The 288,358-nt window shown below is 36.7% G+C and overlaps 9 protein-coding genes across 11 annotated transcripts; 4 read left to right on the forward strand and 5 right to left on the reverse strand.

Moving 5' to 3' along the window:
* Positions 1 to 3,384: 3,384 nt before the first annotated feature.
* On the reverse strand, positions 3,385 to 159,866 carry LOC119694119 (angiotensin-converting enzyme). Of its 2 annotated transcripts, XM_048621728.1 has the most exons (16): positions 159,593 to 159,866; positions 134,832 to 134,835; positions 129,110 to 129,163; positions 87,029 to 87,078; positions 66,423 to 66,437; positions 22,915 to 23,115; positions 19,176 to 19,343; positions 16,900 to 16,987; positions 10,322 to 10,462; positions 7,983 to 8,159; positions 6,368 to 6,465; positions 5,918 to 6,206; positions 5,625 to 5,787; positions 5,153 to 5,329; positions 4,954 to 5,067; positions 3,385 to 4,846 (listed from the first exon to the last, which is right to left on the reverse strand). In XM_048621728.1, exons 6-16 carry the CDS (start codon positions 23,107 to 23,109, stop codon positions 4,312 to 4,314), a joined length of 2,145 nt encoding a protein of 714 aa, XP_048477685.1. In that variant the 5' UTR covers positions 23,110 to 23,115; positions 66,423 to 66,437; positions 87,029 to 87,078; positions 129,110 to 129,163; positions 134,832 to 134,835; positions 159,593 to 159,866; the 3' UTR covers positions 3,385 to 4,311. The 2 variants fall into 2 exon arrangements, with proteins under 2 accessions (XP_048477685.1, XP_037975647.2); XM_038119719.2 differs by lacking the exon at positions 134,832 to 134,835.
* Positions 104,768 to 105,601, reverse strand: LOC125488664. The gene has a single exon (XM_048621811.1). It carries the CDS (start codon positions 105,599 to 105,601, stop codon positions 104,768 to 104,770), a length of 834 nt encoding a protein of 277 aa, XP_048477768.1.
* A 20,508-nt stretch (positions 159,867 to 180,374) lies between the features above and the next one.
* Positions 180,375 to 191,590, forward strand: LOC105390650 (tektin-2). The gene is made up of 7 exons (XM_048621764.1): positions 180,375 to 180,603; positions 183,041 to 183,165; positions 183,494 to 183,710; positions 184,166 to 184,380; positions 185,168 to 185,390; positions 185,972 to 186,195; positions 191,364 to 191,590. The coding sequence occupies exons 1-7, from the start codon at positions 180,523 to 180,525 to the stop codon at positions 191,554 to 191,556; spliced, it is 1,278 nt and encodes a 425-aa protein (XP_048477721.1). The 5' UTR covers positions 180,375 to 180,522; the 3' UTR covers positions 191,557 to 191,590.
* Positions 191,591 to 192,102: 512 nt separating this feature from the next.
* LOC105390651 (eclosion hormone) lies at positions 192,103 to 204,258 on the forward strand. 2 transcript variants are annotated; one of them, XM_011561988.3, is made up of 3 exons: positions 192,103 to 192,138; positions 194,474 to 194,575; positions 203,856 to 204,258. In XM_011561988.3, exons 2-3 carry the CDS (start codon positions 194,485 to 194,487, stop codon positions 204,029 to 204,031), a joined length of 267 nt encoding a protein of 88 aa, XP_011560290.1. In that variant the 5' UTR covers positions 192,103 to 192,138; positions 194,474 to 194,484; the 3' UTR covers positions 204,032 to 204,258. The 2 variants fall into 2 exon arrangements, with proteins under 2 accessions (XP_011560290.1, XP_048477722.1); XM_048621765.1 differs by lacking the exon at positions 192,103 to 192,138 and adding an exon at positions 194,114 to 194,263.
* Positions 204,259 to 204,298: 40 nt separating this feature from the next.
* On the reverse strand, positions 204,299 to 209,396 carry LOC105395373 (heterochromatin protein 1). The gene is made up of 6 exons (XM_038119989.2): positions 209,063 to 209,396; positions 208,527 to 208,761; positions 208,140 to 208,237; positions 207,612 to 207,753; positions 206,800 to 206,917; positions 204,299 to 204,653 (listed from the first exon to the last, which is right to left on the reverse strand). The coding sequence occupies exons 1-6, from the start codon at positions 209,305 to 209,307 to the stop codon at positions 204,565 to 204,567; spliced, it is 927 nt and encodes a 308-aa protein (XP_037975917.2). The 5' UTR covers positions 209,308 to 209,396; the 3' UTR covers positions 204,299 to 204,564.
* A 375-nt stretch (positions 209,397 to 209,771) lies between these two features.
* On the forward strand, positions 209,772 to 219,651 carry LOC105395371 (DNA helicase MCM9). The gene is made up of 13 exons (XM_048621696.1): positions 209,772 to 209,916; positions 210,063 to 210,328; positions 210,651 to 210,880; positions 212,094 to 212,200; positions 212,435 to 212,654; positions 212,909 to 213,068; positions 215,382 to 215,491; positions 216,177 to 216,248; positions 216,451 to 216,525; positions 216,956 to 217,080; positions 217,519 to 217,648; positions 218,017 to 218,162; positions 218,467 to 219,651. Exons 1-13 carry the CDS (start codon positions 209,822 to 209,824, stop codon positions 219,602 to 219,604), a joined length of 2,874 nt encoding a protein of 957 aa, XP_048477653.1. The 5' UTR covers positions 209,772 to 209,821; the 3' UTR covers positions 219,605 to 219,651.
* LOC105390652 (mitochondrial transcription rescue factor 1) lies at positions 219,645 to 225,709 on the reverse strand. Its single transcript, XM_011561990.3, has 4 exons — positions 225,458 to 225,709; positions 225,204 to 225,343; positions 220,137 to 220,209; positions 219,645 to 219,961 (listed from the first exon to the last, which is right to left on the reverse strand). The coding sequence occupies exons 1-4, from the start codon at positions 225,638 to 225,640 to the stop codon at positions 219,761 to 219,763; spliced, it is 597 nt and encodes a 198-aa protein (XP_011560292.3). The 5' UTR covers positions 225,641 to 225,709; the 3' UTR covers positions 219,645 to 219,760.
* Positions 225,710 to 264,225: 38,516 nt separating this feature from the next.
* Positions 264,226 to 265,886, reverse strand: LOC105390653. The gene is made up of 2 exons (XM_011561991.3): positions 265,517 to 265,886; positions 264,226 to 264,674 (listed from the first exon to the last, which is right to left on the reverse strand). The coding sequence occupies exons 1-2, from the start codon at positions 265,703 to 265,705 to the stop codon at positions 264,513 to 264,515; spliced, it is 351 nt and encodes a 116-aa protein (XP_011560293.3). The 5' UTR covers positions 265,706 to 265,886; the 3' UTR covers positions 264,226 to 264,512.
* A 15,173-nt stretch (positions 265,887 to 281,059) lies between these two features.
* On the forward strand, positions 281,060 to 283,229 carry LOC119692186. The gene is made up of 2 exons (XM_048621895.1): positions 281,060 to 282,326; positions 283,115 to 283,229. Exons 1-2 carry the CDS (start codon positions 281,734 to 281,736, stop codon positions 283,116 to 283,118), a joined length of 597 nt encoding a protein of 198 aa, XP_048477852.1. The 5' UTR covers positions 281,060 to 281,733; the 3' UTR covers positions 283,119 to 283,229.
* The last annotated feature ends 5,129 nt before the right edge of the window (positions 283,230 to 288,358 follow it).

The raw sequence follows: 288,358 nt of genomic DNA on the forward strand, positions 1-288,358 counted from the left end.
AGCTTCATAGTGATATAACTTTAAACCAACTTGTTGTAAGATTTACTAAGTTTCCGATTTATTTAGCACGGAGCGTACTAAAATAACAGTTAACGCACGCGCAGCGTACAGCGTATATCGCCGCCGCATCATATGATTTGCGGTTTTTAAAAACAAAATCAACTGAATTGTATGTACTGTCAAATTTTGTATTTTTTTACTCAAATACTGATAGTTACATAACCTTTCCGTGCATAAAATAACGTATCTTTTTACAACATCCAAATATTACTCACCCGGATAGTTATAAAACCCTTTGAGAGTAAAACCCGTATGTTTCATTCGTATCAGATAGCACGGGTTCTCTGTTTTACTGTTTACACCCTCATAAAAGAGTAATACCAGATTACCCCGCCAAACACATGAGTGACAAAAAAACAAAACAAGAAACCTTTGATATTTACAGTGCTTTTTCAATAAAACTACAACGATTTATCTATAGGGTGTCCCGTAAGTCAATGTAATGCGGGCAGGATGTGAAATAAGTACAAAAGTTGCATAGAATGTCGATTTGTATCACCTTCTTCCGGCATGACGTTGACTAATGGGAAATCCTGCATACTTAGTTTAATTAAGATATCTAAATTTATTTATGCTGAAAATAGTAATAGTAGTTCTCTCCATCCAAAGGTTGTCTCGCAGAGATCGCTTTTAGTGATAAGACCGCCTTTTGTACCCTAATTAAGTTGCAATAAAGTGTATTTAGAAAAATATCTATTTTATAGGTAACCCACTATACAGAACTAGAATACCTATATAAAAAACTCTTTATTTTTCACCTAGTCAGTGCGAAGTGAGCAAACAAGTAAAACTGTATTCTATCTCGGATTGGTCTCAGCTGAAAGTCGTCGAGTAATGTTGACATCGACAGTCAGACTTATCCCATTTTATTTTACTGCACGAAATTCTTGGAACTTTCTATAAGTTTATATTATAGGTTGGTACAATTTTTCAGCGCTATGTAAATTTGTGTATCAGTTCTTTGAAATTCATTCAGTATTTCTCTATGTAACTTTTTATGATTTATGATAGGTATATTATGTAAAATGAAGAACCAAAGTGTTTGCATTTTACTAACGTATTTTGAAACTTTGTTACCATCTTACTGATATATGAATTTAAACCGTCAAATTAATCTGTTTCAAACTACGTGCAGTTTCTTATCTACCTTACAAAGGCGAGTCATAAATTCGTTTAAAATTTCAGCTCTTGCCAAAATCAAATAGCGTAACGTACCGTGGTGGATTTTAAAGCTTAATCTGTTAAACTCCCACGTTCTTAATTCGTGCGTGCAAGAGTTACATTTGAACTGCATCTGTTACGTGGTGCATAGCGTTTTTAGTACTAGGAGTTCAGAAAACAGGAACAATGTCCGTGTTAGCAGGGTTCCTTTCCGCATCCACGTCGTCGCAGAATACTTTGGCTTTATTCCAGAGTTTGGGTTTCAAGCCATGCTATTCAGTGAGATAATTTACCTTACCATTTAAGGTAAGCGTCCATCTATCGGTATCGTTTGTATCGGCCCAAACGGATTGTCATAAATGTATAGTGAAACGGCGTCGGCAATGCAGATGAAGTGGACGCGCTTGTGTGAATTTCTATACAAAGAATGAATGCAATGCTTCCGTTGCACACGATGCCGAAAGAAAGATGCTTACCTTTAGAAAACTAAGATCAATAATATAATAATCATCAATCATCGACCAATATATAAGATATCTTGTTGTTGACATTGACTGGTTAGGAATTGACCAGTGATGATAACCTAAATCTATAGCAGATCATAAATCGATTGAAAATAACTCAAATATAAAATTCAAAATTCTATATTGTTTTGGGAACGCTTTCGTAAGCAGAATAACTCTTCTTTTCCTAAGCTAAAGATTAAATATTAGGTCCTTACATATGAAATTGGCGTTTTGTCGTACTGGCCACTTTGATCTCAAATATTACCTTTATGGTTAGGAATTCCAAATTCAAATTCATACAGCTATTTACTCATGCATTTGTGTTTCAAACCCCTTAATTCATTTGTTTTTTCTTCTTTTGTTTTTTTCTTTGTGTTTCTCTGTTTACAAAATGGAAAACTTGAAATATCGCGTTATTTACGAGTATGAGTTCCACCGTGGCACCAGTGCTGCAGAAACGGCTCGAAGGATTAATGATGTGTATGGTGACGGTGTCGCAAAAGAAAACACAGTGCGTTTTTGGTTCCAACGTTTTCGTTCTGGAAATTTCGACCTGCAGAACAAGCCTCGTGGACGGCCGGAGACCAAAGTTGATAATGAAGAATTGAAGGCTATTGTGGAAGCGGATCCATCGCAAACCACGTCCGAGTTAGCTGCAGGCTCCGGTGTTAGTGATAAAACTATTCTAATCCACTTGAAGCAAATTGGGAAGGTGAAAAAGCTTGAAAGGTGGGTACCTCATGAATTGAGTGAAGCAAACCGACAAACGCGCGTCGACTGCTGCGTTACGTTACTCAACCGGCACAATAATGAAGGAATTTTAAATCGAATCATTACCTGTGATGAAAAGTGGATCCTCTACGATAATCGGAAGCGCTCATCGCAATGGCTGAACCCTGGCGAACCAGCCAAATCCTGCCCTAAGCGAAAATTGACAAAAAAAAAGTTGCTTGTAAGTGTTTGGTGGACTAGTGCCGGTGTCGTTCACTACAGCTTTCTTAAATCTGGCCAGACGATTACGGCAGATATCTATTGTCAGCAACTGCAAACCATGATGGAAAAGCTAGCTGCTAAACAACCGAGGCTGGTCAATCGCTCTAGGCCACTGCTGCTTCAGGACAACGCTAGACCACACACTGCACAACAGACGGCTACCAAATTAGAGGAGCTTCAATTAGAATGTCTTAGACATCCACCGTACTCTCCGGACCTTGCTCCAACAGATTACCATTTTTTTCGCAATTTGGATAACTACTTGCAAGGAAAAAAATTCAACTCCGATGGGGCAGTCCAAACCGCCTTCAAAGATTTTATTGATTCCCGCCCGAATGGTTTTTTTAGTAAGGGGATTTTTAGTATGAGATGGCAAAAGTGCATACATAGCAATGGTACATACTTTGATTAATTTAATATATTTCATTTAAAAAAAAAACGACTTTATGTTCCTCCTATAGAAAACGCCAATTTCATATGTAAGGACCTAATATTTCGACGCGTAGCACGGACCAACATGATGGCCTTTTGAAACCAAAGTTTCTTTTGTTTCTGGTTTAGTATTGTTGATGCAAATAAGGTTAGATTTTGGCAGATGCAGAATTCCTCGGGTATTTTAACTAGACAATACCTACAAGTTTTGGGAATATTAAATACTTTAAAATATGTATTAAACATTTATTATTTCTTTTTTCGATTCATTCACAATTTATCTAATCCATGCTTTACTGATACAGTAAAAGTATTCTACCTAGTAAAAAAAAACGATTACAACAATGAATAGAAAATTATTGTAATTCAAATATTTGGTTACACAATACATAAGGTACAGTTGAAGGAACAATCATTCAAAGAGTAACAGAAATTTCATTTCAAATCTGGAATTCCCTAATCAAGAAGAGAGAAAAATAGACACTTTCTTTTAGTATGTACCATTATAAAATTACTTAATATTAATGTGTCTCTTTATAAATTTGATCAGTATCCTATATTAGGCATCTTACATCTTAGTAAAAATTGAGACGCATAAGGCACAGCAAAATTACATCTAAAATATAATTTACATTATCATTATAGACACTCTTGGTAACAATCATTATACTTGCAAAATGTGATATGTACAAAAATATTGTATCTCTTTATTATATTCTAAAACCACCATATAAATAGCAAAAACAAAGATTAAACGTAGTTTATTCACGTAGACAAGAGCACAGTTAGAAAAAGTTGATACTTAATACAATTATTAATTGTTTCAACATTTAAAATAACATACACAAACCAAAATAATTAAGTACCTAATATTGTGAATAAATTATTTAAAGTTTTATCAGAAAGACTCTTAAAACACTAATTTAAAATGCTTCGCAAACTTTGTTAGTTACAAAACTTAATACAATTAACATAAAAAGCCCACACAGTAAACATCGAGCTGAATAAATACAATTTAAAACACCATACAGTTAAACCTTATTTTTTCGATATCACTCACTCTGCAAACATTGCATGCATTGGCACCGTTTGGAAACATTGTTCAATATTTATTTTGCATCGGTCTCTAATGTGGTCATTAGAACCGATACTCCTCAAATCAGGCATGTGATGTATCTCTTCTTTGTCTCTCCAGCTGCTTCCTGTGACTGTGACGCTTCTTAGCTATGATTGCTATTAACAAAACAACAACAGCTAGAGCTACTGCAATACCAATCCACCAGTACGTGCTATACGATGCCTCTGCAGGAATCTCATCATGCTCGTTATTGGCCCCGACCGGGTTTTTGATCTCTAGCACACCAACTGTTGACGTTTCTACGCCCTGCTTCATTGGGCCGTCATCTCCAGTATCAATTACATTTTCTAGAATGTTAGCATGGGTATCAAGTTCTACTTCGTTGTCAGCATCTTTCTCGATAGGGATTTCATTTTCAACCGGAGTTTCTACCGGTGGTTCTTCATATTCCATTTCGTTGGTGTCTAAAGAAGGATCAAGTTGGTTATCTAAATATTCATCTAAGAGTCTGAAATAGTCGGTAAGTGCTGTGAACTCTAATCCATATTCACGTTTGGCCAATAAGTCACTAAGCATTGCAGGCCATAGCACACCATATCCTCTGCTCATGGCTTCCCTGTAAAATATTCAAAATAAGAAAAAGTTAGGAGACTAAATAGTGTTGAATAATGTTTTAAGGTTTATGTAAGATAAATAAAATAACCTAATACAATAATAACTTACATCAAGCGACTATTGTCCACCGAAACATGTTGGGCCAGATCCGCATCATCCGAAATAAGCTCTTCAGCAAATGTCTGGTAAATTTGATACTTCAAAATAAGTCCCATAAATTTCCTGAAATAGTTATAATGCAATCAATTATACGTGAAATGAATCATTGCACAATGTTAACAAATTTTCCATTTTTAAGATAACATACCCAAGAAATGGTTTGTTGAATGTGACGTGAGGATCGCTTAGTAACTCCACATCAGCAGAATCAACTAAAGAGAAGTTTTTACGGAATTCACTCCAACTGCTTACGACTTTCGAAGATGTTATGGATCCCATCAAGACTTGAAGTCTCCACTCGTCAGCTGCTAAGTAGTAGTTTAACCTGTAATAAAAGTTGTTTTATTTAGCTGATACCTATTATTAGGTCATCAAAGTGTTTATGTCCGATGTTAGGCAGCCATAGACCATTTATCGTATTGTAATAAAATGTAGGCCCGTTGTTGACCGAAACTATTAATTTCATCTGAGAAATCTATGTGTATGACAATCTTTAATTATTTTATGATGAACAACTTATACACGAGTGATTGAGATTAAGTAATATTTTTACGAGAATACCTTCGAAGGCAATGCGGACCTCGCGAGAATGCTGGTCATATTAAAGTTTTCTCACTTACTTTGGTAAATCTCTTAAGGCGATAATCAGCTGCAGAACTAGTCGATGGTGATTGGGGTTATTCCTATAGTTGAACCTTTCTAAAGGATAGAGTCCAGCTCGGTTCAAAGCGTGGGGCGTTAATGAGAGTAACGACGCAAATCCAGGAATTGCTTCGTATAAAGCTGAAAGAAATAAGATTTTTATAGAGAAAATTTTATTTTGTAAGTACTTAACTTTAATTTTTTTTAAACTATCTTCTTTGATTTATTTGATATCGATTTTGATATTATTTAGTTGTATGTTTTTAGTTACCGGAATATCTGTTGGCATCTCTGAGTACGTATGTGTTGTTGCTATGCAAGGCGGTGACTTCTTTATATTTTATCTTCATTACAGCTTCATGGGCATCCATGTAGTTTGCTATACTAACATCTTTGCATGTATAAATTTTAACGTTATTAGGCTTGCAAGAATCTACGAGGATGGGTGGACACTGTCCATTAAAATTAGATTCAGTCCATAGTTGGGGTTCTAATGGTCCAAAATTTAGTTCTTCTATTAGTTTAGCTGCTCTTTTGTATGCCTTCTCACCACCCAAATTCTGAAATATGTTTTGTAACTTTAGTAAAAACCTCATATAAAAGGACCAACTGGTCACTTTTTATAAAAAAATATATTTATTAAGTTAAGGTTACAAATACGTCGATATTAACTATGAATAAATGAATAATAATTTGTACTCAAGAATTAAACAGTCTTTACCTTTAATTGGAGATTTGCATGAAGTTTTTGATAAATATCTGCATGTTTCGGCAATAGCAGCTCTATCACATTCGACCAATCATCGCCCGTCAAGGATTCTGAAACAAACAAAACATTTAAATGTCACCTAAGAAAGTAGATTTTATGGAGTTTTAAATACATTCTGAAATTGAAAATTACTCAATTGGTTGTTAATATGAAATACACATGACTATACATTAGTACAGTGTACAATGTATATTGCTATATTGTACAACTTATACACGAGTACCTTCATAAGAAAATACGAATGTTGCTTCAGTATCCAGAAAGATATTCAGAATACTCTTTACTTTTTTCCTAGATATTATATGGATACTATTCAATTAATTTAATTATCCTCTAGCAACAGATAGGTACTAAAACCTCGTACCGTCTTTATCTCATACATAGAGAACGAGAAGCAACCACTACATAGCTGTTATTATTTCCCCGGGGAAAGCTAATAGACCTAGGCGAACCTCTTCAAGTATTTTATTAGGATCTCAAGGAGATTAGGTTGCTACCATCCGCCTTTGGGGAGTTTTAAAACTATAAAGCGCATGGTTTTATCCCTGAGGCATGCCGTACTGGCTACACTTTACTTCGTCGCAAATTGTTTTCGCTTAGTTCAGAGGTAAACCTCTTTGTTAGAAAATAGTCATACATGTTAAATGAGCTGCCTCCGTTTTGAGCGTTTAGGAACTGAATTGCTTTATTCAATGTGAATCGTTTTGAGGGACTACATTTTATTTTCGTTCTTAATGTTATTTATTTGAAGAAACACACTACAAACATAGGTACAGTAATAAGTATAATATTGCAAGAATAGCAGGTCAACGGTCCCGATCTATATCAGTATCTGATTAAAATATTATGGTAAGTATAAAAAAAAGTGCTATTATTCCACCCTAATTAACGTAAATATAAAAATATTCAAAGGGTCGGTATTTCGACAGGAAATTAAAAACCACTTATCCGTTAAAATTACTGAAATTATTAAACACCAAAGTAAAACTCAAACATCCTAAGTAAACAAAGTAGGTTCAGTAAACACAATATTTAACAACGTTTACTTCTGTTTGGCGCAAAGAGATAAAACTTCAATTAAAATCTCCTTGCTGATACGTATCTTTATACCTTTTTTGCCACGACTACGTGACTGCCCAACGTAACAAAACAACACTGAAAAACTTCATACAAAGCTGACCAAATAAAGTGTCCCTAATTACCCGCAGTGGCACGCGAAAGAAATATCTAACAACGCAGCTATAAAGTCACCCACCTAGCTCACCGAGTTAGTAAGCTTAAGTGGCAGTGGGCTGGTCACATCTGTCGAAGAACCGATGACCGATGGGGTAAACGTTTTCTGGAGTGGAGGCCGCGACTAGGCAAACGTAGTGTGGGACGCCCTCCGGCTAGATGGGGTGACGACTTGCGAAAGGTGGCTGGTTGTGATTGGATGCAAAAAGCTAAAGATCGCATCCAGTGCGTGCTTTGGGAGAGGCCTACGTCCAGCAGTGGACTGCTATAGGCTGATGATGATGATGATGATGATGACAGATATAAAGCTCACTGCCGCATTAATGTGACTTACTGAGCAAATGAACCGGTATTGGCTTCCCAATGGCGTCCTCTCCTCTCAATCGAAGTGACACGTATTTTTGCAGCTTCAAGTACAATGGCTTCACTTGGTCCCAGAGCTCACGCGCCTTCAGCAGACCTCCCTCGTACTCCGCCAGAGAGTCCCAGTATTCTTCCACTGTTGTGTAATCTGTAGAAAAAAAACAACGATTTATTTTTCTACAGCTCCGTGTCCACTGCGGCCGCGGCACGGGTCTGTTATCGATTATCGACTTACATGCGCGTTCTACCAATTACAGTGCCATATTTATAACGAATCGCAATATAGTGACGTTTATCTACGTCGATAAGGAACCCGTGAAGCAGGGCTTGTGTACTAGCTGCTAGTCATTGAGCTTTTTTTACAATTTCATTTAAACTATCCGATTGAAAATCACTTATAGCTCACTCGCTGGCTTTAACTCGCCGATTGGCAGCTAGTAAACTATCCCATGCAGTGTCGTCGAACTTACAATTAGTTCAATGGCAGTATGGATAAATAGAAAATACCTATATATTATATATATTTTAATTGATTAATTAACAGCGAAGCAGAATGACGACCGAATGGCGTAGTGGTTAGTGACCCTGACTACTGAGCCGATGGTCCCGGGTTCGATTCCCGGCTGGGGCAGATATTTGTTTAAATACAGATATTTGTTCTCGGGTCTTGGATGTGCCCGTAAAATGGCAATAGGCCCGCCCCCTATTACATTGGGACTAACATAACACTCTGGCGAAAAGTGGGTGCAGCAATGCACCTCTGCCTACCCCGCAAGGGAGTACATTAGTACAAGGCGTGAGTGCGTGTTTTTTTTTTTTAATTAACAGCCATAAATCGTAATAACCCTTGTTCCTAGTAGTCATATCGAAGCACTTATTACCTGCCGTATTGATTTCTAGAGGTAGAAGTGAGCCCTCATATTAATAGCTTACCTACGCCAGGGCAAATGAAGAACGTCTATTTATAGTAAAAGGAATTATAACAGAAACCTCAACTGAGAGTATAGGTACAAGTTTAGTCTCAGGCGTGTATTCTGTGTATTACACGCTAACCTAATTAGTTTTTGGTACTTTGAAACGGATGAGATAGCCAAGTGTGGTAACATTGTGGATTATTATGATAGGTCAGTGGTCTAATTAATACTGAAGTAGCAGTTTCAGTGGAAATTGAATAAAAGGTTATACAGGCTGTTGTAAAAATGACATACTAAGCCGAAAGGGGGTGACTCAGGTATTCATCCTAAACAACTTTTGTTCTAGGAGTTTAAAAAATACACGAAATAATGATTTTATTTTTCCTTTTCCATATAAACTTTGTTGGTCATGTGAATTTTTGCAATGGAGAACTTTTTTTTTTCGTGATATTACTATACTGCTGCGTCGATATCTCTGGGTACCTCGCCACTGGCAGTAGGTGAGGATTTCCGATACCTCGGCTCCCTTCTACAGAGTGATGGAAGTATTGACAGGGATGTGACGAGACGAATGAATGCGGGATGGATGAAATGGAAACAACTCACCGGCACGACGTGTGATCGCAAGATGCCAATTAAGATCAAAGGCAAAATATATAAAAGCGTCATAAGGCCGGTGATGTTGTATGGGGCTGAGTGCTGGGCAACCAAAGTATGCGATGAGAAAAGGATGCATGTGACAGAGATGCGAATGTTGAGATGGATGTGTGGGGTTACAAGAAAAGATAGAATACGAAATGAGTATATAAGGGGAAGTATGAAAGTGGCTCCTATAGTGGAGAAGATGAAAAGCCATCGTCTTTCTTGGTTTGGGCATGTCATGAGAAGAGAAGATGATTATGTTACAAAGAAAGTGTTGGAAATGAGACCCGAAGGAAGGCGCAAGAGAGGAAGACCAAGAAAGACGTGGCTTGATTGCGTGAAAGAAAATATGAGACAGTGTGGAGTGAATGAGGATATGACAGGGGATAGGGTAAAGTGGCGTGACATGACCAACAAAGCCGACCCTAAATAAGGATAAGGCAAGGAAGAAGAAGAAGAAGACTATACTCGTTGAACCAAATAGAAGTTGTTTAGAAAGGATACTAAAGCGAAAAAGGGTGGCCCTATTCGGCTTAGCCTTACCCTTAGGCTTACCCTTGCAACACCCTGCATACCTATCTCTGTATTTATAATATTATTTAAAAACGCTGAAATGGTTTTTATGTATTTTGAAACATCTTGTTTAGCGATACCACACACAACTCAGGTGTCGCTACTGTCACCAACTAATAAAAAAACTTTAAAAAAAAGTTGCAATCAACAAGAAAGAGTATAACCCTTTTAAAAAACTTACTATACTCCTTGGAGGCATTCCTAAGTAGTGGCAGGATGTGTTGCCGGTATTCGTCGAGGCTCGGCAGCTTCTGTTCCCACGAAGCCTTCATCCGGCGGAGGGTTTCATCATCATGCTGCAGGGTCAGGCTTTTGTGGAGCTCTGGTGGAGAGGAATGAAGTTGGGTTTACTATTGTATGTTTTGGAGTTATCTAAGGAGGCCTCTCAATGCATGTAATTAGAAAATATTTGCATTTTATTGCCTCATATCTTAATACCAAAAAGTTTTTAGTATTAAAAGTGTAGACTTTCAAGCACCAACGAGTGAATATTTTTTTCTTAGCAATTATTCATTGCACCTACAAATGTAGTTATATTTAAATTCATTGTACCTAACTAAATTTTTCGTGCACATATTAATTTGTATTCGCAACCTTTCTGTTCAGAACAAGTTATTTCACAGAGACTATTGGCTTTAAAATTCTCTATTATGTAGTCTGAGCCTATCTGAAACCTAGTTAAACATTGTGAGATATGGCGTTTCGACTTTCTCCGTGTTCGGCATCATAAGGGTCACAGTGACAGTTAAATAAAGTCCATTTTTCTCTCCACCTTTAGTTTGCAAGGTGCGGGTGCCTATATAAATAGAGTGAGTCGCCCGCGCGCCTCAGTTGGTTTTTGATTTTTGAAGTGAACACTTCGGCAAAATGGCTCAATGTAGCCACGGTTCTCGTCGGCTTCGCTCCGACGGGGAAAAATATAATATTGAATTTGCGGAGTCCTCGCTGCCGGGAGCTGTAGCGTGATGCGGACCAGGCGGCGTGGGGCCTGCCGGCTGCTGCGCACGCAGCCATTGCTGAGGATTTCGCAACGAAGGTTTGAGTTGATAAGCCGTGAGTAAAATGCTATTATTTACTGCTTTTAAAAGCTCAGCCACTGGTCATAATGCTCCGGCGCTTGGGGTTTTTATCCCACGCAGTAGGGTCCGATTCAATAGTCGTGGTGATGATTGATCACATATTCCGGTCCTACTAGTGGCGCTTGAGCTAGATACTTACATAAATGACCGCTTTTAGTAAAGCATATGTTAATTTTATACAGGAAAAAATTATAAAAATATATTTTTCTACCCTCAATTTCTAATATTTTTAGAAAACAGTTGATAAAAACTTTACTATTACAATAATGCACTTGATTATAGCTTATGTAAGGCTTTACAAACAGGAGCTTTCCAGGACCATCATAGGATTTTTTACAGGAAGCACGTGGCTCCGAGTTTCAGTATGTTGGGACATTGTGGCATGTGCGGCGAGTAATGTGATCCGCCGGTACCTACCCGCTGAGGGTAGGCAGGCCGATTCGGTGAAATTGAAGTTTCGTGTAACCTGCACCCGGCCCTGTGCTCCCGCGCTGGCCGCCGTCTCGTGGCACCTGCATCGCAGCGTACACCCGGCCCTGCGCTCCTGCCCTGGCCACCGGTTCGTGCCACCTGCATCGCAGCATACACCCGGTCCTGTGCTCCTGCGCTGGCCGCCGTCTCGTGCCACCTGCATCGCAGCGTACACCCGGTCCTGGCCCTGGCCACCGGTTTGTGGTACCTGCATCGCTGCATAGACCCAGCCATGCACTCCTGCCCTGGCGGCTGTACACCCGGTCCTGGCCCTGGCCACCGTTTTGTGCCACCTGCATCGCAGTGTACACCCGGTCCTGGCCCTGGCCACCGGTTTGTGCTACCTGCATCGCTGCATAGACCCAGCCATGCACTCCTGCCCTGGCGGCTGTGTTGTTCCACCTGCATCGCTGCGCACACCTGGCACTCCTGTTCTGGTTGCCAGATCCAAACGCCCCCTGTCTGGGAAGAGATTTTATGCTCAGCGGAAACGCCTGCACTATTGCTAGCACGGTCATCATCGTCATCAGCCATCATTATGAGTGACTTATCTAGAAGGTATCGAGTAACGTGCGCTATTCATCAGTGATTTTGGCATATGCAGACGAACGTTTACTGCCAACGTTGGTCATGTTAGCCATACAAGGGCACACCAACGAAGCCTGAGTAACCACCTGCAGTCGCCGTAGCCACATCGGCATGGAGGACGACAAATCGGGTAACGTGCACCGTTTCTAAAAGTGTTATAGCACTTCAATTTGATGCCTCCGCTGAGGTATCCTGTTAAGCATCTTTCTTCTGAACTGCCCAAAGTGACCTGTAGACTGCTCCTGGGGATAGTTGTTCAATCAATTTTTTTTATTTTTTATTTCGATGTCTCTTCTGAAGAAACTGTCTAATGCAGCTTTTGTTCTAAACTGCCTAAAGATCATTGGATTGATCATTGCTCATGGGAATGGTGACGCACGGTAAGTACAGGAGCGTTACTCTATACTGATGAGAAACGAACGAACGAGAGCTGTCGTTCAATCGGCACGTTTAATACATACAAACAGATAGAGCGGCTCGCGCCGCAGTGCACTGAAAGTTCGTTTTTCGTCATATAAAGTGACCCCCCAGACACTATCTTTAAGTGTCATGACACATCGGCAGATTCCAGCTTTGAGTCTTTTCTTTTCTCGGCTGTGAGCAAAGTGAATCCCACCGGCGAGTGTTCAACCTAAAAGCACTGAGCTAATTCCTGATTTCGTGAAAGTCGCTGTTGCTATACCATACCGCTTCTCAAGTTACCGAACTTATTATGATCCTACTGTCGGGTGATCATGATCAGAGTGTCATCGCGGTTTCTGAGTGGCACCACATTAGCTGTCTTCCTTATGTCCCAGTGGATTGTGAGTGTGTATCCGAGCTCTTTGTTGAAAAATGCGTGAACCTCCTACGCAGCAGCTGTCTACTATATATATAGTTGTGTATCGAATAAATCGAGTAACGGTGCTCTTGCACGAGACGACTACCTTTTGGTAAAATTATAACTTCCACTATTCTGGGAACATGCATATACCTACTGTGTACTGTGTATCACATTACGTGTAGCCGCAGCCTTACTCAAATTACTGGGCTAGATAATAAACAGTGGCAGTCGTCATTAAATTTCTATGAATTCATCATTTGGAGCACAATTCAAAGGATGAACGTACCTATTCATGCCTAAACGGCTTCTCAATGAAAATGTATTTTTAATTCGATTCTGGCGCAAACGTTTCATAACTATTTTTTAACACTGTATCTGCTGAAACTTCTTAGACTGACTGGTGCAGACGTGCCGTTTTCACAATTCCATTTTGAGTAATCCTCAACTTTTTTATGGATCTTTCAGTTAGTTACGTAACTAGTTACCAAGTAAAATGTTTGTACTCGCATCTGATTGGAGCTCTCTGGTATATATATCTACTAAGCTAGTACAGAGTTATAACCGGGCAGTGCTGACGTGGCGTCGTGGTAGCTGCTTGATTTATTAGAGTTTGCTGAAAACTTTCAAAATAAGTAATAATTATTAGTCATAACTCTTCGCAGTTCTTTCAGAATGCAATATCAGGTCGCTGAAGTAGGTAACCTTCCTTAGCTGGACAACAACAACAAGCCTTTTTGTTTTGAAGAATGTCATAGTTATTCACCGTTCCACTGTCATATCGATGTCCAAGGACTTTTTCTTTGGTATAGCTTACTACCTAAGTTTACCTATAGATAGCCGCAAGCTATCTGCTGTTGGCGAACTGTCAGTTCTGATTGATAAGTCAGGCTCGAGGTGGCTCGTCCAACTGTCCATGTTCCCGCCACCATGATTGTTGCTTCCACAGATTAGAGAGTCTATGTTGGCTGTCGTTGCATCAGGTCTGATCAGGTACAACTAACATCTTTACGTACCATCTTTATTTTATCGAGCTATTTTATTTTGTGTTGTCTTGGTTGACTTGGTTGAATGGTTTTAAAATTTAACCTACAACAATGTAAGTAGGTACCTAGTGTACCTACTTACGTACCTTTGAAGTTGCAACAAGGCGAAGCCTAAATTAAGGTTTTGGCCGGGACCTACCCTTAGTGTTGACGAACATACCTAAAGGTGACCTTGTTAATGTTTTTCATATGAAGTACTGAACATTTTACTTATCCTGGTGGCATGACTGATCATTTACTTACCCAGTTAAGACATGTTAGCCGGGTTTCATTTATCAACTATTATAATTGTTATTGTTGTGTTAATCAATCGTTATTAATTGATGTCATCTACCAAGGAATGCTGCCAGAGCTCATAATATTCACACCATGATGATACAGAATGATAGTAGCCCACAAAATCGGTACAAAGGCTTATAAAATAACTTTCCTTCCTAGTAGGACTGCACAGGAACTCGTTAACCGCCGAGTTAGTTAGAATACAAAATTAGACTGTGTGTTACTTGTCAATCTAGAATATGAATATGGTGACCTGCATCGTGTTTTGAAAAACTGAATACTTAGTTATCCGCCAGTGTCACAGCCTTCATCTAATCTTTTCCAGTAGCTGATGAGGCTGAGATATTTAGTAAAATTATCTTCCCTTCAAGCACCACTCCTCGTTCCAAGGACTAGATGCCGCGCCAGGTGTTGCAGGTCGTGTCGTCGTACGGGGCTGACTGAGCAGGTCCACGAGGCTCCAGGGTCGGCTGCTGCATTTCTGAGGTCAGTCCAGAATTACATACCCTAGTCAGCATGTGCTGGCCTGAGCCCCAGCGGGCTGGATCGATATTCTACATTTTACAGCTTTTAAATATTGTTGCAAAGTATTTCACTGGTTCCATCCATTCGGCTAGTGTATGTTAAAAATATTGCCTTGACAATAACAAGATTTTGATTAATAATTACTTATAAGTATTGCTTTCGAAGAGGCACTGTGTGTATCCATATGTATAATACCTACCTATATGAATAGGTACATACCTTCCATAACTTTCTGACAAGTCAGGAATAATAAGGAAGTACTTAAGTCTTATGTATACTTATACCTTTCTTTTTAGTATATCTACTACCTAGAAATCTATGCATTATAAATTTATAGATTCAAATATTTATCTACTGATATACTCATCAGTAGCTTATGGGTCACAGTTGGTTTTCTCTCCACCATGCGATAATAAACACATCTCACAATGTCCCACTGACGGACACTGACTGCATTTGACGTCCTCCACACTTTTAGAAAAAAATCACAACGTCGAATGCAGTCCCCACTCTTTTTCTAATTATTTCAACAACGGTCAATGCAGTCCTGTTTTACCTAGAGTTTGTATGAAGACCATCTTGTTGTGCTTTATTTGACAGGATTTCAAAGTGATATGTGCACCCAGAGTACCTTTTTTTCACACAGCAATAAGTTTTCATACAGAAAAAAGTGTGGACTCATACGCACACAACGGTCACCGACGTCGTGTTTTCTTTACTGCGTCTAGGCAGTGTGCCGGCATGTGCACCAGCAGACCATCACTCAACTCCCATACAAAAATGTTGTGCGTTTTTATGAGTTTCACCGTTAATCTAGTGTCCATCAATGTGTTAACTAGGTTTCAGATAGGCTCAGACTACATAATAGACGCATTTTTCCTGAAATAAAAATGACATATTATGTATCTAGCCTATCTGAAACCTAGTCATTTCTGCATGGTGATATTACAACTGAGGCGCGCGGGCGACTCACTCTATTTATATAGGCACCCGCACCTTGCAAACTAAAGGTGGAGAGAAAAATGGACTTTATTTAACTGTCACTGTGACCCTTATGATGCCGAACACGGAGAAAGTCGAAACGCCATATCTCACAATGTTTAACTAGGTTTCAGATAGGCTAGATACATAATATGTCATTTTTATTTCAGGAAAAATGCGTCTATTTTTTCTACAATCCTCACAGATGAAAATCCAAATTAAGTTTTTTGAGGATTTTAAGCTTTGTAAATATTCAGGTTAATACGATTTATATTATTTTAGTCTCATAATTTTCTATTCCTTAATGCTACGAATCTGCACTGAAAACATTAGGTATTTCATGCGCAGTTTACAACAATATAAAAATTCTTATGTGCAACAATATTATCAAGTTTCTAAGGATGGGATAAAGACTCATCAAACTAACTTTATAGTATCTTTCTTGGCCATCATATTTTTATAATCGAAGTGGTAAAAGCTGTATGGCCGATAAAGGCACATCTGTGGCCACTTAGACTCGAGTTTCGGCCATTCAGAAGTTATGTCACAGTTACCAACCCCTTTAAACGTTTTTCAGTTTTATAAGAGCCATAAATCTTCGCTGGCTTTTAGAAATAAAAAAATATCACACGAAAAAGAAAAATGCCTCTTTTGTCAGCGCTTTTGAACTTCTTTATTTTATTGTAACTAATTTTTTAATGAGTTTAATTAGATGCCAAGGCAATGAATTGAATAATGGACAGAATAAATAAAATCTGCGGATTCAATAGCAGTAGAATTCAGAACTTTTCATTGCCAGGTCATATCAGAAGTGAAAAGAAAACCATCCATCTTTTTATATTCCCTTTTCCTTCCATTATTATTGGACGCGATAGAAGCGCGTTAGAATTCTTCGGAACGTTCAAAACGTTCATCACAGGAATAATGGCCACGGTTCGGAACACACGCAAAATCAGGTCAAACGTCTTACCTCTTAAAGTACAATTTGCATTGCTTCCGCAGTCGTAGTCGGTTGCATATCTTAAATTATGTAAAGCTGTGTCCCCGAATGTTACCAACTGTGAACAAGCAGAAAGATTTAGCAAGAATACTGGTAGCATTTTTGGCATGCTTACATAAGTCTCGGTTACTATAATTTTGTTAGCTAGTTAAGGTTTATTAACATTTACAAACCGGCACCGACACATTAGCAATAAAAAATCCGTAAGCAGCGTTGCTCGCCTGTCAAACATCTGTCAGTACCATACAAGTTAGGTCAGATTTGACCGCGAGCGAGATTACTAATGTTCGGTGGTGGTAACCCCACAGGAATGAACCACTGTATTTTTTTAATAATAATATGGTTATTTTTCCCAATATCAGGATAAAGGCTACCTGGGTAGGTAATTGCAGAGAGTGACAGAATGTGTTTTATCCCACAGATAGCCACTATCCAGACATTGTGAAACAGCCCCTTAAACTGTTATAATAATAACAAACGAAAGAGCGCTTTCTCTTTTACTTCCTAGATTTACAATAACTTTACAGTGGCTGCATTTTATAGCGCAAAATTTCCATAAATAAACGAAAATCTATTGCTGGAATAGAGGAGCTAGACTTTACTACACAAATATGAATTACCATGTATGAATAATGGGGGTATTAATGCATATTTACATGTAACAAGGGTTGTCAAGCGGTGACCACGCATCATTAATGAAACCGTATTCAAAGCGGAAAATGGCGGCCAAACCATCCGCAATGATAATAAGAGCATATTTGGAATATGGAGTTAGTATTAGGTATGGAGTTAGTTTTACGCAAAATAATTTGAGATAGTGTATGATGGAATCAAACTGGTAGGTTTTAGGCTACCTCATTAGTATTTAACACCTGTAAAACTAATGAATGCAATAAGTTCTAGAGTATTGAAATGTACCTACCTAGCAGCCAATAAACTAGTGAAATTTTTTAAAGGCGATGATATTTATTATCTTAAGGGACTTTTATATTAGTTCATGTAGGTTTCACAAGCACTATCACTCTTTATCGAAGATACTAAAATGGACTATAATAATAATATGTTTAATAGGCACACTTAAATAAAAATATACTTTTGTTTTTCTAGATTTATAACAGTTTTGGTATTTAAAAACTAAAGGGATCGTATGTGGCAGGCTTATCGCTTCTACGCAGCAGTGAAATCCCCTAATCTGTCTCTAGTGTTTGAAATAGATTATTACTTGGTCACCAAAAATAGTATATTGACGACATGAAAGTAGAAAAAAAAGCGGAAGGAATATCGCTAACTAAAAACTGAAGCACCCTATGATGATGTCCTCCTCATCGTGATCCGATGACGGCGACCTCAGGGGCTAGTAGGACTTCTTCGGCGGTGGGCGCGAATGTGACTCGCGAAACCCAGCTTCGTGGCAAAGGTCCGGTTACAAGCATTGCAGAATAGTTCGCCACGGCCGTTGTAGGTGTAGTTGTAAGTGGGCTTCGGACGAGTCTTGCGCTGCAGGCGGTTGGAGTCAAGAGTTTCTAGTCGGGCTTTTTCGAACTCATTTACTCTGGAGTGGACTGTGGAGCGCCATTTGTTGCGATTGTGGGCTGCTTTTTCCCAGCTGTCAGGTGGAATGCCAGAAGCAGTTATATGCCTTTTCAGAACATCCTTGTATCGCAAGTGCTGTCCGCCAACTGTTCGCGCACCTTTTGAGAGCTGGGAGTAGAAGACGGCTTTTGGTAGTCGATCGTCCTCCATACGTACCACATGACCACACCACCTTAGCTGCGCTTTCATGAGCATGGCTTCCATACCCTGCATTTGTACACGCCTTAGCACTTCCGTGTTTGTCACTCGGTCTTCCCAGTTTATCCTCAAGATAGTACGCAGGCACTTCATGTGGAAGATGTCAAGCTGCTTTATATTTCTTCTATAGAGGCACCAGGTTTCGGAGGCATACAGCAAAATGGGAAGGACCGTCGCCTTGTATACAGCCAACTTAGTCATCAGTTTTAAATCATGAGATTTCCACACCCGTTGGTTTAGTTAGTAAGTCACTTTCATTGTTACGACGAGCCCGACACACACACATTCATAGTCAAAGTAAGTCAGTTACCGCACCCACGCACCCACACACTCTCATGTCGCCGCCATTATGGTGCTTCAGTGTTTTAGTAAGCGAGATTCTTTCCGCCATTTTTTCTACTTTCATGATTGACGAGAATTAAAAAAGAAACTAAAGAACTTCAAACAATACTCACTCGGATCCACTGCTCAGTATCCAGCATGGTATCTCCCGGCTCCAGCAGCAGCTTGACCTTCCTCCTCAAGATGTCGTCATTCGGAGACAGCATGTGTGTGGTGAGAACGCTGCGGATCTCGTGGGTCTGCTTCTTGGAGAAGATGCCGTATACTTTGTCTCGCTCCAACTGCGGACGAGGAAGGGAGATAATGTGATTATCTGTGGTAGTTATGATTCTGTTTGGCGGAGATGGAATGGTAGATTTGTGGAATTTATTTATAATGTGCAGATTTATTATTCGTAGTACATATAAATTAATACTACCGAGTGATGATAATAATTATGATGACTTGGTGATGAAATGGATGGTGATAAAAAGAGTATTTAAAAAACATTCATAAGAAAATAGGTTGTAACATATTTTTTTTTCGAAGTAGGTACCCTACTTAAATTTGGTCTTAAATTTCTTTTAGGTGGTGTTAATAAAAATATACCTTTAATTTAACCCAACTTAAATATATATAACCACTATAGCGCACAAAACGTCGCTAAGTAAGTTTCCAACGACATACTAAACGGAAAATCGTAAAAATATGAACGACCCATTCCTTATCTTACAACATTCTCTAAAACTGCTAGTCGGAAGCATTAAAACTAGTTATTTTACTATCATGACCATAAAAGACAATGAAAAGCTATTTTGTATTCGTCATAAACAATGAAGCGAATGAGACTAACGGGATGCACCCAACGCATGACTGAAAAATGCTTAAACTGTTATTGCCAAACAAATGAATTAGTACGAGTAGGAAGCTTACTGCCAGTTTCAATAACTACCAGTCATCGGCAGGTCTAGTATAGGTTTGATAGTATGTCGAAAACTATAAAAGTTTACGTTTTCTCGCATACTTAGTGGCGCCTCTAATGGAAACTATCATGAAACTTTTGACAGATAATGTATTCAGATGACAGGAGAAAACGTAAACTTTTTTCGTCTTCATAAATAGCGAAACCGGTACTTGAGGGTCTGTAGATAGAGTTATTGAAACTGGCAGTTAGTAAGGTAAGGCCTGGGTCTCCTATTTACGCCGTAGATCGCGTCCAGCGTCACGCCGTAGGCCGCGACACAATGCTCATTATGTCTACGCGCCAACGTCGGCGTGTGAGGGAGACCGCATCAGTACATTTCTATAGTGAGCATCATGACGCGGCCTACGGCGTGACGCTGGACGCGATCTACGGCGTAAATAGGAGACCCGGGCCTAACGGTCCACATATCGGAATCGCACGGACATCGACGGACAACATATTATTATCGCGTTCCGTATTCTTTGTATATATAGGAATTCACACAAGTGCGCCTACTTCATCGGCATTGCCGACGCCGGTTCTCCATACATTTGACAATCCGCTTGGACCAATATGTACGATACTGACACACACACAGTAGTAAATAAGAAAGTAGGTTTTAGGTAGCCCTTAGAGCCAACTTTTTCCATGTCATGTCCCCACTAACAATAGCATAGAATCCCAATGATGAAATTTGTAAGTAGGTATAACAGTCATTTTAATATATATACAAAGGTAGGTCTTTTGTATATATTAAAATGACTGTTATATACTTCTCGAGTCTGTTTATGGGGATTTCAGCTTGGCGCTTCCTAACTGAGTTTAGTTCCGAGCCGTGCATATTGGTTCAAAGTTCAGAAGTCCAAGCTAAAGTAGATTGTTCCTTGAATCTTGCAAGATTGCTGTATTAATAAGTTGCAGGCTATTTCTGTGTACTTAATATAATATTTATACACTAGCAAGCAATGAAACAGTTCCAGTGACACATGGTACGGCAATGGCAGATGAAACTGCTACCTATGACTGCACTAGAACTAAGACTTAATACTAAGCTAAGATCATAACCAGGGATTAGTTCATCAATTATACGTCATCTCTATATTAAATTCTTGACAGATGTGTCAAAAATCATACAATAATCGCTGGTTATGCTCAAACCCACTATGGCGAAATTGGCACTAAGTAGTTTTTTTTTGTATTGTACAATACGACTGTACGTCCAATATTATGAAATAAGACATTTTAATTAAAATTCCCATTAAAGCCAAGATTGATTGGTAGAAGAGGCACTGAGTACTTAGCACTGTTTAATTTTCTCAGAATCTTCAAAGGGTCCGCTTCCCAAAACTGTCAGAAGAGACGAAGGGTAGAGCTATTTTCTTGTACAGGTATGTCGGTACAGTAGGGACTCGCAGTATTAACACTCTGGAAATTATCCCATCCTTACGTTATAGGGGTAAGGGCTATTTTTGAGCTGCTGTTTTCACTTTAAAATGGTTTTCACTATACTTACCTTTACGGATAAAACAAAGATAAATTATATTGACCCTTATAAGTTCCTGAACATCGCCGCTGCCGTAATCCTTTTTTGGTAGAGTATCTTATTATCTGATCCTGTTACCGGATTTACCCAATACTCATTTTGAACGTTCTCAATATGATTTCAGGAATTCGGTTATAATATCTCTAGAATCTAATATGTGTGTTGTGTAATTATTTCGAAATCCAAGTTACCTAAAGATATCACGAGAAAGTTTTTGAAATATTTAATATTTTTTAGCACAGTCCGTACCTATTTTGTTTATTGCTTAAACATGGAGCACTCTTCACGCAATTTAAACACGTTGCAAATCCATTACGAATCAGCAGAATAAAACATCAGTAAAAGCATTTTCCTTGACTAGCATTTTAGCCTTAATTTGATCGAAAAAGCATGTTGTGGATTATCATTTGAATTTATCATTTTTATTCCTTTGGATTTGAATGTAAACATTTTCCTGTACAGTGTACATATTTGAGAACAGAAAGATCTCTCTGTTGTTACTGGGATAGAGTTGTTTGCAAACATTTGTTATTTCTTTCGCTTGTTTGTGAAAGTAGTTTCCGCGTGTTGGTTTGTTTTTTCATCCTTGACCTCAAAGGGAGTTATGCGTCCTGTTCTATTCAAGTTTTACTGCTGGGCTTTTTCTGTCTTTCAGAGTTCAGTGTATTTTTATGCTTGAACAACTAAGTTTTATGTTTAACGAGCTTCTCTGCCGGCGGGTCCTATCTTTTCCTCTTATTCCGCTTGTAGTTAAAATTGCTTTTGTCAGTGCCAATTTTTGCAACGTGGTTGGAGGTTTGGTTTTATATTTTTAGCTTGAACTGAAATACGAGCTTGTAACAAGCTTTCGTTTCCGCTTAGTTAAATCATACGCTTAGTACGTAGCTGTTTTTGAAATTTACTGTATTTTTGTTTTTTCATTTTTTTTTGCTGTGTGTCAAATAAATGATTTCTATTCTATTCTATTCTATTCTATTCATTAGTATGTGATACTGCCCTTTTACTTTTGATAGCAACGTTGCAGTAGTTACCCAATTTTAGGAAAGATAAATATATTTTAATTTATAATTAATTAGGTACTAAAACATAAGAATCGCTACCAATTAGGACGATGCCTAAGGGCCAGTTTTTCTATCCCTAGTTAACGCAACCATTGGTCAAAAATGGCTACTATTAGTTAAAAACCATCGAATTTCCAAATCCAAATTTCGTATGGAGCTGTCATGCTTGACAAGTGACTTGGCTAATGGTTAAAGTTGACCACGGATCAAAAAACCGGCGCTACCCAAGGGGACTCTCAAGTTGGCTCACTCGTTGAGGACCCACCTTCCTACCACCATCTCTATCAGCTATAATATGAACCCACCTTCCTCTGCAGCGCAGCCGGCGCGCCCACCAGCTCGTCCCACGAGGCTGCGGCGCGCTGCTCGCAGTGGTCCTCGTAGTCCATCTCTATCAGCTCCACCAGAGACTCCAGCATCAGCCGGTCGTCGCTGCGGAACATGGACGTGCCCGAGCAGGAGAGGAGCAGGAACAGCGCCGGAAGCAGTGATGGACGCATCGTGATCTGTGGGCAATGAAATGATAGGATATGATATTATTTATTTGTACACAAATAACATGGAGGAAATTACAAAAAAGTTAATCTAACACATAGGTATGTAGAAATAGCGGTGTTGTCGCTTAAAGCGATTTCTTCCAGACAACCTTTATGACAACCAAGAGTTTGAGTTTAAAGAGCGAGTGTGTTTTTTTTTACGAAAAAGTACCTATGTAAGTATAGGCAGTACAGTTGGGCAAAGACACCCTGCCACTTTCAAAGTGACATTAACAATGCTACCTTCCTGAGCGTGGTCAGAACTTTTCTTACCCTATAGGCCATAAGATAATACTTAAACAAACAGTTGTTGTCTGTGGAAATTGTTATGAAATCAGGTCTTAAAATCATTGTATTGTAATGTTTATTAGCCAGAAAATCATTGTTTTACTAAACCGTATTATATGTCGATATTTGGAAATTTCTAAGTATAGCAGCAAAACATGACAATCATGACAATGGTTTCCAAAAAGTTAGATAATAGCGCCGCAAATTGCTCTTTTTCGTGGAATATGCTGAATAAACAATGGGTATAAATTTGAAACATGACATACGCTATCGGTTAATTAGAAAACCTATAGATTTTCATGTTATTGATGTTATATTTGTAAATAGTTTCATATTTAAGCGGTACCTAAATGGTAGAAGGTTATGATGGCTAGGTATATGGATGTTTTAAAGAACATACTTGTACTCATCCGCCACCTTCCATCGTAAAAATCATATATTACCGATATTGCTATTGTATAAAATAATATTGTCCCATTATCCTTTTATCCTTGGTGGTACAATTTCAATCATAATTTTGCTGTCATCCACATTACTACGATCGTTCAATTATTTGCCACAAGCTTCCAGAATCGTATCCAGATATACGATGTATTCTGTATTCAGCAACAAATTCACCGTAGGCTCATCATTGAATCTCGTATACATCAATTACAAAATATAGAGAAAAATAAAACTGTGTTTTGACGTTCATAATAAAATTATTACCATCGATGAACCTAGAATACATAATCACCTAACGAAAATCGCGCACAAAAGTTTCCACAACCCACTTTATTTGTGGCCACTGGCTGCGTCCCTGTTGGAACTAGGAACTCGCACATTTCTAAGGTGACATCGAATTTCCGAATGACACGGGTCACACGAGTACAAGAGCATTCGTGAGAAAACGGCGGAAATCGAACTGGAGCTGCGATTGGACAACCGAGGGAACTGTGTGGAAACTTTTGAGATGCTGCTGAGATGCCGCTTTTGTGGTACACCGATGTAAAGCAAGCGTGTATTGTGTCTATTATACAAAACGACATTCTGGTTACTTAGAATAAAATACAATTAAGATATACAATTATTGATAAGAATTAAAATATTAGCGATCTCTTTCAGGCAACCTTCTGTTCATAAGAAAAGCTCATAAATTTAAAGGTGAATACTTATTATAATCTAAAGTCATACAGGTAATAGTTATAGTAATACTGACATTATTTAAAGAACTTAGAGAAGGTAACTGTGTGTGAAGGTGGCAGTGTGTAAAACCAACGAGAAATTCTCAACTAGGGCTGATTTTCCAATAGCCAGATAAAATATATTATAATTCTGATGATGTCGCGTCTGAATGCTTGTTTTAGACAGTGCCAGCAACAATTTTATCCCTTGGTCAATTAAGAAAATAAATTTAATCTGATTCGCGGTTGGAAACTAAAAATAAATACAACAAAGGAGACTAAACTTATCGTATATTTTTCCAGTAAGTATATACAATTATATACAGTCCTCATCATATCTATTAGAAAATATTACAGTTCGACCAACTGTTACCTGACCCGAGAGGGGTTACCTGGTTAGTTAGTCCATGCATAAATTATAGGAGCGTAGGAATTTCCATACCGCTTCGTTCCGTGGGTAAACATTTCCACGCGCGTGCATCTATCGCGCTGCGAGTGTGATTTTATAATGTTATATTAGTTGTTATTATTTAATATCAACATGAAATGATACAATATCAGTATAAATATGTGTTAAAAAGGGGTATATAAACTGTAGAAATCCGAAAGGAAGTGGCTAGGGTGGTTATTCTAAACAACTTGTGTTCTAAGATGTCTAATACACGAACCATGAATTACTTTTGTATTTTGTGCAATAAATAAATAAACCTCTGAGTAAGCCCTTTTGTATACCACTTTTGCAAACTTTAACTCCTCCGATAGTAAGTCAGTGCAAAAATGTAACTACACCCACGAGCAAAAAGTTCCAGTGACTAATTATGTGAAACGGCAAATGGCCAGTGTGAAATGGCCAGTGGAACTTTTTCATTGCTAGTGAGTGTACTATCGGGGAATAGGCCGGTTAGCATAAAAGCCTTGTACCTACCTACCGCTTGAAGCCTTTAGCCTGCCCGCATTTTCATCACATAGGGTGCTTACATAGAGAATCGGGTTCCCTGTATCTACCTGTACCTGACTATGCGAAAGCGCTCATGACATTTAAAAAACCGGGAAATGCTCCGTAAGTGAGCGCTTTCGCATAATCAGGTTACCGGTACAGGTAGATACAGGGAACCCGATTCTCTATGTAAGCACCCTAACACAAGATTGAACGACAAGATAGTGGCGGCAGGACATTGATATAAAATCTAGCCAGCATGAGTTTTCCAATGGTACGTTTTTCTACTACACAAAGTGTTTAGTTAGGTTCAAATAATAACAATTTCCAATTCAATAGAAGAAAATGAAGGCTGCCATTTTCACGTGTGAAGATGACTTACAATGGAAAGGTAGAGGAGGCAACATGACCTTTATCACCAACAGATACGGGCCAAATGGAGGTGATTCAATTCTTTCTTTAACTTCTCGCAACAATAAATCTTCAAGACAAATTGAACATAAAAAAGTGAGATTTATTTACTTCACCTACAGATTGAATGGCTGATACTTGATCGAATATTTTAAAATGGAAAAGCAATAAGATTTGAAATGAAATGCTTGGCTCCTGATTAAAAAACAAAACATTAACTTTATTCTTTTATTTTTGGCGAATCGAATTTCATTCTGAAAGAGGTGTCATGCTATAATTATTCATTTTAAAAGAGCTACTACTACTCACTCAGTGGTCAGATCGCCAGTAATTTAGCCTTAAGTCACAGTGCAAAAAAGTTTTCGTAGCAGTCAGCCTAACTCACTCACTTAAGCATGTGTGTATCAAAAAAGTTTTTCGACTCGCTAAAGATGAGTAAGCGTTTGACGACGATCCATCAATGTCTGAGTAAACGGTGCCAGATGACCTTATATCACATTGACACACCCTAAATTGAAGGTGGGTGGAGTGCCACTTAAGTTTGCATTCAGAGATTCAATAACATTTTAGAAGATTCATAGATGTATGAAGACAGTTGCGGCAGCCCGATTTCGGTATTGAAGCTCGATTCACACACTATTGACACTTGTAGATGTACATTGATTTGCGTAACTTTTGGTCTACCATTCATCATACATACATAACCCTCAATGTACGTATAATAATCAGTAAGTGCCCACGATACCTTGATTACTTACTATAATCCTGGAATATTTAATCTACTGGCAAAAAGTGTGTTGAAATGATAATTATACTAAACGGTGAGGACAAGTATAATGTCTATGAAGACTTATTAAAAAATATACTTGAAAGAAAAATAACTTTCGTTTAACCCAAGGATACTATGACAGTTTTTCTATTAGGTATGCCAGCTACCGTATATTAAAAACCAGTCAACTAAAGTAGCTAGTCTCCTTTACAAAATAACCTGATAAGGTTTGCTAATAATAATGAAGCGGGATCTTACTGTAAACGACAGCGCAGTTTTAAAACCTGCAAGCTGCGAAAGACAGGTCTTTTGTCATCACTGAATAATTTTTAACGAGTTTTTTCAGACTCTGTCTGTTGCAAAGAGCAGACACAGAGCTAGCTGCTATTAAAGAACTTATTTTGTTTTAATATTGTTCAATAAATATACCTACCGATATTTTTTACGGATCAATCCTGACTATTAGTTTATAACGTCAACAAAAACTATTTACATATAAAGTTAGAGCGTTATGGATAAGATATAAATAAAAATAAATATTATTTTTGTAGTAATGATCTCATAACAAAAAAGATTTTTCAAGGCGAAAATATTTCAGTACTCACAATTGCTTTTATCATATTTTATTTGTGTTTGTTCGTTACAGACATACATCCAAATCTTTCTTCTTTATTATACTAAGTTAGCGTGTAGTATATTAAATAATCTACATTCCTTTTTAACATTTACAGTTGTACACTGCACCCAATCTTAATCTCTGTTTCCCTCCATCCAAAGGTTGTCTGGCAGAGATCGCTTTTAGTGATAAGACCGCCTTCTGTAATTAAGTTAATTTTCCCTAATTAAGTTACATTTTGTTAATTTTATTATTCTGTTTTGGTGTACAAATAAAGTGTATTCTATCTATCTACTTACTAGTATAACAGGAAACTAATTTGAAAATTATGAGGAGTTAAGATACTTTGTAACACTAGCGGCAAATAATACTTTGAACACAAGTGTTGTACCCTGAGTTTGTCCTTATTCTGCTGAACTTTTACGGATTTCTAATATTTAAATAAAAACAAAGGAGAATATAAGCCTTCTATATAAGCCTTTTATACCGCTATGAAAAGACGCAATTCGTACTCATGTGTAGAATTAGGATACTAACATAGAATAAGAACATTGTTACTAACACATTGGGCCTAAGTTGTCAATTTAAATAAATACATTATTAATTATAAAAAATATTATTGTTAGAAATGCTTAAAAACACTACTGTCTAATACATGTATGTACCTATAGTATGGCTAGTTGTTATAGTAGAATCGAAGCTGTGTGTATAAGATGGAAGCTTTTAGCGAGGTTCCTATCGATACACTCTGTATACCTAGAATAACTACAGTATCCACGTTCAACAAAGTTAGCACTGCATTTACAAAGTGGTTGTTGAGAGCTTAACAACTCCTTTTACTTAAAATATACTTACTTAAGTTTTTATTGTGCAGTCTTTTCGATGGTCGTATTTTATTCGTATGATTGAAAATTCACTTCGATTGAGAAAGTATTTTATAACCTGCTTTTAGGATAAGTTTTAGCATTATTGCGGAAACACTGTTGAGTTTCAAATAAACAGGTTACGACTACGAATATAAAGACAAATGTTATGAGATGATCGTATATCATCGGCAAAAGACCTGGTATCACCAACATTGATATAAATAATGCTTATATGATACGTTTTTAATCCAAAAGGTAACGTCAAATCAGAGAAGGGTAAAAATTAAAAAGGGATTTGATAACAGATGCGTACTTTCCACCCAGTTTAATGTTATTTGCCAGATAATGTCTGGAGATGACAGAAGAAAAACTAAACTTTTTTTCGTTTTCGTAAATTGCAATAACTGCCCGTCTAGTACAGGTTTGATAGCTAGTCGAAAACTATAAAAGTTTCAGTTTTCTGACATACAAAGTGGCGTTTCTAGCGGAAACTATCATGAAACTTTAAACAGATTATGTATGCAGGTGACAAAAGAAAACCAAAACTTTTTTCGTTTGCATAGATTGCAAAACTCGTACTAGAGGCCCTGTACTTAGAGCCTCGGTAGTTTTATTCTAAATAGGTAAATTATCTTTGCAACTTTCCTTGTTAGCGTGGACTGAAATGGCCCACAATCTCTTACAAACTATTCTAACGCACCTCACGTCCCATCTTCAAATATCACATTACAAATACACCCGCTGTGGCTGCCGTGGCTTACGCCTTATTGTATTGGGTTAAAGTATTTTTTGTAAGAGAAAGAATCTTATGGATTCAAAACCTGGAATGTTCTGTTTTACTGAAACTGTAAAGCTATGTGGTCTTGTTTTCTTAACGAAGTTTAGGAGTTGTATTTGGTAAAAAGTGTTGTGAATATTGTGATAATGGGCAATGTAAATTTTGACAGCTCTTATTCATAGTAATACTTCAAAATCTGATACTAATCGCTTTGCGTTTATATTAATAGATGTCTGCGGTGTTTATAATAAATTTGTAACTAACAGTGCTGTAAATTGTGTAAAATTGTATTTAAAAGTAGCACTGGATAGACAAAAATGGCGGCTGTCAACTAAACAATAAATTACAGAAAGGACAAGAATACAATTCTTCAAATCCAATATAAGATAAAGCTGTCCAATAAAGTCATGTTACAAGATTTATGTGTCTGTTCTCTGTCTCAAAGTTCAATTTAAGATTTTATGATATCACATCAGTTTCTGTACAATATAGAAGTGTTTTATTTCTGAACAGATTTCATACTAGCTTCTGGTTGAATCTTCACATCATTGGATTAAATCAAACGCATACGAATGAATATAGGTACGAATGTATGTATGAATAAGCGATTTGTGACTTTGACAAGGCACCAAAATGTATAGCTATACTTACGACGTGACTGTACGTGTACGTACCTTAAATAAATACATCCACATAGGCTATGTTAATGCCATTTATAGTATATTGTCGTATATGTAGAGACGCAACATTTAATTATAATTAAAAAGTATTAGATAATTACTAAAATCTACAGACAATTTTATTAATACATATTTTACTCGGCTATTAACAAGGGATACCCATAAAAGTGGGTCTAAGTAGTAATAAACATGTTTCACATTATTCGGTACACTAGTTTACAAGCTACTATTAAGCTTTACGATCTAACATAAATTTTGAACCGCTAATATACTAACAAATAACTAACTACTAATATTTCAAAAACGACCATTTCTATGTTCAACGATCGTATTATTTACTTACCTATGTCGTGATTTAATGAAATTGTATAATTGACAAACAATATCTCTGACCGGGTTGCCTTTTATCTCTATCAACGTAAATAACATCAAGGTATTTATCGCGAAACGTGATATAATATCGTTTGTCTGCATCGATAAAGGTACCGTGCGGCCGCCGGGACACAAGAGCTTGCTTCTGCTGCTATCACCCAGGTAGCACAAAATTGCTGCTTAAGCGCTGAACAAGTGCTGTATAAGAATACCAATGCTGCAATATAGTATTTAAATTGGCTGTATTATAGCTGTAGTGGCTCTGTTTCAGCCAAAAAGGGCCCCAAATTAACCAGCCTTTGGTATTATAATGGCTGAAAATTAGCTGTGGTTTACGTTAAAAAAGGCTTAATTAAAGCTGCAATAAACTCTTCCTAAACGTTTCATTCTGCTTAAGATTATCATATCCAGCCCTTGTGCAGCTTTTGACGTACGCGGTATCCAATTACAACTTTTTTTGCAGCTTTCCATATGAAAATATTTATTATTTTTATAATATTTCCAAAGACGTCACGTCATAACAAGAAAAAGAAAGAAGTTGATATTATTTAACAGTGCATCCATTTTGAATAAAATATTGTGTTTGGAGTTACGGTAAGTTGAACCAGTGAATATAATAATAAGTTCAGATTCTGATTGCGAGTGCAACTTTATCGTGTAGTTTATACTAATTTATAACAAATAATTGATGCGCCCTTAGAAGTATTTAAATATATTGAAAGAAATGTGTAAATAAATTTCGAGTCAAAAAGCGTTTTGTAAATTTTTACTTGTAATCGTGTCATATGAAATAACCTTTTACGAACGCATTTTAAGTTGAAAAATAGGTAATATTTGAAATAAATGTGTAGTTTTGCAGAATATTCGATTTAAAATTTGATTCAAAATTATTTTTATAGGTTAGTTATGGCGTCCATAAAGTTTTCAGCTTAAGTCGTTGAAAAAGTATACTGTGATTCTATTTGCTGTAAATAATTCTAATAATCAGCCACAAACTGCTTATGTTCTGCATAGAATACTTTCATTTACACTTTTAGTTTTTACAAGGTTTTGGGGTACGCAGTTCTAATTATTATTGAGGTATATCGTATTTCAGCAACTACTTTATGCAGCATATCGGCGTTCCTCTGACAAATAATAAAAACCGTTTCCATTGATTAAATAGGTACTAATGGCGTGTGAAATTATTATGAATATTAAAATAATAATCGATAATGATGTACTCGTAAATTTTAAGTACCTTACTAATTGTCTATTTTTTTCAGATTACACATGCGATGCGATGTCGTTTAAAATAGTAAAAACGTTTGAAGATGGCAAATACAAACTATGTGTCGTCCCCAACAAATGGGAGAGCAAAGGAGTTCTGAAATATCCTGTGAAGAACTCAGACTATAAGCTTTATCGCGATGGGAATTCTAGACCAAGCCCGAATGGCCCACAATGCAATTTCAAGTGAAAAGATCCGTCATTTTTACATATAAACAGGCAAACGAAATTATTGATGAGATGATGCGCACAAGTGACACAGACAATGGCGAAAATAATACCAATAGTAATGTTCATGTGGCTTATAAGAAAAATACAGCAGACAGTTACAATGAATTAGCAGAGCATTTAGTAAATATATTGTTACTCCATTTTAATTTCCTATGTAGGGATGATTAAAATTTTAATGTTACTTTCAAACGAAATCTCATGGCTGTGATTCACTTATATACAGGTGTTGCAAAAAGGGTATACTAAGCCGAAACCTACATGTGCAGCATGTTATATCTAAGCCCAAAACTGAAATCAGAATTTGAAAATTCGCTAACAATTTTGCAACATCCTGTAGTTAAGAATTCTAAGTAATGTTTTGGTTCTCACTGATATTCTATTCTCGCACAGATTTTTCTTAATAATAAAAGTATTTATCTTGGTATAATATTGTTTTATTTTAAAATAATTTAATTCAAATAGGTATGTAGAAGAGGTATTAAAAACAATTCACATCCATGTTGAATGAAAAGAAATTTAAAGTGCACATCCTTAGGGGCTATAATTTTCTCGACTAATCTGTTACTGGTCACCCTGGTTTTGTACATGTTTATGTATGATGATTTGATTGGGACGTCAAAAATATCAACAAGGTCTGTTATTTCAAAGGTTTGAATATTTGTAGTCTTGCTATCCATATCTTCTAATACTTCTTTGACTTTCATCACTTCACCGTTTCTTGTCATAAAACAACTGTCCTTTGTTTTTGTGGACACTAAAAAAATTTCAAAACTTAATATTTTTGTGGGTCCAACTTTAGTTACATATGGCACAGAACTCTTCTTTTCTTTCTTTTTAATACAATCATATTCACTCATTCTTTTCGCTACTTGCGCCAATGGTTTTGGTCCACTTCTTAAAAGGCGTTTAATCATAAAAAGTTCATCATCTGTAGTACTGGATGTATACAATTCTTGTGGAGACTGGGTCACAAAAGAACTGAAAGTACTAGGATTTGCAGGAATTATTTGTACGGAATCGTTATTAATATTGTCTCTTCGACCTTGATCAAATGACGAACCTTGTGTTTCTTCATATCTCCTTGATAATTTTATTTTTATTGCACCATTTCGTTTTCTTTTTGACCAGGGAATGTCCATAGTTTCTTCTTTTTTATTTAACTGTAAGTATCTGTATTAAACAATGAATAATGATTATGACTGCAAGCTACGGACCCCAACATAAATTGATTTACTGATGTTGGGAAGAAAAGCTGCAAAATGGAATCATCAAGAGCAACAAGTTGCATAAGGGTTTACCGGGATGCGATAATCTTTATAATAGTACGCATAAATGACACTATGTTTCTATAAGAATCATAAACCACTTGTAAAATTACACAAATCAGCTTTGCAACCAAGCTGTTATAATAAACGACTCGATACGCTTCTACAGCTTCAGGAGTAATAAGATTAAACTTTGAAGTATTTTAAGCAGCTGCGGGCTGTTTAAAGTATTTCTTTTACAGTTTTAACCAGACATCTGGTTATTGGTTTCAAAATAGACCACAAGTAGTGTAATGGCTTGATAAAAGATGCCTTCAAGATGATACATCAGCTTTTAGCGTTAGAAAACCACTGGGACGTACTGTTAACCAGTAGTCTGTATAAAAGAATTTGTTTCAGCCATTCAACAGCAAAAAACGTTATAAAACACTAACTATGAACTCGTATGCAGCCCACAGCTTAATAACGTATTTTAGATGAACCTTTTACCAACCATTAAGTTATTATCTTATTTCAAAGCTTTATAACAGCTTATTGAAGGTACGAACACCATTAAACATCTTATATAACACTTTTACACTTAAATAAGAGTCAGGTTCGACATCTAATCAGCCAGTGTGCTACCTGGGCAGTTTTCCAACACTTCAATAAAATATTTCTTTATTAAAAATCTCGGCGACTCGCTATTAAAATATTCCAATACGCGTGAGAACGTACCTCAGTAATATTTATTAAATTCTCTAAGGGCAACAAAATAACTATCAATATTAAAATAGGTTTATAAAAAAAGCCTGTGGCTTTTACAGTATTTTAACTTACCAACTGGTAGCATCTATCTCAGTGAATTTACTTGACAAAGAAACTCCGAAATCACGATGGAAAGACTAGCTCGAACATAATCTTCAATAGTTCATTCCCCAACTGGCAGGGAAAATACGCTTTAAGGCAACCGTCTGGCTAAGTGTAAGATACTGACAAATTCGTAAATTTTCCTTGGCTGTAAGCATGCATACTTTATTACCATCAAGCAGAAAACAGCTTTTGAATTTTCAACGATGCAATGTTGGCTCTTAAAGGAGAATGATTTGACTATGTAGACTTATGTGTAAAATGGGGTATAAAGCTATTTTGAAAGTGATAAAAGTACAATGTGCAGCATAAAGAATTTTATGAAATTAAATTCCTTCGTAGTACTCATAAAATGCATTGGTTTGATGACTATAATGTTTGTAATTTCAGGAATTGATGTAGGTATGTGGTTTTTTATTTATGAAAAACCAACTCTTTGTTTTAATTTAAACTTTTCGACGATTCATGGCATATAACGGATGTTGTATGTATGTATCTTATATGAATTTTCAATACAGATAACAGCGGCGTAAAGTTTGATTATACTGTACTCTAATTCATAACATTTGCAGTTACGCGCAAATGCCAATTCGAGCATTGTTTATGAATCCATATCATGATTATAATTTGCTTTTATGTTACAGTATTTTAGGCATTATGTATCTTGTTTGTTTGTTTCTTTTAGAAATTCTGATATGCGACCAATCGTATTGTAAATATAAATATTGACTTTGCGACAGTCAATAATGCTCTTATATTAAAAGTAAAACATACAAAAAAAAGGCGTACCTGCAACTCCCACGCTTGATCTTTAATACATTTTTCATTCATGTTCCAGAAAATAACCCATTTAAAACCTACCTAGTTTAATATAACAAACATACCTACCTATTATGTGAATTAGCTTCGCTTAGCTTTAAGCTTTTTTTTCGTGTGCGTCTATAAAAAAAACTCATTAGATATGTCAAGAACTTTGACCGGGTAACGGCAACGTAACTGATATTTTTTCTCCCTGTAAGTATATTCATGGCCGGAAATCGAACCTGGGACCTCGTGACGGCTCAATGCCGACAATCTGGCTACAGGCAATGGCGGCGCCTCGCGTCAAATGTCAAGTCTCTGTCAGGTCATTAATCTAAGCAACTATTTGCTGAGACTACCCCCACTGTCTGAGAGCTTCGCACTTGACCGCTTTCGAGCACTCCATTAACCTCTCGACTGCGTGAAATGTGGGTAGTCACATATCTTTTAATTTCAATATAGTTTGCTTGTTTTTTTTTCAATATACTTTTATTCCTTTTTTTATATTTATAAATTTTGTATTTTCAGAAAATTATTCTTTCTCGGTCGTAGTTTTTCAGTGTATTTTTTTTTGCTGACTTTTTACTTTTATTTAAGATATAGGTTATTAAGTTTAATACATTGTAATATTACCCATTTAGGTAGCTAATTTTTAAATATGCAGGTGAGCTGAACACACTAATCTAGTTTTACTATAGATATATCCAAGCGGGTGGTCTTTTTTCTGTCCGATTCCGTTCTGTTACCCTGATTTAAAGGAAGTGATAAAAGCTAAGAACTATATGTATATTATATTAAAAACAATTTTGGGAAATAAAACGTATTTGCATTTTAAAGCTGCAAAAACATGTTACACTCATTTAGTTCAATTTAACTGGGCAAAGCAAGTGTTAACACGCAAGCAATTAAATTTTATTCAGAATGGGGTTACTGGATATATTTTTCACGTAACTTTTCATGAATAAGGCCTAGCCTGAAAACTGCGCAAGTATTTTAAATTGCACTAGAGATTTGCAACTTAAAACCTCGTTAAAATATATTTTTATTTTATGTAGTGTGCAGTTTGAGATGTCTAGTTTATTTCCCATAAAAATATTTGAACTAATTACATATGGGTTATGTGATGGAGCTGTAAAAGCCTTCTTGTCATGCCAGCGTGGAACATACGAAGCCTAGTGTAACGGAACATAGTCCGTCCGTAGCAGACTTATACATTATGTATAGATTGGCGAAATTTTTATTATAAGCAAAATAAGACTATACGCTGGTTGGAAAACACAACCATACCGCGATGTAGAAATGCCACACTAGTGCCATCTAATGGGTTAGACTCGATGATGCATTTCCTTATATGGTAATGTTCGGGGGCTGTTGTGTCGTTCGAATCGACAGATACCTAGAATAAGTACAAGTCTTATTGTTGACGCTTAGAGTTTAAAGAGATATCATACTAGATTCGGTTATATTATGTTTCAACCGTTTATAAGGCTCTGTTAATTATTGTTTGATTATTGAAATGAATGACGCCATAGTGATAAGTTATTATTATGAGGATCAGATTTGCACAACACTAATTTACGCGACACTTTACGTACTACGCCTCCTTGACGCTCAACTGAGTATCTTTTAGTTCTAATTAATTGAATCAGGACTTAAAATTAGTAAATACTAGTTAAATAATAACAATATTAATTATCAATAATTATAGAACAATAGTTCATCGGTTTATTACCTTAAAAATATTTAATAGTTGTGTTATTGTCTAGCTCAGTGGCGCCACCTGTAGTCTAGAATCTTAGGGTTGGGGTGGAATCGATAAAGTTCGATGGATGAACCGAAAAAAAAAAAGAAAAGAGAGTCGATGGTCAGGAAAGGCTATAAATAGGATTCGGGAAGAAAACTCGCCCTTGGGCTTCTCGTGGAGTTTCGGGTGATAGGATGGAGCGTTTGCATATGGGAGTGATAGTGGGAGTGTATTTTATGGCGGGGTGGTTTTGCAGCTTCGACCGGCCGGCGGCGGCGCCTCAGGATCCTCAGCTAAGTGTCGATAATATTTTGTCATAACCACTATTTAGAGGTATCACAGCATATCTATACTTCACCCCATTCTTTATATTAGAATATCTACCTACTTTGTTCTGGTTTCAAAATTAGAATATTTTTCATAACCTAAAAATCCAATTGTTCTCCATTATTTATTGTTAAGCTTCTTGGCCATTTTGAAATTGAAGGCTGCTAGGGTACCTAGGTTTATTAGGAGAGACCCAAGGAAACCACCTTTTACTTCATCAATCAGCCTTAAAGATTCTATCACATAAAACAATCAATTTACAAGCATAAGTACATTCGACTATGGGAAAATTACCCCACTTGTTTCATCAAGCTATGTTTGTTTACCTGGAAGGAATAAACTTAGTTACTTATATCAATATAGTACAGATATTGAATAGTATGTTCTATTGAGATGATGGCTAATGAGTCAAGTATTTAAGTATGTTACTTTTACTCACAGCAATCTATCTACCTGAAATTGTTTCACCCAGCAGTCTTTGCATACCCAGTAAAGCACAGTAATTAGCATAATACAGACCATTAGGTGTACCTATGTTTCATTGTGGTGGATCATAACCTATGTTCCAACATATTTGGTTTACAAACTTACTAGGCTTGCACAACAATCTGAATAAGTACCTATAAGTAATAATAATGGATGATTCATCAGATATATAACATAATTATGTGGAATCCTATTCAGTGATAAGTGCTTGCAATTTAAGTAAATCTATTAGGTAACATATTAGATCATTCTGAAATTGTTTAGGTTACAAGAAGATTCATATTCCTAGGTAGTCGGTACTTATTTACTTATCTCCTGAGATACACAATATAAACTTATTTCTACCAACTCCATCTAGTTCTCATGTAAGCATGTACTTATCTATTCAGTCTTGAAACCAGAATGAAGAATATGCTTCAGGTTATTCATATTAAGCTATGAATCTATTTAGCAAAATTATATTCTTATTTGAATCAGCATTTCTATTTAGTACTTAAGTAATTTAAAATCTACAGCTAGCTCAACCTAATTTGATTCTCTAAGAGTGGTTATTATAAACATTACTTATTACTTGTATTCTTAATATTTGAAATGATTTTAAACATTTTTCCACCGGGATGAAAATTGGCCGGACCATATTTTCATAAAATACTATGTTTCTACTTGAATAATTATTGTGTGTACTTGTGTGATTCACTAGTTTAATGATTCTCTATGGTTTTATTATGGGGTTAGCTACACTTGGTAAATTCAGGTATTTGAAGTATTGTTTATCATAAAAGAAAAAACATACTTAACAATTAGGCAGCAACAAAACCAACAAACATTTAAGAGACACCAGTGTTGTATTGGTTGCAAAATAAATCTACTTTCAAATCATTAGTTCAGAACTAAGAAACCCAGATTCTTAATTTATACTTACTTACTAGGTACTTGATACTAGGAACATTGTGTAAAATGTAGGTTTGTATAAAATGCATTTCATCTTCAAACCACTTAGATGCTAAGCAGTTAGGTTTAGGCTGTGGGAGAGTAGGTTATTGAATTTTAGGGGAAAACAAGCTATCCTTTTGTATCTCATGTGTGGTGAATGTTATTGATGTATGTATGCTTAGTGAATCTAGGCTTCTTACTGATCTACATATGTGATAGGTATGATTGTGGTACTTACTTACTCACCTAAGTATGTAAAGTTTGTTTTATTGGAATTCAATAGGTATTTACTTACTACAATAACTAGTTATGTATCAGACAACAGAATAGAATTCATGTAATTATTCCTTTTATTCAATGGTTACATTGGCCATAACTTGTACCTGACTGACTGTGACTAAGACAATTCTTATATATTCAGCAAGTTAATGATAATTTATAATACTTAAAAACCTGCATTATACCCTTTTATTAATATAAATAAACATTGATTTTGCTTGAAAAAGATGTTAAGAATATTAAACAAAATTAATAAATATTTAATAATAGGGTCAATGAGTCAGTTGGCGGCCTAGTTGAGCACCAACTTTACTTTTACTAAAGTTATCTACTTGTATGATTAAAATAAAATAAATACCTTCAATTAGGTAATTATACCAGTAGGGTCAATGTGTTGGATGGCGGCCATAGGAGCACTAACAATATTTTAATTTAACTGAAATATTTGGATAAGATAAAATAAATATTTTCAAAGTGAATATTCATGCAATTTTACTTCTGATGGTTAAATGGATATCATTGACTATATATTGTTGACTGTGACTATGACAACTTTTACATATTCAGTGATTAATATTAATTTATTATACTTATTATTCTACTTTAATTCTGCTAATATAAATAATGATTGATTTGGGTTTGGATAAGATGTTGATAATATTAAACAAAACTTATAATTAGGGTCATTGAGGCGATTGGCGGCAATAAGAGTTTCAACTGTATTCTATTCTAAATAAAATTTACTGAGTTTGAATAAGATAGGGAAATATTTTCATAGTACATGAGTTACTTACTACCGATAAATAAATTGAAATGACTTCTTATCAGCTTGGGTAAAGGAAAGCAGTTGCTGAATTGGATTCTTCTTACAAACTGACCAATATACATACCATATACAGGAGGAGATGATGACAGTTAGTTATTAATAAGTAATGTTGAGCTTGACTGTGATGAAGTTAATTAGAGGCAGGGAAACCACCTCGAACAACTTGTAGGTACCATGGTAGACACAAGCCAGCATCGATAAAATATTAATTGTCACATAACTCTGAGATCTACAATATAGAGATACATTTGAGTGATTGCTCTTGACACAAGCTGAAATGGGAGATAGTAATTATATTCTAATTATGTCCATTATTGGAAGACATTGTACTGTGACGATACACATGAGTAGACTCAGGAAATATCCGTGTCGAATAAATGTATAAGTAGACTCAGGGAATATCCGTGTCGAAAATACAAGAGTAGGCTCAGGAAATATCCGTGCCGAATAACTATTACACATTATGGATACATAAGATATCCGTGCCAAATAACTATTACACATTATTAAGTAGACTCAGGAAATATCCGTGTCGAATAAATGTATAAGTAGACTCAGGGAATATCCGTGTCGAAAATACAAGAGTAGGCTCAGGAAATATCCGTGCCGAATAATTATTGCTTATTATGGATACAGAAGTAGGCTCAGGAACTATCCGTGCCGAATAACTATTACACATTATTGATACATTAAGTAGACTCAGGAAGTGTCCGTGTCGAATAAATGCATAAGTAGACTCAGGAAATATCCGTGTCGAATAAATACTTAAGTAGGCTCAGGAGATATCCGTGCTGAAGTGTGAAGCTGAATAAAATATTATTAACATCATCTGGATCCCAATCAATAGATCCTTTCCTAGGCTTTGACTGACTGACAAAAAAAAACAGTTTGAATAGAGCCAGTGGGCTAGAGAAGGTAGATGGGTCTGGTGGACAGATCTGGTCGTCCTTCATAGGGTGTGCGAGGCGGGGCGCACCTTCTATTCAAATTAAAAACCCTTTTTTTATAGATAATTTTGTATATATTTAAATTACTTTTGTTTAATTAAATCATGTATGTTTTAAGAAATAACTATTGCTTTAGCTTTGTTCTGTTGTCCTAACAAATAGATAAACTAGGGATTATGAACTAGGGTTCTAGGGATTAGTGCTAGGGTAGGGATTCTCTCAACCTCCTAAAAGAACTTGAGTTACTTCGGCGATGTAGAGTCCTAACCGCTAGACTAGACGATCACGTATTGGCCAAACGAATAATGCAAAACACGTATACCGTTACAAAACTTCTCTTCAGTTCCGTTCCAATTTATGTAGGGCGAAAAAATACGTCTCAAATATGTAGGTTAGAGTCCGAAGAGAGTATCTACAGGGGGGGGTATATTACAATTGATATGCCGTAGACCAGGATAGGGTGATCAGAATTATTAGAAACAGGATCGGGTTATTAGGAACGTTATTTTATTTGTGTGTTGCATTATTCAAAAACTTAAAAGGCTTTTAGCCTACAATTGTTGCCGTGAAACGGAAGGAGATTGAGAGAAAACGTTAATAGAAAAATCATATGTGTAGGCGTACCATAAAATAGGCATTTAGAGGAAAAAAAAATAATAATATAATGTGTACACTTAAGTAATACATTTTGTTTGAACCATTTAAAAGGTCAATAACTGGTAACTTTACCCTTTACATAAAAAAAAAAAAAACTTAGCATAATATTTGTATACTTGTATACATTTTGCTTGAAACATTTGAAGTGCCGATATGTGGTACTTTTACCCTATTGTATACAAATTGTTGCATTCAAACTTAGTGTGCTTAAAATACGTGTAGGTTGCCTACAAATGCATTAGTAAAACAATCAAATAGGTTATAGGTAGCGTCCTGTCATTATTATTTTGGTAAAGACATGACATTGTGATTTAGAAGCTGCGCACACTTTACATGGTTCATTTATACCGATCTTACCATGGTGCACTTGAAACTGGTAGGTTTGGCGCATGGATGTTGCGTCATTTTCTGTAATTATTTCATTAAATTAATAAAGGAAAAGGGGTACCTATAGTAAAATAAAGTAGGTACCTACTAAGTAAACGAGGATAAACTAGTAAGGTCAAAGACCGTTCAAAGTTAGCGTGGTAGGTAGCTATAACTAACAGATGTTTTGGTGAATGCAAACTTTAGTAAGTACCTAAGTACTTGTTTACCTATTTAATTTTTTCTACGACTACGATTGTCTAGGGAATAGATTTTTTGTTATTTATACATACATATACACATATTATAGGTAGATAGTAGACACATTTTAATAAGTGTCAGTTTCACAGCGGCGGATGAGATATATCTACTCATGGCAAATTTATTTTGATTGTGTGCATCCGATTTTAGGTTTAATTCCAAGTGTACTGTCTGTCTACTGTTATTTTATACTTCTACTTACCTTTAAATAAAAGGTAAATAAGGATACAACAGGAAGAAGTTAGCTAGCTGTATTTGATGTTCGAACCTGATTACCTGTAGATATCAATGATTAATTGCAGTTCAAGAGTTTTAACACAGGTGGCGCTGGTATACATATTAAAATATTTTGCATTGTATAATTTTATTTTCTTACTCATTTATTTAGGTAGTCCGTTATGTGGGTTTAATGAAACCATAAAGGAAGAGTGTTGTTATAGGTTTGGTGTATGTTTATATGCTGATATATTTATACTTTCAACGCTAGAGAAAGGGGTGTAATGAGAATTAGTTATGTATGACAAATAAATTTTGCCAGCATAGGAAAGATAGGATTAGTGTTGGGTCTTATGTCAAGGTGACTTTTACCCACGATAGAAGGGGATTGGTGTCATGAATTTGGTATGGATGTAGGTGAGTTCTAGATACCTGACGTGTAGGTACCTTACGGACAAAGGAAAGGGCTGTTATAAGTTTAGCGAATATTATTGTTATGAGTTTTGTGGATTTTAGTAATAGTATATTCAGCTTTCGTGGGGTTAACTGAATATGTATATAGTTACCGCATTTGTGTCGACAAAATTAAAGACTGTTTTGTACAGGTTCAATGACCTTCATGTATGTACCTATTTAATTAGGCAATGATAGGTAATGTTACTTCTTATTATAATGTCAGTGACAAACAGCTGTCCAGCTCCAGTGATTGTCACTAAGGTGTTTGTCACCGTGGTTAAAAGATTATGTAGTGGGATCAGTTGTCGGTGGCTGTTTGCCGATGCCGAAGGCACTGTTCGTGTGTTGGGTACAGTGGATATGTCACTCCTTTCGTTGTACCTACTTCAATGGCATGTATGTAGTAGGTATGCGTTTTGCTAATACGCAGGTATAGGTATATAATTGGAACTAGGAGGGGAAATCGATACCTAGCATGTGGAGAAAGAGAGGTTATGATATTATGATCTTATGTTTCTACATGTATGTAAATACTTAGCTGGCTACACTACCGAATGTTGTGGTGGATAGTGACCTTGACTACTGTCTCGAGTTCGATCCTCGGGTTTTTGGTGTTCAATGTGTGTTGTGGTGTTAAATTTATGTGCATGGAGATTGTGGATTTATGTGCATGGAGATTGTGGAGGTGGCTCTCTGTTGTTGGGGAATTGGAGGAGGTTCGTGTCCTGCAGTGTATACCTAAATACAGGCTGCGCGTGAGTGCGTGCTAGCTACATATAGTATAGGTACTGGATTGCTAATTGCGTGTAGGTGCGATTGAGTATGGATTGATATTGTGAATAATGTGCACGACATTAGGGATATTATGAGATAGAGGAATGATAAGATTACGGTGTAAATAAAATGAGCTAGTGAAGGAAACTATGTTCGTATTTACATACTTACTTATATCTGATTTTATCAATGTGATAAATTAGGGTGGCTTGGGTTCATCATCATCATCGGCCGTAACATCATTAGATTAAAAGTTACACACAAATAGGTATTCATAGGGTTACTTCAATGTCGTCATCACATATAGGGGGTGTTTAGGACTGTTCCCAGGAGAGGAAGCTGGAAGGCATAAGATAGTGGTGGTGAGCCTAGTGAATGTATGTTACAGTTCTTTAAAAATAGCTTGATTAGAATGACAGCTGTCAAATCCATACATTTTATTTGTCACTTCTTCGCTTTCAAGGGAAACCCAACTTTATTTAGCAGGCATAAGTCAAAGTCAAATGGTTTCATCATCAGCCAATAATCGTCCACTGCTGGACATAGGCCTCTCCCAAGGAGCGCCACAACACTCGGTCCTCGGCCTTCCTCATCCAACCACTACCCGCCACCCGCCTATGGTCGTCGGTCCGGCGGGCAGGAGGGCGTCCCACGCTGCGCTTGCCTGTTCGTGGTCTCCACTTGAGAACTCGTCTACCCCAACGGTTATCGGTTCTTCGGCAGATATGACCAGCCCACTGCCACTTCAGCTTGCATATTTTGACAGCTATGTCGGTAATCAAATGGTTTAGTCGACGTAAAACTTTACAATTATTTGTCGATAGTCATCTACCAGGAAGATCTGTCAATCAAACGTGGTATATTTTAAAGGGCTCATGCTATATTTTATAAACTATAATATGTGTATTAGATTATAATGATGTGTTAGATTATGATGGCCAAGATTCATAATCATCGGGCGGTTCAACATAATATTAGGTAAATGTCACAGAATAGGTATCCTTAGGGCTGCTCCGATTTTATAATCATCATCATCATCATCAGTAGGGGGTGTTTACGAATAGGTGACATAAGAGAGTGGGGGTGTCTCTTAAAGTGAGTAAATATGGGCTGCTCCAATTTTATAATCATCATCATCATCATCAATAGGGGGTGTTTACGAATAGGTGACATAAGAGAGTGGGGGTGTCTCTTAAAGTGAGTAAATATGGGCTGCTCCAATTTTATAATCATCATCATCATCAGTAGGGTGTGTTTAGGAATATGTGACATAAGAGAGTGGGGGTGTCTCTTAAAGTGAGTAAATATGGGCTGCTCCAATTTTATAATCATCATCATCATCAGTAGGGTGTGTTTAGGAATAGGTGACATATGAGAGTGGGGGTGTGTCTTAAAATTAGTAAATATGGTTTAAAAATGTAGGAATGTTTATGAATGAGAGTGTAGTGAGGTGATTGAATTGAGTCAATCAATACTATAAAATAGGAAAGACGGTCGTGATGTGAATGTGGGTTAAGTATTGTTCTGTTGTTACACACGTGGGGGTGAGAGTATTCATCTACAGGAATAGATAAGAGCTTAGGTTATTTGACAATTTGAATGCATTTTAAATTTGACTGTCTTGGAGTGAACGAATGTGCCTAACTTACCTAAGTATTTCATCAACATAGATAAATATTTTAGAGTTGTTTAATTTTGGGGGTGATACACCATTTAAATCATTGGTACTCAACCTTTTTTATGTAAGGGCCACAAACACGTTTAAGTCATGGTACGCGGGCCGCAGGTTGAGTATAGCTGTTTTAAATTCTCATTGCACTCCTTTAAATAACTAATTGATTTTGTAAAGGATTTTGGGTTAAACTAAAAGTTATGGATTGGAATAGGATTATTGTTATTATGATTAGTGATTAGGAGAGTGGATAAATTCTTAAATCAAGGGGGTTTGTTGTGTACTTACACAAGAGGGATAGTAAATAAGTTTCTACTTGGATTTAAGTTTAGGTACAGGTTATCTGAAGGTACAGTGACGATGGTCACACGGTGTAACCGTGTCATTTATTCATTGGCCCTGTAAATTTTATACTTTTGGGCGCGCTAATGTCGGTGACTATACTTTGGTATAGAAATGAAATGGAATGTAGTTTTGGAGTACTTCTTCCTATACTTAATAACTTTACCGTGATAGATTACATTTTATAATATATATTTTTTTTTTGTGAAGGTGATAAGTGATGGTTTTTAAATTCATACCTACTGCTGAACAATTCGGATAAACTACTGATAGGCATATAAGACATTTGCCGAGCTTCTATAAGGGGGCTATCAAATGAGTTATCCAGTAGCATTGCTTATTGGATAATGATATCTTTGTCGTTTTTATTGTCTCGACCGACTAAGACTTTCTGCGATGGTCTACAGTGCGGGCTTTCAACGATCTCATATTTGAGAAGGGAATAGTGTGACTTTGGATCTCAACTCAAATATTTTTCATTAATGAGTTATTATTGATTTGCATAAATCACAAAGACATTGAGGAGGAACTAATTTAAATGTCACTCAATGCGCCGATCGTTCTAAGAAAGTACTGTGAGACATATAGAGCGTCTGGTGAGCTTCTATAAGGGGGCTATCAGATGAGTTATTCATTAGGCTAAAAATACAAGCCTCTTGAATAATGATACTTTTGTCGCCTTCGCGGGAGTGCTGGTTTGGTGGGGCGATATTAATCTGCAGTGGGGGATTCGAAGTTGTTCCGTGTTCGAGGTAGCGAAGGGCACAACGACTGTTATCTCGAATACTTTGTTTACGCTTACCACTGGTTACAATTTTAGTGTGCCGTAATTTATTAATTAATATTTACGTAACTAAGCTATAATTAAGAAGTACTTCCAGAGATGCATTTCTTTTCGTTAAAAGTTTCGTTCAGTTATTTGTTTTTCTTATAAACTTTTATCCTGTTGTCACTATAGCTTACAGGTTTACATAAAGCTAGGTAGGTTTAGTAAATGCTGAAGGTGATAAGACCCAGGGATTCTTAAATTTACCTTACAAAATTCTGTTGATAAAAGTGTTGTGAAGGTGTTGAAGTGGAGTTAGTTCAAGTAGAAAAGTAAAACGATTCGGGTAAACCACTGATAGGCACATAGGGCATTTGGTGAGCTTCTATAAGGGGGCTATCGAATGAGTTGTTCAACAGGACTACTGATAGTGTAAGCCTATTGGATAATGATACCTGTGTCGTAGATGGTGTCTGCTTGACTGGACATTCGGTGAGGATCTACAGTGAGGGCTCTAATCGATCACATATTTGAGAGGGGATATGGGTCTCAACTCAAGTATTTAGTTTAACTTTGTTACTTAGTTTCTCTTCTTAATTGCAAAGACATTGGGAAGAAAACAGTAAGCAATTCACCCAATGCATCGATCGTATGGAGAAATCACTGAGAAACATATAGGGCGTTTGATGAATTCTTATAAGAGAGTTATCAAATGAGTTACCTGATAGGATTGATTATGTGCACGCCTGTCGGGTAATGACACCTTTGTTGTCCTCATTGGGTGCGCTGGCCGAGTGGGTGGCATCTATCTGCAGTAGGGGGCCTCGAACTCGTTGCATATTCGAGATAGCGAAGGGTACAGCGACTGTTACCTCGAATATTCTGTTTTTAATATTACTAAGTAACAATAAAACACTGGTTACAATACTATGAATTAAGTAAATTTAATATGAGAGTATTGGGGTTTATCACCTTCACTAAGATATAGAGTTATCATTGTCTATCAAGTTAAGTAGGTAAATTTTTATCCAATTGCATTTCCTAAAAATTTAGGGGGTGGTTGTAACGAAACTTATTTGTATTGTAAGGTTCTGATATTAGTTTGTTATTTTCATGTACCGTTATTCATGTATAATGTATAAGTCTTAGATAGGTAAATTTTTATCCAATTGCATTTCCTAAAAATTTAGGGGGTGGTTGTAACGGAACATAGTCCGTCCGTAGCAGACTTATACATTATGTATAGATTGGCGAAATTTTTATTATAAGCAAAATAAGACTATACGCTGGTTGGAAAACACAACCATACCGCGATGTAGAAATGCCACACTAGTGCCATCTAATGGGTTAGACTCGATGATGCATTTCCTTATATGGTAATGTTCGGGGGCTGTTGTGTCGTTCGAATCGACAGATACCTAGAATAAGTACAAGTCTTATTGTTGACGCTTAGAGTTTAAAGAGATATCATACTAGATTCGGTTATATTATGTTTCAACCGTTTATAAGGCTCTGTTAATTATTGTTTGATTATTGAAATGAATGACGCCATAGTGATAAGTTATTATTATGAGGATCAGATTTGCACAACACTAATTTACGCGACACTTTACGTACTACGCCTCCTTGACGCTCAACTGAGTATCTTTTAGTTCTAATTAATTGAATCAGGACTTAAAATTAGTAAATACTAGTTAAATAATAACAATATTAATTATCAATAATTATAGAACAATAGTTCATCGGTTTATTACCTTAAAAATATTTAATAGTTGTGTTATTGTCTAGCTCAGTGGCGCCACCTGTAGTCTAGAATCTTAGGGTTGGGGTGGAATCGATAAAGTTCGATGGATGAACCGAAAAAAAAAAAGAAAAGAGAGTCGATGGTCAGGAAAGGCTATAAATAGGATTCGGGAAGAAAACTCGCCCTTGGGCTTCTCGTGGAGTTTCGGGTGATAGGATGGAGCGTTTGCATATGGGAGTGATAGTGGGAGTGTATTTTATGGCGGGGTGGTTTTGCAGCTTCGACCGGCCGGCGGCGGCGCCTCAGGATCCTCAGCTAAGTGTCGATAATATTTTGTCATAACCACTATTTAGAGGTATCACAGCATATCTATACTTCACCCCATTCTTTATATTAGAATATCTACCTACTTTGTTCTGGTTTCAAAATTAGAATATTTTTCATAACCTAAAAATCCAATTGTTCTCCATTATTTATTGTTAAGCTTCTTGGCCATTTTGAAATTGAAGGCTGCTAGGGTACCTAGGTTTATTAGGAGAGACCCAAGGAAACCACCTTTTACTTCATCAATCAGCCTTAAAGATTCTATCACATAAAACAATCAATTTACAAGCATAAGTACATTCGACTATGGGAAAATTACCCCACTTGTTTCATCAAGCTATGTTTGTTTACCTGGAAGGAATAAACTTAGTTACTTATATCAATATAGTACAGATATTGAATAGTATGTTCTATTGAGATGATGGCTAATGAGTCAAGTATTTAAGTATGTTACTTTTACTCACAGCAATCTATCTACCTGAAATTGTTTCACCCAGCAGTCTTTGCATACCCAGTAAAGCACAGTAATTAGCATAATACAGACCATTAGGTGTACCTATGTTTCATTGTGGTGGATCATAACCTATGTTCCAACATATTTGGTTTACAAACTTACTAGGCTTGCACAACAATCTGAATAAGTACCTATAAGTAATAATAATGGATGATTCATCAGATATATAACATAATTATGTGGAATCCTATTCAGTGATAAGTGCTTGCAATTTAAGTAAATCTATTAGGTAACATATTAGATCATTCTGAAATTGTTTAGGTTACAAGAAGATTCATATTCCTAGGTAGTCGGTACTTATTTACTTATCTCCTGAGATACACAATATAAACTTATTTCTACCAACTCCATCTAGTTCTCATGTAAGCATGTACTTATCTATTCAGTCTTGAAACCAGAATGAAGAATATGCTTCAGGTTATTCATATTAAGCTATGAATCTATTTAGCAAAATTATATTCTTATTTGAATCAGCATTTCTATTTAGTACTTAAGTAATTTAAAATCTACAGCTAGCTCAACCTAATTTGATTCTCTAAGAGTGGTTATTATAAACATTACTTATTACTTGTATTCTTAATATTTGAAATGATTTTAAACATTTTTCCACCGGGATGAAAATTGGCCGGACCATATTTTCATAAAATACTATGTTTCTACTTGAATAATTATTGTGTGTACTTGTGTGATTCACTAGTTTAATGATTCTCTATGGTTTTATTATGGGGTTAGCTACACTTGGTAAATTCAGGTATTTGAAGTATTGTTTATCATAAAAGAAAAAACATACTTAACAATTAGGCAGCAACAAAACCAACAAACATTTAAGAGACACCAGTGTTGTATTGGTTGCAAAATAAATCTACTTTCAAATCATTAGTTCAGAACTAAGAAACCCAGATTCTTAATTTATACTTACTTACTAGGTACTTGATACTAGGAACATTGTGTAAAATGTAGGTTTGTATAAAATGCATTTCATCTTCAAACCACTTAGATGCTAAGCAGTTAGGTTTAGGCTGTGGGAGAGTAGGTTATTGAATTTTAGGGGAAAACAAGCTATCCTTTTGTATCTCATGTGTGGTGAATGTTATTGATGTATGTATGCTTAGTGAATCTAGGCTTCTTACTGATCTACATATGTGATAGGTATGATTGTGGTACTTACTTACTCACCTAAGTATGTAAAGTTTGTTTTATTGGAATTCAATAGGTATTTACTTACTACAATAACTAGTTATGTATCAGACAACAGAATAGAATTCATGTAATTATTCCTTTTATTCAATGGTTACATTGGCCATAACTTGTACCTGACTGACTGTGACTAAGACAATTCTTATATATTCAGCAAGTTAATGATAATTTATAATACTTAAAAACCTGCATTATACCCTTTTATTAATATAAATAAACATTGATTTTGCTTGAAAAAGATGTTAAGAATATTAAACAAAATTAATAAATATTTAATAATAGGGTCAATGAGTCAGTTGGCGGCCTAGTTGAGCACCAACTTTACTTTTACTAAAGTTATCTACTTGTATGATTAAAATAAAATAAATACCTTCAATTAGGTAATTATACCAGTAGGGTCAATGTGTTGGATGGCGGCCATAGGAGCACTAACAATATTTTAATTTAACTGAAATATTTGGATAAGATAAAATAAATATTTTCAAAGTGAATATTCATGCAATTTTACTTTTGATGGTTAAATGGATATCATTGACTATATATTGTTGACTGTGACTATGACAACTTTTACATATTCAGTGATTAATATTAATTTATTATACTTATTATTCTACTTTAATTCTGCTAATATAAATAATGATTGATTTGGGTTTGGATAAGATGTTGATAATATTAAACAAAACTTATAATTAGGGTCATTGAGGCGATTGGCGGCAATAAGAGTTTCAACTGTATTCTATTCTAAATAAAATTTACTGAGTTTGAATAAGATAGGGAAATATTTTCATAGTACATGAGTTACTTACTACCGATAAATAAATTGAAATGACTTCTTATCAGCTTGGGTAAAGGAAAGCAGTTGCTGAATTGGATTCTTCTTACAAACTGACCAATATACATACCATATACAGGAGGAGATGATGACAGTTAGTTATTAATAAGTAATGTTGAGCTTGACTGTGATGAAGTTAATTAGAGGCAGGGAAACCACCTCGAACAACTTGTAGGTACCATGGTAGACACAAGCCAGCATCGATAAAATATTAATTGTCACATAACTCTGAGATCTACAATATAGAGATACATTTGAGTGATTGCTCTTGACACAAGCTGAAATGGGAGATAGTAATTATATTCTAATTATGTCCATTATTGGAAGACATTGTACTGTGACGATACACATGAGTAGACTCAGGAAATATCCGTGTCGAATAAATGTATAAGTAGACTCAGGGAATATCCGTGTCGAAAATACAAGAGTAGGCTCAGGAAATATCCGTGCCGAATAACTATTACACATTATGGATACATAAGATATCCGTGCCAAATAACTATTACACATTATTAAGTAGACTCAGGAAATATCCGTGTCGAATAAATGTATAAGTAGACTCAGGGAATATCCGTGTCGAAAATACAAGAGTAGGCTCAGGAAATATCCGTGCCGAATAATTATTGCTTATTATGGATACAGAAGTAGGCTCAGGAACTATCCGTGCCGAATAACTATTACACATTATTGATACATTAAGTAGACTCAGGAAGTGTCCGTGTCGAATAAATGCATAAGTAGACTCAGGAAATATCCGTGTCGAATAAATACTTAAGTAGGCTCAGGAGATATCCGTGCTGAAGTGTGAAGCTGAATAAAATATTATTAACATCATCTGGATCCCAATCAATAGATCCTTTCCTAGGCTTTGACTGACTGACAAAAAAAAACAGTTTGAATAGAGCCAGTGGGCTAGAGAAGGTAGATGGGTCTGGTGGACAGATCTGGTCGTCCTTCATAGGGTGTGCGAGGCGGGGCGCACCTTCTATTCAAATTAAAAACCCTTTTTTTATAGATAATTTTGTATATATTTAAATTACTTTTGTTTAATTAAATCATGTATGTTTTAAGAAATAACTATTGCTTTAGCTTTGTTCTGTTGTCCTAACAAATAGATAAACTAGGGATTATGAACTAGGGTTCTAGGGATTAGTGCTAGGGTAGGGATTCTCTCAACCTCCTAAAAGAACTTGAGTTACTTCGGCGATGTAGAGTCCTAACCGCTAGACTAGACGATCACGTATTGGCCAAACGAATAATGCAAAACACGTATACCGTTACAAAACTTCTCTTCAGTTCCGTTCCAATTTATGTAGGGCGAAAAAATACGTCTCAAATATGTAGGTTAGAGTCCGAAGAGAGTATCTACAGGGGGGGGTATATTACACTAGGCCCACTGGAGTTGGTGTTAGAATACCTAAGTTGTACAAAAAAAAACAGTAGACAATGTAATTGTAAGTGTAGTTAAACATAAACATATTTATTTTTAGGTAGGCACTTAATTACATAAGGTAGATATAATGGATTTCTAGCAAATTTATTAAGTGTTGTCTACCCCTGAGGTACCTACTGTAACATAAGTCCATTATATAATATTATAAATGCGAAAGTAACTGTGTCTGTCTGTCTGTCTGTCTGTCTGTCTGTTACTCTTTCACGCCAAAACTACTGAACGGATTTCAATGAAATTTGGTATACATACGGTCTAGACCCTGGGAAAGAACATAAGCAACTTTTTATCCCGGAATTTCCACGGGAAAACTTTTTAAGGCGAAGCGAAGTTCGCGGGAACAGCTAGTAAGTCCATATCACTAAATTATTTGGCTATTAAGAAAATTAAATAGAAGAGGCAATAATATCTTCTTGGAATCCTTATTTGCTAAGCAATAACGAAACGAATTTTACTAAACTAAATTATGTTGTATATATATACTTGTGCCTGAACTATTGATTCATTATTACTACTTCTTATTTTGCTAGGTATAAAAAAAACATCGAAATTGATAAAGATGATGAAAAGGGAGGTTTCTTAATCTATGTCCGTTAGGCTTGGTGGACAACGGCCCTACGGTTAAATGTCGGGATTCAGTAAAATATGAATACTAACTAGCTGGAACTCTTTGATACAGCGATGTAGGATTTAAAATTTTCTTCGCAGGATATTATATATCTCAACGTCTTAGCTTGCGCTTATTCATTACTAGCTGTTCCCGCGAGCTTCGCTTCGCCTTAAAAAGTTTTTAATTTTAATTCCGGGATAAAAATTAGCCTATGTTCTTTTTCAGGGTCTATACCATATGTATACTAAATTTCCTTCAAATCCGTTCAATAGTTTTGGCGTGAAAGAGTAACAGACAGACAGACAGACACAGTTACTTTCGAATTTATAATATTAGTTAGGATAGATGTCGCGAGTGTCGCGACACTGTAAATGTAAAGGGTTGCTTCTAAAAACTCCTTGCCATAGCCAACCATTCTCATTTCCACAGCCAAAGTGCCCTACTCCGAAACTGGCTCGATAATCAATAACAGCTATGAACGTCTAAGTGGTGAAATATGCGGCTAGCTCGCACACTTACATACGCGATTCCCGCCCGATACCCGCTGAGCTATGGCTTTGCTAGCTTCGATTCCCCACACGGTCTATTCAGTTTAGTTCGACTCTTTGAGTTTGAGCCACATTCGAACATCAAAATCCTAACTAATATTAATATTTTAAATGCAAAAGTAACTGTGTCTGTCTGTTACGCTTTCACGCAAAACTACTGAACGGATTAGAATGAAATTTGGTATACAGATGGTCTAGACTCTGGGATAGAACATAGGCTACTTTTTATCCCGGAATTCTCACGGGAAAACTTTTTAAGGCGAAGCGAAACTCGCGGGAACATCTAGTAATCTATAAATGGATTTCGATCTTAAGTAGAATTTCGCTATTTTATTAACGTTGTTGGTCACGTGACTCTTCTACTATGGGTAGTAATCGTTTGTCTTTACAAAATTCCAAAAGTCGAAGAACAAAGTGTAATTACAATGATGAGCAATCATCCACTTTCGGAAACAGCCTGTATAACGTTGACATGCAAGTTTTATGCTAGTCTCTTTTAGTTTGGTTCAGTTGAATTTTCTTTTATACTTAATTATAACTGTTGAGAAAATACTAAGGAATTTAATAAGAAAGCTTGCGGGGCTCACAGATGCAAATAAGAAATACTAATATACTACAAACAAAAACAGTAAAAAAGACAGTATGACAAAGTTGCTGTGAACATAAAATTAAACTGAATATTTTTTTATTAAATAATATGTCACACGAAAGTGACTAAACTGACAACTTGTTTTTATTTAAATTATATTTTATAACAATATCCATAAGTTAATTATTGGATTTAGGCGACTACCCCAAATTATTCACGTATGTAAATTATTACACATTGTACATAAATACAGATGGAGCTTTTCATACCATTATAACTTCATTATAATTATAATGAACTTTCTCCTCGCGCTGCCAGCTTTTGATATTACCAAAATTCAATTAACTTAATAGTTATTTACCTCTACTTACCTACTTTTAGGGAGGTACTTCATTTAACTTAATCCTAAAAACATGTGTACGCAAGGTGTTTTAAAAACGCTTTAATAAAGTTAAAGAAAGTGACTTTGCTTGTTATTCTGATGTAGTAAATGTACAACTTAAACCACCAGACGAATAGTGTAGCAGTCATGGAGCATGCGAATACAAACCATAAATAAGGTAAGCTACAACTTGTACATACTCATATCGCATATCCGCTAGAAATTTTGAGCGAGTTCGATGCACTTCTTTATTCATAGCATCGGCACTTTAGATCTCATACATTTTCTTTAGTCTTATCATAATTTAGGCGATTATCCATCAATATGAAAGCGTTATTATACGGACGTGTACCTATGATGAATCTATAGGTCAATATCCTACAATGTATTCCAACTGCATGTGCATTTTTAAATAAAGAACTAGGCACGTAGAAATGAGAATCACAGAAGCAATACTCCCGCCGTCACGAAGTCAAAGCCGTCTCACATAAGGTAATAGTCCTTATATAGGTACTCACGTATGAATATGCTCTTCTCATTACCTTATTCAAAGACCTCCACATTCAAAGGTGTAAGACACGATACGTAACATTATTATCTCATTTGACATTCCAATATGCTACTCGTATTGAATTCGTATAATGGGGTGTTAAACGTAGCATTTCGGTCTTTTTACCCATTCGGAAGATTTGAATTTTGATTATGGAATAGGTCTATTGGAAGGTGTTTTTGTGTGGAGTAATGGGGTATGTAGGATACTTTTGCTGATAAGCGCGGGGTAAATTTCCATAGAGACAGCGATCGACACTGCCGTTGGTAACCAGGTGTGCGTCTTAATCTTGTGTTTGCCTGCAATAATTTGCCTCAATTTCATATGTCTTAAGCTGCGTACATCATCATCATCATCATCAGCCAATAATCATCCACTGCTGGACATAGGCCTCTCCCAAGGAGCGCCACAACACTCGGTACTCGGCCTTCCTCATCCAACCACTACCCGCCACTCGCCTAAGGTCGTCAGTCCAGCGGGCAGGAGGGCGGCCCACGCTGCGTTTGCCTGTTCGTGGTCTCCACTCGTCTACCCCAACGGTTATCGGTTCTTCGGCAGATATGATCAGCCCACTACCACTTCAGCTTGCATATTTTGACAGCTATGTCGGTAACCTTAGTCCTCTGACGGATAACCTCATTTCTGATACGATCCATCAGAGAAACCCCAAGCATAACTCTCTCCATAGCACGCTGAGCGACTTTAAATCGGTGGACCAGTCCTACCGTCAGTGTCCACGTCTCTGCACCATATGTCATCACTGGCAGGACGCACTGGTTGAAGACTTTTGTCTTCAGGCTCTGAGGAATGGCTGAGGAGAATATGTGACGAAGTTTCCCGAATGCAGCCCAACCCAGTTGGATGCGCCTTGCAGCCTCCTTGTCCAAGTTGCTTCTGCCTAGCCGAATAGTCTGCCCGAGGTAGACATATTCTTGCACAACTTCGATTGTTGCCTCACCAACGGCGACCGGCTCCGGTTTGATGTGAGCATTGTATATGACTTTCGTCTTGTCCAAGTTCGCACCGTACTAAGCTGCGTACAGACCGGCCTAACGAACGCCCAACGAATGGATATTTGTCATACATAACACAGGGCATGTCAGCAACGAAGGTCAACGAAACCCGTTCGTTGGCGTTCGTTTGCTCGGTCTGTACGCAGCTTTACCGGAATCAGCACAAGGATATCAAATAGTAGAACTTAACAATTATAAAGAATGATCACTTAAAGGAGGAATTAGTTTTCTGTTTTTATATTGATCTTCCTGGTATTGTACATATTTTTACTGGTGAATTAAGTTACATTCTGTATGGGGCAAGAATACCTTTTGTGCAACTTTTTATTAGATAATTGCATATTAGACAAATATTCCTTTCTCGAACGTAGATTAGTTTGTAAAAAATTACGTTCATCATAAAATAATAATATTATACTATGAAATTCATAGTTTAGTCCTTTAATTTTCGATCTTCATGGCTGAAACAATTTGTTCCTTCATCAACAGTTCTGTCAATCCTCGATGCCAATAATTATAATCAACAGTCTATACCCTGTAGAGTTACCTGCTAATAATCTTTCGTTATTAATCCTATTAAATAGAAGGCGGTATTAAGGCGTGCTCGATCAGGGATTTTCTCTTTACACGCTCTGACACTGATGCCTCTTAAGTCCCACCTCCCTATTCAGGATAAGCATGCGATTATACCTACCTAATCATGCAATTCTACAATGTTCATCTTTCATAAAACTTATGGCATCCTTATTTTAACGTCTGGGGTTGTGTATTACACCACAGAACACAATACCATGAAATCTATCTTTTTTTTGTGCGGTATTTACTTACATATCGTGGGAGTAACATATTATGTAGTAGTAGTATTTTTCATGATTACTCGTAGAATGAAGTTAATCAAGATCAGAATAAAAATGTGACATGAAAATAAAATGGTATAATTTTTTTGTATTATATAAGCTTGTTGTAAGCGCATTGTAGTGTCTGAATACGTTTACCGTAGACATTTACTACATAAATATATATATATTACGTTATGTTATATGTCTTTACGTGGATACGGTAAGATTGAAAACAGATCATCTTATCTTGTGATTAAGACTTAGACGAGTGATGCTGAAAGGTTATATGTATGTATCAGGTACCCTTTACCTTCATAATACATGTATAAAGATAGCTTTCTCAGTTCTCGGAAACAAAATTAATAGATTTAATTACTTTAGTAGCTTCCCATATTCCCTAAGTCTTATTTTTTTCTAAAAGAGGGGTGTTATAGTTTGTGTCTGTGGTAGCATAACTCTAAAATGGAGTACCTAAACGATTTTCAATTTTTTTTTTTGGGTCATAGCATAGACCGTGTTATCCCGTCTTCTGTGCCATATTTTTTCAAAATCGTCTAAGCCATTCAAGAGTTATGCGACTTTTAGCGTTGATTTTCGGGGTTTTTCACGTTGGTTAGGTTATATTAAAAATAATAATTTTCGCTGGGTACCGATATGCATGAAACATAAAACTTTCTTGAACCACCATCCACGTGATTTATGATTCTAAACGAAACTTTTTTGATACGAAATAAATTGAATCTACCTGAATATATAATCGAACGATCCATCTACCCGCCTGGTCCAGGGGTCACATCGATAACATGTTAGGTATTTTGAAATAGGTTTGCCGGGCGAAATTTTGGCATGAGGAAACATAGGTAGGGTAACAATGTCCGATGTAGGTACTTGTGCCGTAATGAAGGTATAAAATCGGGTTCGGATTATACTCGTATTTTGAACAATGTATATTTTAAGGTAGCGGGCATAATTGATATATGATATGGTGTATTTAGAATGTTAGGCCTACAGCAAAGGTGTAGGTACCTAACCTACTTCTATGAAAACTTATACATATTTGAGTTTTAGCTATGTGCTTTAGGTCACCTGAACAGGAACTTTTAATTATCTCCAGTGAAGTATCAGGTAATAGTAAAAGTTTGAATTGAAACGATACTGGTCCACCAAGATTAACTTTGAATGCATAGAGCGAAATGGCAATGGCATATTTTTAACCGACTTCAAAAAAAGGAGGTGGTTCTCAATTCGTCGGGATCTTTTTAGGGTTCCGTAGCCAAAATGGCAAAAACGGAACCCTTATAGTTTCGTCATGTCCGTCTGTCCGTCTGTCCGTCTGTCACAGCCGATTTACTCGAAACTATAAGTACTACAGTGATGAAATTTGATGGGAATATGTGTTGTATGAACCGCTACAAAAATATGACACTAAATAGTAAAAAAAAGAATTGGGGGTGGGGCCCCCCATACATGTAACTGAGGGATGAAATTTTTTTTTCGATGTACATACCCGTGTGGGGTATCAATGGAAAGGTCTTTTAAAATGATATAAAGTTTTCTAAAAAACATTTTTCTTAAAGTGAACGGTTTTTGAGATATCAGCTCATCAAAGTCGTAAAAAGTATGTCCCCCCCCCCTCTATTTTTATAACTACGGGGTATAAAATTCTAAAAAAAATAGAGGTGATGCATGCTAATTAACTCTTTCAACGATTTTTGGTTTGATCAAAGTATCTCTTATAGTTTTTGAGATAGGTTGATTTAACTGTAAATTATATTTGCTGCTACGGAACCCTTTGTGCGCGAGCCCGACTCGCACTTGGCCGGTTTTTTTTTAATAATATTGTTGAATGTTAAAAGACAAGGGATAGTGTTGGCCTTGCCCTTCGTACATGGTAATAAGGATGTGGGTACACGATGTATCATAAAATGTCAAGATAAATAATAGGTAAAGTGTCCTTTGACTGATGGATGTTAGTACCGTGACTAGCTAGGATATAGAGAAATTTCAAGTCATGTCCCTGAAAATGTTAAGAAATTTATTAAAATCTATTTTTCTATCACTATTCATAAGCATGTACATCGTATAATCTATATATTGTAAAAAAATCTTTTTTCTTTAAAAAATGAGTAAGCACCTATTTTTGAAAATCTACAAAAAATAAATGAAAATATTAGATTTTGCTCAAGCAACAGCTTTGATTAAAATACGAGTAGGTATAATATGAACATTTATTAAAAACTGGGACAGAGTATAAATGCAATGTGTACACGACCGACCGTGTAACTGAAAACAAAACACTGTAGTGCCTTTTTCCATCATGACAGCAAATAGTTTTTTCCGGGATTTTGCTCCCTCGTTTTACATCTATCACAGAGCCGATTCGTTGCGACGTGTCCATGGAATTAAGACTACTATTCTGTTACAGCGCACAAACTATAGTTCAGGTACTATCAGTACAACTTTCAACTTTTTCAACTGCTTTTCATTGATCATGAAAAAACACTTTTATAATCCTCATTTTTTCTTTTTCATAAAGAACAAACCGGAAATGAAACCTTCAAATGCACTATTTAAACATAGAAACACGCTAATGTTTTATTAATGCATAAATATAAGAAGAAAAAAAACCAGTAGAAATAGGTGTATTCGGCATTTGTGACGAATCTCAGCCGGATACCTCGAAAATCATCCAAACGTTAAATAAAGAAATAGCTTTCATAAATTCAGGCTAAGAAATTACATCACAGCAAATTATAAAAGTTGGACGGTTTTCCTTTTTCACACTGAACGGGAGTATGCCTACTTAAGCTTATAAACCAAATTTCACGATGACTTTGCCGAATACAAATACGAAGTGGCAAAAGCTCACTTAGACATCGAAAAAATTTGGGAAGGCTCTGAATGAAAGCTTAAGCACAAAAGTAAATAGAAAGATGATTCTTGTGGCATTGTAGTATAAAATGAGGTGAACATACTGAACATACAAAAATAAATACATTACGAGTACATACCTATGATTTGCGAACATCCTCCTTTTTTCCAAATCGGTTAAAATTAGTATGTTATTACAAACGTAGACTTGCGAACTGTAAAGTAAATCTAGGTAACATGCAATATATTCAAAAGTTTTTTGGGTGGATTCCTACAAATCTCGCCTGTGAATTAAAATTGCATCTCTATTGAATCGTTTATAGATGTAAAAAAAACTTTTTCGTGTGTGCTCACATTTTTTCTCACATTTTCACGAATAATCCACGTAAAATAAACAGAATATGTAGACTTTTCTTTTTTATATGAGTGTATTTGTCATTCAATGAATGAACTGCTACGGGCTGTTGTTATCAAAGGAAAAGTTTCTCACATCGAAAACTTCGTATTGTTGCCGAGTGAGATGGAACCCCATCGCATATAAATGTAATATACGTACAGTCCGCAAAAGTGATAGGCATGCCACCGAGCTAAACTCATGACACCCTTATTTTTTAAACCGGCGTTTACATACATTCATATGCACTCACGACTGTAATCCCCGAATCGGTAGTTAGAGGTGGCTCACAAAGCGAAGCCACCCACTTTTCGCTGCACATTTGCACTCACGTGATAGGTTTTCTCACATTTAGAATCTATATGTGTATCTTTACCGGCGTTTAATAAACATAATTGCTTGGTCAAACGTAGAGAATTGTATACATCAATACATAAATAATAATAACTTGGGCCATCTTCAAAAGGGACAATACCTTAAAAAGAACTATTCTTATTTTAGATTTGTTACGGTTTCAAATATCCGAATTCCGAATGTATTTACCTTGCCTACCTTTTTATAACAACATCAGTTGAAGCAAACATTTGGGCTCAATTGGTTTCCGTTGAGGTAATTTCGATCTTTTCTTTTCATTATGTGAATATTTTTATTTTCCATAACAAAAATTTGCTGATTAAAAAAATGTAAAAAGTCTGATGCGACTAATTATTTTCTTCGTTATTCCCGCTACTCCTCCGAGGAATCTGGGGCTGACATCAGGCGCTTCTATCCTTCTCTGATGGGTCACTAGAATCATAGCCAGAAGGCCTAGCACGGGGCATAAGCCAAGCCTTTTTTCACGAATTGACGTGAGCGTCTTGCACATCGTGCTAGGCCTTCTGGATAAGCAATATTTTCAACGGTCATACATTGGATCACTAGAAATGAAGCCTTGTTTTTATGAAAAAAGTATTTTTATACGCCGCCGTTACGTGGTCTGTATATTGTAACATATTATAGGAACCATTCATTATAATGGTGTTATAACACCTTATATTTTATATGATGTATAGTAAGTAACATGCTGCCAGAAATATAATATAACGAGTGAAACTTAAGTAGAATTGTAATAAGCTTTGTTTCATTACTGTAAGTACCAGTGTGCCTATTGTGTACGGCAACATATTCATCCATATAACTTTATGGTACCTACGCAGCGATTAATTAATATTTCACTTCAATTTTAATAAAGGGATTTATGCCATCGTTCCGCCTACACGAGAAAACAATGACAAATTCTACAAACATGTTTAGATTGTAATCGTTTATTGACAAAAATTGTAATACTTAGGTAAATGTTTTAATTTTGTTAGTTTCCGTTCCAAAAAATACGATAATTGTCCTGTTTTAACTATATACTTACAAGTAGGTACACTGGTACAGTAAGGGGCAGAGAAATCTGACCCCTCACAGAAGCACTGTTACTATGAGAGGGGGGTCAGGTTTCTTTGCACATGACCGTACACGCACAAATTGCGATAACCGATGAAAAACAATTTTTTGCGGAAAATATAATACCTATAAGCACTAAGACCAAACTGATGTCATATTTTACTTTTTGAATCATGTATGAGGTATCTTTTCTTCAAAAGGTTATAAATCATTCATAGGCCTAGGGGCATACGAGTCAATATATTTGAACGTTTTATATCGCAGTCGGTCAGGATATTACAGATATTTTACCTTCTAAAAAATGAAAGCATGTTATAAGTTATAAGCTATGTATACAGTGTGGGGGTGGTCATTCTGAACCACTTATGTTGTGCCATATTTAGCTTTTCCATATAAACTTTATCACGCGACTTGTACTAGGTATGGGTAACAGCATTTTTTTCGTGAATTTCCAAAACTCGTAGAACGAAATTTGTTCAGGATGACCCCCTGACTCATCTCACTCTTTTCAGCTTAGTACTTATACCACTTTTGTAACACCCTGTATGTGGCTCAAGAGGGTCACTCTATATGACGAAAAACTAAGTTTCGGAGCACTGTCGCACGAGCCACAATTCTATCTCCTATTGCAGGACAGCTTCAACAAACGGTTTGTTTTTCGGCAGTAAAGAGTAAAAATGTCCTCCTTGCCGAATTTCGACCACGGCGGCCAATCTCATTTGAGATCAGCCACCTACGCAGGAGTAGATTATAGTGCCCAAGTGTGTGGAGCACTCTCTGTTCCATCACTCTCATAGCCCAATGGGACGGAATGACCGACACGACTGGAGAGAGTTAGGCGCAGGACCGACTGCTTTACATGCCCATCCGACAGCATGGATCGTTTTCACTGTTTCGGACATCAGGTGATCAGCCTTTCTATGTCCTAACCAAACTTCGAACCACAATTTAGAAACACAAATTGATGGTCCCACTGGGGAATCGAATCCGGGACCTCTGAAGCGGGTCATGAAGCGAAGCTTCTACCACTAGACCACGGAGGCAGTAAGAGTAACCCTACTGAAACGGAAGAATCGATATGAAATGTTTTTTTTTTTGTTACGATATAATACATCCAAGGCCGCCCGACTACACGAAAATACCTTTGATATTATAATAATAATCAGACTAATGATCAAGCTATGCTATTTTGTAATTTAAACGATAATCTGTTGGTACGATTTCGGATTAATTAATTAGCTAGCAATACAATCTGGAACAATGCTGGTTAAATAGTACAGTATCAATACTGGGATAGAACATTTTAATATTGTAACTATTCAAATTCATTTTGAATCTAATTTGTATGTTTTAACCCGACTGCCGAAGGAGGAGGGTAATGTTTTTACTACAAACTGACAATATTTAAATGAATGAAAGGCGGTTTGTTATTTTGAATAGGTGTATGCAAAAGTGTATACCTAGTGCTACATAAGTACTATATATGAAGCTTTTTTAAGGATAATTTATTATGTAAAAAGAATATATTCTACCTTTCAAAGCGTTGACAAATTACCTATTCAACGTAAGGTCAATGTATCTAAGTACGATTGCATTATACCTTATATAGGTGAGGAATTAGTAGGCGTTGCATTTCCATTGTTTTGGTTACAGTAGCTTCCTAGCTCTCACAATCAGTTATAATTAGAATAGCCGTACATACATATAACTAATAATTATCGTTGCTATTATCTCAAAATCAAAACAAATTTTGCGTGTATGCAAGCCTAACATCATAATATATTGAACTAGCTGTTCCCGCGCGCTTCGCTTCGCCTTAAAAAGTTTTCCCGTGGAAATTCCGGGATAAAAAGTAGCCTATGTTCTTTCCCAGGGTCTAAACCGTATGTATACCAAATTTCATTCAAATCCGTTCAGTAGTTTTGGCGTGAAAGAGTAACAGACAGACAGACAGACACAGTTACTTTCGCATTTATAATATTAGTTAGGATTAGTTAGGATTAAGCATTAAGTTCTCCTGATTCTACATTAGCTGAAGTCATTCACACACTTCATTTTATCTTCTACTAGATGTTCTTGCGAGCTTCGCTTCGCCTTAAAAAGTTATCCCGTAGGAATTCCGAGAAAAAAAGTAGCCTATGTTCTTGGTCAAGGTTTAGACCATATGTATACCAAATTTCATTCAAATCCGTTCAGTAGTTTTGGCGTGAAAGAGTAACAGACAGACAAACAGACAGACAGACAGACACAGTTACTTTCGCATTTATAATATTAGTTAGGATTAGGATAAGTAACTTGTCTGTTAACAGCGGCTTTATCCATCACAAGCCGAAGAAGCGACAAAACGGCAGTTTTCATTCAGTTTACGGGTTTCCTTCAGAAGCAATCCCGTTTGGTCTCGGAGGCAAAGCTGATACAATCGTGGCTTTACCAGGCACTCGCAAAGTCTAGTGCGCTAACTTTCTATACGCTGCGAGGCAAAGGGGCCTTCTTTCACCTTCCCAATAGGCTATTTCAGGGGGGCTACTATGTAACAAGATGCTTAAGAGGGCTGTAATGCAATGGGCAATGCGCTCCGAAATATGGTGTTACGTCAAGCAATAGTAGCAACGTAAGGTAACGCGTCCCTATTCCGAGGTAAATCACAACATTTGAAAGTAAGTAAGAAAAATAAGCATTTGTAACCATCAATATTGATGTGAAATATTACCTTCCTTATTACATCAATATTGTCTTCTGTAAGAATATACGTTAAATTTTATATTTCTTAACACAGATTCATTGATAACACATTAATTATACTTAAAAAAATATAATTTATTACACATGTCGATTTACCCTAATACCGAGGTAGGATTATGGTTTCTTCCATATACCGAGGCAGCCTGTTCCATATTCCGAGTTAGTCCTGTCAGTGGCTCCATGAGTGTGGCCATGAATCATGAACGCAAGGAAATTACAATCGAAAATATCGATGTACTTTTTTAACCTTAAAGCACTCCAAATAAATTTAATTATTCTAAATAGTAGTTGAAAATAATGAAAAGAATTAAATACTCTCCATTTATATTGGTTTTCGTGATAATTTATATTATTTATGTAACATTTTCATAATTCATTATTGCAACTGGTAACATTGGCTAGAAAAAATATTCATAATGCTTCTATGATGTTCTATGGACTTTTCCAAGCGATAAAAAAAATAGTAGAGATGGGGTAAATTGATGAAATAGTGATAGTAATCGAATATAATCGATTATTGAACTCGAATGATTTAAATATTTTTTACTATAGTTAAATCTTTATTAATTATCTAAGTAAGGTCTAAAATTTTTCCACGATATTTTATGTTCTTACTTAAATATTTAATAGTTGATGATACGTAATAAAAGTAGATGTGTAAGGGATGAGGAAAAGTATCGAATACTTACAAAAGCACAAATACCTTATCAGTACTAATTTCCGATAACTACCTAATGTATTTACCATAAACGAATGTGATTATAATAAAAGTATCTACCCAGGAATTGATCCAGCATCGATTATTTTTTCATTCAAGCATAGGTCGGAAGCAAGGAACATTGCACTCGGTACATCTCTACTATGGCGCATGCGCGCTGGACTGGAGGCGCGCCGGCGCCATCCGCCATCCGTCAATTTTCCGCCGAAAAGTTTGCCGCTATTCTTTGAAAGTATTTTTGTTTAGTCTTTACATTAGAAAACAAACATCTTTTATAAAATTATTATGTTTGTATTTGCAATATGCAATTGGAAAATCGATAAGGTAAGCTTGTGTGCGAATTATTTTAGGAAATTACGTAAAATGGAAATATTTTTATGTTTTTATAAGTAATTTGGCATCAGTTTAGTTACTAACCTAGGTTTTTGTTCTAGCGTTTTCGTTTCTAAACTCACTAAGTTTTGTGAAAATGAAGAATAAGCTTAATTCTGTCAACTATCCATACAATTTACCTACTTACTTTATTTTTCAGTGACAACAACAAGAAAATTAAAAAAACAACCAGACCCCTAAACCAAACATGAAATGCAGTTTACAGGACATTCATTTATCTGGAAATTTTGGGATAACAATATTACAACGGCCATCAGACCACGAAGTAGAAGAATAATGGAAATAAAATACAGAAATGAAATTAGGCAATTGTGTATATAAGTGTTATAAAAACTCAACCGTCGTGTGTGTTATTTTATTCACCCAAATAAAGTTTTACGTCTACAAATTTCTTTCTTTCTTCTTTTATAAAGAGTAATAAGTAGGTAGTATCTAGTAGCAGTTTCGTAAAGTCAGGCATATCTATCCAAACCCCTTTTATATTTAGGAAGAAAGTCGCTAATTCATCTTGATTTTATGGTTTGATGACGGCATCGGATGACACTGCGAAGGTGTGATGTTATGACTAAATAGACTATATGACTATCATATTCCGATTTCCGAGGTACCTACCTATGTAAAATGTCATACTCCATATTAGGGGTTCAGCAAGTATTTTAATAATCCATATTTCGAGTTATCAAATTATCGATTTAGAAACAACATGTTACGTTATGTTACTCAAATCATACATAAAATATTGGTAAAAATATGTATCACTTACGTTAATAGCGATAAAATTACACTGTTTTTTATCATTTCAAATATACATACTAAGTTAAGGTTTTCTAGGTAACCATGATTTTTGCGTCAACAATTATCGTGTCATATTAAGATTCCTAGAGGATATTTTGTACCGCCGAATTAGGTTATAAGCTTGTCACGTTCATCATTATTATTATGTAATCAAGCATATACTTCAAATGTTATTATTTGTAAAGTTATAAGCTAAAAATCATGACATAGTACTTTTCCTTATACCGAGGGTACCTCGGAGTTAGGAACAACGTATAGAAATCAGGCCATTATACCGAGGTATTTTGTTTTTGAGTTTAAAGGGGTTTAATTAGTTTAAAAAGAGTTAAAATTTAAATTTAATGTAAGTATAAGAATATAATAAACTAAATATAAACTATTTACAAATTTGAACGTCGTATAAATATTAAAAAACACAATTATTAAATATGGCTGGCCTTACGTAAGCCGGGTCGCGTTTGTATGAAAAACATGGCGGCGTCGCCCTCACGGCACATTACATGAGTTTTTAGTAATTTTAGGCAATTTTAAACATATTTACTACATCAAGTAGTTTCAGTTAAAGATAATGAACGATTAAATGTAATTTTAGAGTATCCAAACCTATTAAAATGAGTAATAATCATGAAAATAAATATAACTCGAAATAAGGACGCCATTTTGAATACCGCGAAATATGGACTCTCTACCTTAGTAAGTAACTTGTGTTATAGTTTTTATTGAAACTTTGTATTAAATTAATGATTAGTATTATAAATGTAAAATTATATTTTCAGGATTGTTTGTGCATAAGTATGTCAAGCGTAGAAAAACGATTTTTCTTGCAGATCTCATTGTATTAAGCGAGCCGGTTCCGTGAAAATTCTCGGTCGTTCGTTCGTCTATTAAATATGCACTTTCAGTAGCAATGTAAGAGGCAAACTAAGAGGGGTCAGGTTTCTGTGCAGGCCACTGTAGGCACTTTACTTACATAAGAACTTGGTTAAGTACACACCTTTTATTTCTCTACCTGAAACAAAAAAGTATAAATTAACTTTAAGACAAAGTTACAAATATAAGAAAGAAAACATACTTATTTTGATAATATATTTTAAGAAAAAAAGTTTATATAGTACGCTAGAAAATAAATCAAATTAATATCTAGATCTAAAAGTTCTTATATAGTTTTTAGCAAGCTAATTTGAGTAAAAAAAAACTGTCTCGTCTCTTATTTGCTAATATATTATTTTTTACAGGGTCCTAAAAAAGTTTTAACGTATTATTCAGTAACTTTGTACCTAATATTGAATATCTACAAAATTCTACGAAATATCCAGTTTAATGTACCTGCATTTTATTACTTTCTTTTGTGTTCGTATATCATTAAATTTTTATCTGCCTGCCAACTTCATTTTTATAAAATATTATGTACTTAAATGATACTTTCAAGTCGAATAAACATAGGTTCTAGATACATAGATAGATAGAATATTCTTTATTTGTACACACACAAGAACATAATTACAAAGCTTATATACAAATACATAGATACAAAAAAGACGGTATTATCACTAAAAGCGAGCGAGGTACTAATATTACATAGAGATTTATTTTTCACTATTAAAAATATAAATAATGCTTTTTTATAATATTTACCTATATAATAGGTATTTTTGGTCTTCCGTAGCATTTATTACTTATTCGATAGCCTACTTCACCCTCACAGTTTAAAAACATTATCATTTCATACTTAGCAAAACGCTTAGTGAAACTGGCAATTTCAAGCACTTAGAACCTTTGCGCATTTCCTTTCTGCGTTACGAAGCCGAAGCAGGGGGGTTACTCTATACAATATAGTCTCTATACTGACGAAAAACGAACGAACGAGAGCTGTCGTGTAATCGCCACGTTACAACGAGATAGGTACTTCGTGTCTCGTGATATAAAGTGACCCCCTCAGCCACTGTACTGTAAGTAATTGTTGGCTACAAAAGTTGTTGACACAGCGACGTCAAACAACACGCCGGTTGGTTCTTGATAACGGGCGAATGGCCAATGAAAACTCACGGTATGAACACTTACCGTTTGAACTCTACACTGTAAAGGGAAAGGGCTAGATACAGTCAGCGAAATAATTAAGTACTTACCTATCATTTATTTAAAGCTAATTACTGACAAATGATAGACGATTCGAAGAGCATTTAAAGCAAAGTAAGCTTGTGAGTGTCTAGTGTGCATGTATCAATTAAGTAATTTATCTTTAATTTGTTACTCTGTGACGGTCGGGTTATTGGATACCTTTCGTTGGCTGATATAACTTTCATGTCTGTTTCATATGTTTTCGTAAAATGTGTTTTGAGTGAACAAATTCAACAATATCGTTGCAATATCCTGCATGCATCGAATAGGTACAACAAGTTTTTTGCTAATTAAGGAGATGTTTAAAGGTACCTAGGTACTTATTGTAGTTTTTAGACAAATCTTATATTTCCTGGCTAGCCAGCTTTTGTGTTTGACAGACAGCATGACTGCAATCGCTTGTTTTTTGCAAACGTAGTCTGCAGACAGTGGCTATAAAAAAGAAACCTTATTCAGCGAACACTGGCGTCTCACACAAGTAATTTTTTACACAACATAGATGTTTGGCGGGACGCCAACTGGCATAACAGACTGATTCCTTAACCCAAAACACTTCCCCTAGGGTGTATGTCCACTGCTGTCGTCAACAGTGCGTAGACAAAAAACATCACAGCCATATGACGGTCAACTGTGTCAATTATGACAGAAAATGGTAGTTCGGTCACGCACGAACGTTTCCATACTAAATTCCCCGTTTAGTTTCTTAGTCGGTGGTAGTGGACAACGGTCTCGCCCGGTCCAAACCCAAGATTACACCAATCAAGACAAACGTCTAGGCCAAACTTTGATTTTCTTTGGGTAAACAAAATTGGGCTAATAAGCAAAGCGCTTAGGAGGCTGCCAAAGTTAGATTGTATTTTTTTCACCACGTACTATTTGCAAAGGATAGCTGTTAACTGAGTCTTGTTTAAATGTTAGTCTAAGCATAACTCCCTGTTTCGAGTATTTGTCCAAGCAGTCTACTGGGGGCTATCAGGAAAATGAATAGTATGTATTTAGGTACCGGTATCCATTTTATTATATTAGGTGAGTCAATAAAGAAGGACTTGACTATAGTAACAAATAAAGCGTTTTGCCTTCCTCTACCTTGTACACATGTAATTAATGGTGTTCAGATTAAGAAATACAGAATAACACAGCCAAAAACTTTTATTGAATCAATGGGAAATTTCAAAACTAAGAACAGAAGACATGCTTAAATTTTAAAAAGATAATCCTTTAAAAAATATCCTCCATTCCATTTCCGTACGAATGTAAAATCTTCAAAGCATTATGGCATTATTTATGACATATCTTTCTTACTAAACTCGGGAAAGCGGAAGCTCTTACTCACAAAAGATACTATATTTAAGTGCTTTCATTCAATAAGAAGTATTACCGTATTGCATTATGTATGAAACAATAATTGTACCTACTCAATCTAAATAAGGGTCTATTTTTGGAGATTCATTTACTTTACCAATTTACGTTTTAGTTTACTATAGTTACTTCTAGTCTTTTTAGTTACTTGCAGTTTGCACGCTATTTATTCTTGTATTGGTTGGGTTAATGAATCCAAATTTTAATGTGTTTATTCTATTCTATTCTGAGAGAGGGCGAAGTTCCTGTACGTTGCTCTCTCGAGAGGAACCTTTAATGTGTTTATTTGTTATATTTTTTCATTTGCACAGAATAAAGTTAAAAAGCATCATTTTCATTTCGTTCCATTTTATTACTAGAAGCCTCACGGTTTTAATCAACAACAATATTTAAACTGAGTACCTACAGCTACGTAGAATATGTTAAATCAGTGTCAGTGACAATAATCCTGTGCGTGCCCCAACAACGCAACAGCAGCTATTTCCACGTAACGCGTTGGAAAACAAAAAGCTATTTCACTTAGTGAACATTAAATTGAATTTGTTTCCATACAGTGAAACGATTTCAGCCGCTAAATGACATCGTTCTGTTGATGAAAGCCGTTTTAAGCTTCTATTTTGTGGAAGTCTCTTTTTTATGATTCTGATGTGTGAAATGTGGACTGAGAAATGTAAGACGATTCAGTCTCGACAACCATCAAATAAATGATAACATCACATGCGTTTTTTTTTACCTGCGAAGTAGGTAATTTATAATACGTTTATCTCAACGGATACGTGAGCTAACCGGCACTCTGTGAAAGATTTCTGTGTTAGATTTAAGCACATAAGTTTTTTACCACGGACATGAAAAAGAATGGTTTCTAGACATCGGTAAAGTATGAGATATAAAATACTTCAATCAAAAATAAAATGTGTAGCATCATTTCGATCAACTTTGATTATGCGTTATGATGAGATACTATTGTAAAACATGTGTTCTTGTTCGCCACTCGTTGAAAGTACCTACGAGTTTTTTTTAAAGCGAACAGTGATGTCAGTGATAGATTTCAAGTGGTGGCCGAGCTTGTGCCTAACAACTCAAACATTTTTATTCCCACATCCCAGCACCATTCCGCGTTTCAGTCTGAGACTGCGGTAGCGCAGATGTTTCTTGCTGGTCGTCATCTCGACAACTACAGTACCTACAGCAGAAGCCTTGATAACTTCAGCCGCGGTTGGGAACTTTGAGACGTTTATGGCTTTACTTGTACAATGTAGGGTAGTCCTCTGTGAGTTGCGGGCTGTGAGGCACAGGACAAATTTTAATGTAATAGATTGTTTGGGATTTGAAATTTCTTTAGGGGAGTAGTAGTTTTTTTTTTTAATTGTTATTGTCCTTCTTTGGTTGATATTTTTTATAATTACTCTCATTCTTACACTGATTGTAACGGGTCACCATCTTCACTCATTTTTCTACACAAAGCTTAATTTTTTGTTGATTTGAAACGTAGGTAGTCAATCGAATACAATCAAAGTTTCCAAAATGCACTGTGCTCGTAAACCTCTTTATGTAGGTACATGTTATTTATTGAAATAAATATTTGTTACATTGTATTTGATACCTTAACAAATGGCTAGTTATAATTATAATATTGGTATTATATTTACTGTGAACACAAGGCGCAAATAGGTTAATTGAAAATTACTCTATCATAAACACACTATGCATCCATTTACGGCCAGACAATTTCCACAGTATCTTGATCCTTACTAGAGTGAGCTCTTGTTGTAATGAGGTCTCAAGCTACAATTGCGGGTGGAGTAATTGAGACAAGGCATGGATATCTAGTGCATGGATGCGTTCGATTGATCGTAATGTATAGGACTTGAGTGGTGCCAAGTAAATGCCAGGACATTACAGATCGTAAGCAATTTACAACCTGTTAGTTATATGGAGGTAGATCTATTACTGGGAGTTTTACTTACTTTGACTTTGAGTAGTGAAGAGTAATCGAGAATCGCTTTTTCATTTCACCGCTGTAAAGGTGTAAAAGATCCCACTCCACGTGCTGATATAAGATATTTTATTTCCACTGTCCCCCGAGGGGGTAGTCAATGGAGACTCGCCAGCCAGTCACCCGCTTTTCGCTGTGCATTTGTACTCATGTGATAGGTCGCGAGCCATATCGCTTTTTAAACACTCTGAATATTTACTTTAAATAATAAGCAATAAGGCCGCCTTTTTTGTACTATTTTATATATAAGTTGTGAATTGTAATGTTGTCTTTAATGGTGCAAAATAAAGAGTATTCTATTCTATTTTATTCTACTTTAATAAACCTCAGAAATCGTACGGGAAGCTAAAAAAAATTAAGCCGAAACTACTACTTACTAGCCAGTAATAAAATAAATATAAGGACGACGAGACGAAATGTCTATCCACTAGTTTATTTAGCATTCAGAGCTGTTGTCCGACAATGTTACAAGCTGTTCTAATGTTTACCTAATCTCGGCTACAATAACAGTGGCTAGATAATGGTAGCCATCTGCCAACACAGTCATTGTTACTGATATGAAGCCTCACTGGAAACTGTGCTTCTCAAACTGTCGCCGGACACATTAGGGGATGCATCAACACACCAACACACACTCAGAAACCACTGTGATATACAAGTCACAGTAATTTTCTACATAATTATATTATGTACTTAATCAGTATTGTAGTGCCAATTAATGTGAACGCAAGTGAAAATTTGAAAAACTTGTTGAAAAGCTTATTTACCGCTAAGCTCTTTATTAACCGCTAGCATAAACTTTTGTTACTATATAAGAAAAACAGCCCTAAAATCAGAAATGTTGTACCAATAAATTAAGTCACAAATCCTCTAACCGAACTAATTCAAAGCAGGAGCTCAGTAGTGGAAGTGGGGTGTTAAATGTCGAGACCTTTTTTTTTGTACAGCCACTCCATCTTTATTTTATATTGTTTATCTAAGGGTCGAAATCACAGAGTTGTTTTAGTTGTGCACTAGCCATAGCGTCGGTAGAACAAAACGTGACAAAGTTTGAGCGCCGCGGTAATACATACAGATTGCGTATTTGCTGTTTAACAAAACTACGCTCCCGACCGCACTACACGTTCATGCAATTTCATTTACCAGAGTGCACCGCATTAGCCTTACTGTTGTTGTTGTTATAATAACCTAACCAACGTTAAAAACACCCGACATTCAACGGTAGCTGCCGCATATCTTTTATACGGCTCAGCCGATTTTTAAAAATTATGCCCAGTTTAGTCGTTTGGGGGCTACGCTACGCTACGTATACACACAGATACACAAACATGTAAAACTTACAACACCCCTCTTTTTTGGTCGGCCGTATAATAAAGCTCTTTTTAGCTCAAATGGTTAAGAAAATTCCAAGCCACCTTTTGAAATTCGTAAAAAATACTTTTAAGGTCACGTGCTCAAAAAAGTTGCATGGTGATAATTTTTCAATCTTATGCAAAAATGTTCTTCAAAGTTTATTCATACTGAACTCAGTGTCTGGACGAAAACAGCTGGTACTATAATATATTATGTACCTAATTATGTGCCATACCTCATATACTATGTATTCAGTTTGTAAGACTGTGGGTTGGAAATGTTTGAATCAACTACTTACGCCTATTTATTTTCGCGTAAACACTTATTTCATTTAAGGAACATTTAACTTAATGGTTGCATAATGAATGAAATTGGTTGGGAAGCATTTTAATTAAGGAATATCCTTAAATCCGGTACTGTTAAAACTGTTACAAATTATTATTACCCACCTTAATGCTATTGCCGTTATGGAAAGTAATTACCTATGTTTTATAGTGACAAAATTAATATTTTATTACTTTATCGTCACAAAGAGTTGTTTGATTACATCGTTAATGAACGATATTATTTATCGTCAATATAAAGTGCGACGAGATTGTCCTGTATTAAAATTTCGTTTTATCTTTTCGTGATGAAAAATACGTAAAATGTTTTAATATTTTTCGGTTTCACTATTGAAGGCTGCTTCTCCAGTTGGCAAACAGTTTACCCTTACAATGCCTTCTTATTATTATAGTAAAGTAGTGTTCACAGTTTTATAGCTTTTCGCTCAATCTATGCAATTTTCATCGTTACGCCCGCCGAATGTCTCAGTGTGCGGCTACTGAATAATTACAGAAAAACTAAAATTGATCAGAATGAGCCCGTGAGTCACTCTTTTTCGATTTCTTCTTCTTCTTCTTAAGTCCTTTAACTCCTAGTGGAGCATAGGGCCGCAACTACAGCTTTCCACTTCTGACGGTCAGAGGCAGCAGCCACAACTTCTGGCCAGCTCATGTTGATCGACTTGATCTCCTGGTTTAATGTCCTTATCCAAGATATTCTTGGGCGCCCTATCCTTTTTCGACTTACTTCATCATTTTTACAACAGCCTGTATATCGTTTAATAAGTCGTTCGCCATTTACAGCTTATTACGGCTATCCACACGATTTTGCGAATTATTTTCAACGCCACCATCATTGCATTATTTCATCATTTTATTGAAAGAGCTCCTGTAATTATCATTACAATGCAAATATCCCGCATCAGATATTTTACCGTCGGGATATATCAATTTAATTACTTATTTTATTGGCCGTAGCCTGATTTTCGTTTCAACAAAGGTATGGGGGACATTTACGAAAACCATTATCATCATCATTACTTTGAACAGTATTTAAACGCTCAAAGATGAGATTTATGATTTAATACTTACATACTTTATTAACCCTTTATTTTTACAAACATAAATCACTATCAATCGGTCAATGAGAATAATAAAGCCACACCACAGATTGATAAATAGTTAGGTACTATACAATAGCCACACTTTAATAGAAGTACGTCATCAACATCATCGTTTTTTTCATAGCCGTATGTTACTATGTGTATGCAATAAAGAAATAAAATAAATAAATAATAACATAGACATGCACATAATAAGTTTAAAAACTTTTGTTCTAAGGATTTTGAACATTCTTAAATAAAAACAATCACGTAATGACGTGCGTGACCAACAATAACGTGTTTATGAAGAAGCTAAAATATTTTTTCTCAAATTTTCAAAATTTCTTTTAGACACAACTTTTTGATGATCCCCTGAGTCACCCCCTTTCGGAACGACCACCACCACTACCGCTTTTGTAACACCCTGTAGAGCTTAAAAGTTTCTCCATCGCAGAACTTGGAGTCTTGAAGTATTCGCGTCAACTCAACTGTGTATTAATATTCCGCAGTGTTCCATTTTATTTGTCTGCGCATGAGAAGAGCACAATGGAATCTTGAGGGTGAATTCATTTTGCAAGTTTCTGTCGGAGACAGATTTGTTTAGAGAATGCATTTTTTACGCTTCTTTGTCCCTTTCTTCTAGATTAGAAAGCACGCCAGTCAAAATGATCAGTTTATTTCAATATTCTTTTAACTTTTGCTCAAAGTCAGATGTAGCTATATAGGAAACGAGCCTCCTAAATTTCAGTGCAAATCTCTACCTACAAACAAGTTATATAATTATGCTTCGACAGGGTATTGTATGGCTACTCTATCCGGTCCTAATCGCCCCTTAATACACGAAATAAAATTGCCAAAGTCTAAGAAAACAGAGAATACACTACAGAGCAAACGAATCAGAGCATCTCTTTGTATCACACCATTTTAATCAAACATCCGTTCGGCTAAACGAGCCATGCCGCAACAAAGCAAGCTGCAGTCAATAAGGTCGGTTTCGGAACGGTAGCACGGCGAATTTAATACACTTTATAGTGGGAGTCTTGGTTAGACGTGCCCTTGTCATATCGCAAAGCCACGGTCTGAAACGCTGAAACCGCCGTGGAGACGGAGCTTTCTTACAACTATTTTACAATCGGTTCGTGGCAGGATTTTGTAGGGTTGCCGGTTATTGGGTTTACTGTTACAACTTTAATTGGCAGCTCGAGTTGTTTGAAAGTTTAAATGCAGTGGTGATTACACCGAAAGATAAGGCTGTAAGAAAACCTATCTATAAAGTCATGACAACGGAAATGGTTATATTACTAATAGTTTAATTTCCCGCTATTTAGTCCATGTCTGACTTTTATTGAAGCACACATCATCTGTTAACTAACTAAATTGTTGTTTTTACGATAAGTAAATTACCCAAAAAAATTAAAAAGTCTTTGCAAAATCGCACTATACCTACCATATTATTTTTATGAAAACGAACGGTAATTATACCTATAAATACTAAAACAAATACAAAATCCACCGTCACGTTATGTAGACGTCATGTTAAAACAGCCCTAGCTTTGATCAGTTCTAAACTAGCGACTGCAGTGCGACGCGACAGCAAATCTTGCTCAAATATATATTCGTAAAATCGTTCCTATTTTACAAACATGGGTACTACTTTGATAAATATGAATCTTGCCACGAGATTTAACACGACATAACTAATAATGGGTACTTCACATGTGCACTGTCTGGTACTGTGGCTCTTTATAACCAAATCTAAACAACATTAAAAACTCCCTACATTCAACACTAAAACGACGACGTACTCTATGTTTTGTTTTTGCCTCATGTTAATTTTTTATTATTATTTTTTTTGGCCTTGTTATCTTGTATATGTATTTCTTTTCTTTAAGTCTGTATTTTTCTTTTTGTTGTTGTTGCTGTCTATGTGTCGAATAAATGTTTCTTTATCTTTATCTTTATCTATGTAAATATTACACTCACAAGCAATGAAATGGTTCAACTGAGAAAAGCATCAAATTACTCCTAAACGGAAAAGTGTAGCTTAATGCTAAGCCTTCTGCAATATTGAAGTACTTACATTAATTTAACGGAGCATTAGGATATTACCAACTAAAATCGGTAATAGTTTGTTCAAATTTTAAATTAAATGTTTGAAAAAATTGGGGTTGTTTGGTGTCGGCATTTTGTGAGTGGAACCTTTTCATTGCCCGTGAGTGTGTGTAGTACGTCGGCCGTCTAGTTGTCGTTAAACAACTTTATCAATTCAAGAGCTTCCATGCAACACAAAGATACACTAATCAAACTTATACCTCCCCCTGCAAAGTGGGGGGTACAAAAGCCCCGGGTATTTCCAGTTGACTGCGGTCGAAACGCTTCAATACATTTTAATTTTCGCGGTAGATAATGGGTATTGGAGCCGACTGATCAAACAGGCTGGTCACTATAGTTGTAACGAGGTAGGATTTGTTAACCTGCAAAGTCGAAGACGGGTTTTATTTGTTTCATTGCGTTGTCAGCATATCTGTGACATCGAATTCGCAGTAGGTAGCTATCACAGGTTCGAAATTGATTTTTTGTTCGAAATCTGGCAAAATGAGAATGATGATAATTTTTTGATCTTTAATAGCTGACTCCTAATAATATACTAAACTACTTTTTTACTCATTTTGAAATAAAATATCTACTACTACTTAAGTATCTACTACATCTAGCAAATGCCACGACATAGTGATTGGGTTGCAGCTGTTGGAATGAGATCACGGAGAGTCAATATTTTCAATATTAAAACGCATTTTATTCCTAGTTGAGACTTGCCATGAGATTTCTGGAATTCTCACAGCAAATCCATTCAATGATATTATATTAAATTCTATGTAGTGTTTCATGTAGGTACATATCAAATTAGAAAGGTTACATGGTACGTATATACAGACCAAACCTAAAAAGATATCAATCTAAAAACAAACCTACAATTTAGCTTCTGTCACATTCATAAATTAATCCAATATAGCCATGGCAGAAAGGGAAAAACGGGAAAAACATAAAACAATTTGTCATCTAATCACAAAGCCATATAACTTTTCTAATAACTTATTAGCCGCTGCCGCAACCATAAGTCATTTTGCCCACGTCCACTGGGTTATGTATGGCGCATTAGGGTTTTATTACAAGCGTGTGTGGCATACCTTGATGCAATGCACTTGTATCTCAAACAAAGCCTTGTTTGTAAACGGTGAAAGAAGTATTTGTAGGTAAAACTGTACGGTAAAATTAAATTAATTGACACCATTCATCTCTCTCTCCATTAATCCTTAAAACATTCGTAATTTTTTTCTAAGCGTTATCTTTCTGTGGTTTAGCTTTAAACATGATTTGAAATCACTTCATATTTTATTGGCTTCGAGTGAGCTAGATTCGAAACAGGACCAATATCGTTCCTATTGACTTATGCACTTTAAGTTTATTGACTGGCAAATGGCAATGTGACCTCCTTCTCACGATTTCATAAATCCATAGCTTCATGTAGGTACCCTAACTAATATTCTAAATGCGAAAGTAACTGAGTCTGTCTGTCTGTCTGTTACTCTTTCACGACAAAACTACTGAATAGATTTGAATGAAATTTGATATACAGATAGTCTAGACCCCGAGAAAGAACATAGGCTACTTTTTATCGCGGTATTCCCGTGGGAAAACTTTTTAAGGCGAAGCGAAGCGCGCGGTATCAGCTAGTTTTATATAAAGTTCACAAACATCTCAATACTTATGTTATAAGCACTTGTGGTTGTAATACATTTCGGTAAGTATAACTTTACTAGAGGTATGAAACAGCTGTGTTTTTATTCGTGATTTCAGAGTTGTTGCCGTAATGAAAGTCGCACCGGTATGGGTACCCCGACCTGTCAACTGGAATCACATCGAGAAATTTTCACACTAGTTAGTATCGACAAATTTACATAGTAGGTAAGTAATATAATATTATTTTTTCTATTAGTATTATTTCTGAAGTACCTACTTACCTATTTTATAACTCTTATGTTAAGTCTAGTTACTGTCCTTGTTATAAATGTTATGTGTTTAGTTTTTACTATAGAATTAAGTATTTATGTAGTAGGATTCATTGGTTTTTGGCAATAAATTCAATTTTTCTTTTTTTACTTTTTATGCCAGTATTTCGCGCATATAAGAGGCAATTTTTTACAAAACATCCCTGTGTACGTGGGTATGGAGTTTCATATAATATCTGGCTACCTACCGTACCTAATCATAATCAAACTTCATCAAAACTCCTCCCTTGAGCAGCCATTGCGCTTCATTGATTTAATCAAAAGCAATCAGGGCATGCTAATTCGAAATTAATTATTTAATTAACTTAACTTTAGTAAACAAATAATCTATAAACATTAATTACCTACATCTAGCAATAAAGATAGCCTATATATTTATCACGGAATCTCGGAAACTAAAATACCTACCTTGAATTTTGCAGTTATGTTCCTTGTAGCTTGTGTGTATAGACAACATAAGATTGAATTTTAACAAGCACTACTACCCCTAAAAATGAATCTGAAATTTAAATTTCCACCTATGTTTTTCCGAAAGTCATACAAAATATGACAATACCATATTCGTTATTCCAAGTGTCTTCAAACGTTACCACTTTGCGGCACATTTCCCGCGATGACGTCATCAAGGAATATTAAAAGCAGTCCTGCGGCTTCGTCGTGATACGCATGACGTATTCTTTTAAAAACAAACTCCACAAACTGGCAACTTTTGTCGCTACAATGGGTTTCAATGCTTCTTCAATAGCGTTGTTTATCTGGTGTACTGAGTGGAAATTTAAGGATGCTCGCAGGATTATTTTTTGTTTAAGCTATTGTGGGTAATGAGAACGGGTGGAAAATAAGCACATTTTCAAACGGAAAGCCATGTCCTACCGGTAAACTTTTATATATACTTATATTAATTATTGCTCCCTATTTAGTTGTATTAATTTGTAGGTAGATTTATGAAGATTTATTTCTTATCTTTTTGCCGGTACGTCTGCTTAATTTTTTGGTTAGTTGCTAATACATATTTTCATCCAAATGTTCTTGGATATTAAAAGCCGACATCGACCCTATAGAACTGAGATTGAGACGGAGCAGTGACAAAAAAATCTACATGACAGTTGCGGGGACAAAAGTTGCCGCGCACCACTCGAAACGCGAAGGAGGGAACCTCGACTCTGTAATGAAACGCCCATTTGTCTCCCTTACGGCTTCACCGAAATATTGCTTCGGCCAAACGACCGCAGGCTTGGGCTGGTTCACTTTTTCACAGCACTAATGAAGATGGAACCGCGAGTGCCGATCGCGGCCCACTTGCGTTCCAGAATCGTCTGTAAAATTTTACGACTTACCGGAGCATCGCTTTTGTGAATTACGCAATCAGGCGCTTTTTTTGTATTTGTGACGGTAGGTTTGTCTTTTATTTTGCGCACTTTTTTGAATATAATAATATATACCTTGTTTAAATTTAAAATATACAGAGTTAATACACTAGCTTCGGCAAAATTTTGCAAAATGGTAACAGATTTGGTGTTAGTTTCTTAGTTACATTTTGTTCTATAGCAAAATACGTACGCTTTCTACAGAATGGCCTTGATAAAAACTATAAAAACAAAGTACAAACCACTTAAGTATATCTTGATTATACAAGCAGCATTAAAATTTGAGACGACTTATGTATTACCAACTTAACAAACAAACTTTAAGTTCCATACTCCAAATTCTAAATCAATAAAACACTGAACACAGAACAAACGAAGCACGCATAAATTGGAACGTTAAAAATATTACGTAATTTACAAAGGCTAGAAATAAGGTTACCCATATTGTAGGCAATCGGGGCCATTAGGACAAGAACTTGTAATCACTTATGGTTGCTCTTTTGTAGGACAAGGAAGCTGAAATTCGAGTAATGAATAGCCTTTGTACAGTTTCATAGTCGGACAAAGAGCTGCCTGTTACGAAGTATCAAGGACTTATTTGATTTTGTATAATCGTTCGTTTGAATCCAACAGCGTGGCTAATTTTACAACATACCTAGGTAGTTTGTAATGTTACTAAAATAACATAGTACCAATGCGATTCTCATTTAAAAATCACGAAAAAAAAATATGCATATACAATAGGCATGCGATGCTAGAGTTAATTAGGCTACAAAGGTTAAATATGCACCTTTTCTGCTAATTGAATTGGAGTTTGTATCACACCTTCTCTACTTATGTCTTTTCATGTAAAACTAGTTAAGTTTTCAGAAATATCCTTACCTCAACAGCTGTTTACACCCTTACCCCCTTATTCATAGAAAAGTTAAAACGTTCTGTAACTTCTCTATGAATAAGGGGGTAATTGTATAACTGTCAACAGCTGTTTACACCCTAATTCTGGCATTTTTATTGCCAGTGTAAACGCCGCTTAAAAGACTGACGTATTAATTAGCAGAATGTAGACGCTGGTCCCCAGTTCCGGTTCCGTACAGAGTTAATTTAATTTAATTTCACACATTACTCAGCCGCCGCCATTTAGTTCACTGTTAACACGTTTAGGGCGGCCGCAGTGTACAGAACGAATTAATGTGTTACACGCGAATAAGGGTGACCGGAGGGTGCAGTGGTTAGTACCTACACAGGCTAAAGCGCGCTGAAAGTCCACGATTTGAACCCTGGCCGGAGCAAATTTTGGTTTAGTACACATATACACAATGAAAGACCTATTTGCGCCGATTTTTTTGAAAGAAACTTTCCTTTTTTTAATTTAGTCGATGTGTGTTTTACGTCTATACCTATATGTGTCAAGTTTTTCATTACTTTGTGTCTGTGCCAATCAAATAAATAATTTCCATCGGAATAATATTAAAATGTTCATGGGACCACAGCGGATTTCGTACTTACAATAATTATCACACCCCTTCACCACAAATGAAGGCTTAACTCCAGCCCGGATACGATATATTTTCCCGGGAAAAAAATAATATGAACAATTACAGTTATTAAAGTAACAAATGCAGTGTCAACACATATATACAGGGTGGTCGCGTTGTGGTAACATACCGTCTGGGTAATTTAATTTAATTCTGCACATAACTCACGCGGTATAGAGCTCTCCGCTAACTAGCTTAGTGTCCACATTTGTCTGGCAAGTTGGATAAAGACGCAAATTGATGTGACTGCTACTGCGGCAGAGGATAATGATTTTTTAAAGTCTTTTTAGGTGAATGGACGTAAAGTTTAGAAATTTATTCGATTATTCGACTGCGACACAAATATTTCAGTTCCATTCACAAAAAGCAGACACCAAACGACCCTAATTTTTTAAACACTTAATTTAAAACTTTAACAAAATATTACCGTTTTTAGGGTTCCGTAGCCAAAATGGCAAAAACGGAACCCTTATAGTTTCGTCATGTCCGTCTGTCCGTCTGTCCGTCTGTCCGTCTGTCACAGCCGATTTACTCGGAAACTATAAGTACTACAGTGATGAAATTTGATGGGAATATGTTTTGTATGAACCGCTACAAAAATATGACACTAAATAGTAAAAAAAAGAATTGGGGGTGGGGCCCCCCATACATGTAACTGAGGGATGAAATTTTTTTTTTCGATGTACATACCCGTGTGGGGTATCAATGGAAAGGTCTTTTAAAATGATATAAAGTTTTCTAAAAAACATTTTTCTTAAAGTGAACGGTTTTTGAGATATCAGCTCTCAAAGTCGTAAAAAGTATGTCCCCCCCCTCTATTTTTATAACTACGGGGTATAAAATTCTAAAAAAAATAGAGGTGATGCATGCTAATTAACTCTTTCAACGATTTTTGGTTTGATCAAAGTATCTCTTATAGTTTTTGAGATAGGTTGATTTAACTGTAATTGCTGCTACGGAACCCTTTGTGCGCGAGCCCGACTCGCACTTGGCCGGTTTTTTAGTTGGTAATTATCTTGATGCTCTGTTAAATGTACTTCAATGTTACAGAAGGCGTCACTAAGCTAGCCTTGTCCGTTTAGGAGTAATTTGGGGTTTTTCTCAGTGGAAACTTTTCATTGCCCGCGAGTATATGAAGAAGATACACTCACAAGCTATTAAAAGTTCCAGTTCCAGTGACGGAACGTCAATAACAGGTGAAACATTTACATTGGTAATGAGTGTATTATGTCTACGGAAAGCCTTATACACTAAAATAATATAGTTCATACTGTATGTATAAATAATAACTGCCCGCTAAAATATGTCGCGTTTTAGTAGTAGCATATTATAAAACTAGCATTCCAGTGAGTTATTAGAACACCTGCCTGCATGAGGTATGTATAATGAGTTTGAAACAATGTTACGGGTGAAGTTGCCTTGATGGCAAACTGAGCTTTGCCCGGCAATCACTATTAAGGGCCACTTGCACCAAAATATTAAACCTAGATTTAGTGTCAAATGTTATATGGATTGACGTTTCTTAAATCGAGATTTGACACTAAATCTAGATTTAAATGTTTGTGGAAGTGGCCCTAAGTCTCATTTGATGAAGCTACCGACTCAAAATTATAGTCACACGAGTGTATCTAATATTTAATATCATAGCTGTAGTAAAACTTGTGTTTAAGTGTTGTTTTGTTTTGATGGGTTGTCTCTATGGATGGATACTAGTTTATGGTAAGCATCCACCTATCGGTATCGTACGTATTGTCATAATTTTTTTAAGAAACGTCGTCAGCAACGCCGATGAAGTGGACGCATTTTTGTGAATTTATATATGCACATATACATTATGCACTCACGACTGTAATCCCCGAAGGGGTAGTCAGAGGTGTCTCACAAGCGAGCCGCCCACTTTTCGCAGCACATTTGTACTCACGTGATAGGTTGCGAACCATATCGCCGAATTTTTATATAAAGAATACTGAATGCGATGCATCCGTTGCCTACGATAGCGAAAGAAGGACGCTCACCTAAAGATGAGCGCATAAGCTCTCCTAAAGACATTTTTTTTCCTTGCGGTCGTGATTTCAACCATAAGTACAAAGATTTAAATCTTTAACGGTGTTAAAACCCTTGATACACGAGTAAGACACACTCTTAGCTGGTTTTATTTATTAGACCGTAGTCTAACCAATTAAATAACGTAGCTTACTCCTATGTCAACCCTTGGACCGCAGAGTACATAGTGAATATGCTAATACCCGGGCTACCTCCGTCCCGGCGACTAATGTATGTAATCTGCACACATCTCTGCCAAAGACGGCTTAAACTCATTATTTTGACTGGGGAATTACGTACAGAATATCCGAACCGAAGCGAAGTTCAAAACCCAGATTAGATAATGGTTAGATTGGTTAGGTAGGTTAGGATATTAAAGAGCTGAGCTGATTGTAAGGTATCGTCCACGTATCGCACTGTATGTAAGTACCTATATTATGTATGGAGAAACGGCGTTGGAAATGCCGATGAAGTGGACGCACCTGTTTGAATTTCTATACAAAAAATATAGAATGCGATGCGTCCGTTGCGTACGATGCCGAATGAACGCTTACCATTAAGAGACATAATTAAGAGTTCATGAGTGGGCTACTGTTCTACCTTTTTTGGCATAAGATTTTTTTGCCTAATCTCGTATTGCATAGTAACGTTTGGTCAAAGTCTCGTTACGCCGAAAATCGTATGGCATAAATCTCGTTTAGTAAAAAGTTATTTCGCATAACATTGTTTAGCCTAATAATGGTATGGCCAAATCTTGAAAAGCCTAATAATGCTATGGCATAGGTTTATACAAAGTAATAATATTCGTTTGGCATTAACTTTGACGGAGCGTCTCCCTACATAGCGCAAACTGGTGCCTTGTTTGTTTCCGCTGTTTGGAAAACGCTCCGCTCCGCTTCGCTGCGCTCCGCTTTGGTTTCGATGAACATGTGCACCTAACACGCTCCTCCTCGTTTTGCTCGTCATCGCACCTATTTTTAGGTTTCGATCTCATGGGGTTTGTAATAATTATATTGGTCGTTAACTTTCGATTTTTTGATCATACAATATCGTGATTTTCGGGATTTAGGGGAAAAATACCACAATTTGTACATTTACTACATACTTAATATATTATTTATTAAGATAACATCAGGAGAAACAAGATTATACATAGGTATTGACGAACATAAATTTGAGCAAACGAAACTTAGGTGTTTAAAGATTGTGCCTAAAGAGTTTTAGACGAAACGAGCCTTATGCCACATAAGTCTTGGCAAAGTGATGGTTCGGCCAAAAAAGTTTAGACCATACGAGTTATGCGAAATGAGTTTTGGTCAATAAAGATTACTTATGCCAGATGAGCGGAACCCGTGGGCTTCTATTGCTATGTCTCTACTTAATATTACATCTATAGGCATACCTAGTACCGTGAAATTGGTAAGTAGATATTTCTTTTTAGTTTGTCTTTTACTTGGACTTTGTTGCATTGCTTTATTTTTCACGAAGAAAGAACTTTAATGAGTAGGTATTTTACATAATTTCTACTTCCAAATGTAACTGCAACATTGTTGCCGCTCGGTAATTCTTCCTCTGACGTTGAAAATGTAAACTCGGCACTGATTTGCATTACACAAAGGTAGCACACAAAACCCTAATGGCACCAACATTTCACCACTATTTATTTAAAGTGTGAAATTCAAATTTATTTTCATCATGCAACTGCGATCTTCAAACAAAGAGTAAAGTTAAAACTACGAAAATGCAGGGGGTCACTCTTTCTTTCTTTTATTTAACATAACCAAACCAACGTTAATAACCGCCGAGATTCAACACTAAAAGCCGCAAAACTTTAGAACAGCTATGCCGATTTTGATAAAATATAGCCAAGAAATCTATTGAGCCGTTTCGTATCTACGCTACCACAGACAGATAGATATACTCCTCTTCTTCGTCGTCTATTTTTAATAGTATGCAATTTGTAGGTTTACTACAGCATATTATAGGGTCGTGGTTAGCTCAACAACGCTCCAAAACTTTGTACGATAGAGTGACCCCGCAGTCCGTAGAATAAATGCGTTCACAAAACTTAGTTCATTTACATTTAAAAGTGCTTAGGGCTCCATACAGGTCGTCAACTTTTGTTGCATTCGTATTGTGACGGTTATGATGCCGCGGTCGTTGCTGCTCTGGCGCAGTTTTAGTAATAATGTCTACCTTTAATACCTTTGTCTAAAATTATTATTATTTTCTATTTTACACTCGCGAGCAATGCAATAGTTTCACTTACAAAATGGCTTCACTGAATGTTTTTTTTAATTAAAATTTTATCAAAATAATGATGTTTTTAGTTGATATTGTCTGATGCGCTGTTAATTGTACTTACTTCAATATTGCAAACGCTAGATAGTTAAATAATCTTTTCCGTTTAGGAGTAATTTGGTGCTATTTTCACCGGAACATTTTCATTGCTGAGTGTAAAAAAATACAAATCGTAGTGGTCAAATGTGTAGATTCAAGAGGCGACTGACCAAATTAATCAATTCGAATTTCACGTTCAGAAAGGTCATTAGATTTTCTAGTTCAAGGTTTCAGACTACTGTAATCTAGTACTTACATTTAGCATACCTAATGGTATAATAACTCAGGAACTTGTGCAACTATCTCTAGTCCAACGGGTTTCGTGCCACAAGTGCAGATAATAAAACTGACATTTAAATTTAGTTTCTGTCACTTCTATTCTGAATCCAATTTGAAATGACGACATTTTACTGGATACCGTCGAGGTAGACTCTTAGAAGCGATAGCAATCTAGAATCAAATGCATAAACTTGGTTTTTTGTTTTCGCAAACTTTTTAAAGCATTTTCTCACAGACATTATACTTATGAATGAATTTAATCTTAAATCATGGATAATAAACTCTGTTGTAGATTAAAATCTAGATCTAGAAGATGCATATAAACATTGACATATATATTACTGCGTAAGGACAGGCCAAACCACTCAAGAAAATGGCACCCGCGCGTTGGCCCTAAAATAGACATTTAAGGGCCAACGGTCCTCAGTCGACAGTTGTCTGTGACGGAGAGAAGAGTCTTTGTTTCTTGTGATAAATATGCCTATTTTGTTGTGAAAGGCTACAAAAACTATTATACGAAGGTCAAAAAGGAATATGGAATATCGTATCATCCTTAATTAATAAATAAACACATTTTAAAGCGATAATTATTTTACTACCAAAGTCTACAATGGCCGCACGATGTAACCTTGTACGGACGTCCGCATGCAACTCACTCATATTATTATGTACCTACTGTCCGGTGACGATGACGGTAAAATATGAACGCACGTACAAGGTTGCGTCGTCAGGATAAGTAGCTCGGCTCTGACATAGTTCCAACAAATTATGACAGATGGCAGTTATTTTGCTTGTATGAAGAAGGTTTGAGCAAAATGTTCTGAAGGGCGTATCCTTCCTTTTGAAATCATTGCATATAAAGCTCAAATCTATAATGTCAAAGCATTTCTAGTCAAACGTTTCAAGCCACAACAAAACAAGCATAAATATTTACTAAGCAAGAAAAACATACAAATAAGTTTACTTCACAAAGTAGGGCAGGGAACAAGTAAAAAGAAATGATGAAAGCTGTATAAAACTTAATTTAAGTTATCAAGATTTTCTCTTTTGACGCAAAGGAATGTGAAAAAATATTGCGCAGATCAAAAATCATGCAAATCTTGGTCAAAAATGGATTCAAATGAATTGCCGCTTAGCAATCACCAGATTGGACAAATTCGTCGACAAACAAAGTCTCGGACGGAATCACGGATCCTTTATTAAGCAATCAACCCAAAAATTTGGCGAAAGTGCAAAATCGGATCACGTCTGGCAAACAGCAACCTTTTACTAGTTGAATCCAGATCGATCCGGACCTAACCGCTTCTCGAGGCTTACTGCAGAAACTTCACATTTCCTACATACTTACAACTAAGAAGTAGGCTTTAGAATTATTATCATCCGAAATTTCAAATAGATCCCGCAGGTAAATGTTTCTAAACAAGCATCTAAGTAAATGCATACCTAACCGTGCCAATAATATTTATAAACTACCAAAAAACTGTGTTTTGTCGGTGTCAAAGACGTGGTGATCTCTGGTGGTAAACAAAAAACATTAAATAAAACTCTCCTTCTATACATCATGAAAACCTCGGCAGATAAACTGTGCGTATTTCTTGCGTCCAGCTCGATCACTCATAACATTCCACCCTATGTTTACACTGGAACGGACAATGCGGGCACAGAAATCCGATTTAATTTCAACAATACACCTGTAAATCTACAACGTACTTACCCGTTGAATGAAGCGAGATACGTTGCAACTGGCAACCTATAGTGCACCGCCTGTGGGCAAACAGAATAGGGGGTTACTCTAGATTTGAAAATAGTAGACGTATTGCGGTGAACCGCCTTTCGAATTACCTATAGACAAGTTTAAAATATCTATCTACCTCTATCATGCCTTCGGTACGATTCGTACGTGTCATACGACGAACGGGTTGTCAGTTGTCACCGCGGTGAAAGAACTAGCCAGTCAGTATGTATAGCGTCAGTCGCTGACTTACTACACCTTGTTTCACGTGGAAAGACATCTGATACAAACAAAAACTACCCTTATTCGAATTTAATAAGGGTTCTGTCTTTCCCCGTGAAACAAGGTATAAAGTACCATCTAAGTACAGAGATCACAGTAAGTATAATATGTAGTTATAAAGGTAATAATTGAAGCAAACCCTGGACTTATTATGAAAAAGAATTACCTGTAGCATTTTTAAATGTAAAATTTGATATTTTTTTATTTTAATGTTGTCATATTACAATTACCTACAGGATTTTACAACGAAATTATAATAATATGTATTTTTTACACACCCCGCACCCCGGTACTTTTTTAAAACGCGCTCCAAACTTACTATTTCGTGAACCAGAGTGACAGCCCTGAACCTATGTGATTGTGCAAATACCTACAATATGTGAGTTTGAAGCACACCTCGATACAATATGGGGTGGGTAAGCCCTGTTGCACCGCGTTACAGCTTGGAGAGATTCGGAGAGATAGACGGAGATTTTGAGAATAAGCTTACGACTATTGAAAGGAAAGACGGCATTTGAACTGGACCTCAGGATTTTGCTATGCGAAACTTCAGCTATTGTAATATGGTTATAATAGGTACATGGTTTAGATTTTTTCATACTAGTATATACATTTATAGGTATCTGAGTACTTACATACAATAATGGGAATGTATAATAAAACCTTTCCATGAAAATGGTTTTCAACAAATTATAAAACTTTCTCTGTATTAAGCAAAAAATAATAAAAATATGCATAATTAATTAAAAATGGTTTACGTATCTTCTCTCAAAGAACTTCTTTCACTGATATTACACGATCTAGTTTTCATTACGATGTAGATGTAGATATTTTATATGAGATTCTTATTAATTTATTTTATTTAAGTACCTACCTACCTGTCTTACCTATAATAATTTTTAAATGAGTTTTTTCTACTTTATCTGATAAATATTTTTCTGATCATAACTATGATTAGAATTCAGCATAAAGAAACCGCAATCTTATCTTAATATGGGTTCACTTCCATGAATTCGATAACACAACCTTTTACTCAGTAGTTCAACCTTTTACTGGTCGGTTTACTGAATCATTTTCATTACCTTACGTATTATAGGTATTCGCGTTTTTCAGAAAATTCTAAGTACTTTCCTACAAAAAGTTATTTCATAGAGGGTCATGTTTATTATTTTTGTTGTTACCTATGTACCTATAATTATTATAAGAGGGACTTCAAATACTTAGGTAAGTACATCACTTTTAAGTAACGCTCTGTTAACTTTGAAAGGTTGGTGGCATAAAAGAGAATTAAGCTAGGGTTAACCAAAGTCTAGCAAACCTTTGTACATAACTATGATTATACCTAAATGTGTAAATACGGTATCTGTAAGTAGGTCTAAATACCAACTTCTTCTCTCCCTACCTTCTAATGACCAAAATGAAATATTCATGAAGTGCAAAGATCAATAAAATTAACCTTTCTATCTCTAAAGCCCTTTAAAAGTGCAGCAACAATAAAAGCAAGGCCATCGCGCACGTTAATCATCCTCGCAAAGGAATTCCTTCATTCAGAGTGATAATTGTAATTTGCTAGCAAATGATCCTTAACCATTCTACTTTGAGCCGTCTGCCATACAATTTTCATCCGTAAAACTACAGTTTTAAAGTCTTCAACACTTTGCAAGTGAGGTTTCAAAGTCGTAGCGTGGTCAGCCATTACGATCTAAGGGTCTAATTTAAGGATCGTAGTTAAAAGAAGTTAATTGTAATTTGGTATGCTAACCGTGGTAATTACTTCGCTACGGACTGATATATGACCTTTAATAATAAAGTGGCAACTTTAAGTAGCTATTACGTCAATGGGCACGTTTGTAGCAATTCTCTTCTTATCTCTTCTTTAGACATTATTGTCTAGAGACTATACTGGAGTGTGGTGTCTTAGGCTGACCACAGACTGACTGCATCGCTGCGACAGCGACGTGCAGTTGTTATATTTTATATTGTTGCAGTTATATGTTCAGCTTTGTGCGGTCATGATATCAACTGCACGCGGTCGGCTGCAGTCGAGTGAAGTTAATATCAAATAGACCAGCTCAGTGTTAGATTTGAGGTGAAAATAGAAGCACTGACACCACTTCTCTTAATATTATTAATAATTTTGCATGCAGTTGAATATAGCGACTGCGTGCGTTTGTTGTGGTGCAGTCCGTCTGATTTCAGCCTTAAAATCGATATTTTGGGAGGTGTCCAGTCGTGTAATACTTTCCTTCATCCACGATTTTCTTGGTATTCTCCATTTACTATAGATAGATAGATAGATAGAGTACTCTTTATTTGTACACCAAGAAATAATTAACAATTTTACATAGACACTTAACTAGGGTACAAAAGGCGGTCTTATCGCTTAAAGCGATCTCTTCCAGACAACCTTTGGATGGATGGACTAGAGATATAAAAGAGATATATAAGAGATATACTATACGTCATTATTCTATAATATTCATGCCATAATCTCTAATTACTTACCTATTATTCTCTTGTTTCATATTGCTACAACTATCTGGTAGAGATGAAGTACATACAGTAATAAAACTGCAAAATTCCTTTCGCATTTGTTTGGACAATAAAGGTATAATTGTATTGTAAATTATGATCGTTCTCTCCTTTCATTACGACAGTGAAACAACAGAACATGGCATTGCGTATGCCGTAGCCTTAAATAATACGTGTTTGCTGACGAAAGCCTCACCTTGTGAATTATGGAGAAAAGAGCGAAGCGCAATCTCTAAATAAATAAACTCCGACGCGTAGAGAGGCATAAACAATGTGATGCCAGGTGTAAACACCGCATAAAGTGGCTTGCTCTTTACGTTTCATAAACATACCTTTATAAAGGTACCTTCCTCCTTAATTAAAAAGAGACTTTTTATAAAGACATAGTTGCGGATAGAGGAAGTGGGACATGGAAGGGTTGATAAACTTTATTTACCAAAGAGTAATCTGTGGATTAAAAACAAGAAAATAAACATATAAAAAAGATATTTTTAAATTTAGTTTAGTGAATAAATTAAATATCGTCATGGTAAAAGTTTAATCGTAGTATACCTATAACTAAAGTGATTAAAGTGAGTTAAAAGTTTAGGCAAACAGTAAATTAAAAGCGGCCCTCAAAGAAAGCCCATGCTTTACTTCCTGCAATATTAAACCTTCATTAAAGAGGGATTAAATCCACTCTTAAATTTCGTAGAATGCCTAAAAGTGCGCCCACCTAAATTATTCAAAGTATAACCGAAAAAAATCTACCCAATACACACTATTCATGAAATCGAAATATGAATAGGTAACATGAATTGGGAGTATTTACATTAATTGAGATACCGAATCGTTTTTTTTCTGAGAAACAGAATTTCGTTTCCAATATTTTTAGATGATCAAAAATAACTGTAGGTACTTATACATATCTTGAAATGGTATTAATAAATAAAGAGTAGGCTGTAAATATATAGCCGGGAACTTTATGAATCAACGATTTCTTAGCCAAAATTTTACAGTAAAAAAATGCTGATTTTTGGCGCCCAATTAAAGTAACAGTGAAAGACAATGGGAGATTTTCTTTGATAGTTTAAAAGTTCCAAAATCGTCCGATAGATGACATCCGGCCCGTCGTTTTTTATGAGCTGCATTCTTCTGAGGGAACGGAAGGTGTCATAAATGGTACAAAGCTGTCTTAGGCCCTGTTTCACAATGTCTGGATAGCGGCTACCTGTGAGATAAAATAGATAGGTACTGTCACTCTCTGTTATTATTTTTTTGACAGTGACAGCATACATTTTACTTCACAGGTAGCCACTAACAAGACATTGTGAAACAGGGCCTTAAACTAGTAAAAACATAATATTATGCATAATATAACAGCTAGTTATCGCATATGGTTGAATTCACATCCATTGGATTTTTGTATTGGCTGAAAGGACTAGAATCCATGCCGGATAAAAAAAATGCAGTGCTGTTGAGTATGAAGTTTTACTAGCGCCCTCTTTAATCGGTTTTTGTCTATGGTTGTTGTCTATGGTTGAAAATCTCCCATTAGACATAGATACATAGCAATCGAGTTACACGGGGTAATCACAGTGGTATGTATCTACAGTAGTTTAGTACATACTCCAGGCAGCTACGGTTAGTTAGCCACATGTTGGTCATGACTTCAAATAACATTGCTATAGTCTAGTGACTTAGGCTCCCAATGGAATGAGCTGTAGGATCGTAGCGTAGGTAGGGAAATATACCAAAACTATAGGTATATTAGTAAAAATCATCAGCAAAAACTCAGAGGCTCATGATGAACAACTTATATGTTATTGGGTACGTAACTTTTTACTTAAAAAAACAGGAATTTCCCAAATTCATAGAGCAAAAGTTATAGATATCTCTTTGCACGATCTATACCTTGACCTCAAAGCTTGCGTGTATTCATATATTATACTAGCTGATCCCGCGAGCTTCACTTCGTCTTAAAAGTTTTCCCGTGGGAATTTCGGGATAAAAAGTAACCTATGTTCTTTCTCAGGGTCTAGACCCTATGTTAACCAAATTTCATTCATATCCGTTCAGTAGTTTTGCCGTGAAAGAGTAACAGACAGACAGACAGACACAGTTACTTTCGCATATAATGTTAGTTAGGATTAGTTAGGATGTAGATATCGCCACAGTATAAACTGTTCAGTGTTCACGTGTCATGTGTTTGCAACCAAGTGATCGGAAGCTGACACTTATTCTATTGTACGCTTGTTAGTATTTGCATTTACACCTGATTCGCAGATTGAAACCTATTATTCTGAAGTACGTGTTAAATCAACCGACGTCTGTTGTTTAAAGGATGCTGCAAAATTTAGCACCAATGCGTCTTTAGAAAGACTCCTTTACCATATTTATATTAATTTATAGTATTTACCTCTTTGGAAATAACAAGGTAAGTATATTTATTTGCAAAAATAACACAGTTAAAAGCCGATGAAAAAGCCGTGGGCAAAATTATATGACGCTAGAAAGAAGTACTTAGTTCAGCTTCTTTTTATTTTTTAATCCAAACCAAGACCTCTTGAACACGTTTACCTCCTTTACCTTACTTATGTAAACACGTGTAAATATCAATTTACAGCCAGATTACACGGAGCGGCAACATGAATAATACTGACGCAATCTGACACTATCTACAGTACACCGCCAAATTAGCATTTGTAAATCATCACCAAACTTCAATGGAACAATTATTATTAGGATTCTCAGTATTCAGAACAATTTGCGTTAGACTTGGGTTATTTGGAGGTCTATGGAAAGAAAACGCTTTATCTATTTAAACAAACGAAAATTTACATTTAACACAATAGCTAACTCCAATATATTACATACCTTGATTTCCACCTATAGCTAAATCAACCTAAAATTTGAAATGCCTTAAAAGTTTCTTTACATTGTATCTGCTTTGGATTACAAAAGTAACCCTGTGTTTCACAATGTCTGCATAAAACTACATCCTTGGTGTTGGTAAGGTATCTACTACGGTTTAAGTTTTAAAATAAATTTTGGAGGTATATATTTTTTACCACACATGCCTTTTACCTAGATCTAGAATGGTGAACACAGACTCATATTATTCCAACACATTTGATCAGCTTTTGTAAATGTGCAGGCCAGAACGTAGCCAGTAAGCTCTGGAGGGTTACTCTATCTTTATAGGTAATTTATTTGTGTAAGTACGTTTGTTTGTATCTTGTTTAATCTTGAAGTGTGTAATAGGGGTGCCTAGCCTGAAATAAATGACTATTTATTTTATTATATTATTAACGAACAAACGAATTAATAAAACGTATAAATGCATATGCGTCCACCAACCCGCACTTGGCCAGCGTGATGGACTAGGCCTTAACCCTTCCTTCATTGGAAGGAGACCCGTGCCCCAGCAGTGGGGACGTAATGGGTCGTGATGATGGTGATAAATGCATTTAGAGAGAGTCATGGTTAATGCCTCCAGGCTCCAAAACTTCGTATTTGGTTAGCTAGAGAGACCCTGTTACTTTACTAAGCACTTTGGTTTAATGGGTTTTCGGGATGCGTTGCTGTGAGCTGTTAGTACCTATATAGCTTGCTCACTGCCGGATCTATTGGCCTTTGGTCAACTTTTTAGCCGACTACGGCAGCGCAAAGGAGGGTGTTTGACCTGCATGTGTGTATCTTTCTATGTTGATCTGTTTCTGCTCGCAGGAACAGCCCGTAATAATTCACTGTAGTGTAATATACTCTCCGATATTATATAAGATCTATAGATAATATATATTATGTCGTATATGATGGTGAACTAGACAAAAAGATAATTGAAAAAAATAAGACAGTGATTTTTTATATACAGGGTGTTGCAAAATTGGTATACTAAGCCGAAACCTACATGTGCAGCATGGTATATCTAAGCCCGAATCTGAAATCAGAATTTGGAAAGTCGCGAAAAAAAATATATTTTCCCATAGTAAAAAAGTCACGTGACCAACAAAGTTTCTATGGAAAATGAAAATTTTTTTTCGCGAATTTTCAAATTCTCATTTCAGTTTCAGGCTTAGATATACCATGCTGCACATGTAGGTTTCGGCTTAGTATACCCTTTTTGCAACACCCTGTATACTTTTTGTTGTTTCAACTAAATATTGCTGTGACTCTAAATACTTTTTATGGAACCTAATCCCTTTGTTCTTGTTGCATAACATAATCCCTGATTTACAAATAATTTGTTTCAATTTTATATCCTGCAAACACCTTTCAGAATTAACTTCGATAAAATAAGCTCTTCGAAGCCGACATAAGCCCTACATTAATAAAACTCGGTGTAAAATAAACATGGAAACAGTAAAGGATAATTAGAGTAGCATACGAAAACATCGTTTTGAGTGTAATTTTACCGTAATTCATGTTTAACAGCGCCAGTTATGGTGAAATATGGAGCGGCAGAATAGCGAACTTTACTGGAGATGTGCCAAGGGATATTTGGTATTAGGACTGCGACAAGCTTACTTAGTTACTTTATGATAGACTGCGTGTTAGACTAACGATAAATCATAGAAGACAGTAATGAAAATATTGGATGCCCGAATGGTGTAGTGGTTAGTAACCTGACTGTATGCTGAAGGTCCCGGGTTCGATTCCCGGCCGGGGCAGATCTGTGTTTAAACTCGGGTCTTGTTTGAAAATATGTTTAGATATTTGGTCATAATATACGCAATTAATTCATCTTTGTGAAGCTATTCTTGTAAACGCAAAATAGGTACTTACTGTTTTGAAAATAGGTAAGAAGTAAGTATAGATATGACATAGGTAAAAAGTAAATTAAGTTACGTAATATTTTATGTAAACAATCCAAATACGGTGCCATAAATCGGACACACACAGTTACACATACAGATACACCCGAAGTTATAACAGCCCTTTTCATTCAGTTGTGAATTTCTTTGCTCCTCAGAGTCCTCAATAATCTAAATATTTATATCAATTAAGCTTTGGAATTAATAAGTTAAAACGCGATATAAATTAATTAAAGAACTTGTACGAATCAATACGAACTTTAATCAATTACCTATCTACCTAATTAAAATGCCAAAGGCAGAAAAGTCGTGTTTCGTTCGTAGACACAAAGAAATTATCTGCGGGGTCACTTCAGCTTACGAAATAATCTCTATACCTACCTATCGTTATATTTATTTTACGTAACGATATATCATCAGATTCATGAAAGATGTCGTTTTCTGGACTTATAAGGCATTGGCATTATTTACAAAATCCCTAGGTAGAGCGAACATGCTTCCAACAAAATAAATAATTATCTATCTACATAGGTACCTATAGTAAAAAAGTAAAAGCCACAGTAGATTTAGAAAATGAAAGCAAAATGAGAAGTGCCTCTCAGTACTTACAAAGTGATATCGGAACAGATATTGGGTATCTAAATTAACCATTACTTTGATTGCTGAGGTTCCTTAGAGATGATAAAGCTTTTGTGACTCATCCCAGTCCCAATCTCCAGCAATCAATCAATCAAGATATTCATCTGAAGCAGAGTGGCACAGTATTCTTAAAAGTAAAAAGGGAATTTTCACAATCGTCTATTTTATTGCCCAGTTTCTTACTTGACAAAATATGAGCTTAAGAACGTAAAAGTCACTATTAGTGGACAAAAGTTCAACTCAATCGATTATAATTATTATAATTGAGCAATCAGTCAGTTACATTTATCTGCACTAGTATTGTCCTATGGTCGACCGTCGGCCTACACAAGAGTGCGCCACGCTGTCCTCTCATCAGAAACTACCTTGAAAACTACCCTGCCTTCTGTCCAGCTCAGCCCTTGTGCTCGTATCTCACCGTCTACTGTACGCGTGTGTTACTGTATAAGAATAATACGTATGAATCCTAACTAATATAATAAATGCGAAAGTAACTGTGTCTGTCTGTCTTTCTGTTACTCTTTCACGCCAAAACTACTGAACAGATTTGAATGAAATTTGGTATACATACGGTCTAGACCCTAGGAAAGAACATAGGCTACTTTTTATCTCGGAATTCCCATGGGAAAACTTTTTAAGGCGAAGCGAAGCTCGCGGGAACAGCTAGTAATATAATATGTGGGGACATCTCACACACGGCCATTCGAACCCCAAGCTAGGCAGAGCCTGTGTTATGGGTATCGTACAGCTGATATATCTATATACACAAATACATAGATAGATACTTATTAAATACAAATATCAATACCCAAGACCCGAGTACAAAACAAATATCTGCCCTAGCCGGGAATCGAACCCGGGACCTTTGGCGCAGCAGTCAAGGCCACTAACCACTACGCCATTCGACCGTCGAAGATGATGCAACTTGTACAACATTAAAGGATTCCCCAATTCACAGTAGGTACACATTCCATCTCCAGAGTTAACACGATCCACATTAAACCGATTGAGTAACGCTTCTAGGGAAAACATCTGCAAATCGTTAAGCAATAAAATTATCGAGAGTACCACGGAGGTACCGGCACAGATCTAACTGCTTATGTAGGGCAAACGTGCGTTGCAAAGAATACCAACTACAGAGCCGTTCAAAGGAAAGCAGGTTAAAAAGGATAAGCCATATTGATTAGCTTTTCATATAAGACTAGCCTTTACCAGTGCGCTTCACTTCGTTTCCGTGAAAATGTAGAGGAAAAACCCTTTTCTTATGTCAATTTCTATTCTTCGGTTTATCTTTAGCCAACTCAAACATTTATCATGCGATATGAAAGACCAACACACACTTTCTCAGATTTTCCATTATAATGTTTTAGCAGGTGTTGTTCGAAGTACATAATTTTAAAACTCTGTATTACGTAGATATATACATATTGTTTTATTTATCAGTCTTCTTAGAACTAACAGTGTCACAAACTTATCTGTTCCGGTGAGAGCGAACTAAATTGATCTATATCTGATTAGAAAATGAATTGCATATTGATAAAGATTAGATGGGTTCCACAAAACCGCAAGAGCGAATTACCACTAAGGGCAAACATAAAAAGTTATAGAATGAAGTAATATAAACATTTAGTGAGCTCTCACCGGAACAGATAATTTTGTGGCACTGTAGGTACAGTTCTTTATCATAGCCTCCTGACACCTGGCGTGCTATGAGTAGGACATTGAAAAAAAATATAATATATACTTTAAAAATACCTATATTAAAAGTTTTATAGAGTATCCCTGTTATTCCTTTAAAGTTTTATAAAGTACCTATCCCTTAAACAATTTGTTCTTTGACAAAGTGACAAAACAGTTCAGAAGTATTTTTTTTATTTTTTTTTAAATTTAATAACAGTGAATACATTTATACCTCTCGGGGTCAGGAGGATAGAAATGCAGATCTATACCTGCATCTACCTATTTGAAAACTTTTCTTGGTACATTTTGTAATATTTCTACATATTACCTCAACATCAATATCAATAGCACTTACTGAAAACTATTTTCGCTATACTCTACGATCACTATCTATTAATTGTTACGATAAACAGTGGGGAATTATTTATTGCCTCCATTTGTAGGTACCTATTATCATAATAATAACAATAATACTGTTATGTAGGTATGTAAGCATTATATATATTTTAGCTAGCGATAAGAGTATTTTTACACGTTATGTTAAGGTAGAGGAACAGGCAGCCAGGCCGAAAAAGTAAATAAATGCTATTGGTTTATTTTTATTGCCCTGAATGAATACATCATTTAAGTCATAATTTTCTTTTCTTAGGGCTGGTTTCGTGATCCGTGGTTAACATCGGTCAAAATCGCAACCATTGGTTAAGAACCAACAAATTTTATATGTCTTGCTTGACCAGTGACTTGCCTAATGGTTAAAGTTGAAAACACCTAACATTATTATATATACCTAACATTAATAATATCCCAGCGCATACATAGCCTCTTACTTTTATTGTTACGTGTCATGTATTTATTATAAAAATAATTTATTACGATGTTTAATGACACGGACATAAGATTATTGCATTCAGGAGCTGATAAAATTGTTTATTATTATATTTTTTTATCTACGAGTTATCTTATTGTAACAAATTAGGTACATCAAAGCTAAATTCTTGAACAATCAAACAAAACTGCCATTTCAAGTAAGTAAGTAGACTCTAAACCTTAAGAATAGATTGCCATAACCTGTAAGGGATCTGAAAAAAAGTTATTGACCTTGATTCGTGTGACTCAAGCGTATCAGAAACACAACGGCCGTCTGAAGGCAGGAAGGATACCGCTCATCTTGGCTAAAGGTGCCAATTGGCGACCGGCGACATAGGGCGGCACCACTGACGGCTAGCGATATGGCGTTCGTCGTCACATCCATAGAAATACATAATAATAATATGTGGGGGACATCTCACTCACGGCCATCCGACTTCAAACTAGGCAGAGCCTGTAATAGGTATCAGACTGCTGACATCTACACAAATAAATAGATATAATCATCCAAGACCGTATATATATATATATATATATATATATATATATATATATATATATATATATATATATATATATATATATATAATATACTAGTATATATATAATATATATAAGTATATTTCTAACGTTTATTTTATAATATTATGAATAACTGAGTAAACAGGTATATTCTAGTGTTAAACAATAGAGATACTCATTGTCTTTCTCACTACCTACCACTTTCTCCACAACTCCCAAGGTTAACTGGAAGAGAATGCTTTTAGCATTAAGTTCGCCTATGTACAAATTAATTTATTTGTGCAATAAAGAATTTAATAATAATAATAATAAGACCCGAGAGCAAATATCTGCTCCGGACGGGATCGAACCTGGGACCTTTGGTATAGTAGTCAGGGTCACTGAAGAAATGAGGTTAACGTTACTACACCATCTGGTCGTCTAGAATATAGAACATAGATACCAGTAGTCGCATTACGACACGTCGCCTCCTGTAGCGTCATGTCGTCCGCCGCCTACTGGTACCTTAAAAGATATCTAGTTCAACCCGCTGACCTGTCGCTAGATATATCGGAAAACAATTAAGCCAAGAGTGGACTTCTAGAGTTTCTCAAAGACTGCTTTGATACCTATACGGAGTAACTTATGGACTGAAGATGTTATACTTATTCTTGTGTTTTAGCCGCATAAGCTCGTATCCTGTAGTTGCTTGGGCAAGTAAAGTTATTTATGTAGAAAAATAAACTACTTACTAAGATTATAAAAAAATACTACAAGTCACAGGAGAATTTGCTTTTGGAATATGAATAAGTACCCGACTTTAATAACAATGAATGTCCAAACTTTTTTTCTAAAACGCGTTTGTATGAAACTACTGGTAATTTTTTATTCAAAGTCGACTCTGTATAATTCATATTTTCTATTTCATTACTAAATGGAATGGGATTTTATTGTTTCATTTATCTCACGCTGTGAGATACGCCTCGTACTTAGGTAGGAACATAGTAATTGTACTTTGATTTTCTTCAGTAAGTTCAGCAGTCATTTTTTTATAATTTTTATTGTGTTTTGGCGCCAACATTTGTTAATTCCTTAGTTACATTACGTAGATTCTCTTTTGTTTTACAATAGGCTAAAAAAAATAAAAATATGAAAAAGTTCTTACGCCTGACGATGCATTATATCATCTTCAATAATTACCATCCTCGGTTTACATAATTACAGTGGAAATTCTAGACGACGAATTTAATAATATAGAGCGAAGAGTAGGTTGATGTGTCGGAAGACGATAAATCAACCATGCATCCTCCTATAACAGTATAGATTATATACATAGATTACTTATATATGTGGGAGTGGAACAGAACGCAAGGTGAAGTATCCATGACGACGAATAACAGAGGAGCATAGAATGTGAAAAGACGTAAAGACGTAAAGACGATTAAGTTTGGTATAAATAAAACGACGTGATACATCATTAAAATACTACTTTTTATTTATCCCCACAAATTGGGGGCTCGTCCGGGATAAATAAAATTAAAAAAATCTCGGAGATTACGGCGGATGAAGACGGATTTTTATAAAAAGCACAAGACTGACAGTTGCAAATTTTACAAGAAAATTTTTCTTCGCATCACAACGCCTTCAGGTCTGAACATAATACCATTTTAAGACGTAACGACGACGACAAGAAGATGCCACGGACGACGACGGGAGATGACGGGGAGGCAGTCGGAACATCAGGACCGCTCACGTACACGGAGGAGCTGGTAGCTAAGTTCAGTGGGTGCGACCAGACCGATTCCGCAACACGGTGGGCGCAGGAGGTCGATGACAACGCCGAGATCTTCGGGTGGACGGAGCTGCAGCGGCTGATCGTGGGGCGCAGGTCACTGACCGGTACGGCGGCACTCTGGCTGCGTTCAGAGAAACCCTTCAAGACGTGGGAGGCTCTGAAGACGGCGGTCACCAAGGAGTTCCCAGACACCGTAGATTCCAAGACGATCCATGAGTTAATGAGCAGCCGGAAGAAGAAAGCAAATGAGACGTGCCTAGACTACATGCTGATAATGAAAGAGCTCGGCAAGCGAGGCAAGATGCCCGACTACGTCGCTATTAAATACATCGTGGACGGAATACTAGACGACGAGTTACATAAGGTGATGCTGTACGGCGTGACGACCTATGGGGATCTGAAAGATAAGTTGAAAGTGTACGAGACCATCAGGCAGAAGTCGAGCGGAAGACGGGCACCGGTCTTCAATCGTCTACCCACTGCAACTACACCCGCAGACCCCGCAGCAGCTGCACTCGCGCCAGGCAACAGGACGACGGCCGTGCGACTGTGCTACAACTGTGGAGAGAGTCAACACATGTCAGCAGATTGCCCGTACAGACAGAGAGGTATTAAATGTTTCCGCTGCAACGACTTTGGACATATTGCTACGCAGTGTCAACAGCCAGGCGGAAGCGGCAACTGGCGGAGCAACGACGCGTTTGGACGAGGACGACCTGGTCTGCAGCAACCTCAGCGTGGGCCGAGGCGTTCAATGTTCACCATGCCTACGGAGTCAAACAACGAAAATTCAGCAGCGAGTTGGAGCAACCAACGACGTGAGAACGTGACAGCCAGCGACAGTTCAAACTGTATGGACGTCAACGTCAAGATGACAGATGCGAATGCAAATGTAAACAAACAGACGGAAAGACGAAAGCCGATGAAGACTATTGAAATTTCAGACTGCAAAATGACTGCTTTAATAGATACGGGCAGTGAAGTTAACTTGTTAACCGACGAATACTACAAACTGATAGGTTCTCCTAAGTTTGACGAGGGACATGTGAGTGCTTTGGTGGGACTCGGACAATTGGAAGTGAAACCCCTAGGGAAAGTCACTTTAAGTGTGAAGATAGATAAAGAACATTATAATAACATATTGTTTCATGTTGTGAATAGAAGTTGTTTGCCTTACGATGTGATAATTGGTCAAGATTTTTTGAAAAGAGTGGTATTGATTATGGAAGACGGACGCGTGAGTTTACGTATGAAAGATGACGAATGGATGAAACAAGTAGGGTGTTATACGTGTGATTCTGTGGTTGTAGATTACATTGGTGATATCCAGTACAAGGAGCAGCTGACGGAGATGGTAGAGAACTACCAGCCCCTACAGGTCAAGGAGGCTCCCATACAGATGAAGATCGTGCTGAAGGATGATATCCCGGTGGCTCAGCGGCCGAGACGTATTTCACTAGCAGAGCAAAAGGTAGTAGAAAACCAAGTAAGAGAGTGGCTGGACGACAACATTATTCAAGTGAGTTATTCAGAGTATGCTAGCCCTTTAGTTTTAGTTAAGAAGAAAGACGGGGACACCAGAGTCTGTGTAGATTATAGATTGTTAAATAGGAAAATGGTGAAAGATAGAGGTAGGAAGGAGAGTGACAAGTACAAGGAGGGAGACTTGGTGGAAATTAAGAGGACTCAATTTGGTGGGTGTCTTAAATTGAAACCTAAGTACCTAGGTCCCTACGTAGTGAAGAAGGTGAAGCGGAATGACAGGTATGATGTAGAGAAATTAGATCCCAGCAGCGAAGGTCCAGGTCGTACTTCTAGCTCTGCAGACCACATGAAACCGTGGCCAGACCATAAAGAGTAAGTAAGTTCTTATTTTGTTTTGTTATTGCATAATATTCTATTGGTGTCGGTATGATAGTGATGATGAATGAAGAAGTCAGTGATGGTAATAAATAAGTTATGTGTGAGCAGTAAATAAAGTCAATCTAGATAGGTTTTGTAATGATTGTAAGGTTAAGTCTTGAAGGCTTAAGGCTCATATTCTTTACAAAAGGTGTGTTTAAACAAAACAGGTATTATAGGTATTTTGAATAGGTATTTCAAGATGTTGTTTGCATAGAATAGTTGTTTATGTTTTTCTGTCTAGACCCTAAGTTGAAATCTAACTAATCTAAATTGTTGTTAACTTGAGTTGCTAAGTTTTTAGTTTTTTTTGTTTTAATAAGAAGATTATCTTTAACGTTTGATAATGCTATGTTTTATATTGTGTGTAACCTTGTACTTTACAGTTATTGTAATGAATAAGGCTGAGGGCAGCCTTAATGTCAGGATGGCCGAGTGTGGGAGTGGAACAGAACGCAAGGTGAAGTATCCATGACGACGAATAACAGAGGAGCATAGAATGTGAAAAGACGTAAAGACGTAAAGACGATTAAGTTTGGTATAAATAAAACGACGTGATACATCATTAAAATACTACTTTTTATTTATCCCCACATATATCTTATAACGGGTGGAAGTTAGTAAATGACGTTCAAATCAACGAACCCAGCATACTCGTAATAAGCAACTTTCATTATCAGACAAACTATGAAATAACAAAGAAAAAAATAGTTTTACTAAACCAAAATAATATAATGGCTGCAACTGACTTTTGTACCATTAAAGAGTAACTTATAGACTGTACCTTTTGTGTTTCGGAAGCAGTCTGGGCAGTCAGCTACTGACAACTAATCTGACTCTGGCTAATCCTTTCATCACACAGCCGGTCCGGCTCTGGGGCCTCCGCCAGAATAATTACCGTGTCACGTCGACGTCTATCTATACTGTTCAGAACTGGACCATAGACTAGAATTATGTAATTATTACTGGCAACACCGTATAAAATTCAAAGTTAAAGTCAAAGTCAAAGACAAAGTGAAGTCAAAGTCAAAGTCAAGTTTCGCACCCCCTATATCTTCGATGTGGACAATGTTGGACATTGCCTAGTCACTGTAATTATAATATAAAGAAGACTATGGATGTAATTACTAAATGTTGATTTATAACTACAAAATAATTTGAATAGGACTTGGCTTCTATGAGATCTCATAACTTTTTTACGATGGAAAGACTGCATCGAGAGACTTGGCATTTTTTAAAATGTAATGTTTGTTATTATTGTATACATAAATACATAGGTACAATAAAATATTAAACTAAACTAGTATACAAGGGCGGACTATCGAATAAACGCTTATCGAAAAAATATCTCTTCCAGTCAACCCTGAAGGTAAGGAGACACAGCGTATGTGCGTGTTCTTTGAACCAGCGGACATATAGTGGCGTGTGTAGGCAGGAAGCAATAATTAAAAGTCCCAAGTGCACAATAACGATAGTAAAGTTTATTGCACAAGTACACACACAAAAGTCTATTAGAAAGAAGCAAGAAGGAGTAGAAAGTATAGTTGAAGAAATAGCTTAGAAATGATAGCACATACAATAGATTTAAGAATAAGCGGAGTAGGTATTCTCGACGCAAGCAAATAATTAGCAAATAAAATAATCTACTAGCGGCGGAGTGCGAAAGCGGACTGCCGGCCGCGGGCCGGCTCAGGTAGCCGCGTGCGAGTATATGAACAATATCATGCGATCTCGCTCGCACGTAGATCAGCGATAAGGATTCTACGTCACCGCATGCGCTACCGCTGGCCGGCGCACGACTCGACAGAATTATCTACATATATAAAATACGTTTAGTCTTGTCTGTCTGTTTGTCACTTATTTTAATGTTTACTATATTATAATTATTTTTACTTTTATACATTACTAATATATATATGCTTTATTTAAATTTACAATTTAGAATGGGTATAAGTTATTTTTAGGTTTCTTTATATTATTATGATTTTAAACAATGACTAGTAACTGTAAATATCGTAAATAGTTATTGTGATATTTTATACAATGTAAGTTAACAAATTATTTGGAATTTAAGTTAATGCAAAAGATATTAGGTACTTAGGTAGGTATCTAGGTATTTAGGTATTTTAATAAATTAGCCATAGGGCACTACATCACCCCCCTCCAGAGACCGTCAAGGGCGATAATAGTCGGGAAATCGTACGCGACGCCCTGATCTCGTCGTCCTGACGACATCTTCATCATCATCAGCACGAAGTATGTCTCGATTTTCCGCATTTGGAGTGTGACGAGTGACTGTGTGTGTACTTGTGCAATAAACTTTACTATCGTTATTGTGCACTTGGGACTTTTAATTATTGCTTCCTGCCTACACACGCCACTATATTGTAGTGTTATTATCGATGAGGCGTTTGTTCCTGCAATCAACAACTAGATTATAATAGCACAAAAAATCCACGCCTATTATCGCCTTTGTTACGTCGGCTACAATAAATTTCCAAGTGAAGTCGCGGCGTAAGCCTAGGTTAAGGGAAACATTTATGAAACCGTAGGTATTTATTGTAGTTCCGTTAGCCGCACACAACTCGTAATTTGTTTTATTTAACTGTCGCGCTATTGCCGATCGGGGATAGACACAGAGGTCGCTACCAGTGTCGACCAGGAACTGCACCTTCGACCGTTGATCGGTGATGAACAGGCGACCCGCACTCGGACAATCATCGGTCGCCATTACTGATTGCCCCGAGCATTTCCCGCCTGTGGGTAGTCGCACGGCTTCACGCACCGTTTCGCCCGCTCGCCGAAGTTCTGGTGGTACCAGCACTGTGGGTACCGTCGGTATGCTGATGATGAGCGGGTGGAGCTGGATCGACGACCGTGACGCGTGCGGCTGCTGGAGCGTTCCCGGGGGCGGGACATTCGGTCCACCTTGTCCGCCAGCTTCTCCATCTGCCTGGTGAGGGCGGCGATCTCCGAGCTCCCGGCGCCACCCGACGTACCTGGAGCAGCTGCTGTAGAGGTGACAGCGGCTGTACATCCGACCTGGGTACCGACGACGTCGTGGATCTTGTCAGCTAACTCGGCCAACTCAGTCAGGTCCGTCTTGGATTGGGATGCGATGATGGCCTGAGTCGAGCTGGGCAGGCGGCTCGTCCAGATGGTCCGCAGGAACTCGTCAGGTACTCCGGGGCCGGCCAGGTCCTTCAGGTGCCGGTAGAATTGCGAGGGCTTCCGGTCTCCGAGCTCCTCGTGCATGAGAAGCTGCTTCACCTTCTTCTCGCGTGACGCCGACAGCCTCTTGATGAGCTCAGTTTTGAGCTTTTCGTATTTGTCCGCGTCCGGAGGGTAGGAAATTATGTCCTCTACCTCCGCGGCGTATTGGGCATCCAGGTTGCCGACGACGTAGAAGTACTTCGTCTCGTCGGTCTTGATATTGGCCAGGGTGAACTGCGCCTCCATCTGGCTGAACCACAGCCCTGGTTTCTCCGCGTAGAAGGGCGGAATTCTCACGCCAACTCGGAAGGTTTCCGCTGACGATGATGTCGATGCTTTTTCTTGAGCCATCTTCAAAGTGTCCTTTTGCGGGGTCACCAATATAGTGGCGTGTGTAGGCAGGAAGCAATAATTAAAAGTCCCAAGTGCACAATAACGATAGTAAAGTTTATTGCACAAGTACACACACAAAAGTCTATTAGAAAGAAGCAAGAAGGAGTAGAAAGTATAGTTGAAGAAATAGCTTAGAAATGATAGCACATACAATAGATTTAAGAATAAGCGGAGTAGGTATTCTCGACGCAAGCAAATAATTAGCAAATAAAATAATCTACTAGCGGCGGAGTGCGAAAGCGGACTACCGGCCGCGGGCCGGCTCAGGTAGCCGCGTGCGAGTATATGAACAATATCATGCGATCTCGCTCGCACGTAGATCAGCGATAAGGATTCTACGTCACCGCATGCGCTACCGCTGGCCGGCGCACGACTCGACAGAATTATCTATATATGTAAAATACGTTTAGTCTTGTCTGTCTGTTTGTCACTTATTTTAATGTTTACTATATTATAATTATTTTTACTTTTATACATTACTAATATATATATGCTTTATTTAAATTTACAATTTAGAATGGGTATAAGTTATTTTTAGGTTTCTTTATATTATTATGATTTTAAACAATGACTAGTAACTGTAAATATCGTAAATAGTTATTGTGATATTTTATACAATGTAAGTTAACAAATTATTTGGAATTTAAGTTAATGCAAAAGATATTAGGTACTTAGGTAGGTATCTAGGTATTTAGGTATTTTAATAAATTAGCCATAGGGCACTACAGACACAACACTATACAGTAAACGTCTATTTCGTTACTAATTTACCCAACTATTTACCTATAAGTGAGTAAATAAAACTTTGAAAGTATTGCTCGAGATCAGATTTGTAACAAAATTCCAGCAATTAAAAATCCTATTTTCATTCACACGGAAACTTTTCAAAAGTTTCTGAACCCGTGTTCCGAACAACGCGATACTCCGAAGTATCGAATAGCGAAGAAAAACAAAGGAAAACAAAACATCAACTGTATACAGTTGCGGACTTAACCGCGCCAACTTTGTCTAAACTCGGGTTAAGCCGAAACTAAACTTTTGACAGCACTAGTCGTGGACTCGTAGACATAGGGAGGTTTCAGTAGTCCGTGTCTTTATTAGTAAATGGACTTTAGCATTAATGTTAATTTTAAGCTGTAGGTCTGTAGGTGCTTTTACGATGATTTATACCTACACTTTATTTTTTTATAACTTCTGTAAAATGTAGACTATTTATTATAATAATATACGTATAAAAACAGGTCAAGTTTTAATATGTTTACAAAAATAATGAGGATTGAGTAGATATTAGAAAAAGTAATTAACTATGTATAAAATATATACATAATATTTCCATAAAACGTAAAGCGTCTCATAAGGCAAAATTTTAACAAATGATTAGTAAAATTGAAACAGATTTATTATGTTCACTCGCATACAGTCAGCTGCATAAGTAGCTATACACTTTCGAACCTTCTCAATCTAACAAACCGCCTATGCATTCATTGAAGCATTGACGGTTCGCCAGTTTGACAAGGTACAGAAGTATAACAACTTATGCAGCTGACCGTACATCCCACACCGAATAGCACTTGGCCGATTATTTTTCACCGAATAAATCTCGAGTGCGACATCTTCTTCCGAAGACAAAAGCCATAGAGAACATTTTATTTCCGCTGGTAACATTGTCCGCAAGATTTAGGTTGCCAATTTTGTACTGGAAACGAATGGCCTATGCTCCCATCTTAGATTAACGATACACGAACAAGATTATATATGAGTTGTATCACATACAAAAACAAGGCAAAAACTGACCGTATTTTGTTTTCTGTCAAACCATTTTAAGTTCAACCGAATGATAACCATTGTACTAATAATCACTAAACTCACAAATCTTCTAACCAAACTAATTCAAAATAAGAGATAATGTAGAATTGGAGTGCTATAGTATGTCGAGACGTTTCTTGTGCACTGACACTTCATCTAGCCCGTTTATTGTTAATCTAAGGCTCCCAACTTGTAATTTATCGGTGGACCTTGGGCAACTTGACCCGGCGGCGCCCGGCGGCGGCGGCGGCACTTTGATGGGTCATTTGTCTGTATCAGTTACCTTCGTCATTTATGTATGATCAAAATGTCTTTGTTTTTGACATAGAATAAGATTTGCCATGGATTTTGACATTGTTGTTAATCTCTTGCCAAGCTAGATCGGTGGGAAATTATTTCTCAGAATGAAGAAATGCAATTTATTCTCAAACAGGGTATTTTCCTGAAATTATACATCAATTTACGTACAATTCACTACGGATAAGTAAACATGATTCATGACTACTGTATTGATTATACCTAGCTGTTATTATACATTATCAAGAATAGTAGGTAATCAGGTACTAAGTATAATATCGTAAATACAGATATGCGTCACAGGCGTACGTAAGTATTTTTTTAAATATTAAACAAGTGGTGCAATATCCTAATGTGCTATACTTTTGACGGTTGTATCAAGTCAGGTTACTCAGAAACATACGAGACTTTTTTACCTATTCAGTCAGGATTTTACTTCGAAGTGCATAAATAAATCAATAAGACCTAGGTACTTATTCCATTTATTTTAAAAACTGAAACTAAATTGAAACGTTGCGTCCTCAACTATAATTAATACAACGGCCTGGGTCTCCTATTTTATGCTATATGCGGCGTCCGACTTTGGCGTAAACGTTTCGATCAACGTCCTACGGCCTACCTACGGCGTCTACGCGCCAACGTCGGCGTGTGAGGGAGACCGCATCAGTACATTTCAATAGTGAGCATCGTGACGCGACCTACGGCGTGACGCTGGAAGCGACCTACGGCGTAAATAGGAGACCCAGGCCTAACGATGATAGATGGAATGGAACTCGGGAGACGGTCGGCGTCTCGGCAGATACAGGATGCTCCGGCACGCAATATGGCCATTACAATATTAGTCCGTTACATTATTATTATTATTAATAATAATATACTAAATTATTTTTGCCTTTTCATATAATATATAGTACTTTAATACTGTTAACACATTCAATTATGTTTCTGTTATTAGTTTTAGGGCCACTTGCACAAACATTTAAATCTAGATTTAGTGTCAAATCTCGTTTTAAGAAACGTCAATCCATATAAAATTTGACACTAAACCGAGATTTAACACTAAATCTAGATTTAATATGTTAGTGCAAGTGGGGCATAATGTCGCACTAGCCCTTTCTCCACAACACGGCGATATACCTACAATTTAATCATAATAATCTATATCTAAGTAACACTTAATTACCAAGACAAACTTAATGAATGAACCTGAAACGCGCACAGAAATGAACTCCATTGACAAACAAAGATGTTATCACTTAAAATTAATGGCCTGTTCGATTTATGTGTAAATTATTATACGTTTTACTATCTTTTATACTGACAGGGACTGCCTCAGTGAAATATAGTCTCCCTGATATAGTCAAGCGGGAACCAGCTACATAGTGCTGTTGCTAAATTTAATAACTGCACAAGATAAAACGAAAACAGCGAGCGGCGATCGATTCACCGAAGAAATTGCCTTGTTATTTTCTAACTTCGGAAAACCAGCTGCAATTTCGAAGTGTTTTGTTTCGAACTAATCCATCAAGAATTTTACATAATAGGGACTCGGTATGCTCGCGATATGAGTAAAGGCTGATTCACGTAATTATTTAGAAAGACAGAAAGAAAGAAAATAATAATTTTAGTAGTTTTTATTTAGTGCGAGTAGTTACTAATCAGTAGACGTTGCTTGTTTTAAAATATTTGCATATTCTTTAATTAGTTATAATTCTGTTCAGTGAAATCGATTAAATCCGAGTATTGGAAATTATATGAAAATAATTCACAGACAGCCCTTAAAATAATACTTCAAAAGGTTTTTATTTTTAATTAACTGATAGATTAATCGCGGTGAGATATAATTAATCATTCCTAAGCAGTTCATTGATCAAAGTCAGAGAAAAATGTGACGTGCTAATGCTAATCCAATTGGTATCTACTAAAATCTTTGGTAATTTGTAAATTTAATTAGGTACAGTCGGTCAATATCCGACCCTCTGATTGAGGTAATTAAATGACATTTACACAAAAAAATATCAGTATTAGAATCAATTAGAAGTGGGTGATTGTTGGCTCATGAATATTACAATTCTTCTGCGTTGCGTGTTAGTGACAGTACATCTCCAGCCTCTAGACTCACTCCAGTCTTCTAGGGCTTGTTACCGTGGTGAAAAGATTATCCAGTCAGCTGTCGCTACACGGGTTCTTTATAGACATTGATAAACGTCACTTTATATTGATTCGACATAACCACGGCGCTGTGATTGATGAAACGCGCATTAAACGAGTTTATCGACGTCGATAACGCACCCGTGTAGCGGCCGCATATAAGTTTTAGATAAAAACAAACGGCTCAAAAGCAATAGGACATAACAGCAGAACGTGCACTACGTAATATTTTTTATTCGTAGTACGATTTGGCACCACGCCAAGTAGAACATAAACTAAACGACGCAGTAAGCAAAAGAATTTTGTGCGTAAATGCCACAATCGCTCGAGAGTAGCGATAATATTGGTGTTTTGTTTTATATGTTTGGGTATTTCTTATTCTTATAAAAAATACTGTCTTACGTAAGAATCGGCTAGCTGGAAGCACTCATAGTTGTTAGGTATGAATTAAAACAGTAAATCATATTTTTTATCATGCAGGCAAGTTAATTATGCATTAAAATACATAAGCCTTGTATTTATAGATTTCAATATCCCCCCCAAAATGTCACAGCCGTGCGATGTCCGCTCACCGAATTACTCAACAAAATATTTTTCTGGAATTAATTGGTGCTTTTTCATACAAAAAAACATTATATAATCATTTTATATGCAATTAACTTATCACAATACATATATTTCATGTTGTTTAGCTAAGTTACTTTAAACCAAAACCTTTCGTAAAGTTTGTCTGATGTTTTTTTGTCACAGCCGTGGGTCGAAATATTTACACTTGAAAAAAGGGTAGAAGTTTGCGACATGTATCTGCTATAACTATATATTTTTCTGCTATATCAACACTGTATGACCTACCCTTTCTTGGCCGGCATGAATGGTGGAGTGTAAATTAATAATATTTTTTATGTTTTATTTTATAAATTAACACTCTGAACCTGTCCAGACCGTGTTCAAGTTATATAAGGTAAGCTCAACTGTATTGTCAGTTTGTTTTTCGTAATTTATAACTTAAACAATGTACTTACAGATAAAAGTAACAAATTGCAAAAATAATGACGAATTTTAAAATAATGTCAGGCACGGTGCGAAAATGTCACAACCATGGCAGTCACAGCCATAGCTTTTTGAGGCCATGGTCGTGACATGTTTTAACATGTCACATCCATGTCGAACATGGATGTGACGTAACTACCTTATAAAAAAATATATAGTTATTCTGAAGGCACACACTTTAATTTTATTTCTGTGAAAACTTTGATTTGGAATATTGAAAATGAGATTTACGCCATTCAGTCATAAAGTCGAATTTTAAACAAGGAATTTAATTTGTCACAACCATACTTTCACACCTCATTTTCTAACCCTTGCAAAGCCTGTTAAGCTTGATTGAATATATTAAAATTCATTATTTTCAATACACTTTCCAATAACATTAATAAAAAAATATAAAAAAAAAGTTTTAAAAAAATATTTTTTTTTTGTTATTTTTAAGAAATACCCGTTTACTAAATATTTTTCATATGATAAACAAACCAGTTCCCCTTGTTGATTTATTAACTAAAATTAATTATAATGACAGTAAAAGTTGTTTACCTACAGGCTTACATATTTGTGAATTGTTTAATTATTTATATGTGTGTGTGTATATGCTGCTTTTGTTTGTGCCTTACCATAATTTTTCTTTGTAACTGTATACTGTATCTACACTTTCTGTTCGTACCTGAAAATTTTAAAAAAATGATTATTGTAATGTTCATTACGTATTAGTCACATACGAGGTACCGTATCGTCTACATAATACCTAATATACACTTTTGGAATCCGCCCGCTTCTCTTGTGGAACTTGTAGCATCCATAATCATAGTACCCACTGAAAAGAAGAGTTACAACATGCCTTTGTTTGCACTGTCGAAGAGCTATTTCCAAACGCGAGTAAGCTTAGACTAACAATACGAACTAGATGGAGTGTCAGTGCAAAAGAAACGTCTCGACAAATAACACCCAACTTATGTATTTTGAATTATTCGGTTAGAAGATTTCTGACTTTATTCATTGGTACGATGGTTGTAATTATGTTGAACTTAAAACCGGTTTGACGGCAAAAAAATGCGGACAGTTTTTTGTTTTGTTTTTGTATGTGACACACCTTCTTGTAATCCTTCTTCTCAATCTTGTATGTCGTATTGTTAATCTAAGGCAACTTCCAATTCGAGTAAGTAAGTAGAAGTACACACTGCGTGTATATTTGAGGCTGTTAAAACAGATAAAAGATACAAAAGAGTTACGGAAACCCTTTGTGCAGCTTCCAGTAAACAAGGAACTAAAGGGATATATTATAGGGCTGTGGTATGACTTTTCCAAGGAATTTTATCTTCAATTCAATTACCTATTAGCATTATTTTTTACCCAACACATCTATAACGCAAACAAATCGCTAACTGTAATTTTCCATTTATACAACTCGTTACAGCGTCATACGTGACGTTTTTGATATATAATTAATGCATAGTTGATTATGTATAAGTAAGTATTATGTAACTACCGATAAAAATGGATACACGCGTTTCAGATTTAACCCTTATAGCGCACGAATTAAAAGCGGATTCAAAAACAAAGTTTAACATACTATATTTATAATGAATAGCCCGTAGTGTCCTGTGCAAGTAAATATTTATATGTATAATTGTTGCGATTATACTAACATGGCACATTATTATTTATGGAGGCACAAACACAAATGCGTTCACAAAATGATTCGATTATAGCCATTTTAACTGATCGCAGAATTACAATAAAAGCTTATACTTACATATTATTAGTTTGTACAAACCAATAACTAATCGATTATGCGTTCATTAACATCACCACCAACAAAAGCAAGCACATGATTTTCAGAATCATCATATATATTAATTAAAGGTAGTATTTTACAAAAAAATTTACTGTCACAAAATATTGCATCTATTTATTTATTTAAACACTTTATTGTACAAAGAAACATAAATACCTAACAATTGAAAAACACAGTAAAAACATACTGGCGGCATCTACTGCCATTTCACAAAGGCTCACCGAGGAGAAGAAATGGCGAAAGAAACTCCTACAATATCGATAATAGTATCAGTTTGTACTAATCGATTTGTTTGATTATGCGTTCATCAATATCACCACCAACTAAGGTATGTCTCCTTAAATAAGTATACTCTAAGCTGATTTCTTTTATCATCTTTATCCTACCGCTACCTCTACATATAAATACTTAAAATGCGTAAAAACCAAATGTTAATTAAGTGCAATTGAACAACATAGAAGAAACCGGAAGGAAGTCTTTCTAACTTGTATGCAATATGCGTATACAATTATATACATATGTTACTTGTAGGTATTTATTTTATGCACATAATTATATGCAACAGGGGATTATAGTTAGTGAAGTTGCTATTGTTTACGGAACAGTAAAACAGTTTATAGAATCGTTAACAACACACGGTGAAATTAACTGACCAGTCGCTCAGGACGGTTACGCTATATTGACGAAAAACTATACCTTTTTCCACGAGGAAAGACAGCTGATACAAGCAAAAACTTCCCTTATTCGAATGTAATAAGGGTCCTGTCAGATGTCTTTCCCCGTGAAACAAGGTATAACGAACGAGAGCTGTCGTGCAATCGCCACTATTCATACGAGATAGAGTCGTGGCTCGCACAGCAGCGATATGGAACTTTGTTTTTCGACATATACAGGGTGTTGCAAAAAGGGTATACTAACTGAAATCAGAATTTCAAAATTCGCGAAAAATTATATTCATTTTCCATAGAAACTTAGCTGACGTGACTTTTTACTATGAAGAATAAATAAATTTTTTTGCGAATTTTAAAATTCTGATTTCAGTTTTCGCCTTAGATATACCATGCTGCACATGTAGGTTTCGGCTTAGCATACCCTTTTTGCAACACCCTGTAGAGTGACCCCCCCAACCGCACTTTTATAGTTCGCACATGGCCGGAAATTAAACGTCAGAAAAGAGTGGCCGTTTTTGATGGCCACTGTAACAGCCTAACGAGGTGTCTTTATAAACTCAGCCAAGCAGTGCGTGGCATATTGAAAGGGACAAATTATGTCGGTTGTATAGCCAAGTTCTCCAGCCAAACTGATTTATAGAGTTTCATTCCATCTTATATTCATGATTTATCATAATTCAATTTGCAAGCCTGTATTAAACCTGAGATCTATGTTTAATTGTTACAAATAGCTCGTAAGTAACTCTTTTATCCACCAACAAAGGTTGGTTGGAAGAAATTGCTTTTTGGCAATAAGCCTGCCATTGTTTGCTTTCACTGTGTTTTCCAATTGTTATGTATCTATATTTCTGTGTACAATAAAGTGTTAAAATAAATAAATAAATTACATTTAAAAACTCCCTACTAAGTAGGCGAGAGTTACTAGTTTATGTTATGCAGGTATAATTATGTAGTAATCATTGAATGACGTACGAGAGAGACCTAACATAGCCTTTGATGTAAAATTAAGTATAACTGTATACTGTATGTCTGATGGACGCCCAACTTGAAAGTCTAGTATAGACAGCTACCTATACATCTTTCCTTCCCCACACCACGCATCATGAACAGGAAGACCGACATAAACTATCTTATTCTATCTTGTCACGCGCGACATTGATTCTTTGATTCTTTGATGTACTATGACCCTAAAGACAAGCGTCCACCTTCTTCAACGACCTAAGTATCGGACAAAACGGATTTTTATAAATGTATAGAGAAATACCGAAGAATTGGACGCACTTGTGTGAATTTCTCTACGAAGAATACTGATTTCGATGCGTCCGTTGCGTACGACGCCGAATAATGGACACTTACCTTTAATCTGCGTAGTGGTAGTGGGTTGAATCAGAGAGGTGAGTGGTGTTTGGATAGTGTCGTAACCAAGACAGAACACATTGTCTCTTTAGTCGCAAGCTCAAGATACAAGATCTACCTAGTGTGGATTTCCACTGCAATTTGATGGCATCTACCAATTGTCTTCTGTGTAAGGTATAGTGGTTATACAGGGTGTTATGAAAAGGATATTCTAAGCTGGAAAAGGGTGGGAGTGGCGCAGGGGATCATTCCGATCAACTTTTGTATGATACTGTAAAAATACAAAGGGTGAAAAAATATGCTTCTCAAGTTGCTAATTTCTCTGGAAAAGCATATTTTTTGTGTATGTATTAATAAAGTATTAATTATTATTATAGTTTGGCGCTCGTTGTTTAAAATCTAATAAAAGATATCAAAGTATTGTTTCGCTTGCGGTAGAAAGTCTTATTACATGATTCGAATACTGTTCGAATACCTATAAATCTAGAGCAGAATTATTTTATTAAATTGAATTGAGTCTGTAGCTTCGTTATTTACAATTCATTTCCTCGGGTATCTCTTCAATGGAGATAGGAAGGCAGGTATATAGCGGAACATTTTATCTTTGAATACTACAGAAGAAGTGGTTCTTTTTGACATGAATCTGTAGCACTGTTGATACTAAATTCCTTTTTATTATTCTGTTTTTACTCAAAATCTGTTGAGTCGTCCTAAAGTAATGATTGTTTTGAGCCTATTTTCATAGTAGGTAGTTGGAGTGAATAATTAATTAATAGGGGTACAATAGTTTCAATTCTGTACACTTACATATCCTACATTCATGTAAATAAATAACTCTACATTTACCTTATATCATCTGAAAAATTACAGTTATGTTAGGCAATGTACTACGTTGTTCATGTAGCATACAAAATGTACCCGTTTCGTCTGATTTTATAAATAGAATTTATGTTCATCCTTTTTCCTCTCAGCAGTGGTTCTCAACTGTAGGGCAGCGAAGTGGACCAAACGCAACCCCTGATGAGTTCGCTGCAAGCCCTAGTTATTTAGCTCTTTGCACGGAAAATTCATAAAAATATTCCCTTAAAAATCTCTTGCAGCATAAAAAATATTTTTTAAATTAAAATCCCTGAAATTTATTATGACAGCGAGTGGACATCGTTTTAAATACGACGTGGTTTTTATGCATGGCCGTGGTAGGTGCTTAAGAGGTATCTTTGTTGTGCTTGACTCTGTTTTTTTTATAATTAACGAGCTCGGTCACGCGTTACATGTAACAAAACCTTTTTAACGTGTCGTCGGTTATCTCTGGGACTATATTTTTAGTTACAACGAGTATACTACTAATACTTTTTGTGATCCATGGTATTTTTTGACTTAATTCGCCTATCGAATATCCTTTTCATAACACCCTGTATAACCACTATACCTTACACAGAAGACAATTGGTAGATGCCATCAAATTGCAGTGGAAATTCACACTAGGTAGTAGTGTGAATTTCCAGCTGTAGCTACTAAATTCCTTTTTATTATTCTGTTTTTCCTCAAAATCTGTTGAGTTGTTACTTGTTCTAAAGTTATGACTGTTATCAGCCTATTATAATTATAGCTGGAGTGAATCATTAATTAATTAATTATTAGGGGTAGAATAGTTTCAATTAAGTACATGTCATGTAAAAAAATAACTACCTGTACACTTACATCTAAAAAAATATAGTTATGTCAGGCAATGTACCACGTTGTTCATATAGCATACTAAATGTACTCTTTTCGTCTGATTTTATAAATATAATTTATGTTCATCCTTTTTCCTTTCAGCAGTGGTTCTCAACTATAGGGCAGCGAAGTGGACCAAACGCAACCCCTGATGAGATCGCTGCAAGCCCTAGTTATTTAGCTCTTTGCACGGAAAATTCATAAAAATATTTCCTTAAAAATCTCTTGCAGCATAAAAAATATTTTTTAAATGAAAATCCCTGAAATTTATTATGACAGCGAGTGGACATCGTTTTAAATACGACGTGGTTTTTATGCATGGCCGTGGTAGGTGCTTAAGAGGTATCTTTGTTGTGCTTGACTCTGTTTTTTTTATAATTAACGAGCTCGGTCACGCGTTACATGTAACAAAACCTTTTTAACGTGTCGTCGGTTATCTCTGGGACTATATTTTTAGTTACAACGAGTATACTACTAATACTTTTTGTGATCCATGGTATTTTTAGAGTTAATTCGCCCTCTGTATGAGGATCCAGTTTTTCAATCACAATTTAAATATTTCATTGTATGATATTTATTTTTAACTTAAAGTCAAAGTCAAAGTCAATTTTTTTTATTCATCGTACAAATATAAGATTTTCTGATGAACGTCAATTTTTACAAATTACTCTACTTAGGGCCAGTTTTTTGATCCCTAGTTATCTCAACCATTGGTCAAAAATGCCTACCATTAGTTAAAAACCAACGAAATTCGTATGCAGATGTCATGCTTGACACGTGACTTGACTAATGGTTAAAGATGACCACGGATCAACTGGGCCTTAAGCACCTAACTGTAAGTACTTAAGAACTTAGGTATAATAAACATACCACATTAAAATTTCAAGAAAGTAAAGATACAAAACAGAACTTATTCCTTAAACTTAAATAAAACCTATCCACGTTCCGCATTCGATACGAAACCAAGTAGACGCCTTTAAAATACACACATAAGAACTTGCGGTATTCCGCCTGTAACCTGATAACAGGCAGAAGCCTCACAAACACGAGCATTAGATAATAAGCCTTGTCGTCTTGACACCGCTAAAGAAGGGTGACGAGAAGCTTACAAAGTTACATCACACTGTAAAACTTAGAGGCTCCTATTTGCCACGGAAGCCTGAAGCGTAACTTCGCTTTTCGTCATACACGAAGGCTTTGTGTTGACTATGATTTAAAGAGCAAAACGTTTGGCCTCTCAGGTTAAATTCTTAACTTTTGTACTTATATAATACTATGTAAGCAACTAACAATGTTAATTGGTTATATAAGTTAGCCATGTTTAATAATTTGTGACATGTATTGTAAAAAACCTGTTTGATACTGCTTTAAAATAAAATAAATAAAATAACTGAATGGTTAAGTACTTTCAGGGACAAAAATAAATCGTGTGAAATGAATTTCCGTAAGTATCATAGTTTATAAATACATTTATTTTGTACACTTTTAGGGGTAAATCATAGAATAATAAGTCCACCTACGAGTAGGTACATACATAATCGTTATCGTGACATAATTAAAGTTATTAAGTTATTCGAACCTAGAATGTAATGGCAGGGTAGTCAGGTCAACTATCAAGTCACATCAGGAACTTGGAATCGGATTATTAGACTACGTATAATGATGACAGTTACTAAGAGAGAGAGCATAGTATTTCTAGGTCCGATATACATTCTAGGATGACAAAAAAACGCTTACAGCTTGTGTTCGTGAAGCAGAGCCGCAAAAAGGATTATAAACCTTAAGGTTTTCTTTCGAGCATCAGCGCAGGGTGTAGATTACATCGGTTTTATAACGGTTCATATACTTACCTTGTTCTATACGGAAACTATAATCACGCGCAATGAAAAAGTTCCATTCACAAAATTTCGACTCCAAATGCTCGGTTAAATGTACTTCAATGTTGCAGAAAGCGTCATTAAGCTAGCCTTTTCCGTTTAGAAGTAATTTGCTGCTTTTCTCAGTGGAACCTTTTCATTGCCCGTGAGTGTATTATTATTTATCCTTATAACTATTACATTTATTGAATGTGTGAAAAGTTATTACTTTCAGTGGTTTTACCACCTTAATCTCAAGTTCAATCAGGCTTTAATCTAATACTACTTAAGTTAATCAGGCTTAAAATCCTACTTGAACCCCAATCGGATACGAAATATTCGCACGGCCAAGTCAACCTCATTATTTCCCTTAGCGTTTCCTAAGCCGAGTGCAAATCTTAATTAAACGCCCCACTATTTAGCCGTCGATACCTCCGCGTGGGAATTTCTTCGGCTCTCCGAATATGCCGCCGCGACGCAAGCAAATTGTGACGCTGTAAGCGAGCGGTTCGAACGCGGCGGTTCAAACGCTGTTATAGTTACAATACTGACGTCTGATGGTATCTTTACTTTATAGTTTTAGTGCCAATTTCTCCATAGTCGGTTAGAATAACCAGGTATTAGTGGTTGACTTTTGACACATCTGTCAAGTTTTTTATACGTATAATTGATTAAACAAACCCTGATCGGTTAGATAACCGACTATGGAGAAATTGGCACTTAGAACAGTAAACATTTTGAAATAATTGTATAGTATAGATAAATATCTCAAGCAAGTACATTAGTTCCACAGACCACATTGCAAAAACTAAGCAAAAAGCAGCACAAACTGACTTTGTGTTAACTAACCACGTTTCTGGCAGGAAAGTTTCCAAATTGCAGCAGCTCGCTGCACGAATATTTAGGGAACAAAATTTAGGTTCACGTGTGCAATAATTTCCACGCGCCACCGCAAATCGTGCTCTATGACATACGCGAACACGCGCGTACGTGATGTTCCTCCAATAGAGTCAATAGAATCCCGGCTAAATTATTAGGCCCGGGTCTCCTATTTACGCCGCAGGTCGCGTCCAGCGTCACGCCGTAGGCCGCGTCACGATGCTCCCTACGTCTACGCGCCAACGTCGGCGTGTGAGGGAGACCGCATCAGTACATTTCTATAGTGAGCATCGTGACGCGGCCCACGGCGCCACGCTGGACGCGACCTACAGCGAAAATAGGAGACCCAGGCCTTCCTCCAATAGAGTCAATAGAATCCCGGCTATTAGAGAGAACCCTGGCGCATTAGCTCTGACCCACCCGTAATAAGATCTACAAAAACTAGGAGCAACGCCACTAAATCAAATAGCCGTCCCAGTAATGGAATCTTTTCAATTTCATTCACTAGGCCCCGGCCACCGCGGCGCTCTTAGCGATCGATACAAACAACTAATCTCCAACGAAAATTGGGAATCGTAAACCAGGATAATATTACCCATAAACAAGACAAATGGGATTTGTTCATATTTGTTTCCGCGCAAATAGAGGAATTAAGTAACTTTAAATTAATATCGATGAAGGTAACATAATTACTTTTCCGATTTAGAAACGTGCTGCTGTTGAAACATATGAAAGTTATTTCATTGGAGTTATATTTATATGCCCAAAGGTTGAGTCTTTTGACTGTGTATGAACTAAGATTACAAGGGGTAGGTATATAGTATACTTTCTCTCTAAATCGTTTAATTTTTCATGAAAATATGTAAGTAGGTACCTTGCGAGCTTTGCTTCGCATGGGGATTAATTTAAGCTTCAAAATGTCGTTGGTAAAAGCAATCCCTTGACAGATTTCAATCAAGTTTAATTAAAACAAATCTAAACCCTTTTTCTGCATGTACGTAATCAAGTGACTAACTCTACCTAATTAAAAATACATTGTTCTGTTGCTTGATTAAAGTACTTAATTAGCTTTCATCGCGATCCGCAGTAGAATATTGATTGGGCCCACTCGCTGTTACCAAAAACAATGAGATAAACAAAGCTGACTGAGACAATAGAGCAATTGAGTTCAGTATTAACATAGATACCGGCACGCTAGCGGCATAGTAAAAATACAGAAGTAGGCCGACCGTGCCTCAGCGTCAAGCATTTTTAGGTACGTCAGCGGGTCACTATACTCACTATCTAAATCGAAAAACGAACGAAAAAGATTTGTCACTCAATCAGCATGTATTGGGTTGTTTTTATCAGCATGCGGATTTGATCACGCACGCTGTATTACCCTGCACGCGTTTATACAAATATTCATTGTAACGCGTGGAATATGCACGAATCCCGTGTGCGTGATGAAATCCGCTTGATGTTAAAAACAGCCTTACTGGTTACTATCCGGGTCCGTATTTCAAATTGTCTAAGCATATAGCCGTATTCATAAGACGAACTTTCAGTGATTTTAATATTTTCTAAGTTATTCGTTTTGTTCATAGCGTCGCGTCGATATAAGTACAGTATACATCGGCATATAAAAGCGTATCTGTTGATCGACTGTTCTTTCTATACTGCGCGGGCAGGCAATGAAAGTGCATTCATAATTGCATGGGAATAGTCCAATCATTGACGCGCTGAGCTAAATCTCGCGGGATTCTCGCATCGTATCTATCTACATAGCAAAACGTTAAATGAAATTCCTGGACTATAATAGTTTTTATTGAAGTCTGTTTTTTAATCTCATCCCAGATACTAAATTAACAGATTCTGAACGGTTCATCAACAGTCGATTGTCCCGCCAATAGAACGATACGTCACTTAATCGTGGGACAATCGACTGTTGATGAACCGTTCAGAATCTGACAATTTAGTATCTAAGGTGAAAAAACAGACCTTAGTCAATCGACATAAGATAAAGATAAAAGATAAAATACTATTTATTGCACACAAACAGAAACAGTTACACAAACATAGAAAAGAAATAGTACAATCGGCGGCCTTATTACTAAAAGTAATCTCTTCCAGACAACCACATAGAAAGGAAATAGACAATATATATCCCAATACAATATGCTTAAGTTTTTAAACTGAGTTCCGATACTTTCTGAAACTGATGTTGTTTGTTTTATTTATTACGTAATATCACTGAAAGCTTCTTCGCCATGTTTTATCACCTCAGTTGTTCAATAGCTCGGCTCTTTTGCCATAATTTTCGAGGATTTTTAAGTTCATACTCGTATAGGTTATTAGAATAGTGACGAAGAAACATATTCCATTTTTGACATTTGTATAGTATTAAATTACAAGTAGATTTTATCGATTGACAGCTGTCTGTTTACGCTTTGTGTTACAACGTAATAAATCTGATATAATCATTTACACAAATTTTGTATAGTAACACAAATCAGATCTATTTTCGTCCATAAAATTTACCTGAGAGGATCAGTTACAGTTTTAACGATGCTAGGCCAGTAAATTTATATGTCTAGGTCAGTAAATTAATATGTTTAAATTTAGCCTGATTAATTTTAATTTAAAAGGATACACGGCGACACCAACCACAAGATACTCAGTGTATATGTATAGTGTGTATACATCGAAAATACACAGTGGCGACACTGACTTTCAGATGACGGTAGTGTGCATTGACATTAAGTATAAAAAATCATATATCCCATAATGTTGTAACGCTTATCAAAAAGCACAGATATAATATAGGTAGTGTGTGAAGTTTCATCACGACCCATTACGTCCCCACTGCTGGGGCACGGGTCTCCTTCCAATGAAGGAAGGGTTTAGGCCTAGTCCACCACGCTGGCCAAGTGCGGGTTGGTGGACCCCAACACAAGCAAGCTTGTGCTGAGAGAGTTGTCGGGTAAGTGGGCAACCCGACTGTCAGATGTTTTCAAGCCGCCCGAAGGCCTCTGACTAGGCTTAACGACTGCTGCCGAAGCAGCAACCGGGACCCACGGCTTAACGTGCCGTCCGAAGCACGGAAGCGTCCAGAAAAGCACCACTTGAAATTGGTCACCCATCCAATGGCTGACCGTGTCAGTTGTTGCTTAACCTCAGCGATCAGTTACGATCACTGAGGCCCGCTCGACTACGGACGCTTCGTGTAAAGTTTAATAAACATGAAAACGCGCACTTGCAAAATAACGCTTAAAAAAGTAGAAAAAAACTCTTGTGAGTATCATATTCAGAGGAGATCATGGTCCGTGGAATATAAAATTTAAACGGAATTAAAACGAGGGTATATCATTTATCAAAATTAAATTTTGTAAGTACTTTATATTATAAACTAGGTGCTATAAACCGCAAATATTATAATATACCTATAATACAAAGTTCAAAAGAGTAGCACAACCGGCTGAAAATGTAAGCGACGTCCGCATTGTCTGAATAAAATATACTAGGTATTACCTATTTAAAACTTGCAATTCTCAAGAACAAGCTGGCTTCTAAGACAAGGGCGTCATACATAAATAAATACCTCCCGGGAAAAACGTTTTAATGAAGGCCCGGTACAAACCGTTTGAGTTTTCAACTGCGGCCTGTAATCGCCCGCATTCCTATCCGTAGAGGTTTAATGGCGCATCCTCGATGAATATTAAACAACAATACAAGTTATGGATGAAAATTCTAAGCTCCGAATCTATTCCTTTTCCTTTTGTTTTGTGTTTTGAAAGTACGCCGCTTGCATTCATCGCATTGATTTGTCATTAGAGTTTTTAAGAAGTAATTTATTTAAGTACCTACTTACTTATGGAATGGTGGTCAAGGATAGTTTATTTGAGACTGAAGCATATTTTTCAGTCAGTTCATATTTTAATAGTCGACTGCAGGGGTGGCTCCCACGGCCTGGAGGGCTATCACCATAATCTCCACGCGTGGTAGGCAGTTTGGAGATGTTATCATCGATTTAAAACATAGCACAAAAGACCCCAGAAAATACAAAAATATATACCCTGGCTGTAGATCAAACCCAGCACTCTCGGCACAGCAGTAGTTTTAAGCCTACCTATTGAATGGATGGATAAATAGGTGCCATAAATACATTCCTATCGATATAAGGACGCCCTTAAATATTTCATTGAAGTGAGTGAAGAGAAAGCCCTTATTATCTGTCGCATAAATGACAAAGGGTCTAAGAAAGAATGTCGTTTGCATTATTGAGGGCATGGGATGGGATGAGATAGACCGACAATCGACATTTTCGGTGAGGAAAAATGGGAAGTCCATCGAAATAAATGCTGTTGAAATAAATATGGGACGGGACAGCTTCGTAAACGGCGCCTAATTTATAAATTTTATCACTGATTTCTTGACGTCAACCATGAGTTGATAAACGTAATTATATTTGTTAATTTATGTTACGTATGGAAAGCTTATGGAGTACAATGACGACAATTTACAATCTTCTTCTTCCTAACCTTATGCGTTAGAAATATTATCTCAATAATAGAAGGTATTCTCAATCCTGTTCGAATTGTGCAAATTGAATTAACTTGAACAAACTTCAAAGGTTAACCTCAAGTCCAATAAAACTTCAACCGAAACACAAAAGCTAGCTTACTGCGAACAGCGAAACAAATGAAATAATAACAAAATACTAAACCTAGAACTACATAAAGCGGGAAACGGAGGCATGAAAATACCTATGTAGGTATTTAGAATTATTTTATAAAATAGTTTTATTTATAGAGTAAGTGAGTGTACTTTTAGATACCGAACCATAATCCTGTTAAAAAAGTAAAATACATAAATAAGAGTAGTAACAATAATTTTGACTCAGGCCCCAACTGTCCAAACACGTTTTTATTTCACTTATCGTAGAAAATTGGGCTGCTGGCCCAACGGGTTACTTCAATAACACAAAACAATGGATTAGCAATATCTTAAAGAATTACGTTTCTCACATTTTTGGCAGTGTAAATACTTCGCTCCTTGCCAAGAATATGAAGAGAGCCCGGGCGTCGCGGCGGCGCCTACCCATGGAATCCTCAATATAGAAATAGATATCATATTGGGATCGCTGAAAGGGAATACAGGATGCCAGTATGAATATTGTTATGTGTCCGCATTTCTCTCTTATGCACGATTTGCTTAGAAAATGTTGCGGCTTACGCAACTGGCTTTTCTCTGCGTTATCGGGGAATCTGAGGGGCTGGATTGTGGCAGGCGATTTGTCATTATATTATGTTTTTTGTATTCATATTGTAAGTAAATATACTCATGTGTATACTGTCCGTAAACTCGTAGGATATGGTTGATGTTGGTCGCATAAAAATTGTGTATAAATTCAGAATATATTGATACAAGCTAAGTACTACTTAGGAACTAGTTATATTTTTTTAGCATTGATGTTTCATTAGAAAAGAATATCCCATGGAAACACGTGTTAATTAAATTATTTAGTGCGATGACCAAGTCAATATATTTATATAAAACATTAAATATTTTTAAGATTGAGATGCGTGCGTGGATAAGACTTGGTATTACATGGATCTCACAACTTTTTACCGTAGAACAACTGAGTTACGAGACTTGGTTTTTTTTGACAAGTATTGTTTTTGATGGGATCTCATTTCTTTTTGTATTTTGTAGACAGTTCTACTTTTTTTTCTTTTCGGTACCTTCTAGGTATACGTAGGTTTAACTTAGTTTGGTAGGTTGCCTACCTACATAAATCGCAAACTTAAGCTAAAAAACAAGAATCTTTATTTTTGGCTACGTAATGTACGTAATCAATTTTAAACGTAACTTTGATTATTCGTACTGCATCAAATTTCCCTAATTAAATTTCAACCTTAGTTTCCAATACACAAAGGTCATTGTACATTAACAAAATTTGACTATAAGTGGTAGCACTGGTAGCCTGATGTAATTTGTCCGTAGGTAGGTAATCCATCCTTTGCGGATTTAATTTGCATGACGCGAATCTTTTGCTCGATTTGGCAGGGGCACTACCGTGCGCCTATATTTACTTGGGATATGTGATTATGAAATTATTTAAGCAGTTATGTACCTATCTAGAAAACTGAATCAAAATTGAAAAATTTTACTCGAGTTGGTGGGGACACTACAGTGCCCCCAAATATTTTAGATTCGCGTCATGCAAATTAAATCCGCAAAGGATGGATTACCTACCTACGGACAGTAAAATATTTTATTTTTTCCTTGGTTCATACACCAAACACTACTTATATTCCAAATTTGAAGCTTCTATCTCTGCTAGAAGTGCATTAGAATTTTTATGATCGGTGAGTGAGTGAGTGAGTGAGTGAGTCAGTGACAAAATTAAGAAACTTTCACCCGTTATAATTCTAAAACTACTGGTTCAAATTGAATGAAATTTGAAATATACCGTGTCTTTACAATGCCTGCATGGTTATTGAAAATTCAGTCTTCTACTTTTATCCACAACGAAGTTACAGGGGGTCGAAAATGGCCTGAATTGCTTCGAGAAAAGGATGGTACGGCCGTGCCGCGTTTTTGCTCGACTTGGTGGGGACACTGCCGTGCCCCCAGATTACCTCAAAAATTTACATTCAGGTTTAATGGGAATTCGAAACGGTATTTTATAGATAGCCACGCTCAAAATGTTTTAGTTATTATAGTCAGACCGTGGAATGCAAATTTATACATACGTAAAATATTTTCATAAATTCCTAACGTTTAAAACATTTTTTATTTTAAATCTATAAATAAAGAATTAGGTAAGTAATTAAAATAAACACGCACTCACGCCTTGTACTAATGTAGGTACTCCCTTGCGGGGTAGGCAGAGGTGCATTGCTGCACCCACTTTTCGCCAGAGTGTTAAGTTCGTCCCAATGTAATAGGGGGCGAGCCTATTGCCATTTTACGGGCACATCCAAGACCCGAGAACAAATATCTGTGTTTAAACAAATATCTGCCCCAGCCGGGAATCGAACCCGGGACCATCAACTCAGTAGTCAGGGTCACTAACCACTACGCCATTCGGTCGTCATTAAAATAAAATACATAAATTTCATGAAATTAAATTTATATTTACTTTAATTAATAAAAGCAACGGCTATGGATAAAAGGACGATTTTAGATTGGGATTAATTGCAACTTGAGATGATGATCTATCGTCTTGCTGCCTTTTGTTACCAAATGATTGGAAGTCCGTTTTTGTCTCACTATTTTCTTAACAAATACTATGGGTAAAAAGAAGTAGATTATTAAACTTGAAATAACGATAGTACCTACCTAATTATAATTATTTACATTACTCATTAAAAAACAAATATACCGCGAACAGTTTGAAATCTCTGACCACCCCTTCGGGGATTACAGTCGTGAGCATTTGTATGTATGTGTGTTATAATTAACATAAATAGGAAAATGTATAAAGGCTTTTATTTTTTAGAGCGAGTTAAATAAGTTTTTGTTTAAAGACTAAAGCAGATTGCAGAGTGACTATAAAATTTATCATAATAACTACTACTAAAAAGTTAGCTGATAGTAAGTTGCTTTGCATTTTCTAAGAAAATACATTCTTCAACTTATAAACACTTACTTAGTCCTAACTTTTACATTGTGAGTTTCTTGAAGCATACTCGGTAACCTGTGACGTACCTACTTGTAAAATAGTATTCCACAACATTCAATTCAAATAAATATATTTAAAAAGTTCCATTTAGAATGTCTGTATGCACGTTGGAAAAAAAATTAATTACTTGCACCAACGTAGTGTTTTTTTCTCTGTCCACCACCCTACCAGCACGCACTACCACCTACTTACAATTATTAATATTGAAAAATAATCCCATAGGAGCCCATAAATACATAAAATATGCATACTTATTTACTTCGCCGCTGTGTAACAGGTAACTTTATTACTTTAAAAGGTTTAATGTTACCTGATGAAATGAAGTTGGAACATAAATATTAAGTCGCTCAGATTACAATTTGAAAGCTTTTTACTTGATGAACGAAATCATGGTTGGCTTTGAAGGTTCTTTTAGATTAAACCTAATCATACCTTCAAATTTCAGGTGAGTTTCACGGTAAAACGCGAAGGGAAAGAACGCAAATTTAATACGGCCTCTTCTATCATATTTTTTACATATTACAGGCGTTTTTTAATTAAAAATAGCATCACATTTGCTTAAGGAATCCAATAGATAACATTGTATTATTCGGTTCAATGCATTTTACGACACGTATACACTTTAAATTAATTGATATCACCTCATAAAACACGCCCTAATTTCTTTATCGGCCACACACTACGATACATTAACCTGAATATTTAAAGATGTTAAGTAAGTATATCAAAAATATTAAATAGGGCACGTGGTATACCATATTGCTTCACAACGTTCCAGATTTTATATGAACTTACAGATTTATTTTGGGCTTCGTTCCGTATCTTATCAGATGATTACTCAAATTTGTTAAGATAATAAACATGTAAGTTGTCTAGGAATGTTACAAAATACTTTCTTGCGATATGACGCTAATGTTTACACGCATTTTAGTGAAATGAGACTAAGAAGCATGTTTCACAATGTCTGGATAATGACACCTGTGGGATAAAATACACACACACTCTCACTTTCTAAAACATTTTTGTAATTACAGAGAGCGACATCATGTCTTTTATCTTAGGTATGTCTTTTTAGCCATTATCCGTAGGCAGTTTGAAACAAGCCCTTAAAAGAAATGTAGGTATTCAATAAACATTAACTTACAAATTTACATTTGCCATTTTACAATATTATATCACATCTGCTTTCATTAAAAAAATTAAGTTTATTCTATGCACATGATTAATATCACACCATTTTACAATATTTTATTAAATTTGCTTTAATAAAAACATTTAATTATGAAGTTTATTTAATGCACATGATTAGTATCACAAAGGCAGCTCACACGACCGCAGGGCAATCAACGTTTCTTGTGTGCGTAGAAATACACATTGTTCAAACATTTTCGCACTCTAGCTAGTTTACAGTTAATTAGAACAAACCTGCTGACGGACAGATCTTGGCCACTCTCCCTTTACTCAGAATTGTAATCTAAAATCGTTTTAACTTAAAACTTCGTCTAGTGAAACGCCATACCACGACTTTCAGGAGTTTGTGTGCGTTTTTGTCGTAGGTGGCCTAAAAAGTAAAAGAGGCAAGCAAATGCCAATTCTTCTTCTTCTTTTTCATAGCCTTAAACTCTGAAAACACTTACCGAGCAGAGTGACGAGACAGTATCCTCGAGCACACGTTCAATTGGTAGTATAGTAGTGTTCGACCGAGGATACTGTCTCACCACTCTACTCAGTAGGTGCAATCAGGGTATTAGGTGTCCTTATTTAGGGTCGGCTTTGTGCGTCATGTCACGCCATTTTTCCCTATCCTCTATCATATCCTCATTCAACCCACACTCTGACATAATATTTTATTTCCAAATTCCGATTATCAGACTTTTTCCATATCGTACCTGCGACAAGTAGTGAAGCGAACTCGCGATAATCGTAAGATTGCGATCTATTAGGAAGTTGCCTTAGGCCTAAGACACCGTTTCAACTAGTATAAAAATAAAACAACAGGTACTTAAATATAAGAATTATTAGAAATTTTGCCTTTGCATTTACGCGACCTGTGATACAAATCCTTGTAAGATTTCTACGTACTTTATAATAAGTTTCTTTGGCGGCTTTCTTATTTAATTCCTAATTAGTTTACTTCAGCGACCGACTTCGAGGCTTATCCTTCATTTGGGGAAGCCGGCAGATTATAAAATTAATTAAATGGTGTAAATGTTTTACCTTCCGATTTATTCCTCTCGAGATTTCGTTTCCTTCGTCCGTTTGTAGGGGGTCCTGAAACAAGAATAAATAATGACATGATTATTGCTGCTGTAAAAAAGTTGAAAGGCAAAAATTACTATATACCTAATAACCGCAGTTGTACCAGTGGCCGATTATGATAGTCAAAATAATTATGTAAAATGATTTGTTCTAAATTCGACTTACGGTTGGGGCGTGGGGACGCTCTTATTTTAACTTTGTATTAATGTATCTCGAGACTGGGGGGTTTGGTTCACATGGTTTTAGGCAATTTTCGTTGTTAAATACAAAAAGATACCTTTTAACGATACCTTACACGATGGGATAAGTATTATTTTTTCGAATTAAGTTTTCGCTGTATGGGCGGTACAAAATAATTATTTTTTGATAATTTCAAATATTTTTTTTTAATTAAGGTCAACCGGGGCCATTGCGCCACAATACTTTGTCTTTCATATTCATTTGATCATAACAAACAGACTATACCTACGCCCTTTTAAGCTATAACTTGTCATACATATTAGGAAATTTTATCTAGTTTCATATTTTCATGCAATTTTGTAGAATTTTAAATATCTTCTACGTATAAATGACGTTTCTACAAAAAAAAATTAGGCGCAATAACCCTTAGTGGGGCTAATGCCTCTTTCACTAGTTTTGTGTGCTTGGAAGAGCTTTTTACAAGCTTAAGTAGATATAATTTATAGAATTACTATTAACGTAGCTAATTATTAGCTTGTAAACTAAATATTTCTTGTAGTTAAGGAGAACCAGTTGATCAAAAATTTTCGGGGCTATGGCGCCTACATACCCTAATTTCTTGTAGTGGCATTTACCCCATCCAAGATTCCAGGGGTGCTCAACATTTTATTTATGAATATTTTATTGGAATTAAAAAGGTAGAAATACTTCCATGACAAATTAAAATACAGTATAAAAGCATACAAGGGCATATTTTTTATAATTTGCAATCAAACCATAACTTTAATTTAGTAAGTTTGTATACCATTTTAAAGTCTGACGGAATTTTAATCATTACAAAACTATTAAGAGTTTTAAAAACAAGTGGGATGAATGTTAATTCTGATACGCCGTTAAATGTTGTTCAATATTGCAGAAGGCGTCATTAGCCTAGTATTTTTCGTTTAGGGGTAATTTGGTGCTAATGTCACTGGAACTTTTTCATTGCTCGTAAGTGTATAAAATACATTTGTCATCAACATACCTATAATGTTTAGAACCTCTGAAAATGGGGCTATTGCGCCGCAATAGAGGCAATAACCCCATCAGCCAAGAGGCATTTATCCCAAAAAAAAGCTAAACCTGCAATTTTTAGTTGCATATTGTGTCCAAATCTTACGTTATTTCAAAAAAATAATCAAAACAATATGTAAAGCAACAAAACAATAACAGTATTTACAGTTAGGAAACATAGATTCTTTTAAACAAACACACATTTGGAACGATTCAAAAAAACGTGTCAGGAAACCGGAGGTGGCCGAAAGAGGTGAAAAAATTAAAATGGCAGATTATTTAAGAAAATTAACCCGGATACGACATCTATTGGTCAGTGGTAAAATTTTGAGTTCTAAAGATAGATAGCAGATGACTCCAGTAGTTCTAAAGTATGCGGTTCGGAAGATAAATGGATTCGAGGCATTAGCCCCGTAGGCGACTTGGCCCCGGTTGACCTTATCGGTATATATAATCTCTCCACCAATTTTTGTGGCAATCGGTGTAGAAACGGCGGAGAACGAGCCAGGACAGACGGACAGACAAGACATCATGAAACTATAAGGGTTCCTAGTAGACTACGCTACGGAACCCTTAAAATACGGGTAGGTACCTACCTAAGTACTTTTAAAACACAACCATGTGAAATGGACGCATACGTGGGCCTCAAATTTACTAAGTAAAAAGTTTTCGCCTTCGGCTTCTGAAATTTAGAACCTTGACATTTTGAAGATTTAAGCAAAAAAAAGGTTCAAAACTACGAGAAAAGTCGTGTGAACTACTTTAATGGTAGCACTAAGTTTTAAGTTATAAGTTTAGTATTATTAACTAGTAAGTAGTCACCCCGTAAAAGTTTTTTTAAACCTGATTTACCTTCATACACAATATTATTTATATAATTTAGCAATAAGTAAATTATTTATGTATACTTATATGATAATTATATAAATATCTACCTATATTATTTTGCTAAATCAACAGAAATAAAAATTGTAGGTAGGTACATAAAAATTGTATTACGCATTTTTAGTAAAAAGACGATAATTTATTGTTATCGAACAATAAATTATCGTCTTTTTACTAAAAATGCGTAATACAATTTTTATGTACCTACCTACAATTTTTATTTCACCTAATTCTATTTCTTCCAGAAACCACTTCGTTAAACCCGCTCCCCTCATCATGTGCCCGTGAGATTTCCGACAAATCCACAAGAAACCTTCCAGTTTCCTGCACGGAAAATATTGCTTTATGAAATTTTAATTCCTTTTCTTCACGTAAACGATTTCCGAGATCGTTTCTGCCCACATTTAAGACATATAATTTCCATTAAGTTCTGGCAATCGGGCTAGAGGTAAATTGAAATATGGTGAAAGATTGTGAGAATTGTTCAGATTCTGCTTATAATTCGTTTAAATATATTAAATTATATTAAATATACATATATATAAATAGGCTAGGGTCCAAATTATTAATCATCATCATCATCATCACGAACCATTACGTTGTCCCCACTGCTGGGGCACGGATCTCCTTCCAACGAAGGAAGAGTTTAGGCCTAGTCCACTACGCTGGCCAAGTGCGGGTTGGTGGACCCCAACACAAGCAAGCTTGTGCTGAGAGAGTTGTCGGGTAAGTGGGCAACCCGACTGTCAGATGTTTTCAAGCCGCCCGAAGGCCTCTCATCCAACACCAACCTTGGATGCATCCTTTTTTTATAAAAATATGTATAACTTTTACACGATTCGTCAATTCAAATTACTTTCGGCCAATTATTTGTTTGCGCTTAATATCCCCGTTTTCCTGGTTCAACTGTTGTTTTGTTACAAAGAGAATAAAAACAATCCTTTCGTTTTGCAAATTGGGTAGGTTTGTTATTTATTTATTTCAGGTAAATTAGGTTTTTCGTAAGCAACTTACCATTATTACTACAGGTCTTTTGGTAGCTATGGACGATTATTATGATGACATAAAAATACACCTTTTTTACAAACTAAAATATTACTATACATTCTAGTAAACACAAAGGTAAATCTCAATACAATCTAATGCACTGCTGCAGTTAAGATGATTTTATTCTAAAGTTACATACTACTAATAAAGTCGTGTCAGTTTGTTAACCGATAACACGCCTGCTGAACAAACTAATTCAAATAAAACCATGGCGCAAGCTGTTGGTAATAGTTCGCTTTATGTTGAACTAGCCGCATTCTTCTACTTCACTTTCCTCACATCACAGTTTAGGCCCGGGTCTCCTATTTACTCTGTAGGTCGCGTCAAGTGTCACCGCCGTAGGCCGCGTCACGATACTCACTACATCTACGCGCCAACGTCGGCGTGTGAGGGAGACCGCATCAGTACATTTCTATAGTGAGCATTGTGACGCCCGCCGCCTACGGCGTGACGCTGGACGCGCCCTTCGGCGTAAATAGGAGACCCCGGCCTTATCTATTGCAGACTTCACTGTACTATGCTTTTTAGTAATGCGTTAACTCATGCGTCGTAAGGATTCATTTGACTTCCATTTTTACATTCTGGGTACTTCTACGCTCTAAGTTATTGGGACTTCTGCTCCCTTAGTCGCACTATATAATATAAAGGCGCCAATTTCTGACACTACAACTCCCAGGAACAAGTACCTATCTGTAATTATAATTATATTATACACTACTACATATTACAAAAAAAATAGGACAAGCCGGGGATAGAAACCGGGACCTTTAAGACTCAATTCGCGAAGTAACCGCTGCGCCATTCCATCCGTAAATATTACTCTAAGAAACTCAACAAGTCAACTACGCACAAAGAGTGAAAAACCTATTGTCCACTGCATTGTTCTTCCTTACAGCGCGGCTCTAGAGTATTCTAGAATTCTCTACATCCTTTGTAATAGATGTGCCTTGTTCTGGCTAACGAGATACCGGTTGAATGCTCGCTCATCTTACAAAATGCTGGGAAAACTCTCGGTTGTGTTGAAATGAACGTTTCAGTTCACCTCGGAATACTCACAATTAGTTTTTAACCTCAGACTCGCGGCGGTGGTACTGTTGCTAATAGCATTTAAAACAATTAGATAGGCACTTAGCTATTCATTTTGCTACGCTATTACTGGGTAAAGCGATTAACACGTTCAAGAATTAGTTAGGTATATGTGTATTTAAACAATAGCGTATTAGGAAGCATAAACTGTCTGAAATTAAGTAAGCATAATATTTTGAGCATGTCGGCGTGGTACATCTATCTTTAGGAAATTAACTGTTATATTTCGCCTTAGGTATTTCGCTGGTAACATAGTACCTATACTGACGAATAATAAAACAGTGTCATATTGAACGTCAATGGCAAGTGGAACTTTTTCATTGCTCGTGAGTATAAGTTATGTATATATTATATTTATTTATTTTTTTAAATCCTTTAAACAAAATGTAACGTGTGTTTCTATTATTATCAGATCTGACCCTTTCAAGTTAATAACACTAACCTTTATAATGGCACCGCTTTAAATTGTAGAGTGTTTATAATTTTGTACTTATGAGTACACTTTATATATCACCGTAGTGTAGGGCATGCTTCTGCGATTCAGATACAAATTTTGTAGATTTTTTAAAGGCGATAAGTAAGGCTTAACGCACATTTTAAAATAAAGTCAGAAAAAAAATGTTGAGTTAAAACTAACTAAGACGATCCTTGTATAATTGTCTTCTTACGAAAAATACAATTAAGCTAATTACGCTGACATTACGGATCACGACCACGAGTGGCAATTTAGGGTAACTTTCCACCAATAGACGATAATGGCGATAAATAACCAGATTGGTACTTTACTGCGATTTGTTACGGGTCAGTGTGTACGAATAAAAGAACCGTTGGAACTGGCCAGCTAAGTAGTAGGAAGGCGTTAGATTTTTCCAATATAATTTGGCTGCAAATAGAGAATAAGGCCTTGTTTCACAATGTCTGGTTAGTGGCTACCTGCTGTGAGATAAAATACGTGCTGTCACTCTCTGTTATTATTTTTGACAGTGACAGCATGTATTTTATCTTACAGGTAGCCACTAACCAGACATTGTGAAAGAAGGCCTAAATTTAGGGTCTTTGACAAGCCCATATACATTGAATTTAATTGATTTGCTCATGGTAACTTAGTCTGAGAGAGATGCGAGTTCAAATCCCGGCCTTGAGAATAAGTTGGTGAAGAAAAACATCGTTAGGGAACATCTAGTTCTAGTACGTGAACCAACCGGCTGTGGGCCAGGGTCCAAGCTTAGGAAGAAATTTAGACTTTAAGGGAATATGCAAAAAGGTTCTCATTTGATTGAGCCAAGTGCTGGGGGGTCACTTAATACGACGAAAAACTAAATTTCAGAGCGCTGCGGCGTGAGCGGCGACTCTATCTCGTTGTATTAAACGTACCGATTGAACGACAACTCTCGTTCGTTCGTTGTAAAGAAACCCTCCAGGCACTTACAGTCCTGCAGAAAATAGAAAAGAATAGAATGTAAATAAAAACTAGTTCTGTCGTAGTCAACTCATATGATACAACTTTAACAAATGAAATCTGTTGCACACTAACTTTTAATATCTGAATTGCAACGCAACAATTTTGCACTGAAAAGTACAACATTCCTCCGTCGTATGTAAAATATACGAGGAACAAGGTAGGGGAATATTTCAGCTTGCTAGCGCTAGTGTAAAAGTGCCTTTATAGCTGTATAAAGTGTATGCTGGGAATGTCTTTATTGGCACACCCACAGCACAGAATGCTGAGTTGTTTATGTCACTGCATTGTTGCTAACAAATGGCTGAGATGAATTGGAATTGACGTCTTGAAGTGAAAAGGCAAACTTGCAGTTGTACTTTTAAAATTACTGTGTTACTGTTAAAAAATAAAACTTTGTTTATTGGGTGTTTAAATCTAAATTTGACGTTTTAGCTTGTATCTAAGGTTTGATAGTAAGGCTCTAAAAGTTTATTCATTCAGCAGGTGATATAGGTAGGTACTAAAGTTCTACTAAACCGTGTTTCGACACATTTTTTTATAACATTGACATGGGTTTAACCGCATGGTTGATGACTAAGGGGATTTGATGTAAATCTCATAGATCATGGTATACATTTAGTTAGCTTTAGCATAAAGCTATAGCTCACAATGACAAGCCGTGTTATCTTTGACGGGATAAACCGTTAGTATTAATTAGATATTTCTTGGAAAAAACACTTCAAATTCTTGAACATAAGTAAGTGACTTATATAGTTACATTTCCCAATTATTAAAAAAAATGTCTCGTCACCGACAAAATCAAAGAGAAGAAAATACCTAAAAAAAATCAAATTTCTAAAGTCGTGTTAAAAGGTCAAAATGAGATCTTTTTCTGCTTACTATAAAACTTTCAGAACATCCTGTAGAAGCCACCGGTTTTTCGCTACGACTTCCGATTTGTATTTCGAAAAGGATTTTCACGATAAGCTTTATGACCTAAAGAGTAAGCCGCATTTAAAAATCCAAATATAGATTGTAAAAAGCTTTATCACCTAGTCACTGGCTTTAGAAATCCGTTGTGCGAAATTATTATGGACCTATTCGTGATAACGTGGACACTTACAGTGGGACTGGTTCACAAACTGAAGGCCACAGCGAGCTATGGAAAGAGCTATGCTTGGAGTCTCTCTGAAAGATCGCATCCGGAACGAAGTAATCCGACAGAGATCTAAAGTCACCGACATAGCTCACCGAGTTAGTAAGCTTAAGTGGCAGGGGGCTGGTCACATCTGTCGAAGAACCGATTGCCGATGGGGTAAACGTGTTCTGGAGTGAAAGCCGCGACTAGGCAAACATAGTGTGGGACGCCCTCCGGCTAGATGGGGTGACGACTTGCGAAAGGTGGCTGGTTATGATTGGATATGGAAAGCTAAAGATCGCATCCAGTGGCGTGCTTTGGGAGAGGCCTACGTCGAGCAGTGGACTGCTATAGGCTGATGATGATGATTCGTGATAAAGTATGTGTAGTGTTCCTACCATTACGATATTCTGTTAAAACTATGCAGAGTGGCAGTAAACCAGCTGCAAGTAGATGCTAATAGAAAATTAGATGTTATCGGTTGTCAAAGTGAATAGGTAGCTAATAGTAGCTATTAACAGTCAGAATTGCAGATTGGTTTTGTTCAACATCTGATCATTCAAATGCTCGATAATTGACTAGTATTGTCACCGTGTTAAAGTATTAGTCAGTCAAATAAGTCGTTTTCAACTTTTTACCAACACGCTAAGATAAAGAATTTTCTGATTTAAGTTCAACCCAAACTTAGAAACACAAAATATGTTTTTTTTAGGTTTTGGTAGGTACCTCTGAAACCAATACCTCTAGTACCAATTGAAGCCCTTAGAAAATCGAGACCTATATATAAAATTAATAATGTTCATGTGACAATACGGTATCGATTTGCGATACTCAAGTGGGCAATCTGGACATCAATGGCCACAATTATGAGAGCAATAGAAGGCATCTGTTTTGTTTAAATGGCTCCATCGGAGTGGAGCGAAATAGGCCACCGATCTATCTTTGAAATAATCTCTTACCAGTTACAGATGTAGGTGTACTATGATAGTATGATTGTAGACATACGTATTAAAGTATAACTGATTGAATATGTGGTGTTAGAAATTCACACGATTGAGAGATACCGAGATAGAGCCATATTTATTATTCTTATACTTATGTTGAAAATGAATCAACCCAAAAAAGTTGGCAATTTAGTGTTTGTAGTAATTGAAGTCACAATAGATTGTGTAATTTGTAGATAAACGTTTGTACAATTCAAGTCTGCACGCCATCCAATTCCAAAATAAACAATTACCCTGAAATTATCTTTAAATTGTCAATTTTCTGAATAGTGCGTTAATAATAATAATTAAGTACTTAAGTTGTTAATAAATAATTGTATTTCCCCTAATGCGTTTATGTTTCAGGGATCAAATGCTAGCCTAAAAGCCATAATATATTTGCCCAAATACCTAATGTCCTCCTAGCCGAATTTCGACCACGGCGGCCAATCTCAATTGAGATCAGCCATCTACGCAGGAGTAGATTATAGTGCCCAAGTGTGTGCGCAGTACACAGGAGCACTCTCTGTTCCATCACTCTCATAACCCAATGGGACGGATTGACCGACACGACTGGAGAGAGCTAGGCGCAGGACCGACTGCTTTACATGCCCATCCGACAGCATGGATCATTTCACTGTTTCGGACATCAGGTGATCAGCCTTCTATGTCCTAACCAAACTTAGAACCACAATTTTTGAAACACAAATTGATGGTCCCACCCGGGAATCGAACCCGGGACCTCTGGGTCATGAAGCGAAGCTTCTACCACTAGACCACAGAGGCAGTTACACTAGGCCCAAATACCTACATACATGATACCTATATTTGGAGGCATAAGAAACATTTCGTCACTCTCTGGAATTAACAACATGATTTTTATCTAAACTTGCAAAGCTTGAAATTCTATGAAATACGAGAATGAAATTCGATAGTTAGTAACTTTATCAGATCGCGTAGGTGTGAAAGAGAACCTACAATTAAGCACTAAACTAAAACCTATAAATCTGAATGCAATCGTAGTTTCGATTTCACAATAAGTACGAGTGGGTGCTTGCTAGTAGCTGTAGGACTAAGTTGGACGTAGTTTTGGCAAATACCTACACTGTCAAAAATTACCGAAATATATAATATAATTAATTATTCGAAATATAATATTAATTAATTAATTAATGTTATATTTCGAATAAATTCTTAAATACTCATCTAGATAAGGCAGCATACAGCAACCGTTATACAGGTTAAGTAATATAATTATATTAGGGGAATTATAAAACGAGCGAACAAAAAAAAACTTTGCGACTGATGATGACATACTGTTTTAATAACTTGAGCGGTATGAATTTGAGTTAGCGAAAAATTAACTAAACTGACGACGAATATTGATTTATAATAAAATCCAGAACGAGCTTACAAAAAGTGGATTGTGATAAATCAATTTCAGATATTAAAATTTTATACGAGCGACTTAATTACTAAGTGAGCGACTGGAAATACAAAGAGGGCAACTTCAATATTAAGATAGATTCGATTTTTCTAAGTGAGGTTATACTTAGCGAACTACTAAAAAGTTAACTTTGTGTAAAGTTTTGTATGCTGCTTTTTTAATGATTATTGGTTACTGATATTCTATTTCAGGGTTTATGTTTTTTTATTTTGATACGCTTTTTTAATGAAAACTACAGATTTTTAAATGCGCGCGAATTCGAATGGGGGCGGGGCGACAAATCGTTGCAGTCAGGTGAGTTGTAGTAGGGCTCCTCATACCTATAAATGATTCCTAGTATTAATAAGAAGTTTTTTTTAGTTGACTGAAGCGTCTTATTTTATTTTTTGTTCATTTGATTGAAATAAATGCATGCATATTACTTTATTTTTACGGAGTACATTGTTTTATTTAATTACCCTTATATTTCAATAATAAAATTTCTCAACTAATAGAATAGTGTTTCTTCAAATAGTTATTTCATATTATTTTTATTTTTTAAATGTGAGTTCATTATGCTCTGCTCATTAGTGTATTTTTCAAAGTGGTTTTTGTATTGGAAACACTTCATTTAAGATAAAATGCCGCTCAGTATAAAAAATACATTTGCCAAATATTGAAAAAAATGCAGGACGTAACGTTGACACTCGAACAAATATTAGGTCGCTCAAATATTATGAAGCTGCTCATTTTGTATTTTAAGTAACTCAAATTAATGTTTGTAAGTTGCTGTTCTGTTGATTTCTCGTCACTCGCAGTCAGTCGCTCACTTAGTAATTCTATAACCCAAATTAATTAATTTTGACACTTAGAACTGTAATTTACAGTCACTCGTTTTATTGCTACCCATTATATTATAGTTTTTTTGTAAAGGTTTTCACAAATTAAATTATCTTGGTCCTATTTACTTATCCAGAGAGCATAAGTTCACATTTCAATACACGCGTAACCCAGCCAGGTAACTAGGGAGCTATTTAAAACTCCAGAAAACGTTTCTCGAGCCAGATATTTTCCCAACAGTTGGGCACATATAACTTATAATTTTTCCGTTTGACTTTCACTCTTATGGCTCACGGATTTAAAACGCTATAATCCCGAAACAGGTGACCTTTACGCGAGTTCTGCTGTACCTTTTCATTATCAATTTCACAGATCAGTTTGTTTCCTGTAATATAATTAGGCTGGAGTCCCAGAGGCCCATTTTAATTGTGGCTTTAATTTATCTTTATTTCCAAATGAAAGCGCGGCCTGGGATTACATTAAACACACAAACGTGACCAGAATTTAGACTGAATTCATCAACAATTACCTAACATTCAGGTCTAATCTAGGGTCATTGTTTTGAAGAGCAGTTATTCCTTTAAATCATTTATACAGGATGGAAAAAGAAATCGTGACAAGAAGAGAAAGCGTTTAGTAAAACGATTTAAGTATATTATAAAATGTAGTGAATTCATTTGTGGCGTACTCACCACACATAAATATATATATATTATTATATTTAATTATTTACCTATTACAAATATTTACACTTACACTATACAAAATAAGAAATAAAATTATAATCTAAAAATACCTATTTATATACCTACACCTATATTATTATATTATACAAAACATTATCTATTTATATCATAATTACCTACACACAAATACACGACAAAATTATAACACCTTATTTTTGTTGTCAGTGGTTAAAAATGTGATACACACTTTGCCGTTTTTATTATGCGCTTACCCGCGAATACTGTGCGCGCGAGCAAGCGCGCATCAGTTGCCAGTCGTGAACTACACTTCCGCGGCTATTACATTATTTGTTTGCGCTCTCGCCTGTTACGCGAATATCAACCGTATGCCTTTGTGATAAGGACTATTGACTGTTCGTGTTTCGTGTATCTTGTGTAAAAACTGTTCGTTAACTTATCTAAAAACTATTTGTGCTTTCTTCTTTCACTCCTTCTATTCTATCTTTCGATATTTTCTGTGTGTGTTAGTGTGACGTTAATAAACTGTACATATTATTTTGGAGTTCGGACTTTTAATTTAAATCGTCGCACCTCAACATACCTAAACATTCATCATGAAATAAAAGATAGACGTAGGTACATTTATGTAAGAATAATTTAAAATTAATCTATGAGACACCAGTAATTAATTTATAATGTACACACATACCTACTAGATCTTAGTATTAATCAAACTCGACGACGACCGAATGGTGTAGTGGTTAGTGTTCGATTCCCGGCTGGGGCAGATATTTGTTTAAAAACAGATATTTGTACTCGTGTCTGGGGTGTTGATATTTATAAATAATATGTATTATCATTTATAATATGTATCTATCCATGTTTTTGTGTAGATATATCAGCTGTCCGATACCCAAATTACAAGCTCTTCCTAGTTTGGGGTCGGATGGCCGTGTGTGAGCTGGCCCCACATATTATTATTATTAAAGCTACAAAAATGTACCCGTACAACGTCAACTATTAATTTGTATTAATATCATCATTTCACAACATATAAATACCACTTTCAAAATCAAAGTGAAGTACGTACATTGCATCATAATAATAAATATAAAAAATATATTTCTGCCCAGAAAACAATTACCAATAGGCTCTAAGAAAGCTCATTTAAATTAGCAACAGTCAGAGGCAATCGCTCAAACAGTAACTTCGCAGTAATTAATACACTTCCCCGCTTCCCGCTCCATCATCTGACATGAAAATTTTACGAAATTGTTCTTTGTTTTGAAGCTTTCACTGACGTCATCATTTTCTTTTTTTTATCCTGACGAGTAAGGGTTCGTTCTCACAGACTGGGTCGGAGAGGGCAGCAGATTTTTCTTTTTAAATTACTAAATCGTACAAACGATATTTTTTCGTAAAAAAAGTAAAACAAAAGTTGTTCAGTATGAGTAGTATGACCCCGTGTGTCACACCCTATCTAACTCACAGGCTTAGTATACAACATTTGTAACACCCTGTATATTAAAATATGATGTACACATGCAATAATACACCTTGTTGCTAAAGGTCAAGGTTCTATATCTAACGCGATAAAAATCTGTTCCTTCCGATCCGCAGGTTGACCGGTAGAAAATAGTTTAAGCATTAAGTCCACCTGAATGTACATAATTAGGTACTTATGTATATTGTGCAATAAAAGATTAAATAAATCCGGGCCGTGTGATGTGAACGGACCTTTACCCCGACGAAAGATCCATAACCGCATAATAAAACCCGCTTCGGATATATCCGCGATGAGTGGCAGCGGTTAGCTGATTGCCACCATTATTCATTTACGTGCCTTACCGATACTTATTCGATTTCCTTAATGAAACTCTTTTATCCGATATAGCGTTTATTTCAAAGGAAACGAGTTGAAATTTCTACGAATTTCAGGCAAAGAATCATGAGAAGTTATGTATGTATAATATGAAAGTGAGCAGGCATGTAGAATTATTGTACTGTATACCTACCATCACATTCAATACACATAATATACAAATACATTTTGTACAGGTAAACGCAGTTTAGTGAGTGAAAGAATAACAAACACTAAACTTGGCACCAAACCACTGAGCAGATTTGGAACAGCTAACATTAGAGTATCACATAGGCTACTTTTAATCCCGGTATTCTCATGGAAAAACTTTTAAAAGCATATCAAAACTCACTGAAAACGCAAGTAATAATAATACATTATGCTAAGGGCCTGTTCCACAATGTCTGGTTAGTGGTTACCTGTCGGATAAAATACATACTGTCACTGTCTAAAAAATAATAACAGAGAGTGACAGTACGTATTTTATCCGTCAGGTAGCCACTAACCAGACATTGTGGAACAGACCCTAAGACTTTCATCTGTTAAAAACACTTCAAGGTAGGCGTCACTGTTTAATTAGTATTCCGAGACATCGCGCAATAATAACTTTGTGCCATAAAATAAAACCTGGCTGCCGAAGTAGGAACAGAGCTAATTAAAGTTGTTAAGAAGTGCCATCACTGTAAGATGTAATGGTGCACTAAAAACTTTACGTCACACCGCCACGCGTTTCACTTCAGAGATGAAAAAAAAACTATACTAAAAACGTGTTATAATAAATATGAAACCATGCTAATAACATGAACTTTACGCTGAAATCAAAAATAGTTTGTATTTGTTTATTTTACCTGTATTTTCTCTGCTTTTCTGAGTAGTACCACTGTTGACTACAAATGGGATGGACATAAAACGATATGCACGAAACCGTTTTTTAATGAAAGCAGGAACTAGGATTATATTTTCCGCGTTATTTATCCATTAAATCACTTCCTATGAATTATGGCGTACAATGGGTCTGTCGGTCGACAGACGACCGTGTGAATAAACAATTAAGAACACAAAAGGTCACCTTTTCCCCGAGCCTGTCACCGCAACGTGAAACATTTTCGTTTAGTCGACACCTCGAACAATTGAGGGATCACACATAGTGGGGCCGAAACTACGCCATTCACCGTACATTGTCCCCTATCACCCCTTTGTAAGTCTTGCGAACTATCCTTATGGCACGGGCGTAAGAGCGATAGTTTGGTGGTAAGGAGACAGGCGATTTTGAATGATACGGATGACCATTGTGATTGTTCCTCGCGGCTAACTTTGAGCCGCTCTCTAACGAACTCATAGTTCGGGAGCTGGAAGCTCCTTCTTTTTCGTTTTTTGAAAAAGGAATAATATTCAGCTCGTCAGCCTCAATGGCCAGTGTTTTTTATTCACTTATTTTCCTACTTTTTAATCAAGTTTTTCTTTTTTCATTTTCTTTGGTATGAATACCTATTGGAAGGAATACATTGGCATTAGCTACTGCACGTTTTAAGTTGGTACGTTATTCAAATAACTGTGACAAGCAACTGATTTCCCCACCAAACGTAGATTTAATTTATACGCTAATGAACTTGTAACTTCTAAGAAATCATCATGTCATTACCAAACGCTGCGTTCGCTCACACTCAATTACTTGAGTCCTCGAAGCCAAGCGAATTGCTGCGACCCGCGTGTGACTCAATCTTGTACATTTGTGTCAATATATTTATAAGCCTCAAGATATAATACTAATATCTAACTTAAAAAAATAAGATACCTACAAGTTTTTATTTTTTTAATGAAAGTTTTATTAATTTCTATAAAATAACATTGTTGCTAATTAACGTTTTGTCCCGTATATTGGGCGAAATAATAAATATTTTTACCGTGTCTAATTACACGAGATTCAATAAGTTATACCAGAGTTTGCTGTTCTAAATTTTCCCGACTGCGGCCAGGGCAGATATTTGCTTGTCCCTTATTTTTATATTGGACTATAGGTAACTTAACATAAAGTTGGAAAAAAATAATTATTGCACTTCTCTTACCCCACAAATGCATTGTGTGTTCTCCCGGACTATTCTAGAACATTGAATCAAACCAAAACTGTTAACACACGTATTTCCACTAATTGAAGTAAAGCCAAGACCTGGCTTTAATATCGGACAGACACAAAAAGGGTCCAATGTCAAACTGTGCTACTTCAGTGAAAATTAACTCCAATCCACTCTGCTTTCATTAAACCTATTGGATTTTATAAAGTGCACGTTACGGAGAATTTCTTAATTTGAATTTCAGCTGACTCGTTTTTTTTCCTGGATAACGAGTAGCTATTGTTTAATCAGTGCAGTTTGATTAATGGGATACATTTTAATCGGAAACTGTAGAGCAATTTTGATTAAGTTTTCAAATTATTCAAGCATTTTCTGTAAAGTACCACCTACAAATATAATTACACTTTGAGGATGCTAGTAAGTATCGTATACAGGATGGAAAAACGAATACGGAATGGAGAAGAAATGCCTTAAATCCTTTAGAAATTTTAGTTGTTCGGTCTTTCGTAACTAAAGTAAAGTCGAAAAATATTATGTACCTACAACACCTCTTGTTAGCCTTATTTTAATTAAAACATTCTTGTAACCAAGACGTCATTTTGATCTTAGCAAAAAACCTTATCTACATTTTTTAGACGTGACAAGAAAAGCGTGGACAAACAAATCTCAATCTTTGGACGGCGGATTCGGAATGTAAACAAAATCATGTCTACAGCTAGACGAAATCCAACAAGACGTTAACCTAATCCACGTTTCAATAGCCCCTAAAAAATATTCGAATATTTCAAGAATTTTGTTCAACTCAACGGCGGCAATCTGATTAACATTTCTTAGAAAATCTGAGGACATTTTTTAAGAGCAACGCGCAAGCACAAATAAAACCGTGTTTTGAACTTCCCCTTTGAACTTACAAATAGAAGGGAAAAGAGATTTAAAATGGAAATTTCCCGAACTTTCACATTTGAACTCTATGTAGTTGCTAACAGCTGAACTTGAGGGATCTTTACTACGAAAAAGTACAGAAAATAAAATACTGCCTCGAACTTTAAGTACTAAAGTTATGCAGACGCGCGTCGGTTCGGGCTTAGTCAACGTTCTACGAGGGTTACTCTATCTTGGCAATAAACAAACAAACGAGAGCTGTCATGATTCAGTACGTTGTAACACACCGGTATAAAGTTGTGGTTACCGCATCAGAAATTTCGTCTCGGAAAGATAGAGTGAATCCACTGCGGCCCTCCTTAAGTTTACAGATTGGAATGCTTCGACATGAAATATGCACATAAATTTCCCCTTTTTTGTAGAACAGACCAATCAGAGGGATCTTTTGAACAATTGATTTGAAAAATCTTTTAAAATACTTACGATTCATACAACATAATTTATTTTAATCAAATCTTGTTTCTATTGGTCTCTTGATTCCGAGAACATGATAATGAAGTTTACATTTATATCTAAGTTCAGAATTATTCACTCAATTTTGTTTTTACTATAATTTCTAACAAATACCTATTTGTTAAAAAAAACTATCTAACTACTGTGTCGCTGTGTCTGCGTTTATATTTTATTCATAATAAATAGGAAGTCAATGTTTTAAATGTAGATATATGAATCCCATTGAATCGTTGGGAGCATGAACAATGACTTGATGAAATAAAAATGCGCATAGTTTTGAATATTTTTACCTTCTGCTCTTTTTATATTAATATATTTTTAAAATTGTATTTATCATAATTGACTAAATATATAGGTATTTCCTGTACTCTCGTTGCTACATATACCTAATATCAATAAAAATTACCAACCAATAAAAAGATTTTCTATTTGTAAACCTTACAAGATTTTGGATGGAACCTGATTACCTATTTTTTTTAAACTGCGTACCTTTAAAACTAATGCTTTCATCTCAGTATTTAAAGCCGATCAACACTTATCCTGAGAGTATTTTAAGCCGGCACAAAATTCTAAATAACAATAACCAATAAACAAAAACACAACAACAAAGCGTATCAGATTCTGATCACAATAACGAGGGGAATCCGAATCGAATGGCATCAACCGCCGTGCTTGTTGACACTTCATTAGTTTGTCAATTTTGTCATATCCATCGCGGTGGCTCAACCTCGGTCGTGAATTCCAAAACAGTTATACACTACCGAATATCAGGAACAACTGGATGGGCTATTCGAAGAAGCGAGGCGATTCCGGTGCGATTATGATATTATTGATTCATAGGCTTGTAAAACTAACGAACGAGAACTATTGGGTATAAGGAAATAGTGAAAGCGGCTAAACATCAGCGGGGCAGTGGGTGTAATCTCACGATACTGAATAAACTTTTTCTTCTCTTTGCTATTGTTGTCTGTTATAGTGCAGTGCAGTGACGCACCGAAACTTCGTTTTTCATAAGCTAAAGTGATCTCCCTGTACTTAAATCCTAAGCCGTCGGATTTGACTTTGATTTCCCGAGTTGAAGACTATAGTGCTTGAATTCCATAGACTAGATAGATAGAGGATTTTCTGCCCCCGACTATACGTACCTAATCAACCTATTCTATCAAGACACAATACCCCAATATTATATTAATATATTATACCTACAATAATGTTAAATTATATTCACACAAAACCGCATTCATATTTCACTCTAAGCTACTATGGAATGGGGATTATGAAACTGTATCTAACTAAAACGATAATCCCTGAAAATTTAGCATGGAATCAGATTGCACTGCGATTTTGAACAACACTTCATTGACGAACAAACAGAGGATCATTGTATGTTAATATTATCGTTATCAGTTTACGAATCGTTCGACTGAAATGCATACGTAATTATTCGAAGTCAGTCTTGCGTTGGCAGCAGGATACAGTTTGGGTCTAGGTCAATGTATATATTTTGGACTTTGTACAGCTCTTAATACCCACGTTTTATAAGAGTTGTATTCGACTAATTTATTCCAAGATTAGCAACTGCTTATGATTCATTGCTTGCTTTCGATAATTCTGTAATTTTTTATGTTTATCGCATTGCTAATCAATTGTTATCGCTGATGACAGTATATTATATCAGTTAGCTACTGCATTTTTACATACATTACGATATACCAATTGGTTCAAGGTGACCATGATCATAGAATTTATCTTACCTCAACTATTGTTAAGTATCATAGTAATTGTAATAACATGATACACCTAACAATTGTGTTGTTTGTGGTACAATGTAGACTGTGCACTTAATTATTTATGGGATATTTAAATAAATAAAATATAAATATTATTAATGTGATAATATTTACTTATACTTATAAGTAATTATTTCACATCACCTACATACTAAGTACATTGGCACACACATACACACACACACAAAGCCCAGCCACGAGCCCAGTTCTCTGTTTGCCGTGGGCCTCGTCCAAGGCTTCAGATATTTGCTATAGCCTGCCTGCATTCTCGGCAGATAGAATGAAGTCAAATACCTACATATCTGTCTGTAAACAAATATTTGATACAACTTGGAGCCAAGACTGGACCATCAGTACTAATGAAACATATGGCTCAGAACAATGTTGATCAAATCAAGTTTTAAACCAAAACATCTTATTATTGCATTATTAGAGCGGTGGCAGCTCAGTCAGGTAAGCGCTCGCTTCTCACGCCAGAGATAGAAATTCTTTCTAGAGTTCTTTGAATTTAAGTACAATCGCTATTACGGTGAAGAAAAACATCTTGAGGAAACCCGCACATTAAGCACATCTAGAATCTAGATATTATGTGAACCCGCAGTGGACCAGCGTGGTGGGAAATAGACCAAGCTTTGGAAGGTTTAGACCTATGGGGATATGCACAAAGGTTCCATTCGAGAGAGCCAGGTGCAGGTACTTTAACACCCCCACAGAGAATAGAATCTTAGACTAGACTGAGGCACCGCCGCCTAACCCGCAGTTACGAACAAACATCTTATAAGACCTTTTTTAGGCAGCATGGTGTAAAAATATTCAAACTGGTTGTGCTTGTGTGCTATTGCCGCTTCATAGATAATAAAGGAAGTAGGTACGTAAGCATACTTAACTGAAGGACGTATAATAATTAATATTCCACGTAATATGTATTCAGGAAAGCGGCTTATTATAAACATGCTTATGAATATTATGCATAAAATTTAAGCAATAATATTATTAAATCTGTTAAGAAAAATAACGCTGATCGCATTGTACTGAGCGTTAAACTCGGTTAATCCCGATCAGAGCCACCATTTTCATATTTAAAACTTATATTATTATATAATTAATATAATAATTATCTATATACATACTATCAAAGAACACTTCTGTAAAAACTCATTTTTACAATTTGGGTACAATACACAAAAATGCTGCAGCTTTACATAATACAATTTTTTTCATTGTATTTCGCCCGTAACTCAAGCTAAGTAGTAGTATCTTTATAAAATCTAAAACTGGTTCTCAATTCCTAATGTTACAATTTGCCCCCAGCTCGTTACAACAGCCCCAATCACGGGGTAAGTTGTAACACCCGCCAATTTTTTTTCAAAAACGTTTTAACAAAAAATCTTGACCGTTTTGAATAAAAAGTTGTTAATTGGAATAGTATTGCTAGATTTCTTGAATCCTGAACAAGTAAGTTTTCATAGCCATGAAATCAAAAAATGTTACAACTAACCCCCCGCTCCCCTAAGTTCAAAATAAAAAAAAAAAAAAAAAAAAAAAATATGTACATAGGCGAACTTAATGCTAACAGCATTCTCTTCCAGCTAACCTTGGGTGTTGTAAGTAGTTATATGTATTATATAACAGGCCTATGTCCTAGCACAGTTAATCGTTAATCTCGAATGGTACATTTCATTATGGTCGTTCCAATTTTACGAACGGTTGCTGCTCAAGTTTAGCGGAACCCAAACGGTTAAGATTTCATTTTATTATTACGTTGGCCCATAAATATTTATGGCGTCAATCCAGAGTAATGGATGCCGAATGTTGTATGAAACTGAATTAATATTCAGGACAAGGAAGGCGTTTCTTTCAGGAGACTTCTAGTTCTAGGGCTTAAATAGTTATAGAAGAGAGAATTTTATATTTAGGCCGGCCACATACGTGCCGGTCGGTATACTTGAACGGTTTTTCGAATTCATTTTTTTTAAATAGGTATGTGGGGACATCTCACACACGGCCATCCGACACCAAACTAGGCAGAGCCTGTGATATGGGTATCGGAAAGCTGATATATCTACACAAATACATAGATAGATACATAATAAATATAAATATCAACACCCAAGACCCGAGTACAAATATCTGTTCTTAAACAAATATCTGCCCCAGCCGGGAATCGAACCCGGGACCTTCGGCATAGCAGTCAGGGCCACTAACCACTACGCCATTCGACCGTCGGTATACCATAACTGAAGACTTGTGCAGGTATACGTATTGGAGCGTGTGTGTGGCAAGACTTGCTCAATTTTGCCGATGTTTTGTCACACACGCTCCGGTATAGTTGCAGAAGTATTCAGTTCTGGTATACCGTTCAGGTAAACTATGGTATGGTATATATATGGTATGGTATGGTATAGGATGTTGCCGCCCCCCAGACTATGGAGCATTTTCTCTCCTGTTCCCTGTGCCCTTCCACCTGCACTCTTGAAGACTTACTGCAAGCCAACCAGAATTCTATCAAAGTTCCTTCTATTGGGTCTGGACCAATTGGCATGCTCACTGACACGAAAGAAGAAAAAGTATACCCGGTGTGTGGCCGGCATTACACGGCATTCTTACACGGATGGTCTTGGCCATAAAGTCATAACATAAGTCTTTTAGAGTAGCTTTTGGAGGTCCGTTAAAAAAAAACAAGTTTATATAGAACTAATAATAACTAACATCACTCGAGTGATTCAAATACACTGTAAGCAGGTTCTTTTCTCTATTGTGCAAGCATTTTAATAACAAAGTAACCAACAAAAGCTTTAACTTACATACCGGAGCAGAAATTGCAGACAATAAGAGTAAAAACAATAGATGTAAAAACAACCAGTACGGACGGTATACCTACCTAACTGAAATGGTTTTTACAGAGAAATCAGAGAATATCTATTTATTTATGTGTGAAGACGTTTTTGCACAAACAACAGATTATAAATTATCTACTTTGAAAATAACAAAAGCAGATTAAGTGTAAACAAAACTAGAATACTTAACTATATTATTATACTATAGCTATATAAATAACAATAATAATAACATAACTACATAATGTCATAAAAAGGGGTTGATTCAAGTAATGAAAGAGTTTCATGATTTAATTATAATGCCCTGAGTCTATTTTGTACCTATGTACCATGTTACTGAAAAATCATCATTTTATTTACCAAAAACAAATCAACATGATTGATACATCCGTGACCCAACGATTCAACTGCAAACCAAACATTATATTTGAGGGTCTTATAAATAAAGACATTGATACGAATTTGATACCATTTACTGCAAGGCTATCGATCATTACGAGCATAAATGTACTAACTAACCTCTGGGTTAGGAATTTGTCCCCAGATTGCAGATCAGACGACCTAATGGCGTAGTGGTTAGTGACCCTAACTACTGAGTCGAAGGTGCCGGGTTCGATTCCCGGCTGGGGCAGATATTTGTTTAAACACAGATATTTGTTCTCGGCTCTTGGATGTGCCCGTAATATGGCAATAGGCCCGCCCCCTATTTCATTGGGACTAACTAAGTGGGTGCAGCAATGCACCTCTGCCTACCCCGCAAGGGAGTACATTAGTACAAGGTGTGAGTGTTTGTATTATTGTATTGCACATCAATGGTCGTAAACTCCCTTTTGGTTCTGTAACGACGACGATTCATATTACACCATGTAACTCTAGAACGCCAAGGTTACATCTTCATCACTATGACATAAAAACTCAAGGGACTCTTCTACTAATTGTTACGGCTTTGAGATCGTAACAAGATCTATTTGTCTTGTTTGGGGCATCAGTCTTGATTTGTGTCGTGTCGCGACGGTTCATGGTCAAATGTTTACAGCCGAAAGTAATAGTGGAAAAATTGTGTACCTACCAATATTTACGTCAACGGCAAATCTTTTTTTTTTCAAATACAATGTTGAGAAAATGCGATTTAAAAAACTTAATTTCGACAACAAAGCTAAATGATGGTATATTATTTTTTCTTTACTTATATGAAACTGATAATAGTATAACGTAGAATTTAATTATCAAAAAGATATATTTTATAAACGTCAAAAGTGGGTAAATTTTCCTCTCGAACCTTGTAATAGGGATAACGCTTACTGTTTTATTATTTACTCAAGCGCAGTCACAATATGTAATATATAATAATACAAACACTTTCTGTATTATTGGACAGTTGAATATATTCTGTCGGCGGGCGTCATAGCTGTTATGTTTTGTATGACAAAGCCTTTTTCAACTGCAAAACAGCACACTAGCTACATACAAAATAATAGGTTGGCATGGATTTTTCCACATAAATAAATAGTCTTACAGATGAAAATGTAAAACTAAACACCAATAGGTACCTACCTAAGATTTTTATTTGAACAAAACTTTTAAGATTTTTAGTAAGTATAACAACTTTTACTTATTTATATACCTAGTTTGATAATTTAAGAATAATCTCTAACACTTATGTTATACTAAAAAAAATGTAACCACAGATTTAAAAAATCGCCTAAGGTGGCTAAATTTATTTAGAGGTATAACTAGGTGTTGCACGCTAAACCGCTTTACCTTAAGTTTTCCTGTAGAATTCCGGGATAAAAAGTAGCCTATTAATTATGTTAATCCAGGGTGTTAGCCAACATACCAAAATTCATCAAAATTTCTCCAGTAGCAAGTTTCAATTTAAAGAGTATGTCATACTTTTAGACTTCCACGTTTAAAATATAAAAAATAGGAAGTAGAATTATTATGAAATGTCTTCATATCAAATATTAATTGTAAGCATAATCGGAATAATTGTACCTGATCATGAATTCACTGTTTGCAACAATAAGTACTTAAATACACTTTGTAACTACACACATACCAAACATTATTAAAACTAATCCCATACGAAGACAAAATGTCAACTAACAGCTAAGATAACAAGAGTAAATTCATTACATAAGGTCCTATGTAAATATGTATATCCCATATGGTACAGCAGAGGATCTACCAAGCCTATGAATCTCTGGACCACTTTTAAGTCGTAAGCCGTAAGGGTCATATCTAGATGGTGGTAAAGTTAATGACACTCTTGATTCGTCCATGGCCAATGATGTCGTAAGATTTATAAGTGATGTTCTAACATCGTCTAAGTGCACACTTTAATAAACAAATAGTCCCTTTTGCAAGTATACCTAAGCTAAGTGGTAAGTGTGACTAGAATTAAGCATAATTATTACAAGCGACCGTAGTCGAGCTATCTTCAGTGACCATAACTGATTATTGAAGGTAAGCAACACATGGCACGGTCACTCCTTGGATGGGTGACAGATTTCAAGCGGTTGTTTTCTGGGTGCTTCCGTGCTTCGGACGGCACACTAAGCCGTGGGTCCCAGTTGCTGTTTCGGCAGCAGTCGTATCGGGCAGCTTGAAAACATCTGACAGTCGGGTTGGGAACTTAGCTGACCACTTTCTCAGCACAAGATTGTTTTTGTGCCTGTACTAGGCCCGCTTGGTGGAGGAAGGAGCCAGCAGTGGGACGTAGTGGGTTGTGATGATGACTATAATTATGGACCTAATAGGTTGGTACAGCTACCGTACCACTGATTGTAGTTTGTTATTAGTTGTGTTGACTTTCTAATTTTATTAACAACATAATGTTATAAATTAAAAAACTAGTTATAGTTAGTTTTAGTTAGTTTTCAACAGTAAGTTGGTGTATTACCTAACATTAATGTAATTTTTCACTTATAAACTTTATGAGCAATTGCAACTTTAATGATTTCAGCAATAAAGACAGTTTAGCAGTTCATAAAGTGAGAACATTAAACAACAGACAGTTTTACTTCTCGTGGACTCATATGCCTAAGCAGTTTCGCAGAACGCAACGCATCTCGTTCAGCAAGCATTATATGTAGGTACTCGTATTTTACGGATATTTATAATCATTTGATTTGAAGAAGAAGCGTTTCTTAAGAGACTATATAACCCCGTTATTCATAAAAAAGTTACTGGACGCTTTAGCCCCCCAGTGTTCTGTCACTCTCTGACAGAGAACAATTTGTTCAATAGCTAAAGCGTCCAGTAACTTTTTTATGACCCTCATTCATAGGTTAGTTCCTATAGTGGCGAGAACAAAATATATACCTACTTACCATCAGTAAAAAATACTCATTTTCCATGATACACCCAACGCCCAAGAGAACAAAATATATATAAACTTTAAGCGAAACATTTGCGACGTTTTGCATATTCTCCTTGAGTAATGACTACTTTGTTTTACGATTACGAGTCTTGAAATTCTAGAGCTGTGCGCGTATGATGTGAGAATTTCCTAAGGGTCAGTTCTCACTTGCTGCCGCCAAGCCAAGCATCAGATCTCTTGTTACTGTGATTCCTGTATAACTTGAATAGTTTCTGCTACAAAGGGTTGTAGTACTTATATAGGGGAAAATAAAGATTACACAACTTTTTATAGATACCGTCTGGGATGTGCCCGTAAAATTGGCAATAGGCCCGCCCCCTATTACATTGGGACTAACATAACACTCTGGCGAAAAGTGGGTGCAGCAATGCACCTCTGCCTACCCCGCAAGGGAGTACAGTAGTACAAGGCGTGAGTGCGTGTTTTTTTTTTTTATAAAGATACCGACAATAAATAATGTACAATAAGAAGTTAAGAAATTACCGAAAAATTATAAAGCAACCTGTCGGTTATTGTGGACACCTTTTTCCTTAACGTCGTCGCAGACAAAGTTTTTTTATAACTTTGCGTTTAATACGCGTCCATTGTTGTTTAGTCGTGTATTTTTTGCGAGCCAAGTCTCACAACCTGCCTGTAGGCTATTTTGTTTAGGATATAAATCAAATATTGCTACCGCTATCTACATAATATAAAGCCTAAGCACAACCGTTATAGATTCTGGATGCTACAGGCCAAATAAGCCGAAAACAACTAGATAAATACGGGGAATTAACAATACTAAGAGCCCAGTTTAGCATAAAGAATTAGACTTTGTATCCCAAAGCGATGTTGGTATGTAATGGACAACATTTCAAAAAACTAAAGCTGCTATAAATCAAAAACCATTTCGAGATTTAGCTTTAAAGGCCACAAAAAAAATGTTTTTGTATTTTTTGGATGTATCATTTTCGAGAAAATCATAAAATAGTAAAAAAGTGCTGATGAAGTCATGCATCAGGTGCGATGCATTTTGATGATCAAAGCCTATAGATTTAAAAACAAAGTAACTGTCACTTTCATTTTTGATTGACGTTGACGTTTTATCGTGACGTTGTTGTTTATTTGGGTCATTTTCATAAATTCTGTTCTGACACTTTCTGACTATTTTTTAAAATTTATCATATAAAATGGTTAGTACGTATTAAGAGATGACCTCTATATAATATGTCCCAGAGCATGCCACCGCCTACACAGCTGAAAAATGCTTCTACATGATAAGTAGGTACTTTGTATTATCAGAAATATCAATGTCATTTGAAAATGACCCATTTGGTGGTTGGAATGTAAACAAAGTTTAAATGTCATTTGTCAGTGTCATTTATGTTTTTTTCGAGACTAAGGCAATAGACAAAAATAAAAATTGAGCCTAATATGTGATATCACTTCCGGTTTTTAAATAATTAACTTTAAAGTTTAAAATAACATGCAAAAATTAATGTATATACAAAATAAAAAAATACGGGTCCTCTAATTTTTTATAAACTTTCCGAATAGCCAATAAAAATATAGGGTAAAGAAAATGAAATGTTGTCCATTACGGTCAACATATTTGAAGGTTTTTATTTACTAACTAGCTTTGGCTCGCGCTTCGTTTCACCTCAAAAGATTTATCTGTGTATATTTCAGGAAGTAGCCTTGTCACTTTTCAAGGTAAATTATTTATGGCAAAAATTCTACGAAATTTACGTTAAATAAACATGTCGAAAACTGGGTACCAACTTTACTAGCAAATAATACTTTTGTGTTTGTAAATATTCTGATGTACTTTAGATATAATATGTTAATCTTAATAATTATTAAATAAAAAGTCGGAATGGAATTTCTGACTGCCAGTAAAGTCTGAATACATACCTAAGTGCCAATTTCTCCATTGTCGGTTATCTAAAAACGTCATCTCCATATAAAATACATGACAGATGTGTCAAAAGTCAACCACTGATACCTGGTCGTGCTCTAACCGACTAAAGAGAAATTGGCACTAAGAGTCTGCAATAAAATAAAGAAAAACAAAGCAAAACTGGAAAATGTCCCTTCACCAAATCAAATGACAATTCAGAGATAAAGATGCCCTTTCTCATTCCATTTTATCTTACAAAAATCTTAATCTCATTTAACTCAATAAGAGTATTTAATTGGACTTGCAAAAGTATTGTTTTTAAAACGGATACCGGCCCGAAAAATAACTTCTAATTCTGTTCTATTATTTAAAACATTGACGAGTCCGCGTTGTTCTATGATTGAAAATGAAAATGCTAAATCAACACGGGTTATCCTAAAATTTTAACATTATAATTATATAAGTATGTACGTACACTACGTACATGCTCTTTTAAGTGACAACGACACATTTAAAAATGCATTTTAATTGCATTTGGAGATTTTCGAAAAAGTCGTTTGTTATTTATTATGGCCCAGTTTTTCATTTGAGGTAAATGACGTACTTAATCCACCAAAGCATGAACTCTTCATGCTCAATGACAATTCACCCAATCACAGTGCAGCAAGTAACACTTATGATGTGATTAACAAGTAACATTCTCAGTTGTGAAACGGTAGCGTTTTTATCAACATTACAGCATTGATAAGATTAAGTAGGTATACTTTTGCCGATACGAGGAGAAATTTATTCTACTGTGTGTGAAAAGCAAAATACTTAAATAGCATACAAATTACAAAGATTTTTGAACGGGACAAAGCTTATATTCATATAACTGAGCCTTTATGCGTTCATAGCTTTCAATTGAAAATCTATTTCAAATGAGTGAACATAAATATTTATTCTATTCCATTTCTATAAAGCAAATACACATAATATTTATAAGTATACAGGCCCTACAAATATTTGTAGACTAACAAAACAATAGTAATATATTAGGTACTTACCTAATACTTTGACCATGAATTTCAAATAAAAAACATAATTGTAGTCTTAAGTTTTGTTTAGGTCCACAGCTGGAATTAAGACAGGTATCTACTACCTACCCAAATAAACAGTCACATTACAAAATAAAATAAAAAATGTATAATCTTGCGATATCGTTACAAAAACAATCAATATAATAAATATAAGTTACCGCCATTGGAAGAGTCATTGACCGTGAAGATGTTTAAGTTTTGTTTGAGTTGGAACTACAATTAAGTATCACGTGTTCGTTAATTTAATCAATACTTACGTAATGTTGCCATTGTCATCGGCAGCCAAGTAAACCCCAGTTTCACAAGTAGGAATTGAAATGAAGAATTATTTTATTTATGTTTGCATGTGAGTCCTGTTTCTAATAATAGGTTATGCATATTATTATAATGAGTGTTGATAGATTTAATAAAAAAAAAAGTTATCTTATCTTAGCATCCAAAACTAAACGCTGTCGACGGCTTATAAAGTCTGTATAATTATTTATCTAAACGTACGTTAAACCACGTGGTGTTACAGCCATTAGGTAAATTTACCATAATTATGACCACTAGAGGCTACTGATCACAGCTATAATGCGTATAATGGATTAAGAATAGCTACTTATTTATGTTTATAATGCTTCATTACTTTAAATGTTTTGTATAAAATGCTAGGTAGCTACGTTAAAACTTTGTTCGTCATCATTTTCAAATTTCAATCTGGCCATGTAATCAACTACAACCGCAGTGTGGATATTTTCACGGTTCGGTAAAAGACATTGGCATTTTACGATACATATAAAATGTTATGGTGCGTTCACACATCCGATTAAGTACGCGGGCGACAGTAGACAAGATACCAAAAATTTTACTGAGGAAGAAGAAGACAAAGTGCTTTCAGCTTTGATTATTGACGGTTGTAATTATATCAGGTCTAATAGGTGAAATGTTCGTATGAATTAGAATTATAGCAACAATATCAACAGTACGAGTAGTTCTAGTTTCGCACTGTCACTGAACAGGACATGCTATGGTACCTAGACTATTTAAATTAGATATTGGAACATGCACTTCTTGTTCGACATGTGAACCTGATCTTCATCTTCAAGTGTGGCAGTTGTATTGGAGGTAGAAATATATAATTATAGGTGAGTAATCGCGTATATATTGAATACCACACAATATCCATCCAATCCATTAAAAGTAAAACTGGAACACTCGTGGTGCACTCGAGCTCGCGTTTTCTATGATCCAATCTAATATCAAATATTATATAACCAAATATATTGTAATAAATAGATTCGTATAACCATGAAAGCCTATATCCGTAGGCGTCGAAGATTGTGAACATCCCAAAGGACCAAACTTGTATCTACGAAGATATGTGTACTCACACATTGAAGTTGATAGTCACAACTTTTCTGGTACCCACATCATGTTATTCCCTAGGGCATTAAATACTGTTTCTGTGTTTAAAGCAACACAATGTGAATTTGGAACCCTCTTTGTGAAAACCTTTTTTTTAATTAAGCACCCCGAAACGAAAGCGCTTTTCGTTTCTCAACAAAACAGTATTGTTATAAAAATAATAATAACAGGTAACTAGGTCCTGGAAGTTTTCATATTATGGCCCATAATCGTGATCTTTGTTATTCTGAACTTCGGGTAAGGAAACCGTAATGACCAAGTCAAATGTACTTAGCTTATTTTCTTTGTCGGGGCCGAAATTGTTAACAACATCGAACCTTACTGTTCAACAGTCGACTCTCAGGCTTTATCTTACGGTTTAATTTACATAAGGCAAACTGTTTTACATGATTCTGGAACGTTCCATGTACCATATAGGTACCTTTCTGCAAAAAGGGGAAACTAGGAGATATAGATAAGTCGCGTATTCGTACTCTGAGTCTTGATTTGTTGAATCGCTTCCGGACCAATGCAAAACCATGCCAGTCTTTAACCAAATTTGGTCTGTATCCACATGGCAAGAAGAGCTACAGATACAGAGATCCGGTATATTTTGGTGCCAAGATTTGTGTACGGAATGCCGCGGTAAACTTTATGACTAGTCATCAAATAAAGAACGTATAATACAGGGAATGTTTGTAACCGCCGGTGAAAAAAACAAAGGTAAATGGATGGTGAACGATGCCTTCACTTATGTTTTGTATGTGTAAATATATTACAAGAATGATGTTTTAGGTTTAACTTGAACTTAAATCTTAGGTAACCCATTAATTTTCTTTAGCTTTAGACCATATGCTTTAGACAAAGAAAACATATTTTTTTTTAAGTATTTTCCTACGAGTACCTAAACTTTTTACAGAATTATGGACCTTGTGCTCTGAAAACTAGTCACTTTAAATTAAGACCGTTTTGATCTCCGAACTGTAATATTTAAATTGTAGTTAGTCAAGCTCCCAAGACCAATAATTCAGCTTCCAATACTATAGTCTGATCCAGCTTACTGTGTTTCTATCGGTAATGCCCAGTTTCACATCTGATTATACCCTACTAAGTAACAGTCATCAGTTGTGTTCAAAGGCAATCCATTTTATTCAATCGCAGCGCTGCGGTCATCTTGGCAGAACTCTGCTTATTTGATTGAAGGTAGAAGTAAAAAAATGCAACCGTTTTTTTCTTAATTATAATGGTGTACTACCTACCTAATTAAAAAATATCCATCATCCTTTTGATCTGGTTTTTGTAGACATATTTTCTACGGAGTAATAATAATACTTAATAGATGTCTGCAATTTTTGGTTGCCAATGTAAACCCTTATAACCTTTATAGATTGTCTGGGTACGTTAGGTACCTATTTATTATGAGTACCTTATATATTTATGGCAGAATATTCTAGCCTTTCCTTTAGCGCAATATCCACCTGTCAAGCTGCATTATTATGTTATGAGAAATAAAATAACCCTTAATTATTGAATACGTGACTGACCGGTAGGTAGGGAATATAGGGATTCAATTTAGCGTAGCGACCACGAACAATTTGTCACTAATAAAAGTTTGGTTGATATTTAGGTACTTATACATATACTTACTTATTTGAATAGGTAATTACTTAGGTAAGTACGTTAAATATGATGAATAAGTTAAGAATATATACCTACTTACCTAGGTAAGTACAGGTTTAAGTACTTAAGTACTTAGTTTACCTAACCTACTTACATGATCATGATAACAGCATCTAGGTAGGTAAATAAGTCATAACCATAACAGTCATTAGCACATACTTAATTATCTTCTGATAACTGATAACAAGGCCGTCGAAGTACATAATTATTATAGGTCAATATGCAAGAGCATCGTAATCGTTTAATTAACCATTTAAATGCCGGTAGTTCATAAAAAATACAAAAGTAGAAACAGCATTCAAACTATTCGGTACTTACCTACACGTGGTTATCCAAGAAATAACACCGCGAACCAACTTGTAAATCCACTTTGCAACGGAGTAAACTTCAAAAAAACTTATGAACTAGGTACAACACTAACACTAACTGTTAACACGAACGGTGCAAAACTCCGTCATTGTCAAAACTACACACAACACTATTTAGTTTTTAAAATTTTCAAAATTCGAACACGATTCGAAGTTAACCCGTCGACGGACACGCGCGGCAAACGACAGCAGGGCACGGCGCGCTCGGCCAGACTGAATCGCATCGCGAGAGAATCGAGAACCCGAGAACTTCAACCGCTTCGACGAGTGAAAAATCGAGTCGCCGACAAAACACTCGGCAAACTAGACGTCTTAATTCCTTTGTCGTTTACCACACAATCGTCGGATATTTAGAAAGTGCCCTTTGTAGTTGTTCCCGCTTATCGAATCTCCGATCAAATATTTATTGGGGGTGCAGAAAACTCATTTCTTCGCCGACAGAACTGTATTGGAGAAATCTTGAGGAGTATTGGTTAAAAGTTTCACGCTATCATTAATTTTATCGCCTCTATTACCATGTCTTCACTGGTGGCATATTCAGGGATAATTAAAGAGTTTCACCTGCCATTGACGTTCCATAATGTCACTGGAACTTTTTCATTGCTTGTGAGTGTAATATGAAGTTTTGAGCGACCAACCACTTCTCCCTTTCCGCTTCTTCCAAAAGAAATATTCATACACAATTCCGAAATATTCAAACCGTAATCTGTAGATTATCGGCATAACAAGGCTATAAACAAGTGAGATCCACCGTCACTGCATATCTCAGAAATATGGATCAAGAATCTTAAGATTAATATCCGTGTGTTGTCACTTCCCACAAAGAACTTCATCGCATTTCCCGGAAATTGGAATCTGTAAAAAACAATATGCTAGCCACATGCCTGGCATAGGATCGGAAGATGCCAACAGGACCATAATACATTTATAGAGATTCTACTAAAATGCACTTTTGAATATACCTATATCAATATTTTTGAAAACTTTCTCATCACCATCAAGGAGTGCAAAAGGCTTCTCAAGTGACGTAGAAAAAGAAAACCTAGATTCTGATGATCCTGGAAACTAAACAATAGATGCTTCCTGATTGGCTATTCATCACTGGAAACCACTAGTGTTTGCCACGTACATGCTAAGAAGATTATCACTTGGATGGCATGGCAACCAAATCTCATTCTACAAACGCAATGTTTGCTTCTTTTGTTTTAAGCTGTCTGATATAATTACATCCTACCTATTTTTAGTTCTTATTTAGTGTGTTTCAAATATACGGGGTGTTGCAAAAAGGGTAAGTATACCAAGCCGAAACCTACACGTGCAGAATTTCAAAATTCGCGATAAAAAAAAATATTTTATATAGAAACTATATTAACCACGTGACTTTTTACTATGGAGAATGACTTTTTAATGAATGACCCTGTATAGACATAGTGCATGGTGGCATATATTAATTTACAGTATACTAATGCGTAATATAGACTTGTTTTTTTTACTTTAATATGTAAAATATGTTGAGCACATTATATTTACAAGAGCGTATTAGTCTATTATTTTCTCAGGCAGATGATGAAGGACCTGTTACGTCGACGCGTGGACCGCTTGATAGATGGACGGGTTCCATGCCTTGTTACCGACTCATTGTTATTTTAATCGAGAAATTTCGGCAAATTGTGCGTACATTTTCACGCTCTTGGTAATTACCTCAGGCTATGTGAAAAGTTGTTCAAGAGCCTTGTCCAATAGTCATTACATTACGTATACCTGAAAAATAATTACTCATATTTACTGTGTGCTTCTCAAAAGTGGTAAAGTTAGCCGATAGGGGAGAGCACAACCTGTGTTGTTAGCTTATTGAATATTTTCCTCAAATACTTAAACGTACCGTCTCGTTGTCTGCACATCATCTACTCTGTATTAATAAAATAAGTAGGTACCTACATACTTATCAGTTAACAAAGGAGCAAAAAATTATAGCATTTTTTTCATAGAATTTTGTTTAGAATTAGGAACAGTTTTCAATGTTTGTTTATTGCCATTTTTTTTAAATTTAATAACCGGTACGCCTTTAGGATGCGTTTTGAAATATTATTTGCAGATTTAAATACCTCAACACATCACACAACGATATCTATATTCCATTATACCCACATATTCACTTATAGTTTTACCACATAATCACAGCGTAGTGACTAAGTGCTCATTAGACCACTGGCCCCCAACTTGTGGTAAATTAGGACCATAGGTCACTACGGGTTACTAAGCGATTCGGCGCCGGAATACGATGATGTAGGGGTTTTTTTTTCTTCTTTTTGTGCTAACGAACGAGACTTTGCTAAAGTGTAGACATAAATATTTGGCTATGGGCCTAGCTTTAGCCATGTTTGGTTTGTGGTAAATGTGATTTTGTTAGTAGTATTTCTTATAAATATTTTTTGCCTGTGTAATCCCCTTACAGATAGCGAAATGACATTCTTATTATTATGTTTCTGAAATGTTTTAGATAGGAACTTACAGTACAAGTACATATATACTTAATTCATGTACTTGTGAAACATTAGCTACCCTGTCATTGTTATCTACAAAATAAATTAGTTAAGTTTTCCTAATATAGTAAAATAAATAAATAAATATATAAGTAGGTTGGTTATCCGGACGATATCGTAATCGCAGCTATAACAAGAGTTAGTAATACCACAGAATAATTACTAGTAACTAAAATACTAGCAGGTAGATTACAGGAAAGATACTGCAAGGAACCTTGGATACGGGAGTCTCAATCATCAAAATAAAATTTACCAAATAAAAGATTTTATAAACTGGTGGATTATGAATAAGAATTAATAAGGTAGGTGTATAGTGCGTACCTAATATACGATAAGTACTTAAATACTTTATTATAATATTTTATTAATCATGTAAGTATGAAATTTTTCAGCCAACGACGACTTTACTTAACGATTTCCCTTCTATATTTTTATTATAAGTAGGTAGGTACTATCCTTTCTAAGGTATTATTGCCAACATCATTTATACTAATAGTTCGGCATGTTTCACTCAACTTTTGGAGACGTAAAAGTTGGATTTCTCAAAATTGTTTAGTTTCAAAATATTCAACGACCTTTTGCAGGAATAAGCACAATTCTCGAGGGAATACGCCGACTACAGCAGCCATTTTCTTGAGAAACAAGCCAGTTAGGACTTCCAACTTTTCCAAAATATTCTTTACTTATAAGATAAGGAATACTGAAATAGAATACTACTTATGCCTTCTGGTTAGATTTTTATTTTAGGCGCCTGGAAAAGTAAAGTAGTCATCTCTGACAAACTAGAGATCTTGCTATTACAAGGTAAACAAGGCGATATTATGTCTATCTTGACGAACATTGTGACGATGACTGTGTTAAATATTGAACTATAAATTATTATAACTTCCGAATACCTTACGTGATGTTTATCACACTTCAGGACAAGGGTCAGTGAATCATTTTATTCCCTGTAAAAATACTGTATTGACTGATGTTATCTCAAATACTCTATTAAGTAAATAATTAATTAAAAATACTGTATTGACAGTTTTGTTAAAAATGTTGGTGAAATATTATGATTTTATACCTGCTATATAGGTACTACTAGAGCTTAAATTTTATAAAACCTAATCAAAGAAAATACCTAGCGATGAAGCGAGACAGACTTATGACGATTAAAAGGCTCAATAAACCGTGCCCACAAAATACAAATATCTATACGATGAAGCCCCAACTCTAGAACTGGATCAGCAGTTACTTAAATGATATTAGTTAACATCACGTCAAATTTAACCTTTCCAACAGGAAGGCAACCCTTAATTTATAGGTCTGGACACACTGGGCGCAAGTTCGCAGTACGAATGGAGAAAGAGTCTGACTTGCGTACATTTTACAATGTACTGACATGGTTACTTCAAAAGATTTTACATACGTATTATTTATAAGGCGTTTGGTAGCCGTTTGTCTAAGTTTTGGTGATGAAGCCCTGACATCTGACCTTACCATAGACTTCCCTTCACTTTCCTTCCCTTCGTCGTATTGTGTCTGCGGCCTAAAAGTTACGTTTCGTTACGCTAAGTTACAATATTGGCATTCACGTCACCGCCGCCAGTTTAATCAAGGGCTGGCCATTCGACGTGATTAGATCTTCAACTAAACGGGCTATGTTAAAACTAGGAGATAAGTCTTTTCTGCTTTCGGGCCTCCCGAGTAATTGGGGTTAGACTTGAATTGATTGTTAAGATCCTACTGGATTATTTGTGTTCGAATGGGAGGAGTTCCGAAGAGGTTTGTTTATTTTATTCGGTTTTTACGATACATTTCTTAACGAGGTACCTAGTGGCAAAGCGGTGCCAAGAGCGAGGCGAGTGGAAATCTATACTCGTAATGTACGCTTCGCCTTGGGAGTGAAATGAGCGTTTGTAGAAAAGTTTGCTCGCATGAATAAGCAAAACCATTTTATTTTTCCAAACATTATGAACAGTAGTTTACTACTATGTTTGCCTAGGTGCATTGTTTTGTAAATTTTCAATGTGTCCTACAACCTACCTACATAGGTACATAGCAGAAGAGATGTCAGGTACAAATACACCCTGTTTAAAAAGTTTATCTGGTCAAATTTTACTAACAGAATTGAATTGATTGGTTAAGTAGGTAGGTACCATATGGAGGCATTTTCACCATATATTTATAGTCTTTCCCCCAGTCCCGTAGCTCTTACATGGGTCTGATTATCTTGTCTCAAAAGTGCCAAAGAGATCAATAAATTATTGGCAATCCTGAAACCCCATGCCCAGCCGAGTATTGCAAAAGTCGTACTTGACGTAGCAGATAGCAGTATCTGATACTTATTTAAATCTAGAAAAAAGCTCGATGAAATTTTTCTATTGTGGTCCCGAGAGTACATTCGTTCATGCCAAATGGGTCTTTTGTCTTAATTAGAGTCGCAATGTGGTAGAAATTGGAGCAAAGCAAATATGTATATTCAACATTCCGGATTATTCTGAATGTTATATTTTGAAATTCATGTGAGTTTTTCGACTAAAATTAATGTACAATTTATTTATGAAATGCTCTAGGTTTGTTTATACGTAGGTACCTACATAGTTCGAAGGCATAATCATCATCACGACCCATTACGTCCCCACTGCTGGGGCACGGGTCTCCTTCCAATGAAGGAAGGGTTTAGGCCTAGTCCATAGAGACGAAGGCATAATACACTCTAAGAAAGTTACAGTGACAAAAGCACCAAATTAATCCTAAATCTGAATGAAAATCTCACCTTACGGCATACCCTAGGTACCACTTTTGGAACACCCTACATAGGTATACGAAACAGAAACGGATTGTCCCTTACCATTGTTAAGATTCAGCAACAGTAGGAGCCCCTAAATGTCTTACTCTAAAGACCGCAAATAATTAACAGCTTTAGATATTTAAAGTTTCACAGCTCATAACTTATTCTTGAATAGAAAATAACTTCAGTAGACCGTCGGCTCCGCGGACTTTTAGTATATATACTGAAATTACTGAGGCACAGATAAGTTCGCAGATGGGTTAGTGGATATCTATTGTGGGCAAGGGTTTCAATTTTGATAACGACGCTATACCGGTTTTACATACCTTTGCTATGCTTTATTTTCGTAGGATAGTTTGCCAAATTTAAATGCATCATATTTTTTTTGGGAAATAGGTACTTACATATTTATTCGAACCGTTTGGCCACCATGTACTCATTTAAGTACAATTACACATTATAGCAAACTTACACTCTCGTTGCTTTAAATGTTGAGATGATTGCTACCACTTTTAAAAATGATTTTAACTGCCATAAGTATACCTAATATGTTCCTACCAATTTCTACGTAAAATGAAGTATCCACCTCCACAGCTGTTATATATATGTGATCCAGTTTAATTTGATCCTTCATAATAAGTTTTAATTGTGTCCATTTGAACCAACTTCCGACACTGACACGTGATAAATGATACAAAGGCTGTAATACTATGGACTTAAAGTTTTTAAACTATTACAAACATTTTCAACATAATATATTCTGGACTACCTAAAAAAGGAGAATCACCAACACGCCTGCCAAGCGCGGTGATTATGGCAAATACACCTCCTAATGATGGAAAAAACAAAGCCCCGGCCCCCAGTCCCCGGCAGCCCCGCTATCCCGGACTCCGGTAGCGGTCACGGTAACGGCGGGGCAGGGGGTGCGAAGAATCTCCGGCAGAGAGTCGGCTACCAGCCCAACCGACCCTTGCACCTGGCAACATATAACGCACGGACACTGAGGGAAGACGTGAAGATAGAGGAGCTGGAAGAGGAAATCAGCAAGTTAAAATGGGACATTATAGGGTTATCCGAAGTCCGACGAGAGGGAGAGGATACGGAAATTGTCCAGTCCGGAAACTTGCTGTACCACCGGGAGGGCGACCAACTGTCCCAAGGGGGTGTCGGGTTCATCGTCAACAAGTCCCTCGTCAACAACATCGTTGAAATCGGAAGTGTGTCGACACGGGTTGCGTACCTCATCCTGAGAATATCTAAACGATACTCAATGAAGGTCATACAGGTTTACGCACCCACATCTAAGCACACCGATGATGAGGTCGAACTTGCGTATGAAGACGTATCGTCTGCCCTGCGTAAGTTCACTACTCATTTCACGGTGGTGATGGGAGACTTTAACGCGAAACTCGGAAAACAAGAAGGCGGCGAGACGAAAGTGGGGTCACATGGATTTGGAGTCAGGAACCATCGTGGGCAAATGCTGGCTGACTTCTTGGAGAAGGAGGGCCTCTATATGATGAACTCCTTCTACAAGAAGAAGCCACAAAGGAAGTGGACGTGGATTAGCCCCGATGGGAAGACTAAAAACGAGATCGACTTCATATTGACGGATAAGAAGCACATATTCAATGATGTCTCAGTGATCAGTAGGGTTAAGACCGGCAGCGATCACCGACTCGTAAGAGGCACTTTGAATATAAACTGCAAAATAGAACGCTCCCGTCTAATGAAGTCCACGCTCCGTCCTACTCCTGCTCAAATCCAGGATCCCGAAAGCTTTCAGTCTGAGCTTTGCGACCGCCTGATATGTTTAGAGAATTGCGTTACAGTTGACGATTTAAATAATAGGTTTGTGGAAACTGTCCGAGAGGTAGGATCGAAATATTTTTCGTCCCGAACCAACCGAGGACCTCAAAAACTCTCAGATGGGACTCTGAGTCTCATAAGAGAACGGAGAGAAATGAGGTTGCAGTCTTCAGTTGATATGGTCGAATACAGACGTCTAAACAGACAGATCGCCAAAGCAAGACGTTGCGATATGAGACGCTACAATTGCAAGCGCATTCAAGACGCAATAGAGCAAAACAAGGGCTCCAAAGTCTTTGCTAGAGATCGATCTGTTCGGCAGACTCTGTTGACCCAACTGAAGACCGACACTGGCAACACCGTTTCATCAGTGCCCGAAATTCTGGGAGAAATTGAGAGATTCTACGGACAGTTATACATCACAACACAAAACCCTATTACCAGCGGTGCTCACGACAGCCGAGCGCCACTCACCCGACACTATACCGAAGATATTCCGGACGTCAGTCTAGACGAGATTAGTATAGCTCTCAAACAGCTAAAAAACAACAAAGCTCCGGGAGATGATGGAATAACGACAGAACTTCTGAAAGCCGGCGGTAGACCGATTTTAATAGCACTTCGGAGGCTGTTTAATTCCGTCATACTCGAAGGCACAAGCCCGGAGGCATGGAGCAGAAGTGTAGTGACTTTGTTCTTCAAGAAAGGCAACAAAGCCCTATTGAAGAATTATAGACCCATTGCACTTCTGAGCCATGTGTACAAGCTGTTTTCGAGAGTTATTACGAATCGTCTCGAGCAAAGACTCGACGACTTCCAGCCACCCGAACAAGCCGGGTTCCGAAAAGGCTATAGTACCATAGATCACATACACACGCTTCGGCAGGTTATACAGAAGACCGAGGAGTATAATCTACCTTTATGTCTAGCGTTTGTGGACTATGAGAAAGCCTTTGATTCTATTGAGCTCTGGGCGATGCTTCAATCCCTTCAGCGGTGCCATATAGACTATCGCTATATCGAGGTGTTGAGATGTATGTACAATGCTGCCACAATGTCAGTTCGATTACACGAACATAGCACAAAACCGATCCAGTTGCAAAGGGGCGTGAGACAGGGAGATGTTATTTCTCCGAAACTGTTCACCTGTGCACTGGAAGATGTTTTTAAGCTTGTAGAGTGGAAAAGACTGGGCATTAACGTCAATGGCGAATATATCTCTCATCTACGATTTGCTGATGACATAGTTATTATGGCGGAAACGCTGGAGGAGTTGGGCGAAATGCTCACAGACCTCAATGATGCCTCTAAACAAGTTGGGCTGAAAATGAACATGGACAAGACAAAGGTCATGTCGAACGAACATGTTTCATCATCGCCCGTAACTGTAGGAGGTGTCACCATCGAAGTTGTTGATCAGTATCCCTACCTAGGACAAGTGATCCGATTAGGTAAATCCAACTTCGATAAAGAGGTAGCTCGTAGAATCCAACTCGGATGGGCAGCGTTCGGGAAATTACGACACATCTTCACTGAAAACATACCTCAGTGTCTGAAAACAAAAGTTTTCAATCAGTGCGTGTTGCCAGTGATGACTTACGGAGCCGAGACGTGGTGCTTCACCAAAGGGCTTATCCACAAGCTCAGAGTTGCTCAGCGTGCTATGGAAAGGGCTATGTTAGGCGTGTCCCTGCGAGATAGGATTCGTAATGAAGAAATCCGCAGGAGAACTAAAGTTACCGACATAGCCAAAAGGATTAGCACGCTGAAGTGGCAATGGGCTGGCCACGTAGCCCGCAGAGCCGACGACCGCTGGAGTAGAAAGGTTCTGGAGTGGAGACCCCGTGTCGGCAAACGGCGTGTCGGTCGCCCCCCAACCCGTTGGTCTGATGATCTGCGGAAGGTAGCGGGAAGCCGCTGGATGCAGATGGCGGGTGACCGTTTGGGGTGGCGATCGTTAGGAGAGGCCTATGTCCAACAGTGGACTACGGAAGGCTGAGAGGGAGGGAGGAGGGAGGGATATTCTGGAGACATAGGCAGTAACTAAATATGAAAACGCTTATGTTAAATATACTTAAATTAATAAATATAACACGCAACAGACACACAAAATAAGTATTATGTTGGTCTTCTTGTATCCTAAATCCCTATATCAATATAATATACCTAAGTCATATATTTTTTGTGCAGCAACAGCTGGGTTTAAAACCGAGATCTTTTACCTTTTTTATGAAGTCGCTGAAACATCCCAAAGCATATTTTTTTCAAAATACTTATCTTTTCAATTCAAGCATTCGTTTTATCGTTTCATCCCTAAACGAAATCTTACTTTGGCCGGTTTCTTTCAAATGCAAGTTTCGAGACTTTCGAGTTTGATCTGTCTCTTTGATGGTTTATCTACAGAAATATTTTCACTCAATATGTTTATTATCCTTCCTTTTTGTGCTACTATTGAATATGAAAATACGGAAATCTAAATACACTTTAGTTTTAATCAACAAGGTTCATTCCATAGAAAATATTTCAAAAAAATATAACCTTTAATTGGCTATGTACTAATCGAATTTATTATGTATAATGTTTAGCTGTAAGTTTTCCTCCAAATAAATAAATAAAACCGTCGGTACAGCGAGCCAGATGGTGCCCCACGCTTCGCGTTATATTATTTAAAATACATAAGTAAATATTTCCACAAAACCGCCATCTACTACCTATCTCATAAGTAAGTACTTAAGAGGATCGTTTACGTAACTTTGATAGTTCAATGAATAAGTAATGGAAAGGAATAATAGTTATATTAGTCCCTAAAATAGGTAAGTGGCTCATCTCGCATAATCTTTATTGACCAAAACTCATTTCGCATAACTCGTATGGTCTAAACTTTTTTGGCCGAACCATCACTTTGCCAAGACTTATGTGGCATAGGGCTCGTTTCGTCTAAAACTCTTTAGGCACTATCTTTAAACACCTAAGTTTCGTTTGCTCAAATTAATGTTCGTCTATACCTATGTATAATCTTGTTTCTCCTAATGTTATCTTAATAAATAATATATTAAGTATGTAGTAAATGTACAAATTGTGGTAATTTTCCCCTACATTCCGAAAATCACGATATTGTATGATCAAAAAATCGAAAGTTAACAACCTATATAATTATTACAAACCCCATGAGATCGAAACCTAAAAATAGGTGCGACGACGAGCAAAGCCAGGAGGAGCGTGTTAGGTGCACATGTTCATCAAAACCAAAGGAGCGGAGCGTTTTCCAAACAGCGGAAACAATACAAGGCACCAGTTTGCGCTATGTAGGGAGACGCTCCGTCAAAGTTAAAGCCAAACGAATATTATTACTTTGTATAAACCTATGCCATAGCATTATTAGCCTATTCAAGATTTGGCCATACCATTATTAGGCTAAACAATGTTATGCGAAATAACTTTTTACTAAACGAGATTTATGCCATACGATTTTCGGCGTAACGAGACTTTGACCAACCGTTACTATGCAATACGAGATTAGGCAAATAAATCTTATGCCAAAAAAGGTAGAACCACTAAGTCAAAACCTACATGTGCAGCACGTTATATCTAAGCCCGAAACTGAAATCAGAATTTGGATAATAGCGAAAAAAAAATTTTTTTTTCCATACTAAAAGTTACGTGACCAACAAAGTTCCTATGGAAAATGTAATTTTTTTTCGCGATTATCCAAATTCTGATTTCAGTTTCGGGCTTAGATATAACATGCTGCACATGTAGGTTTCGGCTTAGTATACCCTTTTTGCAACACCCTGTAGAGGTAGAAACCAGGGCATTTGTGCTTTCAACCGTTACTACTCAAGTACCCACTCATCTATATAGAATAGATGCAATAATACACTTTGTATAAAAAGTATAAATATACCGGATGCCTCTAAGTACATAAAGGAATACTTAACAAACATTACCTGTTGAGCGAAGCCATTATCATATTTCATGAAACTTCGTTATTTTATAAGCTTCTGCTTCGTTTGAAAGATTTCCGTGGAACTCCCCAGTCAAATAAGCAATTACGTTACTTTCTAACACGACAATCCCTTAGAGGACTTTAATTTTGGCTATGGCTCAATGTTTCTGCTCAATTTATGAAAACCAATGGATTGTCGGATATCGGGAATGTTTACAAATTCAAATTAAAAGGTTTTAGGTTTTTTATTATACTTGTATATTTAGATTTTGTAACTGTAGCACATAAGTTGAACATGATCAATCGGCCGATTAGAAAACCTATTCTATTTTCAAATTATGAACACACACACATATAAAACTAAAAGTATAATTTGATAATATCACCCACAGTAAGATAAAAAGTTGGGGCCTTACCACAAAAACATATACAGTATTTAACAGGTGTTTAGCGCTGTCAAAAGCCAAAATCTGTCAAATTACGTTTTAAACACTTGTTAAACAGTGTTTAACGTTTTTTGTGGTAGTAAGTACAGTTATTTTTGAATTGACCTACGAAACGTGTCGGAAGATAAATTTTATCCCGATTTCCTGCACCAAGGTATCATGACAAGGCCAGAGTAATTTAAAGGGCGTGAGATCCAATTAGCTGGGCCGGGAAAACTTTCCTCTTGGGGACAGACGCTTCAGAAAACTGTTATGCACTCACTTTTTTAGATGTAATACGTAAGTATAGAAAAAGTGAGGAATTTTATACATATTTCGTTTTAATTAGGAAATTGGTAGCCTAATCGACAGGAAATATTAATTGGCACGTCATATCGTCATTATCTGGTTACATTATGTAAAGATACACACACACATTCACGCCTTATACTAATGTACTCCCTTGCGGGGTAGGCAGAGGTGCATTGCTGCACCCAGTTTTCGCCAGATATGTTATGTTATAGCTCGACAACTTCGTGCGCGACCCTCCTTGCGGGGTGACAGACGCGGAGGGGACGAGGTACCCAAGACGACAGCGGGTAGCGGGAGAGGTCGCGGGGAAGGACAACGCGTGCACTGCACGTCATTATTATGGCAGTCTCGGCCGAGCAGTCGAGGCGGCCACATGTGTTGTAAAATCTGTCATAATCTGAGTTCGACGCACATGAGACCACTGATCCTGAGACCATTAGTCTTAGGATGAGTGTTGAGGCCAGAACCGCCACAATCCTTGGAATGTTTACCTTTTGAATTTTAATAATCATATTATTATTATCTATGATTCGTCAATAAAATAACGTCAAAAACCACAAATCGTACATTTTCGCAAATAGATTAAATCGCATTATAAAACTATGTCGGAGTTCAAGAAGATTTTGAGTTTACCTTGCTTTATATTAAGGTTTACTAAATTCATCCGATTAATCGAAACGGGAAACGGGTGGAATCTGTGGACGGTGCATATTAAAAAATAAAAAGGTAAGGTGGGTAGTCGGTTGAGCAGGGATGGACTGTTAATCTGATTTAAATTATTGAACGAGTCGGTTGTGAACCTTCCGCAGGGATCACCACGTTTCGCTATCAAAGTTAATCCAACTGTATCAAGTGCATCCTCGTGTATTTTGTAAGATCGGTAATTCCGATTAAATCGAGTGTGTACTACCTATATGTGCCTTTATTTCTGGGGTGTGATGATAAATGGCGATACCAACCTGGCTGATCGAATCATGGACCAACTACTGCTAGCTCGTGCCCACTCCCCGACAACTATTTCGGGGGTTTTCTGTAGAACCGTGTGCCGAATCTTGGTTTGGCCGAGGTTTGGTAGAATGCAAAATCTGCTTAATCCCGAGTAACTGATAGTTTAATCGTGAGTAAAAAGTTACTCGAGCTTGGTCGAATCCACCCTAAATAATGAAACTAGTTTTTAGAACCTTTTTATTGATCAACATAATTTACTCTTACATTACGTCACAAATAGTGACACGTCATCGCGAGATTTATCCGGGCACACTTTTCTCCGTGTGTACTCGTCTTCTAAAATGTCGTGCTACCTCGCCCCCGCCACTTCTTTCACCCCGCAAGGAGGGTCGCGCACGAAGTTGTCGAGCTATAGTCCCAATGTAATAGGGGGCGGGCCAATTGCCATTTTACGGGCACATCCAAGACCCGAGAACAAATATCTGTGTTTAAACAAATATTTGCCCCAGCCGGGAATCGAACCCGGGACCTTCGGCTCAGTAGTCAGGGTCACTAACCACTACGCCATTCGGTCGTCATTATGTAAAGATAATAGTAATTATATAGTACCAAGCACAGTACATAATATTGCAGAAGCTACAGAAATTATATAATATACCACACGGGCGTTTATAATAAACTGAAATAGTAAAGCCACTTGACTTACTTATAAACCCACCCGTGTGTTTTGTTTATTACGTGTATTTCATTCCCTCGTATTCATAAATCATTTGCAATTTAACATGCAAATTTCTAAACTTCCTGTAATTTCATTCTGGGTAAGCGCGAGTTTCCGAGTGTTTAAATATTAATGAAATCACGATACATTTGTGAAAATTGTGGTAATTACAGAGACATTAAACAAGGAGGATAAAAAATAACCGTTACTTTGGCTTTCTGGCGTGGGCTTGGGTGGCTTAATAGCTAGTCACCCCATAGGTATTTCACGCATAACGGCCCACCTTAGAGAATAAATGCGGAAAATCAGCTCGCCATGATAGATAGATAGAACCTTTTCTTTGTATTAGTATACCATGCCGTAACTGTAAATAAAATAATTACCTGATTACTCAAGCTTTGACTTTACTAAACACCGAAGAAGAATCCCCGAAGGGGTATTCAGAGGTGAATCGCCAGCGAGTCACCCGCTTTTCGCTGTACTCACTTGATAGCTCATATCACGGGCCGTATCACCATTTTTTTATGAGTAGGTACAATGCTCTTAGGGTACACATCTAGAATCTAGATGTGAATTTGGTTTCCTCACGATGTTTTCCTTCACCGTAAGAGCGATTGTATATAATGTACTTAAATGCCAGAGAACTTTACTTACTATATGTATACAATATGAAATTATCCACATTCACCCTTTGCCAGCCACTTTTAGCTTTCGCGCACTACGAGTAGCAGGGTTTTAGCTCTAAGCTTTAGGGAGCCTAATCTATTTCGGTTTTCACTCTAGAACATAATTTCCCCATCGGTTATCGTATCTTCGACAGCCCAATTACCGAGCTAAGAGTGACTAATGAACTGGTAAACTGACCACTTTGATAATGCGAAACAGACTAAATATGTTTCATAACAAAAATGTTTCATTAGCTGTACATACGAGTACATAAACGGTGGATTCTTATCGTGGACTTTTCCGTGAAACCGTAAAAAATATAGATAGATAGATAGAATATTATTTATTTGTACACACACATAAAATAAACTTAACATACTAACACATAATTATGTAGGTACAACAATGGCGGTCTTATCGCTTAAAGCCTTTTTTTGTTTTTCAAAAGGATATTTTAGTATCAAGATATATTTGGTTGAGTTGAGTAGTATTTGTGTTATTGTTATTAACCGTTAATTGATTCTGTCTAATTTGTAATTTAAGAGTAGTATTCAATTCCAAACTTAATAATTGAATTCTTATGAATAATATTTGTGCTTCACAAGTAATAGTAGCAGATTGGTGCCTATCCGATGGCTCTTGGAAGCCTGCCAGCAAATCTGGCCTTTTAACTGTAATTAAGTCCCTTCAGCATTTCTTTGAGTCTTAAGTGTGATTTTAAACTCTAAAAGCAAAAATACATATTTTATTAGCCATTAGAGCCAAAAAATTTATGTGAACCTGACTTTTAAAATAGTTATAACTGACAGCGAGTGGTGTATCAGTATCACATTGCTCCGGAGCACTGGCTGAACAGTCCTGTCCACAATCCTGTCACCACGGTGACAAACCATAAGCGTTCGATAAGAAGAGAGACTGGCTGACTGACTAGCAAATAGCGAGAAAATAGCGAGATAAAAAACAGACTTTATCACTCGCCAGAAACAGTTGAATCAATATCGTAAACACATTAGGGAAATCTCTGAATTGATCCACGTGATTACACGGATCAAGTCAGCCGCAAATGTACCCATCTTGTACCCATCCCTATACGTGGCCATTAGCGCCCATCGATCCGAGTAACTTCATCTACCCAATTTGTGCTAATCTAATGCTAAGGTATGTAGGCGTAGGACGCAAGAATGCCCTTTAACCCATGACCAAAAAATATAATTATTATAGTTTAAGAACATAATAGAAACTTTTTAAGCAGCGATTTCCATTTGATACTCAAGAAAGCCAATTAACCAACCTCTTACAAATTATTAAGGGTGCCGAAGGGAAACTGTACAGAACTGTAGGGCGATCACGAAAAACAGAGCTAACGTATAGAATCGAATGCGAATGCGACTATTGTCAACTTGACAGCACTTTCGAACACTTTTTACCTTTCGAATAGAATGACCACAGAGTACATACCTAATATTAGAATGATAGCTGTCAAACTTTCGTAAATCTATACACCGCCATTTTGTTGTTGTCAGGTTGACAGCACTTTCGAATAGTCGCACTCGCATTCGGTTCTATATGTTAGCTCTGCTTTTCGTGATCGCCCTACTGAAACCATTGTTATTATATTATAAAATTTATTATCTAGTGGGTTGACCAGAAAGAAGTTTTTCCTGAATTTATCTGAAATCCAAGTGTTCATATTTTTGGATGAACGACTGTCTGTACCGGGGTTTTCCGTAAAATATTTCATAATCCTGCCAGTGTATTTATTAACGTTGAATAATAGGCTTTGTACCTTGGGAATTAAGGGACATTGTAACATGAAATTTTGATGAGGATATTACGCCCGCACCCCGCGCCGAGGCTGAGTTGTTTGTAGGCCACCGCAGGCTTCCATCGAGACGTTAAAATCTCAATCCATGAACGTACGTCTATCACAGGATTCGATACTATTTTCGAAACTACACAAACATATTTATTTATTTATTTAATTCTTTATTGCACAAATATAATAAATACATGTACAAAAGGTGGGCTTAATACTAAGAGCATTTTCTACCAGCCAAACTACAGGAGGTGCAGGAAAACTGGTACAAACATAATGGAAAAAGAACAGTATCGTCAACTGTCACTGTCAAAATGTAAGGCAAATTTATTAGTTCCAAAAGTGGCATTTGTTTTTTCCATGTTTGTGTAGTTTCGAAAATAGTATTGTCTGGTAAATGGATGACACTCCTGGAAAACGTGAGACAACCGTTTTTTCACAAATACCTTGTATGTACTTATGTATTTAGAAAATAGTAGAATATACAGACAAATAGGAGACTGTTCGAATTTATAATACCCCTATTTGACGGGGGTTAAAACTCATCTACAATGTCATATTTTATTTAGATTACTGGTCCGGAAAGAGTCGTTGCGGCTTTTAAATAATTTTTCATTGTAATTTCGTGAAATCCCCGCTGTTTTTCATCTCATTTCAATTTGATGCAATAATAATAAGACGAGGTACACCTGTAGCTGCTTAGTAACAGTTGCTCTTATACTTAGATTAACAATATACAATCGTGATGGAGTGTCAGTGTAAAAGAAACGTCTCGATAAATAACACCCTATTTCTACTACTGAGCTCTTATTTTAAATTAGTTCGATTAGAAGATTTGTGACCTTATGCATTGGTACAATGGTTGTCACTTGTCATTTGGTTGAACTTAAAACGGTAGATAGTAAACAAAATGCGGATAGTTTTTTGCAGTATTATGTGTATGTGATACACTATATTGTTCGTATATTGTATATCTAAGCGTTTCTATTATATTTTATAACGGTTTGAGAGTTGAATATCTAATCAGGCTGGCGGCTTCATCGGGTGTAAGCCTACTCAGTAATACATACTTAATGTGCCTTAGTCCCATCTCGAAGCCAAGTTTGGTACCTTCCTGGCTTCAGAAGGGGAAGGAAAAATCCCGTTTCAAAGCTGACTAGGAAACGGTAATCAATGAATCCAAGTCAACTTCGCAATGAGTTTTTTCTTCGCTGTACCGAAGCCAGGTATGACATCTGGCTTCCAGATAGGACTAAGGGTTAATTGGATGTATAACGAAGCATAGATAGTAAAGAAGTTAAAATAATATGACTGTATCACTTTGACCGAAAATATAAAGTGGGTCGTAACTATTTTGGTATACTTTATGTTACTTCTGTTGTGTCTGAACTGAAGATTGATGTCTGTAACGAATAGTTTTCGACCATGTGAAAACCCCTAATAGGTTATTATTAAAAGAGGTGAGGTGCAGAGGTGCATTGCTTTACCCACTTTTCGCCAGAGTGTTATGTTAGTCCCAATGTAATAGGGGGCGGGCCTATTGCCATTTTACGGGCACATCCAAGACCCGAGAACAAATATCTGTGTTTAAACAAATATCTGCCCCAGCCGGGAATCGAACCCGGGACCATCGGCTCAGTAGTCAGGGTCACTAACCACTACGCCATTCGGTCGTCATTATTATTATTTATTAGGTTATTATTACTTACTATTATTATCTTTAAACAAGAGTCATGAGCTTAGTCAAATCAAATTAAGTAAGATATACTTACCCTACATATATATATGAAAATAATAATCGAATTCTTACCTACCAACACACGAAAAACTTTAAGTAATTTGGTTCTGAAAGGAAAATCAAACATAAAAGTAATGGGACAAACATCATAAAAGATCGACGAGTATTATCGAGAATACAATAGGTTTATTTTCTTTTAGAGCTCCTTTGAGACTTCCTGTTTTTTGTAGTGTCGTAAAACATTTTTGTGGACATTTAGAGTCTTTTATCAAATAACAAAACATTTGTGCTTTGAAATTTTTTGGAGCCAATAAGTGAACCTACAGGCTGAAAATTTTACTAACTAAGATAGCATGTGTTATCGGGTGAACATTTTACTAACTTAGAAGCACTTATCAACACTACGCCAAGCTATGAACAGCTTTTAACACACGTTATTTCATACAAATTGGTTCACCTCCATTAAATTTATACCAACCTACGATAATTTTTCTAATTTGAGAAGGTCTTTAAGATGGTTTGAGTACATGGGTCTGTTACTACCGTGTGAAAGCTCTAAGCGCCATATTTTTTAACTCTCCGCCACCCTAACCGCGCTATCACTAACCTTCACTTCATTAGGTCCTCCTGAACATTCTGAAAATATGTACCTACTGTGATGAGATATGGCACTCTATTATAAAATATGAGACGTAGTTTAGAGGCTTCCGCAACTGCAGAGAAATACGCGTGCTATGAAAAAGTTCCATTGTTATAGCACGAAATTACGCGTAAACGGAAAATCTCGAAGATTGAATAAAGATAGCGATTGTGTATAGATTCGAAAATAGTATCGAATCCTGTGTCGTGTGCGAATCTACAGGGATGTATACAAATATAGCCATCCTCGGATGGGGAACTATAGTCCCACGAGATGCTCATTTACTTCAATGATTACTGATTAAGGATAAGGAAGTCCTCAGCAAATACCTTACATAACAAGCTATTCATAAGAACTCAATCTAATTAATTTGCTCCCATCTCGCTGTCTTTTTCTTCAAATGTCCCATATGTCTCTCAACTCAAGGATCAAGAGAGATAATTAAACAGGTAAGGTTTTTATTCGTTCCCCTAAATCAGCGATATTACGTATGTATGCGATGAAATGCAAAATAATTGGCAAATATCCAAAATACATTAGCAAGGAAATTGTGGGGGAACTTATTGGTGAATAACAATATATCCTTACGGTATTGCGGTATGGATATGTCGCAGGCATCTGGTTTAATCTCCTTTTTGATTGAACCACTAGCCCGTTCATTGGATGGCGCTACTCAATTGTATGACTAGGCCGAACGTTGATTGTACAAGCGTCACAAAACGTCCAACTAGTTAGCTGACTTAAAATCAGTCAGGTGGTGAACAAAACAAATATGGCGTCTAATAGCTAACAGCTGACACAAAAAGCACCTATATTGTTAGTTTTTGCAAATAAATTAGCTTTAAAGTGCGTTATTTGTGTTAAAATAGTGTGACAACATGGATTTACCTATTATTACGCCGCGGGCGGATAGTTTCAAAGAATAAATTGTGGCGAAACTGGATAATTATGAGCAACAATATGAAGGTACTTTATTGTTATTTTTTAGTTAATTTGTGAGATAAGAGCTTTGTCACATAGTCTTTTTGTTGACTCTTGTCTGCTCATGTTCACCCTAACCAGACATTACAAAGTTGCTATATATATCCCATTCAACGACTTCGCTGAATGACGTTCAGTCAAGACGTCGAACGTTACAATCAACGACTTGACGAGTAAAGTTGTCCTTTAGTCATACAACTGAATAGCGCCATCCAATGAACGGGCTAGTGGTTCAATCAAACAGGAGATTAAACCAGATGCCTGCGACAGATATAATTCCTTCTTAGCATCTACTTAGTTTGAGAATAAGAGACAGATTATGTTGCCAGATGTTAAAAACCCCACTACTACAAAATCACGTGTTAGTACTACATAAGCTTTTAGCGGGTAAATTCAAAGCTCAAAGTAGCGATAGTCTATGTCGCAGGTAAACGATCCTGGACCCTAAAGTAACATACAGTGCCACAAACTTATCTGTTCCGGTGACAGCTCACGTAAATGTGTAATATTTCTTCCTTCTATAAGATTTTAAGTTTGCCAGTAATGGTAATTCGCTCTTGTGGTTTCAATAAACCCATCTTATCTATATCAACATATAATTCATTAGTAAATAATGAGATATGGATCAATTTAGTTCGCTCTCACCGGAACAGATAAGTTTGTCGCATCGCACTATACTAGTACTCACAATAACAGCTGTAAGTAGGCACCTACATGTCACAATATAAACTAGAGTATGACAACAAAACTTTAATTTATTTAAATTATAAGTTTTCCACTCAGGTAGAGTGGAAAAACAAGCCATTCATTTTCAATATTTTCATACATTTTTGCGTCCACAGCGCAGGCGGGCTAAATAAGCCATTTTTAAGCATTTAATAATAATGTAAATGGAAATCTTGATGCGCTGCTAAATGTTAAATGTAGGAGAAATTTGCTGCTATTTTCAGTGCACCTTTTTCATTGCTCGTGAGGGTATAATCTCTGATTTTACTATCCCGTCATGGCAGCACTGCCAATGAAATTTATGGAAACGAAAAGTTTTTCCCCTAAGAAGAAAAGTAGGCCAGCACTATGATGTTGATGTTCTATTTGATGACTCTGTTTTCCTTGTTTTGCGCTATAAACTTAGTAATTGTTAAATATTAGGTAGGTTATACACCTACCCATACATATTAAGATAAAAAATTCCCGTCGTAATAAATTTAAAAATTAAATTGGAAAGAGTTATTCTTGAATAGGTAGGTACTTGAACTGACTATAAATGAAATTAATTTATACCACCTGCATACAAGATACACCCCCGATTCATTTGTAAACTTTCTCTAAACTTAAAATATGGTCTATGAATTTCGGGACAACCTTTGTACGTTTTGCATGGCCTGTGTTTTAAATTGATGTGTCACTGATGAAAGCCCTTTTCTATTTCGGTATATGTCAAAAAGTCGAAGCAAACTTTTCTATTTTATTTTGCGTGCAAAAATAAATTGGTCTTTTGGAATATTTTAGTGAAATTCCATAAAAATCTAGAATTCAGTTGGATATTTAAGTGAGTTAACATGCAGTCAGTGGTGACATACGAGAAGCCATTGCCACATTTGAGTTTGGCTGATTGGGACGCCCGTTTGTATGGACTTCAGGTAAAGGCTGATTTATACACTGTTTACTGCGAGTGCGAGTAGTCTGAGGGTAGACGTAGATTGCTGAGTATGTATGGCAGATTCAAAAGTTTTGCAAATACTATGCCAGCAATGTCTACTAAACACTTGGCCAAACGATCGGTCTTGCCTGCGAGCATGCCTGTTTCCTTAGGTAAGCTCGTACGTGTGGACGATGAAGGTAAGCGTCTACCTTTCAGCATACGTACGAAACCTTAGACAAGTAAACCACCATTTATCTCTGTACGCATCACATACAGTACCTATTCCTTACATAGAAATTCACAAAAGTGCGTCCACTTCACCGGCATTGATGACGCTGCCCCCGTTTCGCCATTTATGAAAAACCGCTTGGTCGTTTGGTTTTTTGGTTTCGTATTTAGGTGGACGTTTACAGGAAGTATAGGTATCGACTCGTAGAGCTAGTCTACCTATCATGTACCTAGATACAGATACGAAAGTTGTTACAGAGGTTATTTGAATGAATGGCACCCCCTGCTCATATTGGAATTTTAATCAATGATTGGTAAAAAGCGTCTGACCTGATAACAAAGCATCGTTTTATTTTATGTTACATTGAGGAAGTGTTTAACAAAGCAAACGAAATTAAATTTACAAATTCTTTTGTTGTCTCGATGACAGTGTATTCTCTGGAAAACGTTTTAAGAAGACGCGAAATGTATATACAGTTGCCTTTCAATTAATTTTATGTTTTCAAGCCTTGAAAGCGGTTTATATAAGGGGATGTCTAGAGTCTAGACTTTCAGCTTATTACCTCTAGAGTCAAATACGTCCATCAGTCTGAAGTTAGGAGGCTGGTAATTTTAGTGTCCTGAAGACACCATATCGTAAGAGCTGTAGTTTAATAATTGTACCTAGTTAAATTCCTTAATTTTAAATATTTCAGTAGACTGGTATGTAGGGTAACGTAACGTACCTAGGGACATTTTCGACTACCCCAACTTTGAATGAAGCTATCGCAGCGTACAACTAAGATATTAATGTGAAATTTTCTTTATTCGGTAGGATATATAATCTATTATCACTAGTATTTGTGCTAAAGCTTTAGTATGGCCAGATTTTATTAAATTAAGATAAAAGTAAAAATGCTTGTTTTGACCCAAGGTACGTTACACGTTTGTACCTTGGGACACTGTTTCCTATAGCTTTGTACTATGGAAAATGCAAACTTCTAAATAACGCCTTATATCTCTGTTTTTATTGATTTACTGCATCTCTCTTCTGTCTAGTTTAACTCTGGCACTAATAAGAACAGAGATATAAGGCGTTATTTAGATGTTTGCATTTTCCATAGTACAAAGCCATAGGAAACAGTGTCCCAAGGTACAAATTTAATCGTGTCCCAAGGTACAAAAAAGCAATATTTAACCAAAATTTAAATATCTTTATTTTTAATTTAGGAATCTTTCAGATAATTGCCATGTCATAAAATTAAATTACTGAAAAGTTATACGTGACATCCATGTCTTTATTTTGAGCATGCCTCAATGAGATAAAGCAACACAAAAAACTATACAAAAGCTACTTTTGACTCCAAAAAACTTCATATTGTCTTCACCACACACTCGATGCTGGTATGATCACAAGACTCACTAGTTTTGCCAAGCGAGTAAAATACTATGCCTAGGGTAGAATTTTAATGTGTTTATTTAGCCGGTTTTTAAAATACAATCAATGTCCCGAGGTACAAGCGTCCCAAGGTACGTTACGTTACCCTATATTTTTTTATATAAGGTCCATTTCTAATATACACATCGCGTAGTAATCACATCAAAGTATCGACCCAAAATTTCTCTAACATTATCATAATCGCCACCAGCGCCATTTTCCATGCCCTTCAGTAATTTACCCACCAAATAGGCGGCATTTTTCTAATCCATTACCTCCTTTCACTCGGCACGTCTACTTGTACGTGCTTGTGGTGTGTGTTAAGTTGAGTTGCTATCGATGATGGGCTGATGGCAAATTAGAAAAGTTCTAAATGTGTCGCCCCAACTTGGGAACGCGTTACGGAAACCTCTTCCCGCGGTGAAAACTTTGCATGTCCTCGTTTTGATTCATGGAAGCAACGTGGGAAGTTTTTGGGTCTGTGTCGATGCCTTAGTGAAACAGCTAGATATTCTATGTAACATGGCCAAATGTTAATTACCCTGACGATGATAATAAGCTCAAATTTTTTTATTATGCTGCAGTGGCGATGTGTTAATTTCTTTGTAGGCGAAAAATATACTACAACTACATAATGTGTAAACAAATATAGGTACATCGCGAGCAATGAAAAAGGTCCACCTGCCATTGCCGTTCCATATGTCACTGGATCTTTTTCATTGCTCGCGAGTATACTTACCGGATTTCTCTGATGGTTCACCTCAAAACTGATACTGTTTTCTGTTTCCAGGTGTTAGCAGACACCAGGAGAGCAGATGCCTTCGACCTCCGCCACTCCGCCCACCAGCTGCGAAATGAGACCAGGATCAAGACGCAGTGGGACACCTACCACAATGACAACAGGCTAAGGGCTAGGTTAGCTTTAGCTTCGTGTAATAAAACATTCTATTGGTTGCTGTGACTATATAAGCTCATTCATGAACCATTGGTGTCATTTTCTTAATCTAGCTAGCCCCACATTGCAGCTAACAATCTAACTTTCACCAAACTAGTTTCTGTCCTCCGAGGTAGTCTGGAAGAAATTACTCTTAGTAATAAGGCCGCCATTTGTACCGTCTATGTTGTACATAATTCTTTATTGCACACACAAACAGAAATTACACAAGGAGTGTAATTTCTGTTTGTGTGTGCAATAAAGAATTATCTATCTATCTATCTAACTAATACAGTTACCCCCTTACAGAGTCTACGAAATCGAGCAATGGAAGTCAACCATCCAAGAGCTGCTCGACCGCATCGACCGCGAGATGGCAGCACTGAAGGAGGAGAAGGCGTCCACGGAGAGAGAGCTGGAGCAACTCAACATGCCGCTGCTGGTGACGTCAGAGTGCCTCTCCAACCGTGATGGGAGACGGAGCACGGAGCTCACGTACGACATGGCTGATACTGAGCTGAAGAAGGTCGGTGAATTCGAGATGAATAAAGCTGTCATATAGTGGCCGTAAATGCCCATTCACACCATGTGACAGTGTGAATACGTTCTTAGAGCAACACAGATATGTGTGAATGGGCCTTTACGGCCGCTGTATATTATGACGGCACCACTTTCCTAGGAAACCAAAGATTTAGTTATAGACTACACATTTAGCTGGCTAATCATGGATCCGTCCTAGAATATAGAATCAGTACTCCTGTTACAGCGATACTTACACAAAGTTATAATTTAACTTATATCAGAACTCTTGAAGAACTGCTTCTGTTGTAGCCGAAAAAATCGCAATTGTATGGTTCTATTCGTTTTGGAGCTAGGTAGATGGTCAAATAATACTTATAGACACACCACACTACAAAACGCAAACTTCATCCAAGGGCAACTTTTAGAAATTATTCGCCAATTATGTTTCCTTTTTTCCAGGAATTATGCGTCACGGAGAGCAACAAGAAGCTCCTGATCGACCGCTGCCAGTCGGCCTGGGAGAAGATCAACAAGCTGGAAGTGGTCAAGTTCAAGCTGCAGCTAGACTTGAACGACAAGAACGAAGCTCTTCACATAGATAAAGACATGCTGAGCCTTGACAAGGACTGCGCTAATATTACCTACAAGACTGATTCCCTGAAGACTCCTAAAAGGTTAATTGGCCCTAGTTTTCGCTGTTTGTATAAGTATGTAGATAAACCATTAAAATTTCCATTGTAATATAAATTATATTTCCTGGAATATTAATTTTGGCAGATTCCACTAGAGGCACACAGGTAAATTTTCACTTAGCAGGTATACAAATAAATCTCGTGGACCAAGCTTATTCAAATACATAGATAGGAAATAAATATTTATAAGTATAGGTAGAAAGGTTCTGGAGTGGAGACCCCGTGTCGGCAAACGGCGTGTCGGTCGCCCCCCAACCCGTTGGTCTGATGATCTGCGGAAGGTAGCGGGAAGCCGCTGGATGCAGATGGCGGGTGACCGTTTGGGGTGGCGATCGTTAGGAGAGGCCTATGTCCAACAGTGGACTACAGAAGGCTGAGAGAGAGAGAGAGAGAGAGAAGTATAGTTAGGTATAATTCCACATAGAGTCGTACATAATATTCATTACCTATCTGTATTCCACCAGAAATACAACTGAATGCTGGTAATCATATCCAACGAATGTGGTTTCACAAAATGCTTATCATTTCATTATAATAGCACCGACATGGACCATAATTATTACAGAGTTGAAAACAATTCGTTATGTATATAAAATATATGAAGAATTGATGTGTAAATTATAATAAATATTTCTCTCGCTCTATTCTGGTGATTCACCTATACCTATTTACCTTTATCATAATATCACTAGATACATTTATAAATCTTCCATAAGTACCAAAATTTAACGCCTATGTACTGAACTGTTGTTAACTCACCAATCCCCAGAATGATAACCAACGAGCAATGGCTGGAAAAGTGCGAGGCGATAAAAAAGATGGCGACGGACGAGCTCGCCGACACACTTAAACTCCGCGAGTCATTGTTCGTAGCCCGCGAACGCGCCAGGAATGCGCTCAGGGCTCAGACTGACGCCACCAACTACATGATGCGTAGGAGGGTGTATGACACCCAGCGGGCGAGGAATGAGCTGCAGTGGCAGAAGTTGAAGGTGACTAACATTGTTAAACCATTGTTATTGTTACACCTACCGAGTAGAGTGGCGACACACTAGTATCCTTGAACGATTCTCGTCCAAACTGAACGAGTGCTCGACGACACTGTCTCGGCCACTGTACTCGGTAGATACCGTCTACCGAGTAGAGTAGTCAATCAGGGTATTAGGTCCGTTTGACAGAACGAACGAACGAAGAGGTGCGGGTGAAATGTATCAAAACTGAGCAAAGACTCTTGATCACTATTCATTTATTGTGACAATGAAGCCTTTCTATATAAACGCAGCATGCACAGAGCCAGGAAATAATGTAGTTACATACACGGGTTCGTTATCTAAAGTCAGTTAGATAAAGGTCACCATATCGATTGGTGAAACGCGCATTAATGTGTTTATCGACGTCGATAATAAGTCCGTGCCGCGGCCGCAGATTTTTCCTGTTACGGTTATTGATAGAGAGGCAGCAGTTTTTAATATAAGATCTAGAGATATACCAAATCTTTACTAATCGTCTGAACCTATAAAAAACCAGTAAGCAACTCCGCACACACTAACCTAAACTAAAACCTTCCCCCCAGATGGAAGAAAACATGGAGAAGCTCTCCAACGACCTGAAGATCATGAACGAGCAGTTTTCCGACAAAGTGAACGCCCTGAAGGTGGCTGAGACCAGGCTGGAGACGCGGGGCTACCGGCCGGGTATAGAGCTGGCGAGTGATGAGGCGGACCTGGGGCTGAAGGAGGAAGTGAGGACCCTGAGGGAGACGATACGGCAGCTGCAGGAGAAACTCGACTGTGCTAAGTAAGTGGTGGTGTGCTGCGTGTGTGTTGAAGTGGTTTAAGTTAAGTAAGTAAGTAAATCTGCTAAGAGTCGTGTTGGCGATATATATACGTGGGTGGTCTGAAAAGTTTCCGACCTAACATAGATACAAGATTTTTTTTCTTAAAATTTATTTTTATTCTTCTACATAGCCTGTAAAACAGTAATTAGGCGGCGCCAAAACACGGATTTATTGCGCCTAAACTGCGCCAACAGAGCATTGGAAATGTTCATTCGAACAAGTCGTCTGACGTTAGCAAACGCGGCAGCCAACGCGCGGGCAGCCTTGTTATGCCTAAATATTGATTTCATATGTGATAAACACGTTTTCTGGTCATTTTCATTGCCTCTGCTATCTCTCTCACTTTAATTCGACGGTGGTCTAACACGATTTGGAGAACTTTAGCGATGTTATCGTCAGTAGTTACTCATCTAACTAACGTTCATCATCTCCGAAGCTCTTACAGCCACGTTTAAATTCGGCTGCCCAAAATTTTACAGTGGTAAATGACGGTGAAGAGTCCCCGTACACAGAATCTAACACATCTTTGATTTGCGTAGGGGTTACCTTTCAAAAACCAATATTTTAAGACAGCTCGATACTCGATTTTTCAATTTTCACAAAAATGCTCACATCGACTCACTCAAACGACTGTAAAATAAAAACCACGCGTCAAAAATGGCTGAAACTTTGAAGTGTTGCTGTTAGGGCGTGCAAAACCGGTTAACCGGTTTTTCCGAAAACCGGTTAACCGGACAATACTTCACGGTTTTTCATAACCGGTTTTGAGAGTTCAAAACCGGAAACCGAAAACCGGGTTTTCACCGGTTTTGATCGTATTTTTATATACTTTTTTACATACATTAGAAGCTGAACCCATAAACTCTAAAAATAAAAGAATTTGTATATCGGTTGGCACACTGATGGACACTAGATTAGTGGTGAAACTCATATCAAAAAGCACTAAAATATTGTATGGAAATTGAGTGACGATTTTTTGGTGCACTTGCCGGCACTCTGCCTAGGCGCAGTAAAGCAAACACGACGTCAGTGACCGATGTGTGCGTGTGAGTTCACACTTTTTGCTGTATGATAACTTATTGCTGTGTGAAAAAAAGGTACTCTGGGTGCACATAATTATAACGTTGAAATCTTGCCCAATAAAGCACAACAAGATGGTCTTCATACAAACTCTAGGTAAAACAGGACTGCATTGACCGTTGTTGAAAATATAATTAGGCCAAGTGCGGGGACTGCATTCGACGTTATGGACTTTTTTCATGAAGTGTTGAGGACTTCAAATCAAATGCAGTCGTGTCCATCAATGAGTTAGGCTTTCTTTCGTTGCGTTGATATGAACAAATCTGTAATACATCAAAAAAACATTCATCATCTTACTGCTACTATAGAGTGGTCGTAAGAATCAGACGATAAATGTTTTTTTTTTTCAAAATCTGCCTGTATGTTTAAAATATACAATTATTGATGATAACAGAACGATATAAAAACACCATTAAGGTGCCACACACACTTTTATAGATGTGATAACAGTAAGTACTATGATAATTCTTATTTAACTTTTTTTCCTTTTCACCAAATTATTAATTTGTCATATGGTTGATTAAAAACAGATAAGTATATCATAAAAAAATGTTTTATTCGTATGTTTTGTGGATATCTCTATCTAAGAATATGGGTCCCTTGTTTAATTAGTACTGTATGACAAAAAATATATAAGTAATATCAAAACCGGTGAAAAACCGGTTAACCGGTTTTGAGGCTGAAAACCGAAAATTCAAAACCGGTTTTGAAAACCTTCCGGTTTTGCACGCCCTAGTTGCTGTCAAAAGATGCACAGTTACATTCCCTGACTTTAATTGATGTGTGCTGCCATCTTCACGTTGAGGTCGGAAACTTTTGAGACCACCTACGTGTATGTATATATGTCGCAGGCATCTGGTTTAATCTCCTGTTTGATTGAACCACTAGCCCGTTCATTGGATGGCGCTATTCAGTTGTATGACTAAAGGACAACTCGTCAAGTCGTTGATTGTAACGTTCGACGTCTTGACTGAACGTCATTCAGCGGAGTCGTTGAATGGGATATAGTATAGCAACTTTGTAATGTCTGGTTAGGGTGAACATGACCAGACAAGAGTCAACAAAAAGACTATGTTACAAATCAAATCAAATCAAATCAAATATATTTATTGCAATAAATAACATGTTGCAGTAAGATGTTACACAGCACATTATGGACACAATGTCATTTTACCCATGGGTGTAGCAATATTATTGTTTAAAATAGTATTTTAATATTTACATTATTTACAATAGACCAATAACAATTAATAACATTACATTTACAATTCAATTAGAAAATTCAATTCAAAATAGATTTAACAATTTATAATTATACATTATTTACAATAGACCAATAACAATTAATAACATTATTACATTTACAATTCAATTTGATAATTCAATTCAAAATAGATTTAACAATTTATAATTATACACTAATGGAATTATTTATTATTATTCGTTATAAGTAGGTACCTATTCGCATTTAAATTCAAGAAATTCATTGAGGCTGTAGGGACTTATCACCAATAAAAATTGTTTTACTCTATTTAAGAATTTATTGCCTTTTAGCATTTTGATGTCATCTGGCAGTTTGTTAAATACTTTGATGGCAGCCATTTTTGTTGTACGGTCATAAGATTTCGTTCTACTTTTAGGTATTTCTAAGTTATACTTATATCTTTCATTAAGTCTGCTGCTTTCACCTTCAGGTCTTAAGGGAAACTTGCCTGGGTACCGCATTATTATTTTGCACAACTCAATAACATAGAGAGCTGTTAATGTGTGAATTTTCAGATTTTTAAATGAGTTCCTACAAGATATTCTGTTTGACTCTAGATTGTCTAGAATACGCACACATCTTTTCTGTAAGATAAATATTTTGCTTACATCTGTGCTTCCGCCCCACAATGCTAAACCGTATACTACCCGTGATTGGAAGAAAGCATAGTACGCCTCAATAGCTGCTTTTTTCGTGGCAAGCCTTGACAAGCACCTTAGCGCATAGCAGAAACTACTAAGCCTACTTTCCAGGGTTTCTATATGTTTTTTCCAATTCAGGCTTTCATCTATATGCAAACCCAAGAATTTTACATTTTTTACACAATCAACCCTTTTGTCATCAATCCTTACATCCAGACTAATATCCGAAGTATTGTAATTTTTAAAATGCAGCATATTTGTCTTACTGACATTGGTATTAAGATTAAGGCTCTGTAACCAAGTTATAATTTGAGTGATAGTGGATGTAATAGTTGAAGACAGATCAGATGGATTATTTTTATTAAATTTAAAGAAAACTGATACATCATCCGCGAACATAATAATTTTTTCTTTGATTATACGGGGGAGATGGTTTACGTACAGAAGAAACAGAATTGGGCCCAGAATACTACCTTGCGGTACACCTTTTTTTATATTTGTGGTTTGTGATTCAACTTTTCTTAGCACTTTATTTTTATCCAGGATATCTAAAACAACACTCTGTTTTCTATCTTTCAGATATGACTGAAACCAGTTGTAAGCTATTCCCCTCACTCCATACCTCTCCATAATGCTGAGCAATACCTCATGGTTTACATGGTCGAAGGCTTTTGATAGATCAAGTAGCACTGTGCACTTACAAAGCTCTTATCTCACAAATTAACTAAACAATAACAATAAACGTACCTTCATATTGTTTTTTATAATTATCCAGTTACGCCATAATTATTTCCTTGAAACTATCCGCCCGCGGCGTAATAATAGGTAAATCCATGTTGTCACACTATTTTAACACAAATAACGCACTTTAAAGCTAATTTATTTGCAAAAAAATAACAATATAGGTGCTTTTTGTGTCAGCTGTTAGCTGTTAGACGCCATATTTGTTTTGTTCACCACCTGACTGATTTTAGGTCAGCTAACTAGTTGGACGTTTTGTGACGCTTGTGCAATCAACGTTCGGCCTAGTCATTCAACTAAGCAGCGTCATCCAATGAACGGGCTAGCGGTTCAATCAAACAGGAGATTAAACCAGATGCCTGCGACATATATAAACTAAACTTCCTTACCGAGTAGTAAGTAGATAAAAGAATTAAAAACTATCTCATAAAATTTACCACTCTTCAAAAGGCACGGACATAAAATCTGTGGAGTGATAATCATTTATAAAAAAAAAAAAAGTGGTTTGGGTTTGAGTTGTGTGTTGAAGTGGTTAAAGTCAAGTACTGACGTGATGACGTAGTGAACGATTAGAGGCTGATCATGATGATCATGCTACACACTTCTTATCCTTACCGCTATGAATTAGGTAGTTATAATAGATTTATAGTTTTTCCCATTTATATCACATTTTAGATGATACATCCAATTACTTATTTAGATGATATTTACAAATTTACCCAATTTAAAAATTGTATAATGAAATATCATCTACATAAGCATATTATAAATAATTATATTGTTTATTGAGTTTTTTTGTGCAAAGTCTGAAAGATGCACTTACCAGTTGATTAATGAAATCGCAGAGATGATAAATCTCCTTACACGGGATAAGGATAAACTACGAAAACTTTCCTAGAAATTGTTGTTTGTTTTAAATTATGATTCCTGATACATGAACCGTAGGCGTAAAGGTAAAGTAAAGGTTAGGAAGTTATTTAAAACAACATACTAGAAGAAAATATTGAAATTTAATTCATAGTTATTTGAATTTCATAAGAAATGTATTGTAAGGCTTTCGGGTTTTCTTACGATTTATATTATATTTTAAACTATAAAAGGATTAATTCCAAGAATAACTAATACCTAGATGAAAATTTGAAGACAGTTTTCTAACTTTTAAACGTTTACATTATACTTTGGCAGCACTAAATTATTGTTACCAAATTAAGTGCCCATTTCTCCATAGTCGGTTATCTAACCGACTGGGATTGTTTAATCAATTATACGTCATCTCCATATAAAATTCTTAACCGACGTGTCAAAAGTCAACCACTAATACCTGGTTATGCTTTAACTGAATATGGAGAAATTGGCACTAAATTACTTACCGCCATCATAAATCACATCACTTCTATTCCAGGGCAACATACAACGCTCTGGAAGACGCCACAATAAAGATCTCGATAGACTTGGCGGACAAGGAGCAGTCTCTGGAGACAGACACGAGAGCCCTACAGATGCGGGCGGCGCTGGAGCCGCGGCGGCCGCAGGGTACTGATAAGAACCTCGTGCTGGCCAGCATGGCTAGTGAAGTGCCGAAGATGGATAATTAAGAAAAAAAAGATTGATATGGGAACTTTTTGGTTGGAATTTTAAATTTTAAAAAACACATGTTTAAAAAAAATGACTTACCCTCTTTTTGGAAATGTTTGGTTGAAATTCATGTTTATTGGCCAAATTAAATACATTATTTTACATTAGTCGTAGATGAGTCGTAGTCTTTTTTCGTACTTTATTATTGTAAAAACACTTTGGGCATATTAAATAAAAACTTATAACTTTGAACTAATTCTTATAACTTTTAATAAAAGTTATAAAGCTTCAACCCTCAAGATATCGACATTCAAAAATATTTGTAGATACTTACTCCATGAAATCCAGAGCACAAGTGCGCAATCTCAACCCATAGCCGTATTCCTATTAGCAAAGGGGACTTCCCAATCTAATTATGAGAATGGAAAAGAAAGCACTATTAGAGTACCTAGCATATAGGATCCCTGCTGTTTGCCGACATGGCTCGTTGGGCTAAGAGTATGAGATTCCTATTGAAGGAGTATAAAAGGCGCCTTGTTTATGGCATGTTCAATCAGACAATCTCACTCGTTGCATTCGTCGTGTAAGCCTGAACTTCTTTTGTAAGTAACCCTATGTGTGTACAATATTGTGTCTGCTTGTCTACTGCTTATGGAAACTGTCGGTGGTAGATTTACTTGAACGTTGAATTCGGCTGGTTGTAAATACGAGCTTTATTAGAGAAAAAGGATTTTTTTAGATTTTGATTCATACATAGCTAGGAGCTTGGAGGTATACCTACCTAATCGTAATAATATAATAATTTGGCATATTATGCCAACCCCAAATCGGTTAAATATAAAACTTCTTGAGCAATTTCCTACGAGTTACCACCATTGGAAATAAGAATCTTTACATCCAACATAAAAAGTTTTCTTCTGCTTGTCTTCCCGCTTGGCACTACCATTATGTTTATTTCTGATGGAAACAAGCTTACAGCTTTCATTCCGCATAATGTAATACCTATTCACATTCAAGGCTGACGCAAAACAAATACGAATCCGAACATCATCTTTTAATATTCTGCGTTGTCATGCTCTCCCCATGAACAATATTGTGTAGCTCCGGATTCCGCCACACAAATATTCAATTCTGCTCCCCTTTCAATATATTAACAAAAGCCTTATTTGTCAAGGAATATTAATCCGTTTCTTGATATGACGCCACAAATATAATCCACTCTAATATTTTTGTCAGCGTGAGTTCATATGCGGAAATAATTTCTCACAAACTGGTAAAGAATCAATCACGGGCCGAGCAATGATTCCGGCATTATGAATTTAAAAGTTTAGGAAGTACGTAACATACGTGCAATGATAATAATGATTTAATACGCTCGGCTGATAAGTAGATCCGCTTCCCCATGTTCGGTCCGAAAGAGGCTTGAGCGCCCATAAGATGCTATCGACAGAACTGGATTTCGAACGAGCTATTCTCATCGTGACGTATCCATTGACGTTTTGGAGTCACTGTGACCCCTCAGACCGGTTTGTCCGCCCCGCTATGTAAAACAGTTCTCGAACTTTTGTTTCGATCGCATGCCTCAATAATAGCTCGATCGCTCAGGTTATTTACATTTGACTTTTGTCCGCTCGGCCGGTGCGGAAGTAAAATTCTTTGTCTTACACTTGGCTATTCTGCAAGTAACATTATGAACATTAATTTTGAATTTTAAAAATTAAAATATTTCGTAATAATTTAGATTGCGAAAAAGATGTGTTTGACATTTGCGTAATTTATTTGCATTTGTTTACCATAACATAATTTTCGGACACTTCTGCTTAGGCACGCTCTTAGGGATTACAATAGAGTCATCTGTATTCTTTTGTAAAGATTACAGGCTACCTTTAAACTGGTCGTATTTCCCAATGTTCAGTATTTCAGTGTAGCGAAGTAAAATAACTGAATTGCCCCAATAGGTAGCTAGTGGCATCTGTGGTGCGACACGAGTATTGTCGCCCCGGGCTAAAATGAAGGCAACCTGGTCCAAACTGATAGCGAAAGAATAACGTGGATCCAGTATTTACTACCTTTCTCTCTTTTCTCATTCACCTTTTGAACAAGGTTAGACAGTAATTTATTAAAACAATACCACGTGGTGTCCTTCGGTATCACGCTTGCACGTGATGGAAAAAATTTTGGGCGGGTGAGTAATAAATAAAGGCGGAAATGCAAATTTTTGGCGGGACAACAGTTGGAAAATGTTGATAACTGTCATAACAGATGAATAAATCAATTGTGTAAGCTTTTTGCTTGTTTATACGCGAACTATTGCTATAGTCCGCGATCAAAACCAACTATCCGAGGCCTTGGTTTAAAATTTCCAATCGAAACTTTTAGATAAACAAAACAACATCTATACTATTCTTATTTGAATTTGGAAGGTGTCAGTCTTGTCGCATCACGCCGGGCAGTCCCAACTTCCGTACGTCGCTGGTTAGAAGTTGCGTCTGATTGCGGCTTCCTGGCCCACACGCTCGCCTCAGCCCCCACCTTCGACACCACCAATTTGCTTACATATAAACAACAAGACGACGAATCACTCGAATAGATCCTCTGAAGTTTTCCGCCGACAACGCTCCCAAGTTTCAGTTCTGAAATCCCGTTGGCATCCTTTGCGCTTGGAGTTTTTTGAAGTCGCGCACTGTTCGGCTTTCAGCTTTCTTTATGTTTTGCAAATTAAATCCGGTGAGTCGAGTTACGGTGCTGTTCTTAAAAAAGTTTTGTAAGTTGGATCCTGCTGCTTATCGGATTGAGATGCAGTCGTGCAAAGACTGTGTGTACCTAAACCTACGTGTGTGTGAATATATTTAACATCATAAGTAAATTACAAATACCTCATTGTTATATAAGTATAATAGTGAGTATATTAAAAATTGTGATGAATTTTGCTTTCAGATCAAACTGAAATGGCGGGAAAATTCACAACCACCTTTGTAGTGTTGGCGGTCGCCACGATTTTCGCCAGCCTAAGCCCTGTGAGCTGCAACCCTGCTATAGGTAAGCACTGTGTTTCCTAAAATCTACTCTATTCCCAATTTCCCACTGTTTTAGCTTCTAAACTTGAACTGCTGAGTTAAATTGATGAATAGATGGGTCATTATGAAAATCAATTAAGGGACAGAAAATATACCCTACAAAGATGTATACAGTATGTTACTTTTCAACATTAAAAGCAATCTAGGCGGCAGCGAACGGCGCATCGAAACATTAATTATAAAACCCCCTTCGAAAGGCAAAGATTCACTGTAAACAGCCAGGCTTGCACAAATATAGAGATAAATGAGCTGTCATCGGTCCGGAACTTGTGGAACTTTCCCTCCCCCTTTAATGGGTCTTCCCCGGAACTCTTAAGGGGTCCCAACAAAACGGAAAACATTCAGATTTGCCAAACTATTAAGGGATCGCTGACCGAAAAAGCCGAACTTTCGGCGCCTACGAGACATAGATAACAAGGCTGATAAAAGCTCAGAATATGCTGAGAAAAAAAGCTCATCACGTGTAAGCGACAATTTTGTCGCTTACGCGTGTTGAGCTTTGGATGTTTGATGAAAATTTGATGAGAACACTATCAGATTCAAATATCAATCAAATCAGAAATACCTACCATCTAAGTAAGATAAAAAATATTAACCTCCTTTCAGTTCTAATGTAGGTTTGTGCTTGATTGTAGAGATGCATTATAAAACAAATCATATTTTATTATAGGTACTTCAAGTCAATTTTAAGATTACAGAGCTATTTTTAATAAGTTAACTTTTTTGAGGAAAGTCCTCTTTATAAACAAATGCAATCTAAAGTTGGCGCCGATGCCGGTAGTACTTAATCAGCTTTGATGAAGATTTCTTATTAAATATTTTACTATTGAGAACTGCCATCTGAGTACTTACTCTACTTTACCATTAAAAGATTAATACGTTCTTAATTTAAAAAAACTTGTAAAAACAAAAAAAAACTTTACTGAAGTAAAGGAGTTAGGTAATTATAATGCGGTTCATATTTTTATTTTCATGCCTTCTTTTCATAAAATAATACTTAGGTCAGTAAGGATGCATTTTATTAATTATGGCGGGTGTAAATGCAGTAGCTATTTATAGTTTATTAATTTATGTCATTCAGTACTTTCAAAAGCTTTATTTGTACTTGTTTTACCCCCTTTGACGTCCCTTCTAGTTTCCAGAACTACACACAGTCGTCGTATTTAACTCTCTGCGGAAGTTCGAGTCATTTACTATAATTTTTTAATATTTCTTTTCATGCCGTTCACTGGAGACATAGCTACCTGTTAATTAAATTTTATGATTATTGTAAATGATGAATAGAATTATAGGTCACATAGCTAAAGGCAAAATAATCGGAAATTATAAGAATCGGAAAACGGAATGGTTACAGAGGATTTCAACCCATCTATTTATTTGTAGAAAACAATACCTAACAGGTACTTACCTAAGAAAAGTTTTCAAGGCATTTGAAAAATCTCCTTTTCTACCGTGAAACTTACCTACACTCTTTAGCTAACAAGCTAAGCGCGAGATACTTAAAGGTACTAGCGACTGAAGTCGAAGTAGATTGCATAGTCAAAGTAGGTATTTAGTAAAATGCTTAACATTTCATGACTGAAAATGACTGAAATTAGTGTGCAGTATTCAGCTATTCATTACGTTCTGTCATTCCGCTCCATTTATCGCTTCTCGGCTTTGATCGATCCGCCTGTTCAGAATTCCCTTCAATGCAACAGTTTTAATGGTACAATTTCCGTGATTAGAATAAAATAGTGCTGTTTAGCTGAGAACCACCAATTAATAAAAGTATTATACATAATTATATACTCGGTGATGATGATGATGATGATATACTCAGTTGCAAGAGAAATTACCGTTTTACTGTAAAAATCTACGTTTAAAATGTTATTAGGTACTACTGTTTACTAACGAAAAAGTTTTTTTTATTATTTAAAGTTTTAAACCCAAGTAATATTAGTTATTAATTTATTGATCCGTGCCAGGATCCGAACTCCGAACTCCACTCAAATGAGAGACAGTTCATCCGGCTTTATCGGTATTGGTTTTCACATACTTTTTCCTCTTGCGACTTACAAGTGAGTCATTTTTAAATAGTGACAAGATTTTGTTACGTACCATAAGTGTGGTGAAATGTTTGCAGAAACATTGCGATACCCCCAATGTGTGACTTTTTATAAACATGAATGTTGACATGACATCATTATTTAGATAGAACCCATTTAAGTACTTAGCCATCATACTCGTTATGTTGGTAACCTAAATAACGTAACGCAGGACATTTAGTTTTCTGTATTTTTTCAAACTACCTAAAGCTGTAGTTGAACAGAAGGCGCAGTAAAAGCTCAAGTAACTCTCCAATCATAATATAGTTAAGATAAGCTTACAAGTAGGTAGATGTTTTAATCGGTAGTAGATAGGTTTGCAACAACTGGGTAGTAAGTATAGGTACTATTCAGTAATCTGTACTTACTTAACACATTGATGGACATTAAATTAACGATGAAACTCATAAAAACGCACAACATTTTTGTATGGGAGTTGAGTGATGGTTTGCTGGTGCACATGCCGGCACACTGCCTAGGCGCAGTAAAGAAAACACGACGTCGGTGACCGTTGTGTGCGTGTGAGTGCACACTTTTTTCTGTATGAAAACTTATTGCTGTGTGAAAAAAAGGTACTCTGGGTGCACAACTTTGAAATCCTGCCAAATAAAGCACAACAAGATGGTGTTCATACAAACTCTAGGTAAAACAGGACTGCATTGACCGTTGTTGAAATAATTAGAAAAAGAGCGGGGAATGCATTCGACGTTGTGATTTTTTTCTAAAATTCTGGAGGACGTCAAATGCAGTCAGTGTCCGTCATCGTCAGTGGGTTAATTTGTTATTAATGGCAGATAGTTTGATAAATTCCATAGGTGAATTAATAGCAAAAATCAAAGTCGTCGAATGAAAATTGCATCCATTTTAACAAACTTATAGCACAAATTATACGCCTACATTAGCCTCTTGGGGTTTACAGTACCCATTAGCAAACGTATGAATGTACCTAGTTATTTGAGAATATCGTTTAAGAATTCAATAAACAGCATTATAAATAAATAAATAATAATAAGTAGGTGGGGACATCTCACACACGGCCATCCGACCTGTGTTATGGGTGTCGGACAGCTGATATATCTACACAAATACATAGATAGATAGATATACTAAATATACCTAAATATCAACACCCAAGACTCGAGTACAAATATCTGCATTAAGCGCAGATTTTCATGTATTTCATTCTGTAAGATATACTTGTTAAAATGAACAGTAGCTTTTCATCGCAGAGGTTAAAAGTGCTATCTCGCGGTAATACATTTTTATACGCGTTTTCTTTGAGAAATTCATGTAGTATGTAAGTATCTAAAAAACTACCTACTTTTTAATTTTATTTATTTAGGGCTAATTTTTCAATGGTCAGATAAACGTTATCTGAGGAATAAAATAGTTGCTGTCACAATATTCAGATGTGACAGCATCAGAATTATTCCTCAGATAACGTTTATCTGACCATTGAAAAATCAGCCCTTATAGTTTACTATGTACAACCTACATGCAGTAGATGAAAAGTAACCTGAAACTATCCAGACTTTGCAGTATTTTGATATTCAATCGAACAATTTCCCTTTACATATCCTTACTAATATTATAAATGCGAAAGTAACTGTGTCTGTCTGTCTGTCTGTTACGCTTTCACGCCAAAACTACTGAACGGATTTGAAAGAAATTTGGTATACATATATGGTCTAGACCCTGGGAAAGAACATAGGCTACTTTTTATCCCGGAATTCCCACGGGAAAACTTTTTAAGGCGAAGCGAAGCGCGCGGGAACAGCTAGTATTATATATACATACTATATAGGTACAGAATGTTGGCACACCTATACGTAAAGGCAATTTGTAGGTATTTCCCGAGCTGGGTAACCAATGTTACAAAGCCTTAACTGGCGAGCAGCGATATTTTAATATAAACTAGATGGAGCGTCAATGCAAAAGAAACGTCTCGACAAATAACACCCCACTTCTACCACTAAGCTCTTGTATAATATATTTTGAATAAGGTTGATTAGTTTGTGACTTTATTTTATTGGTAAGTATAATTATTGTCTTTAGGTTGAACAGAACTTAAAACGCTTTGACAGTAAATAAAATTCGGACAGTTTTTTTCCCTTGTATGTGATCCACCATCTGATTCGTTTATTGTTAATCTAAGCTGGCGAGCTCTCGATTTTCCACATCTGTGGTTCTGAGCATTGAGCACTCCGATATCAATATCACAGTGCAATGCGTATCCAGCTATCCAAATAGCCTTTATTTGGCTTACCACGTAGATGATACAGAAACCCATAATTAGTGTCGGAACCAAGATACTGGTAGACCAACAAGCAGATATACCTACCTACATTTACAAGTGTATAAATACCTACACTTTGCTCGTATGTTCACCACCTCTCTAGTAGATATTATGTACTAAGATACTTTTCAGGTTACATGTGATTTATGTTCTGTCTGAAAAAAGTTTTCAAAATACACTCTTTTTAACCCAAGAAATGCCGACAAACACCTTAATATTTAATTACACAATATTGCTGACAGAGTCATCGGCGTCATTAAACTAGTCTTTCTCCATTCTCGGTTAGAGCATAACCAAGGAGTAGTGGTTTACTTTTGACACATCTGTCATGAATTTTATATGGAGATGACGTTTAATATATAAATCAATCCCTGTCGGTTAGATAACCGACAATGGAGAAATTGGCACTAAGGGGGTTAGTTCTTATCCGATTAGTAGTAATTTGGCGCTTGCTATGTCACTGGAACTTTTGTATTGCTCGCTAGAGCAATATGTAATCTTTAGCTACAGCTTTTTCGAAACCTCGGAGCTAATAGCTAAGGTATAGTTAACTAAACACAACTTTGAATTCTATATGACAAAACACGAAGTTTCGGAGCGCGAGCCACGACTCTATCTCGTTGTAATAAACGTGCCGATTGCACGACAGCTCTCGTTCGTTAGTTTTTCGTCAGTATAGAGTAACCCCCGGCCGCTGGGGAGGCATGCCGCCGAAAACATTTCAAGCATGTCGCCTCCTTGGACTAGGATTATAAACAAAGCGATCCGACTTGCAACATACCTACTTACATTAACTAAAGTATACAAGAAGCGTGCAAATGCAGGCAATGACCCCGATGCTTTGACCGGTTTACTTTCGCCGAAACATGACGTTACGCAATTTCACCTTAGCCGCTTACACTTGACACCGAAATTGAGGAATACCTAATATTGACCAGCCTTAGTTGGTATCCGATGTGTGGACAGGCTTTGTCGGTGTGCGTGCAATAGTCCTTACGCCCCTTTGGATCTTAGAGCTCAAGAAAACTAGGTTGGCATCTAAACTTACCTACATTGTAGAAGTAGCTGGAAACTATTTATAGAATAGCAAAACATAAAGTTCGACGCCTAACATTAGTTACCACATCTATCTTAAGATAAAATAAATTGTCTATAATCGTCCAAAATATAGGGAGTTACATGATTTTTACTGAAAAACTTAGGGAAATTCGTGAAAAACTAATAATGATAGTCAAATACTTACTATTACTTACTACTCAAGTCTCCAACAAAGTTCTTAAACAAAAACATTAAACTTCGTAAATTACGTAGAACTATAGTTGATCTAAATGGGGATCCATATCTTTACACACACTGCTGTAGGTATTTAATTTATGTGGGGTTGTAGCCGTTGTAGGCACTTGATTTCGCATGAGCTAATGTGCATTACCTATTCTAAAGAGCCCTAAACGTCTTTGAACGGAGACTAAGCTAGTTTATGGGTACTGGTGGGTACTTATTCATTATAGGTACCAAATCCACTTTTAGAAGTCTTTGTAGTCGTTGTCACTTTATTTATAACGTTATACTAAGTTATAACCGTTATAACGGATGAGTTAGGTGTTGTAACTCAGAACAGTTCTTCGCCTTGGGGATGCGGTTTGGTCAGAGACAGGTGTTGCCTAACTTCTTGATCTTGAGATGGGTTTGACTAGTTGGCAAATAATACTATCATTCCGAACTCTTGGACAAAATATCTCTATAACTGGGTGGCTTCTTTATCCCCTCGAGATCCCCAAATGCTCAACCCTCTAAATGGTTAGTTATGTATCTATTTTTAAAGAATCTAAATCTGAAACCATAGTAAGTAACTATGGTAACTAGTTAGTAACTAAACCCTTAATTTTCAACATTTATAAGAATAGGTATTTTCACCCGACAACGGCGAAGCAAGATAATGATTACATTTTATTAAGTATAGCCTACAGGTAATTTACAGTTTATATTACTAGTATGCAACTGAAGCGAGAAATAATTAAGTAAGTACTATTATACTTATTGGCCCGAAAGAATGTTACGCCACTCTTCAAAAGTCCTACTAGTCTAAAAGTTGTAGAAGATAGGTAAGTAGTATCTTCTACAACTTTTTTTTACAGGAAATTAAGTAGGTACAGATAAATATTCAGCGGTTTTTCAGTCCTATCTAATGATAATGAGTATTGATTAGTCTCCACTCCATGAGTTAGTCTAATTTTGTAAATGAAATAAAAACAATTTGCATTTTAAGCAGTAAGAAACATGTTGAATGTTGATGCGAAATAAAAATAAAACTTCTCGTGGATAAAGTGGGTCGTTTATTTACCTGTAGTGAAGTTGGAGCTATCTGCCGTAAACAAAATTTCATTCAAAGTTTAAAGTGTTTTCACAACTAATAAATATAATGCTACCAACCATTAATTTGTTAGTTAGATAGTAGTATAGCCTGAAGTACCTAATATAATCTTAAATAGGTACTTAGGTACATATACAAAATCGGATTTTTATCCTTAGCTTTTAATTTACTTTAGACTTATGTACTTTTAGAGTTCTTAGAACTCAGCAACGGGTTAAAGATGGAAGATATTTTTTAATTTGTTTCATCGTCCGTAATTTTTTTCAGCGATACGTACCTACAGGTGGAACTTTTTTTTACAAGTTACATGTTTTTCCCAGTCATACCTACCTATCATAAATTCAGGGGGTTTATTCTTACCTAACTTATGAAGGTTATTATTGATTAATAGCCTCTCCCATGGGAAACGGACCCCATAAACAAATTAATATCCTAATAAGATAACGGTAGATCTCGGAAGGGTTATGCACAGCCATAAATAAATCAGATAACGGTAAATATTATATGGGATTTAGGATTTAGAGATGAGACAAGTTTAGTTATGATTACGCTTGCACAGATTAAATATGCTTAGGGTGTAACTGCCGTTAATAATAAATTAACATAAACATTCAAATCATGACTTGTACCTACATCTACATTCCTAGTGCTTAATCCGGGGGTAGGTAATAGGTATATCCTAAAGGAGCCAGGCCTAAGTATGTCCATTTTTTTTAACAAAGCCATTATCCGTGATTTCAGTCCTATTTAGGTCCTATACGGCGCTCTATTTAGTATTATGTAAGTAGGTATCTAGTTTGTATAGTTTGGCACAGCTTTAAGATTATAAAAACTAGGCATTTTAATTACAGCGTAGCAGCCACAGCTAATAATTAGGTCATTTGAAAATCATGGCGGAAAACTACGAAGGTAAAAAGAATGCAAAAAATTCGATTCACGCACGCTGCGAAACGGCGCGGCGGCTGCTGTGGTGAGCGCTGTTCGCACACGCGATGGGGTTCCTTGGGCAGCTACTTAATAGAACCATTTTTTTAATTCAATTAATCAAAAGATAAGATAATGAGACGGTAGGTATCCTATCTTGTATCCGCTGCACGGGTCCGTTATCAACGCCGATAAACTCGTTTAAAGCAGGTTCCAATCACAGCGCCGTATTCATGGTGGTAAAGTGACGTTTGGTTTGTCTACGACGATAAAGCACCTGTGCAGCGGCATAATAATGTTATGTACGTCATTATGGAATCCTTTTTAGCTAGATGAGCCTAACTAATTGAAATTGAAGCAGTTATGTAATCTGAAGGTTTCATTCCAACTAGGTACTGAGATAAAACCTATTTAGCTATATGAATCGAGAAAGATTCACTAATCTAGTCCCTTACCTATCTTTACGGTAGGTATCCAACTAATCATTTACGGCCGCTTCTTAGAAAGGTAGGTGTACGTAATTATGTCTATCAATCACCTACACACCCTTCGGTAGTGGAGTGGCTTCACGAACTACTATCTACTCTCCTGGCTTTCTTCTCTTTATTCTGGCTTTATTCGACATCATTGTTCTTTAGATCTTTTCAACTAAAGTATGAGCCTAGTTCAGGAATTCAGAAGCCATAGAGATAACACCGATAACACTCACCAATTTGCAAAAAAATACACTCTTGACGGATTTTATCAGCAAAGGACCGAAATGGTTCTCCTCTCTACACCGCGTAACAAATGGATTGATGCCGCGCGCGCGGGCTGACCGTAAAATCCTCCCGGGCATTTCCTGAGCGGATTTATTTTGCTGCATCCCAATGGCAGCTCTACGTCCGATAAAGTTAAATTTTGGGGCCTTTCAATTACAAAAGCAAGTAAGGTAGATACCGTACTACTACCGTCTACTGTGTCATGTTGTCGTGTACCTATTTTTAAATTGGAACTACCTAATGCACTACGTTTTATTTTGTGTTTTGCTTACTTTCCGTGTATGCAGCAGCTAATTAATATGAGACGTGAGTGTTATGTTTCTTGTCCCTATACCTTAACACACTGAGCGTTAGCACTTAGCACTGTATACCTACCTAATCCTTTTTTATGCATGGTGAGATGACGTGAAGATTATACTTACTAAGGTATTTTTGGTGAAGCACCTAAAAGTAAAATGTTTTTAAGGTCCATTATGCTTAAAAAGTTAACGCTCCTTAGGCGCTCCGCTCACTGCACGAGAGTCGAGACGGTGTCGCGGCGGCAACAAAGAGGACTTCTCTATTATTTTTCTATGTCCGAGCCCGTCGACGCCTTGACGTGGTAATTGAGATATATTTCCCTGCGCCCTAAAGCCGACCCCGCCTTGACACTAACAGTGGGCGGAGCGCCTTCGGAGGACTATCTTCTGCAGTTCGATTGTTGGCCGATCTGCTCACTCTGACCATGAAGTTTTAATGTTCCCCAAATGTAAATATTAGCCAGTATGAAACATCACATCTGTTCTTGTCTGTCTTTCTTCTAGCGACCGGCTATGACCCGATGGCGATTTGTATCGAGAACTGCGCTCAGTGCAAGAAGATGCTGGGCCCGTGGTTCGAGGGACAACTCTGCGCTGAAACCTGCATCAAGTTCAAGGGAAAACTCATCCCTGACTGCGAAGACTTAGGATCCATCTCCCCTTTCCTCAACAAACTTTGAAAACGAAAACCATTTAGCCGAATTATGTAACACTTTGCGCCGCAAAATAAGTTTTTATGGCGCACACTTTTGTTCTAAGTTTGTTTGTAAGACACTTTTGAAGATATGCCAAAGCCTATAATACTCTAAGTTTAAGTTTATGTTTTAAGCTTTTTACACTCGCGATAAAGTGTAGCTTGTACTTTTATACAGGGTTTATTATGAAATAAAGGATTGTATAAGTGAAACCAGTGTTTTTATGAGTCTATAGTTAATTTAATTACGGCAAAATATTGCCAACATTATCATCACAAAACCTCTATAAGTCTTATGTTATAACTCACTTAACAAGTAGGTAGTCAATTAAAGATATTTCAAAATTGAAAATCACTCATCACTATTTTATTCATAATTAATTATCATCTCTTTCAACGTCATGTTTTCTTACAAATCACAACATTAGTACCATAATAGAAGTTTTTCGTTACTACCTAAGAGAGTTTAATTAAATCTTAAATATAATTTTGTATAGTTACACTGCTTTTATCATCACTTTAAATCACTGGTACATCCAAGCCCGGTCCTGTTATTTCTGGCAATGAAGTTTGAGGTTCCAGTTCAATCTGGATTTCTGATTGCATTTCTGTAAAGAATAACACAGTTACATTATTTACTATCACTGAAAATAATCACACATAGCACGCAGATAAAGAAATCATACAAAAATGTCGGACGGACTCATGCTATCTGACCCTGTTGTATGCTATTCGCAGGTCTGTCGAAATTAACATAAGTTATTTCGATCTAATTGTTAAAATAACAAAAATAATTTTAATAACTGGATGCTGAAGGATAGACCTTGCATTATGTCCCCAGTGTATAGTTCAATTCACGTGACTTGACCACAGCATGGGTATTTATGTAGATCCCTATTAGAACGGTGAGGGGTGTGACAAGGTCGGGGGAAACGAAGCGACTCTCTTATATCCGTTCACGAGTTTATAGTGAACAAAAGAGATAAGTAGCCACCCCAGCTCATCTCATTTGCTGACTGTACCGTAGATATATTACATGCCAAGATAATGTTCCTTCTTTTGGTCTACTTGCATCAATTTCGATAGAAACAATGTCATGAAATATTAAATTACAAATTAGGTAGTATGTTTTGGTATATTAAATATTTATGGTATATTCTTTATTCCTGCTACACTTTACCCTTTACATCTAAATATCCTTCCACCCAAAGGTTGTCTGGAAGAAATCGCTTTATGCGATAAGACCGCCATTTGTACATATGTGTTAGATTAAGTTTTGTATTGTTGTCCATATTTTTGTGTGCAAATAAAGAATATCTTATCTTATCTTATCTTAAATTAGTTAATTAGTCATTAGAATATATTAGGTCCATACATATGAAATTGGCGTTTTCTATAGGAGCAACATAAAGTCGTTTTTTTTAAATGAAATATATTAAATTAATCAAAGTATGTACCATTGCTATGTATGCACTTTTGCCATCTCATAGGTAGTTCAGTGATCCCCTTACTAAAAAAAACCATTCGGGCGGGAATCAATAAAATCTTTGAAGGCGGTTTGGACTGCCCCATCGGAGTTGATTTTTTTCCTTGCAAGTAGTTATCCAAATTGCGAAAAAAATGGTAATCTGTTGGAGCAAGGTCCGGAGAGTACGGTGGATGTCTAAGACATTCTAATTGAAGCTCCTCTAATTTGGTAGCCGTCTGTTGTGCAGTGTGTGGTCTAGCGTTGTCCTGAAGCAGCAGTGGCCTAGAGCGATTGACCAGCCTCGGTTGTTTAGCAGCTAGCTTTTCCATCATGGTTTGCAGTTGCTGACAATAGATATCTGCCGTAATCGTCTGGCCAGATTTAAGAAAGCTGTAGTGAACGACACCGGCACTAGTCCACCAAACACTTACAAGCAACTTTTTTTTAGTCAATTTTCGCTTAGGGCAGGATTTGGCTGGTTCGCCAGGGTTCAGCCATTGCGATGAGCGCTTCCGATTATCGTAGAGGATCCACTTTTCATCACAGGTAATGATTCGATTTAAAATTCCTTCATTATTGTGCCGGTTGAGTAACGTAACGCAGCAGTTGACGCGCGTTTGTCGGTTTGCTTCACTCAATTCATGAGGTACCCACCTTTCAAGCTTTTTCACCTTCCCAATTTGCTTCAAGTGGATTAGAATAGTTTTATCACTAACACCGGAGCCTGCAGCTAACTCGGACGTGGTTTGCGATGGATCCGCTTCCACAATAGCCTTCAATTCTTCATTATCAACTTTGGTCTCCGGCCGTCCACGAGGCTTGTTCTGCAGGTCGAAATTTCCAGAACGAAAACGTTGGAACCAAAAACGCACTGTGTTTTCTTTTGCGACACCGTCACCATACACATCATTAATCCTTCGAGCCGTTTCTGCAGCACTGGTGCCACGGTGGAACTCATACTCGTCAATAACGCGATATTTCAAGTTTTCCATTTCGTAAACAGAGTGACACAAAGAAAAAAACAAAAGAAGAAAAAACAAATGAATTAGGGGGTTTGAAACACAAATGCATGAGTAAATAGCTGTATGAATTTTAATTTGGAATTCCTAACCATAAAGGTAATATTTGAGATCAAAGTGGCCAGTACGACAAAACGCCAATTTCATATGTAAGGACCTAATACTTGCCACACGATACTTTTGATGATTTTTTTGTATGAATTCAATCAACTTTCAAGTATTTTCCTAAATGCTTATGTACTGTAAATAAAATATGTGAATACATACGTGGCACTTCCTGCGGTATCGGCTCCACCTCCACGGGCGCCTCGGCCGGGGCGTCGCTGATGGGGGGCAGCTCTATCTCCATCTGAGGCGGCTCTTCCGGCGTCGGTAGTGGGGGCAGCTGAGAGAGGTAATGATTGTTTATTAGAGGAAATAGGAATGGGTGTAAGTATTTTTATTAGTACACGCATTTGTAAAACAATAATATAAGAGAAAGAGTCCTACTAATTATTGCATTGTAAGTACCAATGTATGAATGTACTCTTACAAGAGAAAACCACTGAAGCAATTTTGAGAAAATTTGGTAGTTGGATGAGGAAGGCCAAGGGACAAGGTCTTATGGATTTCCTTAGGAGATGTCTATGTCCAGCAGTGGACGTTTACGAGCTGATAATTATAGTGTTATACATGATGTTGCAAAAGTAAGCTGAAAGGAGATGACACAGGTATCCTCAACAAATTTTGTTCAACGAATTTGGAAAATTTCAGCACTCTTTTGCAACACCCTATATAAAAATGATACACACCTCCGGAGCAGGTCTGGGTATGTTCCGGATGGCGTGCCTCACGCTGAACGGGCGCACTTCTCTACTACTATACACACTTTTGCTATTCTATTCTCCGTGGGGGTGTAAGTACCTGCACCTGGCTCTCACGAATGGAACCTTTGTGCATATCCTCAAGGTTTAAACTGCCTTCCTAAGCTTGGACCATTTCCCACCACGCTGGTCCACTGCGGGTTGGTTGGTTCACATAATAATATCTAGATGTGCTAAACCACCCTGTATAAGTATAAACTATGATACACAACACACCTCCGGCGCAAGTCTGGGTATGTTCCGGATGGCGTGCCTCACGCTGAACGGCGCGCACTTCTCGTAGTATGCGATCACGAAGTCCGGGAACGCCTCGCCGAGGTCGTGGCCGAGCACCACGTCGAACTCTAGGCAGCCGTGCCTGGGATAAAGATAAATAGAATATAGTGTACAGCAAAGCATATTTATGCACAAAAACATTTTCATTATGTATACTTATGGTTCGCGCACATATCAGTGATGCTAGTTAGGAAAGAATAATGATTACGGAGACTGAATTCTGCCGGTACTGTGCAGGACCTGTGTTGTAACTGATGAAGCATCACTGATGTGTGTGAATGGGCCATTAGTAAACAACCTTTTACAACAGCAATGGTAAGTAGGTATGTACTATGTATGAAGGATGAATAACTGCGGAAAAGATAATGCAAAATATATAAAAAAACAAGGAGATCTAAAATTTTATTAATTTGTCTTATTATTAAAAATATTAACTTTGGCTCTTTGATATAATAAATAAACTCTCACCATTGAACCAAGAAGTAGAGTGTGCCGTGGAACAGTTGCCCGGCCAGGATTGTCTCTGGGAGTAGACCACGGGCCAGGCCTCTGGGTTTCTCTATTTCCTGAAATTAAATCATACTCACAATGTATTTATACAAAATAGACGAATGTCCAGTTATAAGCCCTGGAAAATGTGTTTGTTCCTGAACTCATATGCAAATTATGCCATAAAGATATAATTGCTTGATTTGCTTGTGGTGAACAGGCCAGGTGCTAATAGCATTTTACAGGGCTTATACTGAGATATTCAAAAACTATAAATGCTTTATCAGTGGATGAGAGAAGATGACATGTAGCCGAGTCATGTTAGACTGCTGACATACTGAATCTCAAAATATATTTTCTACTTACATCAATCTTCTTTTCTTTCTTCTTCTCACTTCTTCTGCCCCTCTTCCTCACGGATGGTACTTCAGGCTCAGGTTCCGCTGCCGGTGCTGACGCAGGCACCTCTGGGGCCACCTCGGTTGGTGCGGTCTCTGCTGATGCTGCTGCTGCCTCCTCATCTTTCTTTCTGGCTTCCTCGTAGGCTGATATGAGCTCTGGGCAGTCCAAGTTGTCTTCTGGCTCCCAAGTGTTATCGTCACTGTGATGGGGAGGAAAGAGGATTAAGTTTTTCTTGCGTAAGTAAGTACCTATTCAATACACAGATATGAAAATGTAGGATATTATATCATATACTGGTAAAATACAGTATAACTTTGTATGCCCCTCCGTATTGTGTCAGTCACAAACACTGTAGCTGAACTAGTATTATTTCTATCTGTATGTAGTGGAAGGATTAGCCACTAGGAGATCACTACCCACGGTACACCGGATGCACATTAGGTACAGTTGATACGCCGCTCGGGGTGTTGTGAGAGAATAAAGGTAAATAAACAACTCACTGCGAATAACCTCTCCACTTCAACAAGTATTCCACTTTCCCGTTCTTGATCCTTCGGTCCAGCACGAGTTCCACCGAGAATTCCTCGTGCTTCCCGCCGTGGGCTGGGCCGAAGGTGCTCGGGGTCATCGGGACCGTGTCAGGAACCGGCACTTCTGGCTGCACCAAGGGTTGCGAAGCTTGTTGAGCGAAGCTGGCCTGCAAAGCTTCTTCTTGGGCGATCTCCATTGCTATTGATTCGTCCATGATGTGAGTTGTTTTTCTGGTGATATAAATGTGTAGCCCTAGATTAAAAAGCTTGTTACGCCCGTCTTTTTAGAGAAAATGTATTAATTTCTTGTTTATGTTTGTTTACAGGCAGGCGATCGAATACAAATTCGTTTCGTTCATTCAATTAAATCAAAGTGATCTTTCTTTCATTTCATTCATTCAGCATCACAGATTAAAAATAAAAAACGGGTCCGTTCCATTGTAATAAAACATGGGTTACCGTGATCTTAAATGCAATCTCATAAATTTACCTTGGATTACCAACAACATCAAAAGGCACACAAATTATTTTATAAATAATTTTTAAAACAGTCATTAATAAAATCAGATTGACACAGTCCATTCACTATTTTTACTTCGCCAGTGTAAGCTAGGCTAAATTGTTTGTGGTATTTAAAAAAATACCGTTTTGTTTTTGTTTGTTTATGGTTTAAGTTTAAGTTTATTTGTTTTTGTTTTTATCTTCAATAGAAAAATACGGTATAAAATCATGATTTTAGATTACGTGCTCAAGTTCCATTTGCAGGATTGTCTAGATATATTAGGAAGTATCGATACTCTTGGATACTACAGTGTTAAAATTGAGTAAGTTTATCGAAATCATTTCCTAACCTTCAAGAATATCTCAAAAACTGTTAATTGCTTGGAGTGCATCAAAGGGGCCTGTAACTTATGAACTGTACCTTATACCTAAATTACCACCATGGTTAACTCATTTTCTGTTTCTACAGCTTCATGAAACTTTTTGAGACCTATCCAGATATCGGTGATAAGATTCTGTGTAACCCTGTGGAAACTCTAGTGCTATGTAAAGAAGACCTAATGAAAGCCCAGGAAACTGTTATTGAAAGGCATGGAATGAAAATCAGTGAAATGTCTCATTGCACTGTGAAATTGAATATCCAAGCTAGATTCTTTGGATTACCTGTTTGCCCTGAACTCCACAGAACTATATTTCCCAAAAATGTTGATTTGGGATGCTTCCTCAAGGTTACAGGCTAGTATTTTTTGGTATTACGCATCCTTATAATTTAATATTTATCAAACATCTCAATTGGTGCTGTGCTGACCCATTGGTTACACTTACACCAAATTTTAAATGTTTAAAATTTCATGATGTTACTGTTAAACTATCCTATAAACTCTGGTATAGACTACATAAATGTAACAATATGAAAATAGTGGCTGAAGTTTTCATATGCTACTTACTATAAACATTAACAGTACTAAACTGATTATTTATCTTTCTCATTGTTTTACCAGTATTTAATCCTCATTTTAATTGGCCCATAATAACTTGTATTCAATATCTATTTCAGGCACAATAGTACGAGTGACACAGGCAAAAATGCTAGAATACAAGAGGACCTATGTGTGTGTTAAGTGCAAACATAAAAATATAATTGAGGCCGACTTTGATCACAGATATGTCCTGAAAGCTCCGACTAAATGTGTGAATGAAGAGAAGAAATGTAAATGTACCACTTTTACACAAGTTAACATGGTTTCCCGGGAACACTGTAAGGATTATCAAGAAATTAAAATACAGGTAAATCCTAACTAATATTATAAATGCGAAAGTAACTGTGTCTGTCTGTCTGTCTGTCTGTTACTCTTTCACGCCAAAACTACTGAACGGATTTGAATGAAATTTGGTATACATACGGTCTAGACCCTGGGAAAGAACATAGGCTACTTTTTATCCCAGAATTCCCACGGGAAAACTTTTTAAGGCGAAGCGAAGCGCGCGTGAACAGCTATTTTAATATAAAAGCTATGTGAAGAGTTAGTAAGGATTTGGAATTGTACATTTTGTACTCCAATGAAAAGTTGTGAAATGTATCACAGTTTTAGAATTATACAGTATACATAATTGACAACGGTTCTACCTTTTTTGGCATAAGATTTATTTGCCTAATCTCGTATTGCATAGTAACGTTTGGTCAAAGTCTCGTTACGCCGAAAATCGTAAGGCATAAATCTCGTTTAGTAAAAAGTTATTTCGCATAACATTGTTTAGCCTAATAATGGTATGGCCAAATCTTGAATAGCCTAATAATGCTATGGCATAGGTTTATTAGGTTTATACAAAGTAATAATATTCGTTTGGCTTTAACTTTGACGGAGCGTCTCCCTACATAGCGCAAACTGGTGCCTTGTATTGTTTCCGGTGTTTGGAAAACGCTCCGCTCCGCTTCGCTGCGCTCCGCTTTGGTTTTGATGAACATGTGCACCTAACACGCTCCTCCTCGCTTTGCTCGTCGTCGCACCTATTTTTGGGTTTCGATCTCATGGGGTTTGTAATAATTATATTGGTCGTTAACTTTCGATTTTTTGATCATACAATATCGTGATTTTCGGGATGTAGGAGAAAAATACCACAATTTGTACATTTACTACATACTTAATATATTATTTATTAAGATAACATTACGAGAAACAAGATTATACATAGGTATAGACGAACATAAATTTGAGCAAACGAAACTTAGGTGTTTAAAGATTGTGCCTAAAGAGTTTTAGACGAAACGAGCCTTATGCCACATAAGTCTTGACAAAGTGATGGTTAGGCCAAAAAAGTTTAGACCATACGAGTTATGCGAAATGAGTTTTGGTCAATAAAGATTATGCGAGATGAGCGGAATCTAGATGTGCAGGGTTCCTCTTACATATCCTATTAATTTGCTCTCATTAAAATAATAAACATAAGAATAATCTCCTCATGGACATGCAAATGAATAAACTTTCAAAACTGTTTTCAGGAGCAAATAAATAAGCTCAACGTGGGTGCGATACCGGGATCCATATGGGTGGTGCTCGAGGATGACCTGGTGGACACATGCAAGCCTGGGGATGATGTTCATATATGGTAAGCAGTTCTTCTATTTCTCTACTACCTACTGTTTATTTCTTGTAAACCCATGTTAAATGGTGTCAATAAATGAATATTAGGTATTATAAAGGCAAAAGTTTCTGAGTGTGCATGTTTAACTACTACTACATGAATTAACTCATACAATCAAATTATTCTGTAGTCATCCAAATAAATAACAATCCTATCCCTTTTCTCCCAATAAATAATTACCTATCATGAATTTTCTAGTGGTATAGTACGCCGTCGCTGGCGTCCCTCAGTCCTTAGCAAGAAGTGTGAAGTAGAACTAGTATTACAAGCAAACTACCTCGAAGTATGCAACTCACAGCAATCAAAAGTCATAGCGTCTGCGCCAGATGTCAAGGATTGCTTTGATGAATACTGGACTAAGTTCGAAGCGTGCCCTTTGAAGGGGCGGGACCAGATTCTGGCTTCTGTATGCCCACAGGTATTTTTTGCTTGGCATAAGTTTAAAATATGATATTCTCACTTTTGTTATGCATCAATGACCTAGAATCTAGATGTTTGCCGTCAAACCGGCAGGTTTGTGTTATGTTATCTGGTTTTGTAAATGTTAATTGAGATTGAGAGAATAAATTTTGTCTGTAACATCACTACAGCAGCTATTCTACATTATTGTTTACACACACACACAGTTCCAACACCAACCAGTCTTAATAGTTTATGATTTACAATTTCCAGGTATACGGCCTACACCTAGTGAAGCTAGCTCTACTCCTGACAGTCATCACGGGATCCAATCACATAGCCGACAGCGAGGCGGAGAAGAAGGCTGGTGATGATGATGACTACGGCAGCAGGGTGCGGGGGCAGTGCCATCTGTTGCTGGTTGGTGATCCAGGTATGGTAGCTACATATTTGCATTATTGCAGGATTAAAAAAAAAAAAAAACAAAAATCAAAAATATATTTATTTAAAAACATGTAACATTATACAGATCTTATATCTATTCATTACATCTAAATACACTTTGCCTTCATTGGATCTGGTACTCTGTCTTCTAAACTAGGACAGGGTCCTGTATCTTAGAAGACAGTTTTCCAGTTACAGGAGCTTTGTCGGTTGATACGCGTGTATCATTTCATAGGCCTAAGTTGTTGTGATAAAAAAAATAAAAAATTAAGTAATGTGAAGTGAAGTGGTCTACAAAGCAAAAGTACCTCATAGTAGTTTTTCCTTTTAATCTATATATTGGTTTTAGCTCAAAGGGCACACTAAACGTTCCGTGGAGTCGTAGTCAAAACCACGTAACCAATCTACCACAGCGCTTTTGATCTTAATCCTATTGAGAATTCTAGTATTAGTATTTTTATTTAATAAATTGTACAGTCTCGGAGCTTGGATATTGAAATGCCGATCCGCAAATGCCGTGCGCGTTCGGGGTACTACTTGTTGTGGTTGCCTACGCGTGTTAGCTTTGGGGTGTGGATCAGTAAGTTGGTGGTATCTGCGTATGGTCTGATGTATAAACATTTTCCTAACTGATAATACTTTTGTATCTTCTTTATATAGTGCATCTGTTGGGTGCAGCTTGGGAAGATACAGCATCACTTTAAGCACCGCTCTTTGAGCTCGTTCGAGAACAATCATGTGCGTTTTCGCGGCTCCACCCCATGCACAAATACAGTACCCGATGATACATTCACATAATGCTTTGTAGGTTTGAATTAGCAGTCTTTTACTTGCAACGGTACGCAAATTTTTAAATGCGTAAATCATCTTTCTAGTCCTCTTGGCCACTGTTGTTATGTGCGAGTCCCATTTTAAATGCTTGTCTATTATCACGCCGAGGTATTTGATTGCGTCTGTTCTGGTCAATGCTGTGCAGCTGCAGTGCTGGCCCCCGGGAATAATCTGGCGGTTGCATGGATGTGTGTGTAGACGAATTTTAAATGTTTCGGCTGGATTGGTAGAGTCCGTCATAGAAAAACATATGTATTTAGTTTTTGCTGTGTTTAGCGTTAGGAGATTATCCTCCAGCCAGCTTGAGACTCTAGCCAAGCCCGATTCAGTTGTTGCAGTTGCAGTTGTTGATTGCAGCATTATTCTCGGTAGTCAATAATTATATTCGAATTACTCCCACATTGGTAGTGACTCTAAACTAAAGGCATCGAGGCATAAATTTAGAAATATTAAAACCTAAACCTTACAGCAGATGCTGAGATTGTTCCATTTTGGCATTTTTTCATTCAATAGTATATTTTTAAAGAAGAATGGCGAAACCTGACCCGCTTTGCGTAAGTTAGCAGCCACTAACCAAACCTATTGTAAGTTATTGATAAAAATGTCTACTATCAGGGAAAAATATTTAAAAAAATCTAAACCATGGGGTTCTTGAGATATTAGGGTTCAAAAGTAAATTAATTAATTTTTTTTTTTTCGTTAAATAAGTTTTTGATGAATAGTACACGCACAAACAAGTTTTATAATCTAAATCATGAGATTCCCAATACATAGTGCATCACAAAATGTATTACATGATTTTATTTCTGCAAATAATATCAAGATTATTTTTGCACATTTCACACTCGGAAACCTATTTTTATAAAGAGATCAATTTCAAAAATTATTTCATTCTATTCAAGTTCCCGTTATCCCGAAGTAACATAGAATACTTTTTATCCAGGAATTCCCACGGGAACACTTTTAAAAACAATTTTTAGCTCAAGGGTAACATCTAGTACAGTAGAAAGACTTGATCTTTCGCCACTTATATCTTTGTTATCCCATGCCTCATAATAATAAAATTAATACCAGTACATACTGTAGTCACGGACTACACATCAGTGTATGTTTCATCAATGGCCGCTCTGGGTCATGGCGCTATAGAGAAATTGCCATTCTCCTTTAATTGCACGTTTTTTTTGGCAAATAAATGTATTTTCTTTCTTTCTTTCTAAATATAAAATAAGTTTTTCCGTAAATCTAATTTTCCAATGTTAAAATCTATTGCCTTCAGAATCGACATCATTATATAGCTACAATAAATGGCCATACTGTAAGCCAATCGCACGGTAATATTACCTGCGTCCTATCTACTCAGAAACTCATTTACCTCAACGGATAACGCTTCTTCAGCTTATGACTCACTACCACTTCATCATACCTAACCTACTTAGACCTATACCCTACTAACTCTCCACTCCACTCCCAGGCACAGGCAAGTCTCAATTACTCCGTGCCGGCGTGGACCTCACTCCTCGCTCCGTGTTCACGTCGGGGGCGGGCACCACTCGCGCGGGTCTCACCTGTGCCGCCTTGAGGGTATGTGACGTACAGTCAGCTCCATAAGTAGCTATACACTTCTGCACCTTGTCAAACTGACAAACCGTCAGTCTTTCGATGACTAGTGTAATCAGTGTAATGTAGTTACTTATACAGCTGACTGTACCGTATTGTTGGTTACTCGTTACTAGTGACATCTATCATTGACACATGGTAGCTATAGAAGAGGAAGAAGTACCAGAATCTGCCGCTAGGTGACGTTATGCAATGATTTGTATTCACATCCGCGGGCACCACTCGCGCGGGACTCACCTTTGCCGCCTTGAGGGTATGTGACTATGCTATATTATAATGTTGGTTACTAGTGACATCTATCGTTGATAAATGGAAGCTATAGAAGAGGAAGAAGTACCAGGATCTGCCGCTAGTAACATCTTTATTCTATCGTCGCTATATGGGAACTATACGAGTTATATATTGGAACCCGAGGTATAAGAAGCTGCCGCTAGATAGCGTTATTCGATTATCGATTCAGGCTTATCGTTATAAGAATAATTATTTTATATTTCCGACATAAAACACGATACGATGCTAGAAACTCACGCTAGATGGCGTTGTGATGCTGCCAGAGATAAGTCAACAGAAAGAAACCCCGTTAGACGGCACTAGTGGTTTTCGAAAACAAGTTAGATTCATATTATATTTTTAATTTCTTGTTTTTCAGGAAGACGGTGAATGGCAGCTAGAAGCTGGCGCGCTGGTGCTATCAGACGGAGGCGTGTGCTGCATTGACGAGGTAAATATAGCAGATACCTATATATTTTTATAAAAATGCTGATAATCACCTTTAGTTAGGGGTGATAGTCGAATTTTCAACCCTTGTTTTTCAAAACTCGCATGACCTGTCCTACCGTTGTTACTTTGTAAATATAGCATGAGTTCTTTGGCAGCAAACTACTTTGTAATAAATATGAATTTGATTATGATCTCATTCCCAGGTGGGTCAGTTGCGCGAACACGACCGCGCGGCCGTGCACGAGGCCATGGAGCAGCAGACCATCTCCATCGCTAAGGTAAAGTTTATCTATTTTCTATGCGGGTGTTCAAGCGGTCTCATCCGGAAGATGCTTTTAGTCTAAACTGCCTTCTTAAGCTTAGACCACTTCCCAAATCTAGTAGATATATTATGCTAGATGTAGGTGTTTCTGTGTTGTTGATTTCTTTACCAAAATGACTGCGCCCGTCTGCGGCGCTTCGCATGTAATCATTATGATCACAAACGAATGATGATGCGAAAAGCGTCGCGTAGTTGAGCGAACCTAGGTGAATTGAGCTAGAGGTGTATACCTACGTAGATATAGGTATTATACGCAAACGGAAACGTTGTCAACACCACAGCATTTTCAGTTGAGGCGCCACTTTGTATGCAGAAAACTTAAACCATCGGGATATTAGTGCTACTTGAAGTGTAATGTTACTCAAATGTCGTTACCATAATTTCAGGCAGGTATAGTGTGCAAGCTGAACACCCGCTGCGCCGTCATAGCCGCGTGCAATCCTAAAGGACACTATCAGACCGACGAGCCTCTGAGTGCCAATGTGTCGCTGGGCACACCGTTGTTGAGCAGGTAAACTGAATTAATGTGTAGAAATACTATACATAAATTTAATTAATTTATAACGTAATGTTCAGTCATGCTCTTCATAAAAAAAAAACAGTAAATAATTTTTTTTTATTAAAAAATCTGTATGAATGGCGAACGTTTCGTTAGTGGGAGTAGGAAAGAGCATAGATAAATCTACAAATGGATCCGTCCGCTATTTCCATACTGTTATTCATGGCCATTATACAGATAATTAAAACTTATATTATAGATGTAAAATAATGTCTATAACTTATTCTTTTTTATGGGATAAACGTGTAGTATGAGCAAACAAATTTCAAAAAAACTGTAGGCATTGGTCCTCCCATATGTATATTTATTTCGAATGTCTAACTTAAGTATTGGTTAAGTTTTATGCACGACTTTTTCCATCCTGTTAAAAATGCTCAATTTTATTTACAGGTTCGACCTCATATTTATTCTACTGGATACGAAAAACAAGAATTGGGATAAGCTTGTTACATCCTACATTCTTTTTGGAGGAAGTCATAACTCTGAATCGAAGAAACAATGGTCTATTGAAAAACTACAGGTACGTAATTCTCTATTATAGTACTCATCTTAAAGAATGAATTTTAATACTGACTGCTTGGTTATTACCTTTTCTTTAAAAATTGCCTAATCTCCTACTTCAATCATAGGTTGCCAAAGTATTTATCATTCTGCATCTACCGACTTCTTATATAATGGGGCGACCTAGCTGAAACTATCATAAAACTTTTGACGAAAAGTATAATGTCAATGTGTAATATTAATAATGTAGATGGCAAAAGAAGATAATAGATAATTTGGTAAGGTATGTCAACCCATCGTAGAGATACCTTTACTACTGCTAACCTTTACTGAATCTACTGATTTATCTGATAGTTACATTGATAACCAAAATTTTCATGATTCCAGATGTACATAGGTCTGGTCGGTCCTCGATGTATGCAGATGACGAAATCAGCGAACATCATTCTACAGACTTACTACATGACTCAAAGAAAGTCTGACTACAGAGATCCTTCTAGAACTACTGTGAGAATGTTGGACAGTCTCGTTAGGTATGTATATAAATACTATAAATAACAAATTAGTAGATAGGTATGTAGTAAATATGCAGGTAAAGAATCGATATGTGAATGGCGGTCGTTAAATACGTGGGAGTTGGGAACAGCATCAGCCATTTTAATATTGTTTCTTTATCTGCGAACGTTAAGTACTTTTGCCAGAATAGGGCATTATGTGGTTTATTAATTAGTATCCAGAATATAGCCATATTTATCTGTACATCCCGTATTACCCTACCCATAGATGCAATGCGTGAGTCTGTGTTGTTTTCTTATATTCCATAAATTCCCTTTACAGATTATCACAAGCGCACTGCCGCCTAATGTATCGCACCACCATTCTACCCATGGATGCGATAGTGGCAGTATCTCTAGTCGATCTATCCATGCAGGATTGTACCCTACACGATACAGTTGACGCATTGCACTCAACGACCCCTCAGTACCCAGACTTCGACTACCTCTGCACGGCCAAAAAACTTCTGGCGAAGTTAAATCTGTACGAAATATGGAAAGAAGAACTTCTATATTTTGCCAAACTACTTAAAGTTGATGTTAGAACTCTAGAAACCGATATAGATAATGAAAGAAATCTGTTGTTTACTAAGTTTGAAGATGTTTCGGTTGATAATATACCTCTCTCGTCTACACTTATTACTAGCTCTTATTTTAATGGAAAGAAGAATGGGAAAACCACTGATGATAATGATAAAGATGATTTCGTAGATGAAAATGAAATTGCAAAGAAACAAATCCCCCATGTTGAAGATAAGAATGAAATGACAAAGAAGTTAGCAGTCACATTGAAAAAGATGGCATCTCTGAATAAAGAAGAAAAGGTTCCACCGATTAAACAGAAAACTAAGAGAAAACGAAAAACTGTCACAGTAGATTCAGATTCTCTGAGTAAAAAAACTAAAACTGCTAAAAATAAACCAAAAAGAAATACAAATAAGATTGAAGACAAGAGCCATAGTTGTGATGATTCTGATGAAAACGACCATACTATTAACCTCAACGCTGTACCAAGTGTGAATGATGTATTTAACGAATTAGGCATTGATTTTAACTTTGAACCTTCACCCGACAGTAAACCAGACACAGAAATCCACGATAAATCACGTTTGAATGAGACAATGAAAGAAAATATCAAAGAAGACAATGAAGTAATAAAGAAAGAAAACATAGATAGTAATTCAGATAGAAATACTTCAAGCACTTTAAGCAAATTGAAGCAATTTCAGTTTGCCGGTAAACATGATTTATCTAAATATGACGAGGTAAAGATAAAGGAAGAGGCAGTCACAAGACTGGAGAATGTTACAAAATCTATAGCAGGATCAAGTACAGATTCAATCAACAAGAAAACCTCCTTACCCAGCTCTCAAATATCAATGTTTGAAAGTTCTGACTGTGATATAGATTTAGATTTATGAGATGATTCAAATAACATTAAGTAAAATAAATCAAACTATTTTTGTTACATTTTGTATTTTATTTAACAATCTTAACATTCATAATTGCACTAGATAACTTTTTAGATTTATGAATTATGATTCTATGTTAGTTGATGCATTGTTTAACTTATAATCTTATTCATCAGAAGTCGTAGATGCCTTATATGGATCTTCCTCATAATTTTCTATAAGCAATGACTTGAATCTTCTAGCCGTTATCAAAATACTTTCCTCTTTAGCTGTAACATTGATAATTTCTACTCTTGAAACATTTAAGTGATCGGGATTCTTTGCACTGACTGATTTTATCACATCAATTTCATCACCTTGTTTTATCTGAAATAGTCAAACGCCATTGATTACTGATGGTATGGATATTATGAAATTATACATTGATGGGAGGTAAATCCGCATGTGATGCATACTTGCTTTTTTGTTACTCATCTCTAAACCTTTTTATTTAGGCTAATACACTTGGTCATAGGAACACTATAACTATTCCTGTACTTACCCCGTGACTTTTCTTCATAATCTTCTTTCCATTAACTCTAATCTTACTTTCATAAAAAACTGTTTCTATTTTACTGAAAAAGAAATAGCAAACTATTAATCCAGGATTAAATTTTCAATCGACTATTCAAAGTTGATATTATGCTCCCTTCGCCTCGTCCGGGAAGAAGATGAGAGCGCGTCTTTATTTGCTCCTTTTTCCTATGTTTTTACCTGTTTCCGTCATGATATCAGTCTCTTTTGTGGTTTGACAGCTGTCAGTCAGTGCAAATATGCCTAGAAATATCTGTGCATACATACGTCACCCCAGGCAGGTATGGCGGGCGGCCGGCGCGTTGTATAAAACTAGTTGCTGGGCGGCCGCGCACTCATTGCGTCTTTAGCAGCGGTTGGAAGCAGAGCTCCTGATATAATGTGACCATGGAAGAGAAGGCAGAGGAGGTGGGTCCCACTGATTCGGTGAGTGACTTACATTTTATTGGTGAAAATTATTATGGTGATTCAAGTGATAGCCCTATGTCTTCTCCAAGATTTAAATACAACCGGCGTAGACAACGCCATGTTAAAGATTCTAGGAAAATCGACTACATTCTGCAAAAAAAATTGATTCTATGTCGGGACAAATCAATCCTCCCACAGTTGAGGATCAACCTGAGGGATTGGAATATACCATCGATCACCAGGCTGGTGATCTCATATCTTTATACGAGGCTGCGGCGCAGTCCGTCGACATGTGTTCCGATGTAAATATAATGGACGTAACTCCGGTGGAGACCACCCCTGTGGCTATGGTTGAGACTCAACCTTCAGCTAGCTGTGTAAACCAAAATATTTTTCTGCAACCCTGCCCCCAATTTGCAAAGCAAAATCCCAACTATAAAACCAGTTATTCCTGAAGAGCTTGAACTAGTTAATTGTTTACAAAGATTTGGTACATTGAACTGGAATAACATTCCCTTTTTCGAAACACAAAAAACACACCTTCTTTTTACACCGGGTTATTACTCCTTGCAAACAAATACGGAATTAAAACCTTACGATGTCGCTTCTAACTTTCAAAGAGATTTCGAAAATACTCTAGCAGCAGCAACTCACGCTGCACTTACTCAGAGAAAGGCCTTACAAGAACGGTTGCAATCATTGGTAGATTGGTCCACTAAAGAAGGAAACCTAACTTCGGATTCAATTTTTGAAAAAGTAAAAGAACTTTTCACCGACGATTCAAAATTTACTAAATGCGGTGACGATATTCTTCAAATATTGTGTGGCAAACGGGCCAGTATTATTCAGAGTAGGAGAAATAATATTCTAAAACAATGCTCTAATAATACAATTCTCGCCGAAAAAATCAGGGAAATTCCCCCATGTAGCATTCATTTATTCGAAAACGAACATCTGAATAAACTTCTCGTTGATAATGGTGGAGCCGGAAAACATTTTTTAAAGCCTACCTTTAACATGAACAGGCCGGATTCACTTCCAAATTCAAAAAGATATGTCAACAAAAGCCGAAACATAAAACCCAATCATGATAAACGAAATGTGCCATTTCAGTCCTTTCGAGATTCAAATTACCAAAGGGAATTTAACCACTCGAGCTACCGTCGTTTCACCGAGAACTGTCCAGGTCCAAGTAGAACCTCAAAACGTAAAGAAGAGTTCTCTTCACGCTCCACACCATACGACGCCAAACGTCGCAAATTCAAATGACTCGGCGACGTTTCAGGGGGCTGCTTAAAACTGTTTTACCATCATTGGAAGCTTCTCGGTGCCCCTCCTTACTATCTAAAAATAATATCGGGAATGGGCATGTCCAAGAATTACAATCTAAATACATCTCCGGTGTCACTAGAGATGGCGGAACAGATAAAACTAATGATTCACGACAAAATTCTGGAACCTGCAGCTCGGCGAGCTTCGTCTCTCCTATGTTCCTGGTTCCCAAGTCAGATGGCTCACAGAGACCAATACTAAATCTGAAAAACCTAAACAATTACTTTCAACCAATGAAATTTCGGCTCATATCCCATTACAATAATAAAATCCTTCGGGTTATTTACCAAATGACTGCACTACCACTCGACCTTTCTTGTGCCCCAAAAAATTTCGCATCCCTTACGAATTGGGTGGCAGAGACCCTCAGACAGCGTGGTATAAGGATAATCGTATATCTACACGACTATTTTCTAGCGTGCCAGTCGAAGGAAGTCCTTCAATCGCACATTCATCAAACATTACAACTGTTGAAGTTTCTGGGTTGGAACATCAACTTTCAGAAATCCATAACCACTCCTGGCAGGAAGCTGGAATTTCTGGGCATACTATGGGATCTTGAATAAAATTTAAAGTCGATTTACCGACAAAGAAACAAGACCGGATATTATATCTGTTACAGTCGTAACGTCAGAAAAAAGTCTGGTTTCTCAAACAGGCTCAATTTTTACTGGCCTAAACTTTGCGTGCCTCGTCATCCCGTTGGGCCGACTGCACTGCAGACTTATCCAGATCCACTGCCGAGACCTACGGCGGAGCCCAAAGTCGAAAATGACCATTCCTCAAAAGGTTTTACAGGAATTGGAATGGTGGGAGCTTGCGGTTCGCAAAGCAACGCCAATTTACAAACCTCCGATAACAGACTTTTTAGTCACGGCTGCAGCCAGTTACGGCTGGGGAGCCATATTAAACAACACAACAATGGCAGGAGTTTGGGATCACCATCACACATCTTGGCACTCGAATCAAAAAGAACTACATGCGATTTACAAAGCAGTAACACAACGTAAAAACCATCTAAAAAATCGATTGTTGTTGATACTTTCGGACAACCGAACAGCATTAAGTATCCTATCTGAAGGGGGGTACCAGGTCAGTGGCCCTTCTTCAAGAGGCCAGAGACATTCTTCACTTGGCAAGTGTTTACAACAGTCATCTCGTTCCACAATACCTCCCAAGATCCCTGAACGGTTCGGCGGACCGTCTGTCAAGAAACCGCCCACTACCCAAATGGCACCTACTCCGTTGTGCGACACAGCCTGTGTTTCGTGCATTCGGTCATCCACAAATCGACCTATTTGCCTTAAAGAATGCACATGTGGTAAACAGGTACTGCACGATGGACTTCCTAGATCAACAGGTGGAATTTTACAATGCATTCACCCAGGAGTGGAACTACCGCCTAGGCCGGCTATTCCCACCACCTTATCTGGTTCCCAAGATTCTTATCCACCTCAACAAGTGTCAAGGTCAGTACATACTTATAATTCCCAGATGGGAAAGGACCTTCTGGTTGCTAGATTTGAAGTCCCGAGTACTTCAAGGTCCAATCCAAATAGAGAATCTCAAGGAAACCCTAGTCGACACAGCCACGATGAGGCCTCCCCCGAAGATAGACAGTATAATTTTGGAGGCTTGGTTGGACCAATACAGGCTGGGAAGATCTCTTGAAAGACTGGTCAGCAAAGGAGTTGGCTGTCATTACAAACAGTTGGCGAAAGTCTACGCTTTCTGTGTACAAACCAGCATGGAACCGTTGGTTAAATTGGTGCACGGCTAATAACATTCATCCATTTCTACCAAAACCCGCGGATGTTGCTCGTTTCCTTACTCATTTACATCTTAAGAACTATTCAGCTTCATAAATCTGGTATTTCAACATTTCGTGAACCTCATTTAAAATTTAAACTTAGTTCTGATTTACTAGTGAAACAGGTCTTAAAATCAGTTGCTATAAGTAAACCTAAGATGGTTCAGTCTTCAATATGGGATCCCTGTGAACTAGAAGTTTGGTTAAATCGTAATCCTCCCTCTAATATCACTTTGTTTAAGGCATCCAGACGGTGTGCAACTATTTTATTATGGGCCTCAGGCCGTAGAGTACATGATTTAACTTTATTATGTATAAACGAAGATAATTTCAATGATAATGGTGTATAGTCATAGGCTCTAAAACTGATAAACCTAATTATCAACAATCTGGTTGGAAAATTATGAGAAACTTTGATTTAGATTCCTGTTGTCCTATATTTTGGATAAGGCATGTCATTAGTTTGAGTAATGAAAAACGTAGTTTCCACAAACATTTATTTTTAACAACAAATTCAGAAGTAAAACCTGCCTCTCGTACAGTTATTGCATCTTGGGTTAAAACTGTTTTTCGTGATGCAAATGTAAAAGCCACACCGGGCAGTACTAGGGCTGCTGTAGCCTATGTAAATTGGTTAAATAACTTACCCCTAGATCAAATTCTATCGAAAGGTAACTGACAGCAACCTAATACAGTTATAAAATATTATAAAAAATAAATTAGAAGATCTAATAACTTACCCAAGAGTCAATTATCTAATTTATTGAATTCTCTCTAGTTAATTAAATATTATTTAAGTATTCTGATTAAGTTCTGAATAAATTAATCACTATGTGTACATAAGTTGTAAAATACGACTTTCTTATTAAGGTACTTAGTTAAGTTAGTAACTATAATATATTTCAGTAATACTGATAAGTATTGTATTATTTGTTTAAAATAGATTTTTGTTATTAATTCTATTTTAGCTCTTTCATTCATACTTACCTGCTACCTGTTAGTATACCTACCACCAGGCGATAACAAACAGATCTCATCTTCTTCCCGGACGAGGCGAAGGGAGCATAATAGAACAATTTTACCTCGCAATAAAATTGATATTATGCTCCTGAAGCCTCGTCCGGGACTTTGAAGGCTGCCTGGTGAAGATGAGCTCGCAATGAGTGCGTTTTATACAACGCGCCGGCCGCCCGCCATACCTGCCTGGGGTGACGTATGTATGCACAGATATTTCTAGGCATATTTGCACTGACTGACAGCTGTCAAACCACAAAAGAGACTGATATCATGACGGAAACAGGTAAAAACATAGGAAAAAGGAGCAAATAAAGACGCGCTCTCATCTTCTTCCCGGACGAGGCTTCAGGAGCATAATATCAATTTTATTGCGAGGTAAAATTGTTCTATTATTGACACAATGATGTTATGAGTTGTACCTTTATTGTAAATTTATAAGCAATTTAAATGTTCATAATGATCACTTACTTTCTGGCAACTCCTAAGGCCAATTTCAATATAGCATCGGTCCTCATGGATGTTGCATTGAATTTTACCACTTTTGAATCCCTCGATAGTGACGCATCATCGTCTTGGAAGTCATCCTCGTCATCAGAATCATGCTGTACCTAAATAATAATTTAAAAGTTTTTTGAGGTTATGATACTTGTGTAACAATTTATGGTATCAATTTCACTGGAAATAAGCCACGCTATGATAAAATTGTAGCAGTGGAAGCTTACCTTTTTAGATTTATTTCGTGTAAGGTTACTTTGAGCTGGGTAAACATTTAATTTTACTGGTAAAATAACGTGATTGATTATTGGGTTAACAACTTGAGAAAATGATGATTTATTAGGTATTCTCCGTGCTATTTTAGCCTCATTAAGTAAAAGACTGATTAATCTTCTGTTCAGCGAATTCATTTCACCAACTCTTATTCAAAATTCAGTAATATTCAATGATTTTGTAACAAAATTTCACTGTTGTTTTCCTTTCCCATCTGACATTCACAACCAACGTCAATTTGACATTGACGTGACACTAATGACGCATCTGACAGATATCAGCTGTTTAAAAGGTGCGCTCAGAGCATACTGTCATGGCCCGAATTTTGAAATTTAAATCAGCGGTTGAATGTTTTAGATTTGGTTTAAAGTTATAATAATGGTAAGATTCTATTCGTCTAGGTAGGTAGCAAAAATGCTATCTATTGACTAAAACATTATTTACTTACCTACTTCTTGATTACTTTTAAATACCTATAAGTACCCTACTTACTTCAGTATAAACTAATTAACTAATCTATAAATTTAAGGTATTGTATCTTTGGCACTTACCGATACTGGCTCGGGAGTTAAGCAGTTGTAGGTACTTACTAACCTAATACCTACCAACCTCCAACAACAACAAAACGTGATAAGCGTATCAAATTTAATTTCCATCACTCCATATCATACATCCATATCATACAGAAATGTCAAACCGAATGTAGGAAAGACCCTCAAAAGACCGTAACTAACCCATATCACAACTTAGATTAGGGCCTCAGACTTACCTTTCAATCAAGCTTACAAGGGTATTAAACCTATCTATTAAATTCACTAGGCACCTACAGTATTGTGCAAATTAATGTGAACACGAGTGAAAATTTAAAAAAAATACATTTATTAGTTCTAAAATAAAAAAAAACAGAGATATATTTATACAATTTAAGTTATTTTAATAGAAAATGTGTCCCCCCTGGCTTTTATAACTTCTTCAACACGTTTTGGCAAAGAATCGACATGATTTTAACAGTTTTCTGATATTTACTGCTCTAAAAAACTTGTCTGGATTACAGCCTCAATCATTTTAGTTTTTCTTGTGCAATCCGTTTTACGAAGTTTAACTTTCACGATGGCCCACTTATTTTCATTGGGATTAAGTGCCGGTGAGTTCTCTGGCCATCCAAAGGCATGATATCTTGATGTCCTTGAAATATTTAAGCATAATCCTGGAACACGTGGCATGGAGCCGAATTTAGTTGAAAAACTTATTGACCGTTAGCATCAACTTTTCTTAGTTTGGGGCTGTTTTTCTTACAAAGGTACCGGATGACTTGTGCCCATAGAAGGGATGATGGACTCGCTAAAATACAGTGACTTGCTAGAACGGAGATTAGAAGTTGAACTAAGAAAATTTGATGATAACGGTCAATAAGTTTTTCAACAAAATTCGGCTCCATGCCACGTGTTCCAAGATTATGCTTAAATATTTCAAGGAAAACAAGATATCATGGCTTTGGATGGCCAGAGAACTCACCGGCACTTAATCCCAATGAAAATAAGTGGGCCATCGTGAAAGTTAAACTTCGTAAAACGGATTGCACAAGAAAAACTAAAATGATTGAGGCTGTAATCCAGACAAGTTTTTTAGAGCAGTAAATATCAGAAAACTGTTAAAATCATGTCGATTCTTTGCCAAAACGTGTTGAAGAAGTTATAAAAGCCAGGGGGGACACATTTTCTATTAAAATAACTTAAATTGTATAAATATATCTCTGTTTTTTTATTTTAGAACTAATAAACGTATTTTTTCAAATTTTCACTCGTGTTCACATTAATTTGCACAATACTGTACCTAATTAATTACATCTATTTTAATAGAGCATTTATATAGTTAGACGTACTTACTTACTACTTACGTACCTACCTACAACTAAGTTGTTAATTAATAAAATAATTAATCATCATATTTTAATTTTAATTTTCATCATCATCGTCCTTCTATCGCCCACTTTCGGGTATAGGTAGGCCTGCTTTTTTGTCTTCCAATTCTTCCATAATTAATTAAACTTGTGATTAATTAGATATTGGTAAGTAGAAGTAGGTATACCTAAGTATGTAGATAGGTGTAGATCGGTTATCTTTAAAAGTGGAAGAGTTATCTCGACACGAATTCGATCAAGAAAAGCGATGACCGGTAGTCAGTTACCGGATGGTAGTTGGATCAAGATGGCTGAGGAAAAAGGATGAAAAAGGCTATATGGCGCTCATTTCAGGGTTCCAAAACTTGTGGAGAGAATCTTCAGGGTCGAGTTTTTCAAATAAGTTTTTTTTATGTTATTGACTAAGTACTTAAGTATATTATTATCATTTTCAGAGACAACAGAATTAGGATTGGGACCTAGGCCTTATATAAAATATAAACATTAAGTAGGTATGATACTTATAAAAGTGGCGCTTGATAACTCATAGCGGTACGTCTGGTACGTAAAACAAAAGCAAGTGGTTCTTTAAAATGTTTAAAAGATAATAATTAAAACGGTCGTCATCCAGCTGGATGGGACCATACTTTATCACATTATTCACGGTTTATTTATGCATATGACCAAAGATGTTTGATTGCAGATGTGACATAAAACTTACCCATATTGGAAGTTCTTAAACGACTTTGAAAAAGGAGCATTTTCTCAATTCGTCTGTATGTAAGTATGTTTTTTTTTGTATGTATGGTCACCGATATCTCCACCATGTATTTATCTCAGGGGTGGTTTAATTTTAATTTCAAAAATAAAATATAGGGCTGGAAAAGGGTTAAAAATAGGGAAGGTGTTCATTTCCATTATGGGTTATATACCTATTAACCGATTCTCATAAATGTTTCTATCTGTGTAGATAAGTATATGAGTTTTCTGACCCATATTTGCAGTTTTCAGAAATAAGGTACTTAGTGCGATCTCTAACTAATAATGTATAACATATTAGTGTTAAGAAGTTGTTTTTGTTTTTATAGTTTAAATAAGTTTATATATCTGTTTTCATGTCAGAATTTTTAAAGAATGTGAGTTAAAGTTTTATTTTTCTTTTTTGTAATACTAAACTGTATTTTTAATTTATTATGATTATTTCTATGTTTTGTTATGTGCCTAAGAAGTGTTGAGCATGTCTGTAATTGGTACATGTTATTGATAAGTACCTCTCTAACCTTTCTTTTATATGTGTATTGTAACATGTACTGTTGATGTGCCTTATATAAATAAATAAATAAATAAAATATTACAGGCTCTGCCTATTTCGTGGTGACTAGATGGCTGTGTGTGTGAGATGTCTCCACATAAATTATTATCATTATTATTATTCATAACATTATTTTTTATTTATATGGACGACCGAATGGCGTAGTGGTTAGTGACCTGACTACTGAGACGATGGTCCCGGGTTCGATTCCCGGCTGGGGCAGATATTTGTTTAAACACAGATATTTGTTCTCGGGTCTTGGATGTGACCGTAAAATGGCAATAGGCCCGCCCCCTATTACATTGGGACTAACATAACACTCTGGCGAAAAGTGGGTGCAGCAATGCACCTCTGCCTACCCCGCAAGGGAGTACATTAGTACAAGGCGTGAGTGCGTGTTTTTTTTCTTTTTTTTCTTTTTGTTTATATGTACATACATTAAACTCTAGCCTGCTACTTACCTTCTTTAGGTCCTGGAACCCATATACACATATTACACACACTACATAAATAATCAAAGACATTTTACTCTACTAACTGTCTAGTACAAAGTCTTTTCGTAGAATATTGTGTCCTGTCCTGCCACATCTTCGTGCATACCTATTCTTTGCCAGGATCATCTTTTTAAAACATGTGGACACATGTCTCGCTGGGTGGATCTTTTTATTTTCGTATACGATTATGTTCCCGGTAACTTCAAAGAGCGTTTAAACTTTTTAATTTGACACACTTAGGGCGGATTCGACCAACGTCGAGTAACTTTTTACTCGAGAGTAAACTACCAGTTACTCGCGAGTAAGCAGATTTTGCATTCTACCAAACCTGAAACCAAGATAAGTAGCTTATCCCAAGAATAAAATGTTATACCGCCAAAATTGACCGTGTAACGAGCTTATCCGAGAGTAATTTTGTAATGGCGGCGGCACATCAGCTGATTAGAAAACCGTCATAATGACATATAAACACATATGTCAAAACATAAACAAAAGTACGTTAAAAGGCAAATTCTCAGAATAACAACAGCGAATAAAATATTAAAACATAAACAATTTTATACTATTATAATCCATTCAAACTAAGTTGGCATGTCATTTCTATGGCATGCTTTGAAACGCAGCTATTTTTATTTTAGTAGCATTACAGTTTCGTTCCTCGTTCATTCAATTAATCATGGTAGGTATAACTTGGTAGAATGCAAATGTACTTATCCCAGATATTTACTCGCGTATAAATTTTATTCCGGTATAGTTATTCTCGTGTAACGTGATGTTTGGTCGAATTCACCCTTAACCGCTTTGTCTCACTATCGCGATCGCTTTAACTTGGACGGAATATAAAAAAAGGAAAAAGTGTTGAGTTTATTATTTTAGAGGCGCGTCTTGAATATGAATACTTACAATAGGTAGTAGGTCTGACGGGCTGTAACCTGCGCTCTTGAGGGGTTGTATACCTAGTAACCTATTCAAAGTGATACTTTACCTTTTCCATATTTTTTTATAAACAATTCCTACCAACCCACCACATCCCACTCAATAGTTTGTTGATATTTCCCATGTTATGTACAATAACGCTATTGAATTCCATTCAAAATCAGAAAATGTGTGTGTTAAATGGTCTTTTCATGAATTTTATGGTGCGACGTAAGATTTTTATGCTGGCATAAGAATGTGTCAGGTAAATATTTTAGGAATCTTGTGTATAGACGGCTGGACTTTACCTTTGGGCCCTTCTTGGTATAAATATGACTAGATATAGCCGTAGAAATGTTTGTGTATAGAAATAAAACTGTTTCAACTTCCTTCATTAAGTATTTAAAATAAAACGTGTTGTTAAACAATATATACAGTATGTAATTATGTAAGTACTTACTCAAATGTAGATAATCCATCACCTGAACTTTTTAAATATCTTGATAAGTATACGTGCTTATATCCAAAACCTTACTTTACAAATCCTGTCCCACATTGTTTATAAACCCGAATACCTAAATATACCATTCTGATACCTAGGTATCTAGTAGATTGTAAAGTTACTCGCAACCTCACAAGATTAAAGAAGAGAAGACGTACCTATCCAATCTCTCAGCTTCATGAAGGCAATATGTAATAGGATTTCTCATTTGCCGGTTCAGAGACCAAATCGTTTATCATAGGAAGTGACACTTCATGACGTCGCCATCTTCAGAGTCACCGGACCGTGAGGTGACGGACCAAAATAGACGGAGGTCAGGTGAGGATGTAGGCCTATTTTCTTGGAGAATATGATGACAGGATCCACACGTGTGAACATAGAACAACGCGAACTCGGGTGTACCCGTGAACACCAAAAATGCAGTGCTGTAAAGGTGATTGGTTGAATATTGTCGTTGAGGACTTAGGTAAAAATCGCAAGTAATACTTAAACAGATTTCTTCCCAAAATGCAAAAAATATATTTAATTCCCGTCTTTCGAAATGTATTTCAAATCTCCAATCTCAATCATGCGCATAAAAACGCAAGCACGAACACCATAAAAATTGATGTCAATACATATAAAACTAACAGCGTCATTAATAATAAGAAATTAGACTTCATTTTTATAGTTTCTGCTTTGGACGTCTTAATAAATTTTCGGGTATGACTAGTGTCTGTTTTTACGAGTGGACCACATGGGTCCCTGATGTATTAACTGCCGCGCTAATGTATGTTTTATAGCTAATTTCACGGTTACTCATTCTCTTTTGACCTTTTGAGGGGCTATGCGTCAGGGTGTCGGTTATGGTATTTTTTTCAGCATGGTGCAATGGTGATTGTGCATGTGCATGCGATCGAATGAGAAAAAAACCCTTGCGGGGTAGACAGAATTGTGGTCACTTTGTTTTTGCTAGGGATTTATTTAGTTAGGGATGCCAGCTAGGTACTGTTACGTTGGTTAATACAAAGCCTAGGGCCTATTATTGCATTTTTTCAGGCGGCCACCAGGCATTTAGTGCTTAAAACTCGTTATTTAAAAGACGATTTCTTTTTTTCGTAATAGAAAAAATCATAGGTAATATGCGCAGTTTCCGGTTAGAGTCTTAAAATTTAAAACCAACAGTTAATTTTAATCCTGTTCCATAATTATAAATGCGAAGCTCCGGTCCGGATGTTTGCTAAGCTCAACTTTTTGCAATAAGCAGTTACTTTGTCGTTTTTTTACACCTATAGTACCTACGTTTTGGGGACGAAAGATACTATACTGTAAAAAACTTAGGTATATTTACAGGTGTTGCAAAAGTGGTTACTATAGTAAGATTTGTAAGCTGAAATAGCTGAAATGGGTTGACTCAAGGGGTAAGTCTAAACACTTTTCGGCTCACTTATACACTTTTTAAACAACCTGTAAGTATAATAACTACGTAGGTTCGGTAGTAATTCGTCAATGACCGCATCAGCTATTAAAACCTCATCCCGTCAGTGCCACAACTGTGCCCGCTTAATTAAATGCCGGTGATATCCATCATAGAGGATGGATTATTGATTTTGCATCGCGAGTGGGTCGCTGTTCGCTGGGTTTTCACTGAATATTATTTTGCAATACCAGGTTGCCATGGATACCATTTCGCACACGGGAAAGTTGTTAATGTTTGCATTTTGAAAATTGAACTTTTTCATTGCTCGCGAGTGATAAAACAAAAAATAAGAGGTATTTGTTAACCAAGTAGCTACGACGCGTGTTTTGAAACTATACAAGGCCAGAACGCAGAGGATGGGACTGCTCGCGTATATTTTCAAATTAAAATGGTGCCATGATTTACTTGAAAGTATACAAGGCCATTACGCACTAATCGCGTATATTTTCAAGAAAGTTGGGCCAAAATTATGGCTTGAAAATATACTGCAGCAGTTACCACTGCGTACTAATCGTGTATATTTTCAAGTTCCAAGCGGCAATGCGAGCACTTGAAACTATACGTGATTAGTTACCAGGTAGCCCTTTTGAATTGTTGCTCTCTCTTTCTTTCATGCGAAAGAGTAATAATAAGTCTATTGCTTTCTAAACATTGCATCAACATTCCGCACTTGGCATTGTTTTCGTAAGGTATTTTTGGTTTACACCGTACAGTTAAAAAGTAAATTGATATTAAACTATAGAACTGTTATTAATAGTAAAAATTCTCTCAGAAGAGGGTGTAGAACAAATTCATAAAAGACAATCACGGTGAATTCAAAACTTGATGAAAAATATGTCTGTAATAGGTCTATAGTCTATAGGGTAATACCTACTACACTCAAGTCACGAGCAATGAATAAGTCCAAGTAGCAAAAAGACAACACCAAATGACCCTAATTTTTTAAAACCATTTAATTTAGAATATGGTCAAAATTTCGTTTTTAGTTCGTTATAATAATATTTTGATGCGCTGTTAAATGCAATTTAATATTGCCGACGGCGTCATTAAGCTAGTCTTTTCCGTTCAGGAGTGTAGCAGGTATTACTCTTAATTCATATAAATAGTAAGATATTAGTATTCTTACTTGCAAATATGATTGCTATAAATATCAATTTATCAATCAAATTAGAGCTTGTTCATCTTTATTTATTAACATTCTATAGGTATGACAGGCAATACAAGTAAATTGTAGTCATGTACATTTACCGAAATAGTTAAGTAAATCAGCATGTAGGTATAAATTATATGCGACAAGTACTTCAATCAAGCAATGTGCGTAATAGCAATGTATATTTTCAAGAACGATTCAGTAAATCCCAACTTGAAAGTATACGCGACTAGTACGCACAAATCGTGTATATTTTCAAGTAAAATAATATTTTTTTTCACTTGAAACTATACAGTGCTAGTACACTATGGGTGCGTTCTGGCCTTGTATAGTTTCAAAACACGCAGCTACGACAGATTGTTTGCTCATTTATCATAAAAATATCGTCGCAGCATAATCGCAGTTTTTCATTTATTTCTTATAATTCTAAGAGAGCTTTTTATTACGTATCTACATTTACTTGAATTCTTGTTTTCAGGATATCTGATAAAGAGACCAAGATATCCATCTTACAGCCAGACCGTCTTAATACGATAAATGGAACGGCTCGAATAAACTCAACAAGTTAAATGACTTGGACTCAATAAAATCGTCCCCTTCTAGATAGTTGCACCAATATTCTATTAACTCCGCACTTTACGTGTTGGATTAGATTGAACTATCTTTATTGAGATCAAAAGTTGCGACCTATTGTTGTTTAGGTATCGACCATTAATAAGTTACTCTATGGGTATCATGTCTACCGACCTAACCTAATTAGAGGTTATTTAATTTAATACATAAGTACATGACTACTTTTTATGCATTTGGAAATTTGAAAAATACTGACCACCGGCGGTTTGAATCGCTGCCGGGACTTTCAGGATTGAAAACAAAATATTTATATTTCTGTAAGTAGGAAAAAATGTTAATATTAAACTTGTAGATCTTGCAAAAAGTAAAGCACGTATTCAACATAAAAGCACAAAAATATTATAGGACGTTAAAGAATATCGTAAAAGCTTCTCGGTATTGTTTTATTCATGTTTCAAAGCCGCCTTTTAACATACAGCTTTTTTGGTTCATTTTGAAATGCAAAATTCTCTTAGATTTTATTTCAGCTTACTTTTTCAATATCTTCTAGACCATTACATTGAAAGCTGCGAAACAACCATTAGCAAGTACCTAAGTAAAAAACAATATGCTTTCAACAACTTGTTCTATTTTAATCTCGATTCTTGTACAGAAGTTGTGCCAAATGCATTTTTAATTCAACATTTATTCAAATTCAAAACGCGTTGTCCGCTAGAGTTGCCAACCGCTTCATAACACAATATTATATCCTGAAAGAATATTTTCAGCAATCTCGGTAAGTCTCAACTTTCATGAGATGCTCTGTAATTTGGAGCACAATCTTCGTGCTGGATACTGGCCAGGGGATAAAAGGCGCATTGCAGACAGGAACATCAATATTTTTTTAATCATATCACATCATCCGGATTTTTGTTTGCGGTATTAGGTGGCCGTCTGTAGAAAGTTACGATGGTAAAAGCTTTTTAATAGACTTATACTTTGATGAGGTAATAAGGATTATAGTATACCTATTCCATGAACTGAACGCTATAGGTCGCAGTGCTGTATAGAGATATGATTTTAACAAGATACTTCTCGCTATGGCTAAGATTAAAGTTTATTTTAGTTTAATAATTATGTACTTATAAGAATAGGGAACAAACACACGACACAATCGACAATGGTATGTATACAACGTGTTTAAAAAAAAATAATTTAATTCTGTCTCTGTAGGTAGTGTCGGGGAAGGGAAGACTTAGGACTTTTCATGTGGCAAAGATATCCTTTTATTCGGAGTCAGAAGATGTCTTCGTTGATATCTCGAGGTAATGTGGACGACAGTATCCCGGGAAAGTTATTGTTAAATAAATATATTACTGCGATATTATATTCAGCGTAAATACTTAAAAACCATCCTTAAATTTACAAATGCACATAAAACCCGCGGGTGGTCAAATCAAATTATATAAAATTTACTTCACAGTCTGACCACTTAAAAAACGATCAGCGGTTTTATACACGCGCAGATTCCATGATCATGATCCGATGAATTTCGCTGTCGTAAAATCTTGTCACATCTCAGTACTTTACATCCGGTCAGAGGTCGTCAGGATATCATCTTGTATATTGCGTGGGCGTGTTTTTACTGCACAGTTAACCGACTCCAGTAAAATAAAGTCCGGCAAATGCCCTGCCGAGTCAGGAGTCTTTGTATCTCTCCGAAGCTAGGACCCTTCTTTATTGATACTTGGCTTGAACTGTTTATTTTTATTAAGTGCCACAAAAGCAGATGTCTATTGTGTTCGCTATTTTGTTGCAAGTGATGGCTGGAACGTAAAGATTTCATGTTATTGTCGGCGGTTAAATGGACACGTTGTTTCAATCGCAGAGCAAACATGCAGTCGGTATTTTTTTTACTTGTCTTCTACGTTTCATGCTTATAGAATTTATATTTCTTTTCAACGATAGGTTACTTGCTGATTATTTTAAAAACTTCACTTAAGTACTTATGTCTACAGCTGAAAAGAGACTAAGTAGCTATCTAGTAAAATACCTACATAATTATTATTATTTTTGCAAAACACAAATTAATCAAATGCAATCAATTAAATGCATGTGAGTTACTGAAAATTCTCGTTTTAATTTTTTTTTCGTTTTCTTCCGTTGATGTAACTTTCCTAAATGTAACTAACAGCTTATTGAAATAACGACCTCACAAACTGCATAACTGGATTAGTTAACGTCAAGTAATTTAATTTTGACCGAGAATAGTTGGGAGTCATTAATTTTGTCACTTGTAGATTTGAGGGGACAAAACTGCGGGTTACGACTTCAACTAGATGTTATCCATTTTCATTATTATTTTTGAAGTTTTTGACTGGATATGGGTAGGTAATATGTAAGGTTATTTATGCTTTTGGCTATTAAGATTTACGTTATAATTATTATAATTTGTATTAATTTCAAAATGTAAAGAAAAACAGATGGGTACAAATTGACATACTGAATATTTACCATCAAAAGAGGTTTATTAAAAAAGCAAGTAAAAGAAAATTAAAGTCCTCATCAAGATTCCGCAAAATATAACGTTTACGTGATAAATTGATTAACATGTCATGTTACATTACAAAATAACAATTAGTCATTACATTTAGGGTTGCCACTGGTCACTTTTTGCGAACTGTATACCTAATTTAACTTAAAGTCGTAGGTTAAAGTCTCAAAGGTTAAGATGAAGATAAAAATATCGCTACAGGCAATAATAGTGATGGTAGACAGACACCTATACAAAACTGGTGTAAGTATAGGTAGTAACTTCCTCACAAGACTAAGCCGTAGCGATGACGTTAAAAAAACTTATCCTAGGCCAAAAAATCCCATGGTCAGGGCCGGTTTCCACCAAAGCGGAGATCAGATATGTTTTCCACATCTCCTCTCCTTTCCACTTTTGTGGAAACCGTGCCTTAAACAGGGTAAACAACAAAAAAAAAGTGTTTGATTATAATGACACTTACGATCAGTTTATGATGTATTCTGACAGGTGAAGGCAACCCTACAACGACACGAATGCAGACATAACAGAGAACAATGGCTGTATTACATGTGGGCGGGTGCGAGTGTGAATGATGTTAATTGCTGCACCCATGCGGGTAGGCGCATCATGGGTGCCGTACTCGGGAGGTGTGTTACTGTCTGGGCCTCGGGGTTTGAACCTAGTTAAATAAATAGATAGAATACAAATTCAAATTTACATGAAAACAAAAAATAATAATAAAATTAATAATTATGTTGTTAGTTGATTAGGGTTACTAACACGCAAATTATTATGCTTGGACAGAGCAAACTTACGTGTCGTGATAAGTACCATAACAGGCCACTGCCGGTTAAATAAACACCTATATCGCATGAAAATCTCCACCACTCCTCTTTGCAGAAGTTGCATGGAGGAAGATGAAACAGCTTCCCATGTCTTGTTACATTGCAAAGGCGTGGAGACACTACGATCAAAAATCCTCGGATCTCCGGGGTCCCTCCGGGAAGTCATGAGCAACCTAGGTCGTACTGGCTTTCTGGCGTGAGCTTGGGTGGCTTAATAGCTAGTCACCCCATAGGTATTTCACGCATAATGGCCCACCTTGGAGGCTAAATGCGGAAAATCAGCTCGCCATGATAGATAGATAGATAGATAGGGTAAAAAAGGCGGCCTTATGACTAAAAGCGGCCTCTAGTTACGTTATTAAAATACTGCGAAGACTCACAGCAAACAAATGTAAAGTAATGTGGTCGGCCAGTGGGCCGTAGTGAGAGCTACTTCCATACAAATTGTACCTAGTTTCCTATAATAATTATGGTTATTCCAAAACGACTATAGTCGGTATAAAATTACGTTTTTGTTATTTCGTTTAGTTTTAGTCTTGTAGATTGAGCTATGTACTAGGTATATTATTCAGTATACTTATAATATGTTTGATCCACTAGGTACAGGACATTGTATGTATTTTATTACAGTTATGTCATTAAACTTAAGGGTAAGGAAAGAATATTATTGAAAGGGTCGGATATTAAATCCATACCGGAAGGATCAATGTTTTAATGAAGTGTAAAATTTGGGTTCAATCATAAATCCTAATCGGTCCATAGTCAAAAGGAATTTTGCAGTTTATGACACTCTATTTGAATGATGAGTTTTTCGCGTTTAAGTATTAATTGTTACTTAATTCTGTGTGAATTAAAATTTCGATTAGTTACTGGGGCAAAAAATATATTATAAAATTATTTTATGTCTGGCAAAAGTGGCTGAGGCAAAAAATATACAACAAAGGTATTATATCTTTGGCAAAATCTGCAAAATAAAACTTTCAAAGCTGCAAATACATCGCTCACTGCAATTTCTGGCTGCCAAACCCAACTGTTCCTGCTGTTTATTGCTATTTTCGTTACTCCAGATTGGAGCTACACTATGTATAGTTAATGAGGTCGGCCAAAACTAGCCAAAATAACGCTACCCAATTTCAGTTTAAAACAAAACAAGTAGGCAGACGGTGGACAATCATCAAATATTTACTGTTTGCAACGGCAAAAGAGTTATTTTTGAAAATTAGCCCTTAAATTAATACTTAAAAAGGTTTTATTTCGTAGCAGTTTTTTATATAACCTCACATGCAAAGAAACAGTTCCACTTACAAAATGCAGACAGCAAATGGCCCTAATTTTCTTAAACATTGAATAGGAATTTTCTACAAAATATTTACGTATTTAGTTGGTAATATTCTCATGCGCCGTAAAATGTACTTAAACATTGCAGAAGGCGTCATCAACTTAGCTTTTTCCGTTTAGAAGTAATGTGGTAATTTTCACAATGGAAATTTTTCATTGCCCGTGAGTGTAATATGTTTGGTAACCCTAAATTTAATTTGATACCTTAGAATAGAACAACAAACAATCAATAGGGAGCCTATATTGAAAAGAAAAAACAGTTTCTTAAAGATAGAAATCTAATATTTTTTGGGCTCGCCACTTTTAATGGGTAGGTAAGAACATTAATGTCCCTTTTGCTAAATAATGCAGTGGCACCATTAGTGAGGGGGTAAATAAAAACAGAGAGCTAGTACCAGAACTAAAACGCGGTAACGCACCTTGGGGACTCTATGGTTGGGGGTGGTGTGGTATGATATAGCGTTGTAATTTTTTGTCATTGTTATAGTATAGATTGATTTTAATATTTAGGTAGGTAATTAAGTACAGGTAGTTACTCTTTATAAAAATCATCTTTAGCGAATAGAATATCAATATCCTAATCTTTTCATACTCTACAGGCCGCTTTGTCTTTTATTTTTTGAAAGATAATCGGTCCAGCACGGTATTGTAAGTAGGTAGCAACCCAACTAAGAAATAATTCACTACATTTTTTTGTTATTTATTTATTTATTTCACTCTTTATTGTACAAATATTACCTACGTAAAAGTACAAAGGATGGACTAAAAGTAAAAACAATATTTAGAGTTACCTACGTTACTAGGCCCCTATAAAAAAGCATATAATTTTTTTTTTTTTGCGGGTAGGTGTGAAATAATACACATCTATAAATTTACTGTGATATTTATATAATTAAAATAAATATAAACAAACAATAAAAACAAAATAATTTATGATAGTTTGCAAGCTATAATAATAAAGTACCTGCTGGCATAATAATTTCCTCTCCTGGACAACTATTACATTGACACTGAAATTGTTGACATTATGGACTCAATCAAGAAGTCTATGGAGGAGTTGAAGGACCTTTTCAATGTCCAGATGTCGGCCTTTCATGACGAGGTTCTACAGAAGAGTCCACAAACTCCCACTATTACTGGACTGGCTGCACAATTTACATCATTCCGGACATTCATGATGTCAGCACTGGGCAGTCTGCAGCAACAAGTTGACATGTTGGCACGAGCTTCAGATGAGCAGGAGACCCGCACTCGACGAAAGACGCTCCTCCTCCATGGCGTCAAAGAAGCAGCGAAGGAGAACACCACAGCTGTGGTTCTTAGAGTTGTCGGTGAGCATCTGGGTGACCCTGAGTTGCTGTCTGAGGATGATGTAAGGCAATGTCACAGGATGGGGCGTCACAGCTCGGAGAAGCCTAGACCAATCCTCCTGAAGCTGAGGGATGTGCCGTCCAGAAACAGCCTCTGGTTTGCCAAGACCAAGCTGAAAGGCACGGGGGTGACGATGTCGGAGTTTCTGACGAAGCCCCGGCACGACACTTTCCTGGCGGCGCGGGAGCGAGTCGGCGTGTCGCGGTGCTGGACCAGGGACGGGAGCATCTTCGTTCTCGACCCGGAGGGCAAGCGTCATCGTGTTGTGACCATTTCTGAGCTGAACGCCGTGTGTCCATTGACGTCTAAGGCCCAGGAGAACACCAAGCCTTCAACAGCCTCCAAACAGGTCACTGCAAAGGCTACGGCATCTCGGGAACGAAGAGTGACCAAAAAGGCATCGTAATGGGATCCATTTAGTGTTTGTTTGAATGATACCCATTATTTTTCTTAATATTTTCTTGTTGCAGTCATTCGTAATTTTTTGTTTTCAATATTTGTGCCATAGAGTAACTTTTTTCGTATGTGTCATGTTATGTGTCAAATTCTGCCAGTGTCTTCTTGTTTGTAGTTCGGTTCACAGATCAAAATTATTATTTATTTCTCAGAACAATAATTTAAAGGTTTTGTTTGGCTGTGTTCCAATTTTAATTTGTTTTCTTATAGCTGGCGGGTACCTTTTATGCAGGTAGCAGACTAGATTAGGTTTAAAAGTTATAAATAGATAATTATCTTATTTATTTATATTATTATTACTATATTATTATATTTATTTTTATAACATACAACAATGCTTGATAATTGTGACGACAGTGATGGCAGTTATGTTTCATGTGCTTCTTCAGACGAACTAAATAGTAGTAACTGCAGCTTTAAAAGTATTCCGTGCTTGTCAGATACTTTAGTGTCAAATTTCTCGAGTGTTCAGAAAAACTTTAACGTAGTTCATATCAACGCACAAAGCATTCCGTCTCATTTTTCAGATATGCTGGCAACTTTTGATGTTAAACGTCTCCGCGGCCTTCATGCCATTCTTATATCCGAATCTTGGCTCAAACCTTGTCACTCTTCGTCATTATACTGTTTACCAGGTTTTCAGCTTATACGTAATGACCGCACTACTGGTGGTGGCGGTGGGGTGGCCATATACCTTCGCACAAATATTCCATACTCCGTAATAAGTATGTCCACCCAGCCAACCCCACAGAATGCAGGAGAACATCTATTTCTTGAGGTAACTCTATCACACACAAAAATCCTTCTTGGTGTCTTCTACTGTCATTCGTCAAAGGTCAATTATTTTAGCTCTTTTGAGAAACTCCTTGAAGATTTTACACCCAACTACCCTCACACAGTGCTCATGGGGGACTTCAACACTTGTATGTTAAAACAGGATTGTCGGTCTTCTTTATTGGAATCTATAACCAAATCTAGCAATATTAATATCCTTCCTCTTAATCCTACACATCATTTTCCAAATTGTAACCCATCTCTTCTCGATCTCATATTAGTATCTTCCTCTATTCACGTTGCTAAACACGGCCAATGTACTGCCGATGCCTTCTCGTATCACGATCTCATATATTTATCCTATAAAATTCGACCCCCAAAAGCGAAGCCGAGAATTCTTCTTCAGCGAAATTTTAGTCGTATGGACGTAGATAAGTTGCGTGCAGATGCATTGAAAGTAGACTGGTCATCGATCCTTACAACGAACTCTGTAGACGAGCAGCTTGCTAAGTTCAACGAACTTCTTGTTGAACTTTACGACAAACATGCTCCAGTTCGTGAAGTGAAGATGAAGCACTTACCAGCTCCTTGGTTGACGGATGATATCAGGGTTCTTATGCATAGCAAAAATGTTGCCAAGTACAGGTATAAGTGCCGACCCACGGATACCAATAAGGAGAAGTATCACACTGCAAGGAATCGCTGCAACAAGGCGTGTAGAAATGCTCAAAGACGCCATATTCACGAATCAATTGAGAATGGAGATCCAGCTAGGGTCTGGAGATTTCTGAAGTCTTTAGGAGTTGGAAAACCACAGCCAAATTCTCTACCTAGTAATTTGAACATAGACTCTCTTAACCAACATTTTTCCTCTTCTTCAGCCCTCAGTGATGCTGTTAAAACTAAGACACTTAATCATCTATCCTCTTTACCAACTCCTGACTTTCCTTCTTTTCATTTTAGCCAATTCAGTGAATGTGATGTTGAGAAAACTATTATTTCTATTACCTCCAACGCAGTTGGTAGCGACTGTGTTAGTCGAAAGATGGTCCTCCCTATCATTGATGTCATCATCCCTATCATGACCCACATCTTGAACTCCTCTATCACAGCACAAGTTTTTCCCGCAGCGTGGAAAGATGCTCAAATAACTCCTCTTCCCAAAAAATCCCAACCTTCTTCCTTTTCAGACTATCGTCCTATTTCTATTTTACCATTCCTCTCCAAAGTTCTCGAACGTTTAGTTCATAATCAACTAAGTTCCTTCCTCTCCCGAAATAATCTCCTTAATCCCTATCAATCTGGTTTTCGTCCTGGCCACAGTACGGTTACGGCCTTGATAAAAATTACTGATGACATCCGTTGGGGCATGGAAAAAGGTGAGCTTACTGTATTGGCACTGCTTGATTTCAGTAACGCCTTTAACACAGTCGACTTTGAAATACTGCTAGGAATTTTGAGTTCGCTCAACATATCTCCAGGAGCTGTTGGCTGGTTTCATAGTTATTTGTATGGGCGCCGACAGCGGATTCGTGTAGAGGATTCCTTTTCTACGTGGTGTAACTCTTCTGCCGGCGTTCCACAAGGTGGCGTTTTATCTCCTTTACTTTTCGCTGTCTTCATAAACAGCATTTCTCATAAATTTTCTTCTTTCTACCACTTGTATGCAGACGATCTCCAAATATATATGCAGTCAACACCGATAGATCTTCCTGATGCGATTTCAAGTGTCAACTCCGATTTGAATAGCATATCGGTGTGGTGCAAATCCTACGGATTGAAAATTAATCCAACCAAAACACAGGTTGCAGTACTAGGCAGCCCCAGATTGAAGTCGAGAGTTGACTGGCCCCAGATACCTCCGATATCCTTTGATGGCAACATTATTCCATTCAGCAATGTTGTAAAGAACCTTGGTATCTACATCGACAGCAACCTAACTTGGGCTCCGCAAATGGCTGCATTGAGCCGAAAGATATTTGCGTCTGCTTCTTCATTAAGGCGTCTGCGCAATTTTCTACCAACATCTACTAAGGTTTCGCTTGTTGAAACCCTTCTTCTTCCTCTACTCGACTACGCTGACGCCAGCTATCCGGATCTCACTGAGGAGCAATTAAACAAACTTGAGCGCCTTCAAAACTTCTGTATACGAATAATTTTCGGCTTACGAAAATTTGACCATATTTCAGAATACCGCACTAAACTCAAGTGGCTCCCGATTCGCCTCCGACGGAATGCACATATTCTTTCTCTCTTGTACTCAATACTTTTCAACCCATGTGCACCAAACTACTTAAAGGAACGGTTTGAATTTCGTTTGAATGCGCAGGGAAGGCCTATGCGTTCATCTCAGCAACTTCTACTGGAATATCCTGCGCATTCGACCAAATTTTATACCGACTCTTTTACGGTTCAAGCAATTAAGCTGTGGAACTCTCTGCCTCTAAGTATCCGTAGCTCTAAATCACTGCAGGTTTTTAAAAGTTCTGTTAAAAACATTATCTGTCTCAATAGTTACTTACCTACTTTCGAGATGTTGTATGAATATAGGTATTTATTGTATATATATATAGGATGTATGTATGTTTGTATGTATGTAAATAATGGTATGTAGGTATATTAGTTAGAATATGTAACTTATAGTATTTATGTAGCTATAGTATGTATGGTTTATTTAGCTATATCATAAGTAGTTAGGTAGTAGGTACACCGCCCTCAAATTTTCTTTACTTTTATTTCTTTATGTTTAAGGTTACCTGTAAGAGATCGCTCTAAGTGATAAGGTCGCCTATTGTTCATTGTTCCTAGTTTATAAGTTCTCTTTTTTTATATTTTAATTTGTGGTGTTCAATAAAGATATATTCTATTCTATTCTATTCTATTCTATAATTTTCTTACTAAGAAGTTACAGTAAAGAAATCAATATTAATCAATACCGATTGATTAGTCCTCCCGGCCACATACCACCCCGCGGCCAGTCTTGCGCGGCAGATGTGCGGCCGAGGGGTGACTCACTCACGACTCAATTACACATTCGACAGACTTTTTGTACTTCTCTCTTCGACACTTCAAGGGGGCAACGAACCAAATGTGGTCTCAAAACGTACGCTCTTTGAGCCGCCAATGAAGCGCGTAATTTTTGGTTTTGATTGATTTTTTTGAGTAAGGGTTTTTCAAAGACTTTGTTCTATACAATGTCCTTGGGGTTTTTGCTCTCAGTTTTTGAAGTAAAAGTGCAAACTTAGAAATAATTTTTACTAAGGATTTGTAATTTTTGTGCCATAGATTTCATTGGAGGGAAAATTTCAGGCAACAAAATCCAATCCATTCTTGTACAAGTCTAAGGTATTTATACCTTCACTGTGAAATCATTTTTTTGTCTTTGTTGTTTTTATCTAAACTTGGCCAACTTTCCCCTTTTTCAGTACGCATCTATAAAATACCTACATGTTTTTTTTTATCCCGAAACCATCTTACACTCTGTCCCTGTCTTCAGGGATATGTAACTAATTTAACCTGCAAAGTTACGACTTGCTATAACTTTCATTTAGCTCGCTTGTAGAATATATCTTTCTTCCCCTGTGTTTCATCGTAACTAAGAGCCGTCTTGTTGTCTCTTAAAGCTAAAGTTATTACCATAATAGTGCCAGCATTTGTTACTATTACGAGTGGAAAGCAAGGACTGTTGGTTTGTCCTTATTGTGCATACATATTTTTTTTAGAAAGGCTTATGCTGATAGGGGGTGAGTATATTGGTAATTGTAAAGAACTTATTTTCAGTGACTTTTAAATTTTTAGTACGTAGGTATGTTATTACAAGTATTTACTTTAGTTTCGCTATAAGTATACTCATTTACAACAACATATTATTAGGATTATGGTGAACAGTAAATCATATATATTTTTAACCAGCTATGAAAAGTTTATATACCAAAAAGCTCACCCTAAAAAGTGAGCTTTCCTCAGTAAAAAATACTTACAGTTCTCCAAAGCAAACACGCAGCTAGCAGCTAGTGCAGTCCCAACAAGCATCGCATCTCTAGCCTTCGTTTTGTCGTGCGGCCGGCGGGATGCTAAGAGGGAATGTGTGTAATCGCTTGTCGGAGTCAAGAAGACACTCAATAAAACAGACAAGTTTTAAGGTCAGGGTGGATAGGAACTTGTTTATTTGGTCGGCTGGTACACGTGTGTTTAGGGGTCTAAATGTTATTTGGTTACAGTACAAACTATACAAAAGCGAAGGACTTTACGTTTGGAATAAAGTCACCTAGGGTTTCAGTTTAAAAGCAGCGATTTGGTCTAACAGAATAAGACAGAATGTCAAGAAGACGGCAAGATATAGGTACATCTTTGGAACTAAAAACAGACGGATGATCAATAATAATAAGAAAAATATATTGGAGTAGTCCCACCAGACTCTTTGAATGCTATTAGAGAGAAAAAACAAGTCTGTTGGAGTTGATTTGCAATCATCTGCTTTTTCTTCTTCTCAGTGAGTCACTGACAAGAGCTAGACACTAGCTATACCAGAAAGTTTGTTACCATGGTGAAAGGTTGGCCAGTCAGATTAGCGTATGTTGCTGATTGCCCAGAGTGCTCTGGATGAACTATACGGGACAGGTGATACTTCAAGCGTGGAAGCTTCTTTCGTTCACCCCGGTATATGGTACTTTTTAAACTTTTAGCCGGCAGACGGTACTGCAGCATAAATGCCTCTTCTAAGGAGAACCAAAATCCTGCACTTCGAAGACCGTCCCAAGCTACACTGCATAGACTACAGTGTTAAAAGCCAAATCTTGTACAAACAAAACACCCCAAAATACGTGTCATTGTCAATCACATCCATTGATCCAAGTGCTCTTTTTATATACCAAATGCGTTGCAAGGCGTGTTCCCGAAATTGACCCTTATCTGTTATTTTTTTCAATCCCACATGTTTTGGATTAGCACTTCAGGGAACGATCAGCCAGATTTTCGTCGACCCGGGAATCTCGACCTACCGCGGGAGAAGCTATAACTTCCTTAGCTAATCCACACTGTAATCTTGAAATATTTTATGGGACATACATTATGAAGTTTTAGAGAGGTCCAGGAATAACTTGGGTCGAGGATTTAGTCTAGTAATGACGGGTTTAGTCGGCAACCGATTTGTTTATGAACGTTTCTGAACGGGCGTGAGTTATGCTAACAGTAATTTTTCAATGAGTTTCAGTAATCTAACCTGAAATAATAGTAGTAGTAACGGTAACAGGAACGGTGGTAAGTAGTCGTAACTGCTAACCACAGTAACGACAATTTTTTTTTACTATAAATCATGCAAACTGCCTAATGATTTGTCTAATCTATGCTAGAGTTTACTAAAATAGCCATAAAACCGGCTTGACTAAACAAAAACAATGAACCCTCCATACAATCTTACCACAACATCTTGAAAACAAAACGTTGTTAAAAGATCGATTGTATATTTTGCTAAGACAATCTTTCTGATGTATACCAGCTGCCAATATCGAGCCAGCTGTTCAGGCGAGAGTTCCACTTCAGATCCCGTTTACAAAACTATTGAGGCAACTGGACCGTTTTTCAAAAACATTCAATGGTTAGTCCTAATTTTATTTGTGAAGAGTTCTCGACGTTCATTGATTGATTCTTCATTGCACATAATAAGTTTTTTTTTGTGGTTTGATTGAATGTTTTAATTTTATTATTACTACTAAAACAGAATAAAGTTTTACAGTAATTAATTTTAGGTATGAAATAGGCGTAGGCTAGGTCTCCTATGCGGTATAATTATTTTTGTTAAAACAATTCCTACAAAATAGACAGCTTCTAATAATAGATTCTAGTTTAAAAGTAGTCTCTATATTTAAAAGTTTAGCGATGGCTGTATGACTAAAATGCATGTCTTTATTACCTGGGGATGCTGGATGTGTGGCATACTCATGGGCTATTCTATTTTAGCAACCAAATGTAAGTGGCTCATCCGATGTCTGAGTTCAGTTAGTTGAAATCAACATAATTGCCCAGGATTTCCCGGTGCTCTGAGTAAACCTAATCCTGCCGATGTTGAGATGCATATCTTGGCCATTATGCTGATTAGGGATTGAACTGATTAGTTAAATGGTTGAGGTCTAGTGCTTACTCTAAGCCTTTGAATGATAGCTTACAAATTAAAGCGTTACCTACTACGTTATGTGGTTTGACATAGGTAGGTGGCCAACGCATGAACATCTAAGGCTTAAAAGTTTAATATCTGTTTCGGGGACATTATGAAAAATTTCAATTAATCTAGATCGAGTGTTAGATTGTGCCATAAATAATGCGTTTTTTCTATCTGTCCATGATACACAACAAAACTGTTTCCCTGTACAATTTAGGCCCCGAACTACTTTCTTTTCGCATTATACCTTTCCACTCTAACATTATCGACATCCAACCGCCTAACAGCCAGGGTCCCGGGTGGTAATCGCTCGTTAAACCTGATGGTCCATAGCCTCCTCACACTATGCCCCTCGACAAGCACCCATCAACCTGCCAGCTATTGATATGACGAGCAGCCGTAAGGGATAAGGCGATAAGTGGAGACACATAATTATAGAATTTAATTTAGAGTTTAGGGGTAAATAAATTAAGTATAGCTGGTCAGCTGAGCTAAATATTTTATTGGTTTGGCACTGGCTCGCAAGCACTAATAGTTAAGTATTAAGTATGAAAAAAAAAATTGGTTCAGATCCGATCAGACTACACTCCATTAATTTCTTCTTTTTAATTTAAATGGTTACTCTTTAGAATTTAGAAGTTACAAGAGTATCGTTGCACTATTATAATGTACATAAATGTTTTGTCTGGTGTAACAGTATGTAGTAAATAGTTAAATAAAAAAGTAAGGACATTTCGGTATTTTATGGGCTTAATTTACTTCTAAAAACAAATAGTGTGCCTCTAGTTAAAAAAGCATGCACGAATCAACTCAGAGGGGGTGTATTATGGTGCTCGTAAAACTACATGGGCCGTGCCCACCAGACGATCGCTATCACACGCCGGAAATGTCACTGCACTTGATTTTGATTCCTATGCATTGCGTGCGGGGACGAAAAATATTGGGCCGTATTTCAGACGCCAGAATAGGGTACTTATTTCCAAGGTATGATGAATTTTGTGCCTCTTTTTTACGTTTATTGCTGCGGCTAAAATTATATCACGCGTGTCCCCCGGTTAGCCATGGTTAGAATTTTAAATTATTTGGGCCGGCAGCCATTCTGCGGTCACTTTTATTTTTGCAAATTAAAACAAGCAACCATATGGGTCGTTGAGAGCGATATAGAATTTTAACATCCGAAGGCGGAATTTTATGCGTCCCATGGATAACATGGGAAATGTTTTAAGCCGGCAGTGTTGGCAGCTAAATGACTTGTATTGAGTTATTTTATTGCTTGCATACGTATTTTACAGTGGTGTTGGGAAATTTTCAAAACAATCCGGAATGCACGAGGTCTGCAGAGGGGGTTGTCATGGCAACGGGCGAATTTTGATGTCGAGGCTCACAAATTGTGGTTACTCGCTGCATTTGTGTAGCACACGGTATCTAACTGGCGATGCGGAGTTCGCAATGCAATTTTCACCTTTGTCACTATGACAGAAGGGTGTTTAGAAGTTATGTTGAAAGTGGTAGTGCATTTAGGTATATGGTAGGCTTTTGTTTCAGCAGTATAGTGGTGCAGGGTAGTTAGCAAACCAAATACCGCACAGGTGTACTGAACTTGCCCATTAGGTATGCACTGAAAGATAACACAATTATACTAGCGTTAAAGCTCACTGTTACACTGGCGTGTAGCGACTATTTTGAAAACCATCCATTCCAAACCATTTTTAAATTTTATTTATATGAATGAAGAAGTAATTAAGTAGGTACTTACATCATAATCACAAAGCTCAGGTTTTACTTATATATATACAACAGCAAAATATAAAATACCAACCATCTGCACACAAAACTGGGAAGCTCTAACTGAGCCATACCAAAACGGCTGTAGGTGTAAAAATACGAGGCTTTGTTTAAAATTTCATTTTCTCCCTCAGTTTAAACACAGACATACATCCGCCCCCGGCTCTGTCCGCCATTTCAGAGTGCAAAATAAATTAGCTCCGGTAATTCGCTTTTGAGGTTGGATTATGTTTTGTGTTCTGCGGAACCGGAGTGCCCGTGCCGGGTTCCATTCCCGGCACGGGCACTCTATGTATCTAGTATCTATCTATGTACCTGTATAGATATACATATCAGCTGTCCGATACCTATATTATAGGTTCGGCCTAGATAAGGGTCGGATATCCGTGTGTGAAATTACCTCCAAAAAATATTTATTTAAGTATTATGAGGTTGTCCTATCGTGGGAGTGGTAGATAGGAAACACAAACTCAGGGAGTACAAATTCACTGTATTTAGGGTTCTTCAGACACGTAATATGCAAGTAGGTAGTCTTTGCTTAATAACTAATAATCCGCGAAGGTGACGCAAGCGAGCGTGAAGTAGCCGGGAATACGGTTTGGCGCCGACTGCCTGCGCGGGCTCCGCTGGCCGGTGGCGCGAGCGGGTGTGCGCGGGGGTGAAGAGTGAGCGCGCGGGGCGCAGTATGCGCAGAGAATCTGCGCGAGAAACGGTGAGGCGGCGTAGGACGCTAACATTTTGGCGCGCGATTTAATTTCGCGGTAAAACTAAAGATAGTGATGTTACATCCTCCCCCTCTAGTCCGAACTAAGCGCCCTCGCGTTCGGAGTAGCATACTGAGTAACCCTGGTCCTCCCCCTAAACTGATCGTCGCCCTCGACGGTGGTGGGGTGGTCTGCACAGGCGTTCTTGATAAGCCTCCCCCTGAACTAGGACAGGCCTGAGGTCATGGTCGAGCCGAACCCGTGGGTCGTATTTCCTCACAGGGTTGGTGTGTGGCCGGGCGTCGCTGGCGTGGTTCGGTATGACTCGCCTGAACCACGTAGGAGTCTGCCGGTGATGGGTAATATTAGGTGGATGAATACCTACCTTCATGCGCGGACCAATGTTATGGCCGGTAGTGGTGCGAAGCCGGACCGAAGTCTCGAACTTGTACTCACGTTCAGGTGCGTCGCCGAAAGTCCAAACCCCGTGTGCTAGGTTTAGTACAATGCCGGCGGTGTAGATGGCGTCCCGCCCCAGCGTCGTGCGGGTGTTTGACTCCGGGAACACGAGGAATGAAACTTGAAAAGATCTGCCTTCTATACTTACCTGTGTTGCACCGACCAACGTTCGTTTCAGCTGTCTCGATCCGTCGGCCAGGTACACGGTGTGAGAAGTTTCTTCAAATTTCACCCCCCTGTTGCACATGATGCCGTATAGCATGTTACTCGCTATGCTGTGTGTGGCACCTGTGTCGAGCACGGCTGCACCGAGCGCACCGCCAACTCTGATGTTGACCAGTGGGCGCGGGTCGTACTTACCTTCAAATTCGGCGGATAAAAACTCGTGCTCGCCTCTTTGACTCCGGACACTCAAGGGAGGGTTACCGGGGGTCGATTCTACAGATTCGCGCTCCTTTGTTCTACAGTAATCGACATGATGACCAAGTCTCCTACAGTATGCACAACGCGGCCGTACTCTGGTAGCGCCGTTCGGGCCAGAGGAGGAGGAGGGCGTTGGTATATTATGTACTGGTAGGTATGTCGGTCTGTCAGTCGATCTATTTTGGTCTACGGAGATTTTATTAACATTTAAATGAGGCGCCGCACTTGGCGGGTTAAAACAATTATGGGTCGCGGTCGAAGGGTTAACATTTTTATGGGTGTCACTGGAGGGGTTATTACTATTAAAATTGCGCACCTCGCGACTCGCCTCTTCAACCGCCCTACATTTAACAATAAGATCGTCAACGCTTGAAGCACCTTCACGGGGAATTCGTTTTCTTATTCTATAACTTAACAGTCCATAAATTATATCTACTTTCGTTGATTCTAACAGCTCGTACGGAAGCTGAGCCAGAAGGGCGCGCACTCGCGATATAAACAGATCTGAACGCACTTCATTTTGCTCACTAGAGAATATCGCACGGAACACTTTGTAGGCCGGGAGTGGAGTGCCGTACATGGCGCGCAGGCGCTGCAGGGCCGCGCCCCAGCCGGCGACGGAGGCGCGCACGCCGCGCCACCACACGGCGGCGTCGCCCTCCAGCAGCATGGGCAGCCCGCGCAGCGCGTGCTCGTCCGACACGTTGGCGCACTCCTTGTACACCTGCACCGCGTCGATGAAGGCGTCCAGCTGGTCCGCGCTGCGGCCGGCTCCGTCGAATCTCGCCGTGCACTTGGCGAACGTCCCCGGCGGTGGCGTCTGGTAGTCAGACGCGGTCGCGCGCGCGGGGGGGCTCGTGCAGGTCCGGGGGTCGCTCGTCATCCTCTCCAAGAGGACGCGGTTGGTCTCGGCAGCCTTGGCGATGGTGTCCAGCAGCACGGAGAGCTGCTCCGCGGTCACACAGGCGGGCGCGTCGGGCGTAGCGGCGGCCGCGGCGGGGGTAGCGCGCGCCGCGGGGGGGCCGCGCGCCGCGTGCTCGTGGGGCGCGCCGGGCGTGGCGGGAGGGCCGTGCACGGTGGTGGAGGCGGCGGGGGCGCGCGCCTCGGGCGCAGGTGGCGCGCCGGGGCGGGTCATCACCGTGGTCTCACCGGTGCGGCTGCGGTCGTCATCGTCGTCGAGGTTGCAACGCCTCGCTCGTCCTTTCTTCGGTGCCATAGTTTTTCACAAAGACACTGCGCACACTTGCTATTCGTATCTCCACTAGTTGGGCGCCACTATGAGGTTGTCCTATCGTGGGAGTGGTAGATAGGAAACACAAACTCAGGGAGTACAAATTCACTGTATTTAGGGTTCTTCAGACACGTAATATGCAAGTAGGTAGTCTTTTGCGTATAACTAATAATTCGCGAAGGGGATGCAAGCGAGCGTGATCCAGCCGGGAATACGGTTTGGCGCCGACTGCCTGCGCGGGCTCCGCTGGCCGGTGGCGCGAGCGGGTGTGCGCGGGGGTGAAGAGTGAGCGCGCGGGGCGCAGTATGCGCAGAGAATCTGCGCGAGAAACGGTGAGGCGGCGTAGGACGCTAACATTTTGGCGCGCGATTTAATTTCGCGGTAAAACTAAAGATAGTGATGTTACAGTATATTATTATGCAGAATAATATTGTGTTCGTTGTATTGCTATGTGTGCAAAAATAACCAAGGCAAGCAAACCATCTAGAAGTGGACGATTATTCAGAATATTCAGTGATGATGAAGTACTTTTTTATCTTTTTTCTCGTCGACGAAAAAACATAACCAAACAAAATTATCAATCAATACAACATTTGGTATGTAAACAAAAAACACAGCCAAATCAATTAACCTTTCCCTTTTTTAACGAAGAATATAACGGGATTGTGCAATACGAAATCAATTGCTATTTGTGGCTACAAAGATTTACCGTGAGGAGTGCACTCGTATAAAGTGGTCTTAAGTCGAGAGTAATGTCTCGGGTTCGATTCCCGGCTGCAGTGGAGGGCCCTACAGACGAGCCGTGGATTGCGGAACGTTTCGCTATCGGGTGTAGTGTTGCTAGTTGTAGTTATCGATAAATTTACTTATAAGCCTTTTTAAGAAATAATTATAAAGATCTATGTAAATTAATGCGTAGAAATGTTTAGTTATAGAGTGCTATACGCAGTAAGGCAGCTTTTTGTATTGTTTCTATTTATTTTTAACTTTGTGCGGTTACATAAGGAGTGCGAAAAAATAATATTTTAGTTTAAAATAAAAAAAAACGATTTTGATCAAAAAACTTGTTACATTTTTAAGCTAAGTATTTTTGAAAAAAAAAAATTTATTTTATTTTGGACAAGGGATTTTAAAGCTTTTTAAAATACATGTTGTTTGTAATTTTGTATACATACGAAATTTTATTCATCAAGAACATCGATATAAAAAGAGACCTTTTTATAGCCCAACACTACGGTTGAGATAGTGCTTTTCTATCGCTTCGTCTAGTGGTGCTTAAAAGATTTTCTACCTGAAGAGAAATTAGAAATAGATTTGCTTTTTCTCAGCTTAGCTTGAAATCTAGTAGTCGACATAAGTACTATAGCAGGAATGGAATGTTATAGAAACTTAGGTTTTAGAAGTCATGCTCCTGAGTAGTATACTTACCTACCTAATACTGGTAGGATCAAGTAATATGAACTAACATTCCATATGTTATCAGGGTTCGTCACCGACACGATAAAGAGAATAGAATAGTTAAAGAATGAATATTTAAAAAGTACAGTTATAATTTCACGAAAAACAACAATACAATGAAAAATAGATCACCCTAATCGACTTGGTAAATAAATTCTCAAACTTTGCAGACAGTCTGAAGCAATACGTTCCTTTGAAGTAAAGAAAAGCAATACATTTCCATTTGAGTTAAACTAAACTTACAAAGACAAAACAATCGAGTTTAAACTTTCAGTACAAGTATGAAAAATCTAAATATTCGTATCACGCGACTGCAAGACGTAGAATAAGGAAGTTCGCCAATCGGCCTACTCCTTAAAATAAAGCGAAAAAGTTTGAAATAGGAAAAAGTGCCGCCGCCTCACCGAAGATAGTGAAAAACTCCCCCATTGGGGATGGAGCAATTTAAAGTTTCGCTGCAAGAAGGTCCCTTTATAAGTTGCACAAGAAATTTAAATGAGTCAGCGAGTTCTGAATTTTTCATCTTCCGTCGAAGTTGATATCGCGGCGTCGATGTGACACTACGTGACCTGACTAGCATTAGTTGAAATTAAGTTTATGAATAAGTTGCGGGCATTTTGAGTAGGTAGGCACTTACATATAAGTATTTTTACATGATACCTATCTGCTAAGGTTTATTTGTTTAATTTAAAGTAAAAGTAAAAAAGTACCTATTTATTTCCGTAAAACATGTTTATTAGTGGTTTTATCTGCAAATTCCGCACTAGGCGAACCTGTATCGCGAAATTTATATATAATGTTGAACATAACAAAATAACACAAATAAAATTTCCTAAATGAATAAAATAATGAAAGTCATATAATTTAAAACAAATTTGAATTTAAAGTTAATGCTTACTTCATTACAATTTTAAAATTAAAGAGTTATGTGTTTTCTTTTGAATAACAAAGACATATTATTCAAGTATAATTATTTTTTATTAGGTACTAAAATGTAATTTACTTATATACCGCCTACCCTTTTTAAACTTCATTTAAGTACCTTACCTCGGTGTACTTAGTTCAATAATTCCTAAACTTTACAAATCTGAGTTCAAAATCAACCTTTTAAAAACTTAATCATCTTTTCTTCGCAGACAGGCTATTAAAATCTCACAACAACAGATAATGAAAGCGTAAATATCCCCCAGTAATTAAGGCATGAATACGCCTACAAACTCGCAAACATGTCAGTTTTCCCATCAAGGGGTAAAAGACGATAATTCACTCGCTCACCCTGTCAGAGTACAAAAATCTGCGTGTGCAAGCGAACACATGACAATAGCACACAAAGTACATTCGACTCCACTATCCAATGAAAAAAATTACAGGGTGTTGCAAAAAGGGTATACTAAGCCGAAACCTACATGTGCAGCATGGTATATATATATATATCCCGAAACTGAAGTCAGAATTCGCGAAAAAATTTTGAAATTTTGAAATTCTGATTTCAGTTTCGGGCTTAGATATACCATGCTGCACATGTAGATTTCGGCTTAGTATACCCTTTTTGCAACCCTGTATATCGAAGAATTAGGTACTTATTAATATTTAAACAATTTAATAAAAACCAAACAAATCTTTACTGTCCTATCCTTGAGTCCAGGTTGTTATTGATAAGATTGATTATCTTTCCTGATACCTATAGGGTTAGCCTGGAAATAGGGTTTATAAGGTGAATCTAAAACTTAGAACAAAGTTTTATTTGTACTAAATATGAGAGGAGATATACTTACTTAAACCCTCAAATTCATAGACTGTATTGTAAATTTAAAACAAGGTTAAAATATACTTTGATACACAGGAGTTTCTGCCCTTTACGTCAGTCAAAAAGTTGAAATCCGTATAACACAGCTTCAATTTTAAACCTATTGTAAAGTGTCAAAAAGCTCTATGAATTTGAGGGAAGTATTTTTTTTACAACATAAACTCTATTTTTTTATTAATATCCTTGGATAAATAGGCCCGAGCCGAATAGCTTTTATAATTATATGCACTAAAACATTTTTCAGGAAAAATATACCTCGCATATTATGAGAGTTTAATCCTTTTCAAGATAAGCCGTATACCTACCTATATCAAAATGAAAATGTAGTCCTATTGTAAGCTTTGTTTGCGACCGGCCTCTGTGTAATATTGGGCCAAGTGTACGCACCGTTGCATTTTAATTTTCTATACATGTCTCTGTAACAATGGATGGGCAATAGCTCAGTTGATGAGAACTGGGGATGTTTGGGAAAAGGATCTGCTACTTATTAAAATGGATGGTCGTTTGCTACTTTGGTAGCCTTTTAAAGAGGTAAGATAATAGTTTCCAGAAATATCTATAGTACCTACTTATGTATTTATAAGCTTTATCGACGTACCTACCAGTAATATAATATATATCTCAAAATATAATAATTTTAATTTACATTGTAACATCGACCATAGGACCATTATAATTTTAATTAATATCATGCAAACCCCCTAGTGTGTGCAGCAACACTCTACCTACCCATCCTTTCACTAACATAAGACAAAAGATACTATTAATCCAACTTCTATCGTACAGTACAACACACTTTAAACATAACACTTGCAGTTAAATGTAACTCCTACGGCGCACGAATTAAGGACGCTAAGCAGTCCATTCAGTTAGTCCCGTACTATTCTCCAGCCGTGTACGGTCATGTGCAGAGAAACCTGGCCCCCTTCTCATAGAAACGATGCTTCTGAGAGGGGTCAGGTTTCTCTGCCCCTTACTGTACCATTCGCTAGGTCTAAACTTGCATTATCACCTGCCTAATGAGTTTAGTCCAGGGTCTATTATGGACGGCGCACGCCACGCAGCTACGAGTATCATCATGACTAACGCTTATGCTTTCCCACGTTCATGCAATTTATTTACGACTATCTATCGAACTGTTTTGTTTATGCCGATCTAATAGACAGGTAGGGAAATAAGTAGATTGATTTCAGTAAGAGCGTAGTTTATTCGATTTTATTTGTAAATTCAGCTGTGTTTTAAACATTGTTGTATGAGTTTTATTTATTGCACTCTCTATGTTAATAGTTTTTTTTTGTATACTTAATTATTTTGAAGTCGAATTCCTGAAAAGATACCTGAGACAAAAATAATTTTCGTTGCTTCGAAAATTACGAAATACGACATTGTGGTTTTAAATTAACTTGACGTTATCGTATCTTATAGTTAGTTACCCACAAATGGCTTGTTGCACCACTTTCTTAGATAATTTCAACAAGTGCATCTATTGAATGCGATTTATCTAACTAAGCTTCGAGCTTTCTCGGCGGTAACTTCGTGATAAGGCTAATTTCACACCTAAGTTTTGTACTTAAAGTTACGCAACTTTACGGTCAACGTTTCGTTCATATCACTGGTTGTAGAATGAAGTGTAGTGGCGCTACAGTAGAACGACTGTGTATATTCTCTTTTGTTGTTGTTATTGGTGTGATGATTGGATGCATCAATGATATTCTTGAGACTGTTATTATGAGCATAAAACCACAGACCAATAGAAAGCTATTGGTACCTAGTTTTCAATTCTTTAATGCATTTTTAACACTTTTCTATGATGTCTTTTATTTGAAATTTGAATCTGCTTACAAGCACTGGACTGACTACATAAGATATACAATACACATACCTAATTTGAGACTATAATAACTGTACTTCTCCTATAGCTATGTAGTGTATATCTATTTAGGGAAACACTTAGCGACTCTTGCATTAGACGCCCACAAGCACTTTCTACTCTATAGATACAAGTTTTAAACCGTAAAGTACACAAAGATTGCATTAAACCAACTACTTTTATTGTCCGTGACAAGTGTTAGTAATATTTAACCCGATGGTAACATGTTCCAAAACCTCTATCTTTATCTCTAACGATTCTATAGAATTGATAACTATATTTTTTCTATGTTATTGATAAAATTAACAATGTAATAATAATAACTATACTAACTATTGTATAATAAATATAAATAATAATAATAACTATACTAAGTATTGAATACTTAGTACAAATTTTAATCTGAAAAGCTTTTCAAGAAAATCATACTTATACATAATCATTATCGTAACTAAGTATGTATTTTGTATACAATAAAGTGTTAAAATAAATAAATAAATTAACTTTCTGTACCTAACTTAAAATTTCAATCAGATTAAGATCATCATTCTAAGTATTAGTACTTAAAGAAAATTTGATAAGTATAATAAACTCAGACGAGAACCATAAAAAGTCCTTCCAGACCAAGTCAACCCTGCAATAGCCAACCGTTTTTGCGGCAACAAAATAACACTTTCCTGGTACTTTTTAAACGCTCTCCCGGTTCTTATTTCTCTTAACAATCACTGGCTGGAATACGGAGGCCATAAAACTGTCTGACGAAGTTGTCGAAGGCGTGGCCCCATGGTTTATGGTGAATTTTGTTCGGAGATCTTCACTCGAGAGTGGGAACAAATAAATATTGCGGCGGTACTGGAGGGTTGACTCAGCGAACAGATGACTGGCTGGTTGGTTACGGAATATAATTATGAAAAAAATATATATGACGTGTCTGGGAAAGTCTTAGTTCTCCAATCTAAACTTACGACTAATTGAGTATTTACTGTAATTATGACTATTGCATGCACCTTATAACAAAAGTTATTTTCAAAATCATTATTCCTAAAAGTACCAATAAAAAGTGTTACATAAGTACCTACTTAGTTCATTAGTAACCGTTAGTACAATAATTTTATAATTATTATGTAGGTATTCTTCTGTAACTAACAACTAAACTACTGATAACAGATACTTAACTTAAATTATTTCAGTGGGCCATGGGAAAGTTCAAAAGTTATCATTTTGTAGGAAATATATCTTACAAAGTTTAGGGTTCCCATGTCAGTAGCATCATTAATTAAAGAAAACAAACAAGGAATTTATTTTTATCATTGTTATTTATTGATTTCCGAACTTATCGGTACAATTTATTGATTCCTAAACGAACAATCAAAAGTAAAAAGAAATGCTTTAATGGCTTCTGTTATCGGCCTGCTATATATTTACTACACACTGTTTCATTGAAAAATTAACTGACTAAAAGCTATTAATCACATGGTACTTCCTTCATTACTTCGTTATCGGGAGCGTACACTTGGTTCCCGCATGAGAAAGGAACAATTCTGTCGAAATAACGTGAATGTTCCTGAAGCTGGCTGCTATTACACTTTTGTACTTTGTCAAAGTAACAAACCATATACTACATAGATAGATAAATAACAGTAAATAAATAAATAGTACCTAGTTTCAGGTTTAACGTTACAATACCCAACGGACATATACCTACCTACAATTTATAAATAATGTGTCCAAATCTACATTCAATTATGGAACGGCCTGTACTCAAAAACAGAGGGCAACCAACCCAGTAACGTTCATAAATCAAAACAGTGATTAATTTTTGGTTTGTTTTTAAAATTTTATAATTAAAGTAAATTGAAATTAGTAAAAGTACTTACGTATGTGAACATTCTACTCATCATTCGTGAGAATGCTAGACCTGAATGGCCTATCTAGGTATCTCTCAATGTCTGGTAGCCCTTAGGTACATAATATAAAATGATTCCTAAACTATCTATTCCAACGCGCTTCGCTTCGCCTTCAAAAGTTTTCGCGTCGGAATTCCGGGATAAAAAGTAGCCTATGTTCTTTCCCAGGGTCTAAACCGTATGTATACCAAATTACTTTCAAATCGGTTTAGGCGTGAAAGAGTAACAGACAGACAGATACAGTTACTTTCGAATTTATAATATTAGTTAGGATAGTTAGGATTATATTATTAAATTCGTTAATGAAATTTACTTGTTTCTGGTATGAATTAAGTAAATTGTGTCGTAAACTAAGCTATTTATTAGCATTCTAGATTTTACGGTCGTGTTAAGTGGATTACGTCTTTAAGCGGGTACTTTCATAACAATAGTATTTTAATGCTAGTCTCAAAATAATGTTTCTACTAAGTATACGGAAGTATGTTGACAGGGTTGCGTGTCCCCAAATTTGGGTAAAAGGAGAACTATTAAAAGTGCCCAATGAAAACCGACTTTCTTGTGTAGCTGGCTAGTAACATTTGTGATTAGTACAGTATGCATAAATAATAATAACTAGTTTCCTTGGTAAGTACACCTAGAAAACTAGTAAAAAGTTAATAAAATTCACGCTTTTAATAAAAGTAACGTGTAATATCTATAGTAATGTACCTACTTAGGTATAATTTCGATAGAATTTTAGGTACGATCCAATGATTCTTCTCGGAATTCTTCTGGTCGTGGATGCTTACCCTAAATATTTAGGGTAAGCGACCACCTAGCGGTATATATCGTACGTAGGTATAGCATCAAACGGATTGTCATAGATGTATAGAAAAACGTCGTCGGCAATGCCGTAGTACTTGTGTAAATTTCTATAAGTACAAAGAATACGGAATGCGTTACGTCTGTTGTCTACGATGCCGAAAAGTGGACGCTAACCTTTAAACGAAATAAACCTAAATTTTTACTGCTATCGGTACCATATCAGATTCTTATCGTGGGCTTTCTTTCTGTAGCTAATATGCGGGGTGGAAGAAATTGGATTTAGATTGGGCCGACTTAAAAATTCCCCGAGCTTTTGTTTTTGGGGGAAATGACATTTTGATGGACGTATCAAAATGAGATTTGAAAGTTGTTCCCCATTTTCCCTGACTAAGGGAGTTTTAAGTTGGCTGAAAGGTGCCAGCGGCGTCGTGTGATAAATGAGAGTAAGAAATTAGGAGCGATGAGATTAAAGCGTAAATGATAGGAAAACTTCTCTCGAGGTTTACTATTTGTGGATTTTAAATTTAGTTGGTATTGATTGCGTTGGCTATTTTTTGTGGGTGTGAATATCTTAAGAGAGCCTGCATCTAGAACATGAGTGTTAGAAGACCACTGCTTATAAATAGATATTTTCGTAGCAGGGTAATTCGAGTCACATGATTTATATTAATTTCTTTTAAAAGATTACATTAATACCAATATAACAATACTATCCGCCATTAATTATCATAGACCAATTAATTATTGTTATGATTTGTGGTAGGTGTGGTTTCTTGCCTCCGTTCTTCTCCTAAGATCGAAAGAGCCCCTTATCCGAACGGACTCACCTAGTTTGTAAACATTTACGTTCATCAGAAAATTTTATATTTATACGATGAATAAAAACATTTGACTTTGACTTTGAGATACGTTGACTCTACTCCAGTAAATAAGTTTTTAGGGAATAGATCTATCTCTCATCCCCGTCTGAGTCTAAGGTTTTATTATTCTGAGTTGGAAAAAGCATTAAAATACAGTATAAAAATTTGAGCTGTTTTCCCGGCACGGAGCTTTATCTACATAACAAAACGTATTGTTTCATCCGAAAGGTGCGCTATAAAGGTATTTAAAATATCGCAAAGGGCCGGTTCACAAAGGGTTGTGCATAAAGGCTTTTAAATTTAATGTAAGGCAATTAATTTCAGTTACAAGGTTTACGATGTTTATGGCTCCGGAACAAATGGAACCATTTGTTATACAGGGTGAAATTTTACTAGTGATCTATCCGAAGGGGATCTATATGAAATTGTTCATAAACAGAACATCGTAATTTTCATAATCTCGGTACTCGATTTTGTAGAAATGAATGAAAACAGAAAGAAGAAAAAATGCGAACGCCTATTATTATATTCACACCTCTGGCTTGGGCTTTAGTCTAAAGGTTTAAAAAAGATGGATACGTTGGGTACCTATATCTACTTGCATTAACTACTTATATCCATATAGATTTTAGAACCTAGTGCACTTGTTAGGTATAGTACCAAACTTAAAGCTTTATACTTATTTTTCTTTTTTTTATTGTTCTCTACCATACCACAAAATAATCACTATACTCTTTGCGTAAAATCTGGCACTAGTCGAGTGTACTTACCAACTCGAGTGCGTCAAAGGAATAAAACCGTGTCATATTTATATTTTCCGAAGCGCGAGTGTATGAATGCATAGTGAAATATGAAGTGGCACTTTTGTGTGCGTACCTACTTGAAACTATTTCTAGTACGTCGATTATTAGTAAGTTTAGACAGGTGTTCAAGAGAAAATTTTGGTAAGAGTGTGTGAGAGAGTGCCCTCTGGCAAAATGCTAGTTAATGCTCTTTATGGATCTACTTTATTTATCTCTAAATATCTCCGTTATTTAGTTGTTGTACTTTGGTTGTAGTAGCTTCACCTTAACATAAAACCCAGAAGTCATATGATTTGATCTTAAAAAGCTGCACTTAAGGATATTGTAGTGTATATAAAATATATGGGTTTTGTGTACTTATCTATGCAGTTTTTTAAAGAAAGTATGTACACATATGTACACATAGGTATTGTATAAATAAAATAGTGAAAATTGTAATACCTACATAATTAAGTATGTATGGATGTTTAACTTATATACCATACGTTAGAAATCCACAAAGCGTTGGCGAAGTTATAAATTAAAAGTAGTGGTTTTGAGCCAAAAACTATTTAAAATCTCGGGCATTGGTTATGTTATGTTCAATTTCATTTGGACATTTATGACAACTATTAAAGTAATGTTTATGATTAGAAATATAATAAAATAAGATGACCTATATTCCAATTTCATCATCCTCATCATCAAATCATACTAATATCATCCTACGCAAAATTTTGATAACTTTCGCGGAAAAGAGACGCAAAGTACCTATATTCATTTTATAGTGCTGTGTTTTCGTTGTCGACGTCATCTTCAATTCTTACGAATAACTGATATATTAGGCTAACACTTGAAATTTCAAAGTCAAGAATAAGTTCCAAACATAAATAGTTGGTAAACCAATAGGTTTTTACGTAGATACTTAGCTACAATTTGCAATGTGTCAAAAGTCAACCAATAATCGCTGGTTATGCTCTAACCCACTATGGCGAAAATGGAACTTATTATGTTATTTAAATGTGTATTACTATACAAGAGGAAATCAGATGTTTCATTTGGTGGCATTTTTGATCGTATTTTAATTATTCAATTCATCGTCATAATGATTTCACAATGATCATAGCATTCGCTGTAACAATGAACCCTTCATCGCATTCGGATACGAAAATATTACCATAAAAAATTACGTACAAATATTTATTTTTGCACCGCTAAAAAATAACACGAATTCCCACTCGCATCTACAGGGTGAGCAAAAAGTGAACCTGTTCAGAAATGCTCAGCTATCTGCCGTAAATTCACAGGTTTTTCCGCATTAAGAGAGTGTGAGTGGAAAGCACTTTGAGTGTGCATTACTGCGACCGAGTAGTGTCCATGTTTTATTTATTCGTTTGCGTCTGACGCGGAAAAGTGGTGTTAATGCACCTGAATTTTACACGGCTTTAAAATATGCTTTTCTGTCTAGCTTGTTCTCTACGTTGTTGGTTTAGTTGTAACTATTTATGTTGTTTACCGCCGTGTGGTCTAAGGTCACATAATTTATCGTGGCGTAACTTAGAAGTTTTTTTCTAAAGTGAAATGGATTATATTGTTATTCAAAATGTAAGTGGTCGTATCAATAGAAGAAGACCTCTTTATTCAAATGAGATCTTATCTACTACTGATAGTATCAGAGAAAAGCGTGCATTTTTGACGAAAACACGCCGGGCGGTCGACGAGTTATAATAAATATATTAGTCCAACTCAGTTTCCGACGGGTTACACCGCTTCTATAAATTTCAAAGCCACACGACACCATTCAATTTAAAGCGCAATAAAAAGAAAAACCACCACGAAGCGACCAAATTGAATATGTATTAGTGTAATGCAATATAATTGTAATACCGTCCTCTCGCTTTTGATCCTGTTACCAACGAAAAATGTATGAGGCACCCCACTGGACGTTATCTCCGGGGCGCCTGGCCACAAATTTTAACTTAACTAATGCGTAGATTTACGTGTACAAATCTGGTCCCTACGCGTTGGTATCAAAGAAGCTTTTGAGTTGTAGCATTTTACCGGGTGGTCTCTAAACTAATTAGGCCCCCTTCTCTGTGTCAATGTTGTCGCGGCGCGTGGCGCAGTTTAATGCGTGTGTCTCCATTAGGCGACTCACCCTATGTTTAAATAACACCCTGTGTACGGTGCAAATTCGCCAAAATTGATTTGTGTCTGTTTGATGTTTGAAGTTAGTTAGGGTGCGGTGTTTACTGTCTAATGCAATTTGCGCGCCAGAAAAATGCTCTAGGTTTTCTGGTAGAGACTGTAGTTGGGGAAATATTATGGAACTTAAATAAAATATTTATACATAAATATATAGGTGTTGAAAAAAGGTACTTAACGAAAATTCTGATTTCATTTCCGGGCTTTTAGATATAAAACGCTGCACACGTAGGTTTCGGCTTAGTTTACCCTTTTTGCAACACCTTGTATATTAATTTTGCTTTTGATTTTTATAACTACAAACATGTACCTATAGCAAAATAGAATTATGTTGGTTAAATTCAGCACAATCACGCTGCGACAGCTCGCTGCTATATTTATTTGAAATAATCCGTTGCACTCAGCAAAGCTCGCACCTGGCACAAGCAATAATAATATCATTTTATATCCCAACTATTTATAATACCGTTCAAATTTGCAGTGTGACGCAAATGCAGCGGATTGCCGCTATAAGTTACCGTCGAAAATGCGGGACAAATTGTGCTATATTAGTATTAGTGCGGCGCTTACACGCTATGTTTTCGATAAGCTGGCAACGGAAAGGATTGGAAATGGGTATTGTAGCTTTAGAAGTTGGTAGGATTGAGAATTCTCAATACTAAATACTAATTGAAAAACCGTGGTTTATTGTGGATACATACGTACACATAATAAGTTACAGGACTATATTATCCCCGAATGGGTAGTCAGAGGTGGCTCACAAACGAGCCACCCACTTCTTTTCTAACCTATATTTATTTTACTCACGTGATAAGTCGCAACACGCCGTGTAGGCAGTGTTTACACAGCGTTGCAAATCGAATGTGTTAAACTTAAAGCTCTTAGATGAAGTTTCTTTCAATGTCCTAAATTTTGCCTTTTCAGTCTTCTTCTTAACACATAAAAAAACGCAAAACTTATCTCTTCGTATCAGCTTTATTAGTAAATATTAGGACTAGGTAGTTGAGCCCGACCCCGCGCTCGCTCTCGAAGTGTAATGTCACGGACGTGTTGCCGAGGCCGCCCGACACGAGCGACACTTCCCCGCCAGTACGCGCCAGGTCGCGGGCGATCACCGCCTGTAATGTGGACAGAATAATAGTCATTATAGAGCTGATGGTGATGATGCATGGACTGGTCTGTTGCTGCCTGTAATGTAGACAGTATAAGGGTCAATTTCGAGCGGGGGTATTTTGAACGCCTCGACTGATTTTCATGGAAACTGTCTTTATCTAAGTCAGTTGAAGGTTGTACAAATGTACAAGCTACGCACGCACTATGGGTAACAGCAATTAATGGTGCTTTGCATGTGCCAACCACAAAACACTATTAAATTGTATATAAATAATATATTTCTAAATGTCTATTGAAGTCGTTAATTTGTTTACCTTTTCGCTGTTGTCATACAAATCCTGCAAATATTTTACCAAGTAAAGTATATAAAGTTGTGCGCGACAAGTTATCATTAAAATGTAAACGACTGCTTTTCCAGTTAACAATTTTACTGTAAGTACTTGAAACAGACATGAGCAAATACTTCAGACTAGTTATGGACTTCAACGTAGGATTTTACGATTTAAAAGTATTTAAGTTGAGCTGCCCCTACATGCGTCAGTTTTCTTTTACTATACCAGTCGTTATTTTCAAAGATTTGATATGAATGAGCTACAGTCAAACTATAAAGTCCTGACATCAAAGAGTACGATTTTGCTAAGACTTTTATGATCATCAGTTATTTACTTACTTTTACATAAGTCTATTTTAAAAATAAAATACCGATTGATTATGGATTTTTAACGGATTTGTCCTTTCATAAATATAACAGATCGATTAAATACGATCTTAAACAATTAGTTAGGAACCACTTTCGTTTTCACAACTTTATAGATGGACTGTAAGTATGTTTAAATGCGAAACGTACCTTGATGATCCTATCTTTCGTATCCGTATAGGTGTATTCCTTATCTCTTTTGATAAGTGGTATTCTTCTATACACAATCTTTTCCGTGGAAATCAGCAGATTATTGGACCGGGTTCCCAAAACAAAGTCTTTCGCTTCAAACACATTTACACACACCACTAACACCGCCAGAGGAATAAACCACCTCATTTTAATATGAATGTTTTTTGCATGTTTATTTAAAACCACACTGAGGACGTTCTAGTATCAATGTTTGAATTGGACTGAGTAGAATTACGTCATTATTATATGAGGAAAATCATAAATGCTGAGAATAACCTCGTGGTCTGTGTAAATATCTAGAATACAAGGTGAGAAGACAAACATTAATATTCTCCAGACATAAGCTTAGGCGGTTTGCGCTGTGCAGCACTATTTTGGAACCGTATCACAATAAATGTTTGAACGACGGCGGATGCAACTGCCAGAGTCGCCAATATAATTTATTGTGACAACAAGTTCTGGCTGTTATCATAACGTATATTTATTAGATTTGACAGCGATAGCAAGTGCCAAAGATTCTGCTACTCACTATGAATTAAATACAGATTGTTTATTGTCAACTAACTGCAATGAGAAATCAAATAATCATTAACTGTCTTTGTCACCTGTTGTAAGTTTCAATATACATTTTTGATGACTCAAATCTTTAAATTAGGACCATATACTTATGTATATAAGCACCAATTGAGTCGGTTGTTGTTTGTGAATTGTTGATTTATTAATAGAGAACAAATTTTTATCAAAATTTACTTTCGTATATATGTTTTAGTTTTCAGATTTAATGTTTTGTTTATGCAAGATATACCTAATAATTTGAAGTGTCCTATGTATATACTTTATCATTTACTTATGTAATTTACTTGACTATACATCATTATGATTACCTCTTTAATATAAGTAAGAGTATAAGTAGTATAACTTACCTTACAAAACATTCTAAACACTGCAGCCGAACGAACGTAACTTTAATAGATTAGGGCGGGCCCAAGTCAATAATTTTAAAGAATCCGTGCAATTACAAAGAAAATTTAAAAGATGAATGTGTTAATTACACGTACCGACAGGAAGATGAAATGCTTTTGTTTAAGTGATTTCATCAGGGAATAAATTTAATGGAATTGCATACGAAATGCACCTGTAAGATGGTTGGGAACATCCGCAGGGCTTACGGGCTTCTCCTGTCTGATTCTATAAACTTTCTACCTTCTTCCTAATTAATATTTTCTGTTAAAGTGATACCTTAACTGTAAAAATTATACATAGTTAAATTAGTACGAAACTATGCTCACAACTGTAATCTCAGAGAGAGATAATGAGATTCAGAGATGTCGAACCCTACAGTAGACTAGGTTTCTCGACAAATTAGCTAGACAGATAAGGGCCACTGGTTGCTCATACGCAGGGTGTTTGTTATACGTACTCGTACTGGTCTTTTCTACAGAGTAACATTACTTGGTGAGACACCGTAACATTAGAGCAGCAATTATAAACGATACCTGTGACAGCTGGCAGTTGAACGTCCAAAAGATTTTATAAATAAAATCATAAATGTAAAAAAAAATACTAATCCAACAATGCCAACACGGGATCCGCCTCTGAGAGGCTGCACCTCAGACATTTGTAACTCTTTTGCCGCGGGCGACGGGCGCTACTTGTGCTACTTTATACGAGAACACTCGCCCCGACCCGCTACCGGGGTAGATATGACGGCTAATTTATTACGTGTCGTATCTAGCGCGAGCTCATCTTTGGTAGTAATTTTTGAATGGGAAAAATATTGTGATTAATGTCGATCTTGCAAAAAAAAACAAACAAAGATCCGACAATAAGACACTCACGAGCAATGAAAAAGTTCCACTCACAAAATGCCCCAAATGGCCCCAATTTGTAGAAAGCGTTTTTAGAGTAATTTGGTGCTAGTGTAATAACTTATTACTATTGAGTAGTTAATTCTAATTAAGGTCCATTAAGTTTCGAAGAATTAAACAAGTGGGTACCTAAGTAATATTGATATTTTTTATAGTCCGGTCTACGTATTCGGCTATAGTAAAATAGAGTGCAGCTTTGAAAGCGAAACGTGCTAACACTTCGGAATTTTACAGGCTGAAAAGAGAATTCCAAAACTATTTTATGAAGAATTTTACAAGCAAAAGCTTCTATAGTTATATATTAGTTTTACAGTCGTGTAAAAGCTTGCTTTGCGAATGCTCTTTGTATTGTAAATTACAGAGATATGCGACTTTTCCGACTGCGAGCGATGACATGTTAGTTAGAAATGAGAGGGGATGTTGCTACTTATGCTGCATCTCAATAATGTACTTTTTGATAAAATATCTAAATTAGTAGGTAATCATCAGGATGTTAGAAAAAAGTTCAGCAGGCTCAAACTGGGTTGGTGCTCAGAAACTAAGAGAAAGTACAGTTCTTCATAAAATCTTTGTTAGTCTTATAACTTGTTAGTAGTTTTGTTTTTTTCAGGAAATTTGAATGTTTCATAAGTGATTCCAAAAGTATGAGTTCTAAATATTGCCATACCCATAAAAAGCTCCATTCACCATCGTCGATAACCTTTCCCTTCACTGTTACTACAAAATCATTACCTATCACAGAACCTATTACTCAAATAAGTCTGTAAATTGTACAGCGCCCACTCGGATGTTATTCCAGACTGAGATCTCGGATGCCGGCGTCTCGCTTTGATCTTTCCCTCGCCTTTTTGCTGAACACTTGTTTAATGTGACGACAAATAACTCAAACAGCGACTCTGCAGTCTTTTTGAGTTTAGATCTCTCGCTGCGCTCGCAGATCATCTGAAGCTAGTTCTGGGGTAGGTTTTGCATCACTCTCACTTACATCGCACAGCCACAAGAGCGAGCGCGACGTAGAACTTTTGCCACGTCTTAAATGCGCCCCGTGCTAGCCCTTCTGTAGGACAGTCATCGTTGGCTCATCGCTGAATCTCGTCAATTTCTATGTCAAAATATATAGGAGGAGTCATGTTTTGAATATGATATTCAGGATTGATACTGTATGTAGGTAAGGTTATCTTTTATTCAGAATCACCTAGCAGTACTTACTAGAATTGTTTTTGGATTATATATTATATCGGAAATGCTGATATTTTCAGAATATTAAGGAACTAAATTGGAAAAAGAGTTGTCTATATCTTTCAATTAAATTTACTTATCAATATTATTTACGAACATAAAATACTGCACCAATTTCAAAATTACATCTTTGACATTATCTTCTTCTTTATCTTTGCACTCTGTTCATTAGTGAGATCCGACCGCGTTATCTCGAGATCTTTGAGAGTGATCCCCAGAAATATCTTCAGACAACTATGACGTGTTATGCACTGTTCAAAGCTAACGATTTTAGATCGAGATCATCGTGGCTTTAGTTTTGTTTTCTTTTTTTACACTTTTATGCTCAGAAAGGACAGCGATTTAGATACGGATTCGCCGAAACTCAAAGACAGTTTGAAAATAAATAATTGAGACGTTAAAACCGGGTTTAAATTGTCTCTCAGCTTTCAGGTTTTAGATACTATAAAGTCCGAAAAAGCACTTCCGTACGTCACAACTCGTCCGGCAGTTGCACGGGTAGATTGCATTCGCATTTTAAAATCGAATAAATCGGATAGTTCATTCGATTTTATTTGTGCCGACGGCAGCAGTGCGAGTAAGGGTAGACTCGAAATAAGAGGATTCCTGATTGAGTACAGATATTGGACTGAATGTCGTATAAATAAATCGACTGTGCAGACTCCAAATAGACGAAACCCCATTTGGGACCGAGTCCCGATTCCGTTAAAAAAAGCAGTGAACAAAACACTTGGGATTAATGGGTTGGTTTCCAGATCGACTGGAATTGATTAAGTCTAAAAACGTCTCTATCTGATTTAACGGCTTTTGTCTAACACTCAAATAGGAACCATTTGAGTTTTAACTTCAGATTTGTGCTGCTCGCTTTGCTAAGATGCTTTGTACCATTCCTTAAATAAACCATCGACCCAAAAAATAGAAAAGGGTGAAGATTATCTCGTAAAAATAAGACAAATGGCAAGACATTAATAATATCAGCATCCTTTCAAGATCTTGTAAACCTGAACCTTTCAAACATGGAGGCGTCAATCAAAGCCAATCTTTTAACGTAAACAATTTTAGCATTTTAGTAAAGAAACAAATATCAAGTGCATTAAATCAAGCTGAACATAAAACTCCTATTTCATCAACTAGATACTTAAATTATGTCGATATAAATGATTTTTTCAATATCATTATGAGTAGGTACATTCAATAGTAATATTTCGGAAGAATATTCTGCTTCTCTTATTATTCACTTATAACTTTATTAAAACTGAAAAATAAATCGTATCTAAAAGTTATCCTATCATCCGTCTGAAAGTCTATTCTGAAACTTTCTAAGGGTCTTCGATAGGTCAGATTTCATTTCGTCGTCGTCAGTAGCTAATGGAGTTACGTTTGATTTGAAAAGTTAGGTACATTTGCGGATATAAAGGCTACATACGACATCGACATTATTTTTTTTATGCCGCCGTAACAAATAGGTATACTTCAAGTCGAGCTCGATGATATTGATATTGTGACATTTCACATTACTTCCAGTTGTCCAGAGATGTGACTGGTGCTCCGAGGCTATTATTGGACACTCAAGTATCCTGTGGTCGCTATATAGGTGTCCAGGACTTTTGATGCTTGATGTGATAGTTTTAGACGTTGAAGAGCATACAACCGCTCTACTGTGAAAAGAGTTGGTAGTATTAATGTCGTATTTTCCTATTTGTGTCATATTTAAGGCTATCATTCACCCTTTAGTTCGCATCCAGTATGTTTTTGAGAATAACGGTGCACAGTGCAACTGGTTAATATTTATAAGTTCAATATAAGCTGAGATGATACAAGCCCACAAGTGCATTTGTCCACCAAACATTGATCCAATCGGCGGTCCCCTTTCTACTAAATTGATATTTCCTCTTTGTAACCAACACGGCTAATTGCATTTCCGGATGTCACTCATTGTTTGAGAGGCAATCGGTGCATGCAATGATAATGTGGACTCAATCAAATATAGTTGCCAATGCATGTGTTTGATTCTCACTTCTATTTTGTGAGACATAGAAGCTATATTGAATCTTTACTCATAGAGTATTTGGATTATTTTGGATGTTAATAGATGGAATACGAGTGACCCCGCATAAAAAAAAAACAAAAATCAAAATCAAAATTGTTTATTTCAAAAACTTTTCAATTATAACTAATACAAGGTATAATACCGCATGAGATGAATGTTTTGACGCTACTTGGGAGAATCCTATGATGATGATAGTTTAATTCCCCTTAATTCATAATCAAATATTTTATGATCATATAAGTAGTTAAAACATAAGCACATTGTGCAAAGCTAAAGATATTAAATATTCAAACGATAGTCATGTCTGTGTAAAGCCATGTGTGTAATCTATGACCGCTGTCAATCCAACATTACCATTTATAGCAGAAAGCGAAATGCGCACCGAATTATCGTATAAATGTTAAATGTGTGTACACTCACGTTGAGTACGGAGCTAATGGTTTCGTAATCAATCAATATCTCGATTGCACTGCGTTTTGTGCCCGACTGTCTGTTCTGTTATTAGAATAATTGACTTTGATTATTGGTAAAGAACTGGCTTTAAGCTTATTCAGCCATTACCTTACAATAATGTTTTTTTTTTCTACTGAAATTTTCATCAAAGGCCTATATGTGAACAAAGAGGTCGTGCATTGATTTTGTATACAGAACATTACCTATGAATCTTATACTATACTCACTTAGGAATCCTAACTAATATTATAAATGCGAAAGTAACTGTGTCTGTCTGTCTGTCTGTCTGTTACTCTTTCACGCCAAAACTACTGAACGGATTTGGATGAAATTTGGTATATATATGGTCTAGACCCTGGGAAAGAACATAGGCTACTTTTTATCCCGGAATTCCCACGGGAAAACTTTTAAATGCGAAGCGAAGCGCGCGGGAACAGCTAGTATTCAATATATTTACCTTCTTCGCCTTCTACTTACCTATGTATTAAGTTGTAAATCTAGACAACATTATCTTGTCGTGTCTTACTCATCACTCTTGATACCCAGAGGTGTTATTACAACGAACTTTTTTCAACAATAAATTAAAGTTATTGCTTTCCATAATAATAGTAGACTCTCAGTTATTAGCAGCGGCGGAGTATATTTGCATTTTCCATATAGTTTTACTGGTATTGTGTTGAAAGGTGGCCATTTTTAATAATTGTTAATTTCCTAGAGCCATTGTTGGAGCGGCTCGTGTTTATAGCGTGATTGAAACAATTTCCCTGAAAACTGAAATAAATTGGTAGTTATTTATCATTGCTGTAATAATAGATTTAAAATGTGAATATTATTTACATTTAAAAACTTTCATATTTCAGCTTAGTAATTGGAATACAAAAAAAAAAAAAAACACGCACTCACGCCTTGTACTAATGTACTCCCTTGCGGGGTAGGCAGAGGTGCATTGCTGCACCCACTTTTCGCCAGAGTGTTATGTTAGTCCCAATGTAATAGGGGGCGGGCCTATTGGAATTTTACGGGCACATCCAAGACCCGAGAACAAATATCTGTGTTTAAACAAATATCTGCCCCAGCCGGGAATCGAACCCGGGACCATCGGCTCAGTAGTCAGGGTCACTAACCACTACGCCATTCGGTCGACTTGGAATACATTTTTAGTTTAGAACCTGATTTGCTTAAAAAAGTTGACAAATATAATTTTCCTTTGGCAAAATGTATAGTTTTACATCGACATCAATGTTTGTCTAGTTTTTACTATCTTCTAAATCTACTATCTTCAAAAGATAAGTATATGTAGTATAGATAGTGATTTATTTCCTTATTAAGTATATTTAACGTATAATTTAGACAAAATTATCAGTGGTTCACATCGGATAACAACAGTAAATCCTAATTTCCAGATCTAATCCCAGCTTAATTCGGGCCGTGTTCCAGCACGAATTTACATGCTCAATAAAGATTACAGTTTATAACATTGCGTGGCGATTATATGGGACGTGGCCTATGGAGCTCCACAATGGCTACCTGTTCACGATACGACTTATACATAGCCGTAAATTGTTCCATAATTATATCGCTAGGGCCGTGTTTTACTTAATGAGAACGATAAATCCTGTGTAAGTACACCTGAAAGTTATAACCGGTTTCGTCTAAATGAAAAAATTCAAGCACCGCTATAAAAGTATAAAGCGCTTTTTTACTGCGAGCAAACGTAATGAAATTTCTTAGCGTTTGCTTTATGGTACGTTCGAGTCTTAAGAGTTCGATTTCAGCAACAGGTTTTCAGGTAAAGGCGATCTTGTTTATGAAAATCTTCAATATCCATTGTCGGAGTATTGAAATCGTTTGGTAAATGGCCAAATACGACATTAATTCCAGGAGTGAGAGATACTTACGATGTTCAAGAGTTTTAAAATAGATAAAGTTACTAAACTAAGGTATCTATTTTGAGGGTTGAATAAGAGCTTTACTTTTTTAATTTTTACCCTAAAATTTTCATTCTGAGCCACTGCCAAAATATAATTCTAATTCAAACCGTTTCGTTCCCTGAATATACTATATTTTATTATTATTTCTTTCAAAAGCCAAACTACATCTTCATTCCTTTTAATCGATCTGGCAAGCGATTACAACCATATCCTTACATAAGGCCATTGTAAACCCATTAAAGTTTTTGTATAAAGCTGTATAGGTACTTAACAATAAAATCTGTATCAATTGCGTTTCCTAAAGATGTAAATTTATTATTACAAAACCGGCCAAGTGCGAGTCGGGCTCGCGCACAAAGGGTTCCGTAGCAGCAAAATTACAGTTAAATCAACCTATCTCAAAAACTATAAGAGATACTTTGATCAAACCAAAAATCGTTGAAAGAGTTAATTAGCATGCATCACCTCTATTTTTTTTAGAATTTTATACCCCGTAGTTATAAAAATAGAGGGGGGGGGACATACTTTTTACGACTTTGAGAGCTGATATCTCAAAAACCGTTCACTTTAAGAAAAATGTTTTTTAGAAAACTTTATATCATTTTAAAAGACCTTTCCATTGATACCCCACACGGGTATGTACATCGAAAAAAAAAATTTCATCCCTCAGTTACATGTATGGGGGGCCCCACCCCCAATTCTTTTTTTTACTATTTAGTGTCATATTTTTGTAGCGGTTCATACAACACATATTCCCATCAAATTTCATCACTGTAGTACTTATAGTTTCCGAGTAAATCGGCTGTGACAGACGGACAGACGGACAGACGGACATGACGAAACTATAAGGGTTCCGTTTTTGCCATTTTGGCTACGGAACCCTAAAAACGATTTACATAATATTTACAACGTTTATGTCTATTCCACCCACTACTCAATCTTACCTCAAAAATTTGATCACCATTGCTATAGTTACTCAATAATGTATGTGCATAAAATAAGCAAAATAATATACAGTACATGTACAAACTAGCCTAATGGCGAATTCTAAAATTCCAAAATTCATCTAGCTAAACATGAAATTAAATTTATACCCATTGACATTCATCCTATCACATCGATTTCATAATAAGTACTTGTTAGTTCTGCTTAACTTAACCAACCACAGTTGTGAAACAAGAAATTAAGTTTCAAGATATTTTGCTGTGTAGCGTCGCGGTCAGTTCATCATTTTAGATGTGTATAGGAATAGGATACACCTTATTGCCAGCCGTAGACTCTGAAGGATCGAAACAGGCGCATAATAATGAATAGCAATACGCATACTATATCGTTATAATGTGACACAGCCGGGACACGAACCCGGGTCCGCTCGCGTGAGCGTCTGCCCGCGACACGCGATAAGGGAATAATATAATATTTTCAAACTACTTTTTCATGAGCTGTTTCTAATAACTACACCCGTAACGCGTAGACTTATGAATTTTAAACAGAGGTCGCTGCCTGAAAGTTACCATGGCTCGGCTTTAATTTAACGTTGAAACTTTACGGGATTTTTACGTAATTTTAGGAAGGGTAATAGCATAAATTGTGTTTTTTGGGCGAAGGTAGTTATAAAAACCGTTTTTAAGTTTTCAAATGTGGACAAACTCAAAATTTACTAACAAAGATGACACGGTCTGTCTGTGTGCTGTTGAAACATTCATATTTATTTAACTATTGATGGAACCTTCATCCATAGTGGGTCCGAAGCCATTTACGTGTCATTATCAAACTGTCCATTGCGGCCCTTTAAAAGTGCTTTATGCCTTAACAGAATAAAAATAAGGAGGCCTGTACCCAACAGTGGGCGTTAGAAGGCTGATGATGATGATGATATGCCTTAACTTAGTTTTTGCCCTTAACTCCAAGGGATAGCAAAACAAAACAATACGTTACCCATATTCTCACCCATAGCCCTAAAGGTTATGATGCTACGTATCTTACCAGCCTTATCTTAAAAAACATAATGTCTACTTCATATTTTCAGTATTACAAAAACCCCCAGACGGTCCTTCCTTCCGGTCAGCGGCCGCCCGTGACGTCATCGCCGCGCCCGCAGCAATTAGCAAGTCATTGTTTTGTTTACATTTACACGTCAGCAATAAATATTAACCTATATTTAGACGGAATTGGCCAGTTTTTGCCGCTTTTTAGGCCGATCATTTCGTTAGAATATTAAAGATATCTTTTTTAAATATCATTCGGTTCGTATTATTTCTGATGAGTAAGACAAAAGTAGGTACAAAAATTTAAAAACACCGTTGTAAGCATAATAAGAAAAGGTCTCTGACAATACCGATTTGGGAAGGTATCCCAAAAACTTCTTACTTGGCGAAACCCTTACCCAAATCTCAATAGCCTGAACCTATTTGATCGTGCCCGCAGGGTCGGTTCAGCTAGAAACAGTAGCCCATCTTCTAATAAATGTTAGATATAAGAAAAGAAGAGTGGTTTTAGTATGGGATCCCCAAGTATACTCTACCTAATCTCCTAACTATCCTAATCCTAATCCTAACTAATATTATAAATGCGAAAGTAGCTGTGTCTGTCTGTCTGTCTGTTACTCTTTCACGCCAAAACTACTGAACGGATTTGAATGAAATTTGGTATACAGACGGTCTAGACCCCGGGAAAGAACATAGGCTACTTTTTATCCCGGAATTCCCACGGGATTTTTTTAAGGCGTAGCGAAGCGCGCGGGAACAGCTAGTAATACAGGGTGTTAACTAGAATGCGTTTGAGCGGGAAATGGGGGTTAGTATTAGTCTAACCAAGCACGTTTCTAAGAAAAAAAACATCAGAATCTCGAATATTTATGTTTAAAGTCTAAAGTAAAGTGGAAAGTTTTACCTTAATCAAAAACATGGTCACCCTACACAAACACATAACCAATGAGACATTCGATTGCAAAAGAACACACACTGTAAATTTGTTATCAACTTCACTTTTCATAATTTATTTGATGTAACTATGATTGTAATTAATTACACAGTAGGTAATAACAATTATTAAATAAAATTGTAATTATTCATGGTGATTAATGACATAGTAATCAACAATTAAACAGCTGATTGTCATAAAGTTTGATAGAACAATAATTAAACCTTTTTACTCAGAATAAGGTAAGCGTTTTGTATTCGCCCTTGATTTTTCTTGATTCACATTTTGCTTTTATTACCTAAAGATGCGTACAGACCGGCCCAACGAACGCCCACCGATGGACATTTATCATACATAATACAGAGGCAGATTGAGCAACGAAGGTCAACAAAACCCGTTCGTTGGCGTTCGTTTGGCCGGTCTGTATGCAGCTAAAGATAAAAGACCACAATGCATAACAGGATGATAACAGGGTCTACTTCAATGACGAATTGGTTTACTTACACTCGCTCATCTCGATTTGTATTGTGTACTTGCGATTGAGACGTCTTTGATGACGAATAGTACGGAAATCCTCATAATAAGTATGGCCTCACTTTAAATACCAGTAGAATAATAACAATCTCGCGTATCATAACCATCGAGTATTTATGATAGTCATTACCTTCTCTGTGGATCTAGTCTGTCAGTCAGTCATTGTTGTTTACTTGTTTACAATCATTTTTTACAATTATTACCTAAAAGGGAAAAGGTACCTACAATTCTATCTTTTGATTACCAAGCCTTGTTCCTCATTTCGTTTTATGTTGTGCTGTGCTGTGAATACGTGTGACCTATGTTATGAAGCATAAAATGAAAATGTTCTGTATTCATAAAAGATAATTGTGTATCAATAAAGTGATACTTATGGAGTAAAATGAAATGTCTACAATGGATTGGGTACTTTGAGTACCCAAAATCTCGGTAGGTACCTTGACGATGTGGCTCCACGAGTGTGGTGCAGATGCACGCATACTTTTTTATTAACCTTGGCTTTGAATTGTTTGGCCTTGATCTTGGCTTTCAAGTTCATGGTCATTCTGTCAAACGTACCTAAACCTGAATAGGGTGACTATGAAATTTTAAAATGTACTAAATAAAACTGTTTTATGTTGGTCAGCTTAAAGCAAATAAAATACGTTTTTTAATGTCTTATCGTGTTCAGTATCATCAGCTGTATCTACCATTTCCCGCTCCAACGCAATTAAGTTAACACCCTGTATATAAATTAACGTACTAGCTGTTCCCGCGGACTGCGCTTCGCCTTAAAAAGTATTCCCATGGGGATTCCGGGATAAAAAGTAGCCTATGTTCTTTCCCAGGGTCTAGACCGTCTGTATACCAAATTTCATTCAAATCCGTTCAGTAGTTTTGGCGTGAAAGAGTAACAGACAGACAGACAGACAGACACAGTTACTTTCGCATTTATAATATTATACTAGCTGTTCCCGCGAGCTTCGCTTCGCCTTAAAAAGTTTTCCCGTGGGAATTCCGGGATAAAAAGTAGCCTATGTTCTTTCCGAGGGTCTAGACAATATGTATACCAAATTTCATTCAAATCCGTCCAGTAGTTTTGGCGTGAAAGAGTAACAGACAGACAGACAGACAGACAGACAGACAGACAGACACAGTTACTTTCGCATTTATAATATTAGTTAGGATTAGTAAGGAAGTAAGGATAGCTGTCCCCGCGCGCTTCGCTTCGCCTTAAAAAGTTTTCCCGTGGGAATTCCGGGATAAAAAGTAGCCTATGTTCTTTCCCAGGGTCTAGACCGTATGTAAGCCAAATTTCATTCAAATCCGTTCAGTAGTTTTGGCGTGAAAGAGTAACAGACAGACAGACAGACAGACACAGTTACTTTCGCATTTATAATATTAGTAAGGAAGTAAGGATAGCTGTCCCCGCGCGCTTCGCTTCGCCTTAAAAAGTTTTCCCGTGGGAATTCCGGGATAAAAAGTAGCCTATGTTCTTTCCCAGGGTCTAGACCGTATGTAAGCCAAATTTCATTCAAATCCGTTCAGTAGTTTTGGCGTGAAAGAGTAACAGACAGACAGACAGACAGACACAGTTACTTTCGCATTTATAATATTAGTAAGGAAGTAAGGATAGCTGTCCCCGCGCGCTTCGCTTCGCCTTAAAAAGTTTTCCCGTGGGAATTCCGGGATAAAAAGTAGCCTATGTTCTTTCCCAGGGTCTAGACCGTATGTAAGCCAAATTTCATTCAAATCCGTTCAGTAGTTTTGGCGTGAAAGAGTAACAGACAGACAGACAGACAGACAGACAGACACAGTTACTTTCGCATTTATAATATTAGTTAGGATTAGGATAGGATTAGGATTAGGATATGATCACTAACGGATATCGTACCAGAAAACATAAAGCTTCACATCTTCTAGCGATGTAATTAAATTGGATCGATACCCCTTGGCTGATGTCTTTACGAATTAAGTATGGTGTTTTGCGTGAAATTGGGAAATGGTTTTGGCTACCTAAATAGGTACTTTTTTTAAATGTTATATTTTAGCAGATTGGCGAAAATGTTGTCCGGACCGGAATTATATCCAAAGTACGATATTTCACTAATATCGTACATACGCAGCGGATGCAGAATATGCAGATGCAGATACCATATTACCCGAACCAAAATACATGCCTAACCCCCTGGCCACAGCCAATTGCGGCGCGGCGTGCGGCGCGGCGAGCGGCGCGGCTAGCGGTGAGCGCCGAAAACAAACGCTAGACAACGTACGAAGTATGCCACAGCTAGCCGCGGCGCGAAATGCGGCGGCGTTACCCCCTGGCCACAGCCAATTGCGGCGCGGCGTGCGGCGCGGCGAGCGGCGCGGCTAGCGGTGAGCGCCGAAAACAAACGCTAGACAACGTACGCAATATGCCACAGCTAGCCGTGGCGCGAAATGCGGCGCGGCTAGCGGCGCGGGTTGACTGGCGCGGTGCGCGGCGGCGGCGGGCGGCGCGGTGTGCGAGCGAAACAAATGTACTAGAGAGTATCGAGGCGGCCACAGCTCAAAGCGGCGCGCGCGGCGGCATCAAGTGGACGGACTAGCCAAAGCGCGACCAAAACAACTGGTCGAGCTGTGGCATACCACCGCAATCCGCACCGCCCGCCGCCCCTCACGCCGCACCTCATCCCGCACCGCTGAAAGCTGTGGCCACGGCCTTAGCGTTTTGGTCGCGCGTTGGCTAGTCCGTCCACTTGATGCCGCCGCGCGCGCAGCTTTGAGCTGTGGCCGCCTCGATACTCTCTAGTACATTTGTTTCGCTCGCACACCGCGCCGCCCGCCGCCGCCGCGCACCGTGCCAGTCAACCCGCGCCGCTAGCCGCGCCGCATTTGGCGCCGCGGCTAGCTGTGGCATACTTCGTACGTTGTCTAGCGTTTGTTTTCGGCGCTCACCGCTAGCCGCGCCGCTCGCCGCGCCGCAATTGGCTGTGGCCAGGGGGTAAATCCTACTGCTTTACTTCCACACTTTAGGTACCACTAAGCTCCGTTTGCCATTTTTTCACCTAAACTCAAGTACCTACGAAATATAGCTCGGCCCTCTATCCGATATGAGATATGATTCACTAGGCCGTCCCGAACCGAGGGTAGATTAAGATAAGAACCTCTCATAGTCATATCCTTACGGGGGAGTGTAAAAGTCTGCAGTTACGATATAGGGATGTGCCTTGTTGGAATCGATTTTGTTTGAGAGCAAATTTTTACTTAAAGTTTATCAGAATTGAAAAAAATATGAGATGTAGCTCTGTGATTCGCTGAATTGTGACTTCATAATCATGTTCATAGGAAACTGGGTCTTACCGTAACTGGCCTAGCCTTAAATGTGATACAAAAAAGCAGTTTAAGTTTCAACTGGATGAATTTTTAATGAACTTCGAATGACCTATGGAATAGGTCAGACATTTTACTTTAAAAAAAATTATAAACACATATGTAGGTACCGGCCTCACCACAAAAATGAAGCATAAATACTTTCTACATCTTTCATATAGTTACCTTCTGCATCTAATATCGAAGTAGAATGTTCATGTGAGTTATTTTTCTCCATATCCCATAGTCTCCTCCCTCCATCTTTGGACAAGGGATCATCCGATAATATGAGGCCTGGCCATTGTAGGGTGTCCGGGGATTGATCGGTCTGAACCGGTCGAGAACTTTTTTAATAATGCAAAATTTTCCCACATACCTATTCCTCAGGAAACTTGACCTGAATTAGTTCGAAACCTTCCATATGGCAGTTCTGAATATTTTATCCACATAACTCGATAAGTATTATATGCATATACATTTCAAATAGTTTACTAAGTTTATAAAACATATTACGTATATTTTATTTGTATGTTAGGAATAAACCCTAGTCATTAGGCTACTGTAGATTCAAGTAGCAGGGATTCTGGAGGTCGGATTTGGCCAGCCAATAATAAACTTTACATACAACTTACGATATTTGGTCCTATTTGGCTTTGGGGAAAGCAGTTAAACTTCTAACTTATGAACCTATTTCGCTAACTCAGATGATAAGATTTGCTTCGTATTACTGTGAAACTTGGTATCAGGATTGAAAAGGTTTTTTTTCGTAAACTAAACGTGTAATATTTTATTCAAGCTTAGAGGAGGATTGGGGAAAGTGGGTCCGATTGGTTGAATTATTTATAGTGAACCTTTTGTTTCTATGTATATTGATTCTTACTGGTCGTGGTTACTAGCTGTGCTTTTGTAGATTGGTACAAATGAATTATTAAAGCGTGAAAAACAACAGGCTATTTTCTTTATTCTTTCTCTGTTGGCATTATTTTCAGTGTCGATCGAGTTTTTTAAATATTCGATGGTATTTTTTTATTTTTGTATAAAGCTACAAGGCCACAGAAATGCGCTTTCAATGCATACAATATATGTGAACATCATAATAGTAAAATCTTTTAAAACTATTTTGTTGTTTTGTTGTGTAATCTATTTAACCTAACCTAATCCTCTGTGTTTAGTATTCACTAAATCATTATCTATGGTTTCATGTATAGCTGTCTCGCTCTATTGCTCTCTCTCTCTCTCACATCGTCTTTGTCAACGTAACATTAAGCTCCATAACATTTAATTAATTAAAAATAGAAATACCTTAACTAAAGTTCTCCTAACTACATTTTATGTACCAGTGCAATATCAGTTAACGTGTGCAAATAAACGATAAATCCATAAGAAGCTGTTTCAATCATATACATGAAGTGGTCCTTCGAGCACCGAGCGGAGAAAAGGAAGCCATCTTGGACACCTTGGACAGAACTCAGACAGATAAGCAAAATCTCAATTTTTATATTTTGCCGCTCAATTACATTTTGGCAACTTCCGGGCACACCCAGCGCCATCTGTAAGAAAACTAAGAGAAACAGCTCTGTTTTACCCTAAGTGACATACACTACTTTTGAACTTTGAGCCAACGTTCATAGACAACGAGAGCCACCTATCGGAACACCGAAGAAACTCTACTAACTTTATCGACACAACTACTAAAAAGGAATACCTTTGACTCAACTTTGACTACATCACTTATCGAGCGGCCGGAAGTGATCAAGAAAATTTTCTGCCTCTCCGCCATACTTATCCGAACACGGAACATCTAAAAATTTTGCTACACAATTAAATTAAATGTAATCCGTTAAAATGAGTACTACTAAACGGGACATGGATATATTAATAAAGAAACGAAGCAGTATCAAAGGAAAACTAACACGGGTCTTCAACTTCGCCTCACAGTTGGATCCGAAAAGCACCACGCCCACGCACCATGAGGTGCGCGTGAGGCTGGAGGACATGAATTCAGTACTGATTCAATTTGAAGAGATACAGGACAGTATTGAAGAAAGTGAACAGTATTCACAAGAGCATGAAGAGGAAAGAGCGACCTTCGAAAATCGGTATTACCAAACAAAAGCTCTCATGGAGTCGTTCCTCGGCGGCGGCGGCGGTGGCGGCACAACCACACAGCCAGCCACTACACAACATGAGTGTACAGCACAAAGGAAGCCCCAGGTGAAGCTGCCTCAACTCGAGCTACCACGGTTCGACGGTGACGTCCGGCAATGGCCGGCCTTTAAGAACATATTTTACGCCTCCGTGGACAGCGCGGATCTCCCAACGGTCAACAAGCTACAGTATCTGAAGTCGGCGCTAACAGGGGAAGCTGCAGGGTTGGTCAACTCTCTACTCATTACGGAAGAAAACTACACAAAGGCCCTTGACATATTAAACAAAAGGTATGAAAACAAAACATTAATTGTTAACTTTCACTTAAAAGCCATGCTCAACTTTACTTCAATATCGAAGTTCAACTTAAAAGAGTTTCTTGTAATATTACAACAAAGTTTAGATTCTCTAAAAGCAATAAATCTACCTGTAGACAAGTGGGACACATTACTAGTCTTTTTGATAAGTCAAAAGTTGGACAATTCCCTGCGTGCTGCATGGGAAATCAACCGCAAAGATAGTTCAATTGCTACTATGTCTGAACTGCTTGAATTCTTAAATCTACGCAGAACTGCCTTTGAGTTGCTAAATGATAATAAAACACAACAGTCACCACAGCATTGTACAATTAAAAACTCTCATCATGTATCCACTACTGACAATAATGTTACATGTATAATGTGTCAAAACTCGCACCCCCTATATAAATGTCCCACCTACCTAGAGATGTCAGTTTCAAATCGCATACAGTTTATAAAAGCTAAATCTCTGTGTTATAATTGCTTACAGCCATACCAAGCTAAACATAAGTGCTCTAAATATAAATGTCAAACATGCCGGGGAAGGCATCACTCAAGTATACATACTGACTCCCCACCTGCAACTACAGTGCGTTCTGATTTACTGAAGCCATTTACACAAGCTTCTCATGCTACTACTAACCCGCCACAAGCAAGTAGTCAAATACTAACTAACAAAAATGAAACTGTGCCCTCACAACAGCAAGACACACAACTAACCTCACCTGCCACAGTGCTTATGTCACATACTAACCAACAACAAATTTTACTATCCACAGCTAGAATAAAGATACAAGATGCTAACGGCAAATGGATAACGGCTCGTGCTCTCTTGGATACTGGAAGTGAAGTCAACATTGTTACCCGCAGACTTGCCTTAGCTTTACAACTTAAGGAAAACCACAACCAATGCACCATACAAGGGGTAGGCAACAGCCACAATCAAACACAAGTAAGTGTTAATGCCAATATTTCATCACACTATGACAACTATCAAACAAATCTCACATTCTTAGTCATGAATAACATTACTATGCCACTACCACATACATTCATAGACACACACTCTTGGAACATACCAAACCAACCAGCTAGTACACTAGCAGACCCAACATTCTACAAACCAGGTGCTATTGACCTCCTCATAGGAGCAGAACTCTTCTATGACACACTACAAGCAGGACACATCAAGTTAGGTCCCAACATGCCTCATTTAATACAAACTACATTAGGGTGGGTTGTATCTGGTCCTGTTAATACAAACTTACCTTCTGGCACTCAGCGAGTCAACATGCATGTTTCACAGTCAACTGAATCTCTCTTAAACTCATTTTGGGAGCAGGAAGAGATGCCTCCTGTGAAGTTACTGTCCCCAGAGGATAAATATTGTGAGGATTTATACAAAGCCACAACTACACAAGACCATACAGGTCACTACACAGTTAATCTTCCATTACAAGAAGAAAAACTTAATGAATTAGGTTCTTCATTTAACACTGCTTAGGCAACTTGAATCAACCTTTCAGAAAGATCCAAACATTTATGAAAAGTACAAAGCTTTTATACATGAATTCATTGAACTTGGTCATGCTCAATACATAGACAGGTTTTCTCCCAATGACACACCAGCATTTTATCTGCCACACTTTGCTATTATAAAACCTGATAGTCGATCAACAAAACTGAGAACGGTGTTTCATGCAAGTTCTCAAAGTTCAACGGGTGTGTCACTCAATGACATACTTTATGAGATATATTTATTTTCAGACTCAAATATAGTTTTATGTTGGATTAAAGCACCGTACAAGCATAAACATGACACATATGTATCACACCGCCTTATGCAGATCATTGACACCACCAATGGTAAGAATTGGTACTACATAAACACAAAACAAAACCCTGCTGATCTTATCACTCGAGGAGTGATGCCTAAAGATCTACCAACTTGTCAAATGTGGTGGCAAGGCGCCCCATGGATGGCTAATGATGTATCATCTTGGCCTATACTCACACCTTCTGATGAAGACATTAGTACACACCAGAACAAAGAAGAAAAAGTTGTAAATACCACTAGTAGTATAGCTCGCTTAAATTACTCTTTCTTCTATGATCTGTTTCTTAAACAATCCAATTTTAGTAAATTGACTAGAACAATTGCATACATGTTTAGATTTCTACATAATGTATCGAACAAAACAAACAAACTTTCCTCATACTTGAGTGTTACAGAACTGAATAAAGCTCATGACTTTATCATAAGAATAACTCAAGAACACACATTTCATAAAGAAATATCTGAATTACAGTCCACTCTCGAAAAATCTAACAATGACTCACACAAGTCATACACATTCAAGTCAAGTCCCATAAGAAAGTTAAATCCTTTCTTAGATGAAAACAAATTGATACGCACAGGAGGTCGTATTCAACATTCTGATATCCCATACAATCAGGCTCATCCTATTATACTGCCAGCCAAAGATCATGTCTGATCATACAACATTACCATTTGAAACTATTACATTCAGGCATTCAAAACACACTGTATAACATACGACTAAAATATTGGCCTATCCATGGCAGGAATGAGGTAAAAAAGGTTATTCATTCATGTGTCAGGTGCATTAGGTATAGAGGTCAAGTCTGTGGTCAACAAATGTCGAACCTTCCTACTCCAAGAGTGACTTTAACTCATGTATTTGATAAAGTTGGCATGGATTTTAGTGGTCACGCAGTGCCATGACTAGAAATTGCAAATATTATAAAGGGTACATTTGCTTATTTGTGTGCCTAGCTACCAGGGCTATTCATTTAGAATTAGTGACTGACCTTAGTGCACAAGCACTAATTTGTGCAATGAAACGCTTCATTTCAAGGCGAGGTATTTTTAGTACTTGCTATACAGATAATGCTACAAATTTTAAAGGAAGTAAATCAGAACTACACGAGTTGTATAAAATGTTTAAAAATGATGATTCATACAGCCAGATTATAGATTTCTGTACTTCAAACGAAATAGAGTTCAAATTTACAGTACCATTAGCGAGCCACATGGGTGGTATATATGAAGCAGGAATAAAGTCTGTAAAATCATTACTTAAAAGACACCTCTACAGTACTAAGCTTACTTATGAGTTACTGTATACTGTAATTGTTCAAATTGAAGGAATTGTAAACTCAAGACCGCTTTGTCCATTAACTGATTTACCTAATGATGTAACTTGTTTAACACCTTCTCATTTTATTATAGGGAAAGCAATGACTGATCTGCCCGAACCAAATATGCTAGATTGTAATGAATCTAGACTAAATGTTTATCAAAAGGTTATAACATTAAAACAAAGATTTTGGAAAGAATTTTATAGTAACTATTTGTCTGAGCTACAAACTAGAAATAAATGGCTACAACCTAGGCCTAATTTAAAAATAGGAGATCTGGTAATTGTTGAGGACGAAATGGTTCCTCCTACTTGCTGGCCCCTGGGCAGAGTAATTTCATTAAATATGAATAAAACTGATAACCTAGTCAGGTCTGTAGTTATACTTACTTCCAAAGGTCAATTTTCAAGGCCAATTCATAAGTTAATTTTACTACCACTTGATAAGGATGTTAGTACATAATTTTAATATGTTAGTACATAAGTTAATATGTTAGTACATAAGCTAATATGTTAGTACATAAGTTAATATGTTGGTAACTAGATAAGTTATTTTGATATGATAAATAAATTCATTGATAATTATATGTTTAGTAATAAGTTTAAGCCCCATCCATACGCTTGCTGTTTGTCACAAACACGGCAAACAGCAAACAAAGTCACAAACACCAAACACAAACACCGAACACAAACAGCCATCCACATGCTCGGCGAACGCTCATAACATTCCGAACCGGCAAACACGGCGGACGACGAGCTATTACTTTCGGCTTGACATATTTTTATTATATAAATTAAAGCAAGAGAAAGAAAAAAGGAAAATAAGAAGAAAGCAAAGACGATGGTGGGATAATAATAATAATTAAAAAAAAAAAAAAAAAACTGACTTCTTCTTTTTAACTAATTATTATTTTATTTTATAGTTTTTAGTTTATTTGCAATAATTTTTAATCAAAAGTAAGATGCAAATGATACCAAAAAGTCCTACTAATCAATACGCATCATTCAAGCCTAAACACGAGGTAGTTGCTATACAGGGTGTTGCAAAATTTGTATACTAAGCCGAAAACTACATGTGCAGCATGGTATATCTAAGCCCGAAACTGAAATCAGAATTTGGAAATTCTCGAAAAAAAAATTAATTTTCTATAGTAAAAAGTCACGTGACCAACAAAGTTTCTATGGAAAATGAATTATTTTTTTCGCGAATTTTCAAATTCTGATTTTAGTTTCAGGCTTTGATATACCATGCTGCACATGTAGGTTTCGGCTTGGTATACCCTTTTTGCAACACCCTGTATACCGTCGAGGAGTTCCCTTGACTGCCTTCCGTTTCCATCATCAGATCAGCTCAAGGTCACCATCATATTTTTTTGTTATAAGAACTATATTTATGTTCTTAATTTCAATAGAATCGGTTAATATGTGTCCAAAATGTAAATTCATACCCTGTTTTTACCCCTTTACCCACCCTTAGGGGTGAGATAAAATTCTGAAAAAAAAATGGGACCACCTGGGAGCTCAACCCAATACAACAAAAAAAGAATTTTCAAAATCGGTTTATAAACGGCGGAGTATCGGTGAACATACATTAAAAAAAACCCTACAAGTGTAGCAAGTTGATACGTCCGCCTCCCGCAATGCTAGCGCGCATACTGACCGCTGCCAGACGTGTGGATACGTAGCGAACTGTTTGCTGAACATCCTTTGATCTGGCAAGAAAAACCGACACCGATGCCGAACACTGGCGAACACAAACACAAACAGGCAAACAACGACAAACACCCATCCACACGTCAGTGTTTGCTGTTTGCTGTTTGCTGTTTGCCATTGTTCGCCGAGCGTGTGGATGGGGTATTACTGTAACTACTGATAGATATACCTACATATCTTACCTATATCTATGTTTAGAAATAAGTTTTCTGTACCTACTGGTAATAATTACAAACTTTCTCATTTGCATATTGTTTATTAGGTTCTACCTTTTTTGGCATAAGTTTTTTTTGCCTAATCTCGTATTGCATAGTAACGTTTGGTCAAAGTCTCGTTACGCCGAAAATCGTATGGCATAAATCTCGTTGAGTAAAAAGTTATTTCGCATAAAATTGTTTAGCCTAATTATGGTATGGCCAAATCTTGAATAGCCTAATAATGCTATGGCATAGGTTTATACAAAGTAATAATATTCGTTTGGCTTTAACTTTGACGGAGCGTCTCCCTACATAGCGCAAACTGGTGCCTTGTATTGTTTCCGCTGTTTGGAAAACGCTCCGCTCCGCTTCGCTACGCTCCGCTTTGGTTTTGATGAACATGTGCACCTAACACGCTCCTCCTCGCTTTGCTCGTCGTCGCACCTATTTTTAGGTTTCGATCTCATGGGGTTTGTAATAATTATATTGGTCGTTAACTTTCGATATTTTGATCATACAATATCGTGATTTTCGGGATGTAGTAGAAAAATACCACAATTTGTACATTTACTACATACTTAATATATTATTTATTAAGATAACATTATGAGAAACAAGACTATACATAGGTATAGACGAATATAAATTTGAGCAAACGAAACTTAGGTGTTTAAAGATTGTGCCTAAAGAGTTTTAGACGAAACGAGCCTTATGCCACATAAGTCTTGGCAAAGTGATGGTTCGGCCAAAAAAGTTTGGACCATACGAGTTATGCGAAATGAGTTTTGGTCAATAAAGATTATGCCAGATGAGCGGAACCCGTTTATTACACAACCCATTTAGCACAATGTTTAGAACATATCATAAAGCCTTATTTAATTTAATAATTGATGGTCTAAGATAAAGCTATACTCTATTCTCTTTTTGTTATAAAGTAACTGCAACCTTTAAT

The sequence above is a fragment of the Plutella xylostella genome, chromosome 6 (genome assembly GCF_932276165.1).
Source record: "Plutella xylostella chromosome 6, ilPluXylo3.1, whole genome shotgun sequence".
In the NCBI taxonomy this organism is placed as follows: domain Eukaryota; kingdom Metazoa; phylum Arthropoda; class Insecta; order Lepidoptera; family Plutellidae; genus Plutella; species Plutella xylostella.

Excerpts from the sequence above, each read along its gene's own strand:
- LOC105390651 (XM_011561988.3), top strand. The coding sequence starts at position 194,485 with ATGGCGGGAAAATTCACAACCACCTTTGTAGTGTTGGCGGTCGCCACG. Across the intron at positions 194,576-203,855 it reads GAGCTGCAACCCTGCTATAG|CGACCGGCTATGACCCGATG; the intron begins GTAAGCACTGTG and ends TCTTTCTTCTAG.
- LOC119694119 (XM_038119719.2), bottom strand. The coding sequence starts at position 23,109 with ATGCGTCCATCACTGCTTCCGGCGCTGTTCCTGCTCCTCTCCTGCTCG. Across the intron at positions 6,466-7,982 it reads AATACCGGTTCATTTGCTCA|AATCCTTGACGGGCGATGAT; the intron begins GTAAGTCACATT and ends TGTTTGTTTCAG. Across the intron at positions 5,330-5,624 it reads GCCTTAAGAGATTTACCAAA|GTTAAACTACTACTTAGCAG; the intron begins GTAAGTGAGAAA and ends CTTTTATTACAG.
- LOC119692186 (XM_048621895.1), top strand. The coding sequence starts at position 281,734 with ATGAGTACTACTAAACGGGACATGGATATATTAATAAAGAAACGAAGC.
- LOC125488664 (XM_048621811.1), bottom strand. The coding sequence starts at position 105,601 with ATGGCTCAAGAAAAAGCATCGACATCATCGTCAGCGGAAACCTTCCGA.
- LOC105395373 (XM_038119989.2), bottom strand. The coding sequence starts at position 209,307 with ATGGACGAATCAATAGCAATGGAGATCGCCCAAGAAGAAGCTTTGCAG. Across the intron at positions 208,762-209,062 it reads AAGTGGAGAGGTTATTCGCA|TGACGATAACACTTGGGAGC; the intron begins GTGAGTTGTTTA and ends TCCCCATCACAG. Across the intron at positions 208,238-208,526 it reads AGAAAGAAAAGAAGATTGAT|GAAATAGAGAAACCCAGAGG; the intron begins GTAAGTAGAAAA and ends ATTTAATTTCAG.
- LOC105390653 (XM_011561991.3), bottom strand. The coding sequence starts at position 265,705 with ATGAGGTGGTTTATTCCTCTGGCGGTGTTAGTGGTGTGTGTAAATGTG. Across the intron at positions 264,675-265,516 it reads CGAAAGATAGGATCATCAAG|GCGGTGATCGCCCGCGACCT; the intron begins GTACGTTTCGCA and ends TCCACATTACAG.
- LOC105390652 (XM_011561990.3), bottom strand. The coding sequence starts at position 225,640 with ATGAATTCGCTGAACAGAAGATTAATCAGTCTTTTACTTAATGAGGCT. Across the intron at positions 225,344-225,457 it reads CACGAAATAAATCTAAAAAG|GTACAGCATGATTCTGATGA; the intron begins GTAAGCTTCCAC and ends ATTATTATTTAG. Across the intron at positions 219,962-220,136 it reads TTATGAAGAAAAGTCACGGG|ATAAAACAAGGTGATGAAAT; the intron begins GTAAGTACAGGA and ends TGACTATTTCAG.
- LOC105390650 (XM_048621764.1), top strand. The coding sequence starts at position 180,523 with ATGCAGTCAGTGGTGACATACGAGAAGCCATTGCCACATTTGAGTTTG. Across the intron at positions 183,166-183,493 it reads GACAACAGGCTAAGGGCTAG|AGTCTACGAAATCGAGCAAT; the intron begins GTTAGCTTTAGC and ends ACCCCCTTACAG. Across the intron at positions 184,381-185,167 it reads TCCCTGAAGACTCCTAAAAG|AATGATAACCAACGAGCAAT; the intron begins GTTAATTGGCCC and ends ACCAATCCCCAG.
- LOC105395371 (XM_048621696.1), top strand. The coding sequence starts at position 209,822 with ATGATTTTAGATTACGTGCTCAAGTTCCATTTGCAGGATTGTCTAGAT. Across the intron at positions 210,881-212,093 it reads ATCAAGAAATTAAAATACAG|GAGCAAATAAATAAGCTCAA; the intron begins GTAAATCCTAAC and ends AACTGTTTTCAG. Across the intron at positions 218,163-218,466 it reads ATGTTGGACAGTCTCGTTAG|ATTATCACAAGCGCACTGCC; the intron begins GTATGTATATAA and ends TTCCCTTTACAG.